This window comes from Phacochoerus africanus, chromosome 16 (genome assembly GCF_016906955.1).
Source record: "Phacochoerus africanus isolate WHEZ1 chromosome 16, ROS_Pafr_v1, whole genome shotgun sequence".
NCBI classification, from domain to species: Eukaryota; Metazoa; Chordata; class Mammalia; order Artiodactyla; family Suidae; genus Phacochoerus; species Phacochoerus africanus.
In genome coordinates, this window is record NC_062559.1 from 45,503,462 (window position 1) to 45,748,624 (window position 245,163).

Below are 245,163 nucleotides of genomic sequence, written 5' to 3' on the forward strand. Positions count from 1 at the left end.
CTTGAATTCTAGTCCCTCATTTTACAATAGAATCTTATAATATAGAATCAGGCAGAACAGGACCTGAGAAAAGATCTGGTCCAACCAACTCCCTTATTTTAGAGAAAGAATGCTGAGGCCCAAGTTTCAGTGACTTACAAACCTGCAGAATGAGGACTGCAACCCAGGTTTATTTTTTTTTTAATATCTATATTTTTTCATTTTTTAAAATTTTAAGCGAGATTTATTATTTTTTTGTTTATTTTGCTTTTTAGGGCTGCACCCACGGTGTGTGGAGGTTCTCAGGCTAGGGGCCGAATTGGAGCTGCAGCTGCCCGCCTGGACCACAGCCACAGCAACGCAGGATCTGAGCCGTGTCTTCGACCTACGCCACAGCTCATGGCAACGCCAGATCCTTAACCCACTGAGCGAGGCCAGTGATCGAACCTGTAACCTCATGGTTCCTAGTCGGATTCATTTCTGCTGTACCATGGCGGGAACTCCAATCCAGGTTTCTTGATTATTAAGCTAGTGGTTTTCTGCCTCACCACGTGTCCTCTCCATGTGGTTTCATATTCAGAAGTAGTTTGGTCCTAAGGTAAATGAGACAAGCCTCTGGGTCCTCAAATATGTAGAGATTCTTAAAAATAGCACTTCAGGAGTGCCTGTAGGAGCTCAGGGGAAACAAATCCCACTAGCAATCTGCCTCACTTAGTGGGTTAAGGATCTGGCATTGCCATGAGCTGTGCTGTAGGTCGCAGACATGGCTCAGATCCTGCGTTGCTGTGGCTTTAGTGTAGGCCGGCGGCAACAGCTCAAATTCATCCCCTAGCCTGGGACCCTCCATATGCCATGGGTACGGCCCTAAAAAGCAATAATAAAATAAAATAAAATAAAACAAACAAAATAGCACCTCAAAATGTGTGGAATGAACATTTTCCATGGTCTAATGTGAGGGGCAGAACACTTCCTCATTTCAAGTGAGATGCAGTTCCCTTGTAGTAGTGATGTCTTTACTTTGTAAATGTGCATATAGTTTCACACTTTTTAGACAGCCTGACTTCATTCAAAGGATAGTTACTTATTTTTCTGTTTGTACAACCTGCACTCTTGTGCAACAGTGACTATTGCATGAACCAAACGATTCATAGGTGAATTTAGCTAATCAAAATAATGGGACATGCACACACACACACACACAGAGACGCAGACACACACAGACACAGACACAAACACATAATGGGCTTATGTGTATAACGGATTCACTTTTTTGTACAGCAGGAATTATCACAATGTTGTAAATCACCTATACTTCAATAAATGAAAAAATAAAAGTAATGCAGAAATACAGACACAGACACACGCAGAGTAAGCTCTATAGTGGAAGTGCTACCTACCAATAATTTTGTTTCCCTGGGAGTCAGGGAAGGCGGTGTCATGAACCTGACATTTGACAATTCGAGTTGAGTCTTGACATATATATCTTGCCAGGGATATGTGGGGAAGCGTGTTGCAGGGAGAGGAAGCAGCATGTGCAAAGGCATGATGGTGTATTTTGTTCAGAAAAGAGGGAATCCCTTGACCCTAAGGAGCTCAGGTGGTTTGGAGTGCTCTAGGATTTGGGGGCTGTTCTGGATTAAGCAGTGCAAGGCGGCCATTAAGACTTCTCTTCCTTCCCACAGCATTCTTCTCTGCACTCTCATTTGATTCTCTCAACGAGCAGGTGGGGGTCCTGGACAGTTATTACTAACTTTCCTCATGACATCCCTTAAACGCAGTGTCAGGTAGATTCTATTCAGATCCATTTTCACTGTCTAATCCCTTTGTTCTCAGTCTGTTGCAGTGGTTTTCATGTTTCATGAGTAGGGCATAGAAGTAAGCTAAATAGAATTTTCTTAATTACTAAGAATTCTCAAGAAATATATCCACTAATATTATTAGAGTTCCTAGTATTCTTACCTTATGGTGTAGTGGTTAAGAGCATCGAAATCAGACTTTGGTTTGAAATCTGCTATATTACTAGATTTATGATCTTGTTTAGGAAACTTATTTAAGATCTGTGAATGTGGTTTTTTCAAGTAAAACATTCAGCTTCGTACTGGCATATTGTAAAGTGCCCTGGCCCCTTTCAGAAAGTAGATTTTCTGGACTATTCTGATGGGGTCCAAGTGAGATACTGAAGAAAGAGAAAAGCTGCTCGATATGGTATTTTCTTGTACTTACGCTGTTCTGTGAATGTTTCCTGAAGACATTTTCTTATATCTTTTCTGGTTTCAGCTGAACTGTGAGCAGTTCAAGGCTAGAGGCTGGTTTTTCTTGCTTGTTTTCCTCTCCCTATAGCAGTTAGGACTGACTGTACAAATGAGTAAGCCATATAAATGATTTTGATTAGTTGATGTCCTGGATTTCTCGGAGCATCCTGGATGTGACTCTGACCTTTCTTCTCCCTCTGGAGCCATCCTGGTACAGATTTAATTCCAGCGCAGCAGGTGCCTTAGAATTCAACCTTGTGTAAGTCCTGAGGCCTTGGAATATGACATCGGATATTTATGGGCATGTGCGTGTGTGGTATATATACATATACGCATGTCTGTACACACATACATACTATCTGACACTTAGAATTTCCTGTGTATGTAAAATTAATACAGCATGGGCATTAGGTTAGGGAGAAAATGCTGAAAGGTTTGCCTAAGCCGTGGATACAGGGCTTTGTACCAGTTAAAATGACAGTGGTTTTTTCTGTTCTGTAAGGTAACTCAAAACTTTCATATTTATGTTTCTTACTCTAATATTAAGTACGCACATAAAATATTTTCTCAAATAATCCCCTTTATTTCTATAGGGCTTTGAAATTTACAGATCTCTTAAATATCCATTAGCTGGATATTCCATTGACTCCTCAAAACTGACCTATAAGGTAGGCAGAATAAGTGTTAACATTGAATATCATTATTCCCATGTCACACATGAAAACTGAGAGCTATTAAGGAACCATCCTGCTCAGAATCATGCAACTAATAAACGGCTCAGCCAGGACTCAGCTTAGCTCTTCTGATTCCTATATCAGTGCACGTCCTACTACTATCCCTGATTATAGCAAAAACGTTTTTAAAAACTTCAATATTTAGGGAGAGATTATATTACTCCAATTAATTCTCCTGCTTTCACACCAGAAGTATAATTGTATATCTCCTCTGTATGATAACCTTTAGCTTAAATTTAGTCTTTACTGTGAAATACTTAATGTCCCAAGAAATATTATAAGAATGGAGCATAGCTATCCATCAAATCCATTGCCTACAAAGCAATACATTCAGTATGTATTAAATCTATTATCCAGATAGATTAGTATCCATACTATCTTCTTAACTAACATCTGTCTCTCACACTTCACTGAAATTACCAGTGAAACTATGACTAATAAAATTGGTTCAGAACCAAAATTCAATAAAAGCAAAGTTAATTACGTGTTTGTAAGAGAATAAGCATACAGTGAGATCAATATGCAAATTGTGACCTTCAGTGGTCTTTTCTGTCTTCTTTTAAGCCCTAAGTCTTGCAAAGATTAATTTACTACCTAGAACTTCATTTTATGAAGCCACTAGGACTTACATTACTAGATTTCTAATTGTTTAAATATCAATGATAAGTATGTATTATCTGTGTCTCAATCTCTGTATCTTTGTGGGGGAGCCTTGGTCTAATACAGAAATAGTACATGAGGCATATAAATATGTTTAGCTTCATGTTAACAAAAGAACAGACAGACTTAGAAATTTAAGTTCACGTAAGCATTTTTGAGGCACCGTTGTTTGACTCCATGGTTGCGCTATGGGAAGTTAAATGACATTTTCTGGCCCTCCAAGAGTTTACAGTCTGGAGTTCTCTTGTGGCTCAGCAGGTTAAGAATCTGGTGTCACTACAGCAACTCGGGTCACTGCTGTGGTGCAGGTTTGATACCTGGCCTGGGAACTTCCATATTTTACAGGTGCGGCCAAAAAAAGAAAAAAAAAAAGAGTTTACAGTCTGGTGGAAGAGAGAGTCATATTCACAAATAACTAAAACGTAACTTGGTGTTTGTTAGATTAAAATAGAGACATAAACAAAAGCAGTAGAATGGAAAACACTTGGGGAGATTTATTCTACGCTGGGAAGGCTTTATTGAGGAGATGGCATTTGATTAGCTCTTGTGTCACATTTTCATTGGAGGAAGTAGGAAGACAAGACTGAGTGGAAGAAATAACAAGAGCAAAGGCACAGAGCACAGAATGCAAGCAAATCTGGGGAACAGTGAGTAGGATCCTGCCTCATTCTATCCAAAGACATGGGGGAACAATGTCTGGTCCAGCACCTTCATATCCTGACTTTGGGCTAGTTTGTAAAAGATTGATAGATGGATCCCTGAAAGTCATTCTTAGGTTGGGAACAGCTGGTAATAGCTTACTTGTACCTGAAAATGACCACAAACCACATAAATATCTTACTGAGCCTGCACTAAATGTACCATAACTTAACTTCCCCTTGGATTTCAAAATGTTTGTGGCCTCTCTGATACCTCCGTTTGAGAGAAAGTGGGATGGGCAGAAAATCAGAGTGGAAAGATACAGTGGTCTTACCTTACTGAGGATAAGTTACTTGTTTTTGCAATTTTTGCAGAAACATATGACATTATAATCATATTGCTAGAAGCTTAAGCGTTATTAGTTTTATGGTAAATTAACTTGCCCACGACCCTGTTGCTAACTTCCTTTCTGTAAATTCATAAAGTGCTTTTTCCAGAAGTGCTCCTTAAACATCTGCTAATAGGTTAGAGCAGATTTCCCAAATGTTCCTGAAGGTCTTACTTGTAAACAAAAGCATCTGAGCCTAGAGGTGATAGGCAGGAATAAAGCAGGCAGTGAACTCTCAGCTCTCTGCCCTCAAACTGCTAAAATGTTCAATTTGAACCAGAATAGAGGACTACTTATTTATATTCTTATTGAGAGGGAATTACAGAAGATAAAAAAAGGAACTTCTTTCTGCTAGTTCTATTGCATTTTGTTTGTTATTAGGTGGTCTGAAAAGTTCAGATGGTTTAATTCCAAGATAATTTGAAATTCTTTTTCTTGGCTCCCTTCCTCAGCTTTGTTTACTCCATTATTTTCTTTTCAAACAAAGCAAAACTTACATTTTTTAGGTTAAGATTCTAAAGTCATTCTTCTTTCAATGCCAATTATATAATATGGAATAAAGGACTTTTGTCTTTAAGGCTGTCAACTAACTGAGACTCTTTGTGTTGTGGAGAAGTGTTGCATTTTGAAAGAAACAAATTATTTGGTGAACTTCCTGCTCACTGGCCAAGACGGACTTGTCACTAGTGTCCGTTTAGGCTGTGTTGGCTTGCAGTGTCATTCTACACGCTTCTGCCTGTAGCCATCAAGTGATGTATGCTGAGTGATCTGGGGCAATTACACTGAAAAGAAATGAAAATGAACTTATTAATTCCACAAATATTTAGTGAGCTCCCATTTGAGGTAAGTGCTGTGATTAGTTTCTAGAAATATAAATATGGAGAAGACACAGTCCTTGCCACCCTCTGTGTTCAAGAAACTCAGAATCTAATAATCAGACAAACACAGAATGATAGGATAAATCCTACTGAGGAGAAGAGTGCAAAGTGTGTAATAACTCTCCTTGCCTGGTAGCAACAGGGAAGGCTGGTCTGGTGAAGCTCATCAAAGCTGGATCTGCAAGAGTCCATGGCAGTTTGCAAAAAACAGTGCATAACGCCTTCTGGGTATAAGGAATAACATATGCTGAGACCCAGTTTTTTGAAACATGCCCCAGAAAGTGAGAAATGTACTATGACAGGGGCATGTGTTGCATTTGGGATGAGTGGCTGGAGATACAACAGGGATGTTAGATAGAGGCCAATCATGACTAAGAAGGTTTCATTTTATTCTGTGTGAAATAATACAGTGTGAAAGGCAGAGACAATATAAACTTGAGGATGATTTTTAAAAATGAATTTGCAGATGCTTCGTTAAGTTCTGATCCACAAAACTCAAATTTGGTAATTTACACAATGTAACTTTTCATGATGCTTTTGGATTAAAGTAAATCATTTTACTGCATGTTTTCAGATTATCTGCGATTATGAGAGTGGGAAACATGTTAACTATAGGCTTTGTAGACATTAGATGCAAAACACATCATTGTCTTATTTTCCTTTCAGTTAGGAAAGAATTTTAAATTTGGATTGTTACAGTAACAAGGAGAAAACTAAAGTATTTGAAAAAGTAGTAAGATATTTTTTTAAGGCAAAAACCTCACCCTCCTGAGAACCTGAATATACTCAGGTTCTATATTAGATCAGGGGCCATTTATTCATGGATATAGCGAAATTTTACTTAAGCTTAGAAAAGTAAAGGGTGATTAAACCATAGGCAAATACTTATAGAGAACAAAATGAATAAAAAACATTAAAGTAGCTTTTACTAAGTACTGTAAATCGTTATTAATATCAGTAAGTGGGAAGTGGACCAACAGCCCTTCTTACTCATGAAAACTCTGGAGGTTGTAAAACAAACAAATTGATTTTCTCTTATTAGGAGGTGAAAAAATGAAGAGGTGAACAAACTTTTACACAGAATCTCACATTATTCTAAGCCTAGTAAAATAAACTTAAAAGAATCATAGCTGTCTTTATCATCAGTCCTTTTAGGCCTAAAAATATTTGTCTAAATAATATTCACCGAGTGCTTATTCTTGGGTGTACTTTGTGCTGCGGGGGGGGGGGGGGGTGTGTTCCTGAAAGTATACTCAAATGAAGAATTAATAATAGTGTTAAGACTCTAGAAAGCAAGTCACAAGATGATCCATGCTCATGTGCCAAAGATGGGGGCAGACACAGGTGATGGGATCCACAGATGATCCCCAAATGTTAATATTACATAAATGACATATCTTACATAAACATAAATGACATCATAAAGTATATGTCATTCTGTAATTTGTTTTTTGACTCAGCATTATGTCTTAAAGATCTTTTGATTTTAGTGCATAAAAAAACTCTATGGCATTCTAAAATTCCTTAGTACTTCCTGGTTTGTATATACCATGGTCTGTTCAGCTATCCTCTTATGCTAGTTGGCATTTAAATCAATTCTAATAAGGGAAGAGGACTTAAAAAGTTCTGGAGAGTCCAGATGGTTGAAGGAATTTTTATTTTATTTATTTAGTCTTTTGTCTTTGTAGGGTGGCCCCTGCGGCATATGGAGGTTCCCAGACTAGGGGTTGAATCGGAGCTGTAGCCACTGGCCTACGCCACAGCCACAGCAATGCAGGATCCGAGCTGCATCTGCAACCTACACCACAGCTCATGGCAACACTGGATCCTTAATGCACTGAGCGAGGCCAGGGATTGAACCCATGTCTTCATGGATACTGGTAGGCTTCGTTGACCACTGAGCCGTGACAGGAACTCCCCTGTTGTGTGGTTATTTTATATTGAACTTTCTAATTTATCTCCTTATTCCAAAAAATAAATAAATAAATAAAAGGTAGTTCTTGTTTTTTATAAACTTTAGTTTTCAACATAAATTTCATCTCTGATAGTTTTCACTCAGAAAAATTTGGACTCTAAAGTATTTTATCAACTCTATTTAGTATAAGTCTATATATAATAGCATACTAAGAAAAGAACACTACTGACACTCTAAATGCTAATTGATAGAGTTGCAATCAAATATTTTGGGTCAGTGTCTTTTCATACTGTATTTTTGAAGTCATCTATTTTCTTGTGAGGTAAAGATATAAAGAAACTCAAAGCAGTCATTTCAGACAAATTAAGCACATACAAATGTGTCTGGGCTTGTCTGAGATTTTTCAGAAAAAAAGCTGTAGGTCTGTTGTAATCCTTGTCAAAAAGGTATCCTTTAATCCTGACTTCACTTTAATAAATTGAGATTAGCTAATAAAATTTGGACTATTTGTCCCAACCTAAGATAAAATGATTGGTCTCTATAAATGTGATTTTATTTTATTTTTTAGGGCCACACTCATGGCATATGGAAGTTCCCAGGCTAGGGCTTGAATCGGAGCTACAGCTCCCCCGCCACAGCCACAGCCATAGGAACCCAGGATCCAAGCTGCACCTGCGACCTACACCACAGCTCACGGCAACGCCAGATCCCTGATTGAACCTGTGTCTTCATGGATAGTGGTCGGAGTCATTTCCACTGCGCCACAACAGAAACTCCTATAAATGTGATTTTAGAACATGCCACTTAAAATTTGTCTTCAAAGCATTTCTAAAAACTCACTCCTATTTACACAATAAATATTTATGTATTTGAGGTGGAAATTTAGCAGAAAACATTTCAAATTAATTACTTAAGAAAACAATCTCCTCTGTTCTTTGCTGTTTTAAGAGCTGCTTTGGAAATGCCCAAGGGTCAGCACACAGTGATAGAATATCCTACACATGGCTGAAGGTCAAGGCATAGTAATTCTGACAGTTTGCTCCAGAGCTTTGCCTCCAATCATGCTCTTTAAAAACTGGTGTCACCTTCCATAATAAGAGCAGGTTGTGAAAGACTTTTGATACTTAAAAAATATCCCTTCCAGTGTATGATTGTGGGAGCTTGCGAGAAATGTGTTTATAACTTTCACATTTCTTAGCCGCATAAATTTCATTCTTTTCCTTCTCATTGCGTGTTTATAGATGAAATAAAGAAGCAGGTAGAAAGGAGGGTACATGCAATAACTAACCTAAATGAGAAATACATGGTCATTGAAATCTAAAAGGCAGGGAGGGTTCGATCTTTGGGCTCACCTATAATTTGTGCACCATAAATGTAGAAGGAGGTCAGCAGGGACTTTTTAATGACAGTGCTGTCTATAACAGTATCATCAAGCAAGACATTGGCATAAATCATTGGCACTTTGCAAAGTGTCACTTCTGTCAACCTTCTAGTGATGTGATCTTTAGTCTTTCAAATCCATAGACTGGCATTTGGATCAGCTAAGCATCTTACATCCTGTCTTGCATATTAAAGCTGTTTTAGCCAATATTGAAATGCTGAAGTCATGCTTGTTCTAAAATAGTTGTAAGCAACTGACCTAATAACCAAGCTTTACTCTTGGTAAAGCTTGCAGAGTTTCCTGTTAGCAAATGAAGTTGTTATTCACTTTAGGAAGTTCCCCAGGAAAAAAAAAAAAAAGATAATGTAGCAGTGATTTTTATATCGCTTCAAAAGACTTGTATCAATAACGCTTTTAAGTTCAAAGACAACTTTGCTTTTGGTTTAAGTTTGATCTACAAAATAAACTGCTTGTTAAAGTGACTGATATGCAGTTGGAGGAATTTCATAAGAACAGTAATAACAGCATTGATAAACATAATAAATTATCTTTGCCTAGATGAAATAAAATGAATCCACATCTGTATATAATAAGATGGAAAATCTGTATGCTTTACTTCAATTTAATTTGAATGAGTCCTTGTACTCAGCAGGATTGCTATTTGCATCTATAGAGCTCAAGTCTTAGAGAACTTGCATTGGTGTTTAGTGATTCTGAAATTAAACTGAAGAGCATCTTGAGAAGCATAAAGCCGATTCATACCTCCTTATTAAGATTTCATCATAATTTTCTCCCTAAACTTTATGTTCTAAGTGCACTGTTTTGAGAAGACTAAATTTGAGGCACTAGAGCTCCGTTGTACTATGTCGGCATTATGGTTTGGGTTGCAGTACTGCAGTTAATTTCATTTAAAGCTCTTTCAGACACAGATATTTGTCATCATAGGAAGAGACCTTTGGAGGTGTAAACAATGCTAGCCTCTCAAAGGTTAAGTTTTTACCACCACTACCACGTCTCCCCCTCACCCCCTGGTACGGCACCTTAGGAATCGTAATAGCCTTTAAAATCTGTGCTGTGAATTTACAGTGTCCCAGTATCCTTGGAACAATCAAATTCCCCTTTGTCCAGCTCCCTATCATCCCAAGGAGAGTAGAGAAGGCTCCTGTGTGAAACCTTTAAGGTGGCTGCAGACAAGAGCAGTTTCAATCCCAAATTAAGGAGCCTCTAAACTTCTCCTGGATTCTCAGCCTATCACTGAGCCAGCCAGAATCCAGTTGACTGGTAACACAAGACATTAGAATGAGAAGCTAAGCATTCCCTGGGGTCCATTCAAGTTCTAGGGCACTTTCGGTTATGGAAATACCCCTTAAGATGCTGCAAGACTCCTAGAAAGACGAGACATAGTCTCAAAATTTGCTAAATATTCCTTTTTTTTTTTTTTCCCCTACCTGCTTATTTGTGGCATCTTCCCTTTCGAGCCTTGGCTGTCTGCCTCCCAAGTGACTGAACACTAGTAGAAACTACAAAGTACTGGCTCCTCTATTTGAACTTTTCGTTTGTTTTTAGAGTGTGTGAAACTTTCACTTTGTTCAGAGCAAATCCTGGCCTTAAAGGAAACAATCGAACCACTCTTTTCCAAAGCTAAGTTTGGCAGAAGAATAGTTTCATTGGACAAAGTACTGTATATACTCCCCATTTTAATTTCAACTCTGCCAATGACCTTGTGCATAATTAAAAGGGAAAAAAGATTAAAAAAAGCCCACAGAAAATGGTGATACAAATAAAACAGATCCTGTCTTTCCCCAGCCCTGTGACCGGGATCTCATAAAACAGCTCTATGTCAACCTTCCAGTTATAAAACAGGAATGATCATCCATGTTTTACTATAGTAGGTGCTTATAAAAAAAGATTTTTTAAATTCCGAGTTTAAAAAACCCTCAACAACCTGTTGTTTTTGCCCAGATCTAATTGTGCATCAAACTAGAAATAGTAGAAACTATTTTAGAAACTAGAAATAGCCTCTCTAAAGACAGGGTTTATTGTGCAGAGCTGATTGCCTCAGATTCATCCCCACCCTTTCCTGGCTTGGCCTGTGTTCCAGGAGGGCAGACTTCTGTAGGCTTCGTTTCCCTGCTTCCGAGTAGAAGCCGGAGACTAAAGGGCAAGAGGAGGGAAGAAGCCGTCATGTTTCTCTCTTCCCTCTGCCTCGGGCCCGCGACTCTTTTCAGCTGTGGTTCTAGCTTCTGTGGGGTGACCCCGCTCCCCAGGCCCCAACAGCTGCCTCCTCTCTTGGTCTTCTAGGTTAGGGAGCAGTCATGCTTTGCTCATCTCGGGCTGCCTCACTGTCTCCAGTTTGCATTTTAGCTCTTCTGCACTTGCGTTACCCATTCCGTCTGTTTCAAATACTCCTGTTGGCTTACTGACCTGCTTAAAGTCTGATTAATTCGCATATCTGCAATAGTCATTGATAATTTTACCCTGTCCCTCGCCAAGAGAGGACAAGGAAAGAGACAAGAGGAAGGAAGGAAGAAGGGGGGGAGAGAGGGGGCTTTCAGGCTATTTCTGCTGCTTCATAGCCCTTTCCTCTTGCCCCCTCCCTCTGCCTCTCCTTAAAACCATGGTGTGGCCTGTTGATGAGCAGAGTCCTCTCAGGACAGAGACGAGGACTGAGATATAAGTAGGCTGGGGGTGGGCGTGGAATGGGGAGGAGTGCAAAAAGCACTTAGCCGAGGGTCCCAGGTAACCCCGGTTGTTCTACAAGGGGGACCCCTATGATTTCCAACCAGATTCAGGCTCCTCCCCGATGGCCCCTTATTTCCATCCTCTTTTCTTTTCTGTCCCATTGCCCACTCACCCCTCCAAACTCCTTAGTACCTCCGCTACATTTTTAAAAATAAAGTTTTAATTTCAGAATAATTTTGATAAATAGTTCTGTATAAATAGTACAGAATTGCCATATGCCCCACAGGTAGCTACCCTGTTATTAGCATCTTACATTAGTTTGGTACACTTGTCACAAATAATGAATGGGTATTCATAGATTTTTTTAACATACTTTATGCAGATTTCCTTAGTATTTCCATGATATCCTTTTGCTCTCCAGGATCCCATCTAGGAGAGCATATTGCATTTAGTCATGTCTCCTCCTTAGATTCCTCTTGGCTGTGACAGTTTCTCAGACTTTGTTTTTGATGATCTAATAGTTTTGAGGCGTGCTAGAGAGGTATTTGTAGCCTGTCCCTCAGCTGGGAGTAGTCCTTGATGCTTTTCTCTTGCTTAGACTGGGGTTTGTGTTTTGGGAAGGAAGACCGCAGAGGAAGAGTGCCATTTTCATCACATCACATAAGCTAGCAACACGACTTACCAGTGTGGCTTACAGCCCTCATCACCCGGCTGGTTTCTGTACTACGGACTTACTCTCTTTATCCGCCTTTCCATACTGTATTCCCTGCACGTAAGTCATTATGGGGCAGCCCACACATAAGGAGTGGGGAGTTATCCTTCTCCGAGGATGGAGTATTTAAATAAATTATTGGGTTTTTTTTTTTTTTTTGCCTTTTAGGGCTGCACCTAGCCATATAGAAGTTCCTAGGCTAGGGGTTGAATTGGAGCCGCAGCTGCTGGCCTACACCATTGTCATAGCAACGCCAGATCTGAACTTCGTCCTTGACCTCCATCACAGCTCACGGCAACCCTGGGTCCTTAACCAACTGAATGAGGCCAGAGATCAAATCCATATCCTCACAGATCCTAGTTGGGTTCTTAATCTGCTGAGTCCCAACGGGGACTCTGGGAATTCTTTTAATCATGAAATCTATTTTATTTATTTATTTATATATATGAAGAAGAACTCATGGATATTTATCTGATGGGGGAGCTATAATTCAATGGTACTTTATTTATTTTGTTGCTTAAATTGTTCTAGCTTTGGCTGTTGGCTCTCTGACCTACCCAGTCATTATAGGTTTTGTTCCTTTTCTTGGAGAGTAGTATGAGAAACCAAGATCTGGGCTCTTGGTGTGCTCCTTGCAACGTCGATGCCCCTGCTCCCCTTAATTCCATCCCTGAGCATAGTTAAACAGTCATTCTTTAACGCAAGGCTCCATGTTCCTTTTGCTCTCTTTACTCCTGAAGATAATTTGCATGACAATAAAATTCAGATCTAGGTTGGGCCATTTGGGGAAACATCATAGTTTAGAAAATTAGGTAAAACGACCTTGAAAAATCACATCCAGTGCCAAGGTTTTATGATATCTAATTCTAATGGCTTGATGTAAGAGGACATTCCATTTATTTTCCATGTTACCCGGAGTTAGTGAGTTGGGCATGTGCATGGGGACATGGAGTATGCTAGTCTGGTTGGAGTAGAGAGTTTTATAACCAAGTGTGGAAAGATGTGGTTGGAAAAAAGAGTGGGACTGTATATATAGGGCCTGACTTTGAGTACAAGGCTGCATCCATAGAGCACAGGTAGCCATTTTATTTAAGACACCAGGTTTGTATGTCCATTGTTTTGTAATAGACATAAAAGAGAAATTATTCAGTGCGGGGTTGGCCATGCAGGGCCAGGGAAATATTAATGATTTGCCTTGCCGGTTGTTGACTCTACTAGGGGTTGTGAATGGGGGTGCCAGCTCCCTTCCTGCTCCTTAGTCACTGCTTATTAATCATTTCTCTTTATTACCTAGTGGACACAGATATTCACGTAAATTATAAGAGCATTTTAAACACACTGTATGAAATTAAGTCTAAAGTGGACTGTACAGACTCATTCTCCTTCATAACATTCTCTTCCTATTAGATTTCAAGCAGTGCTAGGAAGCCCTAGAGGAAGTAGGAAAATGGTATATATAACCCAATTGTCTGACTGGATGATTGTATGTGTACATATAATCTTATTGTCTGAGGCTAGAAGATTATAGGAGAGTGAGAACAATTTTGAAGCCTTGGGCAGGAAATATTAATAGGTCTTTGTCTTTAAACTGACATAATAAATATTGTCTCCCTTGGCTTCTCCTTCTGAGTTTGTGTTATGTAGTAATTCCCCCCTCCCCTTGTGCCCTGAACTTTGACATTTTCATATACATTCTTTTTCTTTTCGCGCATTTATTTTTTTCCCCTTTGTGATTCATCCTTCTGTATCTGAGTTTGGGTTAGGTGGTTAACCTATTTAATAGTGTAATCACGCTCTGAAAGGATAATAATTCATTTAGAGGCAGTTTACCTTGCCCCAGACCTCCATTGAATTGATAACCTTGAAGAGAGAGCTCTAATCCTCACTTTAAAAATTCTTTAATATTTTACGACCCTCTCTCCTCTTCTTTTTCTTAGCTTGTACTTAACAATTTTCATCTAAGCCTTAATATGGATATTTGTATTGACCATCTTCAAAGTGAGAGTTGTTCAGATAACAGTGAGTCATTATTTTCACTAAGAAGACAAAGTCTTAGGGTTTTTTTGCCACTCTATAATTCTTGATTATTCAGATAAGGTTATTTAGCTGTTTCTCTCAAAATCATTTAGAGGACAAAACATTTTAACAAGGCTCGTCTCATTTATCACATGCTTTTAGCACTTCACAATGGGGTTTAATAAAACAAAACAAAACGCTTCCTTCAGCCTGTATTGTATCTCACATAAAAAAAAATCAGATTAAAACCAAGGGAGAGAACCAATGCCCCGGAGGCAAACCAGAGCACAAGGACTATGCCGCCAGGATTATAGGGAAGTAGAGGTGTCTTCTGAGGGAAGAAAAAAGGATTCTGGGAGAAAGAGAACGAGGGATGGTTGTTTCTTCCTGCCTTTGCTGGAAAAAGTCACAAGGTTTTAAAAAATGAGAGAGTAAGGTCAAAGGTTTTGTGGGGTGCAAAGGGGTAAAGGGAGAAGGAAAAAGCCAAGTCCATCAAGCCAGTGACTACCTTAGCCTGTGTCAGGTCACGAGAAAAGTGGGGCTCCCAGGGAGATAGCACCCGTTATTTGCTGTGTGTATTAATAAAGGTGCATCTTTTCTGCAGTTTGTATTTGATAATTATTTTATGCTGTTTTATTTGATAATTTTATTTAATTTTGTTCGATAATCCCCTCCTTTTTACAGACAGGGAATACGGGCCATCTAACCTTTTCCAGGTCAGTTAGTGGGGGAAAAAGGTAAAAAAATAGACAGCTTCTTAGCGTTGCCTGCCGTGGCTGGACTTCTCTTCAGCTGACGGCTTCTTTTTGTGCTTTTCGTTGCCGTATCTACTAGCTCAGCAAACTCTTAGGAAGATGGCCTTTTAAGTGGGTGTATGGTATGAAATCCATAGAAGGACTGCACATTTTCATCACGTCCCACCTTCCTACACATCACAGTGGAAGTCTCTGCCAAAAGCTAGTGGGAAGGAAGGAGCCACGCCGACCCCGTCCGGCTGGCCTTGGGCAATGCTGACAGAACACATCAGCCCCTCAGCACTTTTCCAAGGAGCAGCTAGTGCCCGGCTATTCAACTTTAACCCGGGAAAAGGAGGTCAACTTAGGAAAGAAAAGCACCTCAGAGCTTGTGCTGGTCGTCTGTGCGGATGGTCGTCTTCGGAGATTTCCTGCTGCTCACTGTCAGCACCCTCTTTGGGTGCAGGGACGCAAGTGCTTATCTGACAAAGAATGCGTTCTCGGTAGATTCATCGTTATAAGCTAAGGGACAGAATATAGTTTTAATCTCAGAGTGTTGGAAGAAATCATAAAAATTAACATTGCTGAGCATTTACTAAGTAAATGCTTATTTACTTATTTTGTCTTTTTAGGGCCGCCCCTGCGGCACATGGAAGTTCCCAGGCTAGGGGTGGAGTCAGCTGCAGCTGCTGACCTGTGCCACAGTCACAGCAGCGTGGGATCTGAGCCACATCTGTGACCTACACATGGCTCATGGCAACGCCAGAGCTGTAACCCACTGAGCAAGGCCGGGGATCACATCTGAGACCTCATGGATACTAATTGGGTTGTTCACCTCTGCGCCACCACGGAAACTCCAGAAAATGCTTATTTTAAGTTGTACTTATTTAAAATTACACCCTGTTGCGGGTCTATACTCTGCAATAATTGTAGTACATTATAAACATTCTGTTTCTGATCTGAATTTCATTTAAGCTCAAGTATGCCTTGTTTTGCTGCATAGTACCTTTTATCCCATTGTTTATTACCATGAATTATGAGGATAGAAAATGCCTATCCCGGTCTCTGCCCCTTGCAGACTCAGAACCATGTTATGTGTGGTCGAGGGGGCTTTAGAGCCACACATGTGGGAGAGTCCAGCGCACCTCCAGAGCCTCATCATCAGGACACAACTGCTAGTCTAATGTGGTAGCTGAATAATTGTTCCCATGTACGTCCAGTGCCTTCAGCCTGGGAACCTATGGCTGTATTTCCTTATACGACAAAAGAGACTTTGCCAATGGGATTAAAAGGATTTTGAGATGGGGAGATTATCGTGGGCTATCCGTGTGGGCCCAGGGTGATCACGGGGTCCTCAAGAGGGGTGCAGGGGAGAGAGAAGCAGGCATTGGAGTGGTGCGCTTTGAAGAGGGACGAAGGGGCTACAAGCCGTGGAATATAGGTGCCACTGGAAGCTGATAAATCAAGGAAACCTCCCTCAGAGCCTCTGGAAGGAACTGCGGACACTTGGCTTTAGCCCAGTGAGACTGACTTTCAGTTTAAGATATCCAGACTTGGAGTTCCCACTGTGGCTCAGAAGAAATGAATCTGATTCGTATCCATGAAGACGCAGGTTCGATCCCTGCCCTCGCTCAGTGAGTTAAGAATCCAGCATTGCCGTGAGCTGTAGTGTAGGCTGCAGATGTGTCTTGGATTCCAGGTTGCTGTGGCTGTGGTGTAGGCTGATAGCTGCAGCTCCGATTCAACTCCTAGCCTGGGAACTTGCATATGCCATGGGTGGGGCCCTAAAAACAACAACAAAAAAAACCCCAAAACAATCAAAAACCAAAAAACCTCCAGACCTATAAGAGAAGAAATTTGTGCTGTTGTAAGCCACTAAAGTTGTGAAAATTTGTTATAGCAGCTGTAGGAAACGAATATAGTTAGTTTATGAGTTAAGCCTCGTGAGACAACAATTGTGCGGAGCAACTGTAGAAATTAATGTGCACACAGTGCAAAGCACAGGACATCCCGGTTCTGCATTCTCAAGCTTAGATGCCGCTGAGCAGCACCCCTGCATGGGACCGCTTGTCCCGGCTCCCCTCAACCCCTGCAGTGCCTCCTCCCCACAGATGCGCACACACGGGGGTGCACACCCAGACTCTCTCTTCGTGAGTAGTCGGTCTTCGTTTTCGGAACAAGGACCATTTTACATTTTTTTCAAGGGAGGTCTTAGGAAGACAAAATATCTTTGATTTACCCTCAATGGCTCTTAGAGCCAACTTTGTCTTCACTGGGGTGTGCTGAGAGGGAGCGGGGATACTGAGGGTGACCAGAAAGGAAGATCTAGGAGTTTTGTCCTTTGTTATCTTAGGATGGTAAGAGTCATTCATCTGCTCCCCTTTGGGTGCATTTTTATCAGTGAAACTTCAGAGTGCGGGATGTTTAATACTGTTTGGCATCTTAGCAATCAGGAGCTGTATGAAAGGCTGTGGCAAATGCCAGGTTCATCAGAGAAGAATCCCAAGCCTTATGGTGCAGCAAGGGTGATGATCTCAATTAGAAGCAGCCTCTCAATAAATACATTAAAATCATCGAGGAAAAGGAATTTTTGTGGAATATCAACTACCAACCTTTCAAGGAGCATTTAATTACCAACATCAGCTCTAACAGGCAGTTAAGAAATAGAATGGTTTGATCATGAAAGTATTTTGGGGACTAAGAGTAGCTCTATATCAACCATGGATTTTCAAAGAATATAATAAAGTTCAGTTAAGGCTGAAGCTAAATTGCGTATAATTAATTCAAATTCCTACGACTCAGATCTTATACAGGATTATGTTCTGCAGCTAAAATATCGCAGAGCTGTTGAGGTTCAGAGAAAAGGGTCTTTATGTTTCTGTCCCCCTCCCCCACCACCAGAAGCAAATTTAATGCCTTAGAAGCTCTGAAGAATCCAAACGGGTGAACAATATTTTCTTATCATCACTGTTATAAATTTAAATCAATGGAGTCGCCTTTCCTGAGAAGAGTATATGTGGGCTATAGTAAATTCCCAGAGGCAAGAGCAATTGAGGTAATATTATTAGCCTTTTCAGAGGCCGAGTCTAACTTCTCCCCTTCTCTCCATCCCCCTCTGTGGGTTAAAATAGTGACGCTGAGCTAAGGAAACACGCTTGTAAGTTCTCGATACCATCTTCCTTTGAAATTGCAGTTTGAGAAGACTAATAATATTCACACTGCTTTTAAGAAATATTCTGTGCCTATAGATACTCAATTACAACTGCTGTATTTAGGCCAACTCACTTCACTGGGGTTGCATTCCTGGAAGTGTTCTCCTTCCCTTGACTGGCATTTCCAGGAATAATGTCACAGCCCTGGCCAATCAGAGAAGAACCAACGGAAATGGTAAAAGTATTTCTACTAATTGCAGTAAACAGTTGAGGAAAACATAAAGAAAGCAAGTGACAAATGTTCACACAGAAAGTGAGCAGTTAAGTGAGTTCCTTTTGCATAGTTATTCCTCCTAAAAGCACAATTTAGTATCATTCAGTCACCAATCATTTAGTCTTGGAGTGTTGGAAACTGAAAATCTGTAGGCATGAAATTGCAGATTCAGTCTCTTCAGGGAAATGTTAGAATAAGCAGTAGCTGTTATATACAGGAAATATTAGCTAGTAAACTCTAGGCAAAATTCTCTGTCACTTTTTATTACCTCCTAAATGAAAGTAAATATTTCTGAGCATACTATCCTAATTGAGACAAAACACCACTTGCATTTTTAAAGACCGCCTTTATGCTTTTCTTCTTTGGCAGTATTAATTTCTTAATTAATTTGATTTGGAGATAAAAAATGGTAGAGCCATCATTATTGTTGAATATTTTAAGGCAGAAGATGGTCAATTTCCATGAATATCCTGCCAATTTTGAAGGCTGTGTGTTCAGAGAATGGCATCCTTACCTCAGATCCTTACTGGGGTATAGACCATACATGAATGCTAACATTAGACCTGTGAAAATGCCGAATATTCTCGAGAGGTGTTCACGTAACAGTCCTCTATAGTAATTCTCGTCTTTTATCATCTGAATGAGGCTTTAAAAAAATAGTTACTTAGAACATTAGTCAATGTGAGTTTTGATTCTTTTTGTAAATGACTAATTCAATTTTATTTTAGAGCAAAACAATAGTAATTTATAACACATTAATAAACACGTACACTATATAATATATTTCAAGTTACGACCTCAAATGCTGAAATAATAGATCTCTTTATTGGGTTGGTTTAGCATTGTCTTTTCAGATGGGATCATTGGTAAATAAGTCATTCTCTGGTAAGATGGGCAGACTTTAAAATGTGATTTATATCTCTGTCTTTCAGCTCATTGGTAATTTTAGGGATAAATATACAGTAGTCTAATTTTACATACTATTTTTCAGCAGTATTGGGATGATCAGTAGCAGCTGTTTCTCTGGGGACTTGATTGATTTAAAATAATGTACCTAAAATACCAGCTTTCCCATGTAGTTTGCCTCAGTTATGAGCCTGCAGGCAGGCTCTACATCCATCTTTCAGAGAGAAGACAAACTGATGTTTTTATATACCCTTTTAGCTTTGACTAACAATCAGACATATTTTAAGTGAGCTGATGAGAAAAAATATTGTTCATGTTCACCGTTGAGTTTTAAGAAAACTTAAAATTAACGTCATGTTTTTCCCTCTGTTAAAACAAACCTCTGAGATTTCACCTTCAGGGTTTGACAGTTAACAATTAACAAGAGTTTGAAGAATGCTCTTACCACCATTACCCCAGGAGAACTTTGTAAGCTTTCCATGTAAGTGCAAACAAAAATTTTTAGGCTTTTGATCTTGGGATTTGATGAAATCTCCAAATCTCCAGAGCAAATTTAAGGATTACAGGCTTTAACAAGCACACATATGGACGCATGACAAATTAACGATAAATATCTAATATTGATCCCAAACAGGAATATGATGGATTTATTTCTTATGACGACTTTCTAGTCTGAGTCACTAAAAAAATAAATGTCACTGGGGTGGGTGGGAGTGGGAGGAAGATGGTGAAAGTCTGTCTGTTGGCTGTATTCATATTCATTTATATGCGAAAGAAAGAACGCAGCTCTCTCAAAGGCTTTGTGGACTCTAATCCTTTTTCTTCCTTCCTTTCTCTTTTTTCAAGCTTGTTCTAAGCAGAGTGAAATTCAATTCTGATCAGACCTGGGTCACCAGGGAGTTGATATCCCAAAGGTCTTTTTGTTTCCCTTGTGTCAAGATCTGAGTGAGCTGGTATTTAGCTGTGGGAGCATCGGAAGCATCTTGCTTAGCAGGACAATGACGAGGGCTTGTGGAATTACCATAGCTTCACATGGTAATTGTCATTCTGAGAGGTGATCTATGCATTCTCTCTCCCACTTGGTAGCACTGGTAGCAAGTTGACCTGGTCATTCCAGGTTCAAGTGTCATTGATTGGCTGATGATGGACAAGGCAAGACATGAATCTACTTGACATTTCACTCAACAAGCATCTTAGATGCATGATCTAAATCAGTCTTTCTTTTTCTGTTGCTTTGCTCACAGTTTAGCAACAGTAGCATGCTGGGACATATCACCTTGTTTGCAGCTGGTAGCGACTCTAGGAAGAAAAAAGGTCTCCCACAATCTTATGTAGACATTTCACATTCCACAACCATTAGAGAAGTTGATTGAATCATGGCAGGTACTAAAATGATCAGAAAAGGATGCAGTTGTCTGTAAAGAAGAAGAACTGAAAATGAACTCTCTCCTGTTTCTTTTATTAACTAAAGGATATTGCTGGATAAATAACAAGGTCCTATGTGTAGCACAGGGTGCTATATCCAGTTTCCTGGGATAGACCATGATAGAAAAGAATATTAAAAAAGAATGTGTCCATATGTATAAGTGAGTCACTTTGCTGTATAGCAGAAATGACCCAACATTGTAAATCAGCTCTACTTCAATAAAAATAAAGTTTGAAAAAAAAAGATACACTGTTTATTTCCAGCAGCTCTTGCCCTTTTCCCTCTGCCATGAAAATGAGATGACCCAGGTCTTGTACCAGATAGAAGCCTTTGGCTCAACCGAGGTCTTGGAATCACCAGGGCAAAGCCACAACAAATCTATAGGTCACGTAAAAAGTGAGCATGGAACACTCTTTCTTCTTTTAAGTCCTGAGATTTTTTTAGAGTTGTTTTTTTTTTCAGTCACTGAATAATATAGTAAAAGCTAACTAATATACTTACCAAAAGTAAAATATTTAAAATGTTTAAGTAAAGTTCCCTTGTAATCTTCAGTAGTCATTCATTCATAAATTTCATTGAGTACCTTCTGTGTTCCAGGTCCTGGAAATATAATACATCATGAGGCTTCTCATATGGAAGCTTTCAGTGTGGGAGAGACGAGAGATAAGGGAAAAAAGCACACAATTGAAATAACTATGGCTGTAATAATTTCATGAAGGGGATAAGCAGAGTGCTACGAAATAATACCTAGAGGTGGAGGTCGAAGGAATCTATAAAGGATGGTAATGATAGGTGTCTTTAGGAAGGTGACTCCTAAACAAAGGCCCGAGAATGAGAAGCTAGCCATCGGAGGAGCGTTCTAGGTCAGGGAACAACAAATGCAAAGGCTCTGTGTCGTTCTTCAACTTCCACCTTGACTAGTGTCTGAAAGATAATAATCCTAGTCCAAGAGGCGATATGCTCTAAGTCACTTCGGGAGCTAGACCTGAGTTTAATCTGTCAGGAAAGCATAGGATTGCACTGCCTTCCTTAATAGAGCAGAATCTTAAAAGCATCTTCACATGGGGCGATAGCATGCTAGGCAAAGGAACGTAAAAGCCATCGCGGTGGCAAGTGCACAAACCAGAGTGGAGAGTAGTTTTCCTTTCTGTCTTAGAGCAGTAGTACCCCAACCCTGCTAGCCATTTCCTAGTCAGTCAGACATTTCTTGTCCTCTCAAGAGTACTCTGGAGCACACTTCTCAGAGTTCAAAATTGTATCAGTGAAAAGAACTTGTGAGTGTCAACTCCCCAGAGGTCCCTTGCCAGGGTGGCCCTACGCTTTTATGGTTGCCTTCTACTTGGTCTGAGAGCTATGGACCCCCACTGCACTGGTGTTCTGCTGGATGTTAATAATTTAACCATGCCACACAAATGCTTCCAGTGAAATCCTGTTCACCCTGCATCTGGACCAAAGCTGGAGAGCTGCCTGCATGTCTAACCTGATTTCAGAATTACAGCTTTCTCTTACGTTAACTGAGTCATGGATCCGTGGGGACACTGAGGAGTCTCAAAGCCATCTCTTCAGGCAGAGATCCACCGTAAAAGCAATTAAGTTCATTTCAATTCAGATGACTTCTCCCAAGGCTACCCCCACCCTTTTCTCTCCCCCAAGGCAAAGGGTGCAGGGAAACAGTTCCAGACTTGGTGTCTTTAAATTCTGCATTTCTGTGATTCCTAACTCAACAAGTACATTTAAGAATCACAACTCAAAGATGGGTTGGGAAGACAGCCAATTCTTTGCCTATTGCACCTGGTCCCTTAAAAGATAATTTATATGTGGGGCAAAGGAGGCATCGGGAGTGTTTTCTCTAAAAGGAGAAAAATGCTTTTATCTTTTACAGGCATTATCTATAGATAGCAGCAGACAATTTATATGTATAATTCCCCAATTTGATGTAGTAGTTAAACTGTTTTATCTCACCTTTGCAGTGATAGAAAACACACTCCCGTAGAGCTCCCAGGTAACAGTGGCATCAAGCAGAGATGGAATATAGACAGATAAAATTGCATCATGCTCTCATGACGGTGATTTGAGAAGCAATTGCTCCATTTCATTTAGAACAGGGAGAGTGCCTGCCATCCTTCTAGAGAAAGCCATTCTAGTCTGATGAGGCTGCAGGTAAACCCCTCTAACCATTCTGATTTTTCTTTTTTCTTTTTTTTTCCTTTTTGTCTTTTCAGGGCCAAACCCTCAGCATACGGAAGTTCTCAAATCGGAGGTCAAATCGGAGCTACACCTGCCAGCCTACACCACAGCCACAGCAATACAGTTATCTGAGCCTCGTCTGTGACCTGCACCACAGCTAAGGGCAACACTGAATCTTTAACCCACCGTGTGAGGCCAGGGATTGAACCGGTATCCTCATGGGTACTAGTTGCTGAGCCATGATGGGAATTCCCCATTCTGATTTTTCAAAGTTACTTTCTAAATGAATTCATGGCACAATTTTAAAATACGAGTAGTATCAAAGTAAACAGCATTTTCCCCCTTTTAGAAGAGAGTAGTTTGTAAGCCATTTCCCTGGATAAAATGCTAGTTGCTGCAAACTGATCCTTTGGACGAAGTGTTAAAAGTGACTATCAAGGTAACTGTGTTAGGGAATAAAACTGCAAATTAAGCCAGCTTTAAATCGGTTGTCAGGTATCCATATAAATGCTCAAAAGCCCTATGTACAATTCATACAAAATCTAGGACATTTAAAAAATGTGTGCCAGGTTTGAGTGACTTTGATACTATGAAAAGAATTTGCGTTTATTGAGTGTCTAATTACTAGCAATATTTTCATCACTTTATTTATTTATAATAATAACATTAATGTGTCATTTTACATTTGTTTATATTTTTAGCTAGAACCTAGAAGTACTTAGTACATGCCCTTCTTTGGAAAACCTATTTAATAAGATAGCTTATTCTTACATTAACTATCTTACCATAATATCTTTCATAATACAAACATCCTTCCATTAGATCTTTTAAGTAGTTTTATGTGATCAAGTAAAGTGGCTAGTATTTAGATAAGTTCTTCTCAGTAATAATGATCTAAACAGAGTAGAACAGCATAAAGGAAGTTCGAGCTCTTTAAAGATAATCATTTTAAAGGAATCCCTTCACGTTTCCTTACCAACCCTATGTTTTTACTCAAATAAACCTTTTTTTTTTTCTTTCGGCTGCCCCTGTGGCATATAGACGGGCCCAGGCTAGGGATGAAATCAGAGCTGGAGCTGCCGCCTTCACCATCGCTGCCTCAGCACTGGATCATCCTTAACCCACTGCTGGGGCCAGGAACAACCGTGGCCTCTACGGAGACAAGCCAGGTCCTTACCCTAATGTGCCACAGTGGGAACTCCCTCAAGGAAACTGTTTGTTTGTTTTCCCTTTGTCCATGCCTGTGGCATGTGAAATTTTCCTGGGCCAGATATCGAACCTGTGCCACAGCAGTGACTTGGGCCACTGCAGTGACAATGCCAGATCCTCGACCCTCTGTGCCATAAGAAAACTCCATCAAGAAAACCATTTTAGGAGTTCCCGTCGTGGCGCAGTGGTTAACGAATCTGGCTAGGAACCATGAGGTTGCAGGTTCGGTCCCTGCCCTTGCTCAGTGGGTTAACGATCCAGCGTTGCCGTGAGCTGTGGTGTAGGTTGCAAACGCGGCTCGGATCCCGAGTTGCTGTGGCTCTGGCGTAGGCCGGTGGCTACAGCTCCGACTGGACCCCTAGCCTGGGAACCTCCATATGCCGCAGGAGCGGCCCAAAGAAATAGCAAAAAGACAAAAAAAAAAAAGAAAACCATTTTAACCCTGCTGGCTGTTTCTCTTGGTATTACCTCCATGTCACTAAATATTCTTATGCTGATACTTTTTGACTTTTAATTTTTAGGTGCTATCAACTGACATCTTCTTGTGGAAAATAAGAATTTATCTTTCACCCTTCCTGCCACCGGTATTCTCATTCCTGCCTGGTACCTTTCTACTTTCCCCATTTTCCTCATGTAATTACATTGTCGTTTTGTTTAATGCGGGGCTTACATTATCATGACTACGTAAATGCTATCCACAGCTGAACCATGTCGTAAACTCTAATAATTTTTCTTCCCATACTATTATTTAAATTTTTTAAAAACAGTGCTCGTTTATCAATGATTTAGTTTTTTGTGCTCATAAATCAATTTATCCCGTAATCTTCCCCAAGTTGTGCAAATTTCCTTTTGGTACATTTAAGCACTTCAGCAATTTTACTAATTTTATTTTACTTTTTGATGATCTTCTAATGGCCTTCTAAGTTGTTCTAGTTTGGGCCATTTGCTGTCTGCACTTAACTGTTTAGCTATCATTCCATTGTGTTTCTTAACCATCCTCCAGGGCAAATCAACTTTTTTTTTTGTAAAGGGCCAGATAATAAATATTTTGGGTTTTTTGAGTTGGATGGCCTTGGGCACATTTACTTTGTCATCATAGTACAAAAACGAACATAACAATACACAAATGAGTGTGACTGTGTTCTAATAACACTTTATGGACATTAAATTTGAACTTCATATAATCTTCATGTGTCATAAAATATTCCTTTGATTTTTAAAAACACTTAAAAATGTAAAAACCAATTTTGGCTCATGGGCCACATAAAAACAAGTGTCACAATGGAGTCAGCCCATGGGCTATACTTTGCTGACCCCTGTTTCTGGAAATTCTCTTTGCTTGTCATTTGTGTTGGGTCTTCTGGTTTCCTGGATTTCATTTTTTTTTTTTCTATTTCACATTCTTATTTTGATAGATCATATTTTCCAACAGCTTCCTGAAAAATTTTGAGAACTTGAATTACTGAAATCTATTATTCCACCTGCACATTTAATTGTCTACAATGTGAAAATTTGAAGGCATTTCTTCATTGTCTGCTAGCTTGCATTATTGTTACTGAGAAGTCTATCATTCCAATTCTTTTTTTTTTTTTTTGGTCTTTTGTCTTTTCTAGGGCCACTCTCACAGCATATGGAGGTTCTAGACTAAGGGTCAAATTGGAGCTATAGCTACTGCCCTACACCACAGCCACAGCAATGCTGGATCCTAACTGTGTCTGCAGCCTACACCACAGCTCACAGCAAAGCCAGATCCTTAAGCCACAGACTGAGCAAGGCCAGGGATGGAACCTGCGTCCTTATGGAAACTAGTCGGGTTCATTAACCACTGAGCCATGACAGGAATGCCTATCATTCCAATTCTTAACCTTGTGTATACATATTTTTTTAAAAATCTGAAATCTTTAAAAAATTTTTTCTTTGTGCTAGGGTTCTGAAATCTCATGATACTTTTAACTAAAGGTGTGGGTCTATTTTTTAGCCATTGTGCTAGGTATTTCATGGATCTTTTCATTCTGGAAACTCATGTTTTCCAATGCTGAGAAGTTTATTTATCCCTTCAGTGATTTCCTCCAATCTCTTTTTGGAACTCCTGTTAACAGATTTTGAACTTCCTAAAATAGTGCTCTTCCACTTTTCATCTTTTCTCACTTGAAAAAAATCCATTTGTCTTGTTTCTCTCCTTTCTTGGCGAAGATATCAATTCCTTCATGGATTTTTCAATTTTTAATTCCCGAGATCTCTTTCGTATTCTAATTTTTTAAAAAAGAGCATTCTCTTCTTCTTACCTGTGTGTAATAACTTCTCATATCTTTCTGAGGTTGGATAAGAGAAGATGCCTTGTTTGTATTTTGGAAGTTTTCTTCTCTATGCATAGTCTATTTCTTCCAACTTGCATGTTTCTCCTGATTTGTTTTGATAGTTGACTTTCGTGTTAGAGAGTTTTTTCGTGTCTTGGCTGTCCTTTGTTTATTAAGAATAGTGAGCATCGTAAAGGTGGTTGGGAGCTCTGAGCATGTGAGCAGCACTTGTTGACTTTGAGGTTTATTGTCCCTTGATCTCTGTGGGCTGTTTGTAGAACGCCCAGCGTCACAATCTTTAGGTCTGTCATCGTGGGCTGGTCGCACTCTCCCCAAAAGAAACATACAGTTCCTTCTTAGAAGATACCGATTTGGCCGTCAAGTTCTGGGTATCGAATAGGAGAAGAGGGCTGGGGGTTTTAAAGTTCAGAATGTAAACTTTAACTTAATCTCCCTATTTTTAGTATGATACTTGTATCTCACTTGTGCCCGGATCCTTGCGGTCCAGAGTCCCTCTATTTTACCCTCTCCAGGGAATAAATCTTCTGTCTTCTACTGAGACTGGGAAGTAGAAAGTGTCCACTTGCACGGAATTGAGGAAGGAATGAATTTATGTTCACCCTTCACTTCCACAGCAGCTCTGATGTCAATTCCTAGGCCTTTGGGGGCGTCTTAGAAGCAATTAGGTGGCTTCTTAGCTAGCCTCCGTCAGTTTAAGCTTCCACAGAGTTTCAGCATGTTTATCTGCTTTCTATCTTCCAAAATTTTGTAACTGCACCCTTTCTCTCATTGCTGCTCTCCTTGTAGGTTTGCTTGAAAACTCTCTACCTTCATTGGTAGGTTTGGGGGAGGAAGCGGAGAAAATGAAAGTGTTCAATTTGTCATTTCAAACTGGACCAATTTTATGTGAGAATTTATCCCCTTTTGAAAATATATTAACTTCTTTACGTATTTTAGTCAGATATCATTTGGTTTATAAAATATATCTCCATGTGAGGCCCAGGGTGTGAAGAAAGAGGTTAATTCTCCAGGGAGTAGTAACTGGTTGCATATATTTCTGACAGGTACCTAGAGTTATGTTCTAATTTTTATATATTTTAAATGTGCGATAGTGAAAATCTCCAGGAGTTGTTCTAAAGTGTATGTGTGCTTTGCTGATATAAAGATAGTCTCTATTTATTAGTGCTAGGTTTAGCTGGTTTGACAAAAACCCTCAAATAATGGTGGCTTAAATAATACGCAAATGGTGTTTCTTTGTTATATGCATGAAGTTCAGAGGCAAGAAGACCAGAGTTTATTAGGAGGCCCAAGAGCAACAAGCAACAGGAACCCAGATCCTTGAATATTGTTGTTCCTTCATCCTCAATATATGGCTTCCTCCTAAAGGTCCTAGACCTTGAACACCAGTCAGCATGTTCTCATTTTAGCCTACAGGTAGAAGGGCACACACCCTCTCTTTAGGGATGTGTTCCAGAAATTACACGCATAACTTCTACTTATAGCCCATTGGCCAGAAATTAGTCATATGGCTGTGTTTATTTGCAGGGGAGTCTGGAAAATGTAACCCTTATTATAGATAGCCCAGTAAAAAAGGTCCTGGATAGTAGGTCTGGAGACAAGGTGCTACCCTTGGTGCTTTAAGTAATTCTGTTCTCTTAGGCAAGTACCTTATCTCTTCATGCTTTGTTTCTTTATCACTATGTTGAGGATCACCTAGCAGTGAATGCAAAGATAGGTGTGTCCCGGGAGGTAGTTCCGTATTCACAGGCTTACTCTGCAGATTCAAGATCCGTGGCGTCCAGCTGAATTTAAGAACGTGGGCTAAATTCTCAACATTTTAAAACACAACTTCTTGTTTTGACTTCGCTTATAAGTAGATGTATAATCTTGGAAAAGTTCTTTAACTATTCTTGACCTCACTTTGCTAATTCTTGGAATGGGTTGTTTGTCTAGACTTACAGTTCTTTTCTTTTGTCTTTTTGTCTTTTTAGGGCCACACCCGAGACATATGGAGGTTCCCAGGCTGGGGGTCTAATCAGAGTTGTAGCTGCCGGCCTACACCAGAGCCATAGCAATGTCAGATCTGAGCTGAATCTGAGACCTACACCACAGCTCACGACAACACCGGATCCTTAACCCACTGAGCAAGGCCCAGGGTTGAACCTGCAACTTCATGGTTCCTAGTCAGATTCCTATCCACTGCGCCATGAAAGGAACTCCTAGACTTACAGTTCTTAAACTGAGGTGCCTTGGGTTCTGCAGTAAACTCATAAGAGAATTGCAGAATATCTTAAATTTTTTTTTTTTTTTTGGTCTTTTTGCTATTTCTTTGGGCCGCTCCCGCGGCATATGGAGGTTCCCAGGCTAGGGGTCCAGTCGGAGCTGTAGCCACCGGCCTACGCCAGAGCCACAGCAACGCGGGATCCGAGCTGCGTCTGCAACCTACACCACAGCTCACGGCAACGCCGGATCCTTAACCCACTGAGCAAGGGCAGGGACCGAACCCGCAACCTCATGGTTCCTAGCCAGATTCGTTAACCACTGCGCCACTACGGGAACTCCAGAATGTCTTAAATTTTTAAGGGAAGTACAGAGATACCCGACATCTTGCAGATAACAGGCAAATGTTAGCTTGAGATAGTTCACACATTAGCTCGTGCTACATTTCTTTCGATGTCATATCTTTGTAAAGCTGGGTTTTTGTACATTGTCATAATAAAAACCAAGTACTATGTGAAGAATCAGTGTAGAACAGGTAAGGAGGGGGTGGTGTCCATTTCGATTCTAAGGTTTGAGATGTGCAGTGCTGAACAGGTACACACATCTTATTAGGAAGTAACTGTGCTTCAGAATTAAATAAGGATGTGATTTTCTTTTCATTTGTGTATGTAACAAAACAACTGCTAAGTTTTTAGGAAATAAATACTTATTAAGTGTTTGAGCCTAACTGCTTAACAAATGGGGCTGTTATCTTAGGAGAGTACATGCCCTAAAGATTTTCCTTCTCATTTTCAAGCTTTTAAAACACAACTTCCAGTTAGGTTACTGGCCCTTAAGAATATCTACCTCTTGCTGCAGGAGCTGCCTTTCTGGGTCATGGGATAGACTCTCAGCCAAAAGGCTGAGCAGAGGTTTGTTTCTGGCAAGCTAAAGTGGAATTCAACTTTAGGAGGAACAATGTTATGAATATTTTATATAATTTAACCAATCCAATTTTTAGCATTTTTCAAATGTACAAGAATATATTTGTAACATTTGTAATTTTGACATTCTGTAGATAAAACACCCAAGTGACTGACGAAAATCTTTTCTTGGAAATACTAGGTAAACAGACTCATTGCATCATCAGAGGCTTTCTTATAGCACCTTCCCCCAACTCTACTAACTTTATAAAAGTGGCCAAATCCCTAGAGCAAACAACCAATGAAAACTCTGGGAAAATCAAACAAGCTTTAAAGTGCAGATATGCTGACTGATTAGGAAAAGGAAATTTTGTTTATGTCAAGAAAGCTTTGAATGGTTTCATGAGAATATTAACAATAATGAGTTGCGAAGTTGCCGCAAGTTCAAAAAGCATTCCTTTGAACTGGTTTCTCAGTCATGCAGGAACTCATCCTGAATATAGAAACTGCTCTCTTGTATACAGCACTTCAATCAAAGAAGAAAAAAGGAAATTAGGTGTCCTTTTTCAGATTATCCAAATAATGTCCAGCAGATTTGGGTAGTGCAACCCTCAGAAGACACTAATGCTGGGCATATGCTTTCAGTGTGACTGTCTTGCTGTTTTGATTCTAGGTTGGAATTTTGGATGTTATAAACGAAGCATCTTTTTTCAGCTGAATCAGTGTGGCAAAGATTAATTTTAATTAGACACTAATAGGATTCAGAAGATGTTTCTCACTTACAACTATTTTAGTTTTTCCTAAGATGTCTGTGTTTTTCTGATGCTTATAGTAAACCTGGTGTTTTCTTATACCAAAGAAAATGACATGAACGTTTAATGGATATATCTGTAGATACCTCACTATATGGATGACATGTTTATGTACTCTATATTGAAAAGATAATTTTTTTAAGGAGAAATATGTTACAGTGGAAATACAAAGACTAAATTTAGAAGATCAGTTCTTTATGGTCTATTCTGCTATACACTAGCTGTGATCTTTGTCAAGTTATTTAACTTCTCTATGTCTTAGTTTTCTCATCCCAAAAGCATTAAAAACTGGCTGCATATAGTACATATCCCATCGACCAGGTCTCAAAATTTCATGTTCCTAGTACTCAGGGATTCAGTATGAAGCCAGATATTCGTATATTTGACTTCTGGGTGTGTGCTTTTCTTCTTAATTTATTCTTCTAGAAATTTCTAGCTTAGATTTAGAATGGGATCTGAAGTACTTCCATTTACAGAAAGGCCATAACAGACGTGATGGGGTCGAAGAAGGTGAAATGTGTGACTGGGGTAGCAGTCTTTGTGGATCCATCCCCCGTACTGTTTTGCCATGCTCACTCGTCTGACTTTTAATTACAAGATGGAGTTTTTAGAATTGCAGAAGAAATTGTTTGCTCAGCCATCTGCATGGGTAAATGTTCTTGATGCTGTTACCCCTGCCTTACAACCCCCTCCCCCTGTGTTCCTAGATGCCAGTCAATACCGACCTTAGTAATAACCTCACGTCCTTGGCAATTTAGAAAGATGTAAGAATTAATGTTTTGGGAGAAAATCAGTAGATTCCAAAAAGCTGAAAAATCTCCAGACTTCTTACAAGCTGGAACCAGTTGCACAGAGTTACAGTTCCTTGAAAAAGAGAATAAGGGGTGAGAGCTACCATAATCTTGGGATACTGCAGAACCCGGAGACATATGGGTCTCGGTATCTAACAAAGCAATAAACATGCATAAGGAAAGAGTTACAAATCTCACCCCAGCATGCCTTACATTAAAGGAAAACACAGAGATGCCTGCTGAAACGAAAAAGTAAATGTTTAAGAACAGCTCATTCTCTGCAAATATTATGAATTGGATTCTGCTAGGATCAGTAAAAACTTGGATTATACATCCCAGGAGCCCCAAACGTGAAAGCTTTAGTGATTTTGGGATTAATCAAGATCACACCATCAAATGTACAATCTTTTTTCTGTGTATGTTTTTTCAGTGATTTGCCTTCTTGGCTCACCCGCTGGGCTTTGCCTGTTTTTCCTCATTCTCCACCGCGTCTGTAGACAGTGCTGTCACTGACAGCAGGCCGAGTAAATCATCCATTGCATGCTGATGAGCTGGTTTGCCTTCTTTTGCCAGATTAAATCAGGACAGCCTTCAAGTCTGGAAAAGGAGAGGATGGTCTGAGCCATTACTTCTGACCTGTCCTTTCTTCTCTTTCATCTGGGGCTTTTCCACAACCACACTCTCTTCTGCTACATCCTCAGTTGAGGATACTTCCTTTCCTTCGTTTCTTTTCTGCCAGGAACATAACTGTTTCATCGCCCTGACAATTTGTGTTCTTGCTGTTGGACCGATTTTACTTTGTGTTCCTTTTAATTAATAAGTATGCAATTTTACGAAGGTGTTAAGGGTGTTCAAAAGTAAAGTAAAAAGTCTATTCATTGACATTCCGAACAAATATTTACAAACTCAGTTTTCATTTAAGATAGTAATAAGGAAAAAAGAAAACCTAGAATTGCTCCAAGTTGTTTTGAGAAACATATTCCAGAACCTTTGATATGTTAATATGTAACATCTCCAAGAGAAGATTATAAACTGCATTTTCTGAACTTGTTAAATGATGAATTCTTGTTTCCAGAGATTTTCAATGGAGTGCATTCTTAGAACTGTTGTCATATTCCATTTTCCTGCAACTTATTTTATAATTCAGCTTTGTATGTATTTTGGTAACATTATAATTTCAAAGAACCACAGACTTTGTAACAGTGATCTTTTGTGATCTTTATGTCAATGATCTTTCTGGGGAAAATTTGGCCTGAGAGCAGATATGGATTTATTGTAACTTCTATATGTTAAAAAATTTTAAGATCCTAGGAATCTTTAAATATCTATTTAGACGGCAAATCTTCTTGCTTCAGTTTTATTTTCATGTTTTCTTCAAGAAAAAATGTGGAAAGCGGAATGGCTAGAGTTTATTTTTTTCCTAATATTATGTAGTTACTATTTTAAGTGCAATAGGAAGAAGTATCTGAAGCCATGGATACAAATACTGCATTTTACCTGCCAATATGCGTCTCTGATTTGTCAATATTTCAGAACATTGCTCTCGGGACTCAGCATATCACATTAGCATACAATGAAGCCTCCTTTCTCTTCCAAAATGTGTTCTGTATCATGACTATGGCCCAGTCAAGGCCCCCATCATCAACTTTAAACCCACAAGGTCACTTGGTCATCTTGTGATTACAACAGCAGCTTTACTGCTTGTAATTGTCCTACAGCTGTGGCAGGTCAATGGAAAAATGTTCTTTAAACACCATAAGCATCTGATTGTGCAATACCTAAATGAGTGTCATTGATTATTCACACTGCTGGCTGGTCAAAGCTGGGGAAGTAATTAGGGCTTTTTGTGTGGATTATCCACTGAGAAAAGGTCAAATAACTACAAACAGTGCCAGCAGAGAGGAGCCACCAAGGACGACAGCGTCCGTGATCAGTTAAGAAATGCTAAAGCAAGGCTTAATAATGATGTGCTTCTGCCAGTTTCTAGAGAATGTGATCATTCTGTCATAGAAATCCGATGAAGCATGAATGATGGCTACTTTTTCCCAGGAAGCTCTGCGTAGGTCCCTGATGCCCATCAAACAGGTTTGTCAGGGACGTAGAGAGAAGAATTTAAAAAGTAGGGCTTTTTTCCCCCGTTCTCTTTTCTTTAAATCAAGAATAAAGACTTCAGCTAGCAACCATTCTTTTTATGTCCCCTTTTGTGGCCTAACAGCAATGTTGTTTTTCATGTTTTTGATAAAATGTCTCATCAAATGGTCTGTATTATGAGGACTTGAAACCATTCATTTGCTGATTTAAATTAGGCTCCCTTTGAGCCACAATTCTGTTTATAGTAATGTAATGCTGAAGACATGTTTCAGTTTGCTGAAGAGTCTTTCATATTTTCCAAACTTAAGATATTTCTTCTAAACCTACTTAGTTGTTCTTGGGACTCGCCTCCATCCTCAATGATACTTGACATTCTAAGGTTAAATTTTCATTGTTTTAGTTTAATTTACTGGTTTCTGTTAAACTGGAGATAGTCCCAGAAAGTCAGCACTTTAGCCATTTTTTTTGACTTAGTATAAATAAAGCCACCTGAAAGTCAGGTTTGAGAAGGCATTATGGAAAGTAAAGTAAGTGGTTGAAGGTACCCCGCACAAAACATTCTTGGGTTACTTTCTAACTCTGCTTAGAATTGTGTTAATATAGAGGGGAAAATACTGAGTAGAAATTAAGAACAGCAACTTTGTGAGAGTTCAAATTCTGGTTTTACCGCTTACTCGTGTAGTATTGGGGAAATCATTTAAACATCCTGAGCCTTAGTAGGGAGTTTTAAAGAAGACAGTGTATTATCAAGAAGTCAGTGAACTAGCAGGTAGGAGATAAGCTACTAGAAGAAAAACAGGGACTCTGAAACCACCTTATCCTTGTAGAATGCAGATCTGCCAGAGTCTTCTAGGAATTAGCTGTGACCAATGATCACACAGTGGCCTGTGTGGATGGCCTTTGGGTCAACATCTTGGATTCAGCATTGGTTTCTCTGGTTTTCCCTGCCTGTCTTTACCCCACTTTTAAGTCTGAGCTCCCAGAATCTATGAGACTGAGGTCATATTTGATTCTGGCTTAAGGAGGATCTACTTTTGATTTTTTAAATTTTGTTGAAGTATAGTTGATTTACAATGCTGTGTTTAATCTCTGCTGTGCCGCACAGTGACTTAGTTATATAGATATATTTCTTCTTTTATATTCTTTTCTGCTATGGTTTATCACAGGATATTGAATATAGTTCCTGTACTGTACTTGTTGTTATCTTGTTGTTTCTTTATCCTATATATAAGGAGGATCTATTTTCTAAAACCAGACAGAAGAACCTTCAAAACCTAATGGTGGAATTTCAGGCAGTGAAACGAACCAAAAGTAAGATATTTTGGAGCAGGCACCCTTAACCTAATTCCCTAGTTGACTACCCTCTTTTCTACTGTTTATCCTTGTCCCAGGCTAGAAAGTCTCCTAAGGTTACAGAAAGAAGAATTTGAATGAGAATGAAATGAGAAAATATATTGTGAAGTGCCTGCACAGTGCCTGGCATGCAGAACGGCTCAACAGCAGATATATACATGCCAGAAGCCTAGGAGAGGCACAAAACACTTACTTTTAAAAGAATATATTTCAGTTGAACTATTATTTTAAAAATTCTGCAAGTTCTGAATAATAGAGATGTGAGTATGTCTGCTATTCTGTTTTAATTCCCTCCCATTGATCATTTAAATAAGGGATTATCTTGTTTTCCCCTTTCAGACTGAGGATTAGTTGTTGAAAAGCAAAGATGGAGTATATAATAGTGGCTCTGAAAGTTAGACTATGCAAAGAACATTGCAATGACATTTGCATTTTGTAAGAAAGGAATTCTTACTGTTCAGCAATAGGAGGAAGAAAATGGAAGTAATATGGCTTAAATGGTAAGAAAGTAAAACTCATAATTCAGATTGCCCTTGTCTTTAAGAATGTATTACAGGTCAAGTGAAAAAAAGTATTTTGTTTTTCTTGTTTTAGTTCATAGACAAGATGAGAAAGTTTTATTATTTTTATTTTTTTTGTTTTGCCTTTTGTCTTTTTAGGGCCTTACCCATGGCATATGGAGGTTCCCAGGCTAGGGGTCTAATCAGAGCTATAGCTGCCAGCCTACGCCAGAGGCACAGCTATGCCAGATCCGAGCCGTGTCTGTGACCTACACCACAGCTCATGGCAACACCAGATCCTTAACCCACCGAGCAAGGCCAGGGATGGAACCTGTAACCTCATGGTTCCTAGTCGGATTTGTTTTTCCCCTATGGGGAAAGAACTCCTGTGTCTTTGTTTTTGTTTTTTGGGGTTTTTTTTTTGAAAGTTTTATATTTCCATTTTCATTACTATAATTTATGAGGAGAGTGCTTCCTAGACAGAGTCAAGGCAGAGGCAGCAGTTCTGGGAGCAGGCAGAATTTGTCTCCAGTGGGTATTTGATTTTCTGCTGCCTTTGTGTCTGTTATTTTTTCTGTTGGTTGATGGAGCAGATGAGTGCCTGGGAGCAGCAGTGACAGAGTGCTTGAGGAGTGGGAAGACTTTTGAGGGGGGAAGCAGGAGACCCAAGCAGATGACCCAGCCTCATCTCATAGTAGTCTTCTAGCACTAAGAACTTTATAAAGGGAGGTTTTTGTTTTCAGTTTTGATTTTGTGGCCACACCTGTGGCATAGGGAAGTTCCCAGGCCAGGGGTCAAACCCGCACCACAGCAGTAACCAGAGCCACAGCACTGACAAAGCCAGATCCTTAACCTGCTGGGCCACCAGGGAACTCGATGGGTTTTTTTTTGAATTAATGTAACTGCTTTGTTGAGATAAAATTCACATATCATAAAATTCGTCCTTTTAAAAGGTACAGTTAGTGGTGGTCACTATATTTACAGAGTTGTGCAACACTCATCACTATCTAGTTTTAGTACATTTCCATACCCCCAAAATGAACTTTGTGCCCATTAGTAGTCATTCGCCATTCCTCCTCCCTCCAGCCCCTGACAACCGATATTTTCAGCCTCTGTGGATTTGCCTATTCTAGACATTACATGTGAGTGGAATCATAAAAGCTCTGCTTGTTTATGCCTGACATTTTTCATTTAGCATGATCTTTTAGAATTCATCCATGTTGCAGTATAATGTATCAGTACCTTATTTCTTTTTTCCCCCAATTTTTTTCTCGTAGTAAAATACACATAAAATTTGCTATCTTAAGCATTTTATTCGATGAGATCAGGCATGTTCAGGGTGGTATGGCTGTAGAACACCTTAACCATTTTAAACTATGCACTTCAGTGATATTAAGTATTCCTATTGGTGTGCATCCGTTGCCATCACCCATCTCCAGAATTCTTCATCCTCCTAACTGAAACTTTATACCCATTGACCTGTAACTCCTGTGCCTCTTACGTGCAGCATAGAATTAAATCATGTTTGTTTTGTTTTTTAATCTATTCTGCCAATCTCTGTCTCCTGATTAAAGAGTGTAATCCTTTTACATTTAAAGTCATTACTAATACAGGGGGATTTTCTGTCATTTTGCTATTTGTTTTTTATAAGCCTTATAGCTTTTTTAGCCTTCATTTTCTGTATTACTATCTTCTTTTGTGTTTAGTTGATTTTTTTTGATAGTGAAATGCTTAAATTACTTTCTAATTTCCATTTATGTATATTCTTTAGCTGTTTTCTCTGTGGTTACCATGGAGTGTACATTAATGTCCTAAATTTATAACACTCTAATTAGAATTTATAGCAGCTTAACTTCAATAACACAAAACTCTGCTTCCTTAACATTTTCAACTCCACCTCTTTTGATTGTCAGTGTCGTAAAATACATCTTTATACACCATGTGACAAGAACCATAAACTAATATTTTTCTAATGCATTAGTCTCCTATATTATGTAGAAAACAAAATGTGGAGTTATTTAGCATTTCTTGCAGAGGAGGTCTAGTGGTAACACACTCCCTCCGTCTCTGTGTATCCAAGAATGTCCTAATTTCTTCCTCACTTTTGAAGGATGATTTTGCAAATATAGGATTCTTGGTTACCATTTTCTTTTTTCATTTAGCACTTGGAATATATTAGCCCACTCCCTTCTGGCCTCCAAAGTTCCTGATGAGAAATCTTTTCGAGGATCCCTTGTGTGTGATGAGTTGCTTCTCCTGCTGCCTTTAAAATACCCTTTGTCTTTCAGCGGACTGATCGTAATCTATCTCAGTGTTTTTTTTTTTTTTTTTTTTTGCTTATAACCTCCGAGGTATATGGACATTCCAAGACTAGGGGTTGAATCAGAGCTGTAGCTGACGACCTGCACCACAACCACAGCAACGCAGGATCTGAGCCATGTCTGAAACCTACACCATAGCTCACAGCAATACCAGATCCTCAACCCACTGAGCGAGGCCAGGGATCGAACCGAAACGTCATGGTTCCTAGTTGGATTTGTTTCCGCTGTGCCATGATGGGAACTCCTCAGTGTGGGTCTTTTTGAGTTCATTCTAAAGTTTGTTGAGTTTCTTGGATGCTTATATTCATGAATTTCATCAAATTTTGGAAGTCGTGAGCCATTATTTCTATAAATATTCTCTCTGCCTCTTTCTCTTTCTGTCTCTTTTCCTTCTTGGAGTCCCACAGTATGTATATTGCTCTGGTTGATGTTCCATAGGTCCTTAGGTTCTGTTCAATTTTCTTCGATTTTTTTCCTTCTGTTACTTAGATGTTTATAATTCCCATCATCCTATCTTCAAGTTCCCTAATTCTTCTGCTTGCTCAAATCTGCCTTTGAATTCCTCTAGTGAATTTTTCATTTCAGTTATTGTTCTCTTTAGCTTTAAAATTTCTTTTGGTTTCTTTTTGGGTTCTCTCATCTTTATTAATATTTCCATTTTGTTTATATATTGTTTTCTTGATTTTTAGCCATATCTTTTAGTTCTTTGAGCATCTTTAAGACAGTTGTTTTGCTTTAAAATATTAGTAGATCCATTGTATTTTTTTTCAGGGACAGTTTCTGTTGGTTTATTTTTTCCTCCGAATGGGCCATACTTTCATGTTTCTTTGTATACCTCGTGATTTTTAATTGAAAACTGAACATTTAAACCTAATAATGTGAAGACTCTGGACATCAGATTCTCCTCCATTCCTATTCTAGACATTTCATATGAAATGTTTAATTAAAAAAAAAAAATTGTTGTAGTCTGTCTGTGGATCAGCCTGAGGAGTAAACTTAAAGTCTTTTCAGTTCCTGGAGTTCCGTTGTGGCGCAGTGGTTAACGAATCCGACTAGGAACTATGAGGTTGCGGGTTCGGTCCCTGGCCTTGCTCAGTGGGTTAATGATCCGGCGTTGCCGTGAGCTGTGGTGTAGGTTGCAGACGCGGCTCGGATCCCGCGTTGCTGTGGCTCTGGCGTAGGCCGGTGGCTACAGCTCCAATTCGACCCCTAGCCTGGGAACCTCCATATGCCGAGGGAGCTGCCCAAGAAATGGCAAAAAGACACACACACACACAAAAAAGTCTTTTCAGTTCCTTTCTGAGCCTGTGCCTTTCTCTGGGCTTGCATGGTGACTTCCTAGTTTCACCTATATATGCAGTTGCTTCTGAATGTCCTGCTCTTCAAGGTTTGGTTCCCAAAGAGGGAAAAAGAAGAAAACGGAGGGAAACAGGCACTGGCTTTTAAAATCCACCCTCCTTACCCCAAGGAAGTCACTTTATCCAGAGGGGGAGGGCTTATAACAATGGGGGGACCCGCCAAACCATCGTCCAAAGTGGTTGCAGCATTTTACACTCCCATCAACAGGGTTTGATGGTTCCAGTTTCTCTACTTCCTCATCAACACTTGTTACTTTCTGTCTTTGTTGTTGTTGTTATAACCATTCTAGTGGGTATGAAGTGTTAGCTCATTGAGGTCCTGATTTGTGTTTCCTCGAGAGCTAATGGTGTTGAGCATCTTTTCATGCGGGTTACTTCTTGGCCATTTGGAGAAATAAAAGGACATGGTATATTTTTAGTGGTCTTCTATTTTTGGCAGCCTTCTACCCTTTTGTGATATAATAATCTCTCCAGAGTCTCATTTATCAAGGTGTGTTTTAGGCAGGAAAGACGGTAGAAACAGGAGGCCAGTGGTGAGCAAGTGTCTAAAAGTCCATACTGTATCACTTAACAAAGTAAGGAAACTATAACTGGACCTAGCTGGATGTTAGTACCCAAGGAGCCTGATCTCGTTGTCAGGGCACAAGGGCAGGACTCTCTAGTTAGGGACAGTTCTCATAGTCATTCATTAATTCAAGAAATATTTATTTAGCTGTTGCTGTGAACCAACCAGAATATGTTTTATGTGCTAAGGATAGCTCAATAAAACATCAGTTAAGTTCTTTATATTATTTATGTCCTAATGGAGGGTCAATCCAGGTTAGACTAGAAATTCTGTCTGCGGTCATAAGAGATTAACCAAGGCTGGGCAATGCAACAGCTCAAGAGTTTCAGGCACCTCTTGTTCCAACATGGAATTTAGACATCGTGTCAGAAAACTGCAGCAGAGGCTTGATCACAGTGGAGAATTCCCACACTGGGCTAAAGGAGCAGAGGGCCACGTGCAGGCATGGGAATTCTTACTTTGCTGTAGGGAGCAAGACCAATTCCACAACCCAGCAGCTTAGGGAGTGGACTGCTTGCTACTGGGTCATGACTGGTTCAGAAGTGAAAGAGTGGTGCCAAGTAGATAGAAGGAGGTCATTCGAGCCTGTAACAGGGCTAGACTTGGAGGGAAAAGAAAATGGGCCCTAAAAAAAAAGACACCCAAAATAGGACACCTTTCTACGAAAAGGAGGATTCCCTCCCTCAAAGTCTCTGTAGCACTTTTTATGGGGCGATATAGCTGGTGTGGCAGAGCTGATACTTGAGGGAGAGAATTTATGTGAAAGCACCCTGGAATATGGTGGAACAGCATTCATATGTAGGGTATTAGAGTAATACTGATAACTATTGCTTGTAGCTACTGATGTCTGAGAGGGCATCAGGTTAGGGTGGTGGCTGATGATACAGAGAAGAGACTATAGACACAGAAGTGGCTCATCTCACTTCTGTTCAAGAAACCCAAATAGTTACAAAATTTCAGCATACTTTAGGTACCACAGATGTGGTTCTGTCAAAATGATGGAGTGGTATCCCTTTATGTCTCTTCTCAAGGTTGCAGAAGGAAACATGCGAAGAAATAGGTGAGACTATTTGGTTTTTACCTTTTTGCTTAACTCGTCTTTTCAACTTTTAAACTAGGTGGTTGCAAAATTCTTATTACAGGACATGATTGTTTCCTTTCTGGAGTAACAGAAACTGGTTTCTTCTGGTTGGTTATTAAAATCTTTGTTCAAATGAAGCCAAGTAAGAAAAATGCTTGGGCCTCATCTTTCAAATGGTTCAGGCAGAATTAAGAATGCTGTAAAATTGGGTTGTGGTGACCGTTGTACAACTATAAATATGATACAATTCAGTGAGTTAAAAAAAAAAAAAAAGAAAGAAGCAGGAGTTGCCGTTGTGGCTCAGCAGGTTAAGAATCTGACTAGTATCCATGAGGATGCAGGTTTGATCCCTGCCCTCACTCAGTGGGTTAAGGATCTGGCATTGCCACAAGCTGTGGCATAGTTTGCAGATGTGCCTTGGGTCTGGCATTGCTGTGGCTGTGGCATAGGCCAGCAACTGAACCTCTGATTCAACCCCTAGGCTGGGAACTTCAATATAGCTGCTGTGGCTTTAACCACCATAGCAACGTTTAGAACCAAAAGAAAAAAAAATAAATAAAAGGGTGGACGGGTGGAGGCTTTCCCCTGTGAAGTCCCATCTTTTTGTACAGGAGAAGAGTGGATTTATTACACTGTGTCTCATTGACGAGGATTGGATTACGTGTCCACTTTTGGGCCAATCCCTGAAGAAGGGGAAGGAGATTGCTATGACTGACTTGGACAATTTCATCTCATTCCTTGTGGCTGAGGTAGAGGCCTAACATTTCTGAAATCCAGGGATCTCTGCCAACAACCTGAACACAAGTAGTAGTTTTGTTGCCAGAGAAGATACAGCTGTAGCTTAAACAAGGCTCGGGACCTGGCCCGTGCGGCAATGGATTCAAAGTGGCTGCACATCCAGAGAGGTGACAGGGGGACTCCTAGAAACTCAGTGCAACAAGATCCACAGAATTTTGCCGCATTCAACGAGAAGGGTGTCCCTGGCCAATCTCTTGCTCTGTTGTGTTCATGGTAGAATCCTGTATGGTTCTTCTCCTTTTCACTCTAAATTAGAGAGGAAAGATTCTTCAGTCAGTACGCACTCCACTGCCTTGGGTGGTCTCTCACCCCTTTTTCATTCTCTCTCTCTGCTGTCACAGCTTCACAAGCACCTAAGGAAATGTGCCAGGCATGTGCTGAGCACTTTATATTCGTTATCTAATTGCATCCTCCTAAAAGCCCCTTGAAGTAGGTACTGTTAGTGTCATCCTTATTTGTAGTTGAGAAATTACGTGTTGCCCTTCCTAGCCCAGAGCCACAAATATCCAGAAACTGTGGACTGCTGCAATTCCATGGTAAGGATCTACCAGGCTATCATTTCATTCTTCCATTTCTAAGAAACTTGATTTCTGTGTCTGTCATTTTTATGTTATTTCTCACAGTGTCCCAGAAAAGGCTACTCTGTAAGTGTAAACTGACCAGAGTCATGCAACTAGTAAATGGCAAGGCTGAGTTTTGACTCCAGACTCTGTGCTCTGAAGAAATGTGATTATCTATCTAATGTCTCCAAACAGAAGGTAAAATGGAGATTGAGAGGGCTCAGCTAAATATCTGCCTGCTCATGGCGTTAATCTTTATTGACGACACACGCGCACACACACACACACACACAATTATCTATATAATCCTTATAGACCACACACACACACATATATATTTAACAATATGTCTGAAGACACAGTGCCCCAATTTAACACTAATAGAAGAGTCTTCATATTCTGAGGCATTCTTGGGGGGCAGCTGCCTGGGGGACAAGCTTATTCTTGTGATGTCTTCCCAAAATAGCACATTAGCTCTCCAAGAAATGTTGATATGAGTGATCATTCCTTTTCTAAATACAGGTATCCCCTGCTGTTGCAAAGTTTGCTTTATGCCACTTCACTTTTATGAAAGACCTACAATTGCACCTGTTTTTCCTAATCTAAAGAAATCCAACAGGATTTTTGCTTTAACAAGCAAGGCAAAAAGCACAAATAGCATTCAGCATGTTTTGGAGTGAGCCATTCCAGAGGCAGCGCACACCCTGAGCAGTGAGAGTGGCCTTGCCAAGCTTCTTCCTGGGGAGCCACATCTCAGCATCAAGCTGCTCTAGCTTTGAACTGTGTCTGCGAGCGTCTGTGCTTGATCTTCATTTATTTTGTGCCTTTGTTTAGCAAGATGTATCTTAAAGTAATGGGTTCTTCACTTTACACTCTTTCGGCTTGGGAAAGGTTTCATGGGAACACTCTGTTTTTGGATAGTGGGAGAATCCTGTATCTCCTTTATCTGAAGCCCTTAAACTTATCGGTACAGTGCCTCTAGAGAAGAGTGAAGACCTAGGAATCTCACATTAGATAGAAAATTCTGCCTCTTACAAGTGGCATAAAGTGAAACACACCTAAGTGAACGTTACTTTTGCTCTCATTTTGTTTCTTGAATATTTTTGTTGAAGCTGAAAAGCTTTTTCTGAAGCGTAAGTGACCTTGACAAAAACTGGCTTTACTCGGCAAATGTTTTAAAGTTATAGCGGTCAGAGGACATACCTGATTAATATTTTTTTCACACCCAATTTTCTGCTGTTTATTTTAAATTGCATAACATGCTTGTATTAGCTTGTATTGGCTCCAGCTGCCAGTGGAGCATTCTGTATTATTGTTGTTTTTAATGGCAGACTTCATGCAAAAGTAATTCACGGCATGGTTTGAGCCAAGTCACTACATTGAAAACTGAAAGGACTGTTGTTTATTTTAAGATTGAACTGAGGGGGAAAAAGATTGAATTGAGGGAAGACTCGAGGGCACTGCCCTTCCAGTGCCAAGCAAGGAGCCAATCTAAACACTGTCATCATCGCAGGTAAACATCATTTAATGAGTGCTTCTGTTATACATGAAGGGTATAGAAGAATTCTTTTTTCCTTTTCCTTTTCTTCATAGAATCTAAAAGCATAGGAGGTTTTGCCAGATCAAACATGGTCTTGTTTTTGCTGGCTTATTGATTTAGGAATAAACGAATAACCTCTTCTTTTGGAGGGAATTTCTTAGTATTTCATCTTTTGTTGAAATACCGTTCTTATCACATCATGTTCAAGTACTGTGACAACTTTCTGTTGGTAAGGAGACTGGGACGGGGTGGGGGACAGGACTGAGCTGCCTATCAGAGGGAAGAGTCTTTGCCTTTTCTACGCGATTCCAAATTTAGAGCCCTGCTTACAGATTAATTTTCTTTATGGAGGAAATACGTTTGAATTCCCCACGTATATTTAAACAACTTATGTTCTGTATGCAAAGTATAGCACATAACTTAGAATAAAAATTTCCATTTTGCATGCTTATGCGTTCGAGTATGCAAAGACTGGTTCAGTAGCTGACAGAACAAACACTAAACGCCTTTGTCTAAGGATTGCCTATTGGAGCTTGGGTATTAAAGGAACTGTATTATAACTGCCAAGGATCTGAACTGGCCTAGACATGCTACTCTAGTTCTGAGTCATTTTGGTGATAATGATGTACAGAAGAAATTATGTACAAAGGGCTTTAATTTAAAGAAATGTTTCCTTCACATACTCTCAAATGTAATAAATTGGCCTGCAACATAACCAATATTAATAAAGAGTAATAAAAGGGGAGAAGTGATGTCTATGTTTTTTCACAGGAAGTTAGCCTCTCTGAGTAAACTATGCTCAGACACTTGCTGATTGCTGGTAGGATGTTTACTTCTGGAGAGAGGCTTCTGGTAACCTCTGGTATAAGAACAGAGACCCCATTCAGCTGGCAGCATTTAAATCACAGGTTGAAACTCCTTCATTCTCTGAAACTGTTCTAAAATTGGATTGTGGTGAAGGTGGTTCAGCTCTATGAATATACTAAAAACCATTGAACCGTACATTTTAAATGAGTGAGTTATATGGCGTGTTAATTATATCTTAATAACTCTGTCTAAAAACCCTCCTTCATCTTCACAAAATGGAAGTCCCTGTTTTTGTTGGTATCTCCTATTCTCTTTTTCTCCTTGGCTCTCTGATTATTAATCTGGCCACTGTAATTTTGTACTGACTGGTTTCACCTTGGAAGTCGATAATGTGCTCATTGACTATTTGGGGCGTTTTTTTTTTTTCCTTTCCTCTTCATTATTTCTTTCCTTATGTCTTCGTAATTCATTATTCCTTTGTACTTCAAACAATGTGCTTAATTCTCTTAATTTCCTCAGTTTACATTCATTAATATGGAATTACGTTAAAATAATGTTCTGGGAGTTCCCGTCGTGGTGCAGCAGAAATGAATCCAACTAGGAACCATGAGGTTGCAGGTTCGATCGCAGGCTTTGCTCAGTGGGTTAAGGATCCAGCGTTGCTGTGAGCTGTGGTGTAGGTCGCAAAAGCAGCTCAGATCTGGCGTTGCTGGGGCTGTGGTGGAGGCCGGCAGCTGTAGCTCCAATTAGACCCCTCGCCTGGGAACCTCCATATGCCACGAGTGCGGCCCTAGAAAGACAAAAAATAAATAAATAATAAAAGAAGAGAAAATGAAATAAAGTTCTGGTGTAGTAGTTCTCAACTGGAGGGTGGGCCGTGCCCGTAGCTGAAGATACTTTTGACAATTGAAATGTATGTGTGGGCTGCTACCGGCATGGAGTGGGCATGTGCCAGGGATCCAGCTAAACATCCTATGATGCACAGGACAGCTTCCCACAACAAAGAATTATCTAGTCCAAATGCCAGTGGTGCTGAGGTTGAGCAACTATGCCGAGAGAAACTAGCTTGTACTGTTTTTGCTGTGGATAAACAGAGGGAGGCCTGATTCTGACCTCTGTCACGAGGTAGCTTGCTTATTCCCAAGACCAAGCTCCCTGTCCTCATTTGACCTTATACTGGGCTCACAGGTGACATTTCCATGCCCACTCATGAGTAAAAATGTTCATGAGCAAATGGATTGATTTTTTTTTTTTCCATTAACCTGTACTTCTTGCTTGTGGAGAGAGAAGTATCTCTGTCCACCACTGTTTTATTCTCCAGTTTTAGATATTGCCTTACATTTGTAAAATGCTGAAAAAATAGCTATTATCTATCATCTCATCTTACCAACACAGTTATCCGGTGGGACAAACAGGACAGAAATCCCTCTTTCTAGTATTAGGAAATTGAGAACCAGAAAGATGGTCACTTTTCTAAGACTGTTTCAGGTTATTAATAAAATTGGCCCTAGAGCGCAAGCATCCTTAGGCAATATTAGTAATTAAGGGCTTGAGGGTTTTGTTTGCTTGTTTGTTTTTGCTTTTTGCTTTTTTAAGGCTACCCTAGCAGCATATGGAGGGTCCCAGGCTGGGGGTCTCGTCAGAGCTACAGCCGGCCACCTACACGGCAGCCACAGCAATGCCAGATCCTTAACCCAGTGAGCAAGGCCAGGGATCGAACCTTCGTCTTCATGGATACTAGTCAGATTCGTTTCTGCTGAATCACGATTTGGACTCCTTGAGTTTTAATTTCATACAGACCTAGGGTTTTTATTACTAGCAAGCTCTTTTATCTGTGTCACCTAACGTGAGTTAAATAACACCTCTAAGACTCGTATTTCCTTCTCGGCAAAATGGGGCCTTTTCTTACCATAGGAATTTCTTACAATAGAACTTTTCTTACAGTGTCGTTGCATGGGAGGAAAGACATGTGAAGCAACTAGCGGTTGCCCCATTGTAAATGTTCAGTAACAGTTTGCAATTATCATTGTTCTCTTGTTCTGAATTAAGACAGAAAAGCTGTGGCTGTATCTGGCCGTTAAATACTGTCAAGTCAGTAAGTGTTTAAAGGCCTTAGTTTTGTCAACTCTAAAATAAGGGGATTGGATTAAGTTATTTATGTTTCTTTATTGCCCAGTGACCAAAAGAAGGTATATTTCAAAATAACAGCAGAGTGTTTTATGGGGGGGGGGGGATTTTCACAGTAGCTACTGCTGAGGACACAGGAGAATTCTTTTAGTTATATTCCCATTGCTCTTATTAGTAATGTTCTTAGGTCAAGTTCACCTTCAAAACCATACATGGGCTCTTTCTTCAACTAATTCCTATCCCATTATGTACAGAAAGAACATTTAAATCACTCATTCAAACAACGAATGAAAAATAGCAGATATCATAAGATGTAATATGGAGCCATATCTGCCTCAGTTGCATGTCCAATAGTTTCCTTATGAGAATCCAAATGACAGAGAAGAGCATAGGTTTCTACCAAACATCTTCAAAGGTCATTATTAGACTATTTTGCGTATTACTTAGTTAAGCTCTATTCATAACATTTTAGGACTTATTTAACAAAAAATAATACTCCCACTTAGCAAAATACAGATCAGACATTTTGGAAAGGTTATCTCTCACCTAGTGCAAGGAAAAGTCCAAGATGTGAGATGGCCTGTCCCTCTTCTCTTCTGAAAGCCATTCTCCTCTGTTTTTTCCACTCCAACCCCTGTCCAAGCCCCCTTGCCCCACCCCATGAGAGCTTCCATGATCTCCCTCTTTTTGAGGCCCACTCCTTTGGGGCCAGTTTCCCCCTGTTCTCAAGATGCAAGAATATCCTCGTCTGCCTTCTCCTACCTTGAACTCTTCACAAGGGCTCTCTTCCCCATAGCGACGCTTAAGGGCATCTCGCTTGGCAGGCTACAATACCTCTATTTTATTTTTTATCTTTTTTTTTTTTTTTGGTATGTGTGTGTGTGTGTGTGTGTGTGTGTGTGTGTTTTAGGGCCGTACCCATGGCATGTGGAAATTCCCAGGCTAGGGGTTGAATCAGAGCTGCAGCTGCCAGCCTACACCACAGCCACAGCAATGCTGGATCTGAGCTGTGCCTGTGACCTCCACCACAGCTCATGGCAACACTGGATCCTTAACCCACTGAATGGGGCCAGGGATCAAAGCTGCATCCTCATGGATACTGGTTGGGTTGGTTACTGCTGAGCCACAATGGGAACTCCAATATATCTCTCTTTTATGAGAAGTCACCTATAAGTTAGGTGTGATTTAAAATTTTCAGACTGCCTTCCAGCTTTGCTCTTTACCACGGATAATATTTTTTTGAATATGTACATCAGATTAGTTATCACGACAGCAACCCTAGGAAATGGGTACGAATGGTATTACCATCTTAGCTCTGGGGAAACTGAGATTTAGCCTGATCATATTATTCTCCTAAGGCCTATGACTAAGAAATATTAGAGTTATAGGATCCCAGCCAAAAAGTGTCATAGAGTCCGTGTTCCTGTTAGTCTCTGCTGTCTGCTCAGTAATATCATTTATGAAGTCCTTACTAGGGGCCAGCATTATCCTAAGAACTCTTATACAGTTTCTCCCTTAATTGTTACAATGACCCTATACTATTAATGTTAATACTACTGAACAGTTTTCTTTTCTGTAAAATGAGGCTATGATACCAGTTATCTGAGCAGCCCCAGTGCTTCGTCGTGTCTGCATAATAATGGTAGAATGATCTAAAATGGTTTACATTTTACTCTTCAATTGGAAAGTAAGCTCGTTGAGAATATGCCTTATTTACCTTCGTGTCCTGAGTACAGAGTAAGATGCCTGGCACCTAGTAGTCACTCGTGGAATATTTGGGGAATGAATGAGTACAGACTCCATCTCCTCCTCCATATGGCACCTGAGACGGTGTATGTGATGGTGTCATGCAGCCTGTTATACCAATATGATATATAGGTAATAAAAATTGCCTGTTGGACTCTGCTTCATGGGAAGTAAGATGTTCTCCTTTTCCTGGTGGTGTGTCTTTTTACAGTGGTTTCTTGAATCATTGCCCTTGCTTGTGCTACCCAATCAAAGGCAGACTCTTTTCTGACGATTTCCAGGCAACGAGAAGACTCTTTTTGTCTTGAAAATCTACACCCTATTTAAAAGGCATAGCGACTCTAATTTTTAAAACTCTGGAGCCTCCCAGTTGTAAATGCCCGTAATGCCAGGTCTTTATCTAGAGAGTAAGCAGGATGAATAGAGCGCGAACGTATTTGTAGAGAGCTGGGAGAGCCTCAGATGACAGGCAAGTAGATCAGAACAAAGTGCTGTCAATGATTCCCTCGGATGCTTTAAGAAGCGTGCACGAGATCAATAGGTCTACGGAACACTAGTCCCTCTCGAAAGTGTGAGCATCCTGGATTTTATTTATTTACGGTTGATACAATGGAGTTATATTTTTGAGAATCTAATGGAAGAGAATCACATCATCTTTCAGGAAAGCAATCCTCTCAGCTGCACAGGCCAGGTTTCATCTGTTAATCCTGTTGACCAATGCAGTAGCTGGTACCTTCTTGTAAACTTCCTGGAGGCAATTTGTCCGTTATTAGGCCTGAACTCGAAATAGTTGAAAAAAGAAAGTCCAACAGCTCATTTTGAATCAAAATAATACAAGTGAGTCTCCTTTTAATAAAACCCTGGAGCGCAGTATCACCTAGCAAAGAACAGGTACTCAATAAATACTCTTTGAATAAAGGGGTGAAAATCTAAATTGGTAAAAGCAGATCAATAAAGATGTGATCATTTACAATCCCAGAAGATTTATCTGCTTATTTGCTTCAGCGTGCTGACGTTAAGTCCGGATCTTTGACACGAGTATTGAGGAATAAGAAGGTGGGATTTTTCTTTTGAAGTTACTTAGTCCTTTTTTCCCATCTGCAGGGACACAGCTACCACCTTAGCAGCTCACCACTTTACCTTTCATACATGCATGATGAAAGAGAGGGCTTCTAGTCCCTTCATTTTCATAAGTACCAGTATCTAATCTTTGAAAGTAAAAACCTGCTGGACCACCATGATTTATAGATTTAAAATGTACCGTAATGTATCATGACTTAGCATCCATAGCTTTCCCTCCAACATCTGTATCCTGATTTGTAGTCTAATAAACCTTCCTGCCGCAGATGGCATGTGCATGGTTGTTCCGAGGTGTAATACATCAACACAGCATTTCTAAACACAGAGCAATAATGTATTCAATTAAGGGAGGAAATAAAACATTGAGCCGTTTCTTATAATAAATCTTTTACTAAGCTTCCCACATCACATGTTTGCGGAGGAAATAATACATGTCATTCAGACTGGGGGTTATTGTAGACTGCTGAGGGAAACACGAAATTCTGGAGGTTTCAGCAGTCCTGTGAAACCCTGAAACATGGAAAGTGTACAAATTAGAAAAGGATGTAATATGTGACTAATGATACCTCCTGGGATACCTTCGGAACCCATATTTACTGTTATGATCACTAGTTTCATTTAAGCTACAGGAGTTGAAAAGCAATACCCTAGGAAGTGAAAAACACCTCCGAGTTCATTAGATGTGGTTGTAATTTAAGCTCTAAAGGCTTTTTTCCTTGCTGTCATTCTTCATATTTCTGGAAATGTGGTACTTGAGCTCCTAATAAAAGTGGTCTACATCATATGACCATATAATCTACAGTTCCTGGAAAGCACATTTACACCTCCACATCTGCAGCTAAAGCCGGGACTGAGCAGAAACTTAATTCACCCCAGATGTCACTCAAAAGAGAGTTCTGGAGAAAGGCTGCCATTCTTAGAATTTTCCAGCCACTGAATATGTCCCAGGCAATGGTATGACTATGCAACCCGGTGCTTCCAAGCCCAAATGTTGGAAACTCTTTTCATGTTCTCTGCCAAGTGCAAAATTAACTGACTCCTATAAAAGTAAATTTCCAATCCCACTCCTCCATTTGTGGAGGTAAACAACGGCTTTTTTTTTTTTTTTTGCTTTTTAGGGCCACATTTGCAGCATATGGGAGTTCCCAGGCTATGGGTCGAATTGGAGCTGCAGCTGCCAGCCTACACCACAGACACAGCTATGCAGGATCCAAGCCGTGTCTGTGACCTACACCACAGCCCATGGCAACGCTGGATCCTCAACCCACTGAGCCAGGCCAGGGATCAAACCCGCCTCATGGATACTAGTCAGGTTCGTTACCCCTGAGCCACAATGGGAACTCAAAAAAATGGCTATTTTGATGTTATTTATACAAATGATCCCAGGTCTTTCTGTCCTGAGCATCTTAACAAGAAATTTTGCTCTTCTGAATGTATATTATATGATTTGGGCTACTAAATCACCAGAATAGCATTTTATGGATCAAAATAATTAGATAATCCATCTCTAGCCAGTGATCTAAAAATACTCTTCCTTCCTAAGCTTTGTAGCTCCTTGATCCGTTCTTCTTCCTCAGTTTTGGATTAGCTGGTATAGATTCAGTTTTTCCCCATTCCCAGGTGATATGTCTGACCAGAACAGCTCTGTGGTTGAAAAGGATCCCTACATACACCGCAGCATTCTCCGCACTCTGCAGAAATCAAATCAGGCGAGACTTCAGTCCGAGGCTAATCTATTTATGGTTTTCAGTTCTACCGCTTGAAGTCATGTATTTCATGGCGCCTTGCTTAGTCACCTTCTTTCCGTATGAGGTCCAGCAGGTGGGCGGGTGGGTGAGTCTGCACAGTATCCTAGGACGCCTCCCTGATGCTGTTGCTTCTCAGCTGTAGTTCAGGGAAGGCCGCTGCAGCCCATTGTGCCTTATGAATACTGACGTTTCCTCTAGAGGAAAATACTTTGCTACTATGTCAGGTCAGGTACCGAAGTCAGATACCTAAGTTCTCCGTTGGTGTAGCTGCTCATAAACATTACTGTTCGATAAGGACATCCTCAGGATCTATTAAAGAACCGGTGTGAAAATGGCCGTGTGAAGAATAGTTTTGCACCTTTGCAAAACGGCTGTTACAGATACTGTTCATTGAATATTTAATAATTAGAGAACCATCCACCTGACAGATTCGCTTAAAATGTGTCTCCTGAAAACCTAGTGTATACTTGTCTCTTCAACATTGAGATCTGTATAGCCCATTGAATTCTCTTTCGCTTTGGCTACAAAGAGTAGAGCTAAATTCCATGCTTAGTTGTATTGATAATTTTCTTCTAGTTCCTGAAATACATTTTCTTTCCCCTTCCTGTGTGGTGCTCTGTGAAATGGTAGTGGTGATCTCTGAACACCCGAATTTGCATGCAAAATATGTGTTGTGTGTGTATGTATATTTACCTTCATTCTGGGGAAAGAGCCCAAAGTTTTCATCATATTCTTAAAGGGATGCATGCATTCCTTAGAAAAGTTAAGGACCATAGTACCATTTGGTACTCACCTTTAGCTCTTCTGTTGGTAGAACACATATACTTCAGTTATAAGCAATTGAAGTTCTTTTGTGTGTGTGTGTTTTGGAGGGGAGGGAAGGTGAAGCTAGGTGGTAGTAAAAAAAATAGATAAACATAAGTAAAACAGCACATTTTGTTGTCAGGTACTCAGCTTGCGTGTTAGTAGGTATGATTTTGGAGAGAAATCTTTTTTTTTTTGTTTGTTTGTGTTTTTCAGAAACAGTGTGCTAAAAGAATAACCCTAGGTGGCATACATCTATAGGAAAAGTGTAATCTGGTGTCTTATCTCTTTATTTTTCTCCTCTCTTAAAAATAAACAAGCAACTATCTAGACAGGACTATCTGGAGAACCCCCTGTGGAAAGAATCTCTTCTATATTATAGAGAGATAACAGTATATGTAGAAAATTCCTCCACGGTGTGACATTGATGCATATTGACCTTGAGACTAGAAAGGTCCACTGTGTTGTATATGCCGATGCGGCATTTTTAAGACAACCCCATAGGAGCTACCTTGCTAATTTGGAAACTAGATAAATCCAATAAAATGAAAACTTGTTCAGAGAAACAGCCTCAATTGAAAAAAGAAATCTCAGGAGATCAAATAGTAGCACCCAACGGTTGGAGAAGCAGATATATTTCCCCCTAGAACAAAATATCTTCCATCTTGCTTTTTCCAAAATAATTTTTTATGAACATACTGTGAATTACACAGGACACCAACCCTGCTGCTTTGGGAACAAAAAGACAGAGCTGACAGATGTAGTTATTTGCCAGGAACAACCATGTGAATTTATAAATATTTTACAAGTGCAGCTTTCAGAAGAGTGACTTTTACTGCCATATTAATGCAACTTGCAAATTTATAGGCTGGGCATTTGTGGGTTATGAATGTCCAGTATTCGAGGCTAGTGCCAAGAACATAGTTTATGCTTTGAAATTCTTTTTTTCTCTGAACACAGACTTCTTGGCTGTTAAGGGCTACATTATAATTCAGCTACACGTGAGGTGCAAGGCTACATAATACATCAGTTCCCACTGCCAATGGCCGGACTCATAAATATACTCATTACAACATACTCTGTGTGACAGAATGACACACAAAGCATAAAAATATCTCTAAAGAATAGAGAATTAGTAATAGCAGAAGCAACAGTGGCGTAATTCTATGCCTCAGGCCAGACCCATAATATGTGACCCAAACTTATAATTATGTGCCATAATATAAAGAAAACTGGAATTCTGTGTTTTGGGAAATAATATTTTAGTGTCTATTGGATCAGCTCCTCATCAGTGTTGTCATACTTCAAAGGGAACACTACTGAAAAGACTAGTTATTCTACTCATCTTTCAGCAGGTGAATCATGGAGGAAGGAGCATCACTGCCACTCTTCCCCTGTAAACTGATAAACTGCTTTCCCTTGATCACGCCTGACGTGAAATAGTCTTTCTAGTTTTCCAGATCTGGAGAAAGTGGAACAGATTTCTCTGAGCTTGAGCAAGCGAAGCCTGGCATGAAGTCCTGAAGTGGCCAGGCTTTGGTCATTTGTCAGAGGGTCCTCTTCTTTCAAGGTGTTGTAACCTAGGCAAAATTGTTGGCCACTGATGAAAGTCTATGCGATTGCCTGACCTTTCTGTCTTCTACGAAGTAGCTCTTTTACCTTCTTTTTGGTCTTTATTAAAATTTTTTTTAACTGAAGCATAGTTAATTTATAATGTTGTGTTAGTTTCAGGGGTACAGCAAAGTGATTGTTATACATATATGTATAAATATTCTTTTTCAGATTCCTTTCCATTTTAGGTTATTATAAGATATTGAGCATAGTTCCCTGTGCTATACAGTAGGTCCTTGTTGTCTACCTATTTTGTATATAGTGCTGTATATACATTAATCCCAAACTCTTAATTTATCTACCTCCTCCCACCCCTGCTACCCCCTTGGTAACCATGTTTGTTTCTATGTCTATGAGTCTATTTTTTTGTTTTGTTTTGTTTTTTGTTTTTTTGTTTTTGTCTTTTTAGGGCCACACCTGTGGCCCATGGAGGTTCCCAGGCTAAGGGTTGAATTGGAGCTGTAGCTGCTGGCCTATACCACGGCCATAGCAACGCAGGATCTGAACCATGTCTGCAGCCTACACCACAGCTCACGGCAATGCTGGATCCTTAACCCACTGAGCGAGGCCAGGGATCCCGTACCTGCATCTTCATATATACCAGTCAGATTCGTTTCTGTTGAACCATGACGGGAACTCCTATTTCTGTTTTGCATGTGAGTTCATTAGTACTATTTTTTAGATTTCAAATATAAGTGATACCATGTAATATTTATCTAACTTCACTTAATATGATCATCTCTAAGTCTATCCATGTTGCTGCAAGTGGCATTATAACATTCTTTTTTATGGCTTAGTAATATTCCATTACATACATACATATATATGTATATGTATATATATATACACACATGCACATATAAATCACATCTTCATCTATTCATCTGTCAGTGGACATTGAGTTTGCTTCTGCATCTTGGCTGTTGTATAGCTCTATAATCTTGAACACGTCACTTCTCCGGTTCTCATTGTTTTTTTCTGCAAAATGTTCAAATTGTACCATATGATTGCAAAATCTCTCCTAGCTATGATGATTTTTTTCCTGATGCATGTATGCCAGCATATGTAGGTATTGATAAACACATTATAATTTGCAATACTCATTGCTTATTGGTTGAGCAATTTTCATTCCCTAAAAACCACAAGTGGAAAACACACTTTACTATTTCACACCCTTATGTCTACCATTTCTTGTTCTGTATTCAAATTAAGTATTAGTTGTGGGTTTGTCATATATGGCTTTTATTATGTTGAGGTAGTTGCCCACTTTCTGGAGAATTATTTATTTATTTTTATCATAAAGGGGTCTGCAATGAGGCATCTCCTCACACCAGTCAGAATGGCCATCATCAAAAAGTCTACAAACAATAAATACTGCAGAGGGTGTGGAGAAAAGGAAACCGTCCATGTACACTGTTGGTAAGAATTTAAATTGGTACAACCACTATGAAGAACTGTATGGAGGTTCCTTTAAAAAACTAAAAATAGAACTACCTTATGATCCAGCAATCCCACTCTTGGGCATCTATCTGGAGAAAGCCATAATTTCAAAACATACATGTACCTCAGTGTTCACTGAAGCTCTGTTAACAGTAGTCAAGGCATGGAAGCAACCTAAATGTTCATCAACAGAAGAATGGATAAAAAAGTTATGGTACATACATACAATGGAATATTACTTGGCCATGAAAAAGTATGGAATAATGCCATTTGCAGCAATATAGATGGACACAGAGATTATCATACCAAGTGAAGTTAAAGAAAGATACGATATATATGTGGAATCTAAGAAAATGCTGAGTAGTAAGAAATTGACAGAACACTGTAAACCAGCTATAATGGAAAAAAATAAAAATCATTAATTGAAAAAAGAGTTAAGAAATGATACTAAAGAATTTATTTATAAAACAGAAACAGACTCATAGACTTCAAAATCAAACAATGTTACCAAAGGGGAAACACTGGGGAGAGGGATAAATTAGCAGGTTGGGATTAACATATATAAAATAGCTAACAAAAAGGACCTAGTGTATAGCACAGGTAAATAAACTTAATATTCTGTAATAACCTCTATGGGAAAAGAATCTGAAAAAGAGTGTATACATGTATACGTGTAATTGATTCACTTTGTCGTAAACCTGAAACTAACACAACATTGTGAGTCAACTATACTCCAATAAAAAATTTTTTAAAGTGTATATTATCCTTAAAAGTTAATTGTAAGTCTAACCTTAAATAATGGAGCATCTGGTGCTCTTACCAAAATTTGTAACTGGTACAGTGAGTAAAGCTTTTCTGAATGACCAAAGCTAAACAAACAAACAAACAATCGCAATTTATTCCAAGGCTTAATCCTACGGAGGCTTCCAACCTGGTTAATCATGCAGCAGGCAGCAAACTGCCCTTCTTAACTGACCTTACACATTTCAATGAAATGGACTACAGCCTGTGAAAAATGACACATATCCCCAAATCCCATGCAGTAATTATATTAGAAAATACTTTGTTAACAGGTTTTAAAGACAACCTTAGCCTTAAGAATAAAATTCTGTCAAGAACAAATCCTTTTTCTTTCATTGGCTTCTAACCTAAGGGATAAAAGTAATCAAATACTTGTTACAGTTGCTCAGGAAACATTCAGCCTTAAAACTGATTGAATCAATTTCCTTTATCTTATTATCTTAGACTATAGCAATTAAAAAAAGAAGGTAGAATGATAGCAGTCCACAGTCTGGACGTGTCGCCTATATTGTTGGTTTGTTTGTTCTTCCTTTTCCCTTTATCTCTCTCCTGACATTTCCTTTCTATCCTTCCCATGAAGGTAAAAACCTAAAAGGAAAATAATTAGCTGTCCATACTTTCTAATGCAGCCACGTGTTCACTTGATAAATGGAATGTGACCATACAAAACGACTAAGATGACATTCTTATTGCAGGCTCAATTTACCTAATTTTGTGTCTTCCAGTTATTAGGACAAGGGTCACCCATTCTGCAAAATTAATGGCTGATGTAAATTTACAATTTAAAAAGTGTAAGGAAAAGAATTCTTCACCCAATGTATGCCCAACCTGTGGAATTTTCTACCCTGGAAGGTCATAGATTTAGTCAAGGGATGAATTAGAAAGGGCTAGATAATTTTATGGCCATTCATAATACTGTAGTTATGAATACTAAGATAAAGGGAATGGAATCTCATGCTTCAGGGCACGAGCTGATCATCTTAGGAGCTTTGCAGGAGTTCTTATTTCTTCGGATTCTCTGAGCAAGTAGCTTGATTCATGCTGAAGTTTTACCTCTCTTTGGCAGTATTCACTACCGCTGTGAACAGGATACCACATTTAGGTCACATTTTTTGGTTTGTTTTATGGCAGTGGAAACCACAGGTGTTTATTAATACGATACCAAAGGACAATTAAATAACAGAATAATTTATTCTTCCATGCAACAAATCTTTATTGAGCAGGCCTGCCATGAACCGGTCAACCTTTTTGGGTATTTGGGATACAACAATGAGAAAAACAAGAGAAAAATCCCTGCTTTCATGAAACTTACATTCCAGTAGGGGGAGAGAGAGGTAATGAGCCAAACAAGTACGTAAATTATATAGTGCATCAGGAAGTTTTAAGTCTGGAGAAAAATAAAGCAGGGAAGGGAAAAGGAAACAGTTGATAGCTTAAAGACTGGTCAGGAAGGGCATCAGCAAAGGGGACATTTGCAGCAAGGCTGTGAGTAGGGAAGAGTGTTCCAGCATGCAGAAGAGCAAGTGGAAAGGTTCCGAGGCCTGTTGAGAGTAATTTCTTAATTAAAATATATTCTTGATTCGTTGGAAGACTCAGGGATATAAGATAATCTGATTAATTTTGCTGTTGTTTAGAATGCTATAACCCATTTTATTTGTTTCCTTCTTGGTGAAGAAAAATTTTGAGAATTTATGAGATAATCCTCCTGCCTTAGTATTGTAGAACAATGCACACAGCTACTAACAACACACAGATCTATTCACCTTAGACTTAGGATGAAAATTCCAAATTGTCCGCTACAGTAGCATGAAAACTATTGATGCATGAACTGAATCTGTGTGGATTATCAGATGGACTCTAGTTTTTACTTTAAAGGTCAAATTTCGTACGTGATAATTATATCGTCTTTTGTTTTCGTCTCTTTAGTTTCCCCTCTGCTTTACTCTTTCCCTTTTCTTTTAGAAACTTTTCCATTAAATCTTGTTCTAGGTTACAGTTTCCTTCATCTCTTCTGCTCTTGCTGCAGTCTTCTTAATGAAGTTTCTCTAGGAAGAACCCCACTCATCCATTGAATTTGGGGAGATAAAAATCATACCCAAACCTATTGGATTGAGCAACAGCTGTTATTTTCGTGGCTCTGTGAACTGTGAGGTTCTTCTGGTCTCGACTGGCTTGGCCAAGCTCCCTGTGATCTAGGGTAGCCTCCGTCACATGATGAGGTATTGCTCTGTGTCCTCTGGGATGAAGCCAGGTATCTCTCATCATCCAGTGGGCATCCCAAGCTCCTTCACAAGGTAGCAGAAAGATCCAAGCAACAGAGAGGGTCACCCCCATGTATCAGCCTCTTCGAAGCCTCTATTTATATCATGCGTGCCACTGTGCTGTTTGCTATGGAATACCCATACAATGAGATCCTGCTCAGCAATTTAAAAAAACGAACGTGTACACCATGGCTGAATCTTAAAATGATCATGTAGAGTGAAAGAAGCCAGCCAAAAAAAGAGCATATGCAATATAATGAAACTAGAACATTCAAAACTAATCTATAGCGATAGTGGGTGACTGCTTGGGAGGAGAGGTTACAGAAGCACAAGTGGAAACTCTTGGAGGTGATAGATACTTTGCCTATTCTGAGCGTAATGATGGTTTCATGTAAAAATTGTACACTTTAAACGTGCAGTTTATTATAAACTTCATATGTAAATTTTAGTAACTTTTTAAAAAATATTTTTGCCATTTCTAGGGCCGCTCCCGTGGCATGTGGAGGTTCCCAGGCTAGGAGTCTAATTGGAACTGTAGCCACTGGCCTACCCCAGAGCCACAGCAATGCAGGATTCGAGCTGCATCTGCGACCTACACCACAGCTCATGGCTACACTGGATTCTTAACCCACTGAGCAAGGGCAGGGATCGAACCCGTAACCTCATGGTTCCTAGTTGGATTCGTTAACCACTGAGCCATGATGGGAACTCCTTTAGTAACATTTTTATACACATATAAAAAAAGGCAAAGGAGGAAACCCAGATGAGGATTTGGGGCACAAACACTAGAATATATAGATCTGATCAGGGAAGAAAAAACCTGAAATTCAAATCAGTGAAACTAACGAGATTTATCTGTAATTCAAAGGTTACTAGTTAAAATGGGTAAACTAACATGGTTTCTAATGTGGAAAGTTATCACCTTCCTAAGATCCAAGAAAGAATCTAACTGCTATTTTGGGTGTATTATTTTGTTGTGGTTCTAGCTTCAATCACTAGGGGACAAAGCCCTTGCCCCAAAACACTTTATATACCAGAGCTCTTAAGGAAGTAACAATCAAAATAATGAATTTTTTCTGACACCTGAGAAAAATTATCCACAGCAGTTCTGAAGTGCAGCCTGGCACATGGTGCAAGATTCCATCTATGCAAGAAGCAGGTAAACTTTCTTGCCAAGGGACAGGTTCTTCCTCTGAGATTTGACTCCCTGGCTTACTGTCCTTTGATATTCTTCACAGAGGAAGGGGGTCTTGCCCTCAGAGTCTTTGCTCCCTCCTTTATTGACAATGAAAGTGTTCAATAAAAAATAGCTCAAGACTATGGCTGGGCTGCTTTCTCAGCCTGCTTCTTGCATGTAGGAAATTGCATATAGATAAATCTTTCACTCTGAATTAATTCTGTTTTAGTCCAGGCTGGCTGGAATTTTATTATTCCAACCCTCTTAAAAAGTTGTGGGCCTCCTGTGAATCTAATTTGGGCCCATTCTATACCCTAGATACCACATCATCAACTCCCGTAAGAAGGCCACTTTTGGCCTTGGGTGGCATGTGAGGCTGCTGTGATCAAACATCCTCACAGGGGAGTTCCCTCCGTGGCTCAGCAGTTAACGAACCTGACAACCTGATGAGGATCCATGAAGATGTGGGTTCGATCCCTGGCCTTGCTCAGTGGGTTAAGGATCCGGTGTTGCTATGAGCTGTGGTGCAGGTCGCAGATGCGGCTCGGATCTGGCGTTGCTGTGGCTGTGGCGCAGGCAGGCAGCTGTAGCTATCGACCCCTAGCCTGGGAACCTCCATGTGATGGTGACGCAGCGCCCCCCCCCCCCCCAAAAAGTCCTTACGATTCCAGGCACTACCTTACACCGGTGATCAGTGGTTTAACAAAGGGTCTTTCAGCCACACCCTGGATTTGAATCTTCATTCTGATGTCAGTTCTTACTTTGAGAATCTTCTAATGGCTGGAGAGGCCAGCAATATGAAAAAGTTTTATTTTCTAAGCTCTCAAGTCCTGGCTCCTTTATATTGCCTATGAAGTCTGTAGGAAAACTGTCTAGTTCTTTCTTTAGGTCCTCTCTCCTTTTTTGACCCTTATCTTATACAATTAAAAAAAAAAAAAACCCATCCCTTCAATATTTTGCCTGGGACTCTGCTCTAGCAAGTTGACAATTTCTTTAGGTAAATTTTCTGTCTTTCAAATGATCACAGACAACAGTTTTGCCATCATTTACTGCGCTACAACAGATTGCCATTTTCCCAGGGGGCTGAGGCAGTTTCTTCACTCACTTTCTATCCTCTGCTAATGATTTATTTACCATTTTCCCAATTTTTGGCTAACATTTTTTTTTTTTTTGCCACTTTTCCAGTCTCTGTCTACCACTCTGTCCTAAAGCGAATGCTTCATGCTGTAAGTTGCTGTTACAGCAGCACTCCAGCCCTAGTACCACTTTCTGTATCAGTGAGCTTTTGCTTCCAATAGACTGTCTAAAACTTTGGATTAAAACGGTAATATCTAAGAGTTCTCTTGTGGTTCAGCAGGTTAAGGATCCAGCGTTGTCACTGCAGTGGCTTGTGGCACAGGTTTGATCCCTTGCCCGGGAACTTCTACATGCAGCGGGCACAGCCAAAAAAACCCGAAACAAAACAGTAATATCTGTACTTAACACAGTTTTGTGGCTTGGCTGGGTGTTCTCTTCTCATCAAAACTTGCTCAGCTTGGGTTGGAAGGTCTAGGATGTCTGGTTGCTCCGTGCCTGCTGGAGCGAGAGCCACACTTCTGTCATCATCAGAGGCCAACTCTGGGCTCATCCACATGATACAAAGTCATAGCACACAGGGGCGCCCCTACAGAAATGGGAGCAATTTGTGTGTCACCTTTTGCAATCTACACATGCCTTCTCTTTTCACTTCAGTTTCTCTCTCTCTCTCTTTTTTTTTTTTGACTGTGGCATGCCAAAGTTCCCATGCCAGGGATCGAACTTGGCGCCACAGTAGTGTTGATGCTGGAACCTTAACTGTTGGGCCACCAGAGAACTCCTCTTATCTTCTCTGTTCTAGTCCTAAGGGGAGTTATTTTTGTCGGCAACTTGATTGGTCGCGTTATCAAACACTGGCTTTCTTATGCTATCTGATTAAGACTATGTAAGATTTACTACAACCATCCATTTGGTATAATAGAAACTATGTTTCATGGGTTCTTCTTGTCAAATTTAACTCTTCCTAGTTTCTATTCGAGAATGCCATATTTTAAAATGTTCAGTTATTCCTCACTCTTTGAGATGGAGTTGATTAAAAGTGTCATACTTTGAGGGGCATGGTTTACCATTCGTGAGCTTCTTTCTTCATTGTTAGGGAACTGACATTTTCTTTTTTCTTTTTTTGTCTTTTTAGGGCCGCACCTGTGGCACAGGGAGGTTCCCAGGCTAGGGGTCGAATTGGAATTGTAGCCGCTGGCCTACACCACAGCCACAGCAAGGCCAGGTGTGAGCTGCATCTGTGACTTACACCACAGCTCATGGCAACGCCGGGTCCTTAACCCACCGATTGAGGCCAGGCTTGGAACCTTCGTCCTCATGGATGCTAGTTGGATTCGTTTCCGCTGAGCCACAATGGGAACTCCCAGAGAACTGACATTTTCCATGAAACTTACTTTGTTCTTAAGAAAATGAAGATGGAATACAATTATGATTTGTTTGAAGAATTAAATTTCAGAGTGGTAGGTTATATGAAACTTAAAAAAAAAAATCTGTTTTCTCTGCATCAGGTTTCGTGGTTCCAAAGGAAGAGAGAGTTTGAAAGAGATCAGATTTGGGAGTGGGAAATGGAATTATGTTTTGAGAAAAGCATCTACTTAAGGCTTCTAAATTCTTCAATCCATCAAAGAAGTCATTTATTTGTCTCATAAATCTGTAATGATGGCACAGTTGCACATAAGGGTTTGTAATTTCCTTTGGTCAGCAAAGAGAAGAATGAAAGAAGTAAACAAGCACATGAACCTAGTAACTTCCACCCAATATTTCTTAATAGCCCCTGAGATGGCAAACCTAAATGATCTTGCTTGCTGAAAATCACGGCAATATTTGAGAGGATGAGTTTCCAGTCATAAATGGAGCACAAATAATGAGGTGATTTCTCCTGCCCTGTATAACCTGCAATGTTAGCCACAGTTCCCTGCCATTGGTGGGCCTTCTGCAGTCACCCCAGCCTCTGAGAGAATATTCAGTGTGTTCCAATTCCTAGTCCATTTCCCATTCTAATTGCGTGGGACACTTATTAGCATGTTTATAAACTAAAAGCTTAAGCCCAAACCTTGACTTTGTTTCCCTAAACTCTCAAATTCATATCTTGTCCCTTCAAGATAATTTTTTCTATTTCCCTCCCTCAAAGCTGAGGAGTTGGTGTTATAATAAATAGATATACATATTCATGTTATTGAGAATAGTATGTAAAAATATCAACTTATGTACTGAGAAGCATTACTTTATCAAGTGGTTACTGGGACTAATGTATGACAAACACACTGTCATCTGAAGGGTAAACCCTCTTTCCACGAGCAGTTTATAGCCGGTAAGAGATTTTTTTTGACTTCATATCAGGTCCATCAGTACTGTCACTGTTATTTGAATATCCGATGCCTCTGGCGTATTTAAATTTCCTCCTAACTGATCATTTTTGCTGCACTCTTTAACGGCCACCAAATCATTTAATTCATTGCTATTAGAGCAATTTTCCTGAAGCAGCCATTCCTAGTTTAGAAACATTAACTATTTCTTCACCCTACAGAATAAAGCCAAATTCCCTACTTGGCATTCAAGACTTTCTGTTGCCAGGAATCAGATCTACTTCCACTTTCATCTTAACACAGTAATCTCAGAAAAAGAGGTTAACTTTTCTTAAGAAAAAAACACTTTATAGAACATAAGGAGAAGTGGTCTCTTATTTTTCGTAGACAGAGAGTCTGAGGATTCTGTATCATTTTAATCCGGAAGGCCTAGCACTGCTCCAGGCCAACTCTGTCATTTGGATTCAACAGATTTTTATTAGGAGGCTTTTGTGTGCCATACATTTGCACATAACATTGTCTTGTGATCCTCAAAACAATCTTGTTGGGCATAACATCAGCCAGTTTTCAGACGAGGAAGGTGAGCTCAGAAAAAAAAAATATGCCCAAAGGTTCATGACTGATCAGGGTGGAGTCAGAATTTGAATAGCATTCTCCTGAATCCATAATCTGTGTTCTTTCCCCTTTACCACGGCTCTGGCGGATGTTCATCATAATACTGTTTTGGTCCCCCGTGGAACCTTCTGTGGTTCTCTTAGGTGACCTCTACACCAGGATGACTTTGGGAGGTGATAGCACAATAAATGAACTTTTTAGAATTACATTGTTTCAGGGACTTACTTTCATATATGCTAGGCTCTGAACTGTTCTTTCGCATGGGGTCAGAACTGCATATTGCATGATGGCAAACAGGTGTTTATTTCTTGACACTGTTTTATTCCAAGTATTGTTCATTTGATGTGAATAATACACCTTCACATTACATTCAGTAATACTGAACATAAAGCACTTTACAAGGTCAGAGTCCACATTCTTTAAAGCAGCCAGTGGTGTTGCCCACGATACCAAAAACGGGATAAGCCATGTTTGCACAAGATGTTTTCTGGTATTAGGTTTAGCTTAAATTAAGGTTTTCTAAGACATTTGAGAGATTTTTATTGTGTTTTGGGTCTATAAGAATAATTGAAATAGCTCTTGGAGACTTTGGTTAATTGTAAGGGATTCTTCTTCCTGCTACTTCTTGAATTATCATATCTTAGAGGATAATTATTTTGTGAAGAGCTCTGCAAGCATAAAGAATGCTTGATCACAGAAATACTGAATACTAGCAAGATACACACAGGCACTTTAGGTGCATTGCAAAGATATTTAGCTTGTTGAAGCCAAATTTCAAGTATGTTTCATTTCTAGACTCCTACACTATAGTTGGTCTTGAATTCTATATTCCCAAGCTAAAATTTTTTTGAAAGGAAATTCTTTTTAATCCATGTATTCCCCCAAATGTTTCTCTTATATATATTTTTGGATATCTCTCTCTCAAGAACTGAAAAGGGTCTGAAAGTTTATCCTACTTAGAAGCCAATAATTTAGCCCGTTTCATGGGTGTTGGCAGAAGTCATGATACTCCCAGGTCAGAAACCAAGGACAGTTTATTGCTCATGGCACTAGCAGTAGCCAGAGTATCAGCATTTGTGTCAGTTCCCTGAGCCTCGACTCTTGCTGGGCATTGTGAAGAGAATCAGGTGATGCCTACACATGCAATGATGAGTATCATAGGTGAGGAACCCTGAGTTTAGTGAACCTAAATTGTTTATAATGCATAGTAGGCATGCCTGACTTTTCCTCCAGGAGACATTATTTCTGTCTTCCGGGGAAGACAGAAAAGCAAACCTGTCCTTGCTCCAGAGCAATATGTTATCTATACATACATCTTGGAAGAGATAGGATTGTAACAATTGCTTGCTCCAGAGCAATATGTTATCTATACATACATCTTGGAAGAGATAGGATTGTAACAATTGCTTGCTCCAGAGCAATATGTTATCTATCCATACATCTTGGAAGAGATAGTTGGGAACAAAGACAGTCAGTGCTTCTGCTTATAAGATGTGCAGAAATGTGAGACCCATGAGCATTTTCTTCCAAAACTTAACTTCTGGAATCCCAAGGAACTTTGGGACATTCTACCAGCTTGACACACGGGGTTGAAACAGAAGTTATGCCCTGTCCTTCAAATTAACTACATTATCTTGATTGTTTTACTATTACAACCTCACTCCTTGGACTCAAACTTTCGGTCTACAAATGAGCCCCCTAATTACAAATACCTGGATGTAGCTCCACTTTATCCCTCCACACTTTAATAAGCAGAGACTGGGGATTATAGGGGATGGATATTCCTGGACTTAGAATTAGAAAGATGTGATATTGAGGCCTGGTTTCATGACTGACTACACTAGTCCTCAATTAAATATTAAAACCTAAAAAACAGTGAAGAAATTCTATAAAAATTCTGAGATAAAATGCTTACCAAACAAAAATGCTTTGCCTATCTAAACATGAGGGGAAACATGTTAGCAGGAATGTGAGGTTTCAAAAGAGTTACTGCTGCTGTACCCTCTTTCAAAATAACCTGGGAGGACTTGCTCCATGAAAGCGAGTAAGTAAAATAAGAAAGAAGAAGACATGAAATAAAAAAAGATGAGTCTAACACACGAGGGAGGCAAAGGGAATTCTCAGGATGGCAAAGGGAAGCCCCAGAGTGGCTGGTCTCCAGCAGCCTCAAGAACAATCAGTTCAGATAATAATGGAAGCACAAAGGAGCCCATAGGGAAGTCTCCGAGAAACAAATTAAACTGATGTGAGGTGTTTGACTACACTGAGAGTTTTCAGTTCTAATGGAGAGTTTGAGAATGAGTTGATGGGCGTTCCCATCGTGTGCAGCGGAAATGAATCCAACTAGTATCCATGAGCATGTGGGTTGGATCCCTGGCTTTGCTCAGTGGGTGGGGAATCTGGCATTGCTGTGAGCTGTGGTCAGAGATGCGACTTGGATCCTGCGTTGCTATGGCTGTGGAGTAGTCCAGCAGCTGCAGCTCAATTCCACCCCTAGCCTGGGAACTTCCATATGCTGGGGTGCAGCCCTAAAAAAAAAAATTATGTATTTAACCTAAAAGTATGCAGTAGCTATATTGGGAAGACGGAGAAGAGGAAATATGTGTGTTTCTGGGTGTGTGTGCGGGGGTATGTGTTGATAGGTAATTTCTTCCACAGAAGGAAGCAAGTAATGTTTAAAATTTAAAAATCAAGAAATAACTATATAAGCACATTATTTATACAATTGAAGTAAGTTCCAAAAGAAATGGATAAAAGAACTCAAAGTGGTGACCACAAGGAAACAGAAGTTGGGGCTGGGAAAGGATGGGTTAGAGGACTGCTTTTTGTCATGTTTTACTTTTAAAATGATGTGTGTGTATTACTTTGATCAAAATTAAACTCTAAAATGTAATGCATTAATTGGCCCACTGCCAGTCAAATATTTAGTACGATTAGTTGAAATTAGAAATGGGATGGAACCTAGTGGAATAAAGGCAGATACCAGAAAGCAGCAGGTGATGCTATTAGGAGAAGCGAGATTTATATTTCTAGCTCTTTTACATTTTTTTCCCCTAGGGCCAGTCTTGGCCACATCTTTGATCTCGTATCATAAATTATGTTAGTTCGAGCATTAATCACATTTAGAAGCCGTGCTGACTTGTACGGGACACTAAGGTCTCTATAAGTAGTCACTCCTCCAGCAAACTAAATGCTATCATCTCAGTCTGGGTAAGTTAATGCATCTTTGCTTAGTGTCTCATGCAGTAGCCAGGGGTACTTTGACTTGCCGGAGGAATACTGCTACATTGCTTACGGAATACATGTAGGATGGGAGATGTTTCTGTAGGTCTGTAGAATTTAAGTTACCAGCCTCCTGGGTAAAGATGACGTCCAATTCAACATTCTGAATTGCATCTACCAATTGTTATTGCCCAATAAATATTAAGTAGTAATGCTTGGAGGGCTGGGATGCTTGCAGCTTAGACAAAAACCATTGCCAGTTGTGTGGAAATTAGCTCAACCTGCGATCATATTTCCAGCTGACTCTCAAGTGTTGTGCCTGTGTTAGGCGGCTCATCATGTGGTGCTTCTGTCGCTTTACTTCTCAGGACAGTTCAGCTAATGTGGGTCTCAGAGCTCTGGGATTGCTGCAGCTTCACTTAATGCATTATCTGCAGGTTTTTAATCTGTTCTCATAAGCCTGGGGGGTGGTGGTAGGAAAGACAGGAGTCGTGTAAGAAAACTATTAAGAGTTGTCAGATGTCCACATCCTCTTTTCTGTTAATTCATTAAAGAAGTTTATTATGCACAAAACACAGTGCTAGCTGATGAGGACACCAAGCTACAAAGACCAGACCCCACATTTCAGGGAGTGTACAGTTTTGATGGAGAGAGAGAGTTATGAACCTTAATTATATCATCGGGCTCATGCTCAAACAGAGCATGCCTGGACCAGAGGCTCTGGATTTCAATTCCCCACTTACTAATGGCATGGCTTTAAACAAGTTAGTCTCGTAGAGGGTCTGTAAGATAGAATAATAGTGATGATGATTAAATGAGTTAATGCTTGCTTAGCCAACTGTCTGGCATATAGTAAGACCTTCATAATAATAATATTTAAAATTTTATTTTAAGCAAGCCAAATATTGTGGGAGCAAGGTGGAAGGAGTTCCTACTGAGGGCATGGGGATAGGTAACTGAGGAAGTGGCAGTTGAGCCGAGAACTAGAGGATGGACTGGAAGAAGGAATGGAAGGAAGGGGATTGGGTTTCAGCATTTCTGAGTCAGGGAATGGTACAAACAATGACACGGAGATATGAACGTTTTATTCTCGTTTGGGATTAGAGTTACTTGGGGGATTTGTAGTGAGAGGAAATGCTAGAAAGTGAAATGGATCCAGATGGAGACGTACCTGCAATGCCATAAGGAAAGGAGTTCAGATTTTATGCTGTTGGTAGAGAGAAACGTGAAGAAGCTCTTAGTTATCACTTAGATGAGAGGAGATGAAGAAGGCACGTTTGAGCTTCTCTGTGGCCATTGGGAATGTGGGAAAAACAAGAGATACCACCAAGTGCCTGGGGGGATTGTGTTGCCATTAACTAAGGTGGAACCAAGAGGAATATCTGGTTCACAAAGAAAATAATGACTTTTGTTTTAGAAACTGGTGATCATTTTGGTTCTCAAACTTATTGAAAATTATTTTCTCCAGAAAAGGTTTCTTAAATCAATGGTCATAGGAAAGCGAAGGTTTTGTGCAGCTTCATAGGCAATATCATGAATAATTTGACTTTCAAGTGGCTGTGTGCCATGCCAGGAAGTCATATAATATGTAATGAATTATGTTATATACTTTGAGTACAAGAATCCATTAGCAATATTAACATGTCAGACACTCTCTACAACCCCTCAATATCCCCTCACACCTTAGCAAGGAAATGTAGTGTCTAAGGTATGATACTGATAATTTAGCAGGAAACATACCTCTTCACACTTGTTTATTTAGCTTCGCACTCGTTAGAATTACCTCCTGTGCGTATTGACAGAATTCATGCGTCGAGGTGTCATTAAACATTCACGTAATGCTAAATTTGGTTGAAATTAAGCAAATTGAATTTAGAACAAGATCTCCCCTTTGGATGGCAGCCTTTTTTCCCTCAATCACAGATTCACCCGGGTGTACCCCTGAACTCAGTGTGTATTGTACATGCCTCAGACTGGAAGAAAGGGATGTAACAATTCAATTCAGTTTTGTTTGTTTGTTTTTGCTTTTTAGGGCTGCACCTGCAGCATATGGGTTCCCAGGCTAGGGGTTGAATCAGAGCTGCAGCTGCTGGCCTACACCACAGCCACAGCCATGCAGGATCCAAGCCAAGTCTGCGACCTGCATTGCAGCTCACGGCAGCGATGGATCCCCAACCCCCTGTGCAAGGCCAGGGATTAAACCTGCATCCTCGTGGACAGCAGTCAGATTCATTTCTGCTGTGCCACAACGGGAACTCCCATTTACAGTTTTTTGTCATTCACCATTTCAGTCCCAATTAGGTGATTTCTGTGAACGCCATCAGCTGTAATTTAGAACTCTCGAGGCTCTAAGATGAGCGGGTCAGGTATTTGGATGAAGGGATTTAAGGAAGCTACGTGGTACATCACTCCTGTTGAGAAGCATATGCCTGCACCTTGAATCAGTCCTCCAAGGTTAAATGAGTTCAGATGACAACCAGGTATTTTCCCATTGGCTTGTGAAACAGCGTACCTCTCTCCCCTCCCCCCCAGCCCCTCCCCGTCCTCCCATATTTCTGAGGTCAACAGGAAGACATCAGAGGCCTATATCTGGCAATTGTCAACTATCTTTTATTGTTTCCTTGTTAGACCCTTTCAGCACTAGCATTACTGCAGGGCTGGTCATTCGTTCAGTCAACATTTTTTGTCCTCTTCCTGTGTCAGGTACTGTGCTAGATGCTGTATACCAGGTGCTGCAGATAGAGTTTAAAAAAGGTCTCTGCTCTCATGGAACTTATATTCTCCTGGGGGAAGGCAAATCATAAAAACAAATATGCACTTTTAGAGACTACAGAAAAAAAAAAGTAAGAGAGTGTGTTTGGATGAGAGGCTGCTTTAAGCAGGGAAGTTGAGGAATGGCATTAGCTGAGGAGGCAGGATTTGGGCAGAGACCTGAATAAGAAGGAGCCAGTCATATGAGCATCTGGGGAAAACCTAATATGGTGACAAAACCAGTAGTATGTGCTTGGTTAAGAGGTAGCACATCTTTGAACTAGTTACTAGAGAAGGCTGCGTGAAGAGCTTGAAGTTAATATGGATTTAAAGGCATAAACAACGTGCAAACAACTGTTCTCATGCTCTTAGGGAAAGTATGGAGTAGGGAGGCAAAAACAACCCTCCTTCTCCCATTCTTAGTACCAGAATTTCTAGGTGGACACATAGTGTAGAACCACCGTATCAGCTCAGCATGGCTTATCTTCGGACTGTGGTGTGAGAGAGAAGTGGTAATTTAATTTGCCAGTATGTTGGATTTTGCTCTGCCTCGGATCTAAATGCTGATCTATGTGCAGACTGATAGGTTGGGATAATGCATGGGCTAATGATAAGATTGAAAGAAATTTTGAGAAAAGGAAAAAAAAAAAACCCACTAGTCATCCACGTTTTTAAGTACAACTATCTCAAAGTTTGTTATTTTCTTCTGAAACTCATCCACATGCACATCGTTACGTAATGAATTTACACACCATTTGACATTCTGCTTTAATCTTATATATTTTCTTCTGTTTTAGCATAGTTGTCATAGTTATTTTTAGCAGCTTTATACCATTATAAAGTGTTGCTGTATTATAATTTACAAATCCATTTGAAGGATACATTTTTAAAAATTGGTTTTTGATTTTCTGATGAATCTGGTTTGGTCTCTGAGTGTCTCTTAAATGCTCAGCTTGAGCCTGAAATATGTATTTGGAAGGGGGTAAGTATAATAAACAGTAAATATTAGCTGGCATTATTATTATTGTTACTAGGATTAGACTCCGTTGTCTATCCCTAGAGATGAGAAAGTTGAGAACAAGATCTGGTTTGAAATGGCATCTGGGGCAAGTTGGAGGACAATGATAAAAACAACCTATGATGAGCTGTAACAGTCAATACTCATGTGCCATTTGCAAGACATCCAGCTGTTAGCTGTGAAGTTTGAAATTTGTGCTTATTTTTCAGATGTTCCGGGCTGGAGTGCCAGCTCAGCCTCCTTTATTCAACTTTAACCACGTCTCCTCTCCCTTTTCTCCGATTGTTCACCCCATCTCAAACATTCAGGGGTTCCCCTGTGTGGTTTCACGACATTTGTGAATTTGCTTAATGTTTTGTATGTCCCAATATAAATGAATCGCTAAGAAGAGCACTCCCCCAAAAAGCTTTTACCCTTTTTTGAGGGGGTCGGGGGAGCTCATGTCCATGGCATGTGGAAGTTCCCAGGCCAGGAATTACACCTGAGCTGCTGCAGTGACACTGCTGGATACTTAGCCCACTGCACCACAAGGGACCTCCTTAACTGTCTCATTTAGTACTGTTTTAGCTAAAAGTTTAATGTGGCTTTGAGTAGAGATGGTTGGGGTTCTCATGTTGGCGGCTTCTTGGTGGTGGAATAATCAATTCAGTTGGGGATACTTCTGGTCAAAATTATGTTTTAGAGTTTTGAAATTAAATTTATTTTTGTTAGAGTGATTTTAATTAATATGTGTTTGGGTGATATAATCACTTTATTTCAAGGAAGAAAGAGTATAAAAAGCATACAGCAATGTCTTCCCTCAGCATCCCCATCTGCCCAGCGCCCCCACTCCCCTTGAAATGAACCATTGTTCATACTTTTCTTTTCAGCTTCCTTATGTATATATAAGCAAAAATAAATGTAGATTCATATCTTCCCTCTTTTTTCCACACTTTTCTGTATCTTAAGACCCATCTTTTGAGGAAACGGCTTTCAGTGTATTTTCAACACAAAGTTTAATATATAATAGTTTCTGGTAATAGTATAGGTGTGATTAAATTTCAAGGGCTTGTTCAGAGCTTAGGAATTATTTTCGTCTTTGAAAATTCATTGAGATAACACTATAAGGAAAATTTCATGTAATGTACTTTTATGCTGCTGAAAACAAAAGGACGCAGTCAAAGGGTCAGGATACAGCTGGGAAATGTGTCAGATTTCAAAGTCTAGGTTTTTGCAGCTGTGCAGTACTCACAGCCCAAGTGTTTATGTCACTAGCACAAGAATATTGTTGTTGGGTACCCTATACAAGACGTCACATTTCAGGTTTGCTTTTCATCATTTCCGAAGCCTGATATCAAGTTAAGGTCTAAGATCATTTAGGAGCATAAAGGGCTGTTAATATATGACACTCTTTTGCCTGTAACAGAAACTCCAACTCAAAGTGGCTTGAAAAATATGTAAAATTTCTTGGCTCATATAACCTGAAGTCCGGGGGTAGATTAGGTTTCTGGATTGATTGATATGACAATTTGATTCACCAAGGATCCATGCTCTTCCTGTCTTGGCTCTCTGCTAATGATGGTGTCTGCAGGTTCATTCTTCTCATATCTGTACTTAGCCTAGGAATTGGGATTATTTATTTTTCTGAGATGGAGTGGTGTAGAATGGGGAAAGACCAGCAAGGAATACTGAACATCAAGGAATTCTGGGGAACTGCCCCTCATCAGAGACTCAGGAAAGAACCACCCCCACATGTCACTCTGTGAGTTTTACAACGAATGGATAGAGAGCAATTTGAGCAAGTGTGCTTTCTTAGAGACCACAGTATATCTTGTTCAAAGCAGGAGTCTGAGGTCAACTGGTGCTGGAATCACCAGGGAGATTAAAATCGAAAATACTGATACCCAAGTCCAGTTCCAGGAGATTCCCACTCATTTGTCCAGGGGTGGAGCCCAAATATTAGAATTTCAAAAATATTCTTCAGGGGACCCTAATGAGTAGCCAGGACTGAGAACCACCTTCTAGGAATGAAGGAAGTCCAGTGCTCTTAGGAAGAATAAAACAGAGAAGTCAAACATAAGAGAAAGTTTAATTTTATTTATTTTTTATTTATTTTTGGTCTTTTAAAAAAATTTTTGTTGTTGTTGTTGTTATTGTTGTTGTTGTTGCTATTTCTTGGGCCGCTCCCGCGGCATATGGAGGTTCCCAGGCTAGGGGTTGAATCGGAGCTGTAGCCACCGGCCTACGCCAGAGCCACAGCAACGTGGGATCCGAGCCGCGTCTGCAACCTACACCACAGCTCACGGCAACGCCGGATCGTTAACCCACTGAGCAAGGGCAGGGACCGAACCCGCAACCTCATGGTTCCTAGTCGGATTCGTTAACCACTGCGCCATGACGGGAACTCCAAGTTTAATTTTAATTCCTAACAAAATAATAATAAAAAAATCTCACATTTATTAAGCACTTAATTAACACAATGCTGAAAACAGTCCATTATTCTACTTAAAATGAAGGTAGAATCAGACAATAGACATTTTTACAGTGATAACAAAAATAAGAAACCAGAAATACGTACATTACTCTCCTTTCTTTCCTAATTGACAGCATATTGGCTAATTTTTGTACATCTAATTGTCCCAACTTTTGAACCCATGAACTCCACTGTTCTTACCTTAAATTAGCACATTACAATCTGTCACTGTGGAGTCTCCTAGCTGGATTTCGTATTTCTTCCTTCTACCTCTCTCACAAAGTTTCCAGATAAACTCTCTCTTAGTAAAGCTATTATCCTATCAATCATATTATCCCTTTGCTAAAAAATCTCAAATTCCTTTGCCTGGTCTTCTACTGCCTCTAAAGTATGGGCCAAACCTACCTTTTTGGTCTTATCTCACACTTTATACTTTCATTCACTCCATGATTTAGTCAAATTGAATCAGTCACTATATCAGGATCATGAATGCACTTTTCCTATTAACCCATTAACACCACGCTTAAACTTACTTCGCTTCTGCATATACAGGTGTCCCTTAGTTTTTGAAACTTTGCTTTTACAAAAGACTTATATCAGGACCTGTTTTGTTCACTAAAAGAAATCCAAAGAGGATTTTCACTTTTTTGCCTTTTTTTTTTGTCTTTTTAGGGCTGCACCCTTGGCATATGGAGGTTCTCAGGCTAAAGGTCCAATGGGAGCTATAGCTGCTGGCCTACACCAGAGCCACAGCAACACGGGATCCAAGCCACATCTGCGACCTACACCACAGCTCATGGCAACGCTGGATCCTTAACCCACTGATCGAGGCCAGGGATTGAACCAGCAAACTTATGATTCCTAGTCGGATTCGTTAACCACTGCACCACAACGGGAACTCTGGATTTTCACTTTTTATCGAAAAAAGTGAAAAGCAAAAATAATGTGCAGTGTAGATTTTGCACCTAGCCATATAGAGGCAGCACATTCCCCAGGAACTGCTCAGCATCCCAGCATCAGGCTACCATAGCTTTGAACTGTATCTGAACATCTGTGCTTTATCTCAATTTATTTTGTGTCTCCATTAGCAAGATGTGTCCTAAAGTAAATGCTTCTTTGCTTTACATCACTCCGGCTTAGGAAAGGTTTCACAGAACACTCTATTCTTGGATAGTGGAAGAATCCCGTGATATTTTCTCATAATTCAGCTGAAAGAAATACTCTCTTTCTCAAAGCTCCAGAGCACTTTAACTCAATTTGTCTTTTCTACTGCATGCTATGGTGATGTATGTACACAACTTACCTTAGAAACTGACATCTTTGTATCCTCTTCTTTGCTTACATTTGTTGAGTGGATGGCTGAACTTTCCAATTTCTTCTTCTTATGAATTTTAGACCAGTTCTACATGTTTCTATAGTTTCAGACCACTGAAGAGTTTAATAGGAGGGAAGGGTGATAAAAAAAAGTCACCTATCTCAGCTGGCAGCATGATAATGTTTAATTATTTTCTGACCAGTTCCCAGTTACTATTTGCAGGCGTATCTTGGCGCTATTTTTGAGTTTGGTTTTAGACCACTGTGATAAACCGCATATTGCAGTAAAGTTGAGTGACACAAATTTTGGTTTCCTAGTGCATATAAAAGTTATGTTTATACTTTACTATAGCCTGTTAAGTGTGCAATATCATTATGTCTAGAAAAACCAATGTACATACATTAATTTAACAATACTTAATTGCTAAAAAATGTTAACAATCACTTGAGCCTTCAGCAAGTAACCTCAGCAGTAGTAACCTCAAAGATCACACATCACCATAACAAATACAATGAAAAGTTTTGAAATATTGTGAGAATTATCACAATGTGACACAGAGACACAAAATTAGCAAGTGCTGTTGGAAAAATGGTGCCGACGTTTTTCCATTCCCAGACTTGCTCATCGAAGGGTCGCCACAGACCTTCAATCTGTCAAAAACACTTGTGAAGCATAATAGAGCAAAGCACAATCAAATGAGGTGTGCCTGTCCTGAAGACCTGTTGTGTGCCTGACACACACATCTTCTCTGGAATCCCCACAACAATCATCTCCTCTGGTCTCTCAGAAGAGTAAACTGGGACTCAGGACAAGTAACTTGCACGAGTTCCTCCATAAATTGATAGAATTGATATTCCAGACGTGCTCTGCTTCTATCCAAAACCGTACAGGGCAGGCTTTAGGCTGAAAAGAGAGATGGAGGCTAGATATCGGGGTACCGAGTTTCCCCCCAGCTCATCTGGACAAGGTCACGTTCCCATCTGCTCGTTCCCACATCAGTCTATCCTGACTTAATGTCCAGTTCTACTAGGAAAGCTACTTCTCATCCAAATGTATGATTGAACAACAACAAAACCCCAAAGCTGCATCAGATACCTGGAATCTGGCCCAATCCAGTCCTGCATAAACTATTAGAATTTAATAATAGGGACTGGGTGGCATCACCATGAGAGAATACAGAACTGTTAATGAGATATGAAATTTCATAGGGTAAACAAAATTGGTCTGAGAGCTCAGCCTCTGTATTCAGTCTTTTTCTTGCTTCTTGCATATTCACAGGATGTAGAGGTTGTGCCTATATGACCTCAAACTTTCGGTTTCAAAGTGAATTTGAATTGTTACCTGAATAGTATTTATTTTAGCCTTTAAGATGTTTACCTAACATTTTCACTTCTCCCTTGCAGAAAACTAGGAACATCAGTTAAATAAAGACAATTCCAGTCCTGTAGGTTTAGACCTAGAGATTTAAATTTAATGGGAATCTGACAACCTAGTTCTAAAGCTGTTACTAGAACAGGGTTATTATTTAGTTCAACAAAGAGGACATCCATTTTTCTCACTCAAAGGTGTCCCTGTACTATAAATTCCTATCCTAAGTCATTCCCGTGAAGGCCGAATGTGAACAGAGAGGTAACAGCAGTAGGGAAAAAGCCTCTTTTAAAACCTTTGAGTGAGAACTATGGGTCAAATTTGATTTGACAGCCTCAGGGACATTAGGAGAGACAGTTTTGGCCATCTGATTTTTATGGTAGAACAGAGAAGGAACTTTAATTCTCATATAAGCTTCAGCTAGCTTTTGGATACTCTACAGAGTGACGGTCACATGAGTTCAGGACTGAGATTTCCAGGGTCAGAAATGCTCTATGCTACAGTTGCTTTTTGGTCTCTCAAGTAATAATACACAACTAGACAAAGTGGCTACCCAGGTACCACAGAGATTTTGTAACGAGATGTGAAACTAAAGATAAAGCATTTTCCTAGAATCTCTGAAATACAGGAACTGCATCGCTTCCCAGGTGATATGCCTTTTATTAGTGAACACCTATACTAATCCTCAGAACTGTAGGCTGATAAATCCCAGTCGACACATCCTTAGAGAGGATACCCAGTTGGTCATAAATATGACTTTAAGTCAGAGAAAAAATTAGGTGACCAGAATAGTTAGCTGATATTTGATGCTTACCAGGTTCTCGAATTCAAACTTTCAAAAATAATTTTCTATAGGCTTTACTTGTTTTCTTTCCCAATTAACTTGAGAGTCAGTAGCTTGATAGTGTTACCACAAGGTAGGAAGTTTAAGTTCAGTTCCTAGCACACCATGGCGTTACTGTTGAGCAAATTAAAGTCTCTTTATTTTTTGATTTATAAAGTTGGGAGATTAATATCTTGATCTCACATAAGACTGTGAAACTAAGATTAATAACCAATAAATGTGGAAAGGCTCTGAACAAATGAATAAAGAGTTATTAAGTATATTTGTTTATAACTATGCTTAAGGAATACTGGAATATAAATTAGTACAAACCTTTTAGAAGGCATTTTGGAAATCCCTATTAAAATTCAGAGTAATGGTACTGGGGAAAGGTAAAAACACTTTTCACTTAGTACCAGTTTTTTTTTTTTTTTAATTTGGCTTGAGAATGTGTTACATTATCATTTAAATTATTTAAAATAAAAAAATACTGTGCTATTTTTAAATAAGGAATGCTTAAAGGGAAGTGAATCATTAATGTTTATGTTTATTCCTTAGAGCAGTCAGAGACCAATCAGTTACATATTACAGTCTTAATTTTTATTTTAGAATGGTAACATATTAATGGCCCAGTGTCCCATGATAACAGTTTTAACACAGACTACCACATTCTGTATTCTGAGCATAGGACATAAAAGCTCAAATAAAAATGCTTCTGGGTAGCCTAAAAGCACTTTCGAGAAACCCTCAAATATTTGGGTATTTCCATCTCAGGTTTCTTCAAGCTGCACTCTAACTGCTAATGCCAGGGAGAGCAATAAGAAGAACCAGAGCAAAAACTGCTTCCAAATCTTCATTTGTGCAGTGATAAATAGCCTTCTGAAAATATCTATTACAGGAATTTTGGAAAATCCTTAGGGGAGAGAAAAAGAAAAGAAAAAATTAAAACCAACTTAAAAAAGGACCAGCCTTAGCAATATAGCAATAATAAAATGTTTTAAATCTCTGCTTCAATTTTGTTCTCTAGAAATACTTTGTGCTGGAAAATTCTGCTTTAACTTTTAGTATGCTGGAGTTCCCATCGTGGCTCAGTGTTTAACAAATCCGACTAGGAACCATGAGGTTGCGTGTTCGATCCCTGGCCTCACTCAGTGGGTTAAGGATCAGCGCTGCTGTGAGCTTTGCTATAGTTGCAGACGCGGTTCGGATCCTGTGCTGCTGTGGCTCCTGTGTAGGCCGGTGGCTGCAGCAATGATTAGACCCATAGCCTGGGAACCTCCATATGCCGCAGCTGTGGCCCTGAAAAGACAAAAAAAAAAAAAAAAAAAAAAAAGAAAAAGAAAAGAGAGAGAGAGAAAATATGAAGGTTCAATTCAATTGCAGTTAAGTTTATTATTAATACACTTTCTTTGGCCAGTCAGTTGATCAGTTAATGCTCTGCTTTCAGCTAACAGAGAGTGGACTCTACACCTAAGCCCCTCTAAGAAAATGCAATAGTAACAATTACTGTTTGCTTTTTAAATATTGCAAAACCATTTCTGAGCCTTCTGGCAAATATGAAAAAAAAAAAAAGATGTAGATTAACTTTCCCATTATCTGGAGTTTGAAACAGATTGCTTATCTTTCAAGTTAAGAAAATGCCACAATTACATTTGTGAAGAAAAGTTTTATGAAATCAAAATGGAGAAACAAGGTACTAGACTTTAACACACAAGAGCATTCAACCAGGAGAGATGAGCAAAGGTGCTAGCAGCCTGTGACTAACAGAAGGTAGAGCTATTCTCTATAAAAGTTAAAAAAAAAAGTTCTCTGTACAGTAGAAAATTGACAGAACACTGTAAATCAGCTGTAAAGGAGAAAAAATAAAAATCATTAATAAAAAACACGAATTCTCTAGAATTTCAGAGTTTAGTGCTGGCATAGATTTTGTTCTGCTATTATTCAGCACGAAGAGATAGGCAACATCTGTGGCAGACTGCCAGTCATTCCCTAATGTCTGTTCTCTTCTTCCAGATTAGCAGGATATTCAGTTGACCATGACATCACCCTGAACAAATACTTCCCAGACCCCTTTACATTAGTGCTGCCATGTAACTAAGTTCTGGGCTTTTTGAGGCATGAGCCCTCCATGTCCTTGCGTGGCCCTGCAATAAACCTTTCTCTGCTCTAAACTCCAACGTTTTGGTATTGTTTGGCTTCACTATGCATCGGGCATGTGGACTTGCATTCAGTAACAGTTCTATTGATTATGTAGAATCTCTTATTCAGATAATAGATTTTGTATGTGTGTATTAGTTTCCAGTTGCTGCTGTAACAAATTACCACAAACTTAGAGGCTTGAAATAACACAAATGTATTATCTTACAGGTCTAGAAGTCAGAAGTATGAAATGGCTTTCACTAAGCTAAAATGAAGCCCTTCAGCAGGGCTGTGTTCCTTCTAGAGGCTCCAGGAGAGAATCCTTTTCCTTACCTTTTCTAGCTGCTAGAGGCCACCTGCATTCCTTGTTCATGGCCCGTCTTCTTCAAAGCATCTTCAAATCTCTTTGCTTTTGTCATCACATTTTTTTTTTTTTACTCTGACCCTGGATAATCCAAGATATTCTCCCTATTTCAAGATCCTTAAATTATTCACCTCTACAAAGTCCCTTTTGCCATGTAAGGTAACATTCACAGATTCTGAGGATTAGGATGTGGACTAATTTGGGGGAATGGCCATTATTCTGCCTACTGGAGTGTAGAAGACTGGATTACTGTTCCAACTCTTCATTCCCTTCCCAGAAACAGGACTATACATCCACATCCTTTGCAGCCATTTTGGAGTGTCCTCTCGCTATAGTTAAGGTGTATTTCCCTATTCCTTGGCTCTGGGATTGACCATGTGCCTTGCTTTGGCCAGTGAGATTTTAGCAGTTGTGAGGCAGTCAAAGGCTTGAAAAGCGCTTAAGTGATTGAACATGCTCTCTTGCACCCCTGCCACTGCCATGAGAAGAACATGCCCAAGACAGAGTCAAGTGGAGTAGAGCTGAATAGAGTTCTTGGATTTTCTTCTTTCCTGTTTTTATTCTCTACTTCTGGGTATTTTACTTCTAGATAACTGAATAAATGCTTGTTGGCTAGATCATTAGGAAGCACATGCCTCAATGTGTTATCTAACCTTGTTATGGTAAATATTTTGCATTATATACAGATATCAAATCATAACATTGTATATTTTAAAACTACACAATGTTATATGTCAATTATATCTCATTAAAGCTGGAAAAATTAAAACAAGAACAACAGTAAACCCCACAAGCTTTACCTGCACACAGGAGAATGAAGACATATGTACTTAATTGTTTGGTCACTACAGCTAAGGTCATTTATACTTACGTGGACCTACCCAGTAGTTTTCCAGTTCAGTTTTTTTTTAAAAAAGCTGATATATGTGAAAAAAAGGACAAAAAAACAAATGGGGGCGGATGGGTGAGGTGGGGAAGGAATGGGAGAATAGCTGAGTATAGTAATATACAATGCAAATTCTTGGCAAATATATAAGGCAGTGCTTAAAATTCTATAAAAAATTTTCTTTGCTAGTAGTGGGACACTATAGAAAAAGGGGATAATTTGTTTGAGCCTTTTAAATTTTATTTAATTTTACTCTTATTGGACTTAAAGTAGTCATTTGTAAAACACTCATGTTTAATATTGACAACTTTGAAAGTCACTGAAAAAAATTAAATGGCAATTTAATGTTAACAGCTGCTTATGGTTATCAAATCCATCAAAGCCCTTCATGAATATATTAGGCACAAAACCACTGAATTACTGTTGCTGAAGACAGCTTGGTATTTTAAAATTGCCTAGTGAGAATAGATGTATTATAACAGGAGGAAGGATGCTGATCACAGTGTAATATTTTGTCTTTACATATAGAAGGAAACTTAGATCTGTTTCAGATTATTTAGTGTTCTAAAATATCTGCCAATTTAGCTATAAAATGATCTCTAGAAGTGTATTAGAAAAGTATGCTACATCTAAATTCGTGTCTTTAATAGCTACAATAACATAACGAAAATAAAATAAAATTCCAGTAACAAAAACAATTATTGTGGGTTGGGGCAGAGAAAATTAATAGTTCATATGAAGCCAATAACTGAAGTCTGATGAGTTCAGTCAGAACCTAAATGTGAGTCCATCAGAGTTTAATGAAGAAGGCAGTCATGCTCTTCAGTTGCATTCTTCTAGAAGACTATCCTCTCATTAAATATTGGTAGGGATGTTGTGAAGACCAGAACTATTCTAAAGAAAGAGGAGGGTAGTGCATACAACATAAAATATGCTCATGAATATCTTGCTTGCTTTATATGGCTACTCCTGAACCCATTCCTTGGTTGGTCCATTTGGCCTGCCCTCTCTCAGGATGTTTTGAATTCTAAAATACTGTCTTGGTTATTGTTCATCCCAAATCAGGGCATGCTTAATCCAGGTATTATAAGACCTGACTTCTCAAGCCAACTTAGATGACATGCAAAGGCAGAGAGTCATCTGTCCATTCTCCTAAGTCTCAAATTAGTAGAATTTCAGGGAGAGCAGGTCAGGATCAGCCTTGGACTGGACACAAATTATATCGGTGACTTTGCATACTACCTCTCAGGTTAAGCTAAGGAGAACTCTCCCTAAGTCTATTATGAGCCAAGAATAAAGTAGAATCTTCAAGATCAGTCGGTTGGACCTCTGAGGCAGAAAACAGATTCTGATGACAAGAATTAAGGGGGAGAATCAAAAGTTCTTGTGTTTTTATGCACTTGCTCACTGCTCAGGTAACCTTACCAAACTACAGAGGAGTACAATGGTTTACATGGAGGGGAGAAGGTCTGCTTTCAATTTTATATAGGAAAGAAGAATGACATTTCCTTGGCATGTTCCTAGTGCCCATACTCTGGGGACCAAGCCTGACTGGTAGAGGGCAAGACAGGCATTTGGGTCCATCTCTGCTCTGGAGACCCACCTAGAATATAATACCAGCCTATAAATCAATACAACAAGAGTAAGGCAGAGCCGTAGTCCTAGAGGTCTAGAAGGAATCAAAACAAATATGTCCCTTTGCTAAAAGCAGGCAAGGTAAAAGGCTTGGTCTCAGAACTTAGGCAGGAGAAATTCAGTTACCAGAAGTAGAAAATAAGATCAGAGCCAGATTAGTAGGACTGACCTTAGAATGGTAAAGTCTCGGTGTATTGAGAGTCCCAATGGGGAAACCAATTCCAGTTAAAGGGAGAAGAGGGCTGTTACCTGCGCAGAGGATCAGCTAGCCTCTGACAAGCCTGAAATGGAACGGACAGTTCTCTCACCTTATTCCTAATTTGTAGAACTCGAAAGATATACAGCATTTTGTTAGGCATTCAAATCCAGTCTACATTAAATTGCTTATTATTCTTATATTGAAATGATTGACGGAAATAGCAAAATGCCTATGTTTGTGTATGTGCAAATGAGATGGAAAGCAAAAGGGAATGAGTTTCCATATCTTACTAAATTCATATATTATACTAACAGGATTAGTAACTATGACCTAAAAACTCAAAAGACAGGTTAGTGAGCCACATGTATCAGAAGCTGCTGGTTCAGGTCAGATTCTGCATCACATCTTTGAAGGGCAAATGACTTCATGTTCCAGAAGTCCAGTGAAAATATAAATTTTTTTTCCTGCTGACTGCCACACAATGATAAACTCACACCTACCAGCCCTAGAATATTCAATTGAAGAGAGGGATACAAATTTAGAAAGTGAAAACAACTCTTCATTTCTAAAATCTTTTAAAAGAGCTCTTACTAAATGACTTAAAAGACATAATGGGTTTTAAAAGTTCTAAAAGCGTATTAGGCTGCAAAATAAATGCAAGGTTCAATTGTTTTCATCTAATACACTCTTCTGATAACACCAGCGACATGGATCATTTGCCCTGGAGGAAGCCAGTTGCCATGTTAAGGGGATACTCAAGCAGCCCTGTGGCGAAGTCCATGTAGTGAGCAACCGAGGCCTTTTGCCAACAGCAAAGGGGAATGGAGGGCTCCAGCCAACAGTACTGTGGGTGAACTTTCTTCAAAGCTGATCCTCTAGGAACAGCGAAGTCTTTAGATGATTGCAGTCCAACCCACAGCCCGACTGTAGCTTCATGAGGGACACTGAACCAGAACCATCCAGCTAAACCAGTTGTGGATTCCTGACCACCAGAAACTACATGAGATACTAAATGTTCATTTTAAGCCAAGTTTGTTATGTAGCAACAGATAACTAATACAATGCCTAAGTATAAATATAATCTTCCTTTCACATGCCTATGAAAGCCAAATAAAGATGAGGCAGAGAAAATACACTGTTTTAGTATACTGTTCGTTTTTCTTCAATGCTCATTTAGATTCTTTAAAAACAAAGCCTGTGGGCAAACACATATTTAGCTAAGCTAAATTTGAAAGATGTGAGGAAGGTGGTTGGGTTATATTTAGTTGTAAGAAAAAATATATGTACACACACACACACACACACCCTTCCTTTGAACTGAAGGATTTACTTTTGAGAAGACAAATCATGAGATTCTTCCAGAATCGAGTCTCTTCTTTGCAGAATGGTAGGGAAGCTGCTCTCTCTCAGGCTGATATTTGAAGTTCCATTTATTATTCCTTTTTACCTAATATGACTGGTTTAAAAAATAGAAAGTATGTTTTGATTTCCTTCCTACTTTTTGTCATGGAAACATTTAGAAACGAGAAATAAGAACATATTTCTTCTAGCGCCTCTTTCTCTTTGTGTTTTATAATCAATTTTAGTAACTTTGACAATAAACAGGAAAAATGATAGAGTATACAAAGCATTGCCCACGTGAATCCATCATGAACCTGTGTCCGAGAATGGTTGCCTAACTAGGGGGAATGTGTTTCATACAAAGAGTCCATTTTCTGTTATTACTTTTTTATTTGGACTATGCTATATATTAGATGCTATATATTTTAAGGCAATTTTAATAGTTTCCTGTCTTTCACTAACAAGAATGACTTGTCATGATGAGCAGAGCAGACAGTGTCCATTTGATCCAATCCAAAAAACTGTCTATTCGATACAATAGTAAATCACCTCAATTCCTTTGTGGAATGAGTGGAGTGTAAATAAATAAATGAGACGAGAAAAAAATCCTGGTCAATTGTATCAGAAAGAAATAAAAGATAGGAACATTTGGAGGCCTGGTTTAATAAAAAATATGACAAGGAATTGTATGTGATAGCTGTAAAGAGAGGAAGAATCCTTACTAATATAATATGTCCATAAAACAGTTTCTCCCTTCTCTAGGAAGGAAGATGATTTTGTCATTTAAGAATAATTATCAATTCTTTGAAGTTAGAGGATCTATGTTGTAAGATGACTCTTATTCACTTTTACCTCCAGCAAAAAGAATTCAAATTTTCAGCACTTCTAATATTTCTAAAACTGAGTAGGAAGTTCAGATTCCATTTTAGGCAATAGGTATGTTTGGGGGTGTATTTTTTGTTGTTACTTTGCATTTTTTTTTACTTCAGTGGTGGTAAAATTGTCTTTTATTTTGAGAGAAGTCCAAAATGTTCTAATTCTTCCTTTTGCAATTAGTGTTTGGTGTGGTTCTTAGAGAATTATACTAAAATGACTTGCATGTGACTACTTAATTTTTTTTACTATTTTACTGTCTGACATTTTCGGTATGAAATATTAATAGAGCCATTACTCTGTGTCAGGTTTTGGGTTCCAGGAGGGGATGAAAGGTAAGTTATAACAAATTTTGTGTTCTGTAGGAGCTGGAAAGTAGTAAAGTGATTCTCAACATCAAATTTCAGGATGTCTAGCATCACAATCACATTCAGGGCTTGTTTAAAACGCAATCAAGTCTCACACTAAACAGCTAGAAAGCAGAATTTCTAGAAGTGGGACTTTGGAATCTTCACTGTAATAGTTTCCCTCTGAATTTAATGAAAACTAAAATTTAGTGAGGGTTGAAGGATAGAAGAATAAACAATTTACGTTGCGACTGGCGCTACAATACAATCTTCAAAGCGCAATAGTAGCATCTAGGAAGGACCATTGCCATGGCAGTTCTTACCTAAAGAAAAAAAAAATTTCCTTCACACACACACACACACACACACGGCACCGTGATGTGACTTCTGCGATTTTTAGAAAAATCCGGTAAGAAGATTTAGAGAGAGGAGACAATAAGTATTTGTTGATTAAACGATCAGCTTGGAGGGAACAGATACTATAATTCTGTTCTAATTTTCTTTTTGATGCTTATAGGTGGACAGTGGTACCTATCTCTATTCAGCTTTTTGTCCTGAGAGCTCTCTCCTGTTCGTAGCGAGGGCAATCAGTCATCCCAAGCGTCCGAACCAGGTAGGAAAGAGTGTAAGAGCCAATCAGAGCGCTCTCCGGCGCCGCTCCCGGCCGGCTTCCTCCGGGAGCACTGGCGGAAGAAGGGACTCTGTTACCGTCATTCAATCAGACAAAGACGACCACAGGGGTTTAGGGAGGTCGAAAATTTCAGGTGGGGCACTATGCGAGGTTTTAAACCTTGGCGGAGCTGATGAAAGGCCAGCAAGTCTCTTAACCGGGAAACCCGGAGGCCCTTTCGGTACCTTATTTTCCGGGATCGTGGAGAAACGGCCCGCAGTCGTGGCGGTTCCAGGGACCAAAATGGCGGCACGGCGCTTCAGCCCCCGGATCAGGTGACGCAGCCCCAGGCCGCCCGCTTCCCACCAGCCGCTGCTCCTCCCTCGTCCCCACGTAGGGGCGGGTGTGGCCTGACCACGGACTCTTTCCCGAGGCGAGGCGCACCGAGGGACACACATGCGCAGTCAGGGTCCCTTCGGGCCACCTCCCCGCCCATCGCCCCGCCCCGAAGTGCCGGGCGGGGCTGGGCCAAGAGTCCAGCCGCTGTGGCCAGGACTTCAGCGACTTCCTTGTTGTGAGCCTTCGCCCGGCAGTGTCCGGACTGGTAGGCACGCCGTCCTTACCGGGATCGCTAGCCCGAGTCTAGGTCGCAGCCACAACCCCAGCCCGTTTCAGCACAGGTCCTTTCCCCGCACGCTCCGCGCTCCCTGACATGCCCAACCCCAGCAGCACCTCCTCTCCCTACCCCCTCCCCGAGGAAATTAGGAACCTGTTGGCAGGTAAAAAGCGGGAAGGGGGCGGGTAACGCGGCGGGGCGGGGGGACGGCGAGCCGATGGGGACAGAAGCGTTCAGCGTCTCTACTCTTCCCTGCCCGCGCTCACCTCTTCTGGCCATTGGGAGCGGGACTGGGAGGGGGCAAGTGGGGTCTGAGAAGGAGAGTGGGCGTGCGTGTTGAAATTTGGTTCGAGGATGGTGGCGAAGCCCTGCTTGGTGGGCTACACTAAGGCGATCAGGGCAGTTCTTTGTGTGTGTGTGTGTGAGTGAGAGAGAGAGTGTGTGTGAGAGAGAGAGGAGGGAGGTGAGAGATCAAAGAACTAATTCTTTGGTGGCTGGACCAATGAGAAAGAGATTTCTGAGCTACAGGCGTTAGGAGTTAGGGGTTATGGGACCACAGGGTTTGTCATTTCTAAAACTCCCATCTTTCTTGAACATTGTCTACTCATATTTGAGCTTTCCAAAGAGGGCCTGACTCTCAAATAGCCACTTGTCTTCAGCCTGAGTAACATGTTAAAACAAAAAAGGAAGGATGTGTTAAAGTCCAACTTCCTGTGTCACACGACGAAAGTACAGTACTTCATCTTTGCACCCTCATCTTCCCCTTTTCAGTTTTAAATGAACGTTTATAGGAACTTAGGAATTAAAGATGCACTTTCAAGGCTATTATGAATACACTACTAGTTCTTTAATGTACTAGATATGGAGATGTGTATTTTCAGTAAGGGGCAATAAAAATTTGTATTTCTGCATGAGGTAGAAAAATACATCTTTATTTAGAGTAGCACAAATGTTACCTATTCTGATGCTCTGGAATTCTTCCCATTATTCACTTTGTCGTGCTTACATCAGAATTATGACTACTGAATTTGGATCGTTTTACTCTTGCTTAGTTGTCTTAAGTGTCTTTCAGTATTGGTCCTGAACAACTGGATTAAAAGAGTTTCTCTTAGATGCCTTTGTTACAAGTTGCTTATTTTAACTCTTAAAGCAGTATTTAAAATGTGACATTTTAAGTGGTGAGTTACTATTATAGCACTGTGAGACCAAATCTCCTAAAATGCTGGTGGTTAATGTCATGAATATGATAGAGAAAATAAAACTGATAATGTATGAATGCAAACTTAATGTTTGTGTGAGCATGACTGCAGTGTCATGAATGCATTTGTAGTGGGATAGTGTTTTACTCCAAGAAATACTTGTTGTCATTAATGGGTCCCACTAAGGGAAATATTGAAAGACTGTGAAGACGGAGTTAAGGCAGTCTTTATTCCATTCTATGAGAGTTTCAAATGAATGCTGATTTTGTCTTACTACAGTTAACATTTGTGTTGTTACAATGCTGGAGGCTCCTTGCTTAGAACATTATTTCAGTTGCTGGTCAGAGAACTGTTTATCATAACTCCAAAAATAGATGTTACCATTTTCAGGATATTCTAGGTCTGAATTTTTGAGTTTAAGAAGTATAGATCTCTGGGTGCATGCTTTTAAAGCATGATAGCTCCACAGTAGACAGCTTGCTGTCTGGGTCCACAGTCATACATTTGCAAATACCATGATATATAGGTTATGAGACTCTTTATTCTCTCCTCACCATAGATTACAAGTATTTCATGTAGCCCTTATTTGTATAATGTGATTGAGAGCTCAGAATACATACTATTTAAATTATCTGCCATTGCTAACGTCCTGTATACTTTAGCCATTATGTCTCTCTTTAGCCAGATAATATACTTCATGATATCTGAAATCAGTGTTTTAAAGATCTTACTGACATTTTCAATATTTCACATTGTTGACGTGAATCACATATTAAAACATTAAGTATTAAAAACAAATATTAAAATGCTAAAAATTTGATGATTATCCATTTGGCTTATACTTTATTTTCAGAGGATATTTTCAAGAAGTATGGCTCTGAGGAAATATAAATATACACGAGGTATATTTTAAAGAAATGAAACAAGTGAGCCAATGTTTTGGAGTTTGCTTTTTAAACTAATTATTCAAAGAAGTTGTTAACATTTTTTGGTTGACTGTAATTAAAGTTTTTGTTGAGGTAGGGAGGGTTTCAAGAATAAATGCTCTCATCAGGTTTTTTTTCTTCCACTTTTTTTTTTAAATCCAATAAGTTCCGCTGGTTTGTGCATGATCACTTGCATTGCTCTAGTGTTTGAGTAATAGGACATGTTTAGGTTTAAAATTACTAAAACCACAGAGGAACAATTGGTATTGGGTTGAACTTTAGAGAGATTGCTGACTTACCTAGTTCTTTCTTTGCAACTAGGAAGGAGATACTGGCAATGTTTTGTTGTTGTTGTTTTGTTTTTTTTTTAACACATAAGACTTTACAATTATATTGTTTGTTAGTTGCAAATATAAAAAGATTGTAAACACCCCAAATTAACGGTTTTTCTTGTGGGATGTCTACAGTTGTCTTCTTTATCCTTGGCAGTTGGCAGTGGTGGTTGTAGCTAACAGTTGAGCGCTCCTAGAATGCATGCATGGCACTCTGCTGGAATCCCAAGGTAGAGAAGATAAGAAACTAAACTTTTCAGGCGTTTAAAATCCCTTTGCCTTCGGAAAAGAAAAACAAAGTCAAAAGATAATGCCTATCAAAGATATGTTGTTTGCATGTTTTCCCTTTGTGTTCCAGGAGCCCCTTATCCAAGTCATTATGTCATATGTGTTAAATGTTTTGACATTTCAACTGCTTTGATAGAGGTAGGGGCTCAAAAGTATTCTTATCAATTTGTTATTTTCTTTCTCATTTTTCCTTCTGATTATAGCAATTTTAGGCTTTCTATTCAATATCTGTTCTTCCCTCCTCTGATTCCTTCCCTTTCAAAAAAATTCTGTGGACACGCAGAAACCCATAGTTATCATTCTTAACTCCCATTTAATGATGCTCTTGAAAAAGTAGCTGTATAACTTGGAGGTTAGTTATTTATATTTCTGTGGAATCAGTATATTAAATCTTGAAAGCCTATACTTTTTATTAAAAGTGGTGAGTTTTTTTTTGTTCCATGAATAGAAAAAAGTTTATAGATTTGTTATGAAAAGCAAATTGGGACTTTCCATATGACTTACAGGCAACCTTTAATTTTTTTTTCATAACAATGGAAGAACAGGTTTGGCTTGGACAATTCGAATCAAAGTGTAATCCCAAATCTTGTCCATTTAATCTTCTCCACATCCAAATATTTTGACTAGGATTAACAGCAAGAATAGTCTTGATTTATGTTTTTCCTTTAGGCAGGCAAGAAAGTGAAAGGAATTACAACACCCCCCCCCCATTTGTTTAATCTCCCTTTGAATACTGGAGTGTTTGTGGTTTGCAGTCAGATATTCTCATTCACTTGTTTTAGGACAACATATTTAAAAAGGAAAACTGTAAGAAGATGTTAGTTTCTTTTTATTATGCTAGAAAATGAAACCAATGTTGAAAGAAAAAAAACGCTGGTTGTCAGTATGTACTCTGAGAAATCAAAACCAAACCAAACAAACAATTAACAGAGTGGCTGTATGGTTTCTGCAGAGTGACCCTGAGAGTTTATTCACATGGTGGTCTTGATTAGAAACGTTGCATTTCCCCCTATTGGGGATTTCTAGGACATTTTTTTAAACCTTCACACATAATTGATAATCTCTTTAAGGACACTAGGTGAAGAATAGAGCTCATTTGAGATAGAGGGAGAATTTTTTCAATGCTAAGAATAGTATGGTTTGATTTCCACCTTTCCAAAGTTATATTTATAAGTTGGTCAACATTTTGGTCTTATTTGTCTTATGAGAATCATTTGTGATATCTCTAGTGTCCCATAACTTCTTTCTTGGGCATTGGTTGAGTATGTAAAGGGAAGAGTGCCACCTACTGAGTCACCAATAGTCACCTAATTCTTTAGCACCTGGATTTTCCTATACAGCAAGAATGAGCAGTCCCATTTTGGCAGGAGTAACTAATGAATTTAATGCTGATATGAGAACACTTGATCTTGTAATGAAATCAGTTCATGACACCTCTAAGATTTTTCTCTTTTAGAACTAGGAATACATGTTTGTAAGTCAAGGGACCAGAAATTTATAGCTTCTTGTTTATGGGCAGATAACAGATGAATTAAGATGCAGTTGTAGGGAAAGTATTTGTCTGTGTTAAGCATATAGTATCCTTTTTCTTGAGAGGGGAGCTTTGGTCCACCTGTTTTTTTCATGGCTTTCCTTTGAAAGTATTTTCATCTCAGATTACTAAATAAGGCTCTTGATAATATGCTAGTGTACACAATTTTATAGTTAATGCAAATTATCACTAGTCTTTTAGAAAAGAAATCTAAATATACCTAAAAGAGAAAAATACGAAAAAATTCTAAATGAGTTTAGCTCTATGTTATCAGCACTAAAGTATTACTAGAAAGAAGGGAGAAACAACTGAATAGGAAAAACCTCTGGTGATTTGAAACAGTTCAATTGTGTCTCATAAATTCAAGATTAAGTGTCATATATGGGTGATAAAAGCGGCACAGGCTAGTTTTTATATACTCATTATTCACTTAGTTTGTCTTTTTCAATTAAAGCCAAGTCTATCTTTTTCATTCCACTGAGTTTACATTTCTTTTTCAATCACATAGTGAGCATATTGCAATAGATGCTACCTAACAGGGAATGTAGTGTAAATCTTAGACTGAGGTTTTATTCACTGTGGCTTCTTTGAAAATGTGTGGTAAAAAGATTTTGATTATTAGAAGGTGCCATTTATCGAGTCATCTTTTAGAGGTGAAAAATGTTCATCTCTATCCTTAGACAGTCCAGTTTTCTATCAAAATAAATCATTTAGCTTCCAAAGCCAATTTTGAAAATGTTGTCAGATGATTAGATTGTAAGATTCAGGTATGTTTTACCTGTCATGTTGTGAGAACTTCCTGTGCTTATTCATGTCTCTTCTTCCATGTTCGAAAAGTTCACAGTTGAGCCATAATCTGTAAAAGTGCTAGGTAATCAAGAGAAAGACATTCATTAGAGCAATCAATAACTTCTCAGTTGGCCATTTTCCGACTTGGGCATTTGGCTTAATTGGTCATGTGCCCAGTTTAACTGGTGTTGATGTTTTCACCAGTGGGTCAGAACATACCCTCCTTTAACAGAGAGGAAAAAAAAAAAGGTATCTTTTTGTTCTCATGCCAACTTAAATTCCAGGCTGTGACCCTCACCATATGAAGCACCTCAGTGAATACAAAGTGAAACCTGGCTCAATTCATAAAGTAGAGAAAGATGTGGAATTAAGTAGTAAAGCCATTTGGGCTGTGGTCTGATTGGTTTTTATACTTATTTTATTGATCTGAGGCTGAGCACATGGTAGTGGATTCAGTCTAATTCTTGTCCCTCTCTCCTGTACAATTCAGACCATCCCAGAGGTTGTGTGTGTGTGTGTGTGTGTGTGTGTGTATGCGCGCGCACATGCGTGGGCACACCTGCCCTCTGCTTGCATGCCTGTCCAGGAAGGTAGTGGGGGGGGGGGTTGTTGAGGAACTAGGCAGGAGATACCAGGCGTTATTTTTGTGACTTGTTTACATCCTCCAGCCTGGCAGTCATATTCCGGACTGTTTGCTAGTGGAGGATGGTGAGGGCAAGTGGTCAGACCTCAGCTTTTTTGAAGAGTAGGAACCTGTGCTATGTATTCAGCTTGGAGAAGCCCACAGTTTATTTTATCCTTTGCAAGAGCTGAAGAGTTTAAAAACTGTTCTAACCTTGTGTGGTTTCACCTTTTCACTGTGTGATCAGTCTGGAAATTGATAGAAAGCTGTTAGCTTCTGTGTGTGTGTGTGTGTTAGATACCTGTCCTAGCCTCTCTGGCTCTCTAGGGGGAGGTGGGTGGAAGTTTTTCTAGAGGGTCCATAGTACAGGAAACAAACAAAAACAACCAGGGAAGTTGGAGTACAATTTGGTGATTTGGGTGCACTAATAATTTGCCTCTTAGGGCTTTTGCAGTAGCTGTCCAGAGGTTTCTAACTTAAACTGCTTGTGCATTGCTGAGCCGAGACGCGGCGGTCGTCTTTCAAGTTTGCTTTCAGACTTTAGCGTGTATCTACAGAGCGGTTGTAAATCAGATCGTTTCAGCGGCCTTCTCCCCCAGATCTTTCCAGTTGTACCAGGAGATGAGGTTTACTCCTGACAGCGTTCAGGTGTAACAGGAGCAAAAATCACCACCACCTTTGTATCTGCTGGGTAACTTTTTCCTTGGTGACGACTTGGGGGCAGAGGCGGACCGATACGGGCCAATGCGGCCAGTGCTGGCGGCGCTGACCTGCGGTCTGCGGGACGAGGGCGGAGCTGGGTCGGGTTAGACCTGGGGCTCAGGGGTGGGTCCCTAAGCCCCTCTCCCGCGGAGCCAAGGTTCCTCTTCTGCGTAACTCACCAGGCCAAGAGGCCAGCGAGGAGGCAGGCAGCCCTTTTCTTGTAATCGAATTACGGGCTGTTCCTCGAATTACGGCTGTTGCCCGATTTACAGGGGGTCCGAGGTAGTGAAATCTGCATATTAACAGAGGGCCGCGACCCCTAAAAGACGTGGAAGAGGGCTAAGGCGCTGGCCACTTGGCCGTTTGCAGGGCTATTCAGAGCGCAATAAAAAGCTTCAAATCTTTTTTCTAACCGGCCAGAGTGCTGATTCGCCCAGGACTTTTATTACTCGCTTTTGAAATATTACCCTCGCTCTGAGCTACAAAGCCGCAGACCCAGTCCCATTTGTGTGGCGAGGGCGCTGCTCCAAACCAGCGCTCCCTGCTCCCAGCTCCGATGACGCGAACCCTGGAGCTTCAAGCTCCGAGTGTCTGGGTGGCGGAGCCCAGGCATCTCCCCCGGAAGCCCCGGCAACTTCTCAGCACCGGTGCTACGTCTTTGCGCCGAGAGAGCGGGTCGGTGCTCTGCGCAGGGCTCGGCCAAGGCCGCGGGCACATCCGTAAGGTCGCCTGTGCCTGGGAGAGGATGATTTCGTTCGATTCCAAAATAAATGGGCACAGTGTGGATTTTGAGAAATAACCCGGATTTCAAAAGCTTGAAAACCCACCGATTCTATGGGCACCAACAAACTAAGGTTATTGCAGGGGCGGAAAAACCCCAGCAAAATAGATTCTAGGCTTTCCTCATCTCCTTTGTGAAATAATTTTTAAAAGTCAGTGTTTATTAAATCTTTTTGTTGGCTTAAACTCCTTTTCTGGAGTAAGCTTAGAAATAGATACTGAAGACTACTCTAAAAATACAGCATTTCTTTCTTACTAAATCTCTGAATCTCCTCCCTCTCAGAAAACACAACACAGATTCTTCCTGCAGTCTCACGCTCTTTCAACAAGTATTTCCTCATAAAATAGCATAGTGCAATAATTTAAACAATTGGGGGGGGGGGGACTGTTAAGAAACACCGTATAGAGCATTATAGCTTTTTGCTTTCTGATTTTTTTTTTTTTAAATAGACCTGAAAAGGCCTTTTAAGGAAATAACTCTTGGGCTGTAATTCGTTCTGTTATTGCTTCCGGAGATAGAAAATAGATCCTGTTTGTTTAAACTTAGATTGTGTAATGAAAATGTAAAATAGGCAATTAAATACTCATGTGGACGAGGGAATTAAAGACGAACACTGAGGAAAGTAACATTAAGCAAACTATGTACCAGTCATTATTGCCAGTGATTCTCCCAAGCAGTGAGTCGGTTGCAAGAAGGAAGCAGCCGCAGAGGTGCTACTCCTCTTAGCCTACTTTCTTCCTGGATGTGTTGGAGCCTTCTCAGAGAAGCCAGTGATCTTTCCATTTCAGCTAATATCTGAATGTCCAGAGGTTGCTTACTCCTCTGGGTACAAAATTTAGAGTTTAGACAAGCGCGCTTTTGAAAATGTTTCGTTATTTTGAGCTCATTTTGGAAGTCTGGGTCCAGTTTGCACTGGTGCTGGGCTATTATGTCTCTGTGTCCCTCTCTTCAAACTATGGACAAGAGAAGCTGTGACATCTTGCTTTTGCTTCATTTTGACACTTACTTTAAACATTAGTCATTAATGGACTTCAAACCAGAAAGCTACTTTAAAAAGTTATTCCAAGACTAAATTTTAATTCTTTTACTTGTCATATTGATTTAGTGAAAAGTCACCTTTACACATTTATTATGAATGTATAGAATAACAGCTTAATCAACTTTGCTCATTGGATCAAGGTACTTTTGTAATCAAGAACTTAAAGTCTATTACAACATTCTATCTCAAATATTAGGTTTTAAATTGCTAGTTATGAATACAGTTGAAAGGCTATTTGTTATATTGCTTTGAATTAATTAAATGTGATATCATTATATGTTTTGATACCATATTTTTATCGGTGTGAGCTAGGAGACAAATTAGTTAAAGTGAAACATATACACATCTCTTCAGTATGAAATATAGATAGTTTATAGTCATACCTACTGAAAAAATTAACTGTGTCCTCTATATTAGATATCCTAAAGTGAGATATGAAATTCTGAATATAAAGTCATGTGGTATTTCATGAACAATAACAGTGGGGCTATTATAAAAATCAAACCGGTAAGGATTTGATGGAATTGTATGCTAGAGAGAATTAGAAAGCACAATAATTTAGAATTTTACTGGATTAACAAAAAAAGAGGCTATATGAAAATGTTACGTAAGGCCATAGACATCTTCTCTTGCTTCCTATATTTTAAAGTGGTGGATAAATCTGTTTTACTTTACTTAAAGAAATATTTCCAGGTAGTAGTGCTGAGGCAGAAAGCAAGGACACACAAAAACCACACAACTGATTGTCTTTTTTATTTGAGAATAGCTGGCCAGAGTAGATGGGGCAGATAGGAAAGAAGAGGGCTTGATTTGGGAATCTTGGCTAGAAAAAGGGATTTAGTTTTTCCCTTTAAAGCATTAAACACTGCATGTACCTGAAAATTGATTACACTGGAAAAAACATGCCTTTGCCAGAGACGTTAACTTATATTTATATAATATTGTGAATGATTCATTCATATAGGAACTTACAGAATACTATAAAATGGTAGTAACACATGCATGAAAGCTCCGTGCTTGCTTTTATGTGGGAGAATTTGTTTATGGGGCACCATAGTTTATTAAAACTTGTGTGCTTCTTCCTGGTTTAATGATGCCAAACATCCAAATAGCATTTGCTGTGCTAAGCATAAGTAGAGCATACAAATTTTATTAGTTAAGTGGTGAACAGATTTGTCCAACTTAGTATTTGAAGCATACTTCAACTGTGATGCTTTGGGTTGATAAATAACTGTAACAAATTGTACAGATATTAACACTTATGGGTAGAAACAATCATTATCCTATTTGTCTTCACAAAAAAATGATTCTTTCCTATAATTTGTATCATTTTTCCTCTATTTCATGGTTTAGATGTTGAAACATTTGTGGCAGATATCCTGAAAGGGGAAAATTTATCCAAGAAAGCAAAGGAAAAGAGAGACTCCCTTATTAAGAAGCTAAAAGATGTGAAGTCTATGTAAGTCAATTACTTGCCTTTTATTTCTAATTTTTCTTACTTAGAAGAATTTTTGTAATTAACATTTTAATGAAGGATTGATTATCATAGAATTAAAATTTTTATATTCTAATTTAACTGGCGTGATATATTTTAAAGGACAACCTATATTTCTATTATAATAGTTTTTAAAAACAGGCATGCTTATCATAATACCTTTTTTTTGGTGAAGGCTCTTGATTATGTATTTTTCTAAGCATTCTAGCAAAATCCAACTGTGATTTTGATTATTTGAGGATGTATTTGGTTTAAATGATAAGACATCGCTAGGTTGAGAATGTTAACGCAAATATGGAAAATACCTTCAGATACCGAAATGAATAAATGAATGAGTAATGAATGTCGTATGTTGTAGGTATTAAAAGAGATATTCTGATTTACCGCTGTAACTTAGGTCTTTAAAAATGCCTTTATTATAAATCCATAAGCCTTTTGAAATGATCATTTCAGGATAGGAAGTAGTTTTTTCTCTAAATGTATATTTGTAATATAGATTTAAAAATATATCTGAATTATTGCACGAATTAGATCTTGTTTTGCTTTGTCAACTCTTTTAAAATATAATATTCTTGTTTTATGTTGCAGCTACCTTCAGGAATTTCAAGACAAAGGTAAATTTTCAAGTTTCATTAAACTTGACATTTTTTTCTCTTCCAGAGATTTTCAGTAGGAAAATCTAATGCATCCAGACATTTGATAGTTTGAATCAAAATTTAAATTTCCATGTTGGATACTTACTTTCAAGATGAGAGTGCTAGCTCCCCCTGCTGAGAATAAAATTAAAAAGCATATCCAGAAAGCCATAGGAAGTTTGTACTACTGCATCTTCAGTTCTGTAAGGGCAACTCAGTATGGCCCTTACTTCCATGATGCTAATTCATAGGTCATGACCTGAAGCCTGTGGATGCTGGTATGAGGGTCACAACATGAGGTCAGTTAACCTATGTGGAGCGAGGCTCTGGCTTTGGATGAAACAGTATGGCATCTTCTAACGGGTTAGCAGAGACCACAGAGTAATTCCTATCTCTGCCAACTGATAAGTGAGAGAGTAATGACAGTTTCAATAAACCAAGTACTTAACCAGATAAACCTAAAATCAAACAGTTAACAGGAAACCACAGTTTCTTTTCACATTAAGTCATCAAGATCGTTGTGATTGGAGGAAATGAGAAGAGATTTTTTTCCGTATTAAGTTTTTTAACACTGAATTAAAGGGAAGAGCAGGAAACTCCTCCTCTCCACAGATACTCACTTCTTTCTATTCTACAAAGAATCCTAAACTGTGAGTTTAATCATGTTGTATTTTGCTTAGTAAAATATAGAAATAATGAATGTATGCATTTTAATTATGTTAACTTGTATACAGTGCAGTCTTTATAGGGAATATTAGATATCAAATTCTGCCTCTTTTCTTAAAAGGCATATTTTATTCTAGTGCTTATTTATTAGATTCTCATTGTGGCTTAATTATTTGTACATTAAATGTTTTTAAGCTAAGAAAATATGATAGTATAAAGCCATTGTAGAATTGCGTATGCTTCAGTAATAGGGTAGGAGGTTTCCCTTTGGTATTCTGGTTTAGGACTTGTTCAGGTGTGTGGATATTAAAATTACATTACTGAGAGACATTCTTTGTCTCTAAAGAGAATGAAGGTTTATATAGTATTCGATAGAAATTGAAAAATGAGCCTAGAATAGGAGTTCAAATAACACAGAATTCAGAGATTTCCCATAATCATTTTCCTCTGAATAAGTCATTTGTAGTTCAATACTGCTGTATTGAGTTAAGTAATCACCAAGAGTGCCTGCTCAAAAGTAAGCCTGTGGATAAATTAGATGTATACCTTGGAGAAATATGAGAAGCTGAGTAATTTTATGCCATTCTACCCTCAAAGTATAATTCAGCTTTGTTCCAAAAAGGCTATTTCTATCGTTTGTTAGAAATAGTAAAGGGAAGTTAGTACAGGTTTAAGAGTTGAATAAGAAGAGGTTCAAGATACATCTTTTTTAAAAAGAGGAATTTGTTGACAGTCAGATCTCTACATTGAATAACTTCATTTCCTCTAAGTAATATTTTGATAGTACTGCTTTTCTTTTTTTCTTACGTTTTCTTCTTGGGGTTTTTGGATTGTCTTCATCTAAGGAGACCTGGGCAGAATCCCTTAGGACTGTTTCCTCTCTCTGTCTCTCTCAGATCCATATGGGATCACAGTGAAATGAACAGAGGCTAGTTTCCTTCTTTTTACCTTTATACTGCTATTTGTTTCACATACTTTTTTTTACATGATGGTTAAGTACCACTTTAGTATCATTATTGGGAGAAAAGAGGACCAGTAAGAGAGTTCTTAAATAAAATGAATTAATCTGTGTTAATTCATTCCTAATAAGCAAGTTATTAGTTTCTCTAATGTACACAGATGTCTATCATCCTTCCTTACTGTCCTCTCATGTCTCCTGCTATAGCCTTCACATACTGGACATACAGAATAACCATCTAACCTTAGTTTTTTTAATACTTAGTTGCAATATAGCCTAGTACTGGAAAGTATACTCCTAAATATAGGCTTCATGCACTAGAATTATTCCCATTTTGGAATTGAGTAGTTATGATTATTTTAGAATTTGTTCTCTGTCACATAAGAAGGCCATAGCTCTTTTCAGTGTGACTTGAAATAATTATTTTTTGTGATGAAAATCTATTACTACTTGAGTAAAGACTGTTATCAACTGAGTATAGAATAGAATTTTCTAATGTATATTAGGCAATATGATATAGAAGTTTTACTTGCATTAGTATCTTGCCCTTATATTAGGCTTGTGTTACTCCAGCGGTGATTTACATATTACTATTTTCTTTATAGAATGATTAGGATAACGCGAACCTACCTATGGATGACACGTAATCAGTGATCAGTAAATACTATGTTATATATAGTCTCAGATTCAACTTCATTTATCAAGCGGATTTAGTAAATCTTGATTTGTAATTCAGTTTTCAAATAATTTTGAAGAAATCAGCAGTTATTAAAAGAAGGCATGTACATTAACATTAAACAAATATTTCAAGAGAATATTTTTCAACCTTGTAAAATATTGGTGTCTACAGCTTTAAAAATGTGAATATATTGCTTTCAATTCCCTTTAGATATCATCACTAGAAAACTCTTATTCTCTCCTTTAAAATATTTTACCTCTAAATGAAAAAAATTTAATAGATTTTATCCTTAAGACTCCATTGCTGTTGTTAAATGTGAGTAGTTTTACTTAGAAAGCAATTTCCATTGACCTCATTGGTGTTATTCAGTTTATTAATGGACTAAACTGCTTTTTTGAATGTCATGGCTGTTCGGTAAGAAGGGACCCATTTTAGTTTGTTCTGATAGAAACCTTGAGAACAGCAGCAAAGTCAGACGTCTGGATGATGTTTAATTTCCTTTCCTGTCCCCTTCCTAACACAGTATATGTTCTGTTGAAAGTTAGCTCCCCAGTGAAATCTGAGCAAATAACTTGCAGCTCTCCCACCCCCACCCTCCATCTCTGGCCTTGTACAAATGTGCTAAGCCTGTTTGAGATTATGGGGCCTATGGTAGTAGAAATATATATATCAAAGGTAGTGCTTGAGAAATAGTATCTTTCTTTTAAAACTCTGCCTCATATTTGCACGCTATAAATTAGCCCTTCTGTGGCAGAAGAGTTATGTGGAGAATCTTATTTATGGTGACCCAAATCTCTTAAAGTCTTAAGAATTAAACTACAGATTCCCTTAAGAAATGGCAAGTTAAATGCTTAATTCTGTCTATTTAGCTGTATTTTACTGCTTGAAAAGCTCATTTGGACAAATGAACTGAGTAGAATATTAGAAATTAATATTTTTTCACTCAAGTAATTTCCCCACTAAGTTTGTCTTTCATGCTCTATAAAGAGGGAATGGTTATCATCTAAATTTTGAGGTGTATTATTTAGTTTAATGTTTACCTGATTGCACTTAAAGTAGGACTGTATTTGCTAAAACAAGCAGTCGATTGGTTAAATCACGACTATTCAGTTGCCTTTGGGCTTTATCTCTGGCGTTTAGGAAGATGTTAATTGACCATGAGCCATATACAGAAGAAGAGATAATAGTGATTCGAACCCAACTACTACAAATTTAAAAATATTTTCAAAGAAATATGCTGCTGTGGTACGATTAAGCCTTGAATTTGCTGTTATTTAAGTTGCCGGTGAAATTATAGGAAGAGAAGTCTTGGATCATTGTCTTTTAGACTGTTAACTTTGTATCGTTAATTAAACTTTTGAAAGTTGTGGGATAAATCAAATGCTTTTCTAGGGAAACGAGAAACAGTATTAATGAGCAACAACCCCATAATTATCCTTGTGAGTACATAACAGGGACACATTCATGTCTTTTCTTTGCGCAATAACTTTTACAAAGAAGTATTTTTAAACTGATCATTAATTTTATGACCATAGAAATGAGATGCAAAATTTATGCTGTTGTCATTGGCACAGGCTCAAGGCACCACTGACATTATGTGTGATTGTAATAGAATGGCTGCCAACTAATGATTCTGTAGACGTTTCATTTGAGCATGCTTTTCTTTGAGATGTCTGATTAGGCTGTAATGCTTTCAATTATGTCTGTAAATTGTATTGGATACATTTACCTGATGCCCATTGTTGCTTTGGAGTTCAGTTTTCTATTACATAAACACAAGTTGAACATTTTCCTTTTAATTTATCAAAGTCTTTGCAGGTATAGCTACAAATACTCAGCCCCTGGGGAGAAAAAAATACTTTGCACTTCTCAACAGCGACCCCTGTGTTCAATTAAAGCTCCTTATACTATCACAGCTCTTTAAGGCATGGCAAAAAGAATAAATGGGGGGGGGGAGGAGGGATGGATCATCACTTGAACAACAGTAAAATGAAGAAAACCCTTTTGAAAAATGATGTATTTTTTTCAAATTAATGCAAGTTAAAAGGAAATAACCGTCTACGGATACCACAGAAATTCTTATTCTTTACTTTCTGAGATTATTCAAGAGAAGCTTAAAAAGAGGAGGGGGGGGGGCAGTAAGAAATGAGACCAGTAGCAGGACTTAATTTATTTTGTTTTAGATAAATATTAATATCACGGTAGTGAAAAAAAAACCAATGTTTGAAATGAACTGTAGTTCTTAGAATGGGTAAATTGAAGATAATTTCACTTTACTCTCTAATCCAGAAAGTATTTTTTTCAACCTATTTTTCCCCAAACCCCAGTGTCTCCCCAAATGTCAGTGACTAATTTGTATAGAATACCCCAACTCATATTTAATATTATTGAATTTGTAGCTATAGTAGTGATCTTTTTGCTGTGTGTGTATATATATGCATATATACATGGATATATACACAAAAATGTATATTGGGTAGTATCAAAGAATAATAACTTAATTCTGATTTTCAAATCTTTAAAACAATTAACATTTTTTTATTAATCTGTGTGTTTATTTCCACATAGTTTAATAGATTTAAGCCTGAGCATCTGATTTTTTTTTCAAAATCCTTTCCTTAGAGTCATTAACTTTATTGTATTTTTATATTCTTAAGAGTGTAATATGCTAAGTGCTAAGTTATGGTGATGCAGTTGAAGCATCCTAATACTTTTTTTTTCACAGCAGATTTATTTTATGGTTCATGGTTGAAAGATCCTTAGACAATTCATAACATAAAAATTCTTACGTTATTAAGAATGTAAAGATACTTCTAGGAGTTATGAGCAGTTTTTTGTGATCTTTATTGTCATTTCATGTTGAAACATATTTTTACTAGCACTTTATGAGGTTCTCTCTTACTTCATTTTTTTTTTTTTGCTGCATCCAGGGCATGCAGAAGTTCCTAGGTCAGGGATCAAAGGACGCCACACCGCAGTGGCAGCCCTAGCTGCTGCAGTGGCAAGCTGGGTCCTTGACCCACTGCGCCACCAGGGAACTCCTTACCTCATATTTTAAATCAGACCACTCTTCTTTCCGTTAGAGAAATATTACAAGGGCTCACTGAGTGTTCCAAGGAGTACTTTGAACATCTCCAAAGACAGGGAAGTTGAAATCCAAAGAATGAGTAGTATTTGTAGCTGTTTCTTGGAATTTTCATTGGGGAAGAAACCTCACCATGTGTGGTGCACATAATGATGGAATCAGCAAGGATTATAAGATGGTCTTCTCTATGTTCCAGTTTTATTGTCTTGATGGGAGATATTCCTGTCTTTACTTTCAGAGTTGGGATGACAAATGCTGGTGAAATATCAAAATTATAAGAAAATAGATATGAACTTTGATTTTTATTACTTTGACAGTGTTGTCTTAAAAGAGGTTAATTAGGGGTGCTACCCATCAGATGGATGACTGAGGGTACAGTTTCCTTTTGGAGAGCTCAGTAGCTGTAATCTGGATCTATCCATCAGCTCGGATCTAAAAGTAATACTGTAAGCACTCTAGGGCTCCTATAGAGGCTTTTCACCATGTTTTTTGGGTAATACTTGAGGTCACTGGTTTTCTTTTGAATTTTTAAGAAGTAACTTGAATTGTTAACAGTTAGATCAATGATACATTAATTATCAATTATCAATGATACATTAAAAATGCATACATTTTTCTTTCTTGAATATGGGTGAAGAATGAGGGCTTGTACATAACCAGGATATAGCAGATGTGTGATTCATTCTTTTAAAAAGTTATTCTAAATGAGTATGTGGAAAAAACCCAAACCACAAGATTTTATCATGGGGATTAAATGACTTCAAACTAACCAATCAACCTAAGGTTTGGGAATCATGTAGAAGACTGGCTAGACTTTTGTTTTTAAAAGATGACATTATCACTGAATGAAAAGTTGGAAGTATCTAGTTTGTAAATCACCTTCTTTGAATTTAAAATGTTTATATAAGTTTTAAAGCAGTTTTTCACACAAAGGATTCCTGCTTTTGAAAATGCTACCGAGTATTTTTAATCTGTTCTAATACAATCCTATGATTTTTAATGAAAACATAATATGTTTGTATGGCTTTGAATTATCAATTTCTCATCATCATTTTCCCAATTACTGAGTAGGTAAATGGAATTAACTTGAATTATTTTCTCTGTTGTGCTTTTTATGCTTTTTTTTTGCTGTTATTTTGGTTTTGTTTGTTTTGGATACATAGTATCATTTAACCTGCTTCTACTTCTTTGTATTCATAATTTTGGAACTTATATCCTTTTGTAACAGGAAGAAGTGGTTGTATACTGATGTTCAAAAACCTTTACTGTATCTAAATTTCAGTGGCCATACACTGAAATTAAAATAGCATCTATTTTTACCTAAAAAAGTTTTTTTTTCCTGATTTTCCATGAAGGTGACTGACTTTAATAGTAAAATTTACCTCTTTGGCAAAGTAACACTTTGAAAGATGGCTAAATTATAGAGGCTTTTTCTCTGACTCTTTTATAGGTGATGCAGAAGATGGAGAAGAATATGATGACCCTTTTGCTGGGCCTCCAGACACTGTTTCATTAGCCTCAGAAAGATATGATAAAGATGATGAAGCCTCTGATGGTATGTGACATTTTCCTATAGTATATACCTCTTGATACTCTTAACTCAAAACAATGTAAAGGTCTTGTCCGAAAGCAGATAAACACAGAGGCTTCCATTAACTTACCTTTACCAGAACCTTTTAAGGAACAGAAGAGCTCTCTCTAGTGGTTTTCCTAAGTATGTAGTTCCTTCTTTTCCTAGGAAATTTCCTTTACTAGAATTTTTAGGAGCGTGTTTGCATCACTATATGAATATTATTAGTAAGTTTGTTGGTTAATTTAATATTATCATATTCTTGCTTAATTTTATTGTGCTTCTTAATGGCTTATTGTATTATTTATTTTATAAATAATGAAAATGGTTTTTGATCTCTTTTTTTCCTGAAAACTTCATGCAAAATGAGTTCATAAAATATTAAATTAATTATTCCTACATTACCTTCTCTCATTGAGACAGGTTTTCCTCAAATGCTTCTTTTAATACACATTTTCATTTTTCTGATTGTCACCTGAGATATCCCACATTATAAATAATGTTATAGTTTTTTGTATTAATTGAAATAGTAATAAAGTTGATTATTTATCCCTTAGTAATTTTTAAAACTTGCCAAAGTTATGAAACTTATGTGCTTTCTCTGTTGTAACTACCCAGTTGAGTGCATCTGAATTATAGAGACCTATAAAGGTGATATATCGTTACAAATTAAGAATGTGTATTGATAAATTAGCCATGCATATTAATTTGTGGCACTCAAAGTTTCCCATAGACATAGCAATGAATAATGCCTTCTGCCACTCTATGATGATCAAACTGTGCAGTTCCATCTCTAAATACAATTGCTGAATGAAAATATGCTTCCTGCAACAGAGCACTCCACATTTTATGTTATCCAGATTATTCCCTTTGGAAACATAAATTGCTTTTATGAGGTATAAAATTATGTCTATTGCAGAACAGGGATAAGTCGAGTACATGCATAAGTGATAAACATTCTAACCACTGATTCAGAACAGCACAATCTTTTTTTTTATATTCAGAACTTTGTACAATGTGTAGCAATAATCATCATATTCACTTCATGTTGAATTTTACATTTTGGCAAACATTTAATTTCTACTTTTAAAAAAGAACGAGTGTCTCTTATAGTCCCTATTTTTTTAAAAGATGCACATTTCTCTTCAGTCACACTTATTATCTGAAACAGAGCATTGCCCATTCTAACCTGAACCTCAAAAGCATTTCTACTAGAAAATGTTTTATAATTGATGAAATAATATTTTCAGGCAAAGCAATGAATTATTATTCGAATTGAATTTGTTTTGCTTCTCTGTAAAATGTTGGTAGATAGAAATGAGTATATTTCTGTGTATACTTATACAGAATATTTATATTCCCAAGAATATGTATATATGTATACATTCACAGAGAATATATATTCATGGAGCATATATACTCAGGGTTTCTCAAAATAGCATAAATGTTTTGATGTGCAAGGGACCGTATCATGTGCATTCCTAAAAAAATTACAACCTAAGAAATCCAACAATTAAGTAGCTGTGTGAGCCAGTGATTTGTTAGGAAAGGTGAATTATTTTTATATAGTGCATTTACATGATTATTGTGTTTTCTTTCTTATGAGGAAATAATTTATCACATGTTTGTTTTCTTAACCCAATATACAGGAAAATATTAATAACATGAAAGAGATTTATTGTTAAAATACTGTCAATATTTGGATATTATTTAATAAGTTATATAAGTTATGTGTAACAATACCTTTTTTGTTAAATATTATTACATTTTCATTAGTGTTTATGTAAGCAATTCTTAAGCTGATTGAAAATTTAATTTTTAGTATTACTCATTTTTGGTATATAAGTAATACTGTTTTTGATAATTTTACATTTTCTTCTAAGAAAATTTAATTTCTTCATTTAAATTGATTTTGAAACTACCACTTGGACTTTTAATTTCCACTCTAAAATATCATCTAGTCACATCAGTTTTTCTTCCTGCAACTTATTTACACATGTTCTCTTTCCTTTGCTGAATAAATTTTCCTTCATTGTGTGACCTTAGTCTAGTGATGTATTAATTATAGAATGATAATGCATTTAACAGTAAGTATAACTAACTTAGTACAGGTCACTAAAAGGCCTTTTATGAAATCAGATTGTTGTTTTGTCCTTTTGACTTTTACCTTATGGTAGGCACTAACAAAGTATCTGAGCTTTGATGGATTATAAACTCTAAACATGATATGTATTTTTCATAATGCTAATGTAATTTTCAAGGTACTGAAAAGGTCAAACCTGCACATCTCTGTGTGCATTCTAAGTCTGTCTTTTCCTTTAATATTTCTTTTTCTCTGTTCCTCTGGTTCAAAAGTTCACTCAGTTCCCAAATGGCTACCTAATTTTCCAGTTATTCCCTCAAGCCATATGTGTTTTGGTTTCTTTATGGTTTATTAGGTACTGTAGGAAAGTAGCATAAGTTATATCTTCTAATGAAATTCAAGCACACTTCAGTGATGCTTCGACTTGATTGCTGGTAGCAATTAAATCACAGCCAAGGAGGATAATACATAATCTCACAAGGTCCAGACACCCTATAGAAATTGAAAGAGGATGAAAACAGAAAACAAAAACAAAGTCTCCAAGCCCTGCCAGACACAGTTTCCAGCCTGCCCCCCCCTTTTCTTCTTTTTTTTTATTGGCGAACTGCCTGATTGATAGCAAAATCATAACTTGCTGCATGCTAACAGGCAGAGTTCACTTGTAGGTTATTGTGAGCTGATAAGGGGTTAGACGGAGTTGTGATGTTCGCATTGGACCTTGGCACCCCAGATTAATGGGATTTCAATGAGCGACTAGAGTAGCCACAGCTTCGTCAGAGAAACAGATGGAGATTCTATAGTCATGTCTGCTCATTAATACTAGTTGCCTGAAAGGTGTGCTGCTTCTCTATACAAAAGAGTTGATATAATTGATTTTTGAATGGCGCATTGAAGAAAAGTGCCTTATTGATGACTGGAATTGTAACATAGATGGTGACAGATTTTTGTAAACTTGTGGCTTAAAAATACTGTACTTTGTAATATTTTCTTCTCTCTCTTTAGAAATGTTTGTTATTTTTAAGAGAAAATATTTATAAAATTTATATTTATTATACATATTTATAAAGTGATCACAGGACTGCTGTTTCATTTTGATGTGGTAATATTTATAAAAAAATTATATTTACTAGAAATTTCACTTTATTAGCTTTGAGCTCTTTTTTCTGGAAAACTTAAAAACAAATCATAATGGTTTCTAGACAGTTGTAGATCACTGATAGAACTTTCATGCTCTTGTATGGCTGGATGTATTGAAGTGTTAATAGGAATGGTGCATGTCAGTAATCAGATAAAATGAGAAGTAATGAAATTCAAAAGTTAAAGAAGAGTATCTTTTTCATACATGTTAGAATGTTTGTTTAAGCACTCAGGTGGTAGATGCAGGGTAGCTTTTAGATAATATGACTTGGGTTTCCATTTTTTCTATTCTGAAATCATTTTTCATTCATTTTCGTTATTTGTGAAAGGAAGCTTCTAACCTTATAGCATTGTGAAAAGTCCCTAAGGTAAGGTGAAAGGATTCAGTGAGCTAGAAGACATATATTGGCTCTGCCCGTCGATGGTAGGTCAAAGGATCCCAGCGGACATTTGTTACAAATCTGATTCAGTCCTAGGCCATAATCACTTTGTGGATAAAGATCTGGAACCTCTAGGGTGTGAATATAGGAAGACTGAAATGAAGCTAAAGATATAAAATAGTCATTTATTGTCCTGATATCTTCCTACCTAAAAATCCCAAGTAACATAGGTTACTGAAAACTGTGGGCATTACAGGGACATAGGTTTATATGAAAAAATACTGGTTTAGGTATAGAACTGTTTTTAAAGTTTAGGATTAAGAAAAAAGGCTGAGCTGTTTGGATCATAATTTAGAATAGTAAATAATATTTTTTCTTTTTGAATGTACTTTTTCTTTAAGAAAATGCAGTATATGAAAATTTGGGTTTATAAAACATATAAATCACTCATTTCAAAGGATTGTTTTAAGAAGAATTATCTCCAGGATACCTATACATAATGAACTCTCTCATAATCCATCTACAGCAAGCTTGGATATAAACCCGCTCATGTACACACACACTGATTTAGATGAAGTGTGTAGAATTTTATACATTACACACCAAACTTTTGAGGAAGATATTTTTTGTGTAAAGTTAGGTATAACACTAAATTAGTTATTGTAAAAGCCAACCAATAGATGTTTTATTTTTCTCTGGGTTCTAGCAGAATATGAAACAGTGTTTAAAACCAGGAAGAACAAGCTTCTTTCAATAACTTACTATTTAGGGTAAATGTTTTCCAACTTTAATATCATGTAGTTTTCGACAATGCAAATCATATTTTTGTATTTTATGCTGAGAATTTAGCTTAGTTTGCAACTTACACATATCTTTGTCTATATAACATATGTTATTGTTGAACTCGTGGGTTTTTTTTAAACTTCTTTTGGTTAATATACAAATTGCTAACTTGTGTTATAGCAGTACGAGAGAAATGATTATTTTAGTCAGAAAGTAATGTGTATAGCGTAGCTTCAAGTACTTTGGTAGAAGCAAGGGATTATAGTTAGGGGAATAAAAAGTGAAAAGCATGTTTTAAAAAATTTTATTGGAGTATTACTGATTCACTTTGCTGTACACCTGAAACTAATACAACATTGCAAGTCAACAACACTCCAATAAAATGAAAAAAAAAAAAAAGAAAACAGGTTTTTAACACTCAAGATATACTTTGTGTGATTAGAGATATCAAGTACACAAATGTAAAATATTTTTATGATACGAAAGTATATATGAGTAAAGTAAAAACACATAGCCATTGAGAATCATCTTTCTAAGTTTTGTGCCATTGAATGGGAAGATGCATTAGTATAAAACAAAATGGGCAAATAAGGCAATAACAAAGTGGGCTAGATGAGAAAGATGGCAAAGATAATAAAACTCAATGTCATAAAAATAATGCATCTTTAACTCAGTAAATTAGCAGTTATTTTCACAATTCATGAAGAAAGGAGCAAGATACCTTGACAGTGCTATGGGGAATTCAAAAATTAATAGAACAAAGTTCCTGTTTTTCAGGAGAATTGTTATCTAGTTGAAAAGAGAAGATAGCCACCTACACCAAGGTAATTAGCAATTCAAGTTCTAATAAGGCATATTCTAGTAACTAGTATGTGTTATAGTATTTAATTGATTTGGTCTATACCAAGGCAAATAATTGATTTCATTGATTTCCTCCCTTATTTGTTGACTGAGTCAGTCATATGTTTTGGCATTGTGTTGAATAAACCAAAACATAACCTTTATGCCTACATTCTGAGAGGTTATGGAGTAAATAAATTGTAGATGGGGGGGGCTATTTATTTAAGTGAGTTTTACAGGGTTCCTAAATTTTCCTGGGGAAAAAGTGGGAAAAGATGCCAAGAAGAACGACTAGAGCAGAAGTCCAAAAACCAGGTTTCGTACTGGTTGATAATATTTTTTTTTTGTCAAGGCTAAGTCTGTTAGCATTTCTGGATTCTCGTTTCTGACTTGTGAAGTGAAGAGGTTGGCCTTAGAAATTCCCCTAATCTCCAAATGCTTGTGTCCACATTTCAGAATTAGTCCACTTAATGGTTGCGTAGAGGTGGTTTGCTGAAAGGTAATAGCCAGAGTGACGTTGAGGAAGAGGGAGTGGAGGGGGTCCTGGAGGGAAGCAGATGGCCGACAGTAAGATCTGAGTACCAAGTTCAGTTAGGGAGGTTACCTTTGATTTAGTAGTCATTAAGAGATCCCTGAAGCAGTAGACTGATGTGATGAATGGGTATTTGAGGGAGATTATCTTGGCAGTTAATTGTTGGATGAATTAAGGCAAAGAGACCATCCAGTGGTGGCAGCAAGCTCAGTGCCTTTTACTAGATTATTTTTAATCCTGCCAGCCTCTCTGTGAAGTAGATATTATCACTATTTGACAATGAAGGAAGCTCCAGGGGAGAGAGGTTAAATGATTTGCCCAAGGGCACATAAGCGGCTGAAATGAAATTTGAATGCAGGTCTGTCTGACTCTAAGGACCATTCTCTGCTCTCAAATGCACTATATTTTGCCTCTTCCCCAGCTAAGATACTGTTGCTTTTGGTTCAGGGGGTGTTGATGAGAACGAGGTTGCATTGCATTGAAAAGGAAGAGATTCTTAGCCCCTTCCTATCCAAAGTATGGACTGCAGATCAGCCACAACAGTGTCACCTGGGAGCTTATTAAAAATGCTGGACCTCTGTCCCCACCCGTATCTACTGAATCTGAATTCCCATTTAAACAAGACCCCCAGGGAGTTCCCGTCGTGGCTCTGAGGTTGTGGATTCGATCCCTGGCCTCGCTCAGTGGGTTAAGGATCTGGCGTTGCTGTGAGCTGTGGTGTAGGTTGCAGACACGGCTGGGATCCTGCGTTGCTGTGGCTCTGGTGTAGGCTGGCAGCTACAGCTCTGATTTGACCCCTAACCTGGGAATCTCCATATGCCGCAGGAGCAGCCCAAGAAATGGCAAAAAAGACAAAAAAAAAAAGAAAGAAAGAGAGAGAGAAAGAAAGAAAGAAAGAAAGAAAGAAAGAAAGAAAGAAAGAAAGAAAGAAAGAAAGAAAGAAAGAAAGAAAGAAAGAAAGAAAAGAAAGAAAACAACACCCCCAGGTACACTTTAAAGTGTGAGAAACTGAGTTCTCGTGGCATTTATCTTAGTAGTCTCTGTGACTGAAAAGAAGGGTTGAGCTCTTGCCCTTGGCTGCCTGTGCCAGTGTGTACCAGGCCTGGCATTAGGCAGTCGTTTACTTGCTGTACTCCTCTGTGGCCCCTCAGCACACTCGCCAGGGCCCTTCCTGAGACTGCTGTCTAAGGGTATTTGTCCCATTTTTGAATCTGTTTTCCCCTCAAATCAGGCTCCCAGTTAAGGACATCGAAAGGCTCTGATAATTCACCCCAGGGATGTTTGCATGTTGAAGGGGCACACCTGAACACTAGGGAGTTCAAGCCCCACTCTCAGATCTTTACATACCAGCACTGGGCCAGTGGTAAAGGTGTTTCTGGCTATGGCAGAACATCAGATCTTATAAGACATGGGCACACAGCAGACTTATCTTCCTTGCTATGTGTATATTTGAACTTGGCCTTTAGTCTTTGTTTGGAAGAGTTACAATGTGTAGCTTTCCTATTTTCAGTTGTGTCTCCTGTTTGCAACCTGGGCCAATGTGTGAAATTAGAGTTTAAACATTGAGAAGCAAAGGTTAAGACCGTAGACTGACCTACTTAATTTTAGAGGAAGACGTGCTAGCCTGGCCCAGGATTCCAAAGAGAGCTCCCTTTCTCTGAGAAGAATACCTTCGAGGTGCTGGTGGTTGGGGGAGCATCTCTAGGAAGGAGAGGGGATTAAACCACCTTTAATTAATATTTATTGAGAAATACGGCTGGCACTGGGCCAGATTCTTTTATGTACATTTGTCCTTTAATTGGCTCAGAAGTACTCCATGAGGGAGACATTTTCCCTGTTGTGCGGTTGTGGAAACTGAAACTCAAAAAATTTAGGTCTTTTGACCATCATATCCAGCTTATACGTAGCAAACTTCAGCTCCTTTTGCTTGTTTATACCATGCTACTTAAAAAATTAGGCTAGTTTTTTTCTAATTACAAGAGACATGCATATGGTTGAAAGTAAAAATGAACAGAAGGGTGCACCTTGTAAGAAGTAGGAGCCTGTTCCAGCTCACCCTACCCCAGAGCAGCCCTCTTGCTAACAGGTTTTCTCTAACTGCCATGGTGACCTCGGGCACAGTACTTGTAGTTCTTGTCTCATCAACCTTGAACAGTACACAGACTCCCTCTATGAGGGATGATTCATCTCGCCTTCTCTCACCTCTTCTCCCACATCTACCTCCCGGTTTTTTTTGTTTGTTTGTTTGTTTTTTGCTTTTTAGGGCCTTACCTGCAGCATATGGAAGTTCCCAGCCTAGGGGTCGAATTGGAGCTACAGCTGCTGGCCTACACCATAGCCACAGCAATGCAGGATCTGAGCCGCATCTGTGATCTACACCACAGCTCACAGCAACGCCAGATCCTTTAACTCACAGAGCAAGGCCAGGGATTGAACCCACATCCTCATGGATACTAGTTGGGCTCATTACCATTGAGCCACAATGGGAATTTCCCCAATTCTTTTATTGTTTTATTTTTAGTTCTTTTTGCGTTTGCTTTTGATTTAAATAATGTCCTTATTTTGTAATGTACCAAACTCAGAAAGTGCCTAAGGACTCTCTGTTATTAAGTATGTGGAAATTAGTGCACCCAGTCTTCCTGTCAACTCTCTCTCTTCTGTTCCAAATTTGTTGCTTAAATTATTTTGGCGTTGTTAAGGTCTATAACATTTATGTTTGATCCTCTAACTCTAAGCTGTCTGTGCTTTGTCTAAAAGTTGGATTTTAAGCATTGGTTCTTTTCCTTCATGTTTTCAATTTCTTCAAATGTCCGAAGAGCCTTGGGTATTTGATTCATGTTTATGCGTGAGCTGCTGGGCCAAGTAGCATAGGTAGTTTGTGTGGGGTTCCTTTGCTTCTGCATGTCTGTTATCCTCAAACCCCTTGCCTTTGACTGGGAGGTCTGTTGGGGGTTATGAGTGAAGAGGACAAGCTCTCCTGGCCGCAGCGCCCTCCGTCTGAGTGAGGAGCAGAGAGGCCGACTGAGACCCCCACAGGTGGCAGAATAAATAGGAGACTGCCGAGGTAGCAGCTGAAGGCTTGTGTTTGGTTTCTAGTTGCAGCTTTGAAACTCCTTTTCTCCTTTTTTGGTGTTAGGGTGGCGGCAGTTTGGAACCACCCAAAGCTCTGCTCAGCTTCTTCTCAGTTTCGTTATCCTCACGGGAGCCCTCCTCAGGGAGCTGGTGCACATTGCTTAGAGAGTATAATTTAAGCTTTAGTCCACACCACAAACGCCTCTGCTACCGGCTGCTTTGATTACAGTGGTTTGGTGAGTGTCTCTCCGCTCCATCCCGTAACTCTGCTCGTAGCATTCCTGAGGCTCCTTTGGGAACACTGGCACTTGCTCTCCTTGGTGGCCTCCTGGGCTTTGGTGTCCTCTGCTATGACTTCATCACTCCAGTCTCATCTGCCTTCCAGTTGCTAGGAATTACTCAAAATTTTCGATCCATTGAAGATACTTTTTCTGGATTACCAATGTTGTTAAGGGCTCATTCTTTCAAAACAAAGCAAACGAATTTCAAGGGGGATTTTAGGAGTAAAGGTTGATGCTCAGCCTATGTTCTTATTTTAATGACAAGAGAGACTGCTTTGCGCTAAAACATCTTCACGGCGATTTCGCAACTCTTCCAATGACCTGTTGGAATCATTGCTGGGGGGAGAAGTATGCTCCCTGGCTACAAGCCAAAGGTAGTCCACATAAGTATGTCAGTCAAGCCTCAGATGTAATCAGAGTGAGTGCTAGCTTTCTGAAAGAACTCTGATGCTGTAAGCGATAGAAAATGACTATCTTTTATTCTAAAAGAGTTGAAGTCTTATTGTGGGTACAAGATACGCATACCTAATAGAAACCATATCAACTTTGTTCAAAACAGAAATGTGTCCCAATGGAACTAATACTTTAGGAGGCCATGAAAGGAAGAAGCTGTTGGGAACTCGTGTCAGTGAATGTGTCGTGGGAGAAACTGGAGTTGGAAGTAGAGTTTAACAGGGATGGGTTGAATTTTGATAGTAGAGAATGGAGAGGAGAATGCTTTTCAGATGAGCTGAGGGATGGAGACCAAAGGAAATGGAACTGGAAATAGCGTGGTTTAAGGAACTGGGAAAAGACTGAGGAAGACTGAAGAACATTGGGAGATGGAGATTGACAAGAGTGACATGTGAAAAGCATTAGCCCTGGCTTCACGTCTTGATTTGGCCCCTAAGCAAGTTTCTCTGGCCAAGGTGCTACCTCTGTGGATGGGTTTCCGTGTCTTTAAATAGAACTCCATTATTATTTTAGGGAAAATAGAATCTAAGCTTTGAATACTTTAAATGACATAAGAAATTGATTTAGTAAGCAAAGTGAGTATCTATCTTAGACTTTTGAGCAAAAGAGTGCTATGATGAAAAGTATTTTAGAAATCTTTGTTTAGAATGGATAGCAACGAGGTCCTGCTGTATAGCACAGGAAACTGTAGCCAATCTCATGATGGAAGAAAGCACAAGAAAAAGAGTGTATATATGTATGTATGACTGGGTCACTTTGCTCTACAGCAAAAATTGACACAATATTGTAAATCAATATACTTTAATAAAAATTAAAAAAATTAAAAAGTAGTTAATTAGTTGTAGGTTATGGGTGGGTTGAAGGGTGAAAAACCTTTAGTCTGTGAGATAAGGAACTGTTGTATTAATCCAGATATGAAGTGATCAGAGATTAGACCAGGATAGGGATAGTGAAACTGGACAGGAAAAGATACATTTGAGGAAGAATGGGCAGAACTGGGTAAGTGGATAGGTGTGAATTGAAAAAAGAAAGAAGCCAAAAAAGATGGTTACAGAACTCTAAATTTGAATGACTTGGAGAATTGACTAAAATGTGAAAATTGGAAGGAGAAGAGATTCAGAGGAAGATAAACATGATTGAGTTTAAGTTTGAACAATTGGGTTTAAGATAACAGTAGCCATCCAGACTGCCTAGTAATTATCTAGAAATATGGGAAGAGAGTGTCAGTGAGCTGTAGCTTGCCCTTCTTTTTCTGGTTTCATTCCTTTGGGGGAAGATATGGCATGAGAACTGTCTCAATCACCCTAAAAATGAAACTGGTTGAGAACAGGTTCTATGATCATACTGCCTGGCCTTTCCATTACTTATCTCTGTGACCTCCAGTAGGTTGCTTAATCTGTTTGCGTTTCCTCATCTGTCAAATGAAGGTAATAACACTATCCATATCCTATGACTATTATGAGGATTAAGGATAAAGCATAAAGGGCTTCGAATACTTCCTGGCCCATAGCAAGGATATATTAAACGCAAAGTGTTACTGTTATCTAGCATGTTTTGGAGACTGTCTTAGAGAAATGTCCTTTCTATGATGGACACAGCTATGTGCCCGAGGCGATGTCTGTCTTCTGTACCATGTAGCTCTTATATTTCACCAGCGAAGTTGGATTTTGTAGAATTTGTAGTGGAAGTTTTAGAGATTCAAAATATGTGGTCATTTTAAAAAAGTGAGTGCTCTGTATTGAAAAATGTTGGTGGTTACATTTTCTATAGCAAATTTATGATGTCTTTGCTCAGAACCATTCTCCCTTTCTGTGCCTTAACTTATTCTTTATTGAGTAAATGAGAATATGATAATGGAGAGATGTTAAACGTAGAAAAAATTTGCGGTTTGGCATCATGAGCCCATGGAAGGAGTTCATTTTACACATGAAGTCAATAGCCAGGGACTAAAAATTTTGCAAACTCTTGAGAATATTTGAATGAATTTAAACTATGTTAGAAGATTCATAAAGCTATATATGGAAAAATGGAGGGAAAGTGGCCTCAAAGTATAAGGAAGCGTGGATACCAATTATTGTCTCGTTATTCTCATTCAAGAGCCAAATTGGATGATGTTAAAGACAGTAACAGGCCCAAATGCAGGACTGGAAAGTCAATAGTAGCAAACAGATGCTCTGCTAATCAATAAACCCAGAGTGAATTAGGGCAAAAAATGTTTTTATTTTTGCAAAGATTTGACAAGAAATGCAGTCTTTGACATTGCTTACCACAGTCTTTTTTCCAGAACTGATGGTTGATGTCAGGGTCCTTGCTTCAGTGCTTGAGAGAAAATTGGATACAGTATGCTGTAGATTTTAAACTGTTATTAAGTCCTATTGAAGAAAGGTGTAAAAGTCAACTTGAGTAAATTGTTTTCTTGAGCATTTTCTCTACACATAATGACTTCCAGCAGAGAATTGGGGTAAGAGTAAAGCAATTTCTTTATTAAACCTTCTAAGATTATGGCTCTTGAAAACACATGCTCTTATGAATTAAAGGGGATGACTGATTTTACAGAGTCTATCAAGAGGTTTTTTTTGGGGGGGAGGTCCTGTTGTGGCTCAATGGGTTAAGAATCTGACTAGTGTCCATAAGGATGCAGGTTTGATGCCTGGCCTTGCTCAGTGGATTTTTTATCCAACATTGCTGCGAGCTGTGGTGTAGGTCGCAGATGAGGCTTGGATCTGGCATTGCTGTGGCTATGGTGCCACAGATGCAGCCCTAAAAAGAAAGAAAAAAAAAAGAGTTTAGGGGGGTTGAGTATAGGATTCTTCTTCTTTTTTTTTAAATAGCTTCATTGAGATACAGTTAACATGAACCATAAAATTTACCCATTTGAAGCATACAACTCAATAGGTTTTTAATATATTCACAGAGTTGTGCAAGTAACAGCCAGTTAAGTTTTAGACCACTGTCATTGCTGCAAAAAAGAAACCCTGTACCATGAACCGTCACTCCCCATTTTCCGTGGATCTGCCCTTTCCCCCCTCATGGGCCTCAGCAACCCCAGAGCTGCTTTCTGTTTCTATAGATTTGCTTATTCTGGACAGTTCATATAAGTGAAATCACACAGTATGTGGCCTTTTGTGCCTGGCTCCTCTTACTTAGCACAGTGTTTTCAAGGTTCATCCATGTCGTGCACATATCAGCCCTTCATTCTCTTTTGCGGCCCAGAGATGCTTCACTTGTATGGATAGACCCCATTTTGTTTGTCATCGTTTGATGGATTTTTGAGTTGTTTCTTCTTCTTAGCTCTTATTAGTAGTGCCCAGTGAACATGCGTGTCTAAGTTTTTGTGTGAATATGTTTTAATTTCTTCTCACTATATCTACCAACGGTGTTGCTGGATCATATGGTAACTCTAAGTTTATCTCTTTGAGAAGTTGTCACACTATTTTCCAAAGCCATATACCATTTTATGACCCTACCAGTAATATGTGAAGGTTCCCGTTTCTCCACATCCTATTCAGTGCTTGTCATTGTCTGTCTGTATTTTAGCCATCCTGGGGGGTGTTCAGGGGCATCTCATTGTGGTTTTGACTTACATTTCTCTAGTGACTAATGATATTATCTTTTCATGTGCTTCTTGGTCATTTGTATTTCTTTTTTGGAGAAGACCTACTCAAATCCTTTTTCTATATTTCAATTGGGCTATCTTTTTATTATCAAGTTCTAAGAGAATGCTAGCTACCAATCTCTTATCAGATATATGATTTGTAAATATTTTCTCCAGTTCTGTGGGTTGTCATTTCACTTTCTTGATGGTGTCCTTTGAAGCAAGAAGATTTCTTTCTTTCTTTTTTTTTTTCTTTTTCTTTTTCGGGCCGCACCCACGGCATATGGAAGTTCCCAGACTAGGGGTCAAATCAGGGTTAGTTGCTGGCCTAACCCACAGCCAGTTGGGATCTGAGCCACTTCTGAGACCTATCCTGCAACTTGCAGCAACGCCAGATTCTTAACCCACTGAACAAGGCCAGGGATGAAACCCACGTCTTCATGGATACTAGTCGGGTTCGTTACTACTGAGCCACGACAGAAGCTCCAAAAGATTTCATTTTTGATGAAATCTGGTTTGTCTCTTCTTTCTTTTGTTGCATGTGCTTTTGGTGTTTAAGAAATCTTTACCTAACTAAAGATTCTTAAGGTGTTCTGATTTCAAAGCTAAGTAATTTCTCAAAATATTGAGTTGTTTTACTCTAAAGAATCATGAGCTCAATATACAAAATAAAACAGGGATATATTCAAGCCTATCTTTAATGCCATTGTTGCTGAGCAGATATTTGAAAAATAGTGCAAATGGCAAAAAGTAATTTTCAGTGACCTCTTGAATTCTGTAGCCTGTAACATCACTTAAAAAGAATTTTGCTTTGTGTTATTGAATAAGATATCACTCCTCTCATTTCTAGCAATATCATCCATGTCTTTTGAAATGTAAATTGAATAAGGTTTGTTGCATTACAAATAGAAATGTATAATCACGTGACTCTTCTTTCACATCAGTTTAACACATTATTTCGGAGAGCATATGGTCTAAGTAGTTTATTTTGTTGACTTTCTGGCTTTCTTGGGCTAGTCTTTGTTAGTGTGTAGTTATGGTGGTGGGATCTAAAGGATCCTGGGGTGATCATCTTAGAAAAAGGGTCACTCTTTTTTAGCTTTCAAAAAAAAGGTTGGCTTGTTTCTTTGAATTTGCTTCTCCTATTTTGTAGGGATATGTTTGTGTGTATTTGTGTGTGTGTTCCCCGTGTATCAGTCACCAGACTTAGCAGTCTTGTCAAGTAAGGAAACTGGGACATAAGGAAACCACGTGAATTATCTGTACAGTGCTATTCAGCGTGTAGTTGGCAGACCGGTCTGAGTCTGTCACCCATTTGTTACCGGTCTGCAACAGTATAAGTACAGAAATTGAGATTAAGCACTTAGAAATTTATAACATTTGACGTTCCTGCATTATCCAAATATGTGATCATTACTTTTTTCCAGTAATTTATATTATACATATGTATTTATACATATGCAAATTTTTAACCAAAGCATTAATTTGTGATGTGATGTCTTGGGGGGAAAACTGGATCTTTTTCACAGAACCATTGAGCTAAGGTCAGAGAGAGAATTATAGTGGTCTTAGAACTCTACTGGTTTGGGGGTTTTTTGGGGGGGAGTGAGGAGTCACATCTTTGTCTTCATCCATAGTCACAGTCCTGTTTTAATGTAAATGTTAGGTTTCTTTTCACTATGGGGAAATTTTAGGGATTCTAATTACACTTTTCTTGTCAGTTATACTTTCAAGTTCCAATGTCATAATTAGATATTTAATTAGATTTTCATATGAAGGTTCTCAGAGCAGTCTCCAAGTTTGGCTGTCATGAAGCAAAGGGGCTGCCTCAGAGCTTTTAACTCAATCTAGAGAAGATGTTAATGTAATTTGAGTACCATCTAGTTCTTTTCCATGCCTAAAAAGCAGAAACAAATAGTGTAATACTTAAAGAATCTCAGAAAACTAATTTTATCTCAGAGATGTGCTTTTGTGTCACGTTGTTTTAATGTCTTCAGAAGTTCTCCCCTCATGTCCAGTACCACCTGCATGCTGTCAGTACCACCTGCATGCTGTTGCTGATTTGAATGTGCCCATCACTTTCTTTAATACCAAAGGAGGTTAATAAAAATGATTTTTTTGGTCTTTTTGTCTTTTTAAGGGCCGCACCTGTGGCGTGTGGAGATTCCCAGGCTAGGGGTCCAACCGGAGCTATAGCTGCTGACCTATACCAGAACCACAGCAATGCTGGATCCGAGCCGAGTCTGTGACCTACACCATAGCTCACAGTAATGCCGGATCCTTAACCCACTGAGTGAGGCCAGGGATGGAACCTGCATCGTCATCGATGCTAGTTGCGTTCGTTAACCCCTCACCTACAATGGGAACTCCTAAAAATAATATTTTAATATCAAAAAGTTAAAAAATGTATAAAAAGAAATTCATGTGTATTTCTTTTATTGAATAGGACTTCTTTTGACATTGGTGTCCTGCGATTTGTGTCCTGGGATGTATGTATGCTATAAACCTCTAATATGCTTAGAATAGGATTTCTTTGCTAAAAGAAAATGTGTCTTTTCGGAGGTGAAGAATTGAGTTTTTAAAATAGAAGTAGTGAGAGAGGGTAACAATGTTGTATGTTTTAGGCAGAGTGCGACATGGATGAAAGTTTAGTGCAACAGATTTTACTGTTTATTTTGTTAGAATGGGGGATTAATAAGACATACCACTGCTTTTAAGATCGGCAGAGGAAAGAGATGTGAATATCAATTTTGATTTGAGGCATGTTGGTGTCATCTCACTGCTGTAAGACATATACAGGGAGAAAGAAGATAATAATTATGGTTGGAATGAAGACAGCCTTGATAGTGGAGGTGGCATTTGAACAAGATCTGAGAGAATATGAAGGCTTCTGACATGTGAAACATGGAGGTAGTAGCAGTTCAGATTGTGAAATAGCCTGGTGAAAGGATGTATTGGCTAGGACTCTCTCGGTGCATGAGAGAGAAGAAACCCAGCTCAAACTGGTTTAAGCAAAAAGCAGAAAGGGGAATTTATTGGTTTGCCTATGAGAGATAGACAGAGTTGAGTCTTGTTTTGTGCCCACCTGGATTCAGGTAAGTGTTCAAACTGTGTGGAGCATTCTTACTCACATCCTGCTTTCCTATGTGTAGCTCTCTTAAAATTGTCACCAGCCACTAACAGGGCCTTAGGTGTTTTCTACCAGTTTAGCAAGCCCAGTGGAAAGCTGTCTCTATGGTTGTAACAAAAGTCCTTGACTTGGGTCATGTGCTTATTCTGAACCAATTACTTTGGTCTAGGCAGGGAAGGGGGTGAGGGGTGGGGTGAAGGTGTGGTGTTCCATTTGGCTAGGACTGGGTCATATGCCTAAAAAGGAGTGCAGGAGGGGTGAGGTCAGCCCCACGCAAACCACATGGAGATTACAAGAGGTGCCATTTTCTAAAGGAAATTTGAGGTACTTTTACCGAAAGCAAGATGCAGTTCAGGTTAGGCAAAAACAAATATCTGCAACAAAGTAGGAGGTAATGCAAGTATGGCTAAGGTTAGATGTTATAAAAGCATAAGGAGACAGGAAAATAAAGGGTGAGGGTAGACAATATTCTTAGATATGTAGTCAGCAGTGGGTATTTCAGCTGGTTAGAGGAGAGTAATATCATTAAAGCAGTAGATTAGAATCATTTAGCTTGCTAAAGTTTGAATTGATTTGTAGGGAGAAGAGCTGGAGGCAAAAAAAAAATGCTGTTAGGAAGGCTGACTCTCTAGACTGTTTAATACTTTTTTAAAAAATTTCTAAATCTTTCTTAAAGACTGACATTAGTAAAGTGTTTTTTTTTAACCTGTTTACTGTTCAGCTATCCTATTTTCTCTTTTTTAGCAGTATATGTGTATAAAGTATTAAATAGATGAAATGACTATTCAAAATAGAAAATATTATGAATATGAGGGTTAGATAGATTAAAAAATCACCTTATAGCATCAATATACAAAGGTAGAGTTATATAGATTATAGCTAAACAAAAATTAGAATTTTATTTATTTGTTTATTTATCTTTTTGTCTTTTTAGAGCCATACTTGTGGCATATGGAAGTTCCCAGGCTAGGGGTCGAATCAGAGCTGCAGCTGCCGGCCTACACAACAGCCATAGCAACATGGGATCCGAGCTTTGTCTGCAACCTACACCACAGCTCACAGCAGCGTCAGATCCTAACCCACTGAGTGAGGCCAGGGAATGAACCCACATCCTCATGGATATTAGTCGGGTTTGTTAACCACTGAGCCACGACAGGAACTCCAAAAATGTTAGAATTTTAGATTATTTGAATTTATTTTTTCCTAATTTCTATTGTTTCACAAAAAAATTGAAGCAGTTAAGGATAAATATATTACACTAAGGTTTAAAATGAATGAGTTAGGAAGTTAAGGATGGGGAGAAGGAAGGCAGAAAGGAAAACTATAGTGAAAACTGGGATTAATGTTTGTATCTCAGACGCATACTGTAAGTACTCTAGAGTTTTGCTGGAGCTCAACCACTTATTTGGCCCTGAGCTTTGTATCAGCCAATGCAAAGAGGAAAACTGCTTAGGTGCATGATTTATAGCATCTTTGATATAAAAATAATTAAGGTACTCAAGAGAAGTATATCTCTGAGTAGTAGTAGAACCTAGTGAAATTTCTTTCAAGGAGGTTCAGAAAAAGAATACCAAGTCATGTGATAAAGAAAATTCTCAAGTAATGCTCTGGAGTTCTTCCTTAAATGACCCTTCAACTTAAGTTTATAGCATAACGCCAAAACACAGTTTAGGACAAGTCATTCCATATGGTGCCAAAATAACAATTTAGATCAAGAATTGGCAATCTGGAGTTCCCTTCGTGGCACAGTGGTTAACGAATCCGACTAGGAACCATGAGGTTGTGGGTTCGATCCCTGCCCTTGCTCAGTGGGTTAACGATCCGGCGTTGCCGTGAGCTGTGGTGTAGGTTGCAGACATGGCTTGTGGCTCTGGCATAGGCTGGAGGCTACATCTCCGATTTGACCCCTAGCCTGGGAACCTCCATATACCGCGGGAGCGGACCAAGAAACAGCAAAAAGACCAAAAAAAAAAAAAAAAAAAAGAATTGGCAATCTGTGGTACATAAACCAAATTTGACGTGCTGCTATTTTTTTCTTTTTTAGGGCCACAGGTGCAGCATATGAAAGTTCCCAGGCTGGGGTTGAATCGGAGCTATAGTTGCCAGCTTACACCACAGCCACAGCAATGTCAGATCCAAGCCGCTTGGGGCAACGCCAATCATTAACCCACTGAGGGAGGCCAGGGATCAACCCTGCATCCTTATGCATCCTAGTCGGGTTCATTTCCAGTGAGCCACAACAGGAACTCCCATGCTGCTATTTTTATAAATAATTTTTTATTGGAACACAGTCACGCTTGTGTGTTTACACATTGTCTCTGGCTATTGTGTGCTGTAATAGCAGCAGTGAGCAGTTATGACAGAGACTGAATGTCTCACAAAGCCTAGAATATTTCCTGTCCGACTCTTTACTGAAAAAGTTTGTGGACCCTGAGAGTTGTGTACTTACAGGCTGTACCTGAAAGCGGGCTAACGCATTTGGCTTGGAGGCAGACTAGGTTCTCCTCAGAAAATAGTTCTAGTTCTAAGACAGTTGGTAGTTGAGGACCAAATGATGTATCTCTTATATTTACTACTTTGTTGTTGTTTTTTTTTGTTTTTTTTTTGTTGTTGTTTTTTGTTTTTTCGGTCTTTTTGCCATTTCTTGGGCCGCTCCCGCGGTATATGGAGGTTCCCAGGCTAGGGGTCCAATCGGAGCTGTAGCCACCGGCCTACGCCAGAGCCACAGCAACTCGGGATCTGAGCTGCGTCTGCAACCTACACCACAGCTCACGGCAACGCCGGATCCTTAACCCACTGAGCGAGGCCAGAGACCTAACCCGCAACCTCATGGTTCCTAGTCGGATTCGTTAACCACTGCGCCACGACGGGAACTCCTATATTTACTACTTTGGGTCATCAATTGTCATATTTAACACAGGTAATAATGAGTGAAGCAAGGAGATAATGGATTAATAAGCCAATAGACATAAAGGTTGAGGAATGTGTCATAAGATAAAACTTTGGTTTGCTGCGGGAGAGGAGCTGGAAGTGGAGAAGAGAGACAGGGGTGGGTACACATCTGGGTGCACACCTGGCCTGAGCAGGTCCTGACTCGAAGCTTTTTGGTCGCCTTGACGGTGGAAACAAGGGGCAAGGGAGAGTCAGCACCCAGAGGGAATGTGGAGAAGAACCAATGACAGACTTCACGATTAGACTTAAGGTGAATCCTGACACAGAGATTCTTTTCTCAAGGAAGTGATACCGTCTATAAAGAAAATAGTAAAGTGGCTAAGGTAGATGGCGCCCATTGAAACTGAAGGAGTATTGAGAAATTCAAAGAAATTTAAGAGGGAGTCTGAATTATGGGATATACAGAGAATCATTGATTTATTTGCCCAAACATGTTGCATGTCATTAAGAAAGATAAAACATGCCAGAGATTGTAGGAAAAGATAGATTAGGAGGTTCAGAACAGAAACATCTGCCCCAGCTTTCCTCATAGGTAAACCAGGAGAATTGTTGCTTTTGCCTCTGAACATCTGATATTAATTTATAGAATTTTAAAAGCTGTTAATGACTTTCACTCCTTAGTATGATTTTACAGACATGGGCATTCATTTTATCTTGATAGTTTGGCATTCCTTTGAGTCTTGGCATGTTCTTTGGATTTTCTTTTCTCTTTGTTTTTATTGTCTAATCATATTTCTCCTTGTAATTAAGGAATCATATTTATAAACTATGTTTTGCCCTAACATCTTAAACATTATTAAGCGTTATTCGGGGCAGACCATATATACTTCTAGTATCTGAAAACTGAATTTTGAAAGGCTTTAAAGAGGATAAAACTTGTGTTTTATCATATCAAGGATCAAATTATATTGTGGTTGGAGTTCCCATTGTGACTCAGCAGTAACGAACCCAACTAGTATCCGTGAGGATGCAGTTTGACCCCTGGCCTTGCTCAGTGGGTTAAAGATCCGGCATTGCTGTGAGCTGTGGTGCAGATCAAAGATGCTGTGGCTGTGACTGTGTCTGTGGTGTAGGCTGGCAGCTGCAGCTCCGATTCAACCCCTAGCCTGGGAAATTCCATGTGCTGCAAGTGCAGCTCTTAAAAAAAAAAAAAAAAAGAGTAATATTGTGGTTGAGCGCCCAGATTACGGTATCAAATATACTTGGGTTCAATCCAAGTTTGACAGTTCGATTTTGGGAAAATTATTTTCTAAGCCTTAGTTTCTTAATTTATAAAATAGAGATAATCGTAGTATCCCATAGGATTGTTGTAAGGATAAGTACCTGATGCATAGGACTTGACCACTCTTATTAGCTCTTAATGTCACAAGATGCCCAAGTGATTAGATGATTAACTTTGCTTTAGTATATGTTTTCTCTGAAATTTTTCATAATTGAGGTGTGATTGACATACAACCTTATATTAGTTTCAGGTGTACAACATAATAGTTTAATGTTTGTGTATATTGTGAAATTCTCTGAAATTTTAACTCACACTTAAGCTTTGGTAGCTTAAGTTGTGTTAGATGATAATTTCATTTAATCATTTCATATTAACTAAAATGAGTTGATAACTCTAAGACTGTTTTTACAATTTAATGCTCAATTTTATACTGTAAATATGGCAGGCACTTCAGTGTTGTGGTTCACACATGACACAAGCTATGTTAAATTTCAGTGATCCATGTATTTTTTATTTAAGTGAAATTGCATTAGCTTCCTTTGTCAGTATATGAATTTGATGAAAATGAGCCCTAACCCTAGGAACCATTTACTGGATTATTTTGTCGGAAAGATGCCAAAGCAATCACACTTGGCAGTTTTGAAATTCCAAATGGCTTCTTCTTTGGTTGGATATTTGCATACTTGATGACCCAAAAACCCAAGATGTATGGTTATGGTTAAAGTAAAATTAAGACAAAATTTTATAAATAAAGTTACATTTTAAATGTGCTAGGAAGTAGCTTTTAATAGTACTTGTTAGTGGGTCCTATTTTGTAAATAGATAAATTCTTTCTTGTGACAGTCATTCTCTATTTTTAAAATCACATTGTAAAATATGTTTTTTTTCTAATGAAATCTCTAAAGAAATAAACCTGTATCATGTGACTACATGTTTCATAATTAAATAAAATTAAAATCTAAATATTGTTGTCTTGAATTTTATCACCTGGAATTCTGATACTGTTATTTGCCAAGTTGTTCTTTGGAAAATGCAATATATGAAATAAAAGTTAGTGTTTTTATTAAATGTAAAATATTTGGGTTTTATTTACTAATAGCTTCTTTAGTTTAAAAAAACTTCTCCAATATATTTTTTCCAACTTTGTTTTACTAACCATTGAGCTTTTTATAAGGTGTTTCTCATCTTGAGCTATTTTTCTCTGTTGACATTTTTAGACTAACATTGAGATACATAATAATGTATTTTTATGAATCTTTATGGATATAGGAACCTATTGACCTGTGTAAATACAAACACTTCTGTGAACTAGCTGTATTCCTCTGAGGCTATAAAAACATTGCTAGTATGTTATTTAGTCCAGAAATATGAAGCTGTTTATCCCAAAATTACAGTGAGGAAATGTGTCCTAAAAAGTTGAAATGCTGATGTTCATTTTAAGTTTTATAACAGTGTTTCAAACAAGCTCTTGGAAGTATACATATACGATTTTGGTTAGATAAGGAAAAACGATTTAGGTTTAGTTTAGGTAGAGCATGTCCTTTGAGATTAATTTTTCCATCACTGTGGCTGTCAGTGCCCACAATAATCCCACTCAGGGATTCACAGAGTGCGTTGAGCCACTCCTGTTAGCAATTCATTTCCTATCATTCTGCAGTTACTAGAACATGTGTTAGAAGAGGTTTCAGTGAACATCCATCAAATTAGTATGTACCTGTGATTTGACTAATGCTTTTCTAGAAGTCTCGCACATTCAGTCCTTGCTTACAAACTAATTAACCAAAAAACCTTTTCTGCCTTATCAGATTTGTTTATTAATGAAATCTAATTGATCTGTTGTTGATTGGGTTTTGAGACTAAATTCAAAGGCTGTTAGTCAGTGTAACTGCTAATAAATCAATACATGATTATATTGTAAAATTGTATGTTCTTAGTATTTAAAAATATAATACTCTTGGTTTTTATCTTTAATATCTTAATATTCTTAATTTTATTGTTTTCTGACCTACTTAAACTAGAGTAATACAAAGCAGCTGTATATACTCACAGGTGATAATAGGCCAAGGAAAGGTATTAAATAAAAAAAGTCCCCTCAGCATAGCTTTGCCAGACATTGCTGAGTGTATAACTGTCTTACATTTCAAAAGTGTCACTTAACCGATATTACATTTCTCATAATTGCATAAATTAACAATGTACACTATCGTTTCCCGACTTTTTGACTTTGAACATGTCTTGAGGTATTATTAGTTTCTTTAGCATTCTTTAGATATCACAAAATGGGAAAATTTTTTTGCATGTGTACAAAAATGAAGTGAAATGATTTTTTTATAAAACATGTAGATCAGTTATTTACTCATGAAACCATCATATGTAACCATATCTATCCATAATTCTTTTTGGAAAATATACAGAATTTAAGGAAATGTCATTATTGAATGTAATGCAAAAGAAAAAAATAGATGATTAATGAGAACCTACTGTATAGCGCAGGAAGATCTACTCAATAATTTGTAATAACCTATATGGGAAAAAAGAATGGTTATATTTATATATAAGACTCATTCACTTTGGTGTACACCTGAAACTAATACAACATTGTAAATCAACTATACGCCAATAAAATTAAACTAAAAAAAGAAAAAATAGAAAAAAACCTTTATTTTTCACAACAAAGTTGTAACAAAAACAATTCAGTATTTCTTGTGGGTGGATCAGGTTATCAGTGTTCTTTGCTAGAGCCTATGATGAAAGGCTGAGATTATCTTTTACTTTTTACTATAAATAAGTTTATCATTTCCAACTAATATTGGGACTATTTAGACCTTTGACAATTCATTGCTGTGGTATTTAGCATCAGTTATTAGGGTATGTTAGGAAGGATGTGGTGAGTTGGTGGTAATTGATTTATCCCCATCATACTGAACCTCCCGCTCCTCTTCCACTTTGTCCTCCCTTGGGCAATAATCACAGGGTCGAGCTGCCAATCTGTAGACTTAATTTTTTCCAGCAGTACCATCTGGCTCCTTGGCACCAGAAGTTATATTGGTTCTTTGTGATTGCTGCTGAATTTGTCATATTGTTAGACAGCTGATGGGATGTTTCTTGCTATTTAATCCTAATTTTCTTTTAACTAATTATTGATTTTTATTTAGAGAATCTTCTTTTTGCCATTTCTTGGAGTATGGCAGAATTTTATTAGGAAAAGAATAGAATGCACCTAGACAAATACTATGTGTCAGCCCTGAGCTTCTCTCTGTATTGTAGTCTATCTAGTTCTTCAGTGGCCCTCCCTTTCAAGAGAGATTAATTTAAAGTTAATTGTGGAGGTTTTCTGTTTCACTCCAAGCCTTGTATCTTTGTTTAAAAATTATTTGAATGTGTATTTAAAATCCTATTATGACCGCCATCATTTCCCAATAATGAATAGTTAGAAATCCCTATGAGTGGCACAGATAACATTCTAACACCCAGTAATACTTTAGCCCCCCCTTTTAAAAAATGGCCATTTGTGTATATCTTGTTTTATTTTGGTTTTACTTTCATCCCCCATAACATCCATAATAGTTTCTAAAAACAGTTATACAAAGCACATCTAAGTTTCAGTAATTAAAAAAATTTGCCTAAGCACACATTCCTATATACTTAAGAATTTTTTTTTCATATTACATAGTAAATGAGACATTTTTGATGAAGGCAAAGAATTATATGACCTATTTGTTTCTGAAGTACAGGTCGTAAACAAAAATGTTATTGCTGAAACTCAAAGAATCTGCATATAAAGCAGTTCATTTTGACAAGTATTTACTGTATCATATTAGATTGCATTCATTTTTAATGAAACAAGATACATCTTTTAGAAAATTTTTAGAGGTGTTCATTCATTTAAAAGTGTTTCTTATGGAGTTTAAACTTTTAATTAGATGTTACATAATTTGTGTTGGTTGTAATAATTACCGGATACTGATATATCAAAATATTTACTTCAGATTCTTATTGTTGGTATGTAAGTGTTTAAAGTTCTTCATTAGTGATTCAGTTGGGATTATTTTAATACCACTATAGTGGAAGCCTACTAACTGAAAACTGGACTTAGCAGAACATTTGCATTTTATGTTAGATAAAATATACAGCTAAATTGCTGTAATTTGGTCAGGTTGTGATGTTAAATCCAGTTGTTTATAATTGTTTTAGTTTAAAGTATATAGAGAAAAGGAGCAATAAATGTCACTCTCTAAGAAGAGCTAAATCAGATGTCAGTGGAATGATTCATGTGCTAACTGGGATGGTTAACATGCATTTTATTCTACCATCTAGCAGGAGGAGGTGGGCTATAGAAAAATGAATTCTTCACTAAATAATTTACAACAATTATATCAAATTTTAATAACTTCAGCTAAGAAGACATACATATGATTCATGTTCTCCTGATCACCTGCATTATAGATTAATTGTGCTTTCTTTAAACAAAAATGTGCGTTTATAAATGTTTTTAATTGGTAAATCATGATCAGTTTTATCTTTAGAATGTAGCTTTGTTTGATCAGTTTTTAGCTCTAACTTAATGTGAAGCTAAAATATTACAGCTCATCTGTTTGTCGCAAATGCCAGCTCATTAGAATTTGCCCCTGATATCAAAAAAAAAAAAAAAATGCCCTGAATTGTTTGTTGTCTTTATCTTAACTCAAATATGTAAAGGGGACAGTAGAGCATTTTTCTTTGGAATCACAGGGAGTTCAGTGACCTTTCTGTGGCAAATTATGTAGAAAGAAAATATTTATATTCATTTAAAATAACCTCCGTGAAGAAATAGTCTCATTACCCTGTTTGATCAATTTCTTGTAGCCTGAGCTGTAGCATGCTGCTCTTGCCATTGGTTGATGGAATACACTGAGTAGTGGCTAATGGTGATGGTGCTCATCAGGAAGGGTTCAGCCAGCGGTCAGCAACAAATAATTCAAGACTGTTTCTAAGTTTGTGGCTGGTGGAATTTGCTTCTTGCCCCAAGCCAGCAGCATTGCTGAGCTGGGCTATTTGATTAGAAGAGAGGCATATTTGCTTCTTAGCAACTGCACATTTGCACAACCCATAGTCCTTTACTGCCTCCAAAGGTTTTCCTTTTGTGATGGTAGAATAATACTTTATTGTTGATTGACGGACAAAAGAGGTTCTAATACAAGGCAAGCTTATAACCATTTTTGTAGTTGTTAGTGGTTTTGAAGTTTTTCACGCACACATACCATTTTCGGAAAAGTATAGAATAAATGTGTGCATAGTGTAAATAAGCGTGGAAGACCCCAATGTGTTAGAATTTTAATATGCATATTAGCAAAGAGATTTGCACAGCATGAATACAATTGCATACTGTTACTTCTTTGCTTAGCAGGTTCAGTGATAGGAAATCAATTCTGACCCTCGTGTATGTATTACAGATACCCACACTCTGGGTCTTTGAGTCTCCCAACTAGAATTAATGCTAGAGAAAAAGCTGACAAATAATGTTGAAAGGAAAATTGTTAGTAGAGTTTTAAATGGCTGTGTCACATTTAAAAACTAGTCTTTATATAAGGTTAGCATTCTAATGCAATGTGGGTAGAGAATTTGGAACATATTTCTCACAGGAATGAATCTGAGGAAGAACACATGTCTTTAGTAGTAGACAAAGGTATTTATAACGTAGCAGTTGAGAAACAAGTGAGAAAAGATAAATTCGGGAAGGACAGTCTGAGTTTTATGATCCTGGGAAACCAGAATCAGAAAATCCTTTTTTTTTTTTTTTTTTTAATGGGTTTTCTACTCAAACTGTGTGGGTAGGACTTGAGTTTCAAGATTTTAAGGAAGGTTCTATAAAAGGTTATGATATGACATAGGTGATGTTAATTTTACCCTTGCATCCTTTTTTGGTAACTGAAAAAAATACCTACTGTATCTTAAAGGAATAATGCAAAAAGTAATTGAATGTGTATATTTTGATGTATATAATTTAAATCCCTTATTTTGTGCAATTGTTGACTTAATTCATGGTAAAATGAACATGCATAGGTCAGAGGAATATAAGTTTAAATTTTTAAGATTAAGGTTACATTCTATGATGTTATATTTAGAACATATTACTTTTTTTTTTCCAACTTAAGGAGTGTTTTTTCTACTTTTGTCTCCTAAGGTTCATGACAGATATGAATCTCCATAATTTAAAATGAACAACAGAAAAGTGCATTGGTGTGAAATTTTCTGGGTAACACATCTTGAGACCTGTTTTGGGATTTAGGGAAAGTTAAAGCAAGTGCAGAAATTAACATAGACATTAAGTGTATTTGGGCAAATACTCTCATTTCCCAATAAAAGGACCTTAAGGCATATCGATATGCATAACATGACTATCACTGTATTTACTTACTAACAAATAGCCACTTTAGTGGCAGTGTGGAGCCCCCCAAATGGAAAGGGAGTGAAGCTGAGTGATTTGATATTGCAAAGCCATAATATGCCCCATCAAAGCAAGCAGCTGTCCTTTTGCGATTGCAGTTAACATCTTTGAAACAATTTCTTTAAAAACAAATTAGAGCTCTTGGAGGAAATGGAAAATACTTTTAAGAATGGTTTTAAATTGTTTAAAAATTAACATGCCTACAAGTAAATTGCCAAAGTTAGGATGTGAGTTTGATGTTATATAAATTAAGATTATAGCTTTTACGAACATTTTATTTATAAGGTAAATTATGGGACCTTGATGTAATAAGGGAAATGCTCTTTAAATTACTAAATTTCTTGCAAATACTATTTGCAAAAATGGGATTTTAAAACTCTGATCTACTACATTAAAATTACTTGTATTTGTTCTTCTGTATCTTTAGGTGGTATTTATTGCCAAGTGTCCTTTGCCCTTATTAGCAATTTCTTATTTTGGAGCACATAGTAAAAGTCAGTTTTCTTAGTGGGACTTTATAATACTTGTCACCTGCAGATAGGGCCATTTATTATTAACTAGATTCTTCCCTCCATCTCTGATTACAAATGTAAGAAGTACAAAATATCTCTTTGGATTTCAGTTTTTACACATTGGTTCATGTGTTGGGGAAGAAGATAAGTAGGGAAAAATAGTGGTTTCTGGTGCTCTTCTTTTGGGAGTAGGAAAGGAGGAAAGTCAGTGGAATTGAGGAAAATGATGGGATTTTATTATCTGTTCCTCAGAAATTGTAGTGCTCAGGTGGCTTCCTTAGATCTTTACGGTAAAATCTCTAGAAAACTATATCAGAGTAAATCTTAGCGGCATGCATGGTGAGTTATTATTTTATTATTGATGAAGCTATGGCCCAGAGAAATTAAGTGACTTGTCCAATGCCACTCAGCAAGTAATGGTGGGGCCGAGAAGGAAATTTAGGTCTTTTTTCCCAGCAAGGTGTGTGTTCTTTCTCTTGTGGGGAGTAGGCTTTAGTGTTTAGGAACATGTGCTTTGGATGCTGACAGACAGAAGATGAGTCTGGTACTAGCTTTGTGACCTGACCAAACCACTTGGCTTCTTTAAAGTTCATTTTCTAGTTAGATTGATGTAAGGACAATAATATCTTGGGGTTATTTGAGCCCATGGAGCTATTTAAGGCCCAAATAAAATAATCCATGCAAACTTTCTTTGTGAATCTGAACATACTTTATGGTAAGGAATTATTGTTTTCCTAATTAAATGATGCATCTAAGGTCCTGATGGTTTGAAAAAACTGAATTCATGTTTGTTTGATTTTTTTAACTGTGGGAACTATATAGGCTTTTAAGTTCAGTTAGGGACATAGCCATTTACTGTGCTACTTCCTCATCTTATGGGTGAAGACTGAAGACTTAGAATGGTTAGGTGGCTTCTCAAGGTCACATATCTCCTTGATGGCATCACTACTACCAGCACTGTTTTTTGGACTTTTATGTACCAGGCACTGTGCTTAGTATTTCTCATGTATTATTTCGAATCCTCATAACCTCCTTATGTAGAGAGTATTAGACCCAGTTCGCTGATAAAGAAACTGAGCTTTAGGATAATCACATGGTGAGGAAGTGGGAAAGTCGGGATTCACACCAGTATCTGTCTGACTCCAGTGTCTGTGTCCCTAGGACACTATCATCTGCCTCCCTAACACCAGATCCCATACTTCAGCCTCCTGACTCTAATTAATGAAACGTGGTCTCTTCACACCACATCTGTATTTCTGTAAAGAGTCTGTTAGTATTAGCAAATGCAAAAATTTAAGAAGCTTTTATTCATCTGCTTTAGAACAAAAAATTTTTTTTCAGTCATGTGAGAGAATTTTAAGGTGATAAGAATCTTGTGTTGGTTTTTTTTTTTTTTAATGGAATCCTTTTGGAAGGATAGGTATGAAAACATATTCACTGACAGAGACATTAGTAAAATAAGTTTCATTTTAAAACCATAATCATCTGTTTATTATTTTTCTTCAAGAAGGGAATAATAGCTGTCTGTCCAATGGACTGTCCCAGAACTAGTAGGATGAAGTAGATGATTTTTCTTTTCTCCATGGGAGGTTTCTCTTCTTAATATGATTTTGCTTAGGTTAATAGTGAAGCCAGTTTGTATAAGCAAAGTACAAAATGCCTGGGGAATAGGTGGTGGCAACTTTATAATATTCAGGGCACTGGGAGAAACTGGTAAGTGTGAAATATTTTTAAAATGGCTAAAACAATAAACATTTGTTGTTGATTTATTTTCTAAAATGGCATTATAATTTCTCTTTCAAAAATAGTAAAATGGTATCATGTGATAATTCATCTTTAGGGGCCTGTACAGTGGGGCTGCCTTAGAGCGAGACTACTTTATAAGGATGTCCTTCTGTTACTTCAGTAACTAAATCTCCTTTTCTGATGTCTGACATCATCTACCTTTTAATGAGTGAATTTAATTTTATAGCTAATAGTGTTTAAATAAGGGTAGTGTATTATATAATTAATATGTAACATTGCGCTTTTATTACTTTATAGTATAATTTTTGACGAACAAAACTTTGAGATAAATCAAAAATTAAGGAAAACCTAGAATATGTGAATATTTAAAGGAAGATACTCGCAGAATACATAAAGGTACTATAGGAACTCATGTTTATCCTGTTCGGGAAATACAAAGTAAGACAAGACCCCTGCCTGCGGGTCATATACATTAAAAACTGTAGAACAAAAGCTGATGGTGTTGTTATATAAACTATAACCGCTATGATTAGCTTTTGTTTAACCAAAAGTAATTAACCAGTTTCTCTTTTCAATATCACTTTCAGGTGAAAAAGCAAATTCATATAAGTATGTTTTTTTTAAAAAAGCTCTTTGTTGGGTCTAGCCTGGAATTTGTGTGTACTAAGTTCAATAGCTGAGACCGGAGTTCCCATGTGGCTCAGCGGTTAGCGAATCTGACTAGGATCCATGAGGATGCAGGTTTGATCCCTGGCCTCGCTCAGTGGGTTAAGGATCTGATGTTGCCGTGAGCTGTGGTGTAGGTCACAGACACAACTTGGATCCCAAGTTGCTGTGGCTGTGGTGTAGGCTGGTGGTTACAGTTCTGATTGGACTCCTAGCCTGGGAACCTCCATATGCCGTGGGTGTGGCCCTAAAAGACAAAAAAAAAAAAAAAAGCTGAGACTGTTTATTGTAAAAGCATAATTTAATATAATAGTTGTATTCATAATCAGGACTCAGAAGTACTATAAGATCTAGAAATATAAAAAATACAGCATATTGGTTGTGTATGGAGATACAGCAGCATGAACTAGGAGTTATTGTCAGTATTATGAGACTGCAATGAAGGGGTTCGGTAAAGCTTGAGATATAACGTGCTACCCATGTGAATTAGCCATGAAGTCATCAATGGATAACTTCAAATCCTAGACCCTGTTTAGATTCATGCAGAGGAGAGGATAAAAATCAGTGTGAGAAGAGTATCTGGTATTTTTATGAAAAGTGGACTGTTCACGAGCAATAAAATTAAAAATAAACAAATGGGACTACTTTAAGCTACAAGGCTTCTGCACAGCAAAGGTAACTATCCACAAAATGAAAAGGCAACGTACCAAATGGGTGAAAATATTTGCAAATCATAGGGGTTAATATCCAAAATATATAAAGAACTTATACAACTCAATGGCAAAAGACTCAAATATCCAATTTAAAAATGGCAATGGACTTGACTTAACATTTTTTCAAACAAATTCTAATGGCCAACAGGCAGGTGAAAGGTGCCCACCATTGCTAATCATTAGGGAGGTGCAGATCAAAGCCACAGTAAGCTATCAACTCATACCTGTTGGAATGGCTATCATAAAAAACCAAAATAAAACAAAAACATCCCAAGAGATAACAAATACTGCTAAGGATGTGGAGCAGAGGAAACTTTTGTGCATTGTTGGTGGGAATGGAAAACAGTATGGAGGTTTCTCAAACATTTAAAAATAGAACTGCCATATGATCCAGCAGTTTCACTTGTGGGTATGTATCTGAAGGAAATGAAGTCACCATGTCTAAGAGATAGCTGTATCCTTATGTTCATTTGCAGCATTATTTACAATAGCTGAGATAGGGAAACAACCTCAATGTCTGTTGATAAATGAATGCATTAAAATCTGTGCACTCAGTCCTGGGACAAAATGTACAACCTGATGACTGTGGTTAACAGTGCCATAGGGCATATTTGAAAGGTGCTAAGAGAGTAGATCCCAATAATTATCACAAGGACAACACTTTTTTTTTTCTTAACTATATGAGGTGGTGGACCTTTAAACTTATTGTGGTAATCATTTCACAGTTATGCCCAATCTTTATACTGTACACCTTAAATTTACCTAGTGCCATGTGTCAATTATTTCTCAATAAACTGAAAAAAAAAAGGGAAGAAAAATGGACTATTGTAGGAAAAACATAAAAGTGGTCTGGTCATCATTTGGGAAGCTATTGAAGTAAGAACCAAGATGAAAAAGGTCTGAGTTTTGCATTTTAGTTTCAGAGGGCCGAGTTTCATGTTAGAAATGGGATTGAAGAAGATAAATGGACTAGGCAACTGACACAGGAAAAAAGAGGGATCAGAGAGAATTCAACTTGTAAATACAATGACAAGGAAATTCTGGCATTTATTCTTTCAACAAATATTTCTCTTTTAACTGCTGGATACGCAACTTGGAAAGGATAAATAGTTGTTGAAAGTAATGGGGATCTTATAGGAAGAATGGGAAAGGTAGTAAAATGTTAGCAGTGTTTCATGTAAAGGTGTCTGTTAGATCTTGAAACTAACCTTGTATGAGGTTATGGAGAAGATGAGAAGACAGAAGTAGAGATATAAAATATGAAGCCATCTATATAAAATTTAAGGCTACATTGTAAACTCATTGAAAAAATGGAAATGGAAACTGTCTTTGTTAAATGAGAGAGGGAAATAGAAAGCCACAAAAGAATAAGGCTGGGAGTCTCATCATGGCTCAGTGGTTAACGAATCCGACTAGGAACCATGAGGTTGCAGGGTCGATCCCTGGCCTCGCTCAGTGGGTTAAGGATCCGGCGTTGCTGTGAGCTGTGGTAGGATGGTGGCTACAGCTCTGATTCGACCCCTAGCCTGGGAACCTCCATATGCCGTGGAAGTAGCCCTAGAAAAGGCAAAAAGACAAAAAAAAAGAGAAAAGAAAAGAAAAAAAGGATGGTTAGAGGGAGAAGTAGGATGGCATAGTGTCATGGAGAAAAGGACAGATTCAGTTTAGAGAATAACAGAAGCAACAGAGAGGTCACTGAATATGAGAACTTAAAAAATTTGTTAGATTCGTCAAGGAGGACATTAAGGCAATTTAATTTTTAATATGTTATTTATCTTAAGGCAATTAAAAATTTTGAGGCATTATTATTATTAACCAAAGTCTATACTTAATTCAGATTTCCTTAGTTTTTACCTAATGTCCTCTTCTGTTCCAGGACCCCATCCTGAATACCATATCATATCAAGTCAATATATATCTTCTTAGAGGTCTAATTGGAGCTGCAGGTGCTGGCCTATGCCACAGCCACAGCAATGCCAGATCTAAGCTGTGTCTATGACCTACACCGCAGCTCACGATAAAGCCAGATCCTTAACCTACTGAGTGGGGCCAGAGATGTAACCCACATCCTCATGGATACTAGTTGGGTTCGTTACTCCTGAGCCACAAGGGGAACTCCCATGTTTTTAATGGCTTTGACATTTATGAGGAATACAAGTCAGCTATTTTGCAGAATGTTTCTCAATTGGGATTGTCTGATGTTTTCCTTGTGATTATACTGGGGTTGTGGTTTTTTGGTGAGAAAGACCACAGAAGTGAAGCGCCATTTTTACCGCTCATATCAGGGTATATACTATCATTATGATTTATCACTGTTGATGTTAACCTTTTTTTAAAAAAAATTGAAGTATAGTTGCTGTATATACTATATAGATTACAGGTGTACACTATTATTCACAATTTTAAAGGTTTTATTCCATTTATAGTTATTGTGAAATATGGGCTATATTCCCCATGTGGTTTAACATATCCTTGCAGCTTATTTTATACCCAATAGTTTGCACCTTTTACTCCTCCACCCCTACATTGCCCCTCTTCCCTTCCCTCTTCTCACTGGTAACTAATTTGTTCTCTATATCTGTGAGATTGCTTCTTTTTTTCTTGTTGTATTCACTAGTTTGTTGTATTTTTTAGATTTCACATATAAGTGATATCATACAGTATTTGTCTTTCTCTAAGTGACTTATTTCACTTAGCATAATGCCCTCCAAATTCATTCACATTGCAGCAAATAGCAACATTTCATTCTTTTTCAGGGTTGAGGAATATTGTTGTAAACCTTGATGGCCCGTTTGAGGTCGTGTATGTCAGGTTTCTGCCCTGTAAAGTTACTCTTTTCTCTCCTATTTTAATTATTTTTTAACCTTTAAAATTTTGATATAATTACATTTACAGAAAAGTTGAAATAATAGTACAAGGGATTTTTGTATACCCTATATTCAGATTCTCCAAGTATTTAGCTCTCCAGGTATATGCACATATTTTTATTTTATTCTGAACTATCTGAAAGCAAGTTGGAGATATTGTGACCTGTTACTCATAAATAGTTAAGTATGTATTTCCTAAGAACAAGAACATTCTCTTACACAGTTAGTGTGCAATGATCAACATTGGAAAATTTCACCTTATTATTATATTATCTACCTACAATCCTTAATCAAACTTTATTGTTTATCCTAATAATGTCCTTTATAGCTATTGACCTTGACAGAGTATAGGCCAGTTATTTTATTGAATGTGTCTTGACTTGAGTTTGTCCGATGTTCCCTTATGATAAGATTTGGATTGTGCATTTTTGGTGTGCCTTCCGCAAATGTGATGTTCTTTTTTTTCTTCTTCTTCTTCTTTTTGTCTTTTCTAGGGCTGCACCCGTGGCATATGGAGGTTCCCAGTCTAGAGGTCTAATTGGAGCCGTAGCCACCAGCCTACACCACAGCCACAGCAATGTGGGATCCGAGCTGCGTCTGCGACCTACACTACAGCTCACGGCAACACCGGATCCTTAACCCACTGATTGAGGCCAGGGATCGAACCCGAAACTTCATGGTTCCTAGTTGGGTTGTTAACCACTGCGCCACAACGGGAACTCCAGAGGTGATGTTCTTTTTGGTATGTTACATCAGGAAGCAGATGGTATCTGTTTTTTCCAATATTGGTGATGTTGATTTTGTTCACTTGGCTAAGTGGGTGTTTTCCAGGTTTCTCTACTCTAAACTTACTGATTTTTTTTCCTTTGTAGTAAGTAATTAAGAGGATACCATAAGACTAAGTAGACTGTTCCTCATTGAATTGTCACATGCTTGTTTCACCATCTATTAATAATTTTCTAATTATATGTTTATTAGTTGGCATTCCACTAAGAAAAAAAGTTTCCCTTCTCCTTTTATTTATTTATGTTAGTATAGAGTTATAGATTCTTATTTTATTCAGTGTGTTCACATCTATTACTATTCTTTACTATTATTATTTTGATGCTGAAATTGACCTAGATCTAGCCAGTGGGAACCCTGTCAAGTTGATTCCTGTGTTTTTATAGTATGTTCCTATTTTTTTTTTTTTGTCTTTTAAGGGCTGCACCATGGCATATGGGGGTTCCCAGGCTAGGGGTTAAATCAGACCTCTAGCTACTGGCCTACACCACAGCCACAGCAATGCCAGATCCCATCTGCGTTTGCAATCTCCACCACAGCTCACAGCAACGCTGGATCCTTAACCCACTGATCAAAGCCAGGGATCAAACATGAGTCCTCATTGATACTAGTCGGATTTGTTTCCGCTGAGCCATGACAGGAACTCCTTTCTTGTTATTTTTTGAGCACTTCATATAACAAGGTGTTCCAAGCTTACTCGTATGCAGGTCTGAATCAGCCTTTTCTTTAAGGAGTCTTGGTTCCTTTTAGTGGAGAATGGTATTTAGAAACCAAGATCTAGGTGTTCAGTGTGCTCATGATACTGGTGTATCATTGCTTCTGCACTCTTATAGTGGATAGAGCTGGGAAATAATGTGTATACATAACATATATAAATATTTAAACATATTTTCACATATCTGTATTTGTCTCTGTATCTGTGTGTAACTAGTCTCCAAGATGACCCTCAGATGAGCCACACCTCTTAATGTTCACACCTTGTGTAGTCCTCTTCTCTTGAATCTGGGTTGGCCCTGTGACTTGCTTCTGACCAGTGGTGTGTGATGTTGTGTGACTTCTAAGGCTAGATCATAAGAAGCCCTGCAGCTTTTTTTCTGGGCCTCTTAGGATGCTTACTATTGGGGGCTTTCTCTTAGAGCCCAGCTACTGTTCTGTGAGAAGGCCAGGCCACGTGCACGTGCTCTGGTTGGCAGCCCCAGATGAGCTTCCAGCTCGTAGTCAGTATTAACTGCTAGCTATGTGAATAAGCCATCTTGGATATTCTAGCCCAAGTGAGTCTGCAGATGACTGTAACTTAGCCAGCATCACATGGAAGAGAAACCCAGCCAGTCAATTCACTACCTTATTTTTAAATGTAGGTTTTGTTATTATTCAGTTATGGTGTGGCATGTAGACCAGGAGATGACTGCCATTGAAAAGATAGCACAGTTTCCAACAGGAGGAGGCATGCCAAACTACACAGGACCATGTGGGGAAGCACCATCCTGGTCGGGGGCAGAGGAAAAGAGGGGACAATATGGGTCTTAATTGTGGTTTCTGTGAGAAATGCAAGGCAATAGGCAGGTTTACGATTGGCTAGTTTAAATAATTTGAGCAGGCTCAGGGGCATAAGGGTTGTCCCGGTTTGTCTAGTAGCCCTGGAGTGATTACAGTGAATCACTAGTGCCCTGGATGGAGTGTCTGAGCTAGATAAAGGAGGTGGTCTGAGGAGGTTGGATTGCTTGGTTTGCATATGGAAGACACTCTTGTGGGAGAGTTGTTTATTATCTCTAGGAATTGAGTATCCCTGAGGGAGCCTCTTTGTGGGATCAGCAAAGCCCCAGATATTAAAGCATCAGAAAATACAGAAAATAAAACGATATGATTAACACAATTATGATAATAATGAAATGGTGGTTGTTTTAAGCTACTAAGTTTTGGGATAGTTTGTTGTGCACAGTAAGGGCCTGAAACATGCATTTATCTATTCTTCCACCCATCCACCTACCTGCTTACCTACCAGTAACCATTAATTCACTCTGGTAACCCCAATTCCCATCCAGCACCACAGGCAACATTCTGGTCTTCTTCCTTTCCATCTTTGTAACCCCTTCTGTAATAGTGAAAAACTAAGCTTCCATCATACTCAGTGAATTCACTCATTTGCCCAAGCCTATAACTCAGAGAAAGTAGTTTCAGAAAAACTAGTTTATAACTAGAGCTTGATATTTGTTTACAGTTTTTTGAGATAAATATTGCATACAATGAAATATATAAATCCCAAATGTGTAATTCAATGAGTTTTGAAAAATGCATACACCCATGTAACCTATACCCCTATCAAAATACAGTATATTTCTATTGCCCCAGAAGACTTCATGCTTTTTCCACTCAGTGCACAGCCCCTGCCCTATCACACCCAAAAAGGAGCTTACTACTTTTCTGATTTTTTCTTTGCTATATGTTAGTTTTACCTTTTTTGTATATTCTTAATACTTTTTAACCTCCTCCCTATTCTAAGATACTATCATTTTCCATGCAAGACACAGCAAAACATAAAAAAAAAGACCTACAGAATAGGAGAAAGTATTTGCAAACACTGCATCTAACAAGGGATTAATCTCCAAGATATACAAACAGCTCATATAGCTCAATATAAAGAATCAAACAACCCAATCGAAAAGATTGGCAGAAGATCTAAGTAGATATTTCTCTAAAGAAGACATACACATGGCCAAAAGGCATATGAAAAGATGCTTAATCACTAATTATTACAGAAATGCAAATCAAAAGTACAAGATATCACCTTATACCAGTCAGAATGGCCATCATCAAAAAGTCTATAAACAATAAATGCTGGAGAAGGTATGGAGAAGGGGGTAATGTAAATTGGTGAGGCACTGTGAAGAACAGTAGAGAGGTTCCTTTAAAAACCAAAAATCACTATCACTTGATCCTACAATCCCACTTCTGGGCATATATCTGGAGAAAACCATAATTTGACAAGATATATGCACCCCAATGTTCATAGCAGCATGATTTATAGAAGCCAAGTTTTGGAAACAACCTAAATGTCCATCAACAGATGAATGGATAAAGAAGTTGTGGTGCCTGTATACAATGGAATATTACTCAGCCATAAAAAGAATGAAGTAATGCCATTTGCAGCAGCATGAAAGGACCTAGAGATTATCATATTAAATGAAGAAAGCCAAAGACAAATATCATATGATGTTACTTATATGTGGAATCTAAGAAAATGATACAAAAGAATTTACTTACAAAACAGAGACTCATAGACATAGAAGACAAACTATGTTAACCAAAAGAGAAAGGTAGGGGGAAGGAATAAATTAGGAGTTTGTGGTTAACATATACACACTACTATATAAAAAATAGATATCTATTATAGGTAATAGATAAGTACCTGCTATATAGCACAGGGAACTGTACTCAATATTTTGTATATCCTATATAGGAAAAGAATCTGAAAAATTCAGATATATACATTTCTATATCTGAATCACTTTGCTGTACACCTGAAACTAATACAACACTGTAAATCAACTACATTTCAACAAAAAAATAAATTAAAAAATAAAGTGATATAATATTAGCTCAAGATATACTGTGATGAATTCAGGATGTATGTTGTAATCTCCAAAACAGGCACTAAAGAAAGGAGGAAGGGAGGGAAGCAGGGGATGAAACTAAAAAAAAAAAAAAAAATCCAAGCCCAAAAAAACTTGATTAAAGGAAGACAGAAAGGAGAAACAAACTAACTAAACCCAATTTTATCAATAAATATGTTGAGTTATACAACTTCCTAGGTTTCTCTAATGTTACCCTATAGGTCACTGCTTCCTCTGTCTTTTTATGAGATAGTATCTTGATCATCTGGTTGTTGCTCAGCACATCTAAACAGAACATGGGCTTAAATGACACACTATTGTTTATACGTTATTTCTTTCCAAAATGGATTTGAGGTGACTAGAAATTTATTTCACTTATAGTACTGAGAATTATATCTTGCTGATAAATGTGATTGAATCACACTGCTTCTAAAGTTTACAAAATGAGGAGTTCCTTGGTGGTGCAGTGGGTTAAGGATCCAGTGTTGTCACTGCTGTGGCTCAGATTGCTGCTGTGATGCAGGTTTGATCTCTGGCCCGGGGAACTTCTGCATGCTGTGGGTGTGGCCAAAAAGAAGAAAAAAGTTATCAAAAGGAGATACTTATAATAATAAGAAAAATTCAGGAGTTCTCGTCGTGGCGCAGTGGTTAACGAATCTGACTAGGAACCATGAGGTTGCCGGTTCGGTCCCTGCCCTTGCTCAGTGGGTTAAGGATCTGGCATTGCTGTGAGCTGTGGTGTAGGTTGCAGACGCGGCTCGGATCCCGCGTTGCTGTGGCTCTGGCGTAGGCCGGTGGCTACAGCTCTGATTCGACCCCTAGCCTGGGAACCTCCATATGCCGTGGGAGCGGCCCAAGAAATAGCAACAACAACAACAACAAAAAGACAAAAGACAAAAAAAAAAATTCAAAAATCTGCTTATGAGTTTATCCATGCTGTAACCTAAGATAAGATTAAAATCTTTAATGCTTAGATAATTTAATCTTATTAAAAAGCTTAGTGCTTCCCGGTGGGGAAAAAAATGATGTGACTTACTATTAGCATATTTATCAAAAGGAATAAATTATTTACTGGAAAGGACCTACATCTGAATCTTCTACATTCTTTCTCGTTGGCAATATGTAATTATTGAAGTGTATCTATCACAAGTGATAAGGAACTTGACCCGGGTTTCAAAGATGGGGAAATTTGATTGCAAGTGCTGTGTAGCAAGAATAACATTGAATTTCTGTGACTCTCCTCTTATAAACCTTTAGGACTTTTTCTATTTATGTGGTGAAATATCTTTAATTTGGACACAAACACTGATTTACTTATGACCATCTTCTTTTGTCTACTCTTTCATTTTTTTTTTGGGGGGGGGCGTCTCTTCGCCTTTTCTAGGGCCGCTCCCTCGGCATATGGAGGTTCCCAGGCTAGAGGTCCAATCGGAGCTGTAGCCGCTGGCCTACGCCAGAGCCACAGCAACGCAGGATCCAAGCTGAGTCTGCAACCTACACCACAGCTCATGGCAACGCTGGATCCTTAACCCACTGAGCAAGGGCAGGGATCGAACCCGCAACCTCATGGTTCCTAGTCAGATTCATTAACCACTGCGCCACGATGGGAACTCCTGTTTTGTCTACTCTTTTACCTATTTCTCTCTGCACCTAGGATTGTGTGAGGCAAATTAGCATAGATGATAAAAATTGGCTTTGTAGTTTCTGCAAATGGAAATGCAGATTTTACTAATTCCCTATACCAAAAAATAGAAAAGAATATTAATTATATGCCATTTCTAAAAAAAAAAAGAAAGAAAGGAAAGGTCAACTTTAAAAAATTGGGCTTCTCTGAGGATAGCAGCTCAATTGATTATAGAACTACATAACTTTAGGAAATTTTCTTCTTTGCTTTTAATTTATTATGATCATGTCTAAATAGAAGAATTGGATGAAGTAACTTCAGCCAATGTATCAAATTTCTTCTTAGATACTTAACCAATCTCTTACTCTGTTTTTGGTTTCTTTTGAGCTCCAATTTCCTAGGGCAGTCATATTTCCTGACAGCCAGGAAAAGTAATTGTTTTTAAAGCCTGGATCTTGCTGCTTTAAAAAGTCTCTCAATATTAGCAAGTGTAAAATTTGGCTCATTTAATAGTAGCTCTATATTTCACTCATCTGCTTTAAAAAGTGAATCGTTTTTATTCTGATAATGTGAGAGAATTATCAACAGTGAGAGTTGAAAGTGGTCTCGGATTTTTAGAGGTGAACAAACTGAATGAGTGTTAATGGCTCATCCAAGGTCGCATAGCTGTTAGTGGCAGAAACACTTGTATAACCTAGAGAGGATTCTCATTTAGGGTTAAGTCTTTCTATCTCTTGCCCTTAATTGTCTAACTTGCTTGCCAAGTCTCACGATAGTAGTCACTGTTACACTGTTACATAAGTGAAAAATAATTTTAAAATAAAGAGTTAGGAAAAAGGAAGTCTTCCTAGAAAATTTGGTTGATTTCATCTACTACTGTATGAGTTAAGTGATCTGTCTTCTTCCCCAGGCTGTGGTAGCGAAATGCTTTCTCTTATCTGGATCCTGAGCTGTGAGGAATTTTTATGTAAGGATAGTCCACTTAAGCCTTTCAGTTTCTCTGGAGTTCCCATTGTGGTGCAGCAGAAATGAATAAATGAATCTGACTAGTATCCATGAGGATGCGGGTTTGATCCCTGGCCTCGCTCAGTGGGTCTGGGATCCAGCGTTGCCGTGAGCTGTGGTGTAGGTCACAGACGTGGCTCGGATCCTGCGTTGTTGTGGCTGTGGGGTAGGCTGGCAGCTGCAGCTCTGATTCAACCCGCAGCCTGAGAACTTCCATATGCTGTGGGTGCGGCCCCAAAAAGCAAAAAAAAAAAAAGAAAGAAAGAAAGAAAGAAAGACTTTCAATTTCTGAGTCTAGGGCACAGGGTTAAGGAAAGAGCCCTCTGGAGGATTCCTAAAACTTTTTCTCATCTTGGAGAATTAACAGTTTAATTTCTTGTCAGCCTCATTTAAGGATAGTTGGCAATTGTGCTTTTGCCTGTTTCACATGCAGAAGTTTAAAGTCAGGTATAAGTAAGCCTATAGGACCTGGGGAGGGTTATCCTATAAACAGCAAGTAGGTAAAGAAGTTTAGCATTTCCAAAATAAGGTCCTAATTTCTAGAAACTCCATGTCACTTCTAGTCTGGAGCAGCCTAATTGCCATTAGAAAAGAATTGGTTTCTTAAAAGGGAAAAATAATGGGGAAAACTTCCTAAGAGCCTTATTACATTCTTTTTCATGAAATTATTTCTGCACTGTATTGATTAATATCTAACTTTAAGAATTTTATGTAGACATTTCACCATTATGATTTTGAAATATGGAAAGTCCTTGCAAATATTCTTAGATTGCCTTCTGTCTGTCTGCCTTGTAAAAGATCCTTTTAGTTAAATGGACCATCCTCCTTAAATGATGTCATTAGCTCAGATTGAAAAGACATTGCCTGCAGGGAAATCATTTAATTGAACTAAAGTGCCTTATTTCTGTAGATCTTGGAGCAGCTCGCTCACTCTTATCTTCAGATTATGTAATTTATATCAGATAATTTTTTTCAACTCTATGAATGGTAAAAATGTTAAAAGTAATCTCCCTTTTAAGGTATTTTGGTGTTTCATAGTTTTCCATTTTTATCAGAGTTAGAATTGATGGTTCTTAAAATGTAGACTAAAGTCTTATTTTCAGATAAAAAAGGTTTTAGTTCACCAGACTAAATTATTAAGTCATTTGGGTTATACAGGTCAGTGGTTCCAAAATAACTATTTGTGACTTCAATAGAAATGAGTCACCTAATTTGCTCCTAGGATCTTTCCCCACTTTCACTCTTTTGTTTTAAAGTCGTATTTATTGAGACATAATTTACATAAAATAAATTTCATTTTTAAGGTGTTTGAGGACTTTTGACAGGTGTATGCGGATGGGGCAACCACTGCCACAGTCACAATTGAGATAAAATATAGAACACTTCTATCACTGCAAAGAGTTCCCTCACCCCCCTTTTAAAGTCAGTCCCTGGCCTATATTTTTCAACTCCTGGCAACCACTGATCCAATTTCTGCTCATGTGGTGTTGTCTTTTCCAGAAGGTCATATAAATGGAACAATACAATATGAAGTCAGGGAAGTTTGGCTTCTTGCACTTATCATAATGCTCTTCTGGTTTATCTATATTGCTACATGTATTTGTAGTTCGTTCTTTTTTATTGTTGAGTAGTCTTCCATTGTATGAATGTACTACAGCTTGCTTATCCATTCACTAAGGATAAATATTTTGATTCTTTTCAGTTTTGACTAATATGAATAAAACTACTATAAGTGTTTGCAACGAGTCTTTGTGATATATTTTCATTTCTCTTAGGAGCAGGATTGTTGAGTCCTATGGTAGGGGTAGGTTTAATTTTACGGGAAACTCCCAAATTGTTTTACGTTGTTGCAGCACCATTTTGCATTCGTACCAGCAGTGAAAGTAGCACTTGCTTTGCATCCTTACCAACACTTGGTATTGTCTCTCTTTTCATTGTAGCCCTTCAAGTAGATATGTTAATGATCATACTACCTTTTAATTCTACCACCTGCTTATTTTTATTTTAATCTTAGAATCCTCAGAATTTAAAATTGGAAACGAAAACATGGCATCTTCCTGCTTATTGTACAAATCTGTTTTAGAGATACTAAATTGGTTTGGTTATGATCCTAAAATCAATTATAATCATCCCAGTTTTAAAAAATCTTGTATTGATCTCAGTGCAATTCTAATTACTTTTGTTACTATAGGAATAAAGCCCCTGGAATCAAGTATACTGGGCATGTTCCTAAACATGTGGCATGGATAATGCTGGTGGAAGCAACAGTGGCTCTTTATCTCTTGCAGTTTGCCTTGTTAAGAAATGTTTTATTGAGTTTCCTTGGCAGCTGTATATATGTTGAAATTTTTTAAAAAGGCAATGATTTTTAAAGTTTCAAGAATTATACCATTCTGCTGCTTCAGTGTATTTCTTTAAGGAAGACTTTTATCGTATTTGATTATTAAAATCTTGATAGTTCTCAACCCGCTGCACGATGGTGAGAACTCCTCAAGGTTTTTTTATATGGCATCACTATTTAGTGATAATTTTAAGGTCCTGCTGATAGCAGTTCTTGCTTCTCTACTTGGATTGGCACTGTTTTGAAAGGGAAAAAAATATTTACATAAAAATTAAGGGTGCATGAATGCTGTTCTAGATTTCTTTACAATCTCCATACCATTGATTGTTTTATCCTGGATGTTAAAAAAAAAAACAACAACAGAGAAATGCTAAGATATTATCAAAGACAAATGTGAAACACAAAATGTTTTATTAAGATAACTGATATCTGAAGCCTCTTATTGAGGTAGAATACAGTATCAAATAGAGCAATGTGTTAAATCACATCAGTGACTGAATTATAACTGGTGAAGTCCTTTCTTAGTATTTCTTCTGAAAACTGGTTTGCTCTAAAATAACTGTACCTCATAATTAACTGTATCAAAATGTTTTGTAACTCATGTTGTAAAATTCACATCTGAGATTTCTGAAAGTTCACCTTATTAAATTTAGATGATTTCATGTTCTGTAGCCCTTCTATCAGTCATTTGATGAGAACCTCACCAAAATCAGTCTCAATAACATCCAATTTTCTCTTGGTCTCTAGTTCACTGCTAGGTCAGCAAAGTTATAGAGAAGAGAATGAAAGGGCAAGCGGGTCTGAAACAGGTAATAGGTGGCTTTTTGTATCCAGGTGAGAGGGTTCTTCACTTCCAGACCTAGGTAATTGGGGGGTAAGAATCCTCCGATAATACAGCCAATAAAGGTGTTTAATGATAGAATGAACAGTTAGAGGTGATGATTAATTAGCCTGGGCACTTCGGGCTGGCCAGTGTGCATGCAGTAGTACATACTGGCCATCAGCTGGTAAGCATGCAGTCTTGTAAAGGGCTTTCTACTCTGACACCGGTCATATATCATTGCAGCTGTGCCCTTTGATTACTGGGAGGGCTTGCAGAGTGATTAATAGCCAGGATCAATGTTTCTGCCCAGCACATGACATTTGGTCACAGAGCAACCATATACTTATTCCCCTTTGGCACAACGCTTAGGAGGAATGAAGGATGAGACCTGCCAATTTATAGCTGAGGAGCTTCCAGTTTATAAAATGAGTCAACTTTGACTGTACAAAATTATTCCCCATTGAAATAATTAGTGCAGCATTAAACACAATTAGAACTAAAACTACAGGAGCATGCTTGCTGAATTCAAGCCAGTTGACAGATGGTTAAGGCCTGATATTTGGCTGCCTATGATGACCAAGAGTTATTATTTTGCTGAGAAAATGAAAAAGCTTGAAAGTGAACAGTGGCTACTTAAAAAAAAAGAGATTAGGTAATATGATGTAAAATGCACATTTAAAATACACCAGTCTGTTAAGATTATTCAGTGTGACAACTCTACAAATGTCTAGAACACAAACATTTGAATATAACACAAACATCTTTGTGTGAATGATGCTTTTTACTAATACAAGATACGTTGATTTAAAGCAGATCCTGTCTAAAACAAGCTTGGTTACATGAAGGCTACTGTAGTGTAGCGTGTTTTTATTTTATGATATATATCGGGCCTCAGTTTACTTTTAGTGCCGTTTATAAACCCTGCTAGAACAGAAGGTTTGGCAGACATCAACTATTACTAAGAATTTAACTGTAGAGAAAAAATGTTTGCATTAAAAAATTTTTAATACAAAACCTTTACCTTGAAATTTTAGGTAGGTAAATCAGGCTCCCTTATGTTAATTATGTCAGCATAGTAGAAAAAAGATCATTTCCCAACTTTCTAGCTCTTTCATAAATTGAAGTCTGTGTATTCTAATAGAGTAAAAATATGTATTGCTGTCTTTGGTTTTCATACTACTACTTAATTAATAGTGGTTGATACTGCATTTGAAGTACTGGCAGTTGGTTCCCAGTGTGCATGTTTTGCAGTTGCTACAGCATTGTCATCTGTGCTGAGTCATTTTACATTCTGTTCATAATTACTCCAAAGAGGCTATATTCAGAAAGTTGTCCAGGTCTTTGAGTATACCCTACAACTTCATAATTAATTCCAAATTACCCACACATGAGTGTGTGCGTGTATGTATGGCATTAAACATATGCTTTGAGGAGTGTAAGAATTTAAGATTTGGGAGAAAATCCAAGAAATTTATATGAATAGGATTTCGGTTCTCCAACTTAACATACTTGATTAGAAGTAGAGGTGCATTTCATACTCATAGTAACAAAAAGTCAGTTTTCTTACCTGATGTTTCTTCTAAATCTTTAAAAAGGGATCCAAGACTAATATGCAGTTTGGTGTTTATGCGCCCCTTTATTTACAGAGAGAAACAGATAGGGCCAGTTTAAATGCTGAAAGTTGTGGGTTAATCACTTAATTTGTGACACGTCTATGTTTCTTTTCTTAATTTGTAGTCTAAGAAAGATATGCTAATAATTACCTGGATTTATGTACTAGCTTTTTTTCTTAAGAATTCTAAGTGCTTTCTGAATTCTCCCGTAATTTCCTTTTCTTTTTTCTCTTAACCCCTGGGAAGACTGAGGAATACAAAGGTTCTGTAGCTTATTCAAGAGCACAGCCAGTAACACAGCTGTTGTAAGAAAGCAGGACTTGCTTCTAATTATCTATCTGCTCTTCTGTTATTATAACCTATTAACAATATAAAGGGGTCACGGTTGGCTTTCATGAAATCTAATGCATGTTTACTAGTATTTTACAAATATTCAGACCTATTTTCTTTTTTTGTTCCTTGAAGCTATGATGATTCTGTTTTTATCTATCTACACATAATAATCTCTCCCAACTAATGCAAATTTCTGAGTTGGTAGGACTTTGAAAAGAGGTAGTCAAAAGTCACTTATGGTTATAAATTAGAGCAAAATTCTGAGCTCAAACCAAAAAACTTAGCTTCATTCTAATCCAAGTGCTAATCTGAGATAGCTGGATATTGAGTACATGACAACTAAAAATGAGTTTAATTGATTACTTGAAGGTCTTGGATTTCTACTTTTACTTCATTTCCTGTCCCATGTGAATATATAGTAAGTGTTCACATGATTAAAAATTAATTAGTTGTGGAGAAAAGAGATACAAAGTCTTGTGTTAATTACAGATTAGATAATGGCTCTCTAAAAAAGAATGATCTGCAGAAGAAAGAGAGAGCTTTTCTTAACCTTAAAAAACGAGAAATCCCTAGGAAGAATAAAGTCAAAATCAGGGAAGCAAGAGGTTCTAGAACTCTAGGGAGAAAATTTCTCCTGTCGTGATTACTAAATAGTTCATATGGTATCATCAGTAGCGCCTCTAGACCCAGGCACGAGAGGACTCCGCTTTGGATCCTGTGCTTGGGAGGACTGTGATTCGGCCCTTCTCTGGTTGTACCTGTCCCCACAGGTCTAGTCACTGGGCTCAGGGGGAGGTGTCCAACACTTGTATACATCTCATTTCATCCCAACTTACCCTCTAAACCATGCCCTCGGTACCCAGGGTCCCTGAAATCCCTGCCTACGTGGCCCCAAGCTCGCTCTCAGGAGCTGTGTGGGCTCCTTCCCTGGGCCTGTCCTGTGGTAGGTGGACCATATTACCAGTGTGGACACCCCATAGGCACAGGGAGTAGCTGTGGGTTTTGTGCAGGGAGTGTGGACAGAGCATGGGAAAGTGGGTATGTGCACAGGGCTTGTGGAAGTGTGGGCTGGAGCCGGGGGTGGGAAGAAAAGAGATATAGAGCTCTTAGGAATTAAGGTTCTAAATTCAACCCTGGTCTTCCACATTATCGTGGTGATGTGTATTTGTCAAGCTTGAGGGACAGACCATGTTTTAGTCCATAGTTTTATTAGCTTGATAGATAACTTCTTAATACTTAGACATATGCTGTGTGGACCTCCATTCGTACTCTTGTTGCAGGCCCACAGATGTGTGGGGCAGGTTTGATGCAGTGAACAAAGTTGCATGTATCTTTATTAAATTTGAGTATCGTCAGGCTTCAGATTTTTCTGGTCTGTGGCACATAGAGAACTGTGTCTAAAACTAATGCGGAGTTCCTGTTGTGGCTCAGCGGTTGACTAGCATCCATGAGGACGTGGGTTCGATCCCTGGCCTTGCTCAGTGGATTAAGGATCCGGTGTTGCTGTGAGCTGTGATGTAGATCACAGACATGGCTCAGATCCTGCATTTCTGTGGCTCTGATATAGGCCAGCAGCTACAGCTCTGATTGGACCCCTGGCCTGGGAACCTCCATATGCCATGGGTGAGGCCCTAAAAAGACGAAAAGACTAAAATAAAATAAAATAAAATAAAATGGCATTCCATTCCATTAATTTAGAGTTCATTTGGTCATACAGGCAGGAGGTTGTATTCTAGCTCTGTAAGGAAAAGTGAGTTTATTCATTATGTAAAAAATATTGTAGAGAAAATTATTATTAAAATTGTAATATTTATATAGTGTAATTTTTCTATTTTATTATTAGATTCGTTCTTGTATTTTATAAACAGTTTTTTAATGACAACAATTATAAGTAATCCTGAATAACTCTTTAAAAGCAGGATGCCCCCATCAGAACCTTACTTGGAATTAATGATAAATTCAAACTTCTAGTGACAATAAAATTAAGAATACCTAACATCATTGTGATTCATAAAAATTTTTTAAAAATTCAATTTTATTGCCCATTCAAATTTATTGCCTCCTAATTCATTTCAGTGGATTTAACTTTCTGAGTTTTTTTGAAATTCTAGGCTTAAGTGTAGAATGTCTCAGCTATTAAGGTAGATATACATGGTCTGAAAAAATTATCTGTTTAGCGGCTTTTGACTTTGACAAGGCAAAGCACTAATTTCCTTAATAATAATTAATGATTACATACTTTTCTTGTATCAAAAATTTGAAGGAGAGAAAATAAATTTCTTTTTGCTTTAAATTCATTTTATATATTGTAGTATATATACAATGCTTGAATTATTTTCATATTACTTAAGCACAAAATATATTCCTCTTAGAGCCATTAAGAAATATATATGTTTGGTATAAAGTATTACCTACTTTCACAGAAAAGTAACTTGCCTGAGGTCATCCAGCTATTGAGTGGAAGAACTTGAACTGGGAAACGCAGCCGTCTCTGGTTCCTGAGCCCATGACAGTGTACTTATGCTCTTCACAGACATACAAATGATCACAGTGCAAATTGATGAATGCAGTGATAGAAATATCCCCATTGACTCAAAGTTACTGTTCTTATTGTCCTTTTTCTGAACCTAAAAATCTGAGTATGTGTATAGCACTGATTGTTAGCAGAATCATGGAGTGTGGAACCAGAAGGGCCTGGAAAACTGTCAAATAGTTTTCTAAGTGCTTTACATAAATTATTTCATCTAGTCTTCAAAACAGTTCTGTGAGGTCTGTACTCTTTATTATTTACTTCTGCAGCTTAGGAAAGTGAGGCTCACTGGAGGTTAAGTAACTGGGTGCCCAAGGGAGCCTACGCTAAACCAGCCTTGTACTTGTCTTACAAGCACTTATGAGTTCTGCCTCCCTGAAATGTTTTTCCGAGCACTTAAAAATAAGGGCTTTCTCATTCACCAGTAGTGATTTTCCCATAACAAACAACTTTGCACTTGTCACTACAATTCTTGGAGCATGGCAGTGTTCAGACTTTAGTCTCAGTGATCAGAGATCAATTCAGGGTCGTCAAAAGGATTCTGTACTACCTTTTGTTATTGTAGAATTAATGTAAGAGGTCATTAATGGGGTTGCCATGTCAAAGTTTACAGCTCATGCTGTTATGTATTTCCAGGATTTTATTAGCTTAAATACATACAGATTGGTTCATTTATAGATGTGGAGTCGGAAAGCAATGGGTGTGTAATATTTTACTGGGAACTTAGTGTATTTTCCAGTTTCTACCTCAAAATACCATTCATGTGTCTCTTTAACATCTTTATTCCTCCTCCCTGCTGGTACGTATCTTGTTGTTGTTGCTTAGTCTTGACACCACACTCTGGACTTTAGTGACAGCCTGTTCCCGTCATTATTGAGTGTTCTTATGTTCGTGTGTGTACAAAAAGGAACTGCTTTCTGCAGGCATGTTGAGTACTTATTTATATTCCAACAGTGGTGACCTTCTTTTGAAACACACTGCTACCCTGTGGATAAGCAGAAGAATACACTGCCTGGGGGTGTGGATCGATCAGTCTGTTATCAGTGCTTAAAGGTGTCGCAAGACTAGGAAAGAAGATTAAATCATTGGGAGTCCTGCAGCTGAGGAAATGTCAGATATTCAAAGAACTGTTAAAGTGTACAATTTAATATTTAGCAAGTTTCATTAGAAGATAATTTTATTTCCTTTTTTTCTGTTATTTAGTTTCTTTGGAGAGCAAAATATCTCATATCTCTGAAAAATCTATAATTTAGATTTTATTTTGTGTTATATTCAAGTGTCTAGAAAGATTTTATCAACCACCTCACTTCTTTTTCTGGCCTGTTTGAGTGTATTTGAATTTCATCCTTTGGCGTTAAAGGAACCAAAGACTACTATCTCCAGAAAAGATATTGTACGTTAAATATTTGAAATATTTGTTCTTTCTTTTAAATGCAGAATGTTTTTAGACATTAAACTTTCTTTTCCTCTAAATATGAATCAATGAGTGATTTCAACCCTTTTGTCTTCCCGGGAGTCCTAGCTACCATTTTGGTTCTCCCATAGAGTGTCCCAGGTTCCTTGGAGACCCGTGTCACTGGTTTGTGAGATAGAACGTTTGGGGATTGCAAGTAGGTTGGAACGGTGACAGCACAGGATGCAGATGTATGAAAGAAGATGGAGAGGTAGGCAAGGGATAGATTTTGAAGGGCCTTGTGTCTTGTGCGAAGAAGTTGGGCTTTAATCATATGGACATCAGGGAGCCAATGCGAGATCTTAATGCAGGATGACACACCAGCTTTGTTTCCAGGTATGAGCCCTTAGCAGAAGTTTAGAGTAGCCTGGAAAGATCAGAAGTAGGGAGAAGCTGTTGTGATGATGCAAGTGAGAAATAAGAGCTTAAACTGAAGAAATGGTATGGAGAGTAAGAGGAGGGAATAAATTCAAGAAATATTTCAAGGATGGAGTTGATAAGATTTAGCGATATGAAAGTGAAGGAAAAGAAGTTGAAATGAGCCTGAAGTTTTGTGGTGATTGAATGGACATGGTACCATTCACTGAAACAGGGGTAAAAGGAAGGAAAGGGAATGGTTGGAATTAGGTCACTCAGAGAGACCAGAAAGCGAGTAATGCGTTAGTTCTGTTTTGGACATTTTAAATTTCTTTCTTTCTTTCTTTTTGCTTTTTAGGGCCACATCTGCAGCATATGGAGGTTCCCAGGCTAGGGGTCTAATTGGAGCTGTAGCCTCTGGCCTATACCAGAGCCACAGCAATGCCAGATCCGAGCCATGTCTACACCACAGCTGGCGGCAATGCTGGATCCCTAACCCACTGAGCGAGGCCAGGGATCGAACCGCAACCTCATGGTTCCTAGTCGGATTCGTTTCTGCTGTGCCATGACAGGAACTCCCATATTAAATTTAGAAGGTAAAGCATTGTCAGCTGAAAGTATGGATTTGGAATTTAGGAGGAAAATTTTAACTAGAGCCTTCAACATATAGGGAGCAATGGAAGTTATGTGTGTGGGTGAAATTACACTGGGAGAATGTGTAGAATTTTAGAAGTGAGAACACTGAGAATGGAATTCTGGGAGGATATTGACATTAAGGACTGTGGTGAGGAGGCCAAGAGTCCACAGGAGTGGACTGAAAATGACCAGTGTGAGAGGGACTAAGTGACTAGAAGCCAAGGGAGAAGGGATTTTTTTTTCAAGGGGAGGGATGACTGATCAGTAGTGTCAGTTGCTTCAGAAAAACCAAGAAATATAAATGCTGAAAATTGCCTATTGACTATAGAAATAAGGGGTTTGTGGTGATTTTATGGGACAAAATGGGCAGGAGTCAAATTGTGGTAGGTGGAAGAATGAGAAGTGAGAATTAGAGAAGCAAACTTTTTAAAAAGCTAGGTAGTGACAGACTGTGGTACAGACATGCCCTGGAGTAGGACCCAGCCGTACAAAGGAATGAACTGTTGTACACATGGCCACTTAGGTGAATCTCCAGGCAATTACACTGAATGAGAAAAGCCACCTCCTAAAGGCTACATACTCTATGATTCCATTTATATAACATTTTCAAAAAGACAGAATAATAGAAATGGAGGACAGAGTAGTGGCTACCAGAATTTAGGGGAGGGGGAGGTTGTAGTTATATACAAGGTGACATGAGGGATCCTTGTGATGTTGGACCTGTTCAGTACCTTGACTGTTGTGTGTGTGTGTGTGTGTGTGTGCGTGTGTGTGTGTGTGTATTAACCTACACAGGTGATAAAATTGTGTATCACACACACGCATACAAATGAACACAAGTAAAACTAGCAGTATCTGAATAAGATTGGTGAGTTGTATCAATATCAATAGGTTGTGATCTTATACTAATTTTGTAAAATGTTACCATTGGAGAAAACTGGGCAAAGTGAACGAGGGTTTCTGTGTTATTTCTTATGACTGCATGTGAATCCGTAATTATCTTGATAATTTTTTTAAATGTTCAAGTAGCAAAGGGGAAGCAAGGGCACAATAGCCAGAGGGCGATGAAAAGTTAATGGAGGGACTTGATTATGTTTATATATTGCAGAGGAGGCAAGAGTGGAGAGGGACAGATTTAGGATTCAAGGGACATAAACCACAGCAGTATCTTCTCAGATCCACCTCCTAGAGTAAGGACAATAAAACCAAAAATAAACAAATGGGACTTAATTAAACTTAAAAATTTCTGCACAGCAAAGGAAACCCTAAACAAAACGAAAAGACAGCCCACAGAATGGGAGAAAATCTTTGCAAATGAAGTGCTGGCAAGGGATTAATCTCCAATTTATAAACACCTTCTGTAGCTCCATACCAAAAAAACAAACAACCCCATCAAAAAATGGGCGGAAGATCTAAACAGACAGTTCTCCAAAGAAGACATACAGGTGGCCAAAAAACACATGAAAAGATGTTCAGCATCACTCATTATTAGAAAAATGCAAATCAAAACCATGATGAGGTTCCACCTTACACCGGCCAGGATGGGCATCATCAAAAAATCTACAAACAATAAATGCTGGAGAGGGTGTGGAGAAAAAGGAACCTTATTACACTGTTGGTGGGATTGTAAATTGGTGCAACCACTGTGGAAAACAGTATGGAGATTCTGCAGAAAACTAAAAATAGAACTACCATTTGATCCAGCAATCCCATTCCTGGGCATCCATCCAGAGAAAACCATGACTAGAAAAGATGCATGTACTCCAGTGTCCATTGCAGCACTAGATACAATAGCCATGACGTGGAAGCAACCTAAGTGTCCATAGACAGAGGAGTGGATAAAGAAGATATACATTTACGTATACATCTACATATACATTTAAATCTACATATACATACACACAGTGGAATCTTAGCCATTAAAAGGAAAGAAATAACGGCATTTGCAGCAACATGGATGAACCTATAAATTATCATGCTAAGTGAAGTCAGTCCGACAGTGAGACACCAACATCAAATGCTATCACATGTGGAATCTAAAGAGGACACAATGAACTTCTTTGCAGAGCAGATACTGACTCACAGACTTTGAAAAACTTAAGGAGACAGGTTGGGAGGGAGGGGGGAGCACTGAGGGTTTGGGCTTAGGGCTGAGGGTTCGGGTTAGACTTTGAAAAACTTAAGGAGACAGGTTGGGAGGGTGGGGGGAGCACTGGGGGTTTGGGCTGGAAATGCTGCAAAATTTGGTTGTGATGATCGCTGTACAACTATAAATGTAATGGAGTAATAAAAATGCTATAAGATGAAGAGATTTTAAAAATGATTCAAGGGAGAGGGAACTTTCTCTGATCAGGAGGAAAAGTGTAAGGAGAGGTGTGAATGTGAGTGTGTGTGTGTTTGTACGTGTAAAGCTGAGACAGTTCCCTCTGGATGGTGTCTGTCTCTCTTCTCTCTCTGTGATTCATAAAAAATGACTCTAATCATTGCACATTAATTTTTCCCTTAGGCTTGGGCTGAATGGCTGTGACTTTCAAAAGGTCCCTTTAAAATAATGTTTAGTAACTCCTTATTCCAAATCAACATGTGTGATGTGATGCCACTTATCCACTAGAGGCAGTAATAAATAAGGTGTTTGTTAGTTTATGTTAGTAGCACCCTGCTGTTTTTTAAAAAACTGCTGTTGCCGTCTAATCAACTCAAAATATTTTCAATAATGCTAAAAATTCTGCCCAGTTTCTCGGTGTTATCCCTCTTCTTTTTGTGCTGGAATTTGAATCAGCACCACCATGCATGGTTTACTTTTTATAGCATATCTGAAATCCAGAGTTTTAGAATGGTACTGCTTGCTTATTCGGCTTCGGCAAAACAAGCAGTGGCATGATGCACATTCATTTGGAGAAAGAGGGAATCGGGATGGTCACCCTGAACTAAGAGGGCTTTGAGCTGTTAAGGGACTGGCTGGCTCCTCACTGGGAAAGAGCATCCTGACAGGTAGCGGATATAGGCACCTATACCCACAACTCAGCCTTGTCCTTTTCTCTGCCAACATGCGTTTCAGCGAGGCAGAGAAGCAGCAATTATTTCTCCTCTCCTTTCTGCCTTTTGATATGCATATTGCTCTTTTGGAAGACTTACTTTTTTCAGAGATTCCCCTTGATAGGCTTTTAGAATTTTTTACCTGTAAAAAAAAAAAATGGTTTGTGGGAGAAAGAGGAGAGGTGCACAGTGATCATTCTCCAACTCTGCCTTTTTCACTGGCACTGGGTTTGGCATGTCATGCCTGAAAGCAGCCTTACCTCAGGTACTGCTACTTCAGTTGCATTTAATTTGGCTCGTTTTAAATTTATATAATGACTTATAGTTATTATTTGATCACATGTTGCTTTTCAGGTGCAGTACAGGAGCCTTTTAAAGGCAGAACCTGAATTGTCTTTATACCTCAAGGTAGATAGCATGGTTCTTGACCTATGCCGGATTCATAATAAATGTTTGTTCACCGAATAATGACTATCATACGTTGTCAAGAGAGGATATATACTATGTAAAAAAATTTCATTCTGAAATAAACTCCATGATTGAAGTTACGAAGTTTAGAAGGAGAAGGAAAGGAAGGGAATTGTTGGGAGATGCCTAGGACTTACTTTATCCTGTTGTCCAACTGCAGAATCACTGTATCAAACCGGTGTTTGTTTATGGTTTTATGGAAATGTATTAGCTTGAAGAGACAGAGTAAATGGAACTGGAAAGCATGCCAAGAAATATCTAAGGAGACTGCTAACTTAATACAAATTATCTTTGGAAGGGCAACAAATCTCAATTCATATAACCTGAAGTAGAGAAGAAGGAAGATGTTTGCCTTTATATCCCAGTGGGGAGACCGGAAGAGAGAGACAGAAAATGGCACTCATTCCATTCTTCCAGTGCCTTCAGCCAGACTTTAAGTCACAACCACGTTAGGGGCAGGAGACGATGTCAGTGGCTCCTAGCTGGGGGCCTGCATAATTACATACCTGAATTAGCTCCTTGTTTGGGAGACTTTAAAGTGAGGCTTATCTTCAAATCACACAAAGTGTATTTCTGGAAAATATCATTCTTAACCAACAGCGGTGTGTTTGAGAGGTGACAGACAGTCACCAAGACCATCAGTGGATTTATCTCATAAAACTAAGTACAGGCTGGGTAGAACAGGCCAAGCATTATCATTGGAACCAGCATTATCATAAGAAAGTAAAATTTCCCATTAGTGTTAAGTTTATTAATCAACTAGTCTAGATTCTTTGCATAACTGAATGAATATGTAGTGTAACTGTAAAGCGAGATTTTATATCTGCCACCAATTAAAGTTACATACCCTAAAAATAATCAGCTCCCACAAAACAAACACACACACGGATTTAGTTTCACTTGGAATTTCCTCTGGCTGGCTGAATGTTTGCCAACTGCTCTGTAAAATACCGCATACAAAAAATTCAATAGGCCTTGGTTTTTCTTATTTAAGTAGTGCTTACTGACTTAAATGAGAGTTTTATTTCCTTTGAGGGCATAATTTGACTTTTTAGCCCACCATGCTTATCAAATTTCAACATAAAAAGTAAAGTTAATCTTTGGCTATAAAGGATGATCCCATAATGTACATCTTTACTTAATGACCTTATTTATTGAACCTACTTTTATTCAATGATTATGTTTCAGACATTGTGCAGTGGGAATAAGAAGATGAATAAAACTTGAGTGGTCCAGCCCTCAAGTAGCTTACGCCCCAAACTGCATCTCCCCAAACCTGTTTGTGTTCAAACATAACTTTCTCTTTGCTGGTTTTCTGGTGTCATTTTTTTAGCCACATATTGAAAGTATGACCTGCATAAGGGTGATTCGCTTTTACTTTGATCATTTAAATTATTTTAATAAACATATTGACTTTTGCTTTATATACATTACTTAAGCATTGTTTTCAGAATGTACCAAATCTATGATACTTTTTCAGATTTTTTTTTCTCTTTACAGCTGCACCTGCAGTATATGAAAGTTCTCAGGCTAGGGGTTGAATCAAAGTTGCAGCTGCTGGCCTACACCACAGGCACAGCAACACTGGATCCCAGCTGCAGTCCACAACCTATGCCACAGTTGCTTGTGACAATGTCAGACCCTTAACTCGCTGAGCGAGGCCAGGGATCGAACCTGCATCCTCACGGACACTATGTCAGGTTCTTAACCTGCTGAGCCACAGTGGGAACTCTGGATTTGTGCATTTATTGACAGCCACCTTGTTATTTCCCATTTTATAGCTGAGGAAGGTCAATATTAACTCACAAATATAAAGAAAGCCAGCTACATGAGGTCCCATTTTAGTAAATAAGTATTGTATAAATAGCTATATGTTTTCCTACTAGTTACACAGACAAGCATGCATATTCCTGTAATTCTGTGTAAAATATCCATATGCACGTCCAACTCCAGCCTAGATTGTGTATCTTGCACTGATATTACAAGTTCACTGTAACTGTGAACGTCAGTTATATCACCTTCTTATCATTAGATGCACTGGAGGTCTGTTTTATTCTTAAACCCTATTTGCTGATTTCCTTTCTCTTTAAACCATCAAAGCAGGTTTGGATAAGAGTTCAGATTTGTTTTCTCTGTTGAGTCTGAGAGAGGAGACTCAGAAACCAGGCTCCTTGATTAGGATAGGTATATCTTTTACATGTATTTATATGTTTGTATGAGAGAGAACATTGCAATAAACACATGCACAAAGTCTTAAGGAATTTCATTGGGACTTTTAAAGACAACTAACAGTAGACCTAAAAGATTTCAATATGAATAAATTATAGTTTGCACAATAGATGTTTTTTAAAAAGTTATGCATAAACTGAGCTCTGCATTATTATAATTAAAATGTACCAGAGAACTATCACTATTTCAATATGGTATGAATTGGCATTGGTGACTGTGGCCTTTAAGTAATTTTTATTATTCAAAAGAGTCTTGACCTTTTATTTATTTATTTAGCTGTTGGCAAACTTCTTTAGTTATCTAATGTGCCATATTCTTGATGTGGACAGATCACCTATAGTATTGAACTGGTATTGCTGTCTTTTTATTCTCTCTTTGTGTCAGCTTCTTTCAGTAGGGCTAATTAGAAACAGTTGTAAGATTTGGTGGTGTGTGTAATTCCTCTTATAGTGAATGCAACTAACTAGCAAGTGATTTTGCTATCTGAAAAGCTGTTAGGTTTTAATATTACATTCTTAAAATATACAACATACCATACATTTTTGCATTGTATTATAGACACCAACCCTAAATTTTCCAATGCTAGTTATCATTTAAGCTATTATCATTCATTTTTTAACATTACATATGAATGTATTATTACTTTAATTAAAGTTAAAAGTATCAGATTTAAAGTTGTGGTAACTCACCTCACACTGGTCAGAATGGCCGTTATTAACAAGTCAACAAATAACAAATGCTGGAGAGGGTGTGAAGAACAGGGTGCCCTCCTACACTGTTGGTGGGAATGTAAATTGGTACAACCACTATGGAAAACAGTATGGTGATACCTCAGAAAATTAAATATAGAACTACCATATGGAATTCCTATTGTGGCTCAGTGGATTAAGAACCTGACACCGTGTCTGTGGGGATGTGGGTTTGATCCCTGGCCTTAGGTTAAAGGATCTGGTGTTGCCGCAAGCTGCAGCTCTGATTCAACCCCTAGTCCAGGAACTTCCATATGCCACAGGTGCGGCAGCTATAAAAAGAAAGAAAAAAAAGAAAGAAAGAAAGAAAAAAAAAAAAAAGAACTACCATATGACCCAGCAATACCACTCTTGGGCATATATCCAGACAAAACGTTCCTTGAAAAAGATACATGCACCTGTATGTTCACTGACACACTATTCACACTAGCCAAGACATGGAAACAACCTATATGTCCATTGACAGGTGAAGGGATTAACAAGATGTATATGAGGTTTCCGTCATGGCACAGCAGAAACGAATCCAACCAGGATCCATGAGGTTGTGGGTTCGATCCCTGGCCTGGCTCAGTGGGTTAAGGATCTGGCATTGCCATGAGCTGTAGTGTAGGTCACAGACACAGCTCAGATCTGGCGTTGCTGGGTCTGTGGCATAGACCGGCAGCTCTAACTCCGATTAGACCCCTAGCCTGGGAACCTCCATATGCTGCAGGTGCGGCCCTAAAAAGCGAAAAAAAAAAAAAAAAAGATTTGGTATATATACAAAATGGAATACTCCTCAGCCATAACAAGAACAAAATAATGCCATTTGCAGCAGCATGGATGGAACTAGAGACACTCATACTAAGTGAAGTAAGTTAGAAAGAGAAAGACATATTCCATATGATACCACTTATATCTGGAATCTAATATATGGCACAAATGAGCCTTTCTACAGAAAAGAAATTCATGAACTTGGAGAACAGACTTGTGGTTGCCAAGGGGGAGAGGGAGGGAGTGGGATGAACTGGGAGTTTAGGGTTATTAGATATAAACTTTTGCATTTGGAGTGGCTAAGCAATGAGATCTAGTCACGTGATGGAACATGATAGAGGATAATGTGAGAAAGAGAGTCATATATAGGTATGACTGGGTCACTTGGCTATATAGCAGAAGTTATAGAATATTGTATATCAACTCTAATGGAAAAAATAAAAATCTTAAAAAAATTCTGGTAACTAATATTTTGAAAATTAAATGTTGCATTCAAGTGGAATTTGATATTGAAAAGGGGATATTTCTACAAATATTAAATTAGAAAGTAAATTGGAAATCCATTTCTTCCTGGCTCTTGTTCCCTCTCATCTCCCTGTTCACCACTGAGGTTTTTTTTAAAGACCAATTATCTTTTCCTGGGTTCCTTTTCTCTCGTTTTATTCCTTAATTACTCCTGGCTCCTGCCCACCATACCTCTTCCCTGATATTTCAGCAAAATCATTGCCGCCTCCTAATTTCCATATTCAGTGAACAGTGTTTAGCATTTCTCCTTCTTGGCATTTCTGAAACAACTAATGCTACTGATCATTCATTTATTCCTCTCTTAAAATTCTATCCTCTTTTGGCTTCTGCTTAGACCGTTCTGTCCTAGTCTTCTTGTGCTGTTTCTTCTCAGCCTTTCTATGGCCTTCTCTTCCTCGCAGGAGGAGTGAAAAAGTGTAAGACTCAGTAGTTTGGTTGATATTCCTTTTTATATACAACAAACCAGAGGATGTACATGTGCAGGAGTTGTTCATGTTCTCGTAAAAATTGGTTTCATTCAGTATATTGGGTTAGGAAAGAATTTCTTTCCATGCCTATTCTTTACTGTTAATTTGACGTGAAAATCTGCATTTCTTTTTCTTCAAATAGTCTCAATTAAGGGTGCATAGACTACCTGAATTGCAGTAATTTTGTTAAGGAAATTTATGTTGGGTCTTTAAATAAAATGTAATATATTCCTGAAGAGGAAATGTGTCATCTAATTGTTGAGGATGATTAAATTTTTAAATTTTATAATTGTATAGTATCTGTTTCTTTTAGCACAGAGCACTTTATGGTATTGTCAATTACTTTTCAGTATGAAAATGCATCTTTCTTTCTGTCCAAAGCCTTAAGCATTAAAATGCTTTTCTGAGATTTCCTTCAAGTGTAGAACTTTGAAGTACCATTAGTTGAGAACAGGGACTTTGACTTCATAGAATTCTCCAAATGGTTTCGTACGTATGAGCCTCTTCTTGGCCAGAAAACTTTTGCTTACCTTGACTTAAATGAATAACAAAACCTACTTTATAAGTAAGCATTCTATGATCAGCCAGAAGCCTTTTAAAACCAAAAATAAGATGTATCTCCTAAGGTGTGTGAGCTCAATAAATCAGGGGCCTGGAGTTGGGAAGGGATGGTGGTGAGGCTATTTGTAAACTTTGGGTTTCTGAATGTTAATTTTAAGCTTCCTTTGTAAAAGGCCAGTGTTTGTAGAGCTTACCCTGTCAGCAATATCCTGTGTCAGTTGTCAGGTCATGTTTAATATGTGGAGATGTATTAATCTGCCATAGCCAGCCCTGGAAGAGGCTGGGATAAATAGAGGGCTCAAGCAGATGAAGAGGGATTAACTGTGTGGATTGAGCAAACTCTTCAATCACTGAACCAGTGATTTTACAAAGGATTAGCTGCTGCTTTTACAAATATTGATTACTGATTTGCCACTCAGAATGGAGATGACATACTCGTGCAGTTGCTGTGTGGTGTGCTATGTGAAGCGGACATCATTCATATTAATGGATTTGTCATAGGCATTATAGAAACTGACAGATTTATTATAGCAGCAGTTGCTAGAACTGTTATGGTTAAGGTTGTGTCAGCATATCTATTAAAACTTCAGGATTTTAGAAGTTTATAGTATAGCCATAAAATTTATTTCCCAGTTGGAATTCAGAATACCAGTTATAGCCTGGCACAATTATTTTCGTGCATATTTTTACATGAATCAGTTTGAAAGCATTTAAGTTGACAGAGAACAAAAAATAGTTGTTAGTTTTATAATGTGCAAACTATAGATGTATTGCATTTTGAAAAAATTCACCTAATCATAAATGCTTATTTTCCAACCAAGAGCATGTCTAATCCATGTGGATTTCTAAAAATTTATCAGCGTTTTCCCCAGAATATGATTTCTCTTGAGGCCTTTGGTTGTTTCTGCAATCAGGTGGAGAGTTTTTTAGAAAATGGAGAAATATCTGGATAAATAAAAATCAATGACTTTTGTTTCACTTAAGTGACTTTTTAAAAATATTGAATAATCAGTAGTAAAAAGTTAGAACTATCTATATCAGAGTAAATAGCTTCCTTTAATCTTTCTAAGAAATTAGTTTTCTTTCTTACAGATGTTTGTAGGAACGTAAAACATAAAATGCCTTCATGGTGGGAAGGCATTTCAAAGGGCTGAGTTGCATCTTGAAGGATGAGCTGGAAGCTTTCTAGGCAGCGAGGATAGAGGGGGTGGTGAAGTGAGGGAAAGTGAAGGACAGCACATTCCAGGCAGAGGGAAAGCTTGTGTTGGATCCATGAGCCTTGGCCTCTTTGAAAATCACCAGGTGAACATTTTCAAGGTTATATCTTCATATTAATTGAGGAGATTGTTTTCAAGTTGTATGGATTAAATTAAATCTTCTAGATCAGTGGTTGAAGTTTTTCTGGCTATGATTTAAATAATATAAGTTGACTTAATTACTTAAAAACCTATAGACATTCTTTATTGTTTTTCATTTAAAAATTTCTTTTATGTAAAATTTTAAATGTATATATGTTTATAACAAAGCAAAAGTTGTTTACCCCACAAAAAAATCTCCCTAGAAGTAAGAATGGCTAAAAGTGCTGAATGTATCCTTATAGACATTTCCCCCTGAATTATACAATTGTGTTTGTGTTAGAATAAATATGGACTCAGATTTTTTTAGTTAAAAAATGGGGTATCACCCTGCGTATTATTCTGTAACTTATGTTTTTCATGTAAGTATGATGAACATCTTTCTACATTAGTACATGTCTTTCCACATAGATCTACACATGCATATTTAAATAATACATATGATTTGATTTGATTGTCTTTTTAGGGCCACACCCACAGCATATGGAGGTTCCCAGGCTTGGGGTTGAATTGGAGCAGTAGCTGTGGGCTTACACCACAGCCATAGCAACTCGGGATCCCAGCTGTATCTTCAACCTACACACAGCTCACAGCAATGCTGGATCCTTAACCCACTGAGAGAGTCCAGGGATCAAACCTGCCTTCTCATGGATACTAGTCAGATTCATTTCCACTGAGTCATGATGGGAACTCCATACATATGATTTTGAAGGGTTTCATAATCCCTCTTGCTGGACATTTTTCTGCTGTCACAAATAGTGTTTCAGTGACTCTTATGGCACACACACCACTATGAACCTGTGCTTTATTTCTGTAGGATGATTTTTAGGAGCTATTTCGTAAAGTATTGTCCAGTTCTACTACAGAGCTGTAGGAGATGACACTCCCAAAAGCAATTTAGGACAATGCCATCTCTTCCCGCCCTCCTGCTATTTGGTATTTTTTATTAATCTTTTTAGTCTTTGCCAGTCTCATAAGTTAAAAAATAGTATCCTATTTTAGTCTGTTATCTTGGTTTGTAGTGAGGTTTGTTTATTTCTTCAGCGTAATGTAATGAGTACTTACTGTGTGTCCTAGGTGCTAATCTAGGTACTCGGGATACACAGAGGGTGAGACAAAGTGGTCTCTGAGCTTCTGGCACTTCCATTCTAGTGAAAGTAAAGAGGGCTGGGGAAAGACAATAAATCAATAAACATTCATCTTTTCTCATGTTTATTGGCCTTTGTACTTATTTCATATATTGCCTGGTTCATATCTTTTACCTGCTATTTTTTTTCTTATTGATTTGCAAGAGTTCATTGTCTTTTGGGACATCCATAAAGATATTTTTTCCCATTCACCCTTTGAAAAAGTCATCCTTTGACAAGTTAATGATTTTACTAATTCATTAGGGATTTGTAATTCATGTATGGATTTGTAATATCATACCTGACTTCTTTGACTAGTAAGAGCTCATTGGACCAGGTGTTAAATTTCCATGATTTTCCACCCTCTGAGGAATTTCTGAGTTGTTTCTTTTCTCTAATTTAATGTATTTTGATAATTTTTAAAAGTAAGTTAGAACTTTGAGTCTTGAATGAGATCAGGCTATCCAAAAGAAGGGAACTTCATTGACTTAATTTAATTATTTACTATAATTTTATTCTTAGGGAGATACAATATTTATATGTAAAAATTTCAGTGACAATATACGTCATGATCTATTCAGATATGATTTAATTACAGACCAAATTTATAGAAGAACATGTAGTATCTTATCATAAGAGCTTACCATATCTGGATTGATTTGAATAAGTTCTGTTTTATCATTTATTCATGTGGAGTTTGAGTAGCATGTATATCTTTTGGATTTTGTCTTTTCTACGTCTTTAAGAGGTCATTGTGTATTTCGGATATTCATGAGCAAACTATAGATTCAGAGTTCAGACTGTTTTACTGCCTTAAACTTCCCTGAGGTAACTGCCAGCATCTTACCTTGCAATGACAGAATACAACTCAACTGTCTTGGTATGATGTTCGCATGTGGCTCAAAAGCACTTGTCACATGAAGTTGCATCCATTGTTGTATGTTGCTAGCAAACATTTTATTCTATTTAATATTCCATGAGTTTCTTTTTTGAAGTTTTAATTTTGATTTTTTTTTTTGGTCTTTTTAGGGCCACAGCTGAGGCATATCAAAGTTCCCAGGCCAGGGGTCGGATCAGAGCTGTATCTGCTGGCCTACACTACAGCCATAGCAATGTGGGATCCAAGCTGCGTCTGCGACCTACACCACAGCTCCTGGCAATGCCGCATCCTTAACCCACTGAGTGAGGTCAGGGATCAAACCCACATCCTCATGGGTAGTAGTCAGGTTTGTTACTGCTGAGCCACAGGGGAAATGCCTTTGGTTTTGATTTTTAATTTGAATCAAAAATTCAACTTTAGTAGTGGAATTGTTCAGTAATGACAACTCTCAATCAGGAGAAAAGGAGCCCGTGGACAATTGAACTGTATCAGGTCTGTGAACCTGGGGCTGAGTAGTCCACACAGTGAACAAATTACTGGATTGCCTTGTGATGGCTAAGTCATTGAAAATATCATATTCTGTATTTGGCAGTTGATTTTTTTATATCATGGATACAAATTTTTGAAAAATGTGCTAAAATCACATGGTTAAAAGTGGGCATTTTTAATACTGTGTGTTCAGTCACAGTTTCTTTTTTTTCTTTGCATTGATTTCTTTTTTTAATTTTTATTTTTTATCTTTTTGCCTTTTCTAGGGCTGCTCCCGCGGCATATGGAGGTTCCCAGGCTAGGGGTCGAATTGGAGCTGGAGCCCCTGGCCTATACCACAGCTCACGGCAACGCCGGATCCTCAACCCACTGAGCAAGGCCAGGGATCGAACCCTCAACCTCTTGGTTCCTAGTCGGATTTGTTAACCGCTGAGCCACAATGGGAACTCCTGCATTGTATTTCTTACTCTGTGTTGTTACGAAGTTTAGAACTGAATTAGAGTGTTATTAACTGTGAAAGTGGGTATTAAGATGGAAGAAATTCCAGAAGGACACCCTCTTTGCTCTTACTCATGGTAACCCTTTCCGGCTCTCTTGCCTCTCACTCTGTGTTTCCATCACTTACCTTTTCCCCTACTCTTCATCAGTGGGGGGGCTTCGCCAGCTGTGGTTAACATGTATGAAATTTTTATAAAACTATTTAATGACTCAAAAGTTAGATTCTCTATAAATAAAAATCATCCTCATGATCATTTATATGCCTGACATTTCCATCTGTTCTCAGTGTTGTGGTGATTGCAGGAAGTGTATTTTATCTATTTATTGAAGTTCTTTTGATTTTTTAAACATTATCTCTAGAGCATTTACAATAAATACTCAAGGAACCTCTCTAAGTAGAAAAGGCCACAGCTAGAAAACAGTTTTCAAAATGGGAGAGCTCATCAGTAAAGGCAAACATACAGTAAAGGCAGGAAATTATACCAACAGAAATACAGTATCAAAACCAATAATCATGAGAGGAGGAGAATACAAATGTAGGATATTTAAAATGCATTTGAAATTAAGAGTTCAGCAACTTAAAACAATCATGTATATGTATGTAGTAAATATATATAACTGCTATACCAAAACCTCATGATAACCACAAACCAAAAATCTACAATAAATATACACACAAAAAAGGAAAAGGAATCCAACCACATTAAAAATCGTCATCAACTCACAAGAGAACAAAAGAGGAAAGGGAAAAAAAAAAGACCTACAAAAACAAATCCAAAACAGTTAACAAAATGGCAGTAAGAACACACATATTGGAGTTTCCCATGTGGCTCAGTGGGTTAAGGACCTGATGTTGTCTCTATGAGGATGTGGGTTCAATCCCCAGCTTCGCTCAGTGAGTTAAGGATTTGGTGTTGTGGTAAGCTGCTGCATAGGTTGCAGATGTGCCTCAGATTCGCTATTCCTGTGACTATGGCATAGGCCAGCAGCTGCAGCTCGGACTTAACCCCTGGCCCGGGAATTTCCATATATGCCATAAGTGCAGTCATAAAAAGACACACACACAAAAAAAACCCCAAACCCAAAAACGTACATACTGATAACATGAACAGATTAACTGCCCCAACCAAAAGACAGACTGGAAATTGTCTTCTTAAACAGAAACAGGTAATAAAAACTAAAGCATGAAGAATGTTTGGGGATGTATTTGCTTCCTTTCCTTTTATTTTTTATTTTTTTTGTCTTTTTGTCTCTTTTTTTTCAGGGCCACACCCATGGCATATGGAGGTTCCCAGGCTAGGGGTGGAATCAGAGCTATAGTCGCCAGCCTACGCCACAGCCACAGCAACGCCAGATCCTTAACCCACTGAGTGAGGCCAGGGATCGAACCTGCAACCTCATGGTTCCTATTTGGGTTTGTTTCCACTGCTCCATGACGGGAACTCCTGTATTTGTTTTATTAATCAAGTCCAACTTAGTAATCAAGTAATCAGAGTAGGACTGTAAGTAGAGTCTTAATTCAGAAATGTATATTTTTTATTAAGTTATAAAATAATTTTATATTTGATAGTTTTCATACTAAATATTTTTCACCTATTTTAACTACCACTCAATAATAAGATTCTTTTAGGAGATGGGAATAGAATGACAATTGTTTATGTACCTGTTCTCTTCTTCAAGACAAAAACAAAAGTATATACTTTATTGTATTGTAAAATATAGATGACATTCTAACTCTGTAGATTCTTGTTTCAGATAAGATCTTATGTTATTAATGGCTCTAAACTTTTTGTACGCAGAATAGGAAAAATAATACAAATGCACTTAAAGGATATCATAAACTAGAAAAATATTCTAAATATAATTGTAAAAATTTATAGCTTAAAACTTACACTATGAAACAGTTACAAAAGATTAAAAAAATAAAAGATTGTTCTATGGCCTTTGTGAAGATAAAGCATAGTTGATTGAAAAGGAGTTAAAGAAATCAGTCTAAATTATATTTCTTTTTTATTTAGAGCAGTTTGCTAGAGGAGTCTGCGTATAAAAAGCACCTCCTTTTCCTTCCATGGTTATCAGTTTTCTCATTACTAATTTATCCCATGTTTGTGTGAATGTGTTTTTAAACCAAAATGGAAATATTTTTAAATGACATTTTTGGAGGCAAAATTGGTTTCTCTAAAATCATGTAGAAAATGAAAACGAATCTTCTAGAATTTTAAATGTATAATTGTGATTAATGCCATGGGAGAATAATTCAATGATGTCGTCTTATAGAATTTCTATAGATGCCATTCACCTATTTCATCAGCAGTAGAATGTAGCATTTCAGAAAATGCTTTGTTGGACAGACCTGTGACTACTTACCTGTGACCGTACTTCTCCATTGGTACCATGGAGCTAATAATGTGTGAGAATAAAATGAGATGATGACTGTATCATGCTTAATTCGTGGTAAAGGCTTTATTAAGGCTTAATGTTATTAGCTGTTGCAATTATTATTACCTTATGGAACCATGCTGATATTTGTCTATATATCTTTGTTATTTATATTTGACGATGCTTTTTTAAAAAAGACGCTTAAAACTTAAGGGTCTGGTTGTATGGAAAAGGTTTTTATTTGATGTAGAGGAGATCCTATTATGGCACAGTGGAAATGAATTGGACTAGTAACCATGAGATTGTGGGTTCAATTCCTGGCCTCGCTCAGTGGGTTAAAGATCTGGCGTTGCTGTGGCTGCCGTGTAGGCTGGCAGCTGTGGCTCCGACTTGACCCCTAGCCTGGGAACCTCCATGTGCCACGGGTATGACCCTAAAAAGCAAAAAAAAGAAATAAAATAAAATAAAAATTGATGTAGAGGTAGTATAAGTAAGGAAGGAGTAAGACCGATTATTAATTATTTTTTAAATTCTATATATAAATTGATATTTCGTTTTAAATAGTTTCAACAAATTTTCTGTGAGGTTGAGTTTATTTTTCCTAGTTTCCAACGTTAGGTAATATTTAGAAAAAGCCCCAGCACCTAATATAAACTGGTAAATATTCATTTAATAAATGTATCTTTTGGATCATATTCATGAAGCATTTCCTGTGAGCGTATAGCTATAGTATTAAGGGCTGTTGTCTTCTTTGGTTTCACATAGACCTATTGAAGACTCTCATGAGGCTATTGGAATTTCCATATCAAGAAGCAGAGTTAATAAAGGCAAATGTGAATTACCCTAATAGATATTCAGTTTTTGTTAGGTAGCTTTCAAAATGACTTGCCACTTTACAGAGGGGGTGGAGAGACTAACAGATGGCAAACCTGTGAGTTGCAACCTCTGCTTTTGCCCCCGGTGTTGTCACATGGGCTACTATATCCGCCTTTAAAGCCTCGGACCCAAGGCTTAGCCCCCCTGGGAATGCTATGGCCCCACTAATTGGAAGTTGGCCATCTTTGTTTCTATGCATAATGTGAGGTTTTTTTTTTTTTTTAAGTATCATGATAGCCTTAGAGATCACCAGTACTGGTATATTCATTGGCTAATCCTTTCTGAAAAGAATAATAGTGGTAAGTGAGAAAATAAGCTCTGTGAGAGGACTAAAGAAACATAGGTAGTAGTCTTTTACTTACTGTAGTAGTTATTTTTTTGAAGGTTATTGCTGTTTGATGTGCCCATTGAATACCAAATTTTCTTTTTCCAATTAAAAAAAACTGATAAAAAGATTTAAAACTCCACATTTTCCATGTAGATGAGAAAGTTATTAGAGTATGAAAAAATACTTGTTTTCTTTCACAGATATTCAGGATTCTAGCTGGAAATGAAATCTTTGAAATGACCTAAAACAATTCTAAGCTAGATCTAAAGGGAGTTACAGGTTGCTCTACAAAAATGTTGTGAACAATTGCCGCATTTGATATTTTTGAAAGTTGAATCCTTCTTGAACCTTGACCATTTGTTACTGAAAGTGCAAGAAAAATATCAGTGTGAATATAGTTCATGAAATCTTAGAATTGGGGTAAGGTGGGGGCTTAGCGATGAGGTAATCTAATTTATCCATGTTTTAATTAATTTGGGTAATTAAAAGTACACTGAATCTAATGAAATCTGATCGGTGATTTTTCTAACATGGATTCATCACTGCTTTTTCTCTCCTCCTTTTCATAGGAAACCAGTTTCCTCCAATTGCAGCACAAGACCTTCCTTTTGTTTTAAAGTCTGGCTACCTTGAAAAACGCAGAAAAGGTAAATTGTGTGAGTCCAATGAAAAATCTAAAAATCTAAGGCAATAGGAAATCTGGACAATATTATCCAAACCATAAAGTATAGCTTTTATCTCTAAATAATTTTTAATAACAAAACATTTGGTCATGTGCTTTGTTGTCAACCTTGGTTATTTGTAAATGATTCAGGAGCTGTTTCCTGCCTCTTAGAGGAAAGCTGTGGGCCATGACTGTGTCTTAAGGATGGGATTTCTCACCGTTATCCTACCCGGCTGAGCAGCAGGCTATCCTGTACCTGACCTGGCGTACACCATGTTTGCTGTGGTTCAGATCAAGCTGGGCATATCGTCTGCCACTTTCTGTTATTCATTCAGTGTTTGTCTCCATTGGCTATGATTAGTGGGAGGTGACCCTGTGGTCTCACTCTTTCAGCACCAGTGTATAATGGAAATGAAATATGGAGGCGGTGTTATGATATGGAAAGTGAAAAGCAGAAAGTCTCTTCATTACCCTTCTGCCTGTCTCTCAGGTAGTTCCTTTGGGCCTTTCTATTTATATTCCATTTGCTTTTCTTAGCTTTTTTAGCTGAAAGAGATAATAGAAATAATCCAGGTCAACTCCCCCTCCCTCCTTTTTATGACGGATGAGAAAATGAGACCCAGACGAATCAGTTATCTTAAGGCTTTGTAGTCAAATGCCTGTCAGGAAAGTCTGTTGGTCGTGGAGCTGATCCCATAAATATAGCGGCCCCATCTCTGTTTCAGCGTATTCCTTTTAGCTTTGTTTTATGTTTTGTTTTTTTTTTGTCTGTCTTTTGGACAAGAAGACACAAATAAATTAATCGTAGAATTCCATAGGTAAAAGGAACCTTAGAAATAATATTTATTAACTTTTCCTTTTACGATAAGGAACTCACATGATCTGTTATACGTAACGTGTATTAACTAAACTGTCTGTCTTCCCCCTTTATTGCAGATCACAGCTTTCTGGGATTTGAATGGCAGAAACGGTGGTGTGCTCTCAGTAAAACAGTGTTCTATTACTATGGGAGTGATAAAGGTAGTATTGGTGTTCAATTATATCCACTTTTATTGCATGAGGGTCTGGGGGCGGGGTTTACTCTACCTCTCTTTTTGTACAGAATATCCTGAAGGCAAACAGAGAAAGAATAACCAATAATTGTAATATTATAGCTTAAGACTAATTTATAGTTCTGTTACTTGACCAGTGCTCCACATTCCCGAAGCCCTGAAAGTTAGTACATTTGTGTTTTATTGAATTAGGAAAGAGAGTAAAATTATTACTGCTGTAGTTGTAGAATTCCTGGAAAATGTAAGACCATTAGGGTTGTGAGAGTTTTGAAGGGAAGAAAAGATGTTTTTTCTTTCAAATATTTTATTTTATTTTATTTATTTTTTAAATTTTTTAATTTTCCCACTGTACAGCAAAGGGGTCAGGTTATCCTTACATGTATACATTACAATTACATTTTTTCCCCCACCCTTTGTTTCAAATATTTTAAAGGAAAAATTTAGATGAAATGAAACACATGCAACACCTTTCTAGGTTTCTTGTCTGAATTTAAGTAATAGCAAAATAAAGGTTGCTGTTCTAAGCACTTTAGCTATATTAACGTGTTTAACTACAGCTCTGAGGTAGGTACTATTATCCGTCCCATTTATTTTACTGTCTAGAAAACTGAAGACAGAGGTTGAGTAACTTGTTCGAGGTCACAGAGCAGGTAAATGGCAACTTTAGGATTTGAACCTGGGCATAATGGATAGAATCCATGCTCTTAACCACTGTTATCACCATATTAATTTAGAAACAATAAGATAATTTCATTTGACAATTAATAAATATTTGAGTCATAGTTCACATAATTTTAAGTTCATTATTTGAGCAAATAAAGCCATAAAATAATGAAATTTAAAGAATATAAGCTTTCTTAGTTTTGCTTTCGTCTAGGAAAAGCAGGTCAAAAAATTGTGTATTCTAAAGTGAGGGTTATATAGACATAACTAACATTCATTTACAGAAAGGACACTTAAGGAGAAAAAAAGACATAATATTATGTCCCATATCTCTGAACATAAACTTTCCCATGAAATTGTTACCTATTAATATTGTTTGGAAGTTTATGTTTCATTTGACATTATTTTCCATTTTTAGGGTTTTCTTCCTCTTACTATAAAATTGGACAGATGTGATTATTGTATTTTAGATAAATTTGAAACACATGCATGATGCTTGTATCTGTAAGTTGGTCTTACCTTATGGCTAATGGCAGTATCAAATTGAGAATAATTCAGTGGCTGGTTCTCATTCTCTTTTCTAATTTACAGGATGTTCATGTGTAATCATGTCATCAATGAAGTATAAATGATGAACAACTGTCAGTAGGCAACTTTCTTTCTTCTGCTAAGTCTTAATTAGGTGATTTTGTCTGAAAATTTAGAGTCTGAGTTCAGTTATGATTATCATAGGTCATAAATATGTTATTATAGAAATATAATTTTCTACATACAGCATTATGAATTGAGATCAGGCCTTTTCTTTTCCTTGAAGACATGTCTTCTGTTTTGTAAGACCAGGGGAGAAAGGTTTCAAATCCTTTTGACTTTGGTTCAGTTAAGCTTCTCATTTCTAATTTCTTTAAAAATCAGTGAATACTAGGAGTTCCCACTGGGTACACTGGGTTAGGGATCTGCATTGTCTCTGCAGTGGTGCAGGTTTGAGCCTCAGGCCAGTGCGGTAGGTTGGGGACCCTCTATGGCTCAGATTCAATCCCTGGCCCAGGAACTTAAATATGCCACAGCTGCGGCAAAAAAAAAAAAAAAAAATCAGTACTAATGTCTGTTTTCTTCACTCCTAGTCCTTACTGGTATATACCAACTGTTAGGTCAGAGATTAGCAAGAGTTTTCCCAAAATCTAAGGAATGTTTATATTTCTTTCAAAGACTAATGTTCTATAAATAAATTCTGGTTATTTGGAGGGTATTAAATTCCCATTTCTATTCTTATTTGATGAGACCTTGTATTAATATCATTCATTGTAATTTGTATTTTAAGTATTTTGTGATCAATTTAGCCACCCTGCCACCACAGCTTTTTAAAAATTGCTATTCTAGCATTCCCATTTTGTGTGGATTTTTGAAGATCTGGTTTATATTTCCTTAAATGCCTCCCTATCTGTCACTATGAAGCCTCCTGTGTGCATTGAGATTTCAGATCTGTTTTTGGTGGTTTTTTTTGGAATTCTCTGCCAGTTCTTCTTTTAGGGATGCTGGGGAAAAAAATCTATCTTTAGATGGTTTTTAATTGCTTGTTTGGCATGATCCTAATTTCCTTCCTTTGCGTCTTTTTCTTTCCACAAAATGTATACGTCACATGAAATTTTTATTTTCTTTTGTGAAATCAGCTAATTTGTACAACATTGTTAACTGTGTGTGTGAGCCATTTACCTAAAGTTGGAAGGGCTCTTTAGATATATGAGAACTGTCATTCTCCAACCAAGTAGGATTTAGATAAATGGATTAGAGAGGCACAGAAGGAGTTGATACCACTTACTAGGTTAAACTGTACTTTGTCCGTTTGACAGATACATAGTTCACGTTTTCTAACTCTCTGTGTGTGCCAAAAAACATTTTGACCCCTCAGGATAATAATGGCTTAGAAAGAGTGGTTCCAGCCTTTAGGGTAAAGAATGGACCTTCCTTCATACCCATAAATATTATCTGTATTTATTATTCATGGCCATTGGGGGCCTTTAAGTGATATCTTAAATATATATATGCTATATATATAGTATATATATAATATATATGTCAACACATAGAATATACTTTATCACTTTATAAAATCATATCCTTCCTTTCATCTTTTTCCTCTTGATTGTCATGAATCTCATTTATTAAATTTCTTAGGACCCAGGTGCTCAGACTGCCATCAGGGTAGCCCTTCACTCATAATAAAAGAATTTATTCATTTTTTAAATTTCATAAACATTTTTGGATACTTGGTAGATCCTAGGCACTGGGGATCCAAAGATAATCCTGCCTTAGAGGTAACGTATGCACAGTTGAAGTTGGTGGGTATCAATAAGAGATGAGAGGAAGTCATGGGATTGGTCGGGCTGGGCAGGTAATTTCAATATAGTACAATAAGTGATTTAAATAAAGTATCTTTGGATCACAAAAGCGGGATGGCTAATTACCTAGGGGAGTTAGGGAATATTTCCTAGTGGAGGGGACCCTTCATTGGGCCTTGAAAAATGAGTAGGAGTTTGTGGGATGAAAAAGAGTAAAATGGACATTCCAGGCAGTGGAAGAAAGAGATTCTGAGTTCTGAGAGGCCTTGGATGAGATCAGAGGTGGACTCAAGGCAGAGCACACACCGTGAGTGAGGGAGGGGGATACAAAAGGCTGAAAAAGTGGCTTAGGATCAGATTGACAAGAGCCTGATGAGAGTAAGGGCCTTCCTAGGTTTTATCTTGAATATAGCTTTTAAACATAGGGCTCTATGACCAGAATGGTTTACAATTACAAGAAGTAATTGTAATAATATTATGGTGGATGGACTGGAATGGATAGAGTCAACAGGATTGTTTAGGAGGAGGCTGAATTAGTCTCAGCAAGAGAGGTTATCACAGGACTTCTGAGGAGCACGTTGAGGGGTTAAGTGCAGGCCCCTCTGACTCCAAAGCCCTGCTCTTCCTGCAGCTTGGTTATTATCAGCCCTTCCAATATGCCTGTAAATGATGGCCCATTTAGGAATCTGTTCCAGACTCATGTTTTGTTTGTTTTTTTGCACTTTTCTGTTTAACCTTCATATGATCTTGAATAAGCATTATGAACCTTATCTCCTTCCACTTTTACGGGGAGAGTACTTAGTTTGTAGTACTTCTTTTCTTCCCACTTAAGGGATTTTTGCTGCCCCTACTCCTACTCCTTAATTAAAGAAAACCCTAGCGCCATCTAGTTTGTGGCAGCTGCCAGTAGCCTTGGTCCTACCAGGTTATTCTAAATGTATATCAAAAGTTATTTATTATGTCATATGGTTGTAACTTTTTCATCGTATCTTTTCAATGTATAATAAGTCATTAGAAAATGGACTTAATACAGATAATTTATTTTATTTTTTATTTTATTTTTCAAAATTTTACTGTTTTTATTTTCTTTCTTTGTATTCTTTTCCAGTTGTTTTTTTATTATTTATTTATTTATTTATTTTTTCTGCTATACAGCGTGGTGACCCAGTCACACATAACATGTATGTATACATTCTTTTTTCTCACATTATCATGCTCCATCATAAGGGACTAGATATAGTTCCCAGTGCTACACAGCAGGATCTCATTTCCAATCCATTCCAAAGGCAGTAGTCTGCATCTATTAACCCCAAACTCCCAAACCATCCCACTCTCTCCCCCTCCCCCTTGGCAACCACAAGTCTATTCTCCAAGTGCATGATTTTCTTTTCTGTGGAAAGGTTTATTTGTTCTGTATATTAGAGTCCAGATATAAGTGATATCATAAAGTATTTGTGTCTCTTTCTGACTTACTTCACTCAGTATGAGAGTCTCTAGTTCCATCCATGTTGCTGCAAATGGCATTATTTTGTTCTTTTTTATGGCTGAGTAGTATTCCATTGTGTATATATACCACATCTTCCTAACCCAATCATCTATAATAATTAAAATAACAAAACTTTTAAGTTGGTGGGGAAATAAAATTTTTCTTTGAAATTGAAAAATCTGCTCTCTCACTTCTCCCACAATTTTACCATTGATAGGAAGAATAGGACTTATTTGTTCAGTTTGGATGATGATTATAAAATGTTTTGATATTGAAATAATATAGTTCTCTTTTAATATTTAAAAAATATTGTTAAAATGGAAGTGTTTGAGTAATTAGAAGTTCTCCTGTTTATAACAACAACTTTTAGTAACAGCTGTAAAAGCGTACCTTTTTCCCTGGTTCATTTGAAAGAGGCAAATTCCTTGGTTAGGGCGTCAGCATTTTATAGTTATATTATGAGTATATATAAAATGTATAAATGAACTCTGATATTTTAAAAATTCATATTATGATTTTGTTAATTAAAGAAGGACAATATCTTTAGTAATAGTAGAAATACTTTTTATATGCCAGAAATTAAATAAATTTGATATGCAAATACTGACTTTAAAGTCTGTCAAAATAAATGTTAAATAAAAGACCTTTATTACCCTATAGCAGTATAGAGAAGTTAAAATGTACTTTATCACTGTGAAGAAATATTCATGTACAAACTAAAATAAATTATTAAACTAAATGATTAAAGGTTCAATGACAATGAACCATGTCAGTTTGCAATAAAAAGGACATAGTTTGATTTAGAATGTATCAGAGTTCCTGTTGTGGCTCAGAGGAAATGAATCCGACTAGTATCCATGAGGATGCAGGTTCAGTCCCTGGGCTTGCTCAGTGGGTTAAGGATCCGACATTGCTGTGAGCTGTGGTGTAGGTCGCAGATGCAGTTCAGATTCCGTGTTGCTGTGGCTGTAGTTTAGGCCAGCAGCTACAGCCCCTATTTGACCCCTAGCCTGGGAGCCTCCATATACCACGGGCGCAGCCCTAAAAAGCCAAAAAGAAAAAAAATGATTTAAATTATATCTATACATTTGTATATAGATTGAAGATATATCTGTATATATGTACAGAAACATCTGTATATAGATTGATGATATATATGTGTATATATGTATAGAAGGTCAATATATATACATCTGTGTATAGATTGAAGGTGTATCTGATTATGTACAGACGTCAATATATTTTAAATAAAACTATGCACTGCTATTAAGATGTAGATAGTAGATGTTACTGTATCTTTCTGTGTGTATAGATATAGTAACATCTATACCAGTAGATACTCTTTGAACATCTATGTGCCAGGTATTATTAATACGAAGTGGTATGGTACATTGGCTCAGAGGAACCTGCACGAAGACTCATAGAACAGTATGATGTGCACGAGCTGGCTTATTAGGCCAGCAGATGAGTGGGGGCTGGTGAGCCAGGATGGGGCCAGGTTGGTAAATTCCCTCGTCAGGAGTTTGGCCTTTCTTGTCTAAGGGACATTTAATGTTTCCAAGCATTGAAGGTAAGTAGATGGCATGACAGCCTTCAGCTGGATGTTGGGAAGATCGCATTGACAGCTGTCAGAAGAAGCTGAGACTGGAGGCAAGATGTGCTCTGAAGCTGAGAGTGGCTGAGAATCCAGAGTTGTTTACCACCTTACATGCGCGAAGGAGCCGTGGGTTCTCTTAGGTGTTTTCAGCCATTCTCATGTTGCATGGGTAGCAGCAGTGTCATTTATTCTCTAATTATCATAAGAGGCTCTATGAGAGTAGCATGTATAGGATATTAAGATATATCTGTGTCATGTTAATGTTAATCGCTGTATTATGTTACAGTAGTCTGACAGACCATTTCAGCTGTAGAGGAAAACAGTAGATAGACCCAGGAAAGTAGAAACAGGGTTTTCCTTTTTTTTTTTTTTAAGACCACACCCAAGGCATGTGTAAGTTCCCAGGCTAAGGGTCCAATTGGAGCTGCAGCTGCCAGCCTACGCTTCAGTCACAGCAATGCCAGACCCAAGCGGCATCTGTGACCTACGCCACGGCTCATGGCAACACCAGATCCTTAACAGCACTTACCAGGGCCAGGGATCGAACCCATATCCTCATGGATACTAGTCAGGTTCATTTCTGCTGAGCCACAAAGAGAACTCTGAAACAAGGTTTTAAATTCCTGTTCTGCAAAAATGCCTGTAATTTATTTATTCTCCATTCACAGCTGTTTCACAGTACACTGTTTTTTTTAATCAAATTTATTCCTATGGTTGAAAGTATGTGACTGTATACCGAACCACTTGATTTTTATGCTGGAAGTATACTTTTATTTAATAATAATAGTGAAAAAGCTTTAGAAATACCTAAAATTTCCTGCCACAAGACCGTAAGAACCAAACTTTTAATTTTAACTAAAATTCTTCCCTTTGGATCCATACCTGTTTTATTATTTCAGAGCTCTTTGGGGCCCTTAAGTAATAAATACAAATGGGGTACAGTGTTTTTCTCTTAAAACAGTAATAATTTGATATTTCTGTTAACTCAAAGCACCAGAAGTGTATTTCGAGTGCCTGAATTTGCGCTGGCAGCTGTACTTCTGTGAGCTATGTATAAACACGGAAAATGTTCATGTGTCTCTAACTGAGGACCAAGAACAACTTACTCATCAGATGAATGAAGTTTAGTGGAAGGGTTTAGTATTAAGGGCCATGTTTCCCTCTTTCCTGCTAATAAGCATTAATACTTAATGGAAATAGCACGAGTTATTCACTAAGAAGAAAAGGACTTGTGAAACATAGGAGCAGACAGATGATTCTAAGATAGGTGGTTCTTAAGACACACTTTGAGAAACACTCTTCTAGGAGACAGTGTGAAATTGTTGAAAAAGCCAGGTTTTGGAATCAGACTTATGTGAGGGTCCTGGCCTTTACCAATTTGGTTGTGTGGATGTGAACAAATTGGTTATTTTACGTTTTTTTTCCTCATCCGTACTGGGGATATGATAAATACCCCCTCTTTCTTAGAATTTATATATATGAGACATGCTATATTAAATTTCTGACATATGGAAGGAGCTCAGCAAATGTGATTTGTCTTTTTGGCACGTAAAAACCCCCGAACACAGCTGTAAACGTAAAAGCCAATGAAAAAGTAGGAGGAAATAGCTATCATTAACCTCATGCATTTTGTTTTGTAAGAGATCAGAGCCAATTGCTTTTTACCTTGAACCTACTGAATTAGAATTGTGTAAAATTAAGTTACTGATTTAATAGATTTCATTATCTAGTTTCTCCTGGCAGCCTTCAGTTCTGTAGACATTGAATTCAAACAGCATGATATAGGCAAGGTTAAAGAGTAGCTGAGGGATATTTAATAGAGGGACAAACGCCTTAAAAATCCTAAGGGCATCGATGCCCTTATAATGTACTATATTTGATAACATACTATAAAAACTAATACTCAAATTAATACTACTAGGTCATCAAGAAAATGCTAAATTATGTTCAACAGAGTTATTTGAAAAGTCAGGGCAGTGTATATTTCAAAACAATTTCCACTATAAAAACCGACATTTTAAACAGTGTTGGCACTTAAAAGGAATAAACTTCTCCTATTTGGGAAGTTCACTTGGATAAAATATTTTATTAGTCCTTTACAGTTCTGGATATATGAACTTATGTGACCTTATTTCCCATTTGATTGGCATGTCACTATTTTTAACAATCTGTCTCAAGTCAACAAGCATCTTTGAAACTATCCCAGAAAACACCGTGGAACTAACCTATATGTAAATTGCTATGGATTGCCATGTGATGCTAAGGTTTTCGCTTTTTTTTCTCTGCCTTGAAGAGATGCCCACGTGAAGGGAAAAGAGTGGAGTCTTAACATAGTCATCTCTGCCCATTTTATCTCACATTGGCTAATTGGAAATATGGCTACTTTATGGTTGTGGATTCACGAAAGCTACTGAGAAAGTTAGGAATTTCTCTCCATTCTCTTCAGTCTTCTGTTACCAGACACCCACCCCCTACTTGAATAATTATATAATTATTTACCCTCGAATACTCAACAGCCAGCAGAATAGGTCTAGGTATTATTTTCTTATTATTTTTACTTGGTTAAACAACACCTTTTGTTCTGCAGACTTAGATCTTTCTTTGGTGGAGTGAGGTTTTCTTCTGTTCTGTCTTTGATTATTGGCACTGTTTTACATGTTTTCCAGAACACCCATTTTGTCTTATTTCATTTTTCTGTCAGTCTTCCATAGTCATCATATTCCTTTTGTCCATCTTCCCCCTTATTCTTTTTTCCCTATCTACTGAGGGAGTTTGACAAAGGTATGTCTGATCTGATTTTTCACACTGTTCAAAATTTTCAACTTTTTATCCCTTAATACATTATTTGTTTTGCTGCTGCATTTTCTATTCCCTTGCACAGTATTTTCCTCTAATTTTACCAGCTCCATTCCAACTGCTTATTTGCCTCAGCCTTTTCCCTTTTTATCTTATATTACCTTGTTTCATCTTTCAAATTTTCGTGAATATTTTTTAACTTTATAAAAGGTGCAAAGCAACTGTTTAAAGTTTATTAATGTTCCTTGTAATTTGGTCTTGCTTTCTACATCTTGAATGCTATGTTATGTTTCTGTATTGCATGACATTTTTATGACGCCTGTCTTCATTTGTTGGCTTTCCCTCCTTTACTTATTCTTGGACAAAACTATACTAGGCATCCTTTGTAAATTGGTGCAACCACTGTGGAAAGCAGTATGGAGATTCCTCAGAAAACTCAAACTAGAACTACCATTTGATCCAGCAATCCCACTCCTGGGCATCTATCCAGAGAAAACCACGACTCGCAAAGACACATGTACTCCGATGTTCATTGCAGCACTATTCACAATAGCCAAGACATAGAAATAACCTAAATGTCCATCGACAGAGGGGTGGATCAAGAACATGTGGTACATATACACAATGGAATATTACTCAGCCATTAAAAGGAACGAAATACTGGCATTTTTAGCAACATGGATGGACCTAGAAATTATCATGCTGAGTGAAGTCAGCCATACAATGAGACACCAACATCATATGCTATCACTTACAGGTGGAATCTGAAAAAAAGGACAGACTGAACTTCTTTGCAGAACAGATGCTGACTCACAGACATTGAAAAACTTGTGATCTCCTGAGGAGACAGTTTGGGGGGTAGGGGGATGTGCTTGGGCTGTAGGATGGAAATCTTGTGAAATCAGATTGTTATGATCATTATACAACTGCAGATGTGATAAATTCATTTGAATAATAAAAAAAAATTTTTAATATTATACTGCAAAAAATTCATAGTACTTTACTGTTATAAATGTAGGTTGCTTCATATTCAAACACTAAAAACATGCATCTTATTGCAAATAAAATTTTATTTTTATTTCCTTGAAAAAAAACTATGCTAGACATCCTAGTCTATAATCTAGAATGCTTACCTCTAGATTGAGTTAGTGGCTTCTCTCTGGTTCATCTGACTAGGAGCTGCTCATGTCCTCCTCTTAGACTCTTAACAGAACATCTGATACATGACCCATAGCATATTTCTGGGAGGTTTTTTTTTTTTTGGTCTTTTTGCTATTTCTTGGGCCGCTCCTGTGGCATATGGAGGTTCCCAGGCTAGGGGTCTAATCGGAGCTGCAGCCGCCGGCCTACACCAGAGCCACAGCAACGCGGGATCCGAGCCGCGTCTGCGACCTACACCACAACTCACGGCAACGCCGGGTCGTTAACCCACTGAGCAAGGGCAGGGATCAAACCCTCAACCTCATGGTTCCTAGTCGGATTCGTTAACCACTGCGCCACGACGGGAACTCCTGGGAGTTTTGTTTAAAGTGGATCTGCTGCCTAGTTGTCTTATTTCTAGATAAGCTAGCACGAGAAGGTATCCTGCTCCCCACAGCTCTTCCAAACTTAGTCTTTGTAGTGCTGATTTTACAGCTCCAGATGTGAACTCCCACTCCTTATGTTTTCCCATCCCCATTCGTGTTATATTGCTAAGAATTCTGGATCCAGATTGGACGTAGAAATCTTGGGCTTTAGATTGGGTGGACTAACTGAATAGAGTGATTGAGCCTTTGTACAATATGGGAGCCACTTTCCTCCATCTGGTCCTTGAAAAATCCTGAGTTTTTTTAAGTTTAAGGAAGGCTCTCAGAATTGTCCTGTATGGGCTTAATATTTTGTTTCCAACTACTTCTACTTTTTTATAGTGAAAATTAAATCCTTTTGCAGTGTAGTGGATCATTGACTAATATTCCTGGAACATTTACGTTTCTGTGGGGTGTGTAGGAACCGGGGGCTGTTGTTTCAGTGGGAAGGTGGGAAAGGTCTGATACAGTGTTACTAGTTTTTGTCTGGCCATACCTATAATGCCCCTTTGCTTGTTTTAAGTGCTCAGAATAAATTTGTTGAATGAGTGAATGAATGATTTAGTTTTCCTTGAGAATTTTAGAAGAACCAACTGTGCTTAACCATTAATATTTTAGTACCTTTTCTCCAATATTGTTTTTCTAGTTAGGCATTTTGTAAAATATGTTTTGGGAATACCAGTTCCATAAAATATTCCATGTAAAAAGGGTTTCATGGACAAATAATTTTGGGAAGTGCTAAAATCTTTCTTATAGAAATTAAATCAATGTATAAATATATTAGGGCCTCAAGAAGGCCTGGACTAACAAAACCTGTTTAACTTTGTTTAATTCAGCATTTCTCGAACTTACTTGATTGTAGAAACCTATTAATACCCTTTGGGAAATGCAACCCTTATTTTTTATGGTTTCTCACTTCATAGAGTTTACTGCAGACTTTTCCCACAAAGCAACATTCAAAATTTTGAATTCGAATTGTTTTTCAGTTATCCAAAGAGGTGTGAATTATGGCTAACTATGATTAGAATGTCCAAATTTAAGTCAGGAATTACTAACTTAGATTTTTTTCCTTTGATATTTTGAGCAAGATATGATCTTGATGACATTTTTAAACATGTTTGTTACTTCTGGCATGAAATTGTATGTAAGAAAAGGAGTTACTGATGCACTAAGCTGAGAGAGCCCTGTACCCCATGATATAGAAGCATTTCTGTATTTCCCCTGAGCTCAGTAAGACAGAGCTTGTCCTTACTCATGATTTTAATATTGTGTGTTAATCTAGGAGATAAACCTATAGCAGTGCCTCTTTTCTGTCAAAATGATATAACTGGCTGAAGTAGGAATAAGATGACTAATTTTATTTTCAGTTTCAGAGTATTAAATCCTTTCTTGTATTCTTACTTTGCAGTTAAAGTAATATCTGACTAAAACGGAACTCACCTTTTGACTCTTCATCATATGGGGTTCAGATGTGCTTTTTACTAGTTTAACTGTTCACTGATTAAGAACTACTTTTGTTTTGCTCTGGTAACAAATGTTTCTGTACTCACTTTACCATTCTTCTCCATCCAAATACTTTGTTTTCCCCTCACATTTTTTTTTTAAATTAGTAGTTTTAATTTGATTTTTAAATTTAGATGTGTGCCAATTTAGAAGTGTTTTTTAAAAAGTTGTGTTTTAGAGGCTTTTAGGGGGCCACAGGGTGGTGATGAAAGGAGATAGTAGTAAATAAAAGCCCAGCAAGTTTTCAACTAACTAGACAAGTTTTCCCACTGGCTTCCTAAATCTGAAAGAGCCATGGATTTGTAGTGGTTTTGTCTCGTAAGTTTTAAGATCCAGTTCTTGGGTTTTCCCTATTTGAAATTTGTCATCTTTCCATATTTCCTTCTCAATAAGACCACTATCTGCAGACCCCCTTCTTCTGGTTCCCTAAGATATTCTTTTTAAACCCAATGATTCCAAATGCTTCTGTAACTTTAGAATTAAAAGTGTTACCTGGAGAGTTCCAATTGTGGCTCAGTGGTAACGAATCCAACTAGTATCCAGGAGGATGCGGGTTTGATCCCTGGCCTCCCACAGTGGGTTAAGGATCTGGTGTTGCATGAGCTGTGGTGTAGATCGCAGACAAGGCTTGGATTTGGCGTTGCTGTGGCTTTAGCATAGGCCGGTGGCTACAGTTCCAATTGGACCCCTAGCCTGGAAACTTTCATATGCCTTGGTTGCGACCCTAAAAAGAAAAAAAAAAAAAAAAAAGGATTTTTACCTAGGGAGCTCTCTTGTGTGGCACAGCACGTTAAAGATCTGGTGTTGTCACTGAAGCGGCTTGGGTTGCTACTGTGGTGCAAGTTTGATTCCTGGCCTAGGAATTTCCACATGCCACATGCACGGCCAAAAAAAAAAAAGTGTACCTAGAAATGTTCCTTAAACATTATATTACAAAAGCAATATAACAAAAAAAAAAAAATACTCTTTCCAAGAATTGACAAAAAACCAAATAAAAGATAATTGTCTGGGCATTTATGTTCACTATAGTGTATGAAATTCTAACTTTCATTTTATCTTCAACAGACAAACAACAGAAAGGTGAATTTGCAATGGATGGCTACAGTGTCAGAATGAATAATACTCTTAGGAAGGACGGAAAGAAAGATTGCTGTTTTGAGATCTCTGCTCCAGATAAACGTATCTATCAGGTTAGAATTTTCATGTTGCCTTGAAATTGAGTTGATAAAAGATCCTGATTTCATTTTTAAAGACATTAACATTTTGTTAAAACAACTCTTCCTGACATGTTAATAATAATAAAAAATACTGGTTTTTATATATTACACATTCATATAAGAGGAAGTAGATTTTTAAAAATTTCAGATGAATTCAAGTGATATCTTCTTGAAAGAACAAGTGAATATGTAATTATCAATTACTTCACATATTGCATTTTATATCTATTTTAATAGAACTGTGTGATTTCTCAAAAGGATTACATAGCAGAAAGAGTAAAGTTATCAAAAGAAAAATATCAGAGTGTTAATGTATATTGTATTGCTCAGGGTTGAGGGAGAAAAGGAAGGTAAAGGCATGTATCAGCTCTGCAATTCCAGAGCTATCAGCTAGCATCAATATGGAATGTATGTTTAATAAGTTTTAAATATCTGAGATTGCAGTTGAAAGCCAGTTAATTAAGTTGTCAGGTACTGTGTTGGAATCTGACAAGAACATTTTTAAGAAAACTGTACCCAGCAGTCTAAAGAAATTCATGGGTGTCTTCTAATTGTCAAGGGCAAATTTTGTTCATCAGTTCTGTCTTTGACATTGATGAAGAGAAGCAGCTTTTTTTCCTGCACAGCTGCCAGCTGCTGATCAGAGTTTCAAATCCATCATCCTCTGCTTCAATTACGTAAATTTGTCAAAATTAACTGTACATTATAAGAAGCATCCTTGCAAGAAAAGTAGTACTAGACATGAAAAGAATTCCTAATGGTCTTAAAGAAATGAAAAGAATGCACCATACCTTTCATTTCTGCTGTGGTGATTCGTGTTGCTATGGTTTGTTTTTTATTAGTTCACGGCAGCTTCTCCCAAAGATGCCGAAGAATGGGTACAGCAGCTGCAATTTGTATTACAAGGTAAGAGCAATCAATTGAACGAGTTATTGCAGTCTTTAAATACTGAATAACTGAATAATTTGGAGTTTCATATGCACAAGCTTATTAACTTCTATGAACAAGGACCAAAGGAACGTGACTGGTATTCATACAGACCATTCACTTCAGATGAATTACAAGCGTCTTTTCTTTTACCATTTGGCCACTTGGACACTGGCCTTACTTATGTAACAGGGTTTTTTTAATGTTTAGATTAAGGAGATTCCATACAACAGTCCCGTGACTTTGTAGGGCTACGTTAATTTGGGAAACAGAGTGTTGAAAAGCCTCTTGTGTGTTCTTGAAAGTTTTGCCTCATGGAGCATGTTTTGTAGAGATGGGGTCGGACGTTATCCCTGAGGAGGAGGATGAAAGAGGCGACTTATACGACGACGTTGACCATCCTCTGCCCTGCAGCAGCCCCCCGCCCCGCAGCCAGCCGGCCGACGACGAAATTTATGAAGAGCTGCCAGGTATTTATTTTCTGGTGGTTCATTTAAGGATTTTAGGTCTTTCTAACAAGTGTCATATCCCATCAGACCGACAACTTGAGAAGAAAAAGGTGAGCTCTTAAAAACAAGGACAAGGCAAAATTTCAAAACTTTACTCTGCCAAAGGGGTTCTGCTTGACGTATTTCAAGTGAGTGGAGGTAGACTTATGGAAAGTGACTAGAAAGTTAAAATGAAGCAGATACAGTCCTAATCTCATGGGACTTTTGGCTCATTAGCATTGTTTATGGTACATAATTTTTTAATTAAAAAATTGACTGGCCTTACAGTTTTTTTCCACCAACTCACACATCATTTTTTATTTATACGTCTTGGAACTTCCATTAACCAGAAGTTCCATGCACACCCCATATGTCAACAACTTCTGCCTCATATATTCCTCCTTGCTACAGTGTATTACATTGTCTTGGAGGAATATTGTTGAGCTACAAACAAAGGCCTTTTGAGGCTTAAAGTTTTCTTACTTGACATATTGATGAATAAATTTTCTTATTCTACATTTTAAAACATGGTTTACTGTTTATATGCCCCAGTATCTGTCCTGTAAAATAAATTTAATTGTAAATTAGCTCTTGACTTGTAGTTTTGAGGGCCAACCTAAAGCAGAAAGATAGGCATCTGGAACTTAAAACACTTAGAATATGAAAACATTCAGGAATTTATTATATTACCATCACTCTAGGTTGAAGTGACACTTTTTCTGGCTATTAAAAATCAGGCATTAGAGACGAAAAGGAATTATAAGCAATATAAATGATATTTGACTAACATCTCATGTATAGATACTATTTTTCTCTGAATAGAACAATTTAATGACAGTATAAACCTTTAAAATTGACATTAAAATACCTAAAATGTTCAAAATTAATGTACATACATGATTTTTCAATGAAGTCAATAGAGCATAATAACTAGCACACTGCCTTGAGAGTCAAAAAGTTTAAATTCTGGCTGTACTATTTACTAGCTCAGTGACCTTAAAAGTTAATTTTTTCATCTGTAAAATAAGGATAATTTCATGGAGGGTGGTAGTAAGTGAAGTCATGCCTCTAAATCTCAAAGCACAGAGCTTGAATCACAGCAAGCCCCAATAAGTTGTAACATCGTCATTATTGTTTTCATCATTACATCTGGTAACCTCTTGCAAGTGCTTTTATTGAATTAAAATCATAGTTCTCTGACCAAGTAAGAATGAATGATTGTAATGAAATTATAACTTCCAGATATTACAAAAATTACTCAAAATCTGCATCTACGTATTGTCTTTTGCTCCCGTAGAAGAGATGATGAGAGTAAGAGCATAACTGGGTGGGCATAGGGTAGTCTGTTTATTTCTGTTACTTTAATAGAACTATGTGTTTATAGCACCTTCCTTTCTGATTTATGCAAAGGCAGTGGCATCTGTGGTGGTATCGGTTATCCCCAAGTAGCGAGGACTGTCCTCTGACTGGTTTTTCAGTCACACCCTATCATGAATAAAATCGTTTTAGTCTTTAAAATGCTCAGGAGAGCTTGCGAGAATGTGTACTGGTGAATATCATTGAATGTCACTGAAACACGATGTTACTGTCGCATATACATCATTCCTATAAAACTCTGCAGTGAAGGGTTACAATTACAGTTGTTGAATTGGCTGTTAATTAAGGTCTGTGTTTTCCTCCCAATAAAAAATTGGTCAGGAATAAAGAACACATATTTATAGCATTTTCAGAATAAAGATCCGAGGAATATCTCCTGTAGGTAGCTTGACATCTTGAAAATGTGAAACGTCTACTATTATCTCTCACTACGGATGTTCTTTTTCATCACTTTTTTTTTTTAAAAGCCTGGGGCCACATAATCGTTGGAAATAACTGGTTACTTTTGAAATAGTCCTACTTCTTACTCTGGTCCTGGAAGAAATCTAAGCTGCTCTGGGATTCCTTGCCCCTGCCTGGGATCCCAGTGGCTGTACGTAGTGATTGAGTTTGCTAGAACCTGCAGCTGTGCCCCTGGGAAGGAAGCTGGTGTAGGCAGCTGTGGAATGTCTGCTTCTTTCTTCCCCAGTGTAACAGAGAGCCGCTTTAACGTCTGCACAGTTTGGGAGTTTGAGCCAGCCACTACAGAGGGGATTTTTCTTAGTGAAAGCCCTGAAGTCGGCTCTTAGAGTCAGAGGTTTTGTTTGATTAAATATCTAAAACTGGAAAGGTAACTCTTTTTCTTTCAAAAATGATCTCTTTTCCAGGAGAAGAGTTAAGCTAATTGCTTTCATTTCTGTGAAGTATGAATATAATTTTGAGGAGCGGTGAAAATGGTGGAAAAGCAGTGAACATATTTACAAGCTGTTGCTATTTTTCCAAGTCTATACAAAAACTGTGTATATGTGAAATATAACTGGTTAAATTCCCAGAATTAATACTACCATTTCAACACAAATTTTTTGTCAGATTCTCACACTAAGTGAAGTAAGTCAGAGAGATAGACAAATACCATATGATATCACTTATATCTGAAATCTAATATATGGCACAAATGAACCTTTCCACAGAAAAGAAACTCATGGACTTGGAGAAGAGACTTGTGGTTGCCAAGGGGGAGGGAATGGGATGGACTGGGAACCTGGGGTTAATAGATGGAAACTTGCATTTGGAGTGGATAAGCAATGAGATCCTGCTGAACAGCACAGGAAGCTCTATCCAGTCGCTTGTGATGGAGCATTATGGAGGCTAATGATGGAACATGATGGAGGATAATGCATATATATATATATGCATGCCTGGGGTCATTTTGCTGTACAGTAGCAATTGACAGAACGCAATAAATCAACTAAAATAAAAAAATAAAAATCATAAAAAAAGAAAACTATCCTCTTAGTTGAAAGATAAGCATAAAATTGTTTGAAGAAAAAAATCTACGGATTCAACATGTTACTTTAAAATCACAAAGTTGGAGTTCCCGTTGTGGCTCAGCAGAAATGAACCCGACTAGAATCCATGAGAATGTGGGTTCGATCCCTGGCCCTGCTCAGTGGGTTAAGGATCCAGCATTGCCGTGAGCTGTGGTATAGGTTGCAGATGTGGCTCAGATCTGGTATTGCTGTGGCTGTGGCATAGGCTGGCAGCCGTAGCTCTGATTCACCCCCTAGCCTGGGAACTTCCATATGCCACACCTGTGGCCCTAAAAATAAAAAAAATAAAAAATTTAAATCACAAAATTTTTGTTCTGAGAAAGTAAAGCTCTTACTTGAATAAATGTAATTTTTAACGTGAATAAACATGCAATGTTCATGTTTCAAGACAAAGAAGAAAACATTGTTTAAAAAGTTGTATTGCAGGAGTTCCCGCTGTGGTGCAGTGGGTTAAAAATCCAACTGTAGCAACTTGGGTTGCTGCACAGGCACAGGTTCTATCCCCGGCCAGGCACAAAGGATCTGGCATTGCTGTAGCATATGTTGCAGGTGTGGCTGGGACTCAGTCCCTGGCCCGGCCCGGGAACTTCCATATGCTGTGGGTGTGGCCATAATAAAGAAAAAAAAATGTATTGCAAAATATGCTTTGAAAAATGTTTATAATTCTATAGGAGTGTAAATAGTTTCATTGTAATTGTTTTTCAGTTGGGATATTCTAACTGTATTACAGCAGCTTCACTTTAATTTCTTGTTCATTAATTTTTAACTAACTTTACAAAGAATAAGAATAAATTTTTAAGATTTCTTTGCATTTAGGGTATTCATACATATGTACAGAAGAGTTGAGACAGTGCTATTTCTGGGGAATATTAAAGGCATTTGGCTTTTCTTCAGCTTTCTTAATACTTGGATATCTTTTACGTCTTAGCATCTATGAACGTAGGCCAGTCAGGTTTGCTTACATTGTGATATTACTATAGCATATTTATGTTTGTACAGCTAATATTTTGATCAGAGTGTGTTAAGCTGTTTCATAACACAGTAATGAGTTCATTTGGCTTAACACAAATTTCAAAGTTATTGTTCATTTTTTCATTAGAAGTGCAGAAGAACGTTTTTGTTTAAATTTGAATGTCGAAAGGAGAAAACAGTATTTGGGAAATTGCTACAGAAATCAACCCAGCTTGCTCTTCTCTTCTAATTACAATGCCACTGGACTTTTTTTCCTATAATGTCAGGAAATTGTGCAGAAACGACACAACAAAAAGATTTTTTAATATATGGACTCAATAGAATCAGCCTAGTTCACAACAATGGTAAGTGCCTGTTAGCCTATTAAATCTGTAGATGTCAGGGGAGTTGCATTTGAAATTCTTCTGGCAAGTGGTGGAAGAAAGAGAGTAGCATAAAATAGGAAGACAAATTTCTAATCCCATTAACCTATTTTGAAGTGTTAATTCATTCTATTTTTTATCTTGTAATGATAGATTGAACTATTCTGAGCCAGAAAAAAATGTTTTTATCCTTTGGTCATTCAATTACATTTTAAATGTATTCAGTTCAACTATCTGCATCTAAAATCTAAATGCAGCTATAAATTTTTCCCGTGAAACTATTACATATACATAAAAAAGAACAGTGAGCACTTAAATTTGAAACAATCTCCAGCAAGTGTACATGCAAGCCAACTCAATCAATAACTGGTTACAACCCCCCCCAATACATTTTAACTTTTATTTTCTTGCTGAGTAATTATCACTCATATTAGCAAAACCATAGAGGACCCTGAAGTCTGTGGTATTAACATTATTCCTGACTTCACCCAACGGTTTTGCCTCATTCCTTATTTGGACTGCAGTGGAAGGATGCCAGTTGACTTTCACAGAATCACATATATTCAGCATTTTAATATTTTTAGTCCAGGCAGCTTGCTGGCACTCTTGTTTCTTAAACTCAGGCACTGAATTATCAGCTGTGGTGGTTTGGTGCCCTGTCACATAGTATGAGAGAGGACTATTTTCAGAGTCAATTTTTTGGATAGTTTCAGCTCTGAACTCTGCTAAGAGGGTTATTTGAAATTATAAAATACAAGGAAAACATCCATAAATTAGGGTCACTGCACGCATCTAACTGTTTATATTTTACCTTTCTGAATACAAATGTGATTTTAGTGTTCTTCATGTGGCCTATTTCATCATACGGCATGAAGCTTTGGCATATAATTTTGCCTGTCATGTTGCTTTTCTTTCTTTTGCCGTTGGCACTGCAAACAAATTATTTTCACTACAAGAGATACTTTAACACATATTAAGACCAAAAATACCTGAGTGCATGAAAAAACATGTATTTCTATTTGTCGAGAAATAAACTAACCTATTTTTGCTACTTAGCGCTACATCAGTGATTCCCAACAAAGGGGGATATTTTGGCCCCCAGGGTACATTTAATGATTGAATGCCTGGAGGCATTTTTTTGTTGCTGGTGTGTGTGTGTGTGTTTTATAGGCATCTAGTGGGTAGAGGCCAGGGATGCTGCTGAACATCCTACAAAGCACAGGACAGTCCCCACCAACAAAGAATTATCTGACTCAAAATGTGCATAGTGCCAAGGTTGATGGCACAGGGATGTAATGGAGAGCTTTTGGCTTACCACCTTTTTACCTGTCTCTTGACTGTAAAAACCCATAACCCACATTCCATGTGAGTTTATTTTTATGGACAAAGCACAGGTTTTCTTACACAAGTTAAACAAGATTATGTAGACTGGTTCTGTGTCATAAGGGACCAGCTGGACTTGTCTGTCATAGTTTCTCTCAAGGGACTGAACTTCTGTCTTAGAGAAATGAAAAAACCATGAGAGACTGGGGAAAAAAAAAAAAAAAGAGGGAAGCATTGTCTCTAATCTCATGAGCTGCAGTCTGTGAAAGGGGAGAGTCTTTTTTGATATTGTAACTGCGTGTCTTTCTTGCATAGACGTTTGGCTTATACTGTTATGATGGGGCTGTTCATTTGAGGATGAAGTGAAAGACCTGTGTGTGAGGAACTTGATCTTTTTTTTTAAGTTTTAGTGAAATACAATTGACTTAAGATGTTGTGTTAGTTTCAGGTGTACAGCAAAATGAATCAGTTATACATACACATATTCCATTCTTTTTTTCCCTTTTGGTTACTGGAGAATATTGAGTAGATTTCCCTGTACAATACAGTAGGTCCGGAGTTCCCGTCTTGGCTCAGTGGTTAACGAATCCGATTAGGAACCATGAGGTTGTGGGTTCGATCCCTGCCCTTGCTCAGTGGGTTAACCATCCGGCGTTGCCGTGAGCTGTGGTGTAGGTCGCAGACGCGGCTCGGATCCTGCGTTGCTGTGGCTCTGGCGTAGGCCGGTGGCTACAGCTCTGATTGGACCCCTAGCCTGGGAACCTCCATATGCCGCGGGAGCGGCCCAGGAAATAGCAAAAAGACCAAAAAAAAAAAAAAATGCAGTAGGTCCTTGTTAGTTATCTATTTTATATACAGTAGTGTGTATAGGTTATTCCCATCCTCCTAATTTATTCCTCCCTCCCATGGTTTCCCCTTTGGGAACCAAAAGTTTGATTTCAAAATCTGTGAATTTGTTTTTGTTTTATAAATAAGTTATTACATATCATCTTTTATTAGATTCCACGTATAAGTGATATCATATGATATTTGTCTTTCTCTATCTGACTTCACTTAGTATGATAATCACTAGGTCTGGAACTGGATCTTCATAAAGGGAGTCAGGACTCCCAGAAGAATGGAGGGCCAGGCAATTCCAGAACCACCTGGAGTTTGGCAGGTGGCCCCCTTTTTTAGTTTTAGTCTTTTGTCTTTTTAGGGCCGCACTCATGGCATTTTGGAGGTTCCCAGGCTAGGGGTCGAATCAGAGATAAAGCTGCAGGGCTACGCCACAGCCACAGCAACGTGGGATCTGAGCCACATCTGTGGCTTACACCACAGCTCATGGCAACACTGGATCCTTAACCCACTAAGCAAGGCCAGGGATCAAACCCATGTCCTCATGGATCTTAGTTGGGTTCCTCAACCACTGAGCCACAACGGGAACTCCGTGACAGGTGGCTTTAAGAGGAAAGGAAATCCAGTGATGGGATTTCTCTCCCTTCTTGGACCTCAACTTTGAGGAGATTAATGGGCTTGAGATGGCAGGAAAAATGGTCTCTGCTCCTGGAGGTCAACAGGGAGTCCCGGAGGCAGCCCTCTGGGGAAGTCAGTGAAGCTGAGCTCACGGGGAGGGCTTCACAACAAGCCACGTCAGGTGGTTGTTATTCTCTGCCCATTTCCCTTTTGCTATTGTTGAGTCTTCAGTTTTAGATCTTTACTTCCAAACAGTATATGCTCACTAGAAAACCCTGAACTATTGCTGATGGGCATAAAATTAAAAACTGGAAGTCATTCACCTTCTATCCTAAGTAACCATTGTTAACAGTTTGATATAAATCTTTTGCATTTTTAAAGCCCATTTGCAAATATGCAATGCATGTAAAACTTAGAAAGAGAGCTTTCTTTTCATTTGCTATTCTTCTGCCTTTCCTTTAAAATTCCTTTCCTTTCGGGAGTTCCCGTCGTGATGCAGTGGTTAACGAATCCAACTAGGAACCATGAGGTTGCGGGTTCGATCCCTGCCCTTGCTCAGTGGGTTAACGATCCAGCGTTGCCGTGAGCTGTGGTGTAGGTTGCAGACGTGGCTCGGATCCCGCGTTGCTGTGGCCCTGGTGTAGGCCAGCGGCTTTAGCTCCGATTAGACCCCTAGCCTGGGAACTTCCATATGCCGCAGGAGAGGCCCAAGAAATGGCAAAAAGACAAAAAAAAATAAAAAATAAAAAAATAAAAATAAATAAATAAAATTAAATTCCTTTCCTTTCATTTTCTTCCTACTTCCTCATTACCTTCTCCCTTTTCTCATTCTTTCATTGTCCTCTCTTCCCTTTTCATCCTTTCTTTTCTTCCTTGCTTCTATTTCTTTCACTCCACAGATATTCTTGAGCACCTATTATGTGGCAGGCACTGTACGTAGGTGCTAGGAATCCCTCTGCCATTCTTGCACAGGCCTTAAATGGGTGCAGCTACACTGTCCCTTTTTCTCCCAAGCCCCATGACTTACGACTGCACCCTTAATTCCTGATGTTTATGTCATATATACTATCTCATATCCTACCATTTTCATGTCTCGTGAGTTTGTCGTTTTGTTTTTCTGATAGATGAGTCCTGTCTTCCAGCAGTGTCAGACGAATCGTGACACCTTCTCACTTCCCCTCTTCCTCTCCATCTGCCTCTTATCTGCTGGCTCCACTCCTTGCCCATTACACACAGAATACCTTTCTCTGTATCTGTGACCAGTAAATTATTGTTATTGAGCAAGGACTTTGGGGGCAGACACACTTTGCTCTGAATCCTGGCTCTGCTCCTCACTGTGTACTTTAGCCAGAAGAAAAGTGAACTCAGAGGTAAGGTGGAGAATCTAAGAAACAATAGTGAACATAGAAATTGGTAAAATAATGTCGGCAACTTTAATTAACTATTGATTATTTTTAAATGAGCTTTTTTAATTTGAAGAAGAGGTAAAACTAAGTTTAGCTCACGATTTAACAAATTAGCTGGTGCAAGATGGAGATGGGGTGTAGTGGAAACATGCCTAGTGTTGCCTTCTTCAGGAGGAAGGCGGAGAGAAATACTGAGTAACTGTAGTCTTTGTTAGGAAATGCATGCTACAATTTCAGTGTAAGTGCTAAATAAACAAGAATACAATCTTGGAGTTCCCAAAGCAGCAGAAGAGAAATAAAATGTGATCATAGAGACATTTTAAATCCAAAAGGAGGCCGGAGAAAAGAAAAAGGAACAAAGAGAAAATATGGTAAAAATAAGCCCAAATATAAAAATAATTACAATAAATGTAACTTGATTAAAATAATCAATTAAAAGAGAAATTATCACATTGATTTTTTTTTTTAAATCTAGCAACATTCTAAGAGAAGGTATTCCTGGAACAAAGCCATTTAGAAATTTTCAGAGTAAAGAAATGAAAATAAATATGCCAGACAACTCTATTCAAAGGAAGCTACTATAGCAGGGTTAACGTCAGATAACATAGAATGTAAAGCATAAAGGAATAATAGGACTACAGAGTGACAGTATATAATAAGAATAGAAGAAGATAAAGTTTACATGCATCTAACTACATACCTTTGGAATCTATAAAGGAAAAACTTATATGACAAATTTGACAAATCCTCAGTCACTATGAGAGATTTTAAAATACTGCTTTTGGAAACTGGTAGACCAAGGAGGCAAAAAATATTAGTAACTATATGGAAGATCGGGACCAAAAAATGAATAAACTTGATTTAATCTATCTAAAAAGATGTTATGTTGTTTTCAGGACACATAGAATATTCATGGGAATTGTCAATAGTGTGTAAGTTTCCTTTCAACTGAAATCTCAACAAATTTCAATGACTGTTTCATGGAGACTTTTTTTAACTACAGTTAAATTTAATTGGAAAGTAGCACTAAAAAGATATTTTTAAATGCCTAAGTCCCTGTGTTTGGAGGCTAAAAAAATAAACTTCCGAAGTGCTCATGAGTTAAAAGAGGAAATCACAAAGGAAATGACAAAAAAAAAAAAGTAGGTCCGAAAGACAATGAAAATAGTAGATTAAAACTAGTGGCACGGTGCCTTAAAGCACAATTAGAGGGATATGGTGATGAAGAAGACAAATGAGAGAATTAATCCCTAGTGAACTGGAGATGAGAGAACAATATGAAAAAAGACCGTAAGATAAAATATGTTTGCAATGACTAACGAGATAAAGGAAGGAATAGAAATTTTAATGAGAGAAAAGGACCCTGTGTAAAAAGATCAGATGTCTCTTTCCAAGAACCAAAAAATAGAATCACTAGAAATTATTGATGGTTTGGAGAATTCAACCACCAAATTCTAAAATTTCAAACTCACCTTTTTATCTTTATGTGGCCTAGGGACTCATAAGAATACATATTAAAAATTACAAACCAGAAGGTAAGCAAATGTCAGCCACTCTAGTTAAGACTAAAATGCTAACATTTATAAAGCAAGAAGAAAAATCACACTGCTGGGGCTGGACTATTAAGATTTTTCTGTGCACCTTAGATGAAGAATCCTAAAAGCGAGCCAGAAGGTCAAGTATTCACACTGTAGGTTTTGAATCTACACAAAACGGAGTGCTTTCTCTTTTAGCACTGAGAGATCTCAACAGTTAGTTTCAAGACATAGCTTCTCATCACCTTCGTGTCAGAACTTTTAACTGGAGTCTTCATTCTGGTGATATGATTTGCCTCCTATGTAGAATATAAACAGATCAGAGTCTGCTTTTGGTTTTAGTTCCTCTGTGCTTTCGTAAGATAGAGTATGACAAAGTTGTTGTAGCGTCACAAAAAGTTATTTTCTTCTTTAGGTCCCTGAAAAAAATATGCGCGCACGCGCACACACACACACACACACACACACACGTCTGTAGAGACAGACTGCAGCAGGAGAGCATCAGGCTTCACTATTTTTGCAGATAGGTCAGCTGGGAATATCAACTTCCTAAGAGTCCTCAACTGCTTACTTGAAAGCAGTGATTAATAAGAATGGACAGGTTCAGCAAAATGTCAGTGATAAATATAAGCACTCTTCATATCTGGCCTCAGCAAGTGTTGCCGTTGAGCCTTCACCAAAGTGGGGGAAAAAAATCCATTCAGCTTAATTAAGCCCAAGTGAAATTTGACCTTGATTTAATTGCAAATAAAACATTCTTCCATAGATTTGTTCCTCTTTATTTTCAGAACATCATTAGAATTTTTACAAAGAAACGACAACTCCTTATACCTGCTTATCCTTTAGCCCCTTGGTTCCCTGTTCCCTGTCACAGGAGTTGAGATGGGGCAGAAAATTTTTCTCATTGATGAGTAAGAGGCTTCATTTGCAGAATGGCATTTTGGAGCTCTCTTTGGAACCAGATCCCAAATCTCCTGCCTCTTTATCTGGGCTTCTTTCCACATTCTTGATCACAGTTCAGGGAGCTACAACCTAGCTTTTCGTCTTTTTCTGGAGCATAAAAATTATTGTGAGAGCTGTCTTTGGCCCGTCTCCACTGTGTCTTCGCCAGCTCACTCCTTAACCTGTGGCGATTTGATTTTCTCTCCCAATCCCTTACCTAAACCAGCTCCCTTGGAGTCCCCAGTCTCTTCCAGTCATCAGTCTGTCGTGAAATTCATTAGTGGAAATTCGTTTTACTGGACAGCTCTTTCTTTTGGAAACTGTCTCCTCCTTTGGCCTTTCCCGTTTTGTTTTCTTGTGACATATACTGTTTATAAATAAGCATGTCAGCCCTGTTTTAGATTTCCTCATTTCCTGATCTTACTAATTGTTTCAAATCATTTTCCTCTTTACCTTTCATTTCTCTAATAGTGGAGCTTTTTGTTTCTACCTTATCATCCTATGTTCTTACTGTGTAATTAGTTGTCTGAACAAGTATTTCTTGAAAGCCCATCACAGTTAGATTCTGTTCTAGCTGTTGGGAGTTTAAGTATAAAAAGGCAGACCTGGTCTCTAGTAAGATAATTATACAGCCTAGTAAGTGCTACGAAGGTAAGTAGATCATGTGAAAGGAGCAGCTATTTTATCCTCTATGGTCAAGCAAGAGGTGACATTGAAATGGAAACCTCTCAGATAACACTGGTAAATGCAAAAACGCCAAACAAAGCACTTTCTAGGCACAGGGAATACCAAGTGCAAAGGCCCTGAGGCTGGAGAATGCTGAGATATTCAGGAACCAGGAATGAGGGCCGGGGTAGCCATGTGGAGAGGGTAGAATGAAATGGAGAGCTAGGCAAGAGCCAGGTCAAGCAGGAGCTCTGTAGGCCAGAACTGATCTATAATGCAGTCCTCTGTGCCTAAATGACACCCCAAAAAATGTATGTTGAGTCACTAAAGTAAGGTTGACATGTATAATTATGGGAGGTTTCCCATGTACATCAAATACCATTTAATGATCCTATCTGATGAAAAATTTGAATTTGAAAGCTCTTTCTCTCTTTACACTTTCTCCCTGGGCAGCCTTCCAAGTATGACTACATGGACACGCATATGGTTAGAGCAAAGTAAAGCATCTTCACTCAGTAGCTGGTGGTTCTGCCTCGCAAGCCTCACCCATCCGCAGCTGTCCGCACGCTCAGGCTCTCATGGAGCATCACGAGAGCGAAGTGCCCTCCCTACTTCCTATACGTGCGCCTCTCGTCTATCAGCCAGCCCAATAATCTGTTCTACACCCTGCCAGCAGATTGATCTTCCTAAAACACAACATAGTCAAATCAATCCCTTGCTCAGTACCCTTTCTGGGTCTCTACTGCTTAGATTAGTCAGTCCCAACCCTCTCCCGTGGCCTGACACTCATCCACATTTCCAGTCTCATTCCCTTATGGTCCAGACAGAGTGAATTTTTAACCAGTCCTTACTCCTGCTCTGTGCTCCATCTCAGTGCCTTTATCACCTGCGTAGCACTAGGTACCTTGTGCTAAATCAGTATGTTGAGGTAATGAAGTAATTAAAGCACAAAAATTCGGTGAAATAACATGTAAATGAAACTTTTGGTTGAGGAAGTTTTTCATTTTTCTATCCTTATAATCCACAATCAGCTCTACCATATTTTCTTTCTTTTTCTTTTGAGCCATAGCAGTGACAATTCTAAATCCTTAACTGCTAGACTATCAGGGAACTCCCATATTTTCTAATATATTTCACTTTACGATGCAGAGTAGATACTAAGATGATGAATAAATATCTGCTTGTCCTCAAATATGCTATAATTTAATCAGATAAATGGGTATATAAATAGCTAACTATAGAAAAAAATGACAAAACTAAACATATATAGATAGGAGGATGTGTCAACGTATCTTTATGTCTATCCCTGCCTGTCTGTCTGTCTGTCCATCCATCTACCTACCTATCCCACATTCTTACCAATCCCAGAGTCCAGTAGTACTACCATATGCCCCGGACATACTTTCCCTACCCACACTTAAGAAGTTACCCTTGTTGATTCTGTATATTCTTTACATTACTGTATAAATACAGTATTTCCTCTAAACCCATTTAGGTGAAACATTTGTGGTCATTCCATTAGAAACAATTAAAATACACTTGAAGGTTATGTGTATTTATTGGGCACAGTACAGTATTTTATAGGTGTAGAATGGTATAATGCTAAACCCGGAACAGGATTTTATCATGTCTTCCACCATTCGGGGCATTAACACTTTTATCAGGAATATCTGATGTGAAGAGCCAATGAATATAAAAGAATCCAGAACCTCCTTTATAAGCTGATTAACACTGTTTTCGTTTAATGGGGGAAATAATTTTAAGGAAAACGGAATTCAGAAGTTTCTGAAGTCCTGTCTTTCCACTGCTTCGAGATGCTGCCGAGCTCTCCACCACCTACCTGTAGGGTCAAGCCCAGCCTCCTTACTTTGACATCCAGGGGTCGTCCACAGGCTGACGGAGACCTTGCAGCTCAGTCTCTCTCCACTGCCTCCACTTTCCAATTTCAAGAAACTTCGTTCTCTCCAAACATCCCATACTTTTCCAGCCTCGCAGTTTTGTTCTTAGACCCCATCTTTATGGAATGCTCTCCCCTTAGTCCAGTCTCTGGCCAGCTCCACCCCCTCTTCCAGGCCCAGATCAAATCCCATCTCCCCAGAAAGCCTCTCCTGCCCATCCCAGCTCGAAGTGATCTCTGCTTCTCTGAACTTACATAGCACCATATGTTTGTGATTTAATGTCACACAGCACTGTGACACCTTTTATATTGTTATCTTCTGTTCTGTAAATCTCAGGTTACTGTTTTGCTTTTCATGGGATTATTTATTTGGCAAACAAGCAACTGGATGGATCTTTATAGCTCATCTTTATTATATTTACAAGCTTCTCGAGGACAGGGATGGAACCTTGCATTTCTTGGCATCCCCAGGGTATTTAAACAAATGCCTTCCTCATATGAAGTCAGTAAGTAGTACATGGATAATGTAGTCTTTTTTATTTTGTTATTATTATTATTTGCCTTTTAGGGGCACTTGTGACATATGTAAGTTCCCAGGCTAGAGGTCGAATTGGAGATACAGCTGCAGGGCTACGCCACAGACACAGCAATGCGGGTTCTGAGCCACGTCTGCAACCTGCACCACAGCTCATGGCAACGCCGGATCCTTAACCCACTGAGCGAGGCCAGGGATCAAATTCGCATCCTCATAGATCCTAGTCGGGTTCATTAACCGCTGAGCCACAAAGGGGGCTCCCTGGATAATACAGTCTTTAGTCAGAGGGGCCTGTTAGTTAAATTAAGAGAAACTCTTTGTCTGTGATGATTCTTTTCCTAATAACACCAATTGCTGCAGAATCCTAAAAGAATGATTGTATTAAACGGAATACTATCAGTGGAGTATTGAAATATGGCTGATCTTCCACAACTTCATTAAAATCTAACATTACCTTTCCAGCGAGCATAGTCTCAAATAAATAAAATTGTGAAATGTAATACACTGAGTGATGAAAAGCTCTAACGTCATCAGTCTTTTGCGCCATTAAAGATAGATCATCTCCTGTGAGCAATAGGACCATCGTGAGTTACCAGCTCCCTGTGGTGGGTTAGTCATCTCAAGCAAGGCATTTCCCAGGAAATGACATTCTCCTTTGCTTCCACTCTCTCATTAAAGGCCACAGGTAAAGTAGGTCTAAAAAGCACAGGATCATAACTATGATTTTTTAAAAACTGACATCTGCAAGGACAAAAACCAGAGGACTTAATGTAACTTTAAAGAAAACGATGAGCTTCGTATGTAAAAACAAAGATCCGGACAGTTGCACAAGCAGCTTGAAAAAATAGTGAACAAAGGTTAAGAGTGAATGATTAGATAGATGCTTGGGGAAAGTGTGTTTTTACAAGTTATCTTTCAAGCCACTGCTTTGATTCAGTGGGCATCGAGGAGCCACTGGAGGGTTAAGAAAAGAGGCTGTGGCCAGGATTCCGTTTGCTCTCTCCTGGTCCCAGCTGCGGCTTCCATCATCCTTTTGTTTCCTTCTCCACGCCACACCCTTTCCTTCAATTAAGCCAGCTCCTTCTCTTAGCCCACTGTTTACACGTCCTGCTCCCGATTTCACATCGCCTTGTACTCTCGCAGACAACAGATAACCTCATTTCATTGCCCTGGTCAGCCTATGTTTTCTTTCACAAATTTCCTTACATCTCAGTTCTTCCTGGAAACCTAGCCTGATTAGGTAGGTCAAGGTGAAGTTCATCTATACTCATGATAAAATATAATCTCTCCCTGTATTGCTTAAACCAAACTGTAAGAGACAGTCACCCCCAAACATGTAGATATTCATGTCTAGACACTTGAAAATATGTGTGTGTTAAGCCTAGTTGTTTATTTAATATTTCCTGAGAGCCCAGCATTCATTTGAAGGTATTCCAAAGCAGTCATTTACATTTTTAATAAATGCCCTGAAAAGGAAGGGTGAAGAAAATGAAATGAGAAAAGGAAAAAAGTCCCAGCTTTTATGGAAGCATTCTTTGTCTATGCAACAAATATTAGTTATTCATGCAAGCAGATATTTATTAAGCAGCTGTGAGATGTCAGGCACTGTGCTAGGCACTGGGGAATCAGTGTCAACCAGTACAATTCAGAGTTTGTTAAATAGAAAATATAAAACTTAACAAATGCTCAATAAGCAACAGTTTTGAAAAGTAATCAGAGACTAGAGACTGCTGAGAAACAAAGATCAGAGCCAAGCCTGTGCCAGTAGATGAGACATTTGAAAGGACCTTTCCATTCATTGCTCCCCAGACCCAATGAGCAAAATGTGGTTTTGAACACCACCTAAAGAGCACTCTGAAGGTGAAAGTTAAACAACTAAAGCCAGAAGTTTGGTTTTTTATTTATTTATTTATTTTCATTATTATTTTGTTTTGTTTTTAGGGCTGCACCTGCAGTATAGGGAAGTTCCCAGGCTAGGGTCCAATCAGAGCTGCAGCTGCCCGCCTACACCACAGCCACAGCAACGCCAGATCCAAGCCACATCTGCAACCTACATCACAGCTCACGGCAACCCTGGATCCTTAACCCACTGAGTGGGGCCAGGGATTAAACCCATATCCTTATGGATACTAGTCTGGTTTGTCACTGCTAGGTGAGGATAAGCACACCCAAGGCCAGGAATTCATTAAATGAAGGTCTTTAAAAAATATATATTTAGATGGGGTAACTTGGTATGTTTGGAAGAGGCCCAATAATAGCATATTCATGTTGTAGGGAAAGAAGGCAATTTTTATTCACGAAAAGATTTAAGAAAGAGTTAATAAGAAAGAAAAAGACTTTTAACGACAACTGCCAAGTTCCCTCAGCATTTAAGCCTTTTTTTGTTTTCTTTTTGCCCCAATAACAACAAAAGAAGACTTTCCAAAGGAAGTAGTGGAAGAAACCCCATTGCTTGAGACTTTAAAAACCAGATGGTCCAAAGCCGCAGAAAATATTCACGCGGGATCAATCCTTCATTGGGTGAAAGCAAAGGGACCAGACCAGTGCAGTTTGGGTCTTGAACATTAGCTTAGCGGTGCTTGGGAAATAAAGATTCACTTTTCCTTGGACTTCTGAATTTCTTGGCTCTCCCCTGCGCCCCCGCAGCACTTTGTGTGGACTTGTTTAGGGCTGCTCACACCGAGGCTGCCTGTTTACTTGGGCACCTCGTCTGCCAGTTCCAAGTATTGCCAGCTTATCAGATTTTCTTCCTGCTGCTGCAGGAGTGCTATGTGCCCTGGGTTCTGGAAATGCTCCTGCAAGATGATTTTGCATTGGCTCTCTCAGAGCCCCAGGAGTTTTGCAATTTTTATGCTAAATTTCTTGGTTTGGAAATACCACACCTGAGGATAGTATATGTTTGGATCTCACATTGTACAGTCGTGGGGTTTTGATTTCTCACAGGAAACCATTTCCCTCCTCCGTTGGCCACCACCATCCAGATGCCTGGAGAGACAGAAAGCGGGGGTCTCGCTTCCAGCTCCTTGCTTCTCCTGGGCCTGAGGCCACGTCTGCTGTACCCAGGAAGATGTTAAAACTCCAGCCTCAACCCCACCCTGTAAATGGTCCGTATTCCCATTTAAGCAGGTGGGGAGAGACAGGTCTGTTTCAGCCTGTGGACCGCATTGCTGGAGGTTGAATTCCTACTTATAAGTAACCAATTATTGCATTAACACTACAGTAGAGACTTGGCTTAATTATAAGTGTTTGTTTTCTAAACGAATTCAAGTCAAATAAACAAAAATTTGAGTGTATACTATAGGCAGGGCCCATGCTGGGTGTCTGGTTAATCAATAACTCAGTATTAATTACTTCTTGACAAGAAATCTTGTGTCGAATTTATGATAGAAGAGGTCTTAAATGGCTGCTGAATTTATGAAGTAAGTGGTCCTAAATGGCTAGATCCTATTCCTATTTAGGGGAAAAATGACATTTGTATATATAATTCCTCAAAGTAGAGATCCCCAAATGTATATTCGGTTCTATAAATTAGCAGTACTACATATCTGCATTTGAGGTCATGTCGAATGAGGTTAATATGGTTCTTGAGAGTATGTCTTAAAAATGGGGTTGGTCGTGGCTCATCGGAAACGAATCTGGCTAGTAGCTATCAGGACGCAGGTTTGATCCCTGGCCTTGCTCAGTGGGTTAAGGATCTGGCATTGCTGTGAGCTGTGGTGTCATTCACAGATGTGGCTCAAATCTGACCTTGCTGTGGCCGTGGCGTAGGCCAGCAGCTACAGCTCTGATTCGACCCCTAGCCTAGGGATCTCCATATGCCGCGGGTGTGGCCCTAAAAAAAAAAAAAAAATGAGGTTGGCTTTCCAATTAAATGAAGTCCTTCTGATTTAAGCTATCTATTTTATTCCCTATGCTGACCAATCACTTTCTCTCCTAGAAAGTCAAACTAGTTTTTGCACTATTGATTTGCAAAATTTACATGACATAAACATTATGCGACAGAAGTTGTTTGTTATTAAGAGAGAGGATGTCACCTCAAGGAAACTTGTCGTCTGGAAATAGGGAAAATCAAAGTAATTTTATTTGTATCACGGATTTTTCACTGTTGGCTACATTGGTGACAGCTGCTTTCACATTAAATATTAACAGTATTTTGTTTACACTTGGATGTGCTGCAGTAGAATGTAGGTTTTACTCAGAGTCTTCCTGGTTAGAAAGTATATCATTCCAGTCAATGACACACGTATGGACCAGTTATAAAGACCTTAGACGTTATGATGTTTCTAAGAAAATTAGGCTACCACTTCAGTGTCAAAATTTTGAAGTTTTATTTTATCCTTGAACCTTATGAAGTTATTGTTTCTGGAGGTCGGAAATGATAAATTATTAGGAATTTCATTTGGTACAGACTAATACAAACAGTTGTTGTCCACAGGTATGGCTTTAGGAAATCATGGATATTAATATAAATTGTGTGATTGTAATGAATGAGCTCTGGAAACAGTTAATTGATTGCTGGAAAGAGTTGTTGGACTTTGGATTACAAAGCAAATTAGGGTTTATATTTCTCATTTTCAAGAATAGTAATACAATAAAAGAGCACATTAATATATTTGTTTGAACTTTTTGCAGTGGTATAACAAGTCTTACTTGTAAATTTTAATGTCATTTCGGTGACATGTATTTTTTAAAAGCCTAACTGAATTGAGTTTAATCTTTCTTGTTTGCGAAGTGTGTCTATGATTTGTTTTGTTTTGATGTTACTTTTCAATATATGAATATACCCATGAGATAGACTCCTGCTGAATTTTTGGTCACTGTGTCATCAGTGCTATGAGCGCACACTGTCCATTGTTTAAACAATGTTGAATCCACTGTGGGCTGGCAAGAAGCATCTGGGAGCCAGACTTTTCCTGTGGACACATGCCAAGTGGTGTATTCTATTTCCTCACTAAAGTGAACTATATTGAGATAATTTTTCTTCTTGAGTTTTTTCAATCCACAAATTATTTTCCAAGCTAAGGGAGGATCATATGATAAAATTGTTTATAACGACCTGAATTCTGTAATAGCTGGCGGAGAATTACTTAGAGTAGGTGTAAATAAGTCATGCAGTTAAACTACCTTCAGATAGTTAACGTTATTCTCCTAATTAGACTATTCCAGAAAGTTCATATGTCATTTCATGTGTTCTCTTTAAATCAACAATTTACTCTAAGGAAGGACCCTTTAGTACTATAGTTGGGCATGCCCTTAAATTTACGTGTTTGATTGCATTATTTAATTAGAAATAAGGCTTAAATTGCATTTTAATATATATAATGATAACATTAATCTTAACTAAAAATACCAGGAAGAGTTTGTAAAATGTCGTTATTTAACTTTTAAAAAATCTGAATAGTTGTGGTTTGGGGATGAGAAAACAAAAATGCTTTGTGCTACTGGAAGATAGACTAGGAGTTAGTCTTGGAGCAACTCTTACTGCCTAGACTCTAGGCCGCTAAGGTGACAGGGATTGGTCTTTCCAGAGTGTTCATGGTTATTCCATCCGCTGCCCTGGAACACTGTTGAGTGAGGCTGTAAGATCTGGTTTGCCTGCCACGTACCTTAAAAACACCCTGGCTCTTGTACATGAGAGCAGACGTTTTATTTGTATTGGCCTTATGTCTGCAGTCTAAGTAAGAGATACTTTGCAAGTGAGCGTTCATCCGTACCTTTAGAGGGGCCCAAATTGAACAAAGGTGGTTTTTTAAGCTCAGTTTTTTTCTTCTTATGTCCTTTGACGAACATCAAACCCTATTTTGCAGGAATGAACATCAAGATCTCCATCAAAAGGACTTTGTGCCTAAGCTCCCCTTCTTCCCCTCAGGTTCCACCTTGCTGCTTTTGGCAAGTCCTCCCTATGGAAATATCCTAGTTCTAGAAGATCTCTCATTTTCTAGGCACTATAACATATTTTATCATAAATTTTTGTGTCAAAAAATACTTTTCGCCTTAGAGTTGAAAATGCTTTAAAAACATAATTCTGAAAGTCTATGCACAGCCCCTCATAGGTGCATGGAAATTTGTATTTTGACAGTGCCATTCTTTTGTACTATGTAAAGTGCTTTAATTTGCTGCATTTTTCATGTCTTACCACAGTCAAAAGTGGTGAGGAACTAGAGCTATCTTACTCAGGATTAATCAATCTTCTTGGGCTCCTGGCTAGGACAGAAGCTACTCTCAGCTCTGCTTGCTTCAGGGCTTGGCCTTCTTCTGTTTTTTCATCATATTCAGTCTCTGAGAGGGAGGTGATGGGAGATGATTTTTTCCATTTGTGAGCTGCCTTCCAATGGAAAGAAAAATGAAGGGGGCAAAAGCCGAGCTGTTCACTCTTTGTAGCCATTACAAACATGACTCTTCTCCTGTTTTTCAGCAGTGTACACTATTTTTCAGGGGAACCTTTTTTTTTTTTTTTTTAAGACTCTCAGAGTTAGGTAAGTTATTTTGTCATTGAAGAGTGTTAAAAATAAGAATATATGTCAGTATGAAATCATGAATATTAACTTTCTCATAAGTTACATGTTATGGCATTAGGTTTAAGTGCTGTTTAATTAAATACAGATACAAGTGATGTGTGTGAGGTCTTACATTGAAAGAGAAGAAGAAGCACAATGTTTTTGAACTTGGGCTTTGGAGGCGGATTGCTGTGGTTCAGATCCTGACGCTATTTCTTACAGCTGTGTTATGCTGAGCAAGTTACTTAAGTGTTTCTGTGCCTCTCTTTCTTCATCTGAAAACGGAAATGACAGCAGTACCCTCCTCATAGGGTTTTGAGGATTGAATGAGATTTTTATGTGTAGTTTAGCAGCCAGCATGGTACTTGGTACGCAGTAAATCCTTAGATTATTGCTGTAATCACTGTTGTTATAAATTGTCTATGCACTGGGCATTGTACTGGCCGCTTCCACTTATTTTATCCTCACAACAGTTCTCTAAGGTAGAGTTCATATTTTGTTTTCCAGATTGAAAACTGAGGTTCAGAGATTTAAATTAGCTTGTCTAGTTTATACTGATGGTGAAAGAAGGTAATATGAACTTGTGCAACGTGAATTTTATTTGCTTTACCAGTTCCATTATAATTAATTTTATATTAGTATTACTTAGTGAAGTATACCTCTATTTAGAAGTTTAAAAGGCAAGTGACATTTTAAGATGCAATGTTCTATTTAACTTACATTTAAAAAATGATAGGGCATAAACCACTTGTGGGATGGAGATACTATACAACTGGATTGTGATGATCATGGTACAGCTATAAATGTAATAAATTCATTGAGTAATTAAAAAAATAAAAATAAAAGCACCTTAAAGTTGTGTGGATAAAGACAACATCTTAGGGAAGACAAAGGGTGGATTTAGTGATTATTAAATTCAGCACTCTCCAGAGTACTTCTATTCAGTGAAAAAGAAAGAACATAAACCACTTGAAACTTTCTGTGAAAGGAAGCCTCAGAAGATATGGTTCTAGGCCAGTGGTTCTCAAAGTGTGGTCCATATACTGGGAAATTTTTAGAAATGCACATTCTTGGGTACCACATCTACTGAAACAGACCCTGTGCATGAGACCCAGCAGTCTGGGTTTTCACAAGCCCTCCAGGTAATCCCGACGGCTACCCAAATTTGAAAACCACTTGTCTAGGTCAACAACACATCACAGTGATACCCCAGAGATGTTGATGTAGCTCCTACTATCTATTCCCAAAGTAAAAGTTACATATCGCAGAGGGAGCATGTAGTGATAATAGAAAAATGCAATTTATTTGATAATTGCTCTATAAATATTAAATACTCAATACTATGCATCTGGCTTCCATTCCTTGGCTTCTAATCAGCTGGTAGGTGTTACTTTCAGGCACAGCCAATTGAGCACAAAGGCAGGGGGTTGGGGGGCAGGAGGAGGGATCAAGGGTGACTCTCTTCCCACCCTCCAGGCTTCCTATGTTTGAGGCACACGGAGCCAGGTATCAGGATGGTTAGTTTCTGTAGTATTGAGCAACAAGCAATCCTCAACTAAGAGGAACTGACCCTAGAGTACGGAGAGGGAGGAAAAGCGATGAACAATCATTTTCATTGCATCTTTTTCTTTCTTCAGATATAGTTTAAATGTGAAAGTAGCACATTTAAAAATGAGGGAGGCTGAAGGATATAGGAAATAAATAGGGAAACTGCTGCTATACCCAGATTTAATTGTGGGAAAAATTAGGCAAAAGCAGTCCTCTTAGAATCCATTATAGCTGGGGGCGGGGAGGACTGGCCTCCACCAGACGTATTTGCTAGACTTCAGGAAGGAAACTCAGGGAAAAATAGGCACAAATGTGTGGTATTTAAGACAAATGTTTTAAAATCGAATAGAAATTAATCAATTAGTCTCAGAGGATCCCAATGAGAAAAAAAAGGGAGAAAAACTGAAATATATTATGTCTTTAAGCTAGAATCTATCAATGAATGTGACTTTTAAAGTGACATATATGAACCATGAAATGGCCAAAAAACTAAAGAAAATATGAAAATAGCTAAAATGTGTAAATTACACTAAAGGTAACAAAGAAGTATATAATTGGTTTTGTTTGTTTCTGAAAGTTATTAGGGGAAATAATTCAAAGAAAACAATTTTGTTTCTATTTTATTTGTTCCCTTTCTGTCAAGAATTATCCTCTACCTGATAAAATTGATGAGGTAAGAGAAGCCCAGGATGAGCAAAGAGATTATAATAGAATACCTACCTAATCAAAATCCATTTAGTTTTTATTCAACAAATATTCATGGAAAACGTATTTTGTTCCAGCCCCTGTGTTAGGCTGTGGTAATATAAATCTGCCCTTGGGGAGTTCACACTTGCAGGAAAGTAGGCCAGTAGACAAATATTTATAATACTCTGTGAGGAAATAAGAGTGGAGGCCTGTACTATAACTAAGGCTGTGCGAGCACCAAGGGAGAGTGGCCAGCGCCTGCAGGGGTTTGGGAAAAACACCCTAATTCAGGGGACATTTGAGCCCTGACCTAAAGATGAGTAGGAATTTCGTTTATCCTCTGGTCCCGGTGAGACGACATCACAAGACACCTTGTGAAGGAAATCACTGAATGACGGGCACTGTTTTTGAGGGAAGCCCACAGGTGATGGAGAGGTTCGAAGTAAGCCAGCTAGCAATTAAACTGTGAACTCTTCAAAAAGAGTGAGAAGTTGTAGCATCTGAAGAGTTCGCTGAGGTTGGACGTAGATTTATTGTGAGGATCTTGGGAGATACCCTAGTATGAGAGTGAGGAAGGCAGAGCTGGGGAGGAGAACCTGACCCCTGGCACAGCCCTGGCTAAGTACAGTCTGAATATGAAGAAAATCCAGCCTCGTAAAGATGGGTACTAGTAAGAAAGCATTTTCATAGTCCTTGCAGGTCATCCCAGGTATTCTTTGATCCTGTACCCAAACTTGACAGCTGATAGTTAAAGGCTGGTTGCAGTGTGGAATCCTAAACCATATCAATGAGTTTTTTTTTCAGGAGACTCTCTTGTACTTTGAAGGGATCTTTTACCCATCATGCAGTGGTCAGTTGGAAAATATTGGTTCATTTACATTATACAGAAATATTGACACAATTATGACCGAGTTAAAACACCACATTCATTAATATCAGCACCAATCTCATTCGAAACATCTTTAAATACTGAGAAGCTGTCAAACTCACATTCCAAGATATAAGTTTATAAAATTCTAATTTTGCTTGAAAGTTCAGATTTTATCATTGGCAGTAAATGTCAGTTGTTTTCATTGAAATATCAAACTCAGTTTGTTTTTGAGGAAATGCCTGCCAGATTCTTAAGTCTGAGGAACCATCGTTTGTCTGTCAGTCCTTCTTTCAAGTAAATACGATGTTCTATGAAAAGAGCAGCTGGTTCAGCCTGCCGCTTAATCCCTCCACATCTGGAGATGCAAAAGCCGTGCTTTATGCCTTCTTCTGATTTTGTCTCATAGAATATTAGAGAGACCTGTATTCAAGGTTGATGTTAAATGAAAATAATAATTTGTCATCAAGGAAATTCTTAGGTGAAATTGGCTTGCTTGTTTTTAATGCTGGCGGAGGGCAGTGAAGAAAACAGTGACGGTTTGGTGCCACTGTGTTGATTTATGCTGAGGTGTCAGCAGTTTACCGATCATTGCTCTGCAGCATCAGGGCTAATGTTAACACAATGAAAAAGGCAAATACCTTAATTTTATTATGAAAATGGTTTTGACCTCATAGACTCTCTACCCCTCAAAAGGGTTTTGGAAACCACTTCTGGTGCACGGGATATGGAACCAGACGTCAAATGGGTGATGATTCCTCTCTGGGCCTGCGATTTTTCTTTCTTGGATGCTTGAAAATGAGGTTAAGGTGCAGTGCACACGAAGAAAGTGAGTGTATTTGCATAAGCAGACAGAGGAAACAGAGCCAAAGCCTGTAACAGATGAGTTCTCCATTTATAGATGTGCCTTTTTCCTAAGGTTATGGCAGACAGTTCCTTATAAAACAGCCATGTTACAATTAAACGAACAGCGTATTTATTATTAGATAGCATTTTTTACAGAATAAAATTTAAAACAAACCAAAATCTATATCGAGATGAAACATTTTACTCTCTGCAAAGAATGGAATCAAAGCAGTTTACAATGAAATACATATGTAGTTCGTCAAGAAATGTCTGGGGATAATGAGATCCATATACATTTGGGATGTTCATATTAAAAATGAGAATTTAAAAGACCCCAGAATCTGAATAAAGGTTTCTGGAAGGAGATGTGCATGGTGTTAATAACGGTTATGCTTAAGTCTTTGATGACTTAAAATTTTTTTTCCTTTTTGCTTATCACTATTTTTTTTTACCTCCAGCAATGAACAGATAGGTTTTGTAACAAGAATAATTAGGAAAAAAATGTTAATTTAAATTTTAAAAAAGAACTCATATTCAGCAAACTGTAATTGTACAGAGCCAGATAGAGGTTACTATGACTGAGAAGTACTTTAATTTGGACCTTCTTGGGTTAAAAGAATTTTAATATTGTCAAATTTATTGTAAACTTTACTTCAGAAGCTAAAAGTGTGAGCTTTGTGGAATGGTTTGAAGAATTTCACATTATCGCATGCAGTGACTGTAATACAGCGAGACAGGAGGAGTCACATTTCATAATTTCCCCATGTCTAGTACTCTGTAGGAATAGGATCATTTTCTGACTCCCAGTAGCTTCTGGCAGATGGAATCTGGCCTAGTAAAAACCTTATTTTTAACCTATGTACTTTCTTCGCCTGCATAGTTGCCTGTAGAGTCTGTATAAGTGTGTGTAGTGTGCTCCTGCTCCTGAACAGAGAGGTGCAGCTAGCGTGGAAGACTCTTTCAGAAGTGTCTGCAGTGCACGTTGCATAGAAGGCAGTGCAAGGAGAAAAGAGCAGGGAGCAAGTGCCATGACCTTGGTCCAGTCATTCAACACCCCAGTTTGGTTCCCTTTAATGAAAGAAGGGAGTTGAACTGGATGATAGCTAAGGTGTCTTTCCTTCTAAGATTTCCCCCAGGTCTGTCAAATGAGCGCCTTGCTTGAAATTGAGGTTTTTTCCCCCAACATCCCAACCACGATGTTAACAAGTTTAATAGCTGTGAAAAATTGTTTTCGTGTTTTCAGATTTGTGTATAAGTTATGAATTTTAGTATTATATTACAGAAATTTACTATACTCCAATGGGCATTTCTTTTTGCTTTTTAAGTGCAGTGATAACTTTCCACAGTAAACCTTATAAGAATAGAATGTCAGGGTTGAAAATTAGATTGTGTGATTGAACAGGTATTATTTATTTTATTGCCATTATATCATATTAACCTTCTTGGTTGCTAAATTAATAAATGGTTGCAAAACACCTAGCTCCTTAGGTAATGAACTTAATATTGCATGCTAATTGTGGATTTTTTTCCCCCTCTGAGAAATCTGATTATCTCACTGTCCTCCCCAAATCCTGTTCAAAATGCTCCAGATTAGCCATCATTCTTTCTACTTTACAGAGAAGACACTGAGGATTAGGAAGAATTTCAAGGTTACATAACTTTTAACAACAGGCCCCGGTTGCCTAATTTCCAGGAGAGTAAACATGATTGCCCTTTCAGGCATCTTTATCTTTCTTTTCATTCTGAACTTAGTATAACACTAAGAGGCACATGCTTAAATCTTTATAGAAGTATGTCTCACCACTATAAACTACATGTCAGTTTGTTAACTAGGAGGGCCCTTTAAAAGTGTCATATTTTAAGTTCCCATTAATCCAGGGCTTATGGGCCCTTAAGGAACTCACTTTTCCTCATTGTTATAATTTTAAATTCCCTTGCGCATATCCCAGACTCTACTCTTTCACTTCTCTAGCAGCTCTTCCACCAGTGTGCCCCAGGTCTTGGCATGTCTGGGGCATGGCAACTGGAAATTCTGTTTCTAAATCATCACTGAAAGGATTGCTTAACCTAAGTGAACTTCAAAACAGTGCTATGGTTGGACAGAATATAACCGCATATGTGAAAATGTTTTCCAGGTCCACAAACAGCCAATATTCAAATAAAATATTAGCAAAAATAAAAAAGTATCTATAAACTGGAGATTTTAATAAAGTTCGAGGAAATAGCACCATGGTTTAGAGCTGCGGCATCAGTGGCAGATGTGAAAGTTTAAATCCCAGCTCTTGTTCTAACTGGATGAATGAACCTAAACAAGTTATTCAGCTTTGTAAGTTATATTTTTTTGCATCCATAAGATAAAAGTACCTATTATTACCTCATAGAATTATTATGAAGATTTAGTGTTATAATGGATATAAACACATAGAATGTGAACATTTAAGCAATAAATATTAACTTTTCTTGAGATAAATACATAGTTACATAATCAGATGAAGCCTGGGCAGGCAGAGATCTAAACCCAGGTTCTATTTCAGAGCCTTACTTTGGGTCTGTGTTTTATGTCTTTAAAATACATTGTAGTTCAGTTGAGCTGTTTTCTGAAGGTGTTTAGTGAGAAAAGTAGTCGTTGTGTGAGTCAAAGATTTTCTTGTGTTGTCCTCCTCTTCTCCCTGGAAGACAGGACGAAATCCATCTTCAGCCCTGATGCGAACATCATACACGCTGCTTTGGTGCTAACAAATTGTCTTTAGCCTTTTTCAAGCCATGTCATGTACATGTCATTTGCTTATCACTTTTCTTTTTTGGCTATTTATCCTTAGGAAAAGACATTAGTAAGCCCGAAATAGCCATTTTGTAAAAACTGCATAGCTAGACAGGTCTGTGATCCTTATTAGGGTAATAATCCATCTGTTATGGAACTGGATCAATTTGTAAATTAAATTGATTAATCTAGCAGGAAAAAAAAAAGGTCTTGACTTTTCCCACAGTAAGCATTTCCTTAAATGGTAGTCATCCTAAAAAGATTTGGGAAGACTCAATTTTCTGGTCTATTTTTTTCTCTTTGTTCATCTCAGAAAGAAGGCTAAGTATCCATTAAAAAGAAGAGTGAGAGTAGAGTTCAAGCTTTTGCATTCTCTAGGGTCCGATTGCTCTTAGAGGGTTTATGTTTTTGATGGGATTTAATGTTAAAACCTTTCAATGACTCAGAACCTTTTTAATACCGTTGGTTAGTTTAGGAAATGTAAAACTGTGCCTGAATTATCTTCTGCAGTTAGTTCACTTTATTGTTATTTTTGTCTTATCTGATCAAAAAAAATCTCCTGATGATTCTTCTAACAATGTGTGATTGGAATAATAACTTCACATGTTGAAGAGTTTTGTGCTGCAGCTGAGAGGCATGTAAATACAAGCTGCTTATTTGCAAGAAGCTTCCAGATTTGCAATATGATTGCTATGGTAACCACATAATGAAAACCTTATAACCATCTGTGTGGTTTGATGGATTTTACTGCATAGCTGAGCTGTTTTTGTTTACTGTTATTAAAATGTTGAATGGAATATATTAACCTACAAACATTGACTATTTGAGGTATTAATTAGTACTTTATAATGACATCGTACCTCAACCCCAAATAAAATACGTTTAATAATAAACCTAAATGAAACAATATGTGTGTATATTTCTAATTTATCGTGAAGGTGATTATTGCCTAGAATATTTGTCACTTGTCCTTATGTATTTTTTGAGTGGTGTGGAGTGATTTGCTCTGTTAATAAATGAATATAGTTGTAGGGTTTATTTTCATCATTTTTGAATCCATTTGCTCACTTAGTATTTCTTGAATATCTCCCTTAAACCAAATTCTATTCAACGTTCAGTATGAGGTTTTTTTTCCCCTAGATTAAAAAAGAATACACATACCAAATTTGATTTTGTTGTCTTCTATATGGAAGCTGTTTGTACTGTTAGCCTAAGATAAAATGAGTTGTTTGACTGTTGTTAAGAAAACTTGATGTAAAAATGTAGACAGCTTTGACCTAAAAATATCAGTACTAGGTGTGAAAAGGAGAAAGAAAGTGGGTTTTTGGGGGGGGTTTGTTTTTTTTGTTTGATTGTTTTTTGTTTGTTTTTTGACCCTCGTATCATCCTGAGGTTGGTGGGTGCTTAATTTACCTGGGCACAAGAGCTTTTTCTTTTTTGGGCCAAACCTGTGGCATATGGAAGTTCCCTGGCTAGGGGTCACACTAGCTTCAGCTCCATTTATAACTAGTCCTTCAAGTTTGGCATAAGTGAGATAGTTGTTGAAAAGAAAAGAGATGGGATTAAGTATGAGACTTTTTACTAGGTCTTCTGTGTATTAATTACTATCTCAACCATATTAAATTGCTAATATTAGTTTCGACTTAATAAGTATAAACTGCCAACGATTTCCAGCTGTTCCTTATATTGGAGCTTTCATTCTTTTATTTGCGTCGTTACCAAAAAAATGGAACAGTTATAATTGTCTTCTAAGTACAGTAACTCTCAACCTTGATCTCAATGCTGGTTTTTATTAATCACCACTTTAAACTTTGCATGAGACTTCTAAATTTACATCTGCTGTCCTGACCCCTGACCTCTCTGCCAGATTTTCCCATTGCCTCTGGACATCTCTTGGTTGCCCCACCAGCAGATTAAAGCTCTCGTGTCAGAAACCCAACTGCTTGTGTTCCCCCAGCAAAATAGCTTATCTTGGCTATTCCCTTTTTCGTAACGGTATTGCCCTTTCTCAGTTAACTAAGCTCAAAGCTGGAGTCATCCTTGATTGCTGTTCTTTTCCCTTAGCCCTCCACGTCCAGTCAGACAGAGTTTATCTTTTCCGGTTCCTTTCCCTCGCAGAACCATCTCCTTTCATTTCCTCGGCCCCTTCTGTCCAGGACTAACTTCCCCTGTAGCCAGACTGGGAGTGGTCTCTCCGCGCACCCCTCCTCCAGGCTGTCTGGGACGATGGGATCCGGCAGCCACTCCTCGAGCAACCTCGGTCCTCGGCTCAGACATCTTCTGGGGCTCTTCCTCCTCCCCAAAGGTGTAACAGCCTGAAGGCCATGGCAGGATGTTCACGGATCTTCAACACTTTGCCCAAATGACCAGCACGGTCCTCCATCTGCTCTCCCCCCACGGGAGAGCCACATTCTTCAGCTGAAATGGATATGCTCATACCTTGTTCTTTTGTCCATGCCTCTCCCTCTGTCTGGAAACTTCCTCCTTCGCATCTCTCCTTGTTCTCTCCGTCCCTTGGAGCCTTTGCACGTGTCCATGTAACGTGGCTGGCTTCTCCTCTGCCCTCCTTCAGGACCTTGTGCCTCGCAGGTCAGGTCTTATGCCCTTTATCCCATTTTCCTTTGGGTCTAGAACAGTCATTCTGTCCCCTCTCGCTGGCAGCTTCCTCGCCTTTCTGGTAGAACCTCTCTCTTGCAGGTAGTTAATAGTCAGTGAGTTAGTAGTCACAAAGACTGTCTCTGTATTTGTCAGTATATGTTTCTTTAAAGCGTAAGTTTTTTTGAAGTTATGACTCTTTTTGAACCCAGTTGTCCTTTTACATGCCGTTTTGTTCAAATGTTCTGCCTTAAATATTTCTAAATTGTGTGTAAATCCTTAGATGGGGAGGTGTAATTAATATTTCTTTCATGTAAAAGGCACTGTCTATTGACTCTTTAAAATTCCTCCCGTTTTGTCTTATGATTTTTCTTCCTATGACTTGGGGAGGGAGTGTGATGGGAGAGAAATAATACAAGGATATATATGAATACATGCAGGTTAAAAAAAAATGGGACTTTGTAATCACAAAACTGAGTTTGAATAACAAACATTGGAGATTACTTTTTTGAGTCTCAATTTGTTTTTGTGTAAAATGAGGATTTGAAAACGTTTACCTATGCAATCTTAACATCTGCTGTGATGTATGACACAGTGGGTCCTCAGTGTGATTTGGGAGGCATTACCTTGAAGGGTGAGGATCCTTCTAGCATCCTCCTGTGATGATCGAGTGAGACAGCATGAAGAATCTGATACCTAATTAAGGCTAACTACGTTTTATATCACACATTTCCTCTTTGCTGTGCAGATGTCGAAGGACCAGGATTTTACCTGTAGCCCTCGTGCCACCTAATGATGTGGTCCATCCATAGAATGCTGGGTGTCATTTTTATTGGATTTGCAGGGCTTTTCTGGACTTAAGATTGTTCCGGATGAGTTGCTGTAAGCATTTAAACAAAGATGCGAACCATTAGTACATATCTTCAAGTTTTTCAAGCCAGCCAGTCCGATTGCTATTTGGAAAGACCTAAAGGTGTATTTGTTCCGCTTCAGATTATTGAGGCCGGGCTGTGAACGTTGAGGGGTTTCGTTCTCTGACGGGGAATATTTAGGTGTTAGAACCTTTTCCATTAGCTCTTCGGTTGGGGCGAATCCTGTGTTGTTCTCCCCGAGGAAACCCCGCGATGTACCGTTTACGTTGCCATTTGTTTACAGAGGAGGAAGAGGAAGGTGATCCGGGGAAGGAGGAGGGACAGAGGAAGATGAGTCAGGACAGCGTTCATCACACCACAGGTAAGGAGTGGCGCGTATTTGCGTTTCGCTCGTTTTCCTCTCACGCACGTTCTTACTGCTCTAAAGCCGTGTACTCGCCGCCCTCAAGTTGGCTCCTTGGGTCTGGATATCTTATGGCCGATAAGCCGCTTAGTCCCATTTAGGATGCATGAAAACCACTTGAGAAGGATTTATAAAGTAAGCCAATTTATACAAGGTATTCCTTCCTGAATTACTTTGTAATGACTCAATTAGCTTTCATTTCTGCACAAAGGAGATTTAGTTGCATAAATTAGCTTATCATCATTGAGGAAGTGTCACTGCTAAAGGACAGTTTATAGATACAACATGCAGTTGCTGTCAAACCTCTAAGAATGTAATATAGACATCTGTGTATACTTTGTGCTTGAGCAGAACAGACTTCTGCCATTCAGAGACTAACAGGGGACAACAAGTTGCCCAGGGGACTGGCAATGTAGACATCTCTGAAAAGGTCAACTTGACACAGGCTCTGACAATCGACCCACAGCTCTGTCTTCTTTGATAAAAATCAGATAAACTTAAGACTGCTAATTGATCTGCAGCCTGTTTAAATGTTGGCCATGCATATCTTCATTGCATATGATTAACGCAGAAAGCAAATGAATTGGGTAAGAAATGCCAGCGTCCAGTGACAGCAGCTTAAAAATTGGAAAAGGACACTGGTGGCCTCGAAGCCTAGGAAGGATATTCCCCTTATCCATTTCCACTTGGCACATGGCCCCAAGTACTAATTATGACTGAGCCTGGAAAAATAGCTCCACATGCTGTGTACAAAATCACATGATACGGGCAACTTTCCTGGCTGGTTGTTATTTCCAAATAGCAAGAGATAAACCGTATCTGTAGTGCAAGCATGAGGTTAGTTTTGATAAACCAGCAATTATTTTACACGGAAAGAAGAGAAGGGCTGCCTTCTTATCAGGACTTTACACCTCTTCATAGCCACATGTCAGCTGGGGCAAGGTCTGCCATATCGTCCCATGTCCTGCCAAGAGCTCCAGTTGGGGGTCACCTCCCCTCTCTGATATGTGCACACATCACTCTTCCGAGCTGTCAGGGGCAGGGTGGACAAGAAGTGTGTGGTCAGGAAGTAGCTTTCCAGAGACCTTCCTACTGTGACATGTGGCAAGGAAACAGAGGCCCAATTTCCGGACCTGGACAGGAAAGCAGGAGCAAGTTGCTGCAAAAGGTTTTGGTTTGCTCTTTGCAGAGAGGAAGCGAGACCAAAACCCCTCGACGTGAGTACTCTGGTCCTGCAGAATGCAGCTACAAACAGCCAGGCTCAGGGAGACCTGGAGGACGATGCTCCAGAGCAGTTTAAGTGTGTACCTGTTGTTATGTGTCGTGAGGCTGCTGCCAGAAGCATGTCGTTCTCTTTTTTTAAAATTTCCATGCAGGTGTGGGAGGTCAACCCATACAGATATTTCTTTCCCCAAATATAAGAAATTTGGCTTAAAGCAATTGTGTTTTTCAAAAACCCTTTTAAGGTAACCATCTCTCAAAATTTTGCCTTCGAGGGAAGGAAGAAAGAAATCCGTTTTTCCTCAAAGGAACGCAATAAGGAGATCTAGCTTTTCATGCCATAATTCTTATCTTTAGTGACATGAAATTCTTTTCAAGCAACAGTTTTAATGCTTTTGCATAGCAGTGACCTTTGCTCTCCCCAGGCTGTCAAAGACGTAACACTAGAAGTTTGTTTGCCGGGCAGGGCCGTGAGTTGACAAGGGTATTACTATCTTGCTGAGCATCACATGATGTGAACTTCTAACCTTACTCAAGAATGTTCTTTATTTTTCACATCGGATTTTGCTAAAAAAATTGTTTTCAGACTCTTCTAATGTAAAACATGTAAGCAAAACCAAAATTAATCTTGTATTTCTTACAACTTCTTTCATGTTCAAGCTTATATAACCTGCATATATTTTATATATATGAAAATAAAGATTCCATTTTCTATTTTTGAACATTGTGCACCATGCATACCTTTCTAAAATCGTTCTTAAACCTATAACGCGACCCAAGGAGAGATTCCCTATTATCTTATTTCTGCATGTTTCATCCACTGTCTTCATGTTTTAAAAATCTTTTCATTTTGGCAAAAGTAAGTACTCCAGTGTTTAGCTTATACTTTCATAACAGTTCTGTTATCATTGCCCAATGATCTGGTTTTGCAAGTTTAACTTACAGGAGCAATTACATTGTTTGTATCCTTCACAATATTTTTTTCCTTTTTTACCTTTTTTAACCACATATGCCTCTCAGGACAAGAAACATAATGAAAAAGTTTGGGGGGGGGTAATTTTGAAAATATAGATCTTGATGTGAATAGAATAGGAAAATTAGTTCATGCAGTAAAGACAATGAAACATTTAAACCCAGATTGTAAACTTATCTGTGGTTTATGACATTATAGCCCAACCTAATTTTTTGCCATTGTTGTTTTTAAAAAACACAGCTCACAGGGATTAGTTTTCAGTTTTAGTGTTAACTTTTGTGACCCCTCTGTGCTTCTAAGGCTGTAACGATTCAATTTTTTGTGTATTTTAGGCACACTTGAAATTTAGAAAGGTAAACCAGAGGAGCTTGCTGCTCTCTAAGGAACAAGATAATTCTTAATTTTTTTGTCTAGAAATTCATATGAAGAATTTTGACATCGCTTTCCTGAGGAGACCAAGGCCAATAAACATACACGGCGAGGTTTTCTCCCCAGCTGCTTCTTCCGCATCATAACTTACATTGCACGCTGAAGTAGATAGAATAGTAAATTGTGTTTACAGGTAACCATGTGATCTGAACAACCTATTTTTTTTTAACAGAGCTCACATGGGGGACACAGAAATGAGGCTGGTCTTTGGGTAACATCATCATCAAGATTGCAGAAATCACAGTAGAAAATGCATCTTTTTCCCAGGATTGCCAGATCGCTGGCTCTGTTGCCTCTTTGCAGCCATGAGATTTAATGAAATGCCCGTGATGCACATCTAGGGAGAGATGCATCTTGCACACGGTGGGGGTCTCCCTTCCCCTCCTGTGCTCCTGTAACTCCCATTAGTGTTAATGGGAGTTTCACCAAGCGAATCGAGGGGGAGAGAGACCCCAAAGTGCTGCGATTATGTGTTAGAATCACCATTTACTTTTCTTTTCCTTCCTTCTTCCCCACACCTCTTAAAAAAAAAATCTACTGAATGAAAAACCATTGTGAGAGAATCTGAAAAAGGAAAGAGCAGGTGAACAGCTGAAGAACCCACTGGGATGCTCGAGCTAAGCCAAAACTTCTCTGGGTTTTAGCCCAAGTTGTGTTTCTTCAACCTTTTGGGATCAAGCCTGAGGCTGAGCAGCATGGGGAGCACACAGGAGCCTCGACTGGGGAGCCCAGCCATTTAGATCCTTTTACCTCCTGGCCAGTGACTAAGGGGGGGAGGGCCTCGCATGTGAAATGATGTCATCCTCTCTTTGCTCTAATTCCTTGACTTTTAAACTGACACTGACAGACTGCATGGGGCGCAACATTTGACCCAGTTAGCAGTTGATTTAATCTGACTAGAATGTTTCAACTTCTAAATCTCTATTTGTCTAAATAAGTGGTTTTTAAAGGAAATCAGTCACTTTATTATTAAGTAATTTTTTTCTAAAAAAGAATTGCCAATGTTTGGCATGATCCGTCCAGCCAGAGCGCCCTCTAGTGTCCATTCATAGAATTTACATAATAGATGCTTGGAGGGGGTGGGGAAATGTAATGTACGATGGCCACGGGCATTCTCAGCTCTTGGTTGGATTCCCAGGCTTGTGTAGGTCCCTGCTGGCTTCTGTGATGAGCGCTCAGATGCTAGAGTGGAGAAGTCAATAAGGTGTCTGTCTCTCTCTGTCCCCTTCCTTCCCTCTCCTCCCTGTCTCCGAAAATAAGAGAAAAAAATTAATAGAAAATATTCTATTAATTCTTCGAAAATAAGAGAAAAAAATTAATAGAAGGATTTCACTCGATTGAGTATTCTGGTCCTTGTTTATTTTCTTAAAAATATAATTGAAAATCAGCATCTTATTTCTTACACAGACAGACCCCGCATTGTTCAGATTTTCTTTTTGGCTTTAAAGAATGTTTCAGATACTAAAGAGAATTTTTGAAATTTCTAATAAACTTAACACGTTGAGTAATTCACAAACCATGTGTAATAAGGCAAACGTCCTCAGGACCGGCTAGTGTGACTGGTTGTGTGGGACTTGCCAAGGAGCCTGCTGTTTGAGAGCCATAGAACAGAACTAAGATGACAACCCCAATCCAGCGTGTGTCTCCGCAGCTATTCCCTCAGAATTCAAAGATGACATTCCAATGACGGAAGTTGTCAGCACGTGTATGTTCTGCCTGGTTAGTGAATACACGGACATCTTATTGATGTTACTTGCATTCTTTTTGTGTTAACTCATCAAAACTCAATTATCATGAAATTAAAAACAGGAAACGGTTCTCAGTGTAACAAAAGCATCCAGTGTATTTAACTCTATGCTGTGTTTCAGGAGACCCACATTGTATAAGTGACAAAGCATTTATTACCCAGTTTATTGTGGTATTACAGAGCGAGAGCGCTAAATAATCAATCAGTTAATGGTCTGTATGGCAGTTTGAGCACATCCCATCCATTGTGCTTATGCTGTTAGAAGGATGAGCTGATAACTCCAGTGTATGTTGCATGTTTATTCAGAGCCTAATGTCCTAAACTGGGGCTGACAGAAATCATGAAAAATGCAGCTTTGGCACTGGCGATTTCAAAGTTCCTAAAATATTTTAGAAATCACTTGGAGAGGCTTTGGGTACACAAGTCCCTAAAGACAAGAGCTGGAATTGTCCCTCGGATTACTTTCACTTTATTCTCTTCCTTTAGCCAGTTTTATGTTGTTGTGTTTGTACCTCAGGTCCTTTGTTATTATTTTATGACATGTCCCAGATTCTGTAAGCTGCTTCTTTCACAACAAGTTTATCACATCTCATGGCTACTGCTCATTATGCAGGATGGCTGACTCTTCCCCAGAGCAAGCAAGTGGGCTTAGGTCTGTTATATAAAATGAATGGGAAGGAACTTTTAGGTGCGGGTTTGAAGAAACATGTTGCAGTTACAAGTTTTAGGTAAAAACAAGAAAGGGAGAGAGGAAACAAAGAGACATTCGAAATCAGATCTTTTTGAAAATGGTCCTGAATTAGCTGGTAGCCCAGAGTAGGGTTCTCGTGTGGATGTCATCAACTGTTCTTTGAAGGAGACCATTTTGGTGATTTGGGGTGGCCCTTTACTTGCTGTTGGTTCAGTTTTAAATGAGGGCCCATTACAGGAAAGCTCTAATTTTTGTTTTCTCCTTCTTCTTCCTAGGAGATAAAAGCACAGACTATGCTAATTTTTACCAGGGTTTGTGGGACTGCACAGGAGATCTTTCCGATGAACTGTCATTTAAACGTGGTGATGTGATTTACATTCTGAGCAAGGTAAGCAGTTCCCCCAAAATGACACCTGTAAAGGGTGACTGCAAAGCTGAATTTTCATGCATTTGGATTTGCAGCACTGGGGAAAATGCCAGTTGGAATTCTTCTAGGTCCTTGGTAACAATTGGGAGTTCACAATAATTAATTATTTTGTCAAGTGAAATGTAATCAAATTTTGAACACAATCAGATAACAGGATTCAACTTAACAGTGTGTTTACCTATCACTTCAGCCTTTGGCTCCCATCCACGTACTGCCTTCTCCAGAAACAATGTGCTTATGTGAAAGTTAACATTGTAAGGTATTAGGTTATTTGTTATGTTTTTCTTTCCTCTTCCTTTTTATTCTTCTGTGTGCTTATTCTGATTTTGTCTGCCATTCACTACTGGAAACACTGTGTTTATAGAACAAGTTTTTCATCTCTATGTAAATACATTGGGTGTTCCGACAATTTAAAAGCAATACTTTTCAAACAGGTTTCTGTCATTTTTTTAAAAGTTTAACATAATTTTAATTGTAAACATAATAGAAAAGTATGTTGCTGTGAACTCATCCTCACCTATGAAAAAAATCATTGTCCCTGCCTCTTAAGATTCTGGATTATTCAAAATCTTTCTGTCCTTAGATCTAAAAGTCAAGTTTCTTAATTGAATATACTTCTAATGACATGTGTGGGCTCCTTTAATTTTCCTGTCATAACTGTGCCTACTGTAATATGAGGATTAAAAAAATACCTGCCCCAATCTATTTCATGAGGCTGCTTTAGAAACAAATGATGTATGGAAACTGTTTAAATCTAAGTAGAGAAATGTTACATAAATCATGAGTCTGGGAGTTTAATGTGCTTTGTTGGTTAGAAAATATCTTGGACTTTTCGGGAAGATAATATGACTTGTTAGATACAAAAGGGAATTTGGAAATAAGGTCACTTATTGACTTAAACACTAGTTGACTGGTGCGTAAAACATACACAGAGAATCTTCGAACATTCCAGTGAGAGATCTTAGGGGTCATGTATCTATCCTTGGTTTTACAGATGAGGGAACTTGGGTCAAAAAAGCACCAGAGCCAGTGCTGAACCAGGCATCTTGACTCCCAGACCAGGGCTTTCCACTCTTTTTTATTTTTTTAGCTTGTATCTATCTTCCTTCCTTTTTTCCCCTCCCTTCTTTCCTTCCTTCCTTCCTTGTGTTTAATTTAAACTATTATAAAGTACCTATAATGTTCAGGGGCCCCTTGTAGGCACCAGGAATCCAAAGAAAATGAGATATAAGGACTTGTAGATTATCGAAGGGAAAATAGTAAATACAGCCAAGTGCGATTAACTGCTAGTTGAGATTCCCAAAACTAAGACCTGTCTCATTTATCTCAGTCCTTTGCTCACTCGTTTGGGGGTTTTTTCTGTTTTGTTTTGTTTTAAGAAAGATGCTTTCAGTTCTTGGAAGCTATAAATAGCCATATTAACAACTCTTGGATTAAGCCTATTACAGAGCATTCAGTAGTCCTGTGTTCAGACAACAGCTTTTTGAGTTGGTTCCCTAATATAGAAAGCAGACTGATTAGTTTCAGTTCTGGACAAGAAACTTTCTTGGAATCATTGCTGAAATTTACTTAGCTCACAGTTTCTTTTACCAATTTGGCAGTATAAAATTAAATTGTGTGCAAAATTGCATATAAAATTAATTATATTCATTCATAAGTGATTGGTTTCCACTTGGAATTTCAGACTACGGGGATAAAAGGCAGGTAGCTATTCTGTTCCTCTGGTAAAAAAGGAACCTTCCAAAGCCCATGTGGGTCTGTCCTCGAAGTCTGCTTGATGACTCAAGCTGCCTTTGTTGCCGAAAGCCTCAGAGAACCAGGCTCTGGGACAGGCTGGCAGGCAAGCCCCGTTCACTTGGCTTGTGTTATTTCTACCATCGCCTCAGAAAATCATTTTCGGTGAATGTGAAATTGAAAGTACAATCGTCGGTGTGTATCAGGTTTCTAGGATTCCGGGGACAGCTATTCCTGTTCTCCAAAACCTGTTTTGTGGAGATTATAATTTTATATGTTCAGCCTGTTGTAGGGCGAAGGGCAGTGTGTGATCCACTCGTAGGAAGAGTATACTCTCATCTAAAATTTCTAACAGCTATTATTTGGGTGTAGGCTGACCAAAAATACTGCCTTCATCAGCCTTTCACGAGGCTTAAAGTTCTGCCGTTGGCATTTCATGAGAGGCCTTCTAGCGAGGGCCATTTTATCTGGAGCTCATTGTGGTTTTTGAAAGAGGACTTGGTGAGCCAGCATAGCACCGCGTTGGCTGGATGATCAAATACCCACGTCTACCCAGCTGCGGTCCTTGTATAGTTGGGCAGGTTGGTCTTGGTGAGGGTGAAAGAAAGGAGACTTGGCTTTCCTTTGTGGAATTTGGACAAATTGTGGGCCATGGATGGGCATCTTGGCTATTGTTTGTCAGGTTGCTTTGGGAGTCAGGATGTGTTTGGAAAGACTCTTACTTCCCTACGCGGCTTTGGGCAAGTTAGGATAGGAACCTCTGGAGACTCTAATTTTATATTTGCTTGGTCTTCCAGTATTTAATCAAAACTTTGGCAAAAAATGACCACAAAATGATATCATAAATTTATTTAATATGTGCATGACCATGGCAGTTTGAATGCTGGGTGTTATTATAAATTCAGAACTCAAGGCTCTGAGAACAAGAGAGCCAACGATTGCTCTAAAGGGCCTGTTTTTAGATCAAAGTAGGGCTGATGCTATGTATCAGTAGGTTTTTTTTTTTAAGTTCAGTAAGTATAGAAATCACTAGCATTGTTAGGTGCCTAGAAATTTGTTTAATCATTTGAAGAGTTAGATTTTGTGATGAAGGAATGAAATTTTGCCATTTGAATTTATTTTTTACACCATCTAGTGGCTCAGAATGAGTGGTGCAGGTAATTGCAGCTAATGCGCACAATCAAAATGATGTCATAAATCCAACTTTAAATCTAGCTATGGGTTATTACTTTCCTATCTCATGTCAATAAAGTATAAGCATTAATCATGGAAACTCTTTTCATCATTCTGAATTAAATGTAAAAATTGTATATTTAAGGAAGAATGCATTTTAAGGAGTCTAACAGTATTTAGAGAGATGTTAAAAATGTGTATTTAGTAAAAAAAAAAAAATTAGTGCCATGTCCTTTCTAATGAAAAACACCATTTAAAAGATTTCGAAGAAATACAACTTGCCTTTTTCAAATGGACTGATCTAGAGTTTGTGGTATTTAATTATCATTGATTTGACTCACCCTCTGGGAGGTTGTTAGTTCTGAAAATAATCTTTTTGAAAAAGACAACACAAGATAGGTTAAGAAAAGATGTGTTCTTTCAGTACAAATAAATATTTAGATAAATCAGGAAATAAAATGGCATGCATTATAATAAAGAGCATTTTAACTTTATAACTGTAAGGACAAAAATACTTAGCTAGTTTGATGATTAGGCTCTGTTTATTAAAATTCACTGTAGAAATACTTGATTTGAAAATTTGGTGTTCTGTTTCTGTTGTTGCAAAGGAAGCCTTGATGGAGTGTCAGCTGTGTGTGCTCAGCCAGCCTGGGGCTGATTTGTTTATTTTAAGTCTCTTTTGAGCTTATGCAAATACCAGCTTTCCTTTTCTATCTTTTAGTGAAAATCAAATGTTACAATAAAGGAGGAAGAGAAGCAGGTACCTGCCCTTCCCTCCTCCCTTTCTAACATCTTCCAATTAGCAGCTGTCATGTGACCCCAGCTGAGCAAGCTCCTCCTTCAAAGTGTCCAGCATTTTCTTGGTTTTAACCTTTGAACCTCACTAATAATAAATCTAAATACTGCTTTCCTAAAAGCTCAGGAGGCAGACCTGACATTGCACCCCCTCTCCCCGGTGGTGCCAGGCAGTTGTTTCCTAAAAACACAAGCCCATAACTTTTTGCTTATAGGTCTTTTCATAAAACATTGCTGCTGTTTTTTTTCATGTGTTTAAACACTTCGCCTACTTTAATAGTTTAGTGGAGATTTGGAAACCTGTTTCTTCCCCTAAGGGGAAAAAAAAAGGACTTTTGTAGGGATGAATGAAAGTGGAATATATAATTTTTATGACCACTATGTTGTTAGTGAAGTTACTCTGAAATACAAGCCCTAGTTTCAGATTTATTTGATGGGGAGGAAATCATATTTGAGGTTGAAAATATTTTATTTATTTGCTTATTTATTTGGAATCGGGTTGTTTAAAATCATGCTAAATTCTCCTAACAGGTTTGCATTTCAATTTTATTATCACCTTAAAGATGGACATAATATCTTAGTTAATAGTATTGTGTTTATGAAATGTTATCATTTTAATGGCAGGATCCAGGTTATATAGCTATAGGCATATTCCATAGTCCCGCATACCTCCTTGGTTATGTTATTCCATTTGCTATACTGGATTTACATCATCTATTAGTGTATCTTTCAATCTGTACTTGTCAGTAAATTGCTAACCACATTCCTGTCCTTACTTTTAAGGCAATAAATTACTTTTAGAGAATTAATGACAGGAGAGCTATGCTTCAGCAGGAAAGAGGCATGCTGCTTTGTCTGCTATTAACAGAAAAATAAGAGAGTTAAGAATCCTGGAATATTTCATCTAGTCTAGGACATATCTGACTTGGACTTGGCAGCTTTTGGCGACATTTTATGAAGTCAAAAACAAGAAATGTAGGTTGACAGTATTCACTAGTACACAATAAAAAGGGCATTTTTTTAGAGTGTGCTCTTTGGAGTTTCAAGCATGGCCTTCCCTTATGTCTGTTTGTGACTTTTTCCCAGTGATTGGTGAATTAAAACTGTCCTTGATCATCTGCTTCTCATTGTGAAAATGTAAAGATTCTGTTACCAGGGCTTTTTTGGCTTCAGACCCACCAGAGAAATAAAATGCAATGAAAGTCTTGCTGACATCTATTGGCAGAGGGAAATACAGAGTTACTTTTTAGCTCTTGTAGTTTTTCCTTTGTGACCATCTGACCCTGTGCCCCAAATACCAAAACCACTGCCGAAGAGCAACTGGGACATCTTGATATAGGACACACGCTGGTGATGCGAAGCAGCTTCCCAGGGCACCATCGCATCTTAGAGTCTTCCGGGAAGGAGGAGGAGTGTTTCTGCTCGAAACTGCGCTGCCGGGGTCTGATGGCTTTCAGTCTGTACGGGGGCCTTGGGACCTGAGGGAAGTGAAGCTCAGGAGGCAGACCTGACATTGCACCCCCTCTCCCCGGTGGTGCCAGGCAGTTGGTGGAAACAGCGCTACACACCGAATTACGTCAGAAGTTGTTCAGGTTCCGCTCGGGGGTCTCCTCTTGTTACCTACTTGCAAAAAACATGCTCAAGAACTTCCCTAGTTTCTCTTAACGCAACCTGGAGGGAGCTTTGCAGGAAAACGTCGGCAGGTGAAAGGGGAGGCCGGCTCTCAGGAGTGGTCTGCGAGGAAGAGGGGAAACCAGACGGCAGCGCGGCAGGGGCGGGCCACACAGAACGGGCGGCGGAGGAGCTGCTGTGGCCGCAGAGCCTGCACGGTTCAATTCTGCATGGAACGGGCGAAGATTTTCCAGGCGCAAAACAAAAGAACCTCAATGAAAAGGACCATGTTGGTAATTTTAAAAAAACTTAAATTGAAAAAAATCTATGATTTTTTTTTAATGCCCTTCTGCTCTCCCCCAACTGAAAAAGTCAAGAACCTCCCTCTGTCTGGCACACTCTCACTCTTTTGAGATGTCTCCCTCCTTATCTCTTTAAAAGTCATATTCCCTTTGGAACAGCGCGTAATAATCAGGTTGCCTTACAGCGCACTCCAAAGTACTCCTTTTGTTGTGGTTGTTGCCCTGGCATTTGGCTACACCGCATAGTGGGAAAGCAGGAGGAGGGAATGAAAAAATATCTGTTGAAGTTCCTGTCGTGGCTCAGCAAAAACGAATCTGACTAGCATCCATGAGGACGCAGGTTCGATCCCTGGCCTCGCTCAGTGGGTTAAGGACCCGGCATTGCCGTGAGCTGTGGTGTAGGTCGCAGATGTGGCTCGGATCCCCTGTTGCTGTGGCTCTGGCGTAGGCCAGCGGCTGCAGCTCCAATTTGACCCCTAGCCTGGGAACCTCCATATGCTGCAGGTATGGCCCTAAAAAGACCCCCCCCCCCCGCAAAAAAAGTATTGCTTGCTTACCTACAGTGTCCTATTCAAGATGCTTTTTGTCCTCTGTTTCATGAGATAACCCTGTGAAGGGTATGGTGTTACAGTTTTGCAGATGAGGAAACTGATGCTGAGTAAGTTATTATGTAATTCACCTGAGGATACCAGCTAGGAAATACCTTCTTCGGGTCTCAACACTGAACTGACCCTAAAGGTTTTTTCTCTTTCCCTTTTGCAACATCCAGGAGGGCCAGGACCAGGGCTCTTTGTTTCTCTCTCTCAACCCTGAATTCCTTGAAGTAGGCACTGTGTCTTAAGTATTTTTGAATCCCCAATACCAAATGTTATGGCAGACAGATATTTAATACATGTTTATGAAATGCAGTTAAAAATAGAAAATAACCCTGAACTTCTTTAAAGAATTTAGGATAATTGGAGTTCCCATCGTGGCACAGCGGAAACAAATCCAACTAGGAACCATGAGGTTGTGGGTTCGATCCCTGGCCTCACTCAGTGGGTCAAGGATCTGGCATTGCCGTGAGCTGTGGTGTAGGTTGCAGATGCGGCTCGGATCTGGCGTTGCTGTGGCTCTGGCGTAGGCCAGCAGCTGCAGCTCAGAGTAGACCCCTAGCCTGGGAACCTCCATATGCCACGGGAGTGGCCCTAAAAAGGACAAAAAAAAAAAAAAGAATTTTTTTTCGGAGGTAGGCGAACCTTAGTGCTAGCCCTTCACTTTATAGATGAGAAAATTTTGAGTCTCCACATAATTGGGAAAAAGAATAAATAAAGGGATAATTGAAAAAAGGATTTAGGGCCACGGGTGCGGCCCTAAAAAAAGGACAAGAGACCAAAAAAAAAAAAAAAGGAGTAACAGTGGCAGATGTTACCCTCAACAACCAAAAATTATAGTAAATAACAGATTTCATAAAGCTAATTCTGTGAGGGTCCAAATATATAATAACTAGATTTATTGATTTATGTTAGGTATGTAACTGGATTATTGGGGAAATCTCAAAGAATGATATAAATCTAAACCAAAAAAATCACCTCTAAAGAACTTGGGGATTGCCCAAGGGCTCATGTCAAGTTCATAGTGAGCTGGGATAAGACTCTAGATCTTGTGAGAAAATAATCACAAGAAGCAGCAACTGAAAACCCAAAAGATTTTCTTGTCGACCTGCCCCACCGTTTCTGCCTTTGCAGGTTCTGTCTTAACCTCTTCAGTACTTACAATAAATTCAACCGAAGTCATTTTTTCACAGAACTTGGAGTTATTTGGTCCCGGTTCTGCAAGGGTAGGTATCTTTCTTTCTGCAAGTGGAATTTAGGCTTTTTGGACAAGGTATCCTGCATAACGCATTGGAAAGCTTGATGGGCAACAGCCAGCCACGAGTAAGAGCAACACACTTCATACTGTGAAGCTAAACATACATCCGAACCAAATGTTTATCATTGCTAAAATTCTTCAAGTGTGTCTAATGTATACAAAGAAGAGGTATTACTGTTGGAAATTACACCTTTTAAGAAAACATGTAGGATAGTCAGCTGGCGCATCCTCCAGGATGAAGAAAGAGCCTGTTCCATCATTCGGTACCTATTTAATGAATATCTCACACACATCCTGGAGTGTAGGGCGTGCGGATTAAGTATATGACATTGCTATGATCCCAGTGAATTTGTACTTTATTTATTGATTGAAGAGACAAAACTAAAGTGCTTAAAATCTATTGAGGAATAAATGCTCAGCTTGAAATGGGAGATGTAAGTATGGATTAGACAGTTTGGAGGCAACTTCATGAAAGCTGGGTAGCTTGAGTCGCATCTTCGTCGCTGGTTAGGATTCGGATGAGGAAGGGGAGACAGCCCCAGGGGAGGGGGCACCTGTGTACAGAGGCAGGAACGTGAGCAGCATGGAAGGTTGGACTGTGGACCAGAGCAGTGAGAGAAGTGGCTAGCAGGGTGGGAAGAGGCCAAGCAGAGGCGTTTGTCATTAATACATTGGGGAGCTGGTCTAAGTTCTTAAGAAGCCAGTTTCTAAGAAGGAGAGAAAGGCTGAGTCGATGATGCCCCCGTCCACAGTGAGGCAGTGAAGGCCTGAACTAGAGCAGTGGCAGCTGGAAGAGTTGACAGAGTCATGTACTGGTTGGTGAAGTACACCAAGTGCCAGGACCACCCTCTACTAAGCATGAGTTGATTTTCTTTGCCTAAGGCTACCTGTGAATCATCAATCTGAGTATCAGTTTTTACTTTATGGTATCGTGAATGTTGACTGTGTAGAAATTTGAATTAAAAGTGTCTTGACTCTGGAAGATAGAATTTGTTATAGGAATTAAGTCCTTACTGTCACCTTCCTTACTTGTCCTTTGTCTCCCTGTCTTTAAAAACGGAGTACACAGTGCATGGAGAAAAAAATGTGATTCTTTGAGTTAGAGTAACTCAGAATCAAACCTGTCTAGTAAATTATAAAGTAATGAGGCCGATTTCCATAAGCTGGTAAGAGACTCAGGGCTTAAAGCAGGTTCATGAATGGTGGTATTCAAACATCAGGGAGGGCTTTAGAAATAATTAGTGTCCATTTCCTCATTTAACAGGTTAAGAGACTAAGAGTCAAGCAGTTAATGTGTAGATAATAATAGTAAAACACCAAAGTTGTCAAGTTCCTGTGGGGCATATTAAGAGAACCTTTGAAATGATGGATGTATAAGAAATGATTCTTATAAAGTTTCTAATTGGAGATAATAAAAAGTAAGAGATCAAAGAGGCAGCCTTGAAGAAAGTATTTCCATATTTTAAATAGTTACGTAGTTTTCGTGCTACTACAATGTTTGTGAACAATTTGAAAAAAAAAAATTTTGAAAATGCCACAATGAACAGTTGGAAGACAGTGATAAAGTCCACTGGTTCTGAATCTCAGTGTAGTTTCTGTTTGGTCAGTAAAATTAGCTTTTTTTCCATACCAGGCTTTGTATGTGTCGAAGCACAGATACATGTTTGAAGAAAGGAATGTTGTCTTTTAACCTTTCTAACACCTATTTCTTTCAAACAGATTGGTAACCACTTTCTGAAAGGGGTGGTACATCACAAAATCTATTAATGTTTCAAGTTTCTGTTAAGGCAGAATTCTTTTCCCATATGGTTTGTAGAAAGTGGATTCACATTCTTAAGAAATGAGAATCATGGTGCTGAAAAGGATTTAAGTAAGTGTTGGGGCTTTATTTAAGGGTAAAATAATACACTGCCAGAGAGAGAAGGTTTAGTTAATGAGCAAACATGGACATATGTCTGCTCTTGTGTTGGATAAAGTCTGTTTCACTCTATCACAACTAGTCCTTTTTTTCCTGCCTTATTACATAATCACTTTATTAGTTAATGATTGAGGCCTAAAATTTTAATCACAAAACAAAACAAATAAAAACTATTTTAATGATATGAAAATAGAAAACAGAGTTAGATCAGAGCTGTTCAGTGCTGCTTTATGATTATTGTCTCAAATTACTGGGCAAGTTTGGCTTTTTTGCTTCTTTGACTGCCATATTACATTTTGCCTTGAAGCCATCCATTTTGCAGATATTGAATTTCTTTTGAGTACTATTTTTATACAGTAAGCATCACTACACCTCTGGATCTTGATAGCATACCATGGGAGGAGAAAGAAGCTTTGTGTTAGTAATTACCTAACATTGTCAGAAGCTGACTGCAGGCCTCTTTCTAGTGATAACAGAATAACCGCATAATGTAGCTTTATAGCACATGATTAATAGAAAATAATTACACGTCCTACAAAGGGATGCAATATTTCTTATAAATTGACTAGAATGGTTTCCTGTAGATTAAAGGACTCTTCATTATTTTATCAGTCCTCCTGAAGTACAGCCACTTGCCTGTGTTAGCATTTCAGCTGATGTTAAGAGCCGCGTAGGGTGAAGGATACCAGATGGCAGACCTTCTTGTACCTGAGATCTCATATGCCATCAGGATGACGTGATGCTTCCTAACCTTCCCCAGATTTAGATGGCAGCCTGGTATGGTTTTGTCTCTTTATTTTTTGTTTATTAACAAGATAAGGTTTGAGGGTTGTCTTTTCTTAATGACCCCCTGTGACTTTTAAGACCCATGCTACACTTAGTATGTGGACAGCGAGACAGCGTTGTATGGATTGCATTCTTTTCCGCTGTAAGTAATCTATCATCCATAATCACATTTGTTTGGGGGCAGCAAACAGGGAAGGCAAAGGCAGGTTTTCTTCCTCCAAAGGAAACCGTGGGTGCTCTTGGATCTTCAGGCTGAAGTTGAGAGCGCCGTACTCCGAGAAGCATCTTCCGTCCAACATATAGGCTGCAAATGGTTTAATTGGGATTCATGTTGCTCAGGAGGCTCATATAGAGGGCGGTGATGGCAAAAGTAAAAGCTTCTGTGTTTGCAGTCTTGCCGACAGACTCTAATGGCTGCAGTGTAAATCCATCAATTTGCCTACTAGATTTTTATCTCACTGTATTTTATCTTCCCTCTTAATTCCACACAGGAGTGCTATCTGGAATTCTTTATGAATGTAAAGTAATAAACATTCTGGTTTTTTATTTTTACCCTTTTCTGATTTAAACCTGTGATATTTTAGTGGACTTGTATGAGGTGTGTATTTCATATGCTTTTCAACTCTTTTAAATTAATTAAGGGAAGCATTTAAGATTATTTTAGTCTAAAACTTAATTTTTTCCTGAAGTGTTCCTTTTCAGGGATTTGTTTACAGCTGAATCCTGTAGTTTCTATTTAATGACTCTTATCAGCTACCACCATACGAAAGTCTTTCATGTATGAAGTGTGTCACTGGTCCTTTGTTGAAGTGATTCACTGGATATCAGTTTCTTAAGTTTGGATGGGAGTGAGCTTTTTGAGAACAATAATATGCCCTTAATTGAGAGTGTAGATTGTCATCAAAGCAGAATATTAAAAAGTAATGTGAACTTTCTGGTTTGTAATTTGAATCGAAACATTGAAACCCAGATTGCAGGCCGTTCTCTGAAAGCAGGCTTGGGTCTGCTCTCACGCAAGGTGTTCTTTCTCTTTCTGTTTCGACCCTTTAGGGGACTGGTTCCTTTCCTAGTTCTTGGTAATCCATTGAAAAAACTCTTAGATTGACACCGCGTAAGCGCTTTCACCCTTCGACTTACTCTGGTAACCATCCATTTTGAAATCTTACACTGTAAGCCTTTCGCCTCTGCAAGGTGAAATACATTTGTTTTGTTAAGCATTCGGCTCTAATTATATTCATTGCCTCAAAAATTGAAAGGGGCAGTTTTATTAGGTACCTATTAGAATATAATGGTTGCTAATCACAGCCCTCAATAAGTTGGTATTTTCTTCTGATAAACTTATTCTGCACAGATGATGGGCTTCTTCATTGAGTTCTGGGCATCGGGCTATTTTCATTGCTTGGAGAGTTTTGTCCACTAAGTCCACCCTCTCAGTGAACTTTTCAACTTCCAGTCTTGAGTCTATGCCTCATAAGCCAGAGCTGTGCCTTTATTAAAATCAGGCCTGTCCCCTCTTTTCCTTCCGTCTTATTCTTACAATAAATCTGATATATCTCATTGTTTAAAAAGCACTTATAGATTTGAATCCTATAATCTATTGACAGGCTGCATATCCGTACACACATGGGAATGTTGCTACATTTGTATGGAAGAATTGTATGCGTTTCCTGTCTGATGGCCAATAGCATAGCTAGTAATCAATACAAATGTTAAGTCTGTACTGATATTAACATTCCCTCCCCGCATGTAACTCAATATGCATATGCACATTTATCTATGACTCTGATGTTGGAAATCATAGCCTATTGAATTACTTTGGGGATTGATTTTAAAAATTTATCTTATATGAAAAATTAAATTTGGGCCCTACAATGCTTTTTCAGAGTATTGCTTTTTGGAAGATATTATTCTTGAAACTTGTAATTCATTTTACTTTGTTTGTATCCCACTAAACATAAATAAATTTGAGCTAAAAATACATTAGTCAATCTGGCAGACAAATGAGACCAGTTACAGTGTTCGTGATGCCTGGAGCAGCAGTGTGTCTGTCAGTGGAGGCAAAGGGAAGCAGAGGAGGCACAGGTTTAGCTCATGCTGCAAAACAAACACAAAAATGACTCATCCATCACTCTTTTTTACAGCCAGATTAATATTTTGCCTTTATAACTTGCGATACTTTTATTTCTTATTGAGCTTCCCTCTAAGGATGACTCTAATACCACCCTTACATCTCCTCTATTCGTCCTTTACCTGATGCAGTTTGTTGTCAATAAGAGCAACAATGAATGCGTTCAGGAATCTTTTTAAAAGGAGCCCTTTTGTGAATTATTTTGGAAAGCCAATGTGGGGACAGCTTATTCGTGTTTTTTGTATTCTCTAACTTCTCTGTTGAAAATGCCTACTCTCATGTGTTAGATTTTCCTAAAAAGGGACATGTCTCCTACATGCTAAATCATTTTTGGTCATATGAGTTTAGAAATTAAGCAGTTTATTTAAAAATATATATATAATTCTATCTTGCTAGATGATAAGCTCCTTGAAGGCAAAGATAGTATCATACGGATCCTGGCTGTGACCTTGTAGCCTCTAGCGGGGTGTTTACATGGTCAAAGGTGCCCCCCAGGTTGTGGGGGGTGGGGGGGGGAGGGGAGGAGAGAGAGAGAAGGAAAAGGGCCCCAGGGAACCGACTTCCTCATGCAGTTTCGTTTGCTAGGTTCCTGTCCTAGGTGACTGTTTGTGTGTTTGCGCGCTGGACTCAACAGGCTAAACAGGCTTTGTCTTAAACGTTCATTTAAATCTTTGTCTAACAGCATTTTTAAAGTGTCCAGAAACAAACAAAAAGATGAAAATGTTTCAATTTGCAGCTCAAGCTCCTATAACTTTATAAAAAGAAATAACATTTCTAAGAAGTTGCACACAAACGACATTGTACTTACACCAGTCTAAAGGTTAATATTGCATATTGTTTTCAATTAGGAATACAATAGATATGGCTGGTGGGTAGGAGAAATGAAGGGAGCCATTGGCTTGGTGCCGAAAGCCTACATAATGGAGATGTATGATATTTGAGAGTCCTGGGTAAGTACATTTTAATCCAATATTCTGTAATAGCTCATATGTTCTCTTGGTCTCTGCATTATGAGTCTTTGCCTTTTAAAAAGTCTTTATAGTTTTCTGATAACACGAAGATCATGCTCCCAAATCATCTTCTTTTTTTAAAGAAAAATCTGATTTTATTCTAAAAATAACTTCAGAGAGTTTACTTTGGGAATAAATAGATTATTTAGAGAAAATTCCTTTGAGAATAACCAGCTGTTTTCCCAAATCTCCTCCTCTTTAGTAAAATACCACTTTTATGGCCTTTCTGAGGAGCTGAATTGACAAAATATTGAACAAACATTCATTTTTTTTTTCCCCTGGGCTAAAAGTGTAATTTTTTTTCTAAGCAGGGAAAATCAACATTTTGACTGAAAAAAAAATTAAAATGCAACTTTCCCTTTCTGTCTGCAGAAAAGGAAGATTCTTCTGCTCATCTGCAAATGCTTGGGATGGGGAGTCATCGTGAAAACACGAGTGACAGCTCATAACCTTTCTTTGTTTTGTTAAACATCATTGTCTTTGTTATTTTATGCATTCATTATAAAATGCTTCTGATGTGAAATTAAAGGAAGGATATTAATGTAAATTAAATGCAGGCAGTAAAATTATACCTGTTGCTATCTTGCAAAGAAATAATCATAGTTTTTATTTACTCATTTGATTTGTGTGAAGACTTCAGCACTATTTCATATGTATCACACAGCGTTGCTACTTTTAGGATGAGTTGTAATTTCTCTTAATACTGGATATCAATTATTTTTTAGAGTATAATGTATAATTTCATAGACATTTCAACTGAATATATCATGCACGTTTTGGGTAGCTGCTAGCTGAAGAATGTAGTTTTGTTAAAACATCATAGATGAGTTATCTTAGTATTTATTTTTCATACAGTAGTAGCATGTCTTCATGAAAGAATTTTTACTGATTGGCAAATACAGCCACAAGAGAGAAATGGTAGAATTGCAAATGAGAGGAGCTGGCCCCTTCTGCAACACATGTGCAGACCAGAACTGTGGTTTGTGCAAAGCCCTTTACCAGTAACAAATACTCTGGTTGCATGATGGGCTTGCCGACATTTTCTACTGTAGTTCTCTTTAAATTTAATGAAATAAAAAATTTGTAAGCAGTCCCATTCTGCCACTCGTATGATATAATGATGGCGTGGAGGGTCTCAGTGTCTTCTCAAAGTGAGAAGGCACAGCCAAGCAGCCTCTTACCCTGCCTGATCGGTACTATGCCATCAGAGTCCAGCGCTGCAGCTCTCAGCCTCCGCTGTGCTTCTCAAAGCAATGAGAGGACAGGACGGCTCGGAGAGGAGAGTGTCAAAATCATGATGGGAACATATGGCAACAGGTGAGTGGGAGGGTAACCTTAGCCCGACGCGGAGGGTAGCCGGACTTGCAGAGGGAGGTTTGTGGCGTTCGATCGTTATTTTTTTCATGTACATTTGAAATCAAAGGTATTTTAAAGGCCTACAAGGGTCCAGTATGGCCTTAATATATATCAGAATATGCTGCTGACTGGACAGTTATTTGGAGTAGATATAATCTGCTAATCTTGAGTCATTGATTAGAAGGTCCTGCCTTTATTAAACTTTTCAGATCTTTGTTTTAAAGATAAGGATTCGAGCCATGCAAATGAGCTGATCATATTGAAAAACCTCTATTATTTATAAGCATATTTCCCAGTTTATATTTTACTTTTATCCCCTCCATACTGTGGTCACCTGATTTCACATGTAAAAAAAAATATTAATTTTAGGGATTGTGGGTGAAGTCTGGTTTATATAAATTGGGCATTGTCAAGTGAAAGCGTTCAGAGAGTCATCTGTGCGCTTGTTAATCTTTTCCTAATAGAGAGCCACTGGAATAGATCGAAATCATCGTGGCAAAAGTGAGGCAACCAGAGATGAATTAAGTAGGGTGGTTTTCAAAGCCTGAGAGATTGAAAAGCCAAAGCAATTGTTGGTTCTGCTGCAAATGTCGATAGACTTTCTTGCGGCTGCAGGTTTGATGCTTCTGGTCTAAGGGAAGATTTTAGTCCTGGGCCAGTAGATGGCAGCAGCTTTTCGTCGCAAAGGAGCCCACTTGGAACCCTCCCCCCTCAGGCACAAACTCCCTCGACACGAAAGCGTTTCGAAGGCTTTTGCCGCTCCTTTTACAGTCAATCCAGGAGAGGGAGTCCTTTGCCAGCGGATGCCAGAGAGCCACTCTGAATGGTGATGGCACAGAAAAAAGTGCTACTTCTGTCCAGAGCTCCTCTGGCCTTTGTTCTTTTCAAACTTGAATGTAGGTGGGAGGGGAGAAGGGAAATAAAACATTTTTAATTGATATGACAGGAAAAACAGCCATTCCTTTCAGCTCATGACTACTTTATGTTCATGTGGTGAAATCATTCGTGTAGGAGGAGGAAGAAAGTTTTCTTTACACCCTTGACAGTATGTCAGCCTCTCTTCAAGATCGTAATAATATCATTAATGAGAATTTAAACAACAGGGCTTGTTAGAAAATATGCTAATTGCTGCGTTCTCATTATGTTTGCTTAGCTTTTATTTGTTTTTCTATGAACAGTCAGAGAGTTCATTTTTTTCCAAAGGTGATTGTAAGTCATATTTTACATAGCATTTTGCTTGATTATTTGCTCTGTACTGAATTTGTCCTCTATTGCCATTAGATCTTACAATAATGTTCCACTCTGCAAATTTTTAAGGTTCAAATAAAGTTTAATTGTTTGCAAACTGTTATGATGCTAATAATTCAACAGCCTGCTGTGTTACTAATGAAATTACTTTGTTATGATTAATTTGGAAAATAGTGTGTTGATTGTAGTAATTAAGCACAACAAGGTGAAGTAAATGATTCTAATGCCATCTGGCCTCCAAACTGAATGAAGAAATGAAATAGGGATGTCATCTGAATTTATTCAAAGAAGTAAGGATAATACAAATTACTTTCATTGCTGTAGGATTTACACTTAACCACGGCTCACTCCATTCTGTTTTTGCCACTTTGTGGTATATGACAGTTTCTGTTATGAAAAAGAATGTTGTTTAGCGTAGCAATTGTTTTGAATACTTTATATTGTTTTAAGTAGGTGATTTTTATCTTGTGCTAATTTAATTACAGATAATTATATAAGGTATTACAGGATCATAGAAAATCACTTTTCAACCATCTGTAGGTGAACTCTCTGTATGTGGAGGGGTTTTTGCCATTAGCGTTGGATATAGGCTTTTTCGCAAAGAGGAGAGGTTCCATTCAGTTGTTTCTAAAGTATTTCCAGTCGAGACTCTCTCGTAGGTCTTGTGATTCCTACTTTTCCTATAATTTCTTCAGTCTAACTTATTGCTGCTCATTTCAGAGCCTGCTGCCTCCCAGGGTCATGATTCAAAACCAGAACCCAGAGCTGAGCTATACACTAGAAATCCAGGTTTGCAGTTCAGCCTCCATGAGAACACTTACCCTGACACACACGTGGTTGAAAAGCTTAAACTTCATCAGGAAGACTGAGTGCAGGCATTGTGAGAATTTTCAAATCCAAGTACTTGCACGTCTCAGATGAATCAGTTGTTCCCATTTCAGTTGTTGAATGGAATTATAGACATAGATTGTACAGAGGTTACTTTTACTTCTCTTGAGTTCAGTAGACTGGAGAATATTGAAAAGCAATCCACATGGCAAAGAAGGAAGTGGTGGGGATTAAAACGTAATCATACCGTAGAAAACACAGATTCACTCAGAGCCTAAAGGAATGTAATTCATATACACAATATAAAAGCCTTTGTTAAAATGGCCTGGTTTGTAAGTAAAATCCTGAGTATTCTGAAATCCAGAGAAACAAATAAATAGTATATTATTAAAGTATCTTTCTACAAATTTAACCTGCAATCAAACGCGTAACTCACACACTTGATCCTCTGGATTGGCAACAAGGGGTTTCTGGACATTCTCACCTTCAGCCATATTACCGTCCTCAGCCTTGTAGTTGAATTCTTCTAGAATGTTTGTTAGGACCTCGAATAGTGTAACATTCTGCTTCTGATGCAGTAAAAACTTACAAACGTATTTGTAATTTTGTACATGGAATGACATTTCGTTAATGCTGTGTTCCAGGGGCTTTTTCTTGTTTTCCATGGTAGAATCTGCTCTGTTGCTACTTGACCAGAAACATGATTTATTGCCAGCATGATACTTCAGAGTATATGGTGTGTATCCAGTAAATGTTTATTAATTAACTGATGCGCCCCCACCCCCCCAGAATCTAAGATTTAAGAAGAAAAGAGCTTGACTTCTCTAAATCTGGGAGAGAAAATGCCTTTATCAGTTAGTTCATTGGCTTTCTGACTGACAGTGTTCTCTTAGTCAAAAAAGTCAGTCCCCTGTATTGAGTCTTTAAAAGCAGCTTCATTATCCTCATAATACCGTCAGCAAGTAGATTGGATTGGCTTTGCTGGTAGCAGAATTGAGTGAGATTGTGACGAGCAGCAAAGTTGAATGTGGCAGCCAGTCTTTGGATGTTTCCTCTCTCCCTTTCCTGGGTCTAGTGTTGTCACTCTTGCAGAGAAGGCACGAGTGACGCAGGCAACGTGGGGCAAGTAATGTCCTTACACTTCCCGGAACACCCCACATCCCTGCTGCCCTGCGTTCCCCCGGAGCAATAACAGATCCAAGCTTCTGATCTTGGAAGCAGTCTAGCTGAAGCCTTGGATGGATCAAAAAGGAATTTCTGAAAGTGGGAAGTTTCACAGTAGTTGCCCAATCCAACCATAATTCAGTTTTTTTGTCTTAAAAAGTTCATATCCTATTTCTTTAAAGCTGTATTGTTCTTTTAACTTGAGTGCTTTGAGTCCCAAGATGAAAGGAACATAAACAAAGAAAGTAGGTGTGGGCCTCCCAGTGCGCAGCTGAGGTCTGTAAGACTGGGAGAAGGGCTGGAAATGGAGCAGTTAAAATCCTTATGCATGTGTGCAAAGACGTGAAACGAGAAATTGCCCCCAAAGCCCATCTTATAAGTGTTTCTCCTCATGTTGGGACCTTGGAAAATGTTTCCTTAGGTTTCTCCCTTCTCCATTCTCACTGTTTTCTTCTCTTAGCTATTACTCAGGTAGTACACAACAGACTTGTCTGTTTATTGTTTATTATGTAAAAATATCACTCTTGCTAGACTAAGAGCAGGTGCCACTCTGTGACTTGAGCAGCCGTTTAACTCTTGTTTGAGGAAAGTGTCGCATAGGTACTCTCAAGGGAGAAACTTCATGCCACCAGCGTAGGCACGTTAAAAATGGCTGCTTTAATGAGGATGCGGGTTCGATCCCTGACCTTGCTCAGTGGGTCCGGGATCTGGCGTTGCCATGAGCTGTGGTGTAGATTGCACACACAGCTCGGATCCCACGTTGCTGTGGCTGTAGCATAGGCTGGCAGCTAAAGCTCTGATTTGACCTCTAGCCTGGGAACCTCCATATGCCACGGATGCAGCCCTAAAAAATTTTTTTTATAAAAGGGGGAAAAAAAGTGACTGCTTTAGAAGAGGAGAAAATCCCAGTAAATAAGCAGCTTCCCACACACTGCCTCCCCTTCCAGCTTTCAGGAGAGTCCATTTAGAAAACTGTGCGTTCTTTACTGTCATGTCAAAATGATGATAGCGGTTTAACTAAGATCCTAATAGCAATAGCTAATATTAACTGAGTGTTGGCTGCTTGTCATGCTGTGTGCTTTTCAGTCAGTCCTTCTAACAACCCTTCTGTTGTTTCTTCCCATTTTCCTGGTTAGGAAACTGAGGTTAAGTAATTTGTCCCGAGGTCCGGGAGGAATAAGTTACCAGATCTCCCTCCCTTCAATTCATTCTGCCTCCCGGTACTATAACGAATTCAGACCAAATACTTAATTCTAGTCTTTGCATGTTGTAGGTGCTCTAGAAAGCTTACTGACTGCTGATGATGCCATCACTCTTATAGAGTCTGGATCGTGGGAAAAGAGCCGTTCGGGAATTGACACTTGGTCAGCTGCATTTGCCGCATGTAGTCTTAAAGCAAACCGTGGTGGCTGTGTCATGCAGAGCAGCTGATGTGCAATGGAGAAGAAACATTAATGCTAGAGCGTTTCTAGCCGTGAACTTCCAGTCTGGCTGAAAATAGAAAGTCAAGGCACCATAGTCAAGAGAGGACACGATGCCAAAGGGAGCCCTTTTTATCTTCTTTTTACAGCCCCACCCACAGCACGTGGAAGTTCCCAGGCTAGAGGTCCAATTGGACCTGCAGTTGCCAGCCCACGCCACAGCCACAGCAATGTGGGATCTGAGCCGCATCTGCAGCCTACAACTGCAGCTCACGGCAATGACAGATCCTTAACCCACTGAGTGAGGCCAAGGATCAAACCCACATCCTCATGGATGCTAGTCAGGTCTTAATTCCCTGGGCAAAGGGACCATTTTGGAGCCTTTTCTATTCTTTCCATCTCCTCAGGTCAAGCCCAAGGACACTGACCAGGCAAGGCAACTTTGGAGAGGACTTTAAAGCTGACTGCTTCTGCCTCAAATAGCTTCCAATTAGTTGTTTTTGGGGAATGGTGTTTAAATGGACAGTTTGGGTTTTGTTTTCTTTTTTCTTTTTAGAAAAAAAGCAGTTTAGGAGTCCCCGTTGTGGCGCAGTGGTTAACGAATCCGACTAGGAACCATGAGGTTGCAGGTTCGGTCCCTGCCCTTGCTCAGTGGGTTGACGATCCAGCGTTGCCGCGAGCTGTGGTGTAGGTTGCAGATGCGGCTCGGATCCCGAGTTGCTGTGGCTCTGGCGTAGGCCAGTGGCTACAGCTCTGATTCGACCCCTAGCCTGGGAACCTCCATATGCCTCGGGAGCGGCCCAAAGAAATAGCAAAAAGACAAAAAGACAAAAAACAAAAAAAAGCAGTTTAAAAGATTATCATTAAACTGTTCAGGAGCTCCCTTTGTAGCTCAGTGGAAATGAACTTGACTGGTGTCCATGAGGATGTGGGTTTGATCCCTGGCCTTGCTCAGTGGGTTAAGGATACGGCATTGCCGTGAGCTATAGTTGCAGGCGAGGCTTGGATCCAGCATTGCTGTAGCTGTGGTGTAAGCCAGTGGCTACAGCTCCTATTCGACCCCTAGCCTGGGAACTTCCGTGTGCCCACAGGTACAATCCTAAAAAAAGCAAAGAAATAAAATTGTTCAACCCTTTACAGTCAGTGTATAAACATCATTATAAAACTTGTGTGATTTTGTAACTGAGTGATGTCTGATGTAAGACGTTTTCTACTTGTTGAGATGTGAATTCTCTTAAGAAAATATCTGGCACTTAAGTACGAGGTCTTATTCCTTGGGCATCTACATAATGCCTTGTACAGGGCATAACATGAAAGTCTTCTCTGTTTTCTAAATAAAAAAATATTTTAGATCTTTCTGTATCTCAGCGGTTGGAGACTGGTTGGGGCTTGGGGAACAGAAGATAAGAACAAACATGGATTAGAGGGCTCTGGAATTTAGCCTGGGGAGGGGTGAGACTGGCCCCGTCATGGTCCCAAGTGCAGCCTGGAGCACTGGCCATCTGATAGCCCAAAACAAGGGGGTTCAGTTGCCCAGGAGTCTCTGGTTCTGTGTAGTACTCTGAAAGGCTTCCATGCCTGGCACCCAGAATGTCATGCTCCTCAAGGACAGGGAGCGAATGACCTCACATTGTCCCGTCTCCAGCTGCCCACCAAGTAGATTTCATTGGTGTAAAATAACCTGTTCCATCCAGATGGAGACACGACTCATTCCTAATTCCTGGTTCGCACACTCACGCTCTGTGGAGTCGCCATCATTCCCTGCTTCCATGGCTTTCTACCACTTTCTCCCTCCGCCAGCTTTCCCAAGGAGCTGAGTCACAGGAAGCATGAGACAGAGAATGCCTAGCCCTCTGCGGAGCTATCGACATCACCCGTGCTCTCTGTTTTCTGTGAACCCAGCAAAAGCAAGGTATATAAAACTGTGTGTTTATCCCGTCACGTGCACCCTGAACTGAAAACCTGAAATGTAGCATCTTGCAAGTGCGCTTTGGTCTCTATCTGTTGCTTTGCTTCAGTCGGTCAGCATATTTGCTGTATTCTTTATTATCGTCTCAGGGCTTCTATTTCTCTTCCTAGCTAATTAAATGATTCCATTTTGAATAATTATATTTAAGTGCCAACTGTGTGCTAGGGGCATTTCAAACGTAGAATTCGGCCGCAGTCTTTCCCAAGCAGACTCATGGGCTGAGTGAAACAGGACGTAAACTCAGGGAGGGACCAGCCCCAGGTAGCCAGAGGCTCGTGCAGTGCTCAGCAGGTTTGGTCACCAGCAGTGCCCCGAGACATAAAAAGTTCTCTGACTGTGTTATGTCTGAACCCAGGCGATTACCTGGGAGCCATCCAGGGGTCCTTTCTCCTGTGTGTGTCTTCTAACGTGAGGAGGGACACGGAGGGGCAGCGGTTCATTCAGTGTTGCTTCAGAGAAGATGGCTTTTTAGAAAATTTCTGAAATGCTTGTAGCTGTTGAGTTGTAAGGGAAACCAGAGGGCTGTGTGCGAGTGAACATCTTTTATAGAGTGACTGCCAATTATGGTAAAATATCATTCTGGAAGCCAAAGTGACCCCGACCCCTTTAGGAAAAAGGACTCTTTTCCTTCAGCTGGGGACAGAGCCGTCCCAGGGATGTGCAGCTCGGAGCAGGTCGTAAGGGGAATTGGAGTCAAGCAAAATTGTGTTTTCGGTTCTCGAATGCATTGGGTCCTAAAATAAGTTTCCTCGTCTGCAAAATACCAGCAGCCTTGGTCTGTCGCCCTCACAGGATGTAATTAAGCTCAAGTGAAATTATACTGGGAGGTGCCTTAAAAACCCAACAGCAGTGTAAATCCGGCTTTCCTGCACTGGAGGGTGTGAAAACTGAAATGAAACGATGGGTCAAAATAAAAATGTCTTCACACCAAAAGTGAGCAACGGACAATTTTTTTAACACTCAGCACTAGCTATACTATTGCTCAGAATGCTGTTCATGAGCTGTTGGTTTTGTTATTTGCTAATGAGAAGTGATGTCTGCCATCTTTGAGGAGTTTGAGCTTAACTTCCTCTCTAATCTTAAATACATTTTTGAATCCAGCCCTTGGTTTGCAAGCTCTGGTCATTTTCTAGTAATGGAGATTTCAATGACAGAGATGTTACTTCTGTCTGTAAAATGTCAAAACAAACTTTCGGTATTTAAGACCATCCATCTGAATAATAGGCTGCTTTAGGTACGTGTTATTTGTAGCTGGTTGGGCTTGGCAGAGAATTTTTTTTTTTTTTTCTTTAACGGACACTTTAGGGAAAATTTTTGTACAGGTTCCCTCTGATCAATGTCCACTCCGTGATCTTTTTTTTTTTTTTTTCCAGATGGGTACCTGTGATTGTTTGTATGTGAATATACACTTTGTAGTTAAACATTTTCTTCAGCTGCATATCTAAGAATGAGACGATTTTATTTGATAGAATTAGCTTTGTAATTTAGCACTAATCTCCATTTGTAGTTTGTGAAAATATGGAACGTAGAAATGAGGGCAAACCAGAACCTCATTACACGTAACCTTTAATGCTTTAATGTTATAACTTTAGGCAAAGCTAATAAAAAATGCAAAGGACTCTTAA

At 38.4% G+C, this 245,163-nt stretch overlaps 1 protein-coding gene across 2 annotated transcripts; it reads left to right on the forward strand.

Annotated features, from left to right (window-relative positions):
• Nucleotides 1-84,709: 84,709 nt before the first annotated feature.
• On the forward strand, nt 84,710-238,259 carry SKAP2 (src kinase associated phosphoprotein 2). 2 transcript variants are annotated; one of them, XM_047763827.1, is made up of 13 exons: nt 84,710-84,857; nt 94,432-94,537; nt 95,162-95,187; nt 102,047-102,151; nt 169,956-170,033; nt 170,987-171,070; nt 184,114-184,238; nt 185,108-185,171; nt 185,525-185,662; nt 216,637-216,714; nt 222,093-222,205; nt 235,391-235,492; nt 235,925-238,259. In XM_047763827.1, the coding sequence occupies exons 1-12, from the start codon at nt 84,710-84,712 to the stop codon at nt 235,481-235,483; spliced, it is 1,158 nt and encodes a 385-aa protein (XP_047619783.1). In that variant the 3' UTR covers nt 235,484-235,492; nt 235,925-238,259. The 2 variants fall into 2 exon arrangements, with proteins under 2 accessions (XP_047619783.1, XP_047619784.1); XM_047763828.1 differs by having other exon boundaries at nt 84,816-85,032.
• The last annotated feature ends 6,904 nt before the right edge of the window (nt 238,260-245,163 follow it).

Bases quoted from the DNA above. Each gene is read 5' to 3' on its own strand.
- SKAP2 (XM_047763827.1), top strand. From the start codon at position 84,710: ATGCGCAGTCAGGGTCCCTTCGGGCCACCTCCCCGCCCATCGCCCCGC. The intron at 102,152-169,955 runs GTATGTGACATT...TCCTTTTCATAG, and splicing joins AGATGATGAAGCCTCTGATG to GAAACCAGTTTCCTCCAATT. The intron at 216,715-222,092 runs GTAAGGAGTGGC...TCTTCTTCCTAG, and splicing joins CAGCGTTCATCACACCACAG to GAGATAAAAGCACAGACTAT.